The following is a 284,576-nucleotide window of genomic DNA, read 5'->3' on the forward strand; positions in this document are numbered from 1 at the left end:
TCACGAAAAAAATATATTTTGTGCTTAACCCATTACAACTATAACATTGTTTTCATCGACTTAATTGATACAATACATTTAGTAGATACAAATAATCGTAACGAGATTTGTTAAATTTAAATATATTTTGAGTGTGTCCCTACAATATGCCATCAGTAAATAAAATATGCTACAAATGCTCTCTGGATAAATGTGTTGTATTTCTCAAAAATCTGAAATTTATTAGGTATAATAATAATATATTATTAATAATATATAATAATGTATTAATTTAATTATTTAGGTCCACTTTTGCAATGCAAGTTTTATACACTGAAAGTTCCATATAGAGTATTTTGGATATATTTACCAAATTGTAATGCAAAAAAAAATGCACTTTTCAAGGAACACAAAGTGCTTCACAGGAAGTGAACCCATTATTCATTCACTCACACTAGTGGTGGTAATGTACATCTGTATCCACAGCTGCTCTGGGGAAGGGACTGACAGAAACATGGCCGCCAATTAGCACCTCCAACCATCACCAAACATTCATTCACATTTATACACTAATATGGGGGATCATATTGTGAGTTTTGCTCAGGGATTCAACACTGAGTGGAAGGCACTAGGATCGACCATGAATCGAGTTCTCTGCATTCAAAAGAACTGAAACAACTCTAGTATTTATTTTATTGTGTTCCTTTCTAATTGTGTGTATTCTACCTGAAAGGAAATCAGTTGTTCCTGAAGCCCTTGAATGTTACTTGGATTACCAATGGCACCAAACTCCATCATGAGTCATAGATGATCACAAATGCAGAACCTTTTGAGAACAGACAAAACATTTCCACAGCAGAAGGTAAAAGTGAAAAATGCTCATTGGTGTACAATAAAATATGAAACCTAAAATGAAGCCATGCAGAAATAAAATCATATGCTGCTCCTGCATGATCGAGAATTGCTATATAAATTGAATTGCAAATGGAAGTTTAGGCTCAAACCCTTAAAAAAAAAGACTCACTCAGTAATGGAATACAACAATTTAATTGAAGTACTGAATGTTAGAAAAGAAAAATACCCCACCCCCGTTTCTTCCTGCTGCTCTGTACAGATGCTGATAGGCAAGAAGTCCATGCGCACGTCACACAGACAAACCTCTGAGTGCAGTGAGCAGGATACGCTGATGGAAAAGTTGCGTTTTGTCATGTTCGACCTCGAGGCCAGGTGTGTTTCCTGTCCTCTCGAGCCTGCACCTGAATCGTCTAAATATCCTTGATGACATCCTCGAGCTCTTCTTTGGAGTACATGTGGAAGGTCTTCCCGGGTTCCACTGTTGCCAGCTACAGAACACAACAAAGACAGAGATATTGTTGAAATATATCAATTCCGGTACAGTGGAAACGCATTTTTTTGATACGCAATCATCCGTCCAAGCATATAAAACACACAATACAATAAAATCAGGAAAGGCAACAACGGAGAGAGGGGGGGAAAATAAAGACAATTCCAAAGTAAGCTTCTATGAGGGAGTACAGTGTGGGACTGTCAACAAACGGGCTTCAACAGGCTTGCACCAAGGGAGGAGGGAAAGGCGAATGGAGGCGTTCCCAGTGCGGCCAGCAGCCAGCCAAGCTGCTGTGTGTGGGTGGGGGTGATTATTTGTTCACATAACAGACACGGTGAGCAACTCTGTCTCCTTCATTCCTTCTTGCACTATGCACTTATGAGGAGTTTGAGTGTTTTTTTTTGTATTTTTATAATTTATTACTTATTTACAATGGCTGCAAAAAAATAATCCATTGCATTAACTGGTTGCAGGGGGAATGGTTTAACAGAGACACACAACAGACAGCGAGCCGAGCCATTGTGTGTCATTTAGGCTGCACCTGTTGCTGAAATGTACAATAAAGTTGAAAAGAGCAAGTACACAACTGTAACCATCCCCCCATTTACTGTACTGTACTGTATGTCCCAGGTTAGGATACTCCAGGCAAATAATAACGGCACAGCATCTATGAAACTGTAAACAAGGTACCCACCTCGATATTGGTGGCGTTGAGTTTTTCCTCCATCACCTGCTTCAGAATAGTGAGGGACGACTTGATGGCATTTTTTAGCGTCATGGACTGCAAGTTTCCAGGGAGAGAAACAAAAACAAAACACTGACTTTCCAATAGGAAAAAATCCCCTAAAAATTTGGGTTGATCGCATGCAAGAAGACGGCCGGTATCGCGATTAAGACCCCTAACCTTGTGGTAGACCTCTTGGAGGGAGCTCTGTGCACCCTCGGATGCTGAGCCGATTGCTCGAGCGTCACACTGCACAAAGGTTCCTGAAGGGTCCATGTGGTACCTGAATGCACAAAACAAACATTTAAAAAAAAGGTATCGCACATCTGATGGCGTCTATAATGCGCACAAATACTGTACGTATAGTGACGTACAGCTGGGGTCCTTTTTCATCCACTCCTCCAAAAAGAAGCGCAACTCCGAATGGTCGACTCTGTGAAAGTGACAGCAGAAGATGATGGATCTAAGAATACGTTTCTTCCTTTAGAGCCGATGACGAGATGAGCAACGCAACCGACCATCGCACCGGGGTCGGCGTCCTCCTCTCCAAACTGCAGCGCCAAGTTGGACACCGCCTGCGTCACGCTCTCCACTGTCATGGTCTCGTTGTAAGTGAACCAGTGGTTCTGTGGAGTTGCACATGAGGGCGAGTTCAATGCTGATGAAACAAGCAACATAAAATCTGAACATCCATACCTGTGTTTCCACTCTGGCTTTGTCGATTAGCGTCTTGGCATCGGCTATCAAGCCACTCATTGCACAACCTTTGAAAACAGAGAAAACACACCATTAGTGCCCCTGCATGGAAGTCAGTAGAGTAACCCACTATCCTATCAGGCATGGTTATGCCTTTTCTTTGGTGGTTTTGAGGGGGTTGATAACCTTAAAACAGGTAATTAAACTTAATAAGACATAAGAAATGGTACACACGTCACTGTCCTGGCTGCTCAGTACAATAGCATCAATAGGTCTATATAAATAAAACCAATATTTTCTTAAAAAGCATAGAAAACCTGCTTATGACTTTCTAAATAAGCCTTTTAACATCAGTAGAGCCCTGCAGACATGAAATAACATCCCTATAGTCACATTTACATTTTTTATTCTTTTTTTACACTACATAGCACAGACTGCGGGATCTCTGCAGGGATAGCATAGCGAGCTACCAAGCTAACTAGCTAATTAGCCTCTCTAATTTACTTATTCTAAACTTAAGAGTGTTTCAAACAGAGTGGGGAAGAAGGACAAAGTAAGAAGACAAAAACTTACCACTTACACACAAAATGGCTAGCGTTTTTTTTAACTTCTTTTCACCCACTCTGTTCATTCTCTTCACTGTGTGACGGCATTCATGTCATATCTCATCAATGTAACATTATTGACGCCAAGTGACCAAAATACCACCCAAATAACTTTCAATATTTTAGACTAATAATAGGCCACAGTCAACTATGAAAAAGTGATGATTCATTTATTTAGTTTTTATTGCAATAGAGTGAGGAAGAAAAGTTCAAATTGTGATGTAGCGGGAGATGAGTGTACGAAACGTAAATTCTTTTAGCACTTCTTTGACCACTGAGAAAGTTCCCAGAGTGCATTGCGGTCGATCGCTTCACTGAAAAATTCACCAAGCAAAAGTAATTGAGGGTCGAGGCTCCACTCACCAATGTGACTGTCAATCTCCACAATCTTTTCAATGCTGTTAGGCTCCATCAGTGGGGACGTGATCCTCTTCTCCACAGCAAGACACACGCCTTCTGATGTCTGGATACCGATGGCTGTGGACCCAAGCTAGCAAAACAGATGGAATTATTTTAATAGTTATGTATATAACTACTACAATATTGGTGGGAAGTTCAAATTATTCATGACTACATTTATGCATGACTACATAAAACAATAGTAGGCAGGTCTCTTACTTTGATAGCCTCAATAGCATATTCAACTTGGAATAATCTTCCTTCAGGAGAGAATGTGTTGACACCTCTGAAAGACATTCATTTGGAATGGTGATTATTTGAATAGTGATGAAATAAACATTCAGTTGTAATATCTGTCGTAGGCTGTGGGACAATATTTTAATAACTTTATTAGTAAAAGCATGAAAACACACCACAGCAGTCTGAATTAAGACATATAGCATCATTTTCAAAAAAGGCTACAGTACATCGAAAACAAAAAGACGAAAGTGAAAGAAGACCGGTGCCGTGATATAATAGTTAGCTGCTAACATTAGCTTAAACCATACAACAGACTTATCTGGATCTAAAATTAGACTGAATTCTACCACTTTACTTGTTTAAAAGTCACAATCGACAGTACAAATGACTAATACAAGAACCGTGACTGTGCAGCATTTAGTTTATCTATACGAAAAAGAAGCACTCAATAAATGACAAAGCAATTTGTGCTGAGTTGTTTCTACCAACCTGTCATATTCCGATCTCGTCAAGAACATCTTTCAATCTTGAACACAGGACCTACGAACGCAGAACAATACATGAGAAAATAATAAAAACATTTTAAACAGCCCGTTTAAGTAGTTGCAGACAAGTTCGCTGTGACACTCGGCTAGCTGTGCAGTTTAGCGGTGGTATTAACTGAGCATGCTAGCTCGCGCAAAAAAACAATCGTTACAAAGACTTCAATGTTTAATCTAAACAATATATTATCCAAAACAATACAACGTTATTAAAACATGTACAATATGACAAACGCAAAAGATTCCTCTAAATCTGCAGAGTCGTAGAGTTATTTACCTTGTGGCACAAACCCTTGAATGAGTTTGCTAGTTTCGGGGAATGGTTGTGCGTGTAACACTGAAAGGGTACCGTGTGATTACAAACTGACAAATATTAGTTCCACCACTCTGAAAGGGTACCGTACCGTGTGTTTACAAACTGAAAAATATTAGTTTCACCACTCAAATAAATATAGGTAAAATAAAATTTTATCCTAGATCAATGTTTAATTTCATATTTAATGGCTAAATAATTTAATGACACATAATGAATATGGTTATGACACATATATAAAAGAAAACGTGCACTCAACACAAAAATATTATTTATTTTAGGTTTGTTTTATGACTGTACTTTATAGATTTTTAAATAATTTAAATATGTTTTTAACAAAATTTCATTGCTTCTGCTTTTTGAGTAATGTGATTTTTGGGGGCACTTCCACATGATGGCACTATTTCCTTCAAACTTAATTGTGTTAAATCCCTGTTTCCACTTAGAGCTGTGCAAATACAATAAAATACATTTAAGCATTTGTGCTCCAAACAGTTTGGCGTTGCATCATTGTGAGGTTATAATAGGTTTCAGCCTTGTTTCTGTATTGATGAGGTTGAACCCTTTAATTAATGGCAACTTTCATCTTTCTGCCAACAATAGTCTAATGTTCCTTCTTTCCAAGTATGGCAGCAAAACAACAATACCACAGTGAGCATGGCTTGCATTGCACAATACCAGAAATGCGTTTCATGTGTTGTGAGTCATTGACCATATAGGAAAGATTATAAATAATAATAATGAAAAAAGTTGGGAAAAAAACAGCCAAAAAACTGGTACCGTGCTGAGAGGAGGGGTCTGTTATGTGTCAGGTTTCATTTTGTTCTGTGCGTACGTCTTCCACTGCAATTGGGTCTCCTTAAACACAAAGGTTTGACAAGCCATGCTGGTGTTGCCGCTGGATAAACAAGACTGGTTTTTGTTTCTTCTCTCACAAGGACGTTATACAAACTGAAATCTTTGTAGCACACAAAGAAACATCATGAAGACCATCATTTTTCAGGCTTTGCTCGTCATCCACAGTAAGTTGATTTGTCGCTCAGGTAACTTATGTGGATATTTAACATCTCACACAGTGCAGTGCTTTTTGTGCCATTTGCAGTGATTTGTCGTTAAAAAAAGAGACATTTTGTGGTAACTGTTATTAAGAAAGAGGCATAATGTTTGAGTTTAAGAGCTACAAAAACACTGAGAGTTGGGGTGCTACTGAAAATGTGTCAAGATACCTATTGGACATCTGAGGTCAATAGGTAGTGATGGATGTGACCTTTAAGGCTTCATAACATGTCAGCAAACTCTTTAATGTCTTTACCATAAAGTTGTCGGTCCCTTAGACCACAATATTCATGAATATTAATATTATATTCAATAATATGAATATGAATATGTGGACTCTCTGTGGACCACAGATGTCCAAAGTGCAGCCCACGAGCCATTTGCGGCCAAAAGTGGAAAAATCATCATTCATTTTAAAAGAATAAAATCATAATATTAAGATAATTTTTGGGGGGAGAATGTCATAATAACATCGTTTTAGTTGCATAAAGTTGAAATATTAAAGAACAAAGTCATAATATTATGGTAAACAAACAAAATAATGAATAAAGTTGTAGTTGTTGTAAAAATAAGTTGCAAAAAAGGTTATACTGTCACAAGAATAAAGTCAAAATATTATGGGAAATAAAGTCATTTTTATGAGAAGAACATTTTCGAGGCATAAACTGAAATAATAAAAAAAAACTGCTGGAATTTTTCTAGATTAAAGACAAAATCTACACTCATTAAAATGTTTAGACCAATTTAAAAAAATTCAAGAACTGACATTGGATCAGTAGAGGGCCGCACGGTGTACAAGTGGTTGGCATGTAGGCCGACATGGGTTCGATTTTGGAGTGTGCGTGTGGTACTTTGGTTTCCTCCCACATGCCCAAAACATGGATGTGACTGTGATTGGCTGACGACCGGTCCCGGGTCGACCCCGCCTCTCACCCAAAGGCAGCTGGGATAGGTTCCAGCATACCCGCATACCCTTGGTGGGAAAAGTTTGGACATATTCTTATATTGGGGTAAATAAAATAGCACATTAACATGAAAAACAAAGCAACTAAAAGTAAGGAAGTAAGCGGCTTTACGGCTTAAAGCGGTTCAAAAAACAGTCCATTAAAAGCCACATTCATTCCTTTTCAGCCAACTCACACATTCCTGGTTTCTGAGTCTCAATCTATGTCGACCACATCAGTAACTCTGCTGCAAAGTTGGAACTACTTCCTGTATTTGTTCAATTCTTCATTCAATTACAATGTAGGAATATTAAGGTAGATTACAGTATTACTGTCCTGCTGTTGAACTGATGTAACTATTTAACCGTATTTGTCTTTCAGTCTCCTTCATCTGCTTCTTCACTGCAGGTGTGTTGTACTATTTGTGTACTTTAATACCTTAACGAAGTCATTCGATTCATATCAATTCGCTTTCCTCACTTTGTGGCCCTCAGCGCGGGGCCAATCAGACAGCAGCAGCAGCGTTGTGGTGGCCGCCTACAATGTGAGCGCCCCCGCTGGCTCCAGCGTGACATTGCAGTGTGTCAGTGGCCGCATGGTGTGGACCAGAGACAGGCTGAGGGACAGGCAGAGGGTGGTCCACTGGGATGTGTACCGGGCTCATATGGACTACGGCATGGAGAGAGTGTTGGACATGTATTCGGCAGGAGAACAGAGGATCTACAACTCCTACAACCTGGATCGAGTGGGGCTGAGTCGGAAGGCCTTCAGAGATGGAAACTTCTCCCTGGTCATCAAAGGTCACGATCACAATCTGTGAATTTTGGTACTTTGAAGTACTCTTTGGAGTTCTTGGATCTCATTCGGTTTTGCGGCCAGGTATTGACTGAATGTTTCTGTTTCTGTGTTTGTAGATGTGACAATGAACGACAGAGGTCTGTACTCTTGTAACCTCCACCATCTCTACTGCCACCTATATGAGACGGTCCGAGTGCAACTTAACGTCACTAAATCCCGTACGTAACACCCGGAGTTTATGACATCATCCATAAGAGTCACAGTGAGCTTTTTCTACAGGTCGTAAAGAGCAGCGCTACTGGGACGGTCACAAAGCCGTGTACGTGGTTCTGCTGGGGAGCACCGTGGTTCTGCCGTGCGTCAACAGGAGAAACATTTGGACCGACTGGAGCAATGAGGAGGAAGATCAGCAGGTCGGTTATCGTCCTTTTATTCCAGAGGTGGCGTTCAGGTGATTGATAAAAAAGGAATCGTTCCTTCAAAAGGTGGTCCACTGGGACCGGCAGTCCCCGGGAATCCACCACGATCGTGCAGACCGCCTTGTGGACTTGTACGCCTCAGGTGAGCAGCGAAGCTATGGACCCTCGTTCCTTCGGAAGAAGATGAATATCAGCCAACAGGCTTTTGCAGATGGAGACTTCTCACTCACCATATCCGATCTGCAGGTATGAGTTTTTGTGTGCGATCCCTAAGAGTTCCATCATGCATCCTCCAGGATTTCGTACTTTTGACTGTTAGTGTATTTCAACTAAACTTGCTTTTTTGTAGTGTCAAATAAATACACTAACAGTACACTTGATTAAACTTGCACATGTATATACGTAGTACCATGTTTCCAGAGTATTTCTCGCCAAGTTGAATTTTATTGCTCCACTGAGTCTGGTATTGCCTTCACTTTAACAGCAGTACCAAAAACCAAGCAATATGTCATCCGTCCAGAGGTGCTTCTGCACCATTTTTAAGGAAAAACATGCTGACAAAAGTCAAGTGAATGTTTTTCAGATTGCACTCGCAGTTTCGAACAGCCACACGGAAAAGTACTACTAGTGAGTTTCTAAGCAAAATAGATGTAGTAGATAAATAGTTGTATTATGTTTGTGTTGAACGTTTAGGCCACAGACCAGGGGATGTACTCATGTCATCTTCACCATCATTACTGCGGTTTACACGAGAGGAGACAGTTTCAGGTCACAGTGGACGCACCGCTGATTCACACTAAACCAGAAAAAGCACTACCCAGTGCAGACAAAGGTAACACACACACTGCAGATGTCATGAAACATGAAACATGCATTGCGATGCATTCGCTTGCACTTACACTACCGCTCAAAAGCTTGGGATCACTTGCACAATTCTTTGTTTTCCAAAGAAAAACACATTTTCATGCATTTCATAAACAATTAAAATTGATCAGATGTACATTTTTGCATAGAGGCCTACTATCAACAACTGTCAGTCCTCTGCATCAATCTCCTGGTATGGCTGCTAATCCAAGTTCATCATTTTATAAGGCTAATAGATGATTAGAAAAGCCATCTAAAAAATCTAAACTAAAACTAAAATCTCTTACCATGCTGTTAACTACTCCCTTCAGAGAGCAGCACAAACTGGGTCTAACAAGGACAGAGAAACACTGCACAAATATCTGAGAGTGTGTAGTTTAAGACCAAGACGCCTCACAGGTCGTCACCTGGCAGCCGCACTAAATAGTAGCCGTCAAACACCAGTGTCAGTATCAACAGTGATAGCGGCCACTTCAGGATGCTGGACTTCATGGTAGGACCGCCAAGAAAAAGCCAGATCTCAGACTGGACAAAAAAATGTCCAAGTGATCCCAAACTTTTCGCTTTGTAAACACAAACATGTATCTAACCATCTAACATTTTTAGTGACTTCGAATCAAGTATCAAGTGTGGCCTGGTGGTTAGCGTGCAGGCCACACAGTGAGGAGACCTGAGGTTTTCTACGGGTACTCCGGCTTCCTCCCACATTCCAAAAACATGCTAGGTTAATTGGCCACTCCAAATTGTCCATAGGTATGAATGTGAGTGTGAATGGTTGTTTGTCTACATGTGCCCTGTGATTGGCTGGCCACCAGTCCAGGGTGGACCCCGCCTCTCGCCCCAAAACAGCTGGGATAGGCTCTACGACCGAATGAACGAATGAAAATATTATGCATAATCAGTGTTGGGCACGTTACTTTAAAAAAGTAATTATAGTTACTAGTTACAGTAACTGAGTGACTCTACAACAAAAGTAACTAGTTACCAGTAAAAGTAACTATTCCATTTATCATTTGACATTTTATCTTTGACATCAACGAGGTTTAAGTAGTGTCTGTACTTAAACGACTGTACTTTAAACGCAGTTATTCCCATCACTGTGCATAATTGATTTTTCCCCTTTACGGGTTGGCTGGGACAGATCACATGACCTCATATTTCATTTTGAAATCCACATTTAAGTTACCAAATATGGTTTTCTTGCCTTTACCCTCAAACCCACCCTATAAGATGTTGTTGAAAAGTGACTACTCACCACTCACTCCCCCTCACACACACACACACACACACACACACACTAGGGGGACAGCCTGAGTGTTTTAGCAGTTACGGGCTAAAACTATCACGAGAACAATTAGGACCAAAAAGTAAGAAAGAAAAAAAAAAACCCTTCACATCTGTTCTTGTGTGTGTCACGGTTACTGTATCCTGCTTCGCCCTCCATCTTGTACTCCCCACACTCCAAACTGTGAAAAAATCCCCCTTTTTTCTGTTTGTTTCATTTGTTTTTCTTGCTCCGTCAGCTCGTCTGAGCCAGATCCACCACAGCAACCACACACACGTACCACCCAGTCCTCCAGGCCTAAGCAGCCGCCGACTTATTGTGGACTTTTCATTTCTTTCTTGTGTATTTGTTTGTATGGGACACAGGAAGTGGTTGTTTATAAGTTTATATGGAAGTGTGTAAACCACATTCTTCTCTTTATGTGCACAACTTTCTTTTTTATGAAGAATAATAAGAAGGAAATAAAGAGTCGGTTTTCAGTCGAGGCTGATAAGGATGGATGTATCAATGTGGCAAAATCATTGGGAAGGTTTTGGATATGACAGATTCCTGTGGTTGAATCCGTGTCTGTGTGTGTCTGTGTGTGTGTGTGTACGTATGTGTGCCAATATGATCTAATTCCAGTGGAATTTCATCCTGCCCTTCCAGTTAATCCTCCTGTCTCAAGAGTTACAGTAGACTCTCCAACATCCTTTTCAAAAGCAGTTTCCCCTTTAAGTGAATATATCATATCATAAGTCATATCATCACCAGGGTAACATCTTTATTAACCATACAGCTTTTTTCAAAAATAGGAATAAATGGGACTTTAGTGTTGGTTTCATTCATATTTTTTTGTATTACAATAAATGCTCTAATTATTGCCGAAGCCACAGAGTTAATTAAAGTTTAGACTTAAAGGTTAGACTGTATGATAACACAGCGATAGCGATATAAAGTCTTATCATGCATTTTCCTTTTTCGCCTTCTTTAACCATCGGCTGCCATGTTGACTTTGGCTCCCATCTGACAGCCTGGATGGTTTGCCTTTTAAACTCTTTTTCCCTGAGACGCACACATGCTCAGGTTTATTTCCCTGTCTTCTTTACAGAGGAAAGTATTTTCGGTTGGAAAAGAAAACGTGGAGTGTTTCATGTGTCAAGCAGCTGGTGAAAAAGAGAGAAAGAGAGGACGAGAGAGACTAGAATTGGGGAGAAAATAATAAGATGTAGGTCATCCCTCCCTTCATCCTCCCATCAGACACAAACATAGCGGCCATCAGGGATCAAGTTAATAAGCAAAAGGATCAGATTTGGAATGTACACAGTAGAAAATCATTAAAAAGGTTTATGGAATGTGAAGCTCTTTGCTTTACTTTCTGTTATTGGTACTTGTCATCTTTGGTGGTTTTGCGTCACAGAACAAGAAGTCTCATGGCGTGACTCGGAGGTTTCAAGTGTTAGGCCTGCAGCTGCTTTTTGTCATACACTCAAAACACATCACCTCATCTTTCTGAGTCCACCTGGAAATGTGCTCAACATGTTAGTGCGGCCAGGAGACTTTTTGTTATGACTTTTGTTATATGTCATATGACACATGTACTGTATGCACTACAATACACACACGTTACAAGTCAAGCAATTTGTAGCTATTTATCAGGCACTTTGGTTGGTAACCTAAGAGAGTGTTCAAAAAAGGCAGTCGAGTCATGTGGTCTCCTCGCAGCCAATCAGCTGGGAGAGAGTCAGCTTGTAGCGTTTGTGCCTCAAACACTCAAACATTAAAAACACAGTGTAATGATTTTCTAATGATGTATCATTAAAATAATGATAGTAATAAAAAGCTGAAAAAAATTCACAATATACAGTAGCATACCTGACCAGGGGCGTCACTAGGTTCGGGGGGGTGGGGGATATTAGCCCCCTGGGGATGCACAGGATACGAATGAATGTAGCAGGATATGAATGAATGTAGTAGACATTAGGAATTCCAAAAGAAAAACAAAACTGGGATATATATATATATATATATATATATATATATATATATATATATATATATATATATATAATATATAAATTATACATAATATACATATATATGTTTATTATATTATATAATGATCATTATTATGTTATTAATTAGCCTATTATTTTTACTATCATCATTACTCTTTTTCTGATTATTACTATTACTACTACTACTAGTAGTACGTAAATATTTATTTTAACTCCTATTCTTGCCCTATTATATAAAATTTGTCAGAGATTTTTTTTGTAAAAATTAAAAAAAATCAATAAAAAATATCTAATTATTTAGGGGGGCTTAAAAAACATTGAAGAACATTTTAGGGGGTCTGAAGACCCCCTAAAATAGGCTTAGTGACATCACTGTACCTGACACATGACTAATATCGATTTTTGCAGAGTACTGTACTTCAATAACTTTGTAGGCGTGACATGATTGAATCTCCAAGCATTTCAATGAGTGTCCTGTTCATGGTTAACATAAAAAAGATTGACAAAAAAAGGTCTGCGTATTTAGTCTCCAAGAATTACATCTGTGGTCTGCCTGCCATGGTTAATATTCCAACCCAAACTGCTGAATATGCACATTTTGGGAGAAATTTTTTTTTATATATGAAGAAAGACTGACGCTAAAGGTCAACTGTTACTCACCTTTCAGATGAAGGCAACAAAGCGGATCCACCTCGAGTCATCAACGTCGTCCTGCCTGACCAGAGACATCACTTCTTGATGCCACTGGGATTTGTTCTCACCGCCTTCCTCCTCCTGGCATTCATTGTCCTCCTCATCATCCTGATCACACGCAGAAGAAGAACCATGGGTCTGTATTTGAATACACTGTTAATAACAATGTTAATAAATTAAGCAGAGGAGTTAACATATTTAGATTAGGGTTGTCCAAAATAGCGCATTAAGTGGTGACTCTTAATGCTTAATTACATTAATTTGTTTTAAAATTTAATTAATTTTTAAGTTGTTTTCCACAGCAGTTAACGCATGCGCATTACGTCATAACTCACAACTCGCTTGCTAACTTGCTATGACGACAAAACGAGGCACAATAGCTTCCTCACACACTCACACAATCCGTAACTCTTTTATAACTTCATTCTGACCTGAACACGTCAACAGCAGTGTAATTCCAACACAGAATATGTATCTTCATTACACAAACACATCTTAAGTCCTGTAGTCATCGAAAAAAACACTTCCTAGTCGTCACGAGACGACCGCGAGGTGCATTCACTGACACGCTGACCATCACATAATCGTTTTTACTATGCGTGTATACGTGGTTTAAATAAAGAGACAGACAAAAGGAAACTATAAATGGATATTCGTATCATTCACTTAACTCTTACTGTTCATGTAGAATTTGATGCATTCAGGTGCGTTCAGAAAGCAAAGAAAATACATCTACACTAAAAACATGTGAAAACACATGATGTCTTTGAACGCTACTCGTCGTGGCTAATTCAAATGTTGTGCTACTATGACAGATTATCGTAATTCAATTAATTAATCATTTCAGTACCATAATTTATATATACTTAAGGTCACGTAATATTGTTTTAAACTCGTCTGACCAGTCCCACAATAATGTTTTGCTAATAATGTAGCTTTGACACTGGATTGTGGCTTGGGCTACAGTGCTAATCATGCTGCGTCATGCTAGGCTAACCTAAAGGCATACTTATTTGATCTCATTGGATTGCTGAGGTGTTCCTAAAAGTAATTTTCTTTTGATTTTAGAGTTATATTCCGTGGCATCCATGAGGTGAGTGCTATTATGACACAAAACACACACATAAAGTGTATAAAATGGACCATCCTTGCACAGATTTGCTCTCTCTCTTTCTCTCTGCTCCAGGTCCAATAGAAGTCGCAGCAGCTCAGATGAGTTTGAGATGGAAGTTTCCGGGGCGACGCCGCCTATCAGGGAGCAGGAGGATCTATTTGGTAAGCAAAGACGAACACAATATGTTTAAACCAGAACGTGCATTTAAACTTTCGACCATGTGACTTTTAAGACTTTAAGAACAACCTGCTGAAAGAGGTCAACATAAACACTCCATGCAAAGTCATTGATCTCGACAAAGGTAACACATGCAAATGCAAAGGCATCCTTTAATGAGCGATTCGGCCTCAGATTGTGTTTTAACTCTTGCAGAGATGCAGAAATGTTGCAAGTGAGAAAAGTAACAATGAGGTCACTGGCTGGTCCAGAGGCTGATCTACACATCCAAGACTGCTGGGAGTTTCAGCATAGGAGAGTCCACAGGGATGTGTGTGTGTGTGTGCCAGAAGTGTGTGTTGTGACATCCTCACAGCTCCCACACTTTCATGTTTCCCAAAAGGTACAGACACAGTAAAAAAAATGCATCAGGTTACCAAACCAAGACAACTTAATCCACGACACACGGCACCACAGTGCCACATAGTGGTTGAATTAAATTACTGTACTTTGAGATGTTGACTTCAGTTATAAGTGATGCAATGTTCTGCTAATGATCATTATCTGTCAAAGTTACATAACACTTTTCTCTGATTGCATCTTAACTGACCGCACTAAAATACCACTGAGGGGCTATTTTTAGTGCAAAATATTGTTGTGTGTCATTTACAGTAGACGCGCGGGCTTTTGTGTTCAATTTTTTTTCTTGTGTGCAATTTTTTTCAACAAGTAATGAAATAAAATCAGACATCATATTTCATTTATTCATTCCTTTGTGTCACAAACAGTCCCTGAATTCAAGACAAATGGCTTTTATACACTTTTGTGAAGTTTTGTGTATATTTTCCTACAAAATAACATACTGTCTATTTATGTGTGTGTATATATAGATATATATCTCCACACACACAACCAGTCAAAAGTTTGGACGCACTTTCCCATTGTGTGTGTGTGTGTGTGTATACATATATGGTACATACACACATACATATATATATAAATACACATATACATATATACACACATGTATGTATATACACACACACACACACACACACACTCAGTATACATAATCTCCATCTAAAACGGAACCTGTTCAGAAAACCATGTGTTCTGCACAGATGGGCCACGGTATGGAAGGAAGCAGCAGTCACACACATACGCACAACCACCGACAATATTCCGACTACACCATTCACGTCATACATACACAGATAAGACAGTCAAAGGAATTTTATGTGTAAGTCAGCAAAGTCCGGAATCTGGAGAGAGAAAAGCGCAAGCAGGGGTTGTCAAATTCTTCTTGCAAATAATCCACATAATGTATCTGCTGTTGATGCACCCAAAAGACATGACAGGTAACATGACCGGAGACGATTAATCAACCTATGGAGAACTGAAATGACACTGCGGCGGAAATTGAACCACATATATTATAAGAGCCTTTTTCACAGAAAGCAGCATGTGCGTCTTTGTCCCAGACATTCTACAAACCATGTGTAGCAACATAGCATGTGTTAACCATGGTGTGTCACCAGGCCAATCAGGGAGTTTGTGTGGTACATGTACTGTACAATCTATACTCCAGGTCCGTAAACGTTTGTGTTTGGATACACAAATCGCGTGTCGTGGTGGTCCAACCTGTACTTACTGTTCTGAATCCCTAAACCCGGGCCCGTGTGGTCTCTTGTCCTGTGACGTGGTCACATTTGAGCTACAGTGTGCCCAGTTGTGTGTGCACAGTGTTCATTCATGTTCCTGGGGCGGCGGCGGTGGCGGCGGCGGCCATGGGGTCCTCTTGCAATATGCATGAAGTGGTCCCACGGGGTACACTTTCAAAGAGAAACATGAAAATATGAAGAGAGGTATAATAGTCATGGTCCAATGAAAGCGGTCAGTGAGGGCCGACTTTGAGAGTAAATACGACTAAAATAAAATTAAGTGCTGATCGCTCTCGCTCCCCAGCCCCCAGGGTCCGGTCCAGCCCTGGATATTTTTTACATAGCAAGTTCAACTAAAACACAGAGACCTAATCCTCTGGCCTGATCAGACAAGATGCACGGTAGAGAGCTGTCCAAAGTGGATGGTTGTTTAGGGGGGTCGCAGCTCTTTCAGGTGTCCGCAAGGGAGTCTGCCTCGAGGATCTCCAGAGGGGATGAGCTATCGGGGTCTGGGGCCGGAGGGGAGTGTGCCACCCCAGCACCGGCGTTGCAGCTTATACAACCCTGAAAAACGTAAAGTGAAGTTACACATATGTTTGGGTAACCAGAGAAATGTGCAAATTCCCACCTGTGTGTCTATCTCTTGTGGGATGGTGTGCTGCTGGATCCAGGGATGGACGTCGGCAAGCTCCTCTCGCTGCTCCTGGCTGAACCAAGGCTGGAGAGGCTGAAGGACTTGTAGCTTCTCCCTGTCCTCAGCCAACATCTCATTCTGGTCCCTGGAAGGGATGGAAAATCACACGAAACGAGTTTAAGGATGTGAGATAGCACAAAAAAGATAATCGACATGAACATGAAGCATATTCAGGATTCATATTAGTACATATGTGCAACCAGAGGGGCACAACGCGTGACCTGTGCTGCAAACTTGGGGTGTCACAAGACACGAGACAAGACCATACAAAAGATTGGATCTGTGGTAACGAGAACACGGCAAGATTTTAACCATAAAACTTAAATACATATATTTATATATACTTTTTATTTTTCTACACAAAATAAGATGAAAAATAAATAGACCTAAACGGTAGCCTTCAAGTTATTTCCTTTCAACTTAAATAGCCAAAAACTTACCACTTCCACACGGATAGGGAGGATAACTATTAGCAGTTATTTAACCTTTAACATGAACATTAATCAAACGTAATATTTTTTTCTGGGTACATGATACCATACAGCATCCATATCAAACTTTACATTAAACTTTCATATCAAGGCGGGGGCCTCAAACTAGTGTCCTGCGGGCCACATTTGGCCCGCGGGCCGCGCGTTTGAGACCCCTGTATTATACAATATATTGCACCTACTAATTTAATTTCTACTACATTACACTCTTCTGCACTCTGTGTTTATGCAGTTTATGTTTTTCTCTGAATGGGAAATCTTATCACATTTTTTATTTATTATTATTATTATTTTTATTTTTTTTAATTTAATTTAATTATTTTTTGTCTTGTCACCTCCTACCACCTACAGGTGGCAGTCAAAATAATCGTTAAAGTGTTAAATGGACAATATAAAAGGAACAGTTCTGACCACCAACTGGAGAAAAGTAGTTCTTTTTAGATTTGTGTGTACCTTGTGTGGATCTGGTAAGTCATCATAACACGTTCCGACGTATGCTGGATCATGTTCCACAGCGAGTTCTCCACCTGCGTGTCGAAGCTGCGTTGGTGCTCCGCCGGTGCTTCCTGGCTTTTCCTGGCTTTGCGTGACGTGTCTGACGAATCGTTGCTGGCAAAGTACTTGCTGCTGTTGCTGCTGCCTGTAAGCCAAGAGCAGCGGTCACAACCCGCTCGCGGTAGGAAAGCTGCCAGATGTCTCGGCCTCGTCTGTCCCCAAAATATGGTTTGACCGTAGAAATGTGAAGTAAAAAATCCTTACCGGTGTGTGAGGTAGAGGTTCCATTGGAACCGGATCCAGAGCCTGATCCCAGCGAGCCCCCCGACTCTCCCGACCCTGACCCGGAGGCATTGGAGCCCGTCCCCGACCGTGCGTCTTCTTGTAGTAGCAGGTCAAGCAGCTCACTGGATGTGGACTGAGCATCATGGTTCCCAGACTCACTCGGGGCGTCACCCTAAGGAGTAAACGGTTGAGTGTCATTGCGACATAGAAACACAAAACGCAAAGATGTCATTTGCGACGAGGGGATCCGTAATGTTTTTGTGATATACATCACCTTGTTGTTTCGATGCTCATGAAGGCTTTCAGCATGATTATGCCCGGTGCTGCTCTGCCCTTCGCTCGGTTTGGGCAGCTCCTCCTGCAGTAGGTTTAGCTGGAGCGGAGAACTCGAGCGGGAGCTGGAGAACAGAGCGCGCGGGTCGGCAGCTTCCTCCTCCTCGCCACCAGAAGAGCAGGCCCTGGGTGAACCCAGCAGGGGTCCAGGGGAGGCCTGGTGTTGAGGGGCGGGCTGGGCTTGGAATTGAGGCTGCGGGAAGGGGGCTGTGGGGGCGAACCCTGCCATGGTGATGTGCGCCTGCGGCAGCATGGAGACGTTGGAGGGCGGGTAAACGGATGGGTAGCCTGAAGTGAAAGTTGGGTAGCTGGGCAGGATGACGGCCATGACCGGCGTCATGAAAGAGTTGACGCTCTGGGCTTGAGCCATGGGCTGCATGCAGTGAAAATGGGAGATGTTGTGCGGATTCTGGATGGATTCCATCTGCAGGGGTTGCATGCCGGGGATGTTCTGGGTTTGCTGCATGAAGCTGAAGTTGTAGCTGAGCTGGTTTTGATCAGGGGCCTGCACCGCAATCGGAGGGGGCCCGGGCAGCTGCTGCGGTCTGGGCGGTTGCTCGGGGGCCGGCTGGGTCGCCATCATGGGAATGAATGGCGCTTGTAGAGGGGATGCTTGAGTGTAGGGCGCTGCCATGTGGGGCTGGGAGGATTCCGAGGAGGGCCAGGAGGACTCTGGGACCCGACGAGGAGGTCCGGCTGGGGAGGTGTAGCTGTCTGAGGAGCCTTGGGGCTTGGGGCGCTTAAGTCTGGGCTTTCCTCTTCGAGAGCGGTTCAACCCGCCGCTAATTGGACGTGGATATTCACCTGCGGGAGGTTTCATTGAATATTTAACATCCACACAAATGTGTCTGTGACTGTTCAACGTTTCCCAACACTGACCTCTGTGGTGGGAGTGCGCCATGGAGCTGTTGTCCAGCTGCAGATAGAAGCTGTAGGGGCTCTGCAGGATGCGATTGCGAAATCGATCCACATACTCCTGCTCCTCCTTCTGCGTGTGAGCTGACAGCACCTCCTTGGTGAGACCAACAAGCCTTCTCTCCTCGGCGGCGGGGCTCGGAGCCGGGCGGACAGGGGTTGGACCGGATTCAGTGGGATCACTTCCCATTGGTACATCCTCCAGTGCTGTGACCTCTGCAGGGGAGGTGGAGGGTCACATAAAGTAATCAATCAACAAGGAATTGATTTAACCGTCTTGCAACGTATAATCTAGTCATGGGGCAACATACTGGTCGATACATTGGTCATCGGCTTTATTTCAGCCCCCAGTTGCCATCGGCCACAAAAATCCTGTATGGGTTAGGCCAGGGGTCACCAACCTTTTTGAGGCCGAGGGCTACTTTGTGAGCACGGATAGTATGAAGGGCGGTAAACGTCCAAAATGACAAAACTGCGCGGATCACTTTTTAGTAATCAGAACAAAAAAGGAATAGTAGTAGTAACACTATGTGAAGCGACTGCTCACATATCAATGGTAATTATTTTCCACAATAATGGTAACAAAAACATACTTTTTAACAAGAAACATATATTTATGTGTTCACATATTTGAAAGTCTGGGATTTTTTCACCTGCCTATTAACAAGCTGCCTTTAACAAACGGGCCTTTTCCGTCCTTAATGCGCTGCCTGACCTCCACGTTGTGCCGCTTCGGTATTGCAACAGTCGTCCCGCAAATAAGACACAGACATTCATTCATTTTCTACCGCTTTTTTTTCCTCACGAGGGTCGCGGGGGGTGCTGGAGCCTATCCCAGCTGTCTTCGGGAGAGAGGCAGGGTACACCCTGGACTGAGACAATCACAGGGCACATATAGACAAACAACCATTCACACTCACATTCGTACCTATGGACAATTTGGAGTCGCTAATTAACCTAGCATGTTTTTGGAATGTGGGAGGAAACCGGAGTACCCGGAGAAAACCCACGCATGCACTGGGAGAACATGCAAACTCCACATAGAGATGTGGTGGGAGTGTGGTGGGAATTGAACCTTGGTCTCCTAGCTGTGAGGTCTGCGCGCTAACCACTAGACCGCCAAGACACAGACATTTTTCTTCAAAATACGTAAAGATTCCCAATGACTGCGGAAAATGTAAGTCCCCTTTTCTGCCATGTTTTTTTTGGGCTAAACTGCACGAGTAAGCTAACTCTTGCACTATATCAGAAAAGCGGTGAGCGGACACGTGCGCACACATGAACTTTGACTTGAGGTAAGAGTTCGTTATAAAATATTTTTGTTTTAATTGTTGATGTTATAAGACGATTTAAAAAAAAATACATTAATGTAAGCAATTCTGATTCAAAATTTCAAAGCACAAAATAACAACGATAATTTGTGACCAGTGCTATTTTTAGAAGATGCCTCGCGGGCGCCTTAAGTGGGGCACAGCGTTGGTGACCCCCGGGTTAGGCTCTAGTACAGGGGTGGGCAAACTACGGCCCGGGGGCCACATCCGGCCCGCCAAGTGTTTGAATACGGCCCGCCCAATCTTTCCAAAGTATTTCATTTAAACTCAACATACAACCTGGCATCATGGCCTGAGCCAACCTTTTGATGGTTTTATCAATTTCGTTTTTTGACATGGTCTGTTGTTTACAAAGTGCTCCTGAAAAAAGGGACACAAGCACATAATAATAATAATAATTATTATTATTATTAGATTATTATAATTATTATATTAATGCTAATTATTATATTAATTATATATAATATTATTGTTATATTTGCATATTTTACATAATAATAATATAATAATTATTATTTTAATTTTATTGTAATTATTATAATATTTTATTATTTTTAAAATATTTAAATATAATTATAAAATAATAAATAGTAATCGCAGATTGCATGACAATTTTACAGATACAATAATACCAGGTGGACTGTTACGTGTAAAATATATAGTCTGCCCCCCCCCCGTAAATTTTGTCATATCAATGCGGCCCGCGAGTCAAAAAGTTTGCCCACCCCTGCTCTAGTATGTACTTTACCTGACTCTGGCTGAGGCACATGGACTATGGTGCTGCTGTATGAACACTGACTAGTGACGGACACCACGCTCATTGCCTTAGTGGACATTGTGATGTCTGTCAGAGGCGCTCCAACGACCGCTGCTGTGCTCGGGCCAACTGACACCTCGCTGTCCAGCACCACTACTGAACAAGGAGAAAGAGCGAATTTTAAAATAACAAAACTATTACACGACTCCAACTACAAGCGTTTATACCGTCGGAAGTAGCTTGAGCTGTGCCGTTGGCTCCAGCGGGCTTGTCATCTTCGGAGGTAGAGGACGAGGAAGAAGAGGTGGCGAGGGAGTGAGATTCACTTTTCCGCTTCAGGGCCGGGCCTGTACAACTCTCCAAATACCTGTCCAAAAACAAGCCGAGCACCACATATAAATACACACTTGCTAACAGAGCGACTGGAACGTCGGCATTCAGTTAAGACGACACAATGAGCAGCTGCACACCTAATGATGTTGTCCACACAGTTGATCTGCTGGTAAGAGGGAATGTGTGTTTGCTTTCTGCTTTCCTCGGGATCTCGAACTTCCGGGCCGGAGAAAACCGGAGGCAAGTGCGCTGCAGAACAAGAAATCATTTAAGCAACATTCAAAAAGGAATTTGTAAACCCGTAAAATTTGTCTTACCCGGAGCCGGTTTACCGAGCAGGGCAATTTTGCGACTGGACTCAAAACACGCCTGCTTCCCCCAATTCTTGACTCTGTTGACATCAGCACAGATTTGCTGAAGGGTCATCTGCACGGACGTGAACACACAGGGTGACTACGTGTCGAGGAACACCGGGGCGCATGGCATCGAGTGGCATCGAGTGGCATCGAGTGACTCCGATTACTCACAGGTTCCCGGTGTGTGTCCTCCCACAAGTTCCCATTGCTGTCGCTCGACGAGGCCACGCTGATGTAATGCTCGTGGGAACCGTTACTTCCTAAACTGCCGTAACCGCTGGAACCGTTGTTGTGGACAGGCTGTAAACAGGAAGAACACATATGGACGTATTAGCGAAGGTGAAAAGTATTAAAATATGAACTGAACTCAGAACTACATACACATCCATGAAAAGGAATCTAAATTACCTGCAAGAAGAGCTTATGGATCTTGGCTTGTAAATCTTTAATTTCTTCATGAGTGACAGGTACATCAGCTTTATTGTGAGCAGCAAACACGTCCTCATTTAGTGGACTCCTACAGAGCAGGATGGCAAGCACAGTAATTCCGATGACGTTTCAAACATCTGTTGCTACATTGTGTTTTTTTTTTTTTTTTTTACTCCTTACGTTCTGACTTTATGCCGTCCTATGATGAAGGCCACCTTGCGGCTCCAAGGGTTGATGAAGCTGGACCAGCTGGTGTCCAACGTGATGTAGTCCCCATTCTGGCAGCGCATACGCACCGGCGAGTGCTCGAACGGTGGCTGTCCTGCATACTTTAAAACTGCAAAACACGTCGACAAAAGCAAAAAAAAAAAAAAAAACAAACATAAGCAGACTGAAATTGTGTAAGAATGGTCCGATAGCAGCAACCAAATAAAACCTTACCCTTTCTGTGCATTGACAGCATGAGCGGACGGTCCTCCGGGTGGATGCTCGTTAGCAAAGACGTGCCAATCAGATCTTGAGGGAGGTATCCAAGCAGTGGTACGGCCCTGTGGGAAGTCCCTATGTGAGCTTCATGAAATTGCTGCTACCTGACAGATCAACTGAACGCGGAACGTGCACATCACACCTGTCGTCCACTTCGAGAAACACACAGCCGGGCGAGTGGGTGGTAGTGAAGATGCGCTTGTCCATGGGGATTCGAGGTGCTGCGGGAGTAATTAATATACCGGTTGAGTAAAGTAGAAATCGCTATGCAGCTAGTGTGTGTTACGATAGTATTACGGTAGTGAAAAAAATCCACAAATTTAGTGTAAAGGTTTTCATTGCTTTTTCTGGAGAGACGTGAGGTGCATTCAGGGATATCGTTATTTTTTTATTTTTATTTTTTTTGACCCACTGAAAAGGGTTCCATGACCCGCTTTTGGGTTGCTGACCACCAGTTTGAAAGGTGTCATATACATGCAAGCAAGGGGTTCGTTGAGAAGTGTTCATAAGTGCTGGAAATGACCATACCCTCGTATCCCGAAATGATGCGCTCAGCCAGTGCCAAGCAGCACGGCTCTTCCTCTTCCCCGCTACTTCCTGTTCCCTGCACTTTGAGCAAGTAGGGTGTGATTCGAAAGGGATTGTAGCGCATCTCGCCCTCACGGTCCTTCCCACCCCTAAAACATATGGACAAAGTTTAATGTCACATAAAAAATACTGAATGTGAAACACTGTATGTCGAGTCTTCTGTTATGTTTTCAACAGCAGTTTGTTGAATATTCATGACAGATTTATCCTGACCTGATTCTGCAGAAGAAAGACTTGACCTGGGCACAGTCAAATAGAACCCCCGCTGTGGGAAAATGGCACAAAGAAAAGTAATTAGATCCTCACATGATATGTGCAGTACACTACAGCCAAGTTACATTGCAAGCTACAGTGCAAAGTGGAGAATCTGCATTAAAAAAAAGCAACACCCAACCTGTCCGTATGGCAGGTTGGCCTCTAAAAGGCAAGTCGCTAACACTTTACCAGGAGGTACACAAAAGTACAGTAGTTAATAAGGAACGAACCTCCCTCACCCAACCCGCGACTTATTAGTTCCTCAGTAAATACTGTATTGTTGTGTACCTTATTGTAAAGTGACACTGGCAAGTTGCACAATCCTGTGAACGTCACAATTTAGCAGTCTGCACAAACTGTTCCTAGCGTAAATACAAAGCATACCTCAATTAGTTGCTGAATTTGAGTGTTTGGTAGCTATACTATTTTCTATATAATTAGTTCCGTGACAGGGAGTGATTTCCTTGAGTTATCCTGAAATGAAATAATTGCCGTGTGTCCTACTTATCCGATATGTTTTGTAAACATGTTTTGTGCAGTTTGTGTCACATCCCCACCTGTGTGCGAGTTCGTCCAGGGCGGCAGATGCGGCTGTGCTGTGTGCGAGTAGAAAACATTCACATCTTGGTGGAAGAGCAGCTCCACAAACTTGGCAGACTCAAGGAACTTCCTCTTGCAGCACAGGATGATGGAAGCATGCTCGGACGCATGCAAGACACGGCCACTGGACAGGGAGAACACCACCACGAAAGAGTCCTATACACAGGCACAGAGAGGCACACACACACACACACACGGGTAGAAAAAGACGCACACGCACAAGAAAGCAGAGTCACAGACACACGCAAAAGCGGTAAACGCACAAACACTCGCACACCCGCCCAGGCATGAGGCAAAAATAAGTGACAGATACATATATTTGTGGCGACGTGTTTGGGTTCCATCTACAACTGTGACCAAATCCTCAAATTGAGATCAAATTGTTAGAACGCAGCTCAAAATCATCAATAATCATCTATCAATCTATCATAAGCCACGTTTACATGGACCCAAATATTCCAATTCCATTCGGGTTATTTGCTCAAACGGAAAGAATCTAACCTTTACATACTCAAACACGTGGCCCGCGGGCCAAATGTGGCCCGCAGGACACTAGTTTGAGGCCCCCGCCTTGATATGAAAGTTTAATGTAAAGTTTGATATGGATGCTGTATGGTATCATGTACCCAGAAAAAATTATTACGTTTGATTAATGTTCATGTTAAAGGTTAAATAACTGTTAATAGTTATCCTCCCTATCCGTGTGGAAGTGGTACGTTTTTGGCTATTTAGGTTTAAAGGAAATAACTTGAAGGCTACCGTTTAGGTCGCTAGCTCTCTAGTTTGCGAGTTAGCATGTGTCTCAAGAGCCTGCAGTTGCGCAATATGTTGTAAATAAAAAGAGTATAAATGTGACTATAGTCATGTTTTGTCATGTCTACAGGGCTCTAATAATGCTTTGTTCATTTTAATCTGAAAAAATAATTTGTCAACTATATGTGGTTTTTATTATTTGCCCTATTATTATTATTATTATATTTATCTATTACTGATTGATTGATTTTCTTTATTCTTGATTTGTTTATTTATTTTTCATCTTATTTTGTGCAGAAAAATAAAAATTAAGATATTTGAGAACAGTGGAATGTTTTATCAGAGCTTTTCTTGTAGAAAATCGGAACTAAAGCACTGAAAAAGTTTGTATATTTTTCTGTTTTTAAAAAATGTGTTTTGTTTTTTTTTTGGAAAACCTGATGCGGCCCAGCCTTGCCCAGACCCTAGCTCCAGTGGCCCCCAAGTAAATTGAGTTTGAGACCCTTGATCTAAACCCTTCTATACGCCATTCACATGTCCAGTTTTATTAAAAAAGCAAAAATACATATCTATATAAAACATGTGCCAAGCTTAATTATACAATATTAGCAAGATTGAACTTTATCTTTTCCTGTTCCCGGGTGCGTTCTTTCAGCGAATGCTGACATATGACGTAACACGCAGCTCGAGACGTTCGTCGATTTAAACAAAATGAAGGCGAGTTTTTAATTCAAACTTCAAATTTCAAAATTGCCAATACGGAGTTATTCCAACAAGTGAAAGAAAAACTTGAGGAAGTCGGTATCACGTGATGTTGGTGTTTACGCTTTACTGGGCATGCCTCATTGACTATTCTGGTTGATTATAGCGGCGCATGTAGACACGCGATTGGAATATTTCCTTTCCATGTATACCATTGCTTTCGGAAAGTTCATTTGGAAAGAGAAAAAAAACTCCATATGTAAACGTGGCTGTAGACAGCATGTGGTGCGTTTAAGTGTCACGTGGCAAGGGTTGGCGTGTGTACCGTGTTCTTAAGGTTGTGCTCGGACGTGACTCTCTCCAACTCTTCAGGGGTGCAAACGGTGGCGTCTCTCCTCTCGTCCTGGCCGTTTCGCATCAGCAGTTTGTAATACTCGCTGTTGGCTGCGGACGACAACATACACACATATGACTTCTCTTTCAGACGCAAAAAACTGGAGAATTCATCGGAGCGGAAGGTTACCTTGGACTTGCTTAACACACTTGAGGGCATAATGTAAGGCCTCTACAGTGCTGGCTTTGCTGCGGCTGCGTTTGTCGGATGGAAGCCTCTTCTTCATTTCAGACACTGTGTACATCAACTCTTTGTGAGTCTGACCTTTGCCCTCGTCTGCATTCACGCTGCTGCACACACGGTCACAGACACAGGCGTATTTAGTCATTGTTGGGTCAAATATATGAAGAAGTAAAAATGACAAATACCTCTTCGTGGAGGTGGATGTGGATCCGGTGGCGCTGCCAGGGCTGTGATTGTCTGAGGAGGAGAGGTCATGTGACCCGCTCGTCATCTCCTCATCCTCCTTCTCCTCCCCCCTGACACATTCGGACTGAGCTCCTCGGTTCTGTAGCCCCGGTGACATCCTCCTCACGTCTCCTGTCAACGCAGGCTCCTCCCCATCTAGGCCGCTGTCGCCACCGGGCATCTCTTCGTTTTGGTCGCACATCAATAGGAATTTATCCAATCGCATTCGTCGGCAGAGGTCTTCATGTGCTCGGCGATGGCTTCCATGTGGGGATGTCAGATGGGTGCTTCCGTCCGTGCGGAACGATAGCGAGGCAGGGTTGTCTTGAGCGCTGCGGATTTAAGAGAAGAAAAAAATTATTTTAATTTCAAGTCATCACAACACAATTAATGGACAAAACAGCTGGGTTGCCTTTGTGGAAGTTACTTTAGTTCAGATTTACTTTTCATGCTTATTAGAGGCTCCTATTGTATCATAAATACTAGAATAATAATAATATAATTACTAGAAAAAATAAATAGTTATGAAAATAAAGTCAAAATACAATGAAATTAAGTGTGACAATGTTCATATTTGTTTGGGAAGTTTAACATTGATGTAGTAAAATTTTGTTTTCATGCTCTTGATAGATTTTTTTTTATAAATACAACTTTATTCTTCTTAAAATGTTGTGAAAAATCAGATTTTATTTGTGCACCATTATGGCATTTTCTCACATAATTATGATTTTTCTTTTTGGGCGTAGCCTAAAAAACCTAAAACAGGGCCTTAAACTCTACAGTTGGACTAGTTTTGGACAATATTTATTCTTTTCTTTCCTGTTCGTCTCTTAAGAAAGACTGCAACACAAACAGCGACTCTAACCAATAGCAGAAAAGCAGTGTTATGAAAAGGTGGATGCGGTCTCAACTCACAGTTAACAGTTAACATTGTCCAAACAGTTTCGTCATAAACAGGAAACCAACAACAAGGGGAGACTAAAACGTTGAAAAACACATGAAAAGCCACTGTACTGTACTGTATAGCCAAAATATAAATCCAAAACATAAAGCGCTACACAGACAATAAAAACCCCAAATTCAGTTTCTCAGACATTTAGAATTAATAATAAAAAAAAAGATTATTGTAAAGTGAAAGGTCAATCTCCTAATGATCTACGCATAGTATGTATCTAAACTTGGTCATTTTTTGTACCTCAATACTTAGTTGAGCCTCCTTTTGAATAATTGACTGCATTGGTGTGTTGTGGCAGAGAGGCAATCTCGTCAGGTGTAATGAAGCCCAGGTTGCTTCCACAGTGACCTTCAGGTCATGTGTGTTGACCCTGGTGTCGTTCATCTTCCTCTTGACAACACCTCATAGAGGTTCTATGGGGCTCGGCTCAGGTGAATTTGGCCAATCAAAAGTAATGACACGGGTCATTGAACCAGATTCTGGTACATTTACTGGTGTTCCTGGTTGACTGTGGACTTTGGAAAAACACAGACGACACAACACCAGCGGATGACAGCAGAACACCAAATCATCACCGATTGTGGAAACTTCACACCAAACTTGAACGCAACGTGGAATCTGTGACCTCCATTTCCAAATGACATGCAACGTTTACTTTCATCTGAAAAGAGGACTTTGGGCCACGGAGCAAAAGGCCAGTTTTTTTTCCTTCCACATTCCAGGTAAGAAGCTTCTGACGCTCTGGTTCAGGCGTGGCTTGACAAGAGGAATGTGACACTTGTAGCCCACGTCCAGGATTAATCTGTGTGTTGTGGTGTACTGCAGCCTCAGTCCACTCTGTCAACCCTCCTGTAATAACATTCTCTCGTTTTCAGAAGAAAAAAAACCTGCATATTTACAAATGAATATGTTGACAGGTACAGACCGATCCCTATGAAGCTCCTCCAAATCCTTGAATTGATTTTACTTGACAACCCTCCCAAAGCTGTGGTTGTTCCTTTGCCGGTGCACATTTTCCTCCCACGCTTTTTCCTTCCACTCAACCTTCTATGAATACGTTTGGACGCAGCTCTCTGAGCAACCAAATTATTTAGCAATGACCTTTTGTGACATAACCTCCTGGTGGAGGGTGTCAACTTATATCTCCTGGATATCAACAAAGTCAGCAGGCTTCCCCGTGATGGTGTGGTCTACTGACCCAGACACGGAGACCATTTTTGCAGTTAGCTGATTAAGGTGAGACACCGAGGATTTCCAAAGCCAACGTTTTCACAATAGTCACATTTTCTCAGATACGAATTCTGCATTTACTGTAAGTCGTAATCAAACTTATACTATAATTATAATTAGGTTTATGGTAAAAAAAAAGGCTCATTCTCTGCAATGAACTTCATTGCCTCCTTGACAGGAGGAAGGAAGGAGACAGATACAGAGTTGTTCATCGTTCTGTGTGCGTTCAATGAAAAAATTGAACCCAGACATATTTCCGGCAGGAATTTTCATTGATAAACAAATTATATGAAAACTGAGGTTCCAAGGTATATGGGGTTGACTTTATCAAAAACACTGAACTTCAAATGTTATACATGCACCGGCACACACCTACTCAAGCAATATTTGTGTCACACAGCGTGGACAGTGAGTTTATGTGAAAATGGTCCACTGTGTGATGAAGCAAATGAAATCTCAACAAGATTAGCATTGGCATGGCTGGTCTTACTTTTGTCTTATGCACAACTGATTGCAGTTCAACTCAGTAATTAAGCAAATGCACTTCAAGGACAAGTCGGGCAGTAACTTTGCAGATTATTCAATGTGTGAAACTTGAGTCATCCATCAGCACGGAAACAAAAGGCACGTTTTCTTGTGCCAATTAGCAACGCATGTGATAAATGTGGGCTACGTACTTTGTACTTCAGCTACTGTGTACAATGACAAAATACAATCTGGCCCTTATACTACTTCATTTATTCCTCTCCATTACAAATGAGCCTAAATATGGACATCAAATGCAACGGATCTGTCCTTATGTCTGACAAACAAGTGTAAATAAAACAAGTAAAAATAACTCTGCTTGCATCATGACCGATACTTACTGGCATTACCTATAAACATCTCCCACATGTGGTCGTGGGTTTTCCCCGGGGACTACGGTTTCCTCCCACATTCCAAAAACATGCTAGCTTAAGACAGCTGGGATAGACTCCAGCACCCCTGCGACCCTCGTGAGGATAAGCGGTAGAAAATGAATGAATTAATCTCCCACGTGCTGGTCAGTGTTGACATATAATATCTAATGTCTAATCAAGGTTGTCGGTGTAATAACATTTATATCTGTGCGACAAATAACATACTCAGAAGCCAGTGAAAATATGAAAATATCCTGCGCTGTCGCCGCAGGATTACATAATCAGAAAGCTCACTTTGGAAATGTGGAAGACATCTGATCTTAGTTTCTTTCCTCTTGCTTGGGATAAAACACTAAAACGCGTCTTTCTTTAATTGTGACGGTCTGATCTGATCTTGCCTTCAAAGCCAAATATTAAATATGTGTGCGTATGCGGTGAATGCCAAGCAGAGTCATGCGTAATCCCTCAATGTACAACATTTAATCATACAAGTGAAACATCTAATGCCACTCAGAGACTGCTATTACGCAATGCAGCAGGTCGACCACATTTGATGGTCAATAACTATTGATGGAGTCGAAAACCAGACATGCTCTCTCTGTAGATATCGGTATTAATAGTTGACAAAAATGAGGTACAGTTACCGCCAAGTCAACTGTTGTGACGTCGTTTTGGTTGATGTTAGTTTTTTCGACCGTGAACATCTAGCTCTAATCTCCCCCAAAACTTTGGTTTACACAAAAGATACACACTCGGCCACCTTCAACATGTGCTTGAAGGTGGTATTTGTTGTGAAAGTGAACTTGTGTAAGCGACTTTATTCAATTCCAACACCGAGTAGCAGATTCGACTCGAATAAGATCAATTAGTGGAAGCACATACATGAAAGCTGTCTTTGATAGCCCATATTCTTAGCTGACAATATGCATGGGGCGTGACCTGCAGTATGTATGCTTTTAAAGTACTGTAAAATCTTGAGATTTTCTCCCCTCCCCATACATTCTTCTGTATTTGTTCTGTAATACTGGTGGTTTTGCTGCGGCAATTGCAACAATTTGTTGTGATTTATCACTTTGTTATAATTAGATTGCATGTCACAGAATTGTATAAAAATAAAAATGAATTGTTTTCAGACACAATTTTAATGTTTTTAAAGTACCGGATTGGGCACTTGGGCACTGTTCCAAAGGAACGGATTTGGCACATATTGAATAATATGTAAACTACTTTAGGTAGGATGGACTCAAACACAAAATGCATTTGATGTTGCATGAACACAACAAAAGCAACAGGAAGTCTAAATACAGAAAAAACGGCATTTGTTTACGGGATTGTGAATATTAGAAATGTGTTTTTTAAGAATGGAAAAAATTCTACTATGTAGGCTGACTGAAAACATACTTTACCCCCACGAAGGTTCACTGCACCTTCCCCACATGAACCTACTGACCTCAAGAAAGCTAGTAACTGCCTCATAACATAAGTTTCGCTCCAGTTCACCGGATAAGTAGATGTAATTACTAATAGATGTGTTTACAACTGCATCCGCTGTAATTACATTTTAGACGCATCGAGAAGAGCATAACAACGAAAAGGCACAATAGAGGCCATACGCGTTGTAAAATGGAAAAACAGCATGCACTAGGAAACGTTATGTGACGGTTTCTCGGCAAGCTTGGAAGTTAAAATTATTTCTGTGCGTGTTGCCAACGCTAAGTATAGATTATCGGCTCCGAAGGTTTAATAGTAGCACAACAGCCACTCGCTTTGAGACACTGCGTTATGGCAGACGTGAATTCAACGTTCGCGACTTATCGGCTACGCGCTAAAGCCGACTGTAGCAAGGACACCTTTGATTTGGAAGGAAACTGTTTCACAATTGCGAAGAATATTACTTAGAAGTGGGATCTAGGGAACACTAAAAATATGTTATTTAATTTGTTTACGTCCATAGTTATGTGTGGTTGTTACACTCCGCGACGTAGCTAGCTAGCATAGCTAGTTAAACACGATTGCCAAAAACATACAACAATCGCCTTGAAGTGAAATATTTACCTTTTACACAGCACGCGTGTCTCCTCTTCAGTTAATTTTCACGTGAATTGTTCGTCTGGTTGTAAAGAAACTGTGTTTAATTAAATCCCAGTTACGAAGCTAAGTTGCCCAGTATTCCGGAGCGCTTGACACATTTGTGCAACGTGAGTCCGGTTCCGTGTGGCGACGCCCACTACACTGTGATTGGTCACATCGTATTTGCATATGTCCTGTGAATGGACCGTTTGTACATAGTGGGCGTGTTCAGAATTAGCGTCTGTCATGGTTCACGTGGCTCCCCATGTTACACAACAGAGGGACCACAAAGCGCAAAGTGTGGACTGCGCATGCGCAAGCCACCACGGGCCGCTCCATCAACCTCTTCGTCATAGAAGGAATAAACACTGAAACGGAGCATCTGACACCGTTTAAACATCTGTGACGCTCACAAAGTGCTTGAAAAAGTGACAGCTGAGCTCATCAAATAAAATGATGGCATTCAACCACATTCACAATACTTGGCAAAGCAATAAACGTAATGAAACAGTCTTTTTCTAATTTTATTTAGACAGAAGCAACAGCAGGGTATGCAATTATCCAGTGTTGGCACAGTACAAACGTGTGTAATTCTCACACTGTCATTTCCCAACTACATTTTAATACAAATTCAAACAGCTACAGTACAACTTGGCAGAAGTGGACACAAAAAAAAACCTTGTAAGATTATTTCTACAGAATTAGTTTCAAAAAATAGCTAAATGCTTAATAAAATGGCATCTCCATACGAATGCACTTGACCGAGATTAGATACATACACTATTAATGAAGGTAAGCACGACAGCTGCACGGTATACTTGGGTGGATTTAGAAGGCACTACTCTCCCCATCTGGTGCCGTGTATTCCGTAGATCACGGCGCAGATACATCCTAAATTATCCCAATGCAGAAGCAACAAAGGCACTTTCTATTTGATGAAGTGCAGACATCTATGGTGGTATTTGTCTAAAGTTACATTGTCTTTTTTTTATAGACAAAATACTTCATAAACTGTGGCACCATCTTACGCTTTTTCTGTTGGCCCGAGATTTGAGGCACTTGTTTCAATGAAAGCACTGCACGCCACATCATCTTGACATGAAGACGCCGACGTGCTTTCTTGCATTTGCAATAAAATTTCAGTCCACCTGAAATTTTCCTAAATGAATATCGAAAGTATATATTTTTATCTACCTAAATGGAAGGTCTGCAAAATACAAGTATATAAGCACTGAGCCACGTGTATAAATAAGTTAAGGCATTAGGTCGCGTTATCCAATCCGACAGCTCTGTAGCTCTGCTTCTGAAATTTGAAAGAAGATATAAATATAGTCGGTGTACCCTCATCGGAACGATTCAGGTGATAGCCACCGTAACTGTTTCAATGAAAACTGTCAGTATTGCTAAAGGCACATCTGAGCTTGGCACACACTCACACACACTTTGTGGGCTAATGAACATAAAAACAAACAAGCGTTCACTACTATACATCAATCACATTTCTTATCCTATGATTGGCAAGTTTGGGATCTTACCATAAAAATGATAATTTCACATGAACTGGAGTAGAGGCAACTCGTGGTTTTCCTCCGTCATGTGACACTGCTTGACTTTGAATTGAGTTAATTAGCTGTGTATGTGTCTTTGGTAGGTGGTACGACACCGAATCTGATACGGTGTGCCAATATCCGTACGACCACTAATGAAATATTACCCTTTACTGAGGCACGTAGGCGTGTGAACAACAAACAGATGATGACAGAGGAAGCCCCCCCCCCGCCCACCAGGAGAAAACGTGAAAAAAAAAAAAAGACAGTGATCATGTGACCTCCGCCTCTAAAACATCTATGACGCATGTTGCTAATCTCCAATTCCTTCATCCTGTTCTTGGTGGTGTTTTATGATCTTGACCAAACTGAAAATGAAAAAGTACAATGGGAAAATGAGATGAAAAACAGGTTCTACAAGATATTATTGGTATGGATTCACTGTGGAAGAACATTATGTTGGCTAAGATTTGAAAATCTTAAGGTTACTATAAAAACACGCATCTATTAAATTGCATCATATAAATAAACCATTAGAGAAGTTACAAGATATGCAAACAAACTTTCACGGACAACTTTAGTTTATGTGCTACTTACTGATAATGATGACCACAATGATGAGCAGGACCGCTATCAGGATGGCCCACATCTGAAAGGCAACATTATCCACCGCATTTAAAAACAGTTGGTCAACTGTGAAGCGCTTTATTCCTTATGATGCCCAGCGGGCATATCGATGTAGCATTTCAAGCGTGTGTTCAGGTACCTTGCAGTTCTTCCACCAGTACTTCCTTTTGAGCTTGGCGGCGCTGGTCTCAAACTGGGACGCGCCAGCCTGGAGGGCATCTGCTCGGTCGTCCAATTCAGACAACTTCTGGTCACGCTCCAGGACTTTGTCCACATTGACACGCATTATGTCCACCACCTGCTCGTAAAACACAACACCTGACGGGTTAAAAAAACATCGCAGAAGCGCTGTCGTAAAAATTTGCTAAAGGAGGAAGTGAAGTGGGTCTAGCGTATGCGCAGAACCGAACACGTTTCCCATGGTTTCCCACGGATGGAGTAATGACAACAACCGTTAGGGCAGGAACTAATGATTATTTTCTTAGGTGGTTGATCTGAAGCTTGTTATTTCCACTGAGTAATTGGTTAGAACCTAAACCAGGGGTACCAAACTTGTGCCATCTCGGGCTGAGACACTGCAGATTATCTTTCAAGTCTGTCATGAAAGCAGGTGATTTCAATGATCTTCAATGGGAAGAACCTCGTCAATTAAATCACCTGCTGGAGACACTGATTGGAGAGATAGGCTGAAATCAGAAAACACTATATATTTTTTTTACATTAAAAAACTTAATTCGATACCAAAATAGTTGTTGATTAATTGGATAATCGACTAATCATCCATTGGTGGTCGCAGCTCTAACATACTTCATAATGATCATTTTAAGCTCTTGGAAGTGAGATGTTATGAAATGTACAACAAGCACAAACCTGGTCATAATAACATTGTAGTATGAGCCAGGTGTGTGTGTGTGTGTGTGTGTGTCCAGACGGTATCATCAGAAATTACACACAGACCCCCCCCACATGTTCTACTGATCCACAAACCATACTACAGCCACTCCCCTCAGTCGGAGCAGGCGGGTGTAGAGGGGTGTGCGAGTGTTACATAACCATGGACGGAGATTATATAAACTTCCAGTAACCAATTGGCGTGTCTGTGTGGACATGCTGGAGGTGAGCTTCTGCGAAGGAGGAGCTAATATCAGCAGGAAAAAAGGAGAAATTAAAGATTTCTCCTCTCTCTTCTGGTCGCGCAGGGTGAATGTAAATGGGACGTATGGAATTTCTCATTTTGCAGCCATATTCTGTAACCAGATATTGTCAGGCATGTGTACTGACATGTGAAGCTTGTTTGACAGCAACTATTTTCTCAAAGTGGTGATTCATAACAGCGATGTTATGCAATTCTCTGAGACACACATCAAGAAACAATGACTCATAGTGTGCCTAAGACAGTGAGAGAGAGAGAGAGGAAGAGAGAGAGGGAGGAAAAGAGAGAGAGAGAGCGAAAGAAGGTTGATCAATAGAGGCTTTGCACTGACGTCATTTGCCCCAAACATAAACATACATGTTTTTTTCAACTTTGAACCCTGCGTCTTATTCAGCAATGTTACTTTATGACAATGTTTTAATGTCTTGACATCGCCTGTACTTCAGAACTACTACTAACCATTTAAATGCTGTAGCTAAACAGTAAAACAGTAGCTCTTTCTGTGACAGGTGACCATCACAAGCCCCAAGAGAACCCACGACGAGCTTGTCAACCCATGGGAAATTGCGGGTGGTCATTACTGAATAAAACAGTGCGACTTATGGTGTCATCTTCAAAAAAAAAAACTAAACTCATCATCCAGCAACTTAACACTCAAAAAGTAGCTAGGAAATATACAAGAAAAGTACCGATATGAGTTAAAAATTAATAACAGCTATTTTAACTTCTTTTGGCCTGGAAACAATTTCACTGGGGCGTGCCGGGGCGCTGCAATGATATCAGTCTCCCTCTGGACTGTGGGTAGCATTGCAGTGCCTCGGCAGCTATTCATCCATCTTCTATGATGCTTGTCCTTTAAAAAATGCTATGGTCAGACAAAATGCATTATGGGAAAACGTTAGACTGGTTGTTTTTGATTGAAAAACGTATTGATTGTATTGTAAATTTCCTAGTTACTTTTTAAGTGTTAAGTTGTTGTATAATGAATATACCTGTAATGATATAAGATATTCATTTTTCATTCATCTTTTTATACAATTTTTTCCATGAATTTCATCATGAGAGGTGTCATTTGCAATTGAGCCATGAGTGTACCTGTGTGAGACATGAGCTGAACACAGAAGTCATCTGTGTGCGCATGTTTTTGCAATGTAGCCAGCAACACTGTCAACTCTGTGCACCATTTTGCACTGTTTTGTTTATATTTGCAGACCAATAAGCAAGAGTTACTGTACCTCATCAACCTGGGCCTGGGTTTGCTGCAAACGCCTGTTGCTAGACGCTCCACCAGGACCTTCTGGAACTGAGCCTGACCTGGAAAGACATGGGAAGACTGAATATAGCTGAATATTTCGACAGAAAGGACTCACCCAAGTCGGCATTCTCCTGAGATTTTGTTTTAATGACTCACATATTTACATAATTCCACTTCTCATAAGTCTAGATGACTTAATGACGGGGTTACAACGTGCTTTTGCATGGGTGCACAAATTATTAATAATAACCGGAAGTGAAATTTTGTTGTATGAACATTCATTGTAGACTCACTGGTAAGGGCAACATACAGCCAATATCACGTCCGTGCATGCAAAGTGTTTGTAGTGTATGTCATTTTGCACAGAAACAACACTACAAATGACTGGAAATTCAAGGCCTTGAGAGCACCCGACACGTAAAAATAAAAATAATGCTAATCCAGTTTTTTTGTTGCACCTCTGCAATTTCTGACTGCAAGTATGACTGATGGAAACTGGGAAAAAAACAGTAATTTTACAAGAACGAAGGTGAAATATTAAGTCGTAATGTTAAGAGAAATACAGCATAAAGTTTAAATATTAAAAGGCAAAAATATGTCATTTCAAAGAAGCCATAATATAATGAGAAACAAACTAAACAAAGAAAGTTGCAACTTTGGGAAAATTAGGTTGGGTAGGAGTTATAATCTGATGATTATAAGGTCAAAATATTATGACAATAAAGGCATATTATTACACAAAAAATGTACAAGAAAGCAAAAGAAAAAAGTGGACGTTGAACACTTGCAATTAGTAAGTACGACTACACAAAAATAAGATAATTTTCCGGTGACTGAAGCCAAAAAAGCAAAAGAGAGGCCCTAAGGGGAAACATTTACCTACCATAGCTAACCTGTTTAACTAGCTGTATATTTACAATGTATATAACATGGAACTCTGGATGAGGGTTTGAATAGTAGTTGTCACAGAGCTGTCAGTCAATTTTTAAACATATTCTTCATCTGTTTTGAAGCATCTGACCATTGTACATTATTTCTAGCATGCAAAATTAGAGGTTATAATATGTGTCTGACTTCGAAATCAAATAAAGCCATGATTTTAACCGCAATAAATGAATTTATGCTCAACAAACTAAATCAGAGACGAGACCAGGAAAGCTAACAGCTAGGTTAGCTCCTCGGCGTCGCTAACAACAACACGAACGAAAAGTGTATCGTGTCGTGTGTCGTGTGTCAGACGTCATTTCAGCAATAATAATAATAAAAAAAGAAGTTTAAGAGAGTAATAAAGTAAATGGTTCACAACAGCTAACGTGCCACAAGCATAGAGGAACTAGCTTGGTTTAACGTACGAGCACTTGTTGCATGCTAACAGCTAAGTTTGGGGCGTATGCTTTCTTCAGTTTTTCAGCGACCAAGTGGGGTGCTCTACAAATGTTTAACCCCCACAAACCCCCTTGCGATTCATATTGTGTGCACATACATAACTATACACACTTACATTGTGAAGTGAAAGTTTCTTTATCGTACACCGGATGTGTCTTCGTCTATGGAGAGTTCCAACCCGTAATGATGCATTACAGTTCAACCGGGGAATCGCAGCTTCGAAGTTTCCAGCAGTTACGCTTTAAAAAAAAAGCCCACTCAGATTGCCCGAATAAAGTAGTTTAACCAGTAACTATATACTGGGGACAATGTAAAAACAAAAAACAGAATTGTCCGAAATGTATAACATAGGCATAGCTAGCTTGTTTTTGTGCTGTGACACCCAGTTAGTGCATTTATCATACACAGGAAGTGTGTTATTTTATGAATGTGTATGCTACCAGAATGTTAATAAAGTTGTATTGTGTTTGTGTGGAGATTAATTTTACAAGAAGTACCTGAATGCAACACAAACCAGATGACGCTTTTCCGCTACGTGGAAAATATTAAAGGCAATAAAAATAACACAAGTGTCATATAAGAATGGTTGTTTAGCTAAATTAAACCTAATGGCGCTTTAAAACATTTTAAGTTAAATTGTATGTTAAATTGAGACACGTGGGTATAAACCCCGTGATCAGCATGTGACGTGGGAACGAAACAAAATTGTTACACTGCACTTTATACGGTATAATACTTTTCAAGAAAGAATAGTTCCTATGGCTTAGCAAATATATTTTCCACACGCGCATAGTTGTATATTGGATCACATATTTTGTGCATTAGCTCAGCAATATAATTAATATAAATAAATTAATATAAATAATATAACACATTAAGATTCATTCCAACATGTAATATATTTCTTGTGGGCAGTGAATTCACTTACTACTTAATTCCGTCAAACTTGTTACTGCAAATTACTGACTTAAAATAAAACTGCCTTTTTGTGGGGGAATTTTGCCCATTATCCACAATCTTTATGGTGCAATTTGTTCATTTTCAATGAAGTGCTGCCATCTACAGGTTATGGATGGGACTGCTATGACAAGTAAGAAGGTTGGGTAGTATATTAAATTACTTAACATTGTGGTTTTATTATATTTTCTTTTAAACAATAATTCAGACTGTTCTGTGCACTTTCATAACCGTGTGGTTTGGATATTCAACCATACAGGAGAGGAACAGACTACAAAATGGAACATTAAGAAAAACAACCGAAGTAAACTGTCCCTTATGTGACATACATCGGACCAGGGCCGGGAAATAAGCGGGAAGTAAACATTTACTGCGTGTCACTTTTCACAGAAATAGGTCATAAAAAAAAATCGAGCCAGCCAGGAGTCGAACCTAGAATCTTCTGATCCGTAGTCAGACGCGTTATCCATTGCGCCACTGGCCCGTTGAATCACACCGAACTCAATGCTCTATTTGACTATTCATACCAATTCATGCATACCAACTATGATACATATAGGACAGTATTGTCTTGAAGCTGTGTGGTACGGTGTGGTAAAGTTTACTTCCGCGTTCGGCCTTTTCAGCGCCACAACTCCACACCACTGACTTCCGTATTATGCAGGAGGCGGGTTTGGCTGCCATGATAGGGGGCAGAATCCAGAAACAAACACTGCATTAAAAATATGTTCTCGGCTAATGCTAGCAAACTGCTAAGGACACACATTAGCAGCTTTAACATTAACCTGTTGTGTCAAAGTGTACGGACAGCGTATAATTTTACTTTATACTCAGATCAGAGCGAGTGGATTTGTACTTGATCATCCGCTAGCCCCGTCCCCTGTCTTGCTTACTATCATGGCGGACTTTCGTTCCAAGCCATACTACGTACACTCTCTTCCAGACGCTTGAGCTTGACCCATCTTAAACTTAACTCGACCGTCCTTGGTCAAGCCTCGCCTGTGATTGGTCAGCACCTACTAGCGACAGTTTCTTATGCCGTTGACATTCTATTGTTTGTCACAAGAGGCCGCTGTGCGCATTTTTCTCAATTCTTTTCGGACTGTAGAGTTTGAATTTTTAAATTTAACCAATTTTTGTAGGATATATGTACGTATGGGATCGTCATTAAAAGTTTTGAAAGTTTCCATGGTTGAATTCAGTGGTTTTGTTTGCTCCGCCCAAGTTGTGCTCGAAGGTGAGAGGGGATGCTGCTGGAGAGAAGGGGGTAATCCTCCTCCTCCCAAATCACAGGTATCACTTCTGCAGTGTTTTCCGCGTTTAAAACATCTGGATGATGCGCTGAAGGAGATGCGCGAAAGCACTGTGCTTAACTTTTAAGTTCCCACCCATCCATTCTGCAGCTCACTCATCTCCGTGTGGAATTATGTGGATTATCGTGGCTGTTCTCCTGACGACCGTCGGTCCCGAGTGGAGCAAGGGATGCCAGCTGCCCCACGACTGGAGACCCCAGACGGAGGCATGCCGAGCCGAGCTGGCCGAGATCATCGTGTTCGCCAAGGTTCTGGCCCTCCACAAGGAGCCTTACAACTACCTGCCGTGGCAGCTCAACACGGACCTGCTGTACTCCGCTGAAATAGAGCTGCTGTGCGACCAGGCGTGGGGGAGCATGCTGGAGGTCCCGGCGGGCTCCAGGTTTAACGTCACTGGCATGGGCTACTTTCCTTGCTTCTCCTACAGTGTGACCCCCGACAACAACTACTACTTCTTTGTCAGGTGAGTGAATCATTGGGTATTGTGTATATGTGTGCTTATTAAAACTCTTCAATCAATTGAAAATGTTATATAATTAATTGTTATGTTATATAATTATTGAAAATAGTATTCTTATTAACAATATTTCCTTAGAAAACTGCAACCAGGCATATTAAGGTAAATACATTGAAATAAAATGACTTATTGCTCTTATACTATTGATACAAACTGGATATAATAATATATAATAAAAATAATAATTGCGTATTTATGCTATCAGCTAAGACAACACAATGCTGTCTTAAACAATGAGACTTGTGGTCAGTGCAGCACAGTTGAAGCAACATGATTGGTCTAATTTGGCCACGGCTGACCTCTCGGACAAAATACACACTCACAAAATTCCACAGTCAGATACTGAAACTAGCGGGAACACAGTCGATGGGAATATCTAAAGAATGTTGTGGTTTGCGGTCCAAAAAAAAAAAACTTTTTATCAGTCCAGTGGGTGTTAGTAAGAGGAATATTTGAATGACTATATATCTGTAACACAACCACTTGCCATTGCTGAGCTCTGCAGTAAGCGTACAAAAGGACTTGCGATCTGTAAGGAAAGTTTAGCGACACAGAGCCACGGCTCGCTGATGAAAGCCATCGCTTGATGATAGGGAGCGTGTGCTAGCTAACAGGTGTTACCAATTTTTCCTTCACATTCTGTTCTTTGACTTAACGCAGATGAGAGGTCAGATATTGAGAAGGAGCACTGAACAGCATTCCCGGTGTGTACTCTGTGTGTTCGCTCATGAGGTCTGCAACAATAATAAGTGTATTTTTAGAATGCGTCATAAAGACTTGTGTGAACGAGACTTTGCTTCCCTCTGTTGTGCTGCTCAAAACCTCAATGCATGTGTCCGTTTTCCATTTGGACAATTACGCTTTGCCAGAAAACATCTAAAAAAAAAAATAAACAGATAGACAGAAGAAACCAACCTCATTCATTCATTCATTTTCTACCGCTTATCCTCACAAAAGTTGCGGGGGTGCTGGAGCCTATCCCAGCTGTCTTCTACACCCTGGACTGGTGGCCTGCTGAATCGTTCATTCATTCATTCATTCATTTTCTGCCGCTTATCCTCACAAGGGTCGCGGGGGTGCTGGAGCCTATCCCAGCTGTCTTCTACACCCTGGACTGGTGGCCAGCCAATCCCAGGGCACATATAGACAAACAACCATTCACACTCACATTCATACCTATGGACAATTTGGAGTCGCCAATTATCCTCACTAGGCTCGAGGGGGTATGCTGGAGCCTATCCCAGCCGACTTCGAGTGACAGGCGAGGTACACCCCGGACCGGTCGCCTACCGAATCGTTCATTCATTCATTCATTTTCTACCGCTTATCCTCACAAGGGTCACGGGGGTGCTGGAGCCTATCCCAGCTGTCTTCGGACGAGTGGCGGGGTACACCCTAGACTGGTGGCCAGCCAATCCCAGGGCACATATAGACAAACAACCATTCACACTCACATTCATACCTATGGACAATTTGGAGTCGCCAACTGTCCTCACAAGGCTCCAGGGGGTATGCTGGAGCCTATCCCAGCTGACTTCGGGCCAGAGGTGAGGTACACCCTGGACCGGTCGCCTGCCGAATCGTTCATTCATTCATTTTCTACCGCTTATCCTCATGAGGGTTTCGGGGGTGCTGGAGCCTATCCCAGCTGTCTTCTACACCCTGGACTGGTGGCCTGCTGAATCGTTCATTCATTCATTCATTTTCTACCGCTTATCCTCACTAGGGTCGCGGGGGTGCTGGAGCCTATCCCAGCTGTCTTCTACACCCTGGAGTGGTGGCCAGCCAATCCCAGGGCACATATAGACAAACAACCATTCACACTCACATTCATACCTATGGACAATTTGGAGTCGCCAATTGTCCTCATTAGGCTCGAGGGGGTATGCTGGAGCCTATCCCAGCCGACATCGAGTGACAGGCGAGGTACACCCTGGACTGGTCGCCTGCCAAATCATTCATTCATTCATTCATTCATTTTCTACCGCTTATCCTCACGAGAGTCGAGGGGGTGCTGGAGCCTATCCCATCTGTCTTCTACACCCTGGACTGGTGGCCAGCCAATCACAGGGCACATATAGACAAACAACCATTCACACTCACATTCATACCTATGGACAATTTGGAGTCGCCAATTGTCCTCATTAGGCTCGAGGGGGTATGCTGGAGCCTATCCCAGCCGACTTCGGGTGAGAGGCGAGGTACACCCTGGACCGGTCGCCTGCCGAATCGTTCATTCATTCATTTTCTACCGCTTATCCTCATGAGGGTTGCGGGGGTGCTGGAGCCTATCCCAGCTGTCTTCTACACCCTGGACTGGTGGCCTGCTGAATCGTTCATTCATTCATTCATTTTCTACCGCTTATCCTCACGAGGGTCGCAGGGGTGCTGGAGCCTATCCCAGCTGTCTTCTACACCCTGGACTGGTGGCCAGCCAATCACAGGGCACATATAGACAAACAACCATTCACACTCACATTCATACCTATGGACAATTTGGAGTCGCCAACTAACCTAGCATGTTTTTGGAATGTGGGAGGAAACCGGAGTACTCGGAGAAAACCCACGCATGCACGGGGAGAACATGCAAACCCGAGGGAGGAATCGAACTCGGGTCTCCTAGCTGTGAGGCCTCCGCGCTAACCGACATGCTGTACTTGGCTACTTCAGCTTCCTCGGCAAGGAACTTATTGGCATGTTGGAAAATGCTCTCCGTCATCATGTCAAAGGACATGCTGGAACTCGTGCTTCCTTCAATGGCCGTGGCAGCACTCATGCGGCCTCAGACAGTGAGCAATGAAGCAATGATCTCAATGATAGTAAGTATACACGTTTGATTTCTGTAAAAGATGTGTTGCAAAAATACTCTACTGTACTTCTAATATTTTTCAACGAGTTCTTGTTCTCATCACAGTCTCCAGTGGACAACTATTTCCTGTCCAAGAAAATCTCGGACACATAAAAATAGCCATTCCAATCAATCATGAGGAAATATTTCCAGGATAGGACGAATCTGAGCCTAGTATGGAGAAAAATTAAAAGCGGCAATCTCACTTGGGATCTTAAACGAGTGTTCTGTCTGGTTCCCATGTACCCTGTGAAAACATTAGCGTATATGTTACGCCTTAAAGATGTCAGACCGACACAAACACTCAACTTAAACAAACGGGAATTGCTGTACATTATCTGGTAGAAAATGCTGACGTGACAATTGGAGGTGCTGCGTTTACTGTGAAGTCTATTCTTACACGTTCTTTTCATTCACGTCGGGACCTCTGACCTCTTCGACACAGTTGTACACCCACTCAGCGTTTTATATAAACAACCAAACTTTTGATGTCTCTTGAGGGATATGAGATGAAATCCAGATGTCCCTACGTTCTCCCTCACACGTTTCACATCACAATGTACATTCATCACACTCGTAAATCTGTTTTGGTTGGAACGTCAGTGTGTGTGTGTGTGTTTGCATTTAAATGGAGTTGCAGTATTATGTGTTTCTTACTGCCTTGCAGGATGGATGAAAACTACAACATTGTTCCCCATGGAGTCAACTTCCAAGACGCCATCTTCCCCGACACGGCAGACAACCATCGCATGTTTGCCAGTCTTTTCCAGTTCGCCAACTGCACGCCTGGTACCAACGTCCACAGCTTCACCCCTGAGTGGGAGGCGCAGGAGGATAGTCGGGTATGTGGACAGCTAAAAAAAAAAAAAAAAAAAAAGTGGTATTATTCGGTATTACAACTTATTGTTTAGAGAGGAGCAAAACGGTCCAAGATTTTCTTCAGTTTGGTCGGACAATGACGCCGCAATGGAAAAATCTGCTTTAATAGCGTAGAACATGACGTTCTTGCGACCTTCAGGACTTTTTTTTTTTTGTTCTTTGCTGAGTATTGTTTTAAGCGCAGCACAATAGTATTGCATTATATAGATATATGCTCACTTTTGTTTCTTACTTCAAGGTGGCTGAATTTCCACCCTATTTTGTACATACACTACCGCTCAAAAGTTTGGGATCACTTGCAAATTTCTTTGTTTTCCAAAGAAAAACACAATTTTTCCATTTCACAAACAGTTAAAATGAATCAGATGATTTTCAAAGAAGGATGTACACTTTTGCATAGAGGCCTACTATCAACAACTGTCTGCTAATCCTAGCTAATCATTTTATAAGGCTAATTGATAATTAGAAAAGCCATCTAAAAATCTAAACTAAAACTAAAATCTCTTACCATGCTGTTAACTACTTCCTTCAAAGAGCATCACAAACTGGGTCTAACAAGGACACAAAAACGATGCACAACTGTGCAAGAAGACAAATATCTGAGAGTGTGTAGTTTTTATCCATTTCCCAAACAATTAAAATGAATCAGATGATTTTCAAAGAAGGATGTACATACTATCAACAACTGTCAGTCCTCTGCATCAATCTCCTGGTATGGCTGCTAATCCAAGTTCATCATTTTATAAGGCTAATAGATGATTAGAAAAGCCATCTAAAAAATCTAAACTGAAACTAAAATCTCTTACCATGCTGTTAACTACTCCCTTCAGAGAGCAGCACATACTGCGTCTAACAAGGACAGAAAAACACTGCACAAATATCTGAGAGTGTGTAGTTTAAGACAAAGACGCCTCACAGGTCGTCACCTGGCAGCTGCACTAAATAGTAGCCGTCAAACACCAGTGTCAGTATCAACAGTGAAATTCAGGACTTCAGGATGCTGGACTTCATGGCAGGACTGCCAAGAAAAAGCCATATCTCAGACTGGACAAAAAAAAATGTCCAAGTTATCCCAAACTTTTGAGCGGTAGTGTACGTTTGGTATTTGGAACGTGAATCTCATGACTCATGGCGGAATCTTGATGAGGGTCGCTAATTCCTTGCAGAAGGTCTGGATGCTAACTGTATCATTTTTTACCATCAAAAATAATCTCAACCTGAGATTGAATAAGTTTTTTTTGTTCAAGAAAAACAAAAATTAGTTTTACAATAATAGTTCAACAGACAGGAATCAATTAAAATGCATATAAATACATATAAATGATGAATGAAAGGGATACATTAACGTTTAAGATTACTTTCACCTTAAGTCATGTGATCAATACCTTCCATTTCAACACCACCTTCCTGTTTTGACATAAGTCATTTCCATCCATCCATCACTTTCTACACCGCATATCCTCACTAGGATTGCGGGTATGCTGGAGCCTATCCCATCTGTCTTCGGGCGAGAGGCAGGGTACATCTTGGACTGCTTGCCAGCCAATCACAGGGCACATATCGGCAATTAACCTAGCATGTTTTTGGAATGTGGGAGGAAACCGGAGTACCCGGAGAAAACCCACACAGAGATGCAGAGAATTGAACCCAGGTCTTCCTGATACCCTGACCGTGTGGCCTACATGCTAACCACTCATCCAATAAGTTATTTCATCAATTCAATATTTCTCATTTTGAGCTCCCGTCACATGATCTATAGGAAGCCCTGCCCCATTTGGCAAAATTATCTCAACAATGGAGGCTCCTTTCTGTGAATCCAAGTCCAAGTCCTTGTGTACATCTTCCAGTCTGCAAACATAGTCCTCGGAATGGGTCCGCTGTCTAATAACATTGTATTTTGAACCAAAGTTACAGGCTGGAGATCCTAAATTTGAACTCCTTGTTTTGTGCATTTTTTTGTTGTTTTCCTGTGTTTATGGTTGCATTCACTTACCGCTGCTTCTTCACCACAAATAAGCACAATCCTTTGGCCTGGTCCCTCTCATTTTGGTCTTCTTCTGTCTGTTTTCAATCATTTTCAGACTACCCATGAAAGCAGAACCTCAGGGAAAACAGAATTATAAACACGTTTTGAATTTCTGTTAATAGCAAGAAATTTGGCGAGAAAGTCTGGCTGGTCTGTGATTATAATCATCAAGTCTTTTTTTTAGATTCTTCAAATTAAGTTTAAGCTTAGTGTATATTTCCTCCCAACGAAAACACAACTGTGTTATACCGCCGCCACCAAACATACGAAGGCTAAAATAATTGCTGCTCACATCTTGCAAAGATTAAAGCTTCAGTTAACTTAAGTTTGTCTTAACTTACACGGGAGACACATCTGTTTCCCCTCACATTGACTTCAAACATGCATCTTCCCACTTACAAAAGACTTCAAAGCCTGCACAACTTAGTTCCGATCCAAGAACAGCGATGACGGCATGCAACATGCGTTACGTGTCCCGATGGCAATCAATGAAATCTGATAATATGTAAGCTTGATTTTTCTTAGATTGATTATTCGAGTCTGTATCTTGGTGTTCTCCGCATAGATTCAATATCAGCATCAAATAATCATAAAAACATCCTATTTAGCACTGACATTCTACAACAGGGGCTGCACGGTGGTTGAGTGGTTAGCACACAGGTAGGAGATCCGAGTTCAATTCCACCCTCAGCCATCTCTGTGTGGAGTTTGCATGTTCTCCCCGTGCATGCGTGGGTTTTCTCCGGGTACTCCGGTTTCCTCCCACATTCCAAAAACATGCTAGGTTAATTAGCGACTCCAAATTGTCCATAGGTATGAATGTGAGTGTGAATGGTTGTTTCTCTATATGTGCCCTGTGATTGGCTGGCCACCGGCCCAAGGTGTAGAAGACAGCTGGGATAGGCTCCAGCACCCCCGCGACCCTCGTGAGGATAAGCGGTAGAAAATGAATGAACGATTCGGCAGGCGACCAGTCCAGGGTGTACCTCGCCTCTCGCCCAAAGTCAGCTGGGATAGGCTCCAGCATACCCCCTCAAGCCTAGTGAGGATAGTTGGCGACTCCAAATTGTCCATAGGTATGAATGTGAGTGTGAATGGTTGTTTGTCTATATGTGCCCTGTGATTGGCTGGCCACCACTCCAGGGTGTAGAAGACAGCTGGGATAGGCTCCAGCACCCCCACAACCCTCGTGAGGATTCATTCATTCATTTTCTACCGCTTATCCTCACGAGGGTCGCGGGGGGGCTGGAGCCTATCCTAGCTGTCTTCGGGCGAGAGGCGGGGTACACCCTGGACTGGTCGCCAGCTGACAGCTGGGATAGGCTCCAGCACCCCCCGTAACTAGTGAGGATAAGCGATAGAAAATGAATGAATGAATGAATGCCCCAACTGACACTCAGGTGATTAATAATGGATTAATATTGCATATTTTAACTACAGTATGGCACGTCTTAGTCTGTAATATATAAATGGATGCATGCAGATTTAAAATAATGTTTATCCAAAAGCCATGTCTGGGTTGACACAGCAGGGATGCACAAGTTGCTGGCCCTGCCTCAGCACTCGAAGTAGTACGTTATAAAGATTGATAGCTATTTTCACTTCCCAATAGGGAATAAGTAATCCCACATGGTGTATGGCTGTGTTGGGGAGGGAAATGTAGCCACTAGTGATGTGGTCCAGCAGCCAGCAGCACATTTTCAACATTTCCTCAAAACTTTCAGCAGTCGTAAACTGAGGGTAGAGAATTAGCATTCGGGCCCACATGGAAATATTAGAACAAGGGGTGTCCAAAGTGCGGCCAAAAACGGAAAAAGCAGCAGTAATTTTACAAGAAGAAAGTATCCTATGTCGCTTATATGTCGGGTATGCTGGAGCCTATCCCAGCCGTCTTCAGGTTCACCCTGGACTGGAGAAAGAACCAAGCCAAAATACTATTAAGTCTTATTATTCCTCCCATAGTTGCTGTGCTCTGCGGTGCAGAAGGCTCTATTCGAGGAGGAGGAGAAGGTGAAGACGCTGTCTCAGAACGTACGGTACTTGGAGAAAGCCAATGGCCACCTGAGGGAGAAGGTGAAGACCATGAAACGTCTACTACGCCAGGCCCAACGAGAGACGACCAAGGAGCAGCAAACGCTCAGCCTCAAGCAGCTCTACGAGTCGAAGACCACCCGAACGCACCCCCATCAGGACACCACCCACAACCAAAAGGAGCCTCCGCTTAATATGGCGCTGGCAAAGAAGTTAAAGAAGTAGGCTTGCCAACATCAGAAGGCTAAGTGTGTGTCTTATATGCGTGACCCACCTTCATATGCTTATCATCCTTTAGCAGTTGGTAACATTTCTCATTTTAGCATTTCAAATCTTGCCTTGAATTAAAGTTAAAAAGCGTAAAACTCCGACCTTTGTCACTAAAGTGATTAGAAATATTCCTGAGCAAATGGCTTCAGTAGTTTCCGAGTCAGGAAAGTACAGTACCGTAGTAAGTGAGTAAGTTTTTAACTATTGGCTATGCAAGGTTGTGTTGTTGAGTAAAAATGGTGGTGCTATAAAAGTGTTCTTTTATTTTATTTTTGGAACTATTTATATAAAAAAAAAATTTTAAGTATCCAGAAAGTGCGATGTTTATTTAGCAATTTTTTGCTCATACAAAGTTTATTTTTTGATAAACAGGGTGCTGCGCATCTATTAAGTCGAGCCAGTGAACCTAGCAAAGTCCAGGGATGGCTTTTTCTGTTTTTGGCTTTCTTTTCTATTTTGTATGACTTATTTACATTACTTGTCTTCACATTTTTGAATGAATAAATAAGCTTTAACATCAACATCCAATGGTGTTTTTCATTTCTGATTAAAAATGTCTTACCATGTATCTTACTGACAAAATATATAACAAAAGTTTTTACCCCTTCAAATGAATTATGTTAGCAAATATGCGTTGCAGGTATGATATATTATGTCTTCAGGCACTAGTAAGATCTTTGATTCTCTACTCAAGTTCAGCTAAAAAGTGGTGCAAATATAACAAAAACAGCCGGTAGAGCAAGGTAAACTTCCAGCAAGCTACTTCAGTGCTTTTCTTTTTTACTAGATTAGCAGCTAGTAAGAGAACGCAGTAGATGTCCGTGGATTTGAAGAGTGCCGTGGACGATATAGTACCCCTCCGGTCCTGTAGGTGGCGGTAATGTACATTGAGAGCGCACGGGAGAGACATCTGCCGAGTTCTTAGTTAGCTTAGCGGCGAGAAATGTGGAAGAAGGCTTACTCCGAATGTCAGTTGTGATTGTTTATATTATGTATAATAATCAGTGTTGTCAAAAGTATGGCTTTAGCGGCGGTAACTACTATATTTCATTTATTACTTAAACACTTTTTGTTTAATTAAATGTGCAATTCAAGTTACATGCATAGAAATTACATGTTGTCTTTGAACGTAACCCCAATGGCTTATAAAGCCTTATGTTCTGCTACTATTAAAGAGACTAGCCTAGCGTTAGGCAAATAGATTTTCAATTTTTGCAGCTGTATGCATCGAAATTAGGCATGTGCCGATTTTATGCTGCCGATTCTGATACTGATCATCCCATTTTTTGGGTTTGTCATGCCTGTGCAGTATGAAGGAAAGCAGGCGAGGGGCTAAAGGCTGCAATGGTATGAGCCAAAGGTGATCGGAAATCGTCCAATACTTATCGATGGCCGATTGATTGGAGCATCCCTAACACAAACATATCAAATCCTGCCTTCCACTGAACTTTCTGTTGGTAAAATACAGTAAAAATTGGCATTATGGGGATTAATCCTGATAAATTAATTTGAAAACTGATTAATTTTATAAATTTTTTGACAGCATTTGCAGTGTCATTTTACAAATGTAATAATAAAATATAACATTGTTATGTAGTTGGTGGTAATTAACAAAATGACCAAGCCCAAGCCGCCATCTTGTACACACTGAAATTTTCACATTAATAACAACCAAACTAAAAAAAAAAATGCTGGCTAGGTGATTTGAATTCACACGGTTGCCCTTATTTTGACCTCCTGTGTTCAACGTGTTGCCAACTTCAGCCTCAATGCGCATCCACATCGACCACCGCGCCGTTTGAGATTTCCAGCTTGATTTTTAAGACATTAAAAGCAAATGTCTTCCATATGCTGCTGTGGCATACGCAGGGGGGGGGCTTGAGGATTGAGAAGCAGGCTTTTAGATGGGTGGAAGGTAGAAAAAAAAACAGGAAACATTTAGGGGCTGTAGAGGGATCGTTCTGGGCTAAAGCAGGATAAAAAGGGACATTTACAAGAACTATTCTAGCTTCTTGTTTGAGTCCTGGTTCAAGGATAGCACATTATAGATCTTCATCTTACCCCCCCCCCCCACTTCCTTCTTCTCGACCTCTGTCTCCTGGTTTGCTCTTTCTTGTCCCTGTTCAACTTTTGCTAAGCTTGCCTGCAGCCAAGTGTCAAAATGTGATGGAAGTGAGCCAAAGATGATAAAAAACACACAAACAGCCTTTTCGACAAAAACCAGCATGCAGAGCCAAGCTGCAGAACACATGTCAGACAATACCACCGCATGGCGGTGGTCTCATACAATGCGGTGGCCGACCCTGCTTTGCTTAACTCGTCTTGTTCAAGCATTCAAACATCGTCAGTCGGCTACTACCGTATGGAGCGCGCCCGGAGTGTGTGGAGTATCACGCACCTCGAATCTCTTCCACCAGTTCAGTATTGTTCTCCGGATCCTGCCGCTTGCGTGGGCTTTGTCCTGCATCCCGAAAGAATGCACGTTAGGTTAACTGCTCATAGGTGTGAATGCGAGTGTGATACAACATAAGGTGGCCAGAAATATTTCAGTATTGAACAAAGCAAAATTTGTTCTCAATCAGAAATCACTCCACGCTCTTTATTGCTCTCTGGTTCTACCATATCTTACTTATTGTGTGGAAATATGGGCTAATAACTATAAAAGCAATCTTCACTCTCTAAATGTACTGCAAAAAAGGTCAGTAAGGATAATTCATAATGCCGCCTACAGAGAACATACTAACTCCTTATTTCTAAAATCACAAATACTTCATCTTCAAACAGCTAAAATAATGCATAAGGCTAAAAACAACCAATTACCTACAAATGTTATCCAGTACTTCTCTACAAGAGAGGAGAAATATGATCTCAGGGAAGAAGTACATTTGAAACACTACGTTATGCTACGTTATGCTATCCATAGCATTTCAGTATGTGGAATCAAACTATGGAATGGATTGAGTAAGGAAATCAAACAATGCACAACGATGAGCCAATTCAAGAAACAATACAAGCAGTTGATGTTTGCTAAATACAAGGATGAAGAGTCTTGAACCAGTCATGATGTGCTATATATATCACTATATTGACACTTACTATGGTACCCATTATGGCATTGAATGCTCATATCACCTTGTACTTCGGTACGAGGTACATTATTTAAAAAAAAAAGAAAGAAAGCAGGAAGTGAACAAATGTAACAGTTACTGATTGTAAAAGTACCAGATGGAGGGGTAGGATTTAATAAGCTACTCCTTTTGGACATGTGGAACTGGGAACTGATTATGTGATGCATTCAATTGTAATCTGATGCATGTTCAAATGAAATAAAACCATTACCATTACCATTAAGTCTGTTGGGATAGACTCCAGCGCCCCCAGAACCCTAATAGGACCAGAGGTGTAGAAAATGGATGGACGGCCAGTGTGAAAGTGGGTTAGAGAGTTTAAAGACACATTCGTCATCCCTCCTTTTTCTGTTTAGTTAAAGGCCTCCTCCTTTGTCTTTTTACTTTCCGTCCTTCACTTTTCACAATTTTCCTTGCTGCTCCTGTGCAGGTGTAAAAATACGCTTGGAGGAGTGGGACTCCGCGTGTTTGTTGATAGAGCAGTTGAAGGGAATTTAGCTTCAGGTTGATACTGTGTAGTTTTCCACTGTGTGTTTAGGTACAATAGTTACAAAAGAACCGACTGAAAGACTGTCAGGCCTTGTCGTGGTCTTCTGAGTTCCTGAATGTAACACGGGTACAAATAACGCAGAGTAATGTTTCCATTGTTGAAACTAATGGTTAAACTAGTCAGCGTAAATTTACCAAAGGATCTAAATAATGTTATTTCGGGGGGTAAGTAGTAGCAGATGTACGCATATTTCCATGTACCTACACCAATAGTACTGCAAATCAAGTCGTTACCCATCCATCCATGTCACAGTCTTAAACAAATGCGGACAGACAAGCGACCGTACTTGAGGGCAAGTTAAAGTTTCCACTTAATGTAAACTGCATGTGTTTGGACTGTGGGAGGAAACCGGTGCACCCACAGGGAACTCAACACATGCAAAGGCCACAGAAAGACCCCCCCCCCACCTCTAACCCCCATGCACACATTTGAAGTAATCACCTTAAGATGTGTTTCCTCAGGATTCACATCCACCTCCACTCATCGGCTAGAGAGGAATCAATACAGGAATGGTTCTGCTTTCTTCTGCTTGGGTCCATAGTCGGAATTGGGTAGGAAATGTTACTGAAAGGCCGCTTTCACATCGTACCTGGACGTCTTCATTGTGGAAGGGATCTCTCCATCTGTAGTGGTGGGTCGCTCTCTTCTCTCGCAGGTATCTGCAGCTGTGTGCTGCTAACAGGCACACGCACCTTGTAGAGGCGTAACAAACGACTACTAATGCATTATTTTCATAACGTAGACCCGTAAAAACCAGTGAAAAAGGGTTCTTAACCCACTTTTGCGTGTTGATAATCACTACAATAGTATAACTTACTAAACAAAGCCAGCTTCAGTTCTACTAGGACAGCGAGTACTTTGGGTGTCAGCTTTCTGGTCCCACATTTGATTGAATCTAATTGCAAGCGGATTTTGTGGTTCCTCTCTTCCTGACACTTTCATGACTGTGTTTATGTTTTTTTTGTTTTTTTTTCCTGCAACTTTTCCTAGACTGCGGTGCGGCGTCCTCAAATAATCCCTTCAGAGGCGCACCCCTTGCAGTGAATGGATTGTTCCAACAACTGCAAGTCACTAATCTGCATGAAGTGGAAGGTGATCTCATTGTTTAATTTAGTCTCTCACTCTCCACTGTGCTCCGGCACCACAGGGAATTTGTCTTGTTTATGATCCGGCATCCTGGTTTGAGTGAAGCCGCAGAACACCATGTCAATGAAGCTGGAAAATCTGATGTCATTAATAGCTTTTATCTGTTTTTTTGGTTGGTTTTTTTTTGTCTTTCGGCCCAAACAAAATATTGATGCTGCGAGTCAATCTGTGGCTTCCCCGAAAACCCAAATGAGCTGCAGATAAAAATTGGAAATATGAGCGTTGTGTTTGCTTACCAAGAGTGGAAGTTAATAAAAGATATTATTAGAATACTGAAATCCAGGAGAAACACTTTTATATTACAAAGTCTCAGTGTCCCTTTGACATGTTATATTATTATAAATCATATATAGTATCAAATAATACATGTGGCCCCTCAAATTCCGCCCCTCCTCCCACATGAAGACATGACTTGCATCTGTCAGCACTCTCTTCCTTACCGTCCGTGCAATTATTTGGAAGCAACCCCATCATCCCGCTTTGACCGCATCATCTGCTCTAGCGGAGGACCTCCATTCTCACGGCTCTCTTCCCGTTCCCATCTCGAGCATCCTGCAACCCAAACCGCACGCTTCCTTTGCCAGGAGCATCGCTCGTAGACTATTGTGTTGTTTTCCATGCGTCATCGTCGGCTACAAATGAGCACAGCCAGATGACTACTGCATAGACGAGGAGTTTAATGTATGTTTCACTTACAGCCACTTTTTTCACATCCCGTGTGATGCACCGCATCTGTGTGTACAGTTTAAAATACTGTTAACAGAAAAAGGCAAGATATTCATGGTACTCATTTGTACGACAAATCCTTCTGGACGAGCAAATAAAGTGAAACACAACCAGAAGTCAGAAAATACAACCTATTTTCCCCGTTACCGTGGATAAAGAGAACACGAAAGGATAAGAATCACATTGTTTCTGATGCTTGAACTGAAAGCAGAAATATTTGTAAAAACATCTTGTATGTCTGACTCTAGAAATAAAATCTTTTTCCTACCACAGCCAGTTCAGCGGTGAGGTAATGGCTACATGGTTACACACGTCATCAGCATCAATTGTTTCAGTGACCGGGAATGTTTTCAAGAAGGTTTGGCCCGCTTTCCAACAAGTTGACACCATAAAATAGATATTACAATTTTAGATTTTAATATTTGGGCATCTCTGTGTGTTTGCATGTTCTCCTTGTGCATGCGTCATGGGTTTTCTCCGGGCACTCTGATTTCCTCCCACAATCCAAAAATACAAATGTTAGGTTAATCGGAGACTCTAAATTGTCCGAAGAGTGTGAATGGTTGTTTGTCTATATGTGTCCTGCGATTGGCCGGCGGCTAGTCCAGGGTGTATCCCACCTCTCGCCCAAAGTCAGCTGGGATAGTCTCCAGCATACAAGCAACATGGGGTGCGCTACTTGAATGCAACCAGCGGAGGCGCTGTTGATTCAAGTAGTGCGACTAATGCGAGGATTATATTGGACTTCAGAACATCCAGAGAGAGATTTAAGCCAAAGTAATTGATTCATAAATTGTTGATTATCCACATAGTCTACCAAGGAAATGTAGATACAAGCCCATCTTTACTTGGGAGTATTTTAAGCAAAAACTATATTGACTGAATCTGAACAGCGTACACTGGGAAACCCTGAAAAGTTACAGATAAACAACTTTACAGTTGCCATTCAAATACAAAGCACAGTTACCTTACATGAATGCAGAATAAAGCTTAAAATATCCTATATTATATTTATATAGAATTATGAATTATATTTTAAAGCGGTGCCATCAAGTTTAAAGTCTTTTTTCATGTGCAGGCTCTTAATACATACAGTGGAACCTCCAAAGTCATACACAAACTGTTAATAATTTTTGCCCTCATAAAACCTTTAACACTAGAAATTTTAACATTCATAACTGTCACACAAGTAGTTAACCACTGTAAAATCCAACTACATTACTATAGTAAAACTACACACCCCTGAAAACACATCATGGTGAGGGAACAGGAAGGTTGTTGGAAAGCAATACTGTCACCTAGTGGCGTTTTATAGGTATTGCAGAAATTATGAAGCTTCCATGGCGGCAAAAATAAATAAATAATAATGGCCGGCACACACGGTAGGCGATTGGCGAAAATCATCGCCAACGCCGAGCTAAGTCTCCCACGGTCTTACTAGTACCGGACCTTGCTAGCAGTGAAGATAAACTCACATAAATGTATTTGTAAATGAATGTAAACTTACCCGTTATGTTTATTCTGGCACCAACGAGTTCCCATCGCTAAAATCTTATTTTGAAAGGTCAAATACTTCCGGGAAATCTGACAGTAGTATAGCATACCTATTAGCATTCTGTCTGCTCATTGGTCGATTAATAAAACTATCTCTGATTGGTGCTGTTCTGGGCGGCAGCCATGGAATTGGAATCACGTGATTTTCGTGGTTGAACCCAAAACGGTATAACATTTGGGGGTGCTGGACTTGGGAGGTTCCACTGTCGCTGACTCCAATATTTACCCTTATGGCAACTTATTACAATATTCATGCAGTTACGTCAGCACAACGGATGTATGTTGTACTGAAAACACAGATTAAATGTGCATTAAAGCTCTGTCCGTTCTCAACACAAGGCCTTAATTGCTACTCAACCATTTACATGGCGGGACTCTTTACAACACAAGTCAAACGTGATGAGGAAATAAGGAAATTGATGCATATTGTAAAAAGTTTGAAGAATAAAAGAGGAAAAAAATGGAGGTCGGATTGCAGTACACAGCAACTGATGCATATGATTTTTTTTTTTTTTTTGCATCCACACATCGTTCTTCATCTTCAGGCTTAAACCCACATGAAAAATCAGCCTATATTAAAAAAAAAAAAAGGTAAAGTGGGGAAACAAATTCATAGCTACAATTGTGATAAATACAAAACATGACGTCACAGTTGCATGGATTGTGCAGAAAGACACACTTGAGAAGAAGCCCCCCCCCCCCCAAAAAAATAAATCTGTCATACTGTAGACACTAAAGGCACAATAGACGGAGATAAGATCCCTGCGCTGGGGTGGTTAAAGAGGTTGAGAGAAAGCAAAGGAGAAGCCTTTTCCACAGCTGCATGGAAACACCATTTCATAAAAGGCTACATACTAACAGATGGAGTTTTGCATAAAGCTCACCGATTGTCTCCATAGACAGATCTGTGCTCACTCTGCAATACTGTTAGATTGGACTCGCTTACATTCAAGAGACAGCAAAAACATCCTCGAAAAGGCTTTGCTTATGGCACTCCATCCTCTGCAGGAATAGAAAGGAGGGCGTATTTTGAAGATAAGAACACATGCTCGGGGACTCGTGTCTCCTGATCATGCACAAAAATACACAAAACGAATATTCAAATATAATATGACTATATAGCACAGGCTGCTTTGAAAAATAGTCTCAGCTCTGTCCTGCTTTGGAAATAATCTTTCCTTCTTTACTTTAGCACAAACCACCAGCTCTGACTGACAAATAGTCATCATAATCATCACCATCTTCCCTTTTCTTTGCTTCCTTCCTTCCTTCCTTCCTTCCCAGGCTGAACAGACTTGCTCCCCCTGCAGACGACAGGTTGGAATGACGCCGTATTCCTAACCAGACATGATGGGGGGGGCGGCCGAGGGACTTGCTATACCGCTGGTTCCACCGAGGGGGTTAAAAATGGAAAGAAAAATCACTGGGGTCATTGAGGCAGTTAAGCAGCACAGGGATCACACCCGGCTGGGCGGGTGGCAGCGGTAGCTACAGTTGGACAAAGGGTCCACGCCGTCCCCGTCCACAGCCTGGGAGCAGCCCGCCTCGCAGCACGACTCTGAAAGACAAAATGGCACTCTGATGGTCAGCGACTATATTAAACTTAAAGTAAAAATGGTAACAAAATAATGTCGATTAGACCTGCATGTTGAGAGTCCTCTCCGGGCAGCAGTAGATGAGCTTGGTTGGGTCCTTCGTGGTTGGTGCCGAGCTGAAGACGCCTCATGTGGCGGACGACTGCTGTGGCGTTGAATGCTTGCTGAGGGTGAACACGAAAATTAGGTGTCACGACCGGAGATGGCGCCGTTCATTTTGCACAGCGTAGGTTCATGACGTTTCTTTGCATTTCGTTTTAAAGTCCAGTTTCACTTGTCCTACACTACCGCTCAAAAGTTCGGGATCACTTGCAAATTTCTTTGTTTTACAAAGAAAAACACATTTTTTTTCCCATTTCATAAACATTCATTCATTCATTTTCTACCGCTTTTTCCTCACGAGGGTCGCGGGGGGTGCTGGAGCCTATCCCAGCTGTCGTCGGGCGAGAGGCGGGGTACACCCTGGACTGGTCGCCAGCCAATCACAGGGCACATATAGACAAACAACCATTCACACTCACATTCATACCTATGGACAATTTGGAGTGGCTAATTAACCTAGCATGTTTTTGGAATGTGGGAGGAAACCGGAGTACCCGGAGAAAACCCACGCATGCACGGGGAGAACATGCAAACTCCACAAAGAGACGGGCGAGGGCGGGAACCGAACCCCGGTCTCCTAGCTGTGAGGTCTGCGCGCTAACCACTAGACTGCCGTGCCGCCCCATTTCATAAACAATTAAAATGAATGAGATGATTTTCAAAGAAGGATGTACATTTTTGCATAGAGGCCTACTATCAACAACTGTCAGTCCTCTGCACCAATCTCCTGGTATGGCTGCTAATCCGAAATCATAATTTTATAAGGCTAATAGATTATTAGAAAAGCCATCTAAAAATCTAAACTAAAACTAAAATCTAATACCATGCTGTTAACTACTCCCTTCAGAGAGCAGCACAAACTGGGTCTAACAAGGACAGAAAAACGCTGCAACTGTGCAAGAAGACAAATATCTGAGACTGTGTAGTTTAAGACCAAGACGCCTCACAGGTCGTCACCTGGCAGCTGCACTAAATAGTAGCCGTCAAACACCAGTGTCAGTATCAACAGTGAAGCGGCCACTTCAGGATGCTGGACTTCATGGCAGGACCGCCAAGAAAAAGCCAGATCTCAGACCGGAGCAAAAAAATGTCCAAGTGATCCCAAACTTTTGAGCAGTAAAGTACATTGTTGTTGTATATTAACACCCCCTCCGCCGCAGAAATCCCAACTATGGATGATCCAAATGGAGGTAAAAGTATAAAAAGAGTCTTACCTTCCATTTGCTTTTAGCAAAGTTCTTCTTGATCTGTGCACTGACAGACTCATGGATGTTCTTGTCCAATGCTGTGTCCCCAGCAATCCTTCGGGGAAGAAATCATGAAAAAAAAAATTAATGTGTTTCTCAAAGCAGTGTTGAGAAGGAAGGAAGGAAGGAAGGGAAGAAGGAAGGAAGGTTATGTGAAGTACCATGGGTGCTGCAGGGCCTGCTCACAAGTGTAGCGAACATTGGGGTCTTTCTCCATCAGGTGGACTATGAAGTCTTTGGCTGTCATGACAGAAAACGGTGATCATCACACCCACCAAGGAACATACTGTTATTTTTTGGAATGTTTGTCACACATAATATTTCAGATCATCAAAGAAATGTAAATATTAGCCAATGACAACACAACCGAACACAGAATGCAGTTTTTAAATGAAGCTACTTATTCAAAAGGAGCAAAAAAAATCAATCCAAATCTACATGGCCCTGTGTGGAAAAAGTGATTGCCCCCAAACCCAATACCAGGTTGGTACACCAGCAACATCTGCAATCAAGCATTTGCAATAACGTTTGGTCCAATCATCTTTGCAGAATTGTTGTAATTCAGCCTCAATGGAGGCTTTCCCAGCGTGAAGCCTTTTGAAGGTCATGCCACAGCATCTTGATAAGATTCAGGTTAGTTACTTCGAGTAAGCCACTCCAAAGTCTTCATTTTGGATCTTTGTCCTGCTGAAGAACCCAAGTTGGTTTCAGCTTGAGGTCACCACCAGATGGCAGGACGTTGGTAGACAGCAGAATCCAAGGTTCCACTTATCACAGCAAGTCTTCCAGGTCCTAATGAAGCAAAACAACCCCAGAGCACCACACTACCACCACCATATTTTACTGTTGGTATGTTTTCTGGCAAATTTGAAACAAGCCTTAATGTTCTTTTTGTTCAGTAGCGGTTTTCATCTTGAGACTCTGAACGCTGACCTTAACTGAGGCAAGTGAGGTCTGCAGTTCTTTGCATGTTGTTGTGGGGTCTTTTGTGACCTCTTGGATGAGTTGTCACTGCGCTCTTGGGGTCATTTTAGTTGGCCGGCCACTCCTGGGAAGATTAACCACTGTTCCATGCTGTCACCATTTGTGGATAATGACTCTCACTGTGGTTTGCTGGAGTCCCAAAGCTTTAGAAATTACTTTATGACATTTTCCAAAATGATAGATCTCAATTAAGTTATGTTTTAATAGAAGGGTCAATCACCTTTTCCCACACAAGGCCATGTAGGTGAATCAGGAACACATTCACATCGGTCTATTTGCTAGGACTGCTATAACATGATGAAGGTTCTATTTTAGGGCACCTGAATCTGAGATGTCATCCCAGTAAGGAGAATCAAACTCGTATTCTGCTTTCAGGATCTGCTCAAACAGTTTGGAGTCGTTCTCGTCGTAGAACGGAGGGTAACCACACAACCTGAGAGGCACAAACGTATCTCAAAAAGGACAGCAGACGTGTGGACTGAAAACATGTGATAATACAAACAGGACTTGGGTACTCACAGAATGTAGGCTATGACTCCAATAGACCAGCAGTCCACCGCTTTGCTGTAGGGTTTCTGTGCCAAAACCTCAGGGGCTGAAAGGAAAAGAATTCATTTTTTAAAAACTTTATGTCTGCTCTGATTCATATGGTTTTAAGGTGAAGGTCTTTTCAATCTAAACACAATTTTGTTGGAAAAATATGAATTAATATGAAAAAATGTTATTATTCATTTGAAATATTTGTATTAAATATATGAAATAAATAAATACATTCCATAAATTTAAGTTATTATTAAGTCATTAATGCACATAGGCTTTACAGGAAGTTACCCCGCATGAATGCGGGTTATTAATTTGTATAAAATAGTATTGTTTTGCATACATTTTAGTATGTAAGCCTTTATTTTCATACCATAATAGTTGTTGTGCTATTTTTAGTTGAGGCATGAGTAAGGCTTGATAAGAGTGTCAAAAATAATTTTTTTATCACCGTGTCAATTATTTGAGATAATGTATGAATGTTAAAGTTGCAGTTATGAAGCATTGCATTTTAAATATAAAGGTTTTATGATAAGAGATGCGTTGATTTAATTACTTTACATTATCTTCAGTGGAAGAATGTGGAAGTTGACCAGCATAATAACAACAATTTAGGTGTTTTAATACGCCAGAAATAAAGTTATTTTTCAACGTGGAATACTTTTTTTTACCAACATATCCAGGCGTTCCACAGGCTGTGGACATCACGCTGCCAGAGCCCTCAATTTTAGACAAGCCAAAGTCGCTGATCATGATTTTGGAGTCCTCTTCCATGCTGTAGTAGAGCAGATTCTCTGGCTGGGACATACAACATTTTATCAAGTCAGTTTTCCTCCCCCCCGAATACAAAACACAGCACCTCCCGCCATACACTGATTAGCAATCCCAGTGGAGGAAAATGGAAATATTATACATTACAACAATACAAGCATCAGGACTGTGTTGTCTTAGGTGCAGATGTTGTTGCAATCAATTCAAGGACACATTTTCTCAGCTAAATGTAAAACAATCGAGCCGAATTACATTCAAAAATTACCTTAAGGTCTCGGTGGACGATTCCCATGTCGTGGAGATATTTGACAGCATCCAGAATCTGCTGAATGAGCTTACTGGCGTCTTTTTCGGTGTAGAAGCCCTTCTCTATGATGCGGTCAAACAATTCTCCACCAGACACCCTGGAAGTATGATTAAAAAGCAATTTTTTCAAACTTTTTACACCAAGGACCATCTCAAAACATTTTGCTTGGCAAATACCACAGTTTTTGCAAGCTCACATCCCAGTTTAGCTTGGAATATGTTCCTTGTACTGGCATGAAAATGGCTTCTGTGTGTTGTGCATATCTATATATCTATACCTATATACAGGGGCATCACTAGGGTCTGAGGATGGTGGGTGCTTAGCCCCCTTAAGATGCACAGGATATGAATGAATGTAGTAGACATTCAAAAAAAAAATCTAAAAAATCCCCACATCCCAAAAACAAATAATGAACAAGAACCGGGATATAACTTTCCCACTTTTGGACAGATTTAGTAGAGATACTCAATTGTTTTAGGCCACCATTAAATGTACACAAGTACACACAATCTACACTGCAAAACTGCTGATCAAGCTCTGCAACCATTCTGTCCAGTGGACAGTGATCAATGATATAATAATTATTATTAAATTATTAATTAGCCTATTATTATTCCTATCATCATTATTCTTCTTCTGATTTTTACTACTAGTACTAGTAGTAATAGTATTAGTATTAGCCTGCTTATTGGCTTGCTTATTAGCCTGCTTTTGCCCTATTATATGAAATTTGTCAGAGATTTTTTTTGTAAAAAAAAAAAAAAAATCAATAAAAAAAATCAACAAAAAATATCAAATTATTTAGGAGGGCTTAAGAACATTTTAAGAACATTTTAGGGGTGCTGAAGTGCCCCTAAAATAGGCCTAATGACGCCACTGCCCATATAGAAATACTACATAGATCTCATTTCGATTTGAATTGTGTTGGGAATAAATAAAATGGCCACTAGAGGGTGACATAACCTTGTCCACAAAACATCCCCTTCCAGCTACTATATAAGCTTGCATAATTCAAACCACACGGAAATGTACACAGGGCTGAAAATGAAGACTAAAGTAGTGCTGAGTACAGTTGAGCTTTTTCACATCGTTTTAACTTGAAAAAAAATAAAAATAATAAAAGTTATACCCAGCAGATTCACAACTGTGATGAAGTACCACCAGGCCGAAGGTTAGGATCATAAACATTACCAGGGACTACAAGGACTTCAAATGGACAAGAAATGTCGGTCTTTACTTTCCGTCTATATCTTTAGCTTTTATCTCTCACATAAATTGTGTATAATTTCTGGAGGGTCATTTAATAAATCTATTGATCCCTATCCATCCTCTCGTTTGATTTTTTTCCCTTCTCTCTGAGGCGGATGGCAGGTTGACAGCCTGCAGGTGGGAAGGAAAAAGTCCCCACTGCTGTGGATGAGTAAGCGTAGTACAATGCGTGCCTGTAAGTGTGTGTGCAGGGGAAAGCGCTACAGAGTGCAATTAATGGCATGTGACAAGCAGTGCGTGGGAGACGGCAGAAGAAGGAGAGAGTTGCAAACTCACACATATGTGAATACTCACAGTTGCATGACAAGATAGAGGTGCGATTTACTCTCAAATATTTCTTCCAGAGACACGATGTTGGCATGTTTAATCCTGCGAGGCAGTGAAGAAAGAAGTTAATTGATCATTCATATTAAAAGAAAACAAAGCAACACCCCTCGGTGTGACGGACGTATGCTGTATATCCTGATTGGGTGATAATGTGCCGTGTATGTTGTGGTATGTGACTCATCATTAATTGGACTCTTTGCATCGATTTCTTGCAGTCGTGGGTGCAGCGACAGCACCGCGTAGATGACTCACCCGATGTATACGATGCACGCTACACTCCACATTTAAGACCAGTTGAAAAATTGCAAGAATTTATTGCAAACAAGCTTTAAAAGTAGAGTTATGGAACAAAACAAATCAAATGGTAGACCCAAAATATACCACCGGCCCTGAGACGGAGGATTCGATTGGCTGTCCAACAAGACATGGGACGATCCTGGCCCGTAATGAAAGTTGTTGCTGGTTCCAAGTACAATCCAATAACCATCATGAGGTTATAATAAGAAAAAACTAATTCAGAGGCCTCGTCTCCTTCAATCATTTTTTAGCCATGGTCTTTTGATCATAGCTAAATTACTTAAAACCTCTTTGAGATCCAACAAAAATGTAAAATATCGTATTTTCTGGACTATAAGTGCAGTCGCACAAGGCCAAAAATGCATAATTAGGTAAAAAAAAAACCATACATAAGTCGCACTGGAGTACAAGTCGTATTTTTTGCGGGTAATTTATTTTCCAAACTACTTGACCAAAACAGACATTACGTCCTCTTGGAAGGCAAGTTCTAACAATAAAAGAATATAAAACAGGCTGAATAGGTGTAAGATATGCTAACACAATGCTTATTCAGCTACACGAAAAATAAACATGAACAGAAAAGGTGTCCAGTGTTTATGTAACATAAACACTTTTTTCATTTAAAAGTCGCTCTGGAGTATAAGTCGCAGGAACCGCCAACCTATGAAAAAAAGTGCGACTTATAGTCCGGAAAATAAGGTACTTGCAATTTTTCAACCGGTCTTAAAATTTTTGATCAGGTCTCTCTGCCTGACCTGTATGCACTGGACATTATTTATAATATTAAATCTGAGCAGTCATCATCAATATGCTTTAATGCCATTAAATTATAATATAACTAGTAATTATATACTAGTCATTGGCTAGCGACCAGTCCAGAGTGGACCCCGCCTCTTGCCCGAAGACAGCTGGGATAGGCTCCAGCGACCCTCGTGACCCTCGTGAGGATAAGCGGTAGAAAATGAATGAATGAATCTCTAATTTGTAGGTGATTTGATTAGTCATTAATATGCAGTTGGTGGGCATTCTTCATTCAAGAAGCGGTGCTGAACCCAATCATGTTTTATGAGTTATTATAATGACTGTGCTATAACGTAATGTGCTAATATTGTCTCCCCGCGAGGCAGTGGTCCAGTCGGTGTGAAGGACATACCGTAGCGACAGCGCGGGAATGTGCCGGTCTAAACTTGTGCTGGATTACAGTGCTGACTCCAACAATGTGCCTTCATTCATCTGCTTAGCTGACTTGGGAGGGATTGATGGACCCCGGGAAGGATGAATGTCGGATTAAAGCTGCCCCCGCGCTCGGACACGTGCAGGCGCGTGTGCGAGTCCTAACGTGCGCGTTCGTATTTAAACGCGGTGTGTTTGCGGGCAGCTGGTTTCTCCGTTTGTGTGGGCGAGATGTGTGGCGTCGGTTGGGCTGACACCGGTCACGGTGACTGGAGGAGGGAGAAAGAAAGGCCGGTGAGTCATCTGACGACCGCCCGTTAGTACCTGCGGGTCTCGGAATGTCGGAGCACACAAGTCAGCGAATGAAAAAGCAGCGTTTTTGCCAGGTTTTCGACCAAAAATGACAATATCTGATAAATCCCTGCTTCTTTTAGTGGCGTGGATTTAATCAAAGAAATGACTTTGTGGGTGTGATAAGCACCTTGTTTCACAATCAAATGATCCAGGATTAAAAAAATAAACAAACAATAATACCTTTTTTTACCAAACAAAGAACAACATTGTGAAAAAATGTAATATAATCCCTTTATCCCTTTACAAATGGCTTTTAATCTGTTTGCAAATGACCCCTATTCATTAATGCAGCTTTAAGGACATTTGTGATTATGGTTAACAGAATGTATTCCCCCCACTTGCATGTTGTGTATGCAAGGGGGAAATTGAGGGTTGCATGCCGCAGCGAGTAATCAAACCATCTTATGAGTGCACACACACTCCCACAGGATAAACACGCCGTGATTTCCAGAGCCTGTTTACATCACTTAGCTCCATTACATCCAAATTGTAACGGAACCGTGTGCTAACCCCCCCACCTGTCCCTCCTCAACCATCTGTACCTCGAGAGGTATCATGGCTGTCTATGGATCGGAGTTGTGTGTCTCCTGTAACCCAGGCAACAACAGCTCTAAAAATAACTTGAGAACCAAAGCAGAAAAAAAAAACAACGGTCTGTAATTCCACATGCGAAGAAAAGAATGTTTCAACCGTTTCTCTAACGGGACTCCATCCATGGTTCCAGTCTACATTGCGACACAACGGCGAGGAATGTCACATGATATGGGAGCTGTATTAAAAAAAAAGTAGTGTAGCCCACTCACTTGTGCAGCACGGCTATCTCGTTCTCGATGCTGTTTTCTTTGCCCTCTAACGCCTTCTTAGGGATGCACTTGATGGCCACCAGTCTTTGGGTCCGCTTCTCCTCTGCTAGGACTACTTCAGAGAAGGCTCCCCTGAAAAACACAAATATTGATGACTTAATTAGCATTAATTACAATTACCTGTAATTGTACAAGAGTATATATTATAATTCAGGAGGTAGTCCTCCGTGACAAATGGTGTGGCATCCAGGAGGAGGTGAGCTAATATGGAAGAACATAAGGGATCGATTAAACCTGTGCATTTGGTCTCTGATGTCTGACACACAAGAACGAATGAAATTGGGTTCTTGGGTAGAACGTAGGCCTGCCAACAGAAGGTAGGAAGAAGGTACTATTATGAAGCATGTCATCACTACTACTACTACTTCAACCCTGGATTCCTCATACGTTAGCGACAAATGGTGTCAGAAGTGGGATGGTAAGCTTGAAGGTCATCTGGAGTGTGCCCAGTTGGAAGAACCCTTGGGATGAGCGACCACCTACAGTTGAACCTAGATGGGTGAGGCACTCTTAAAAAGGACCATGGCATTCCACCACGACTTCAGTAACAAATGGTGTCAGAAGTGGGATGGTAAGCTTGAAGGTCATCTGTGGTGTACTCAATTGGAAGAACCGTTGGGATGAGCGACCACCTACAGTTGAACCTAGATGGGTGAGGCACTCTTAAAAAGGACCATGGCATTCCACCACGACTTCAGTAACAAATGGTGTCAGAAGTGGGATGGTAAGCTTGAAGGTCATCTGTGGTGTACTCAATTGGAAGAACCGTTGGGATGAGCGACCACCTACAGTTGAACCAAGATGGGTGAGGCATAAAATAAAAATAAATTCTTTCTATATGTGACCTCCTCCTGAGGAAATCAACAATAACAAACAAAGCAACAATAGCTGACAACAGCATTTTCCCATGACCCACTGTAGAGCGGGGGCATACATTCCTGATGGCATGTTGGCACAGCTCCAGACTCTGGAACCAGACCATGTCTCAGCAATAAAACAGGATACAGTTAAAAAAATGACACTTTTAGAGGGTTACTTGGACGTGACAACAAAACTAAATGACTTGTTGAAATGTCTAATCAAAAGTCTTCTACCGTCGTCTTTTTTCAAATTCCCTAGACATTCCCACAACGTGGACTTTAAAAATGTCTGAAATAAGATTTGTCGACTCCTTTCGCTGACAGTAGGTTTTGGTCATTTCCTGACCAAGACAACGATCGTCACAGGCCCCTGCGGTCACGACTAGAGTCAAACGGCGATGAAAAGGCCATTAGTTTTGGCTGGAATCCAGCTATGCGGAGAGTTGGACATTCCTCTCCGGTATCTGGAGGATTGAGTTGATGTTCACCATACACCCTGTGACAGAGCAAAGAGCTGTGGCCAAGTGTCAACCAGTGGCTTCACACAAACAATCTCAGAACACCGTCATTCGATTCCCTGCTTTGACTATGGCTTTAACAGCCATTCAATGGGTTCCTGATATTCAAGGAGAATCGTACTTGAAAAAAATAACACCTTTTTTTACAGATAAAGATTTTACATGGCAACAGTTTGACCCTGGAACAGACTTATTATTTATTATTTCCAATGGGAAAACTGATCAATGTGCAGTGTGTAACCATAGAGGTTAAATTGTATTTAAATATGAATGATAAAAAAGTACATGTTTGTCACTGTCGGCCCTCACTAAGGCTGTATTTATCAATATTTCATCAAACTCTCATGAACATTCCATAATTTATTTGCTTATATCGATCATTCTTTTGGCTAATAACATTATTATGCTATTAAACGAGGTGCTTGTTGCAAAGGCCAATGTAATCGCTCACAAGGGATGTATTCTTGCTAATGCAATATAACACGGATCACGTTACGATATTATAGAAAATGCAGATAAAAGAGTTTGTAAAATAACACTCTAAAGGTCAGCTAAGTTTATTGTTTAGACAGAGGGAAAAAAAATTGGGTGTTTTCAAAAGTACACTCAAAAGTACATTCATTACTCAATAAAGTAAATATAGATAATCTGTAAATATTTTAGATTTTATAATATACAAATATCTGATGCGTCACACTGCATCCTGCAGTTTGTTTGTTTTTTTAAACTTAAACTACTCAAAACAACGAACCAACGCAGAAAAGCTAATAATAAAATATTGTTAAAGTGATGAAGTTTAGGTTCCAGCAGATAATCAAATGAGTTACAAAGACACATTTTGCCAATCATTCACTAACTTTTTATGAGACAATAATATTTTAGTTTTGGAAAAAAGGCTAAAAAAAAATATTATTATTATTTTATTTATTATTATATTTTATTATTAATGATTTGTATCAACCTTTCATCATCTTCCCTTTACAATTTGCTTTTTTGCTTTATTATTCTCATTTTTAAAAATTTTTTTCCAATTAATTTTATTTCACCATTGTGCTGTGGGCCAAAAAAAAAAAAAAAAAAAAAAAACAAGCTGCGAGCCACACTTTGGACACCCCTGATTTAAAGGGTAGTACAATCCAACATCGTTATACCATTAAAAAAAAAATTAGCCCATCATTTACAATCCTTATGAGAAACATTTACACATTTTTTTTTACTTTTCTGTGCATTATAGCACAAGAAAATGAGTTCATGAGCTAGCTAACAATGCACGTCATTGAGAAACACCTATATTTCGACTATGAAGCCCTCTGACAACGTTACTGTCATCATGCATTAACACACACACTGATGATAACACGTAATAATTGCCGTATTTTGATGATTTAAAAAAAACACTACAGCTCGCATTGATACACGTACTTATGCTAGCTCCGTCAGCAACAGCAGCGTAGATACAGCGACAATAGCTACGCTATCTGCTCTCATAGGGATGGCCGTGTCTTCCAGTACAAGACGTGTGATCCAGGTCCTCGGGTAAAAAAATGCTGACGGCAAACCAAATCTTGTTCAGTCTTTGGAGCGAAATCGAGTGCTACGTATCTACTCTTCCGTCGTGGTAGTTAGTTAGTATAAATGCGCCCAGGAAAGACGTTTAAAGATAAAACTAGTTTTTCATGTTAGTTGCGACAATAATATCGCTGTAGCTTGGTTAATATACAAGTCAGTTATGTAAAAATAAGTATTTCCCCATGACGTCCGTTGTTAGCTAGCTCCTATTTACATGTTTGCATGAATGCACAGAAAAGGGGAAGTAATGTGTTCATGTTTCATGATTGTAAATGATGGGCATAATTTAAAGAAAAAGTGCAATTCCCCTTTAAGTAGAAAAGTATTTTAAGCACAATCATTTTGGAGCTAAGGCTTGGCAGATATATTTGGATGCTCTTTTTGCTGAATGTAATACTTCAGTCCTCTCTTACCATCTGCTCTCTGCAGAAGTGCATGTTGTGTCAAGGTAGACCACAACGCCAAATGGAGTTTTTTTTCTTTTTTTTTTTTAATATAGAGATTAAAAACATGGCGTGTGGGGTGTGGTATCATGACAAATCTAAACACACAAACCAAATGTACCATCTGTGCTGCGGAGAAGTTGGTCAAGAAACGACGCACACAGTCGACAAAGTGTTTACTGTGGAAAAGGTCAGAGGGACAGCGGAGGACCATCTGGTCCAATCAAAAGTGAGAGAGAATTCCAACTGGGATACTGGCCGGGAAACAAAAAGACCATCTTTGCTCTGTGGGCTGTTCAAATTCAAATCCAAACAAGCAAACTCAAATCACTCTACTGTAGTGAGATCTCACTCTGTCAACACTTGTCATTGTGTTAAACAGTCCTGGGACACAAAATTGAATAATGCAGCTTTTTTTTCTCAAAACAATGCACAACGATGAGCCAATTCAAGAAACAATACAAGCAGTTGATGTTTGCTAAATACAAGGATGAAGAGTCTTGAACAAGTCACGATGTATATATATTATATATATATATATATATATATATATATATATATCACTATATTGACACAAGTACATAAAAATAAAAATAAAAATTTTAAAAAGTCATGATGTGCTATATATATATCACTATATTGACAGTTACTATGGTACCCATTATGTCATTGTATGGTCATAAAAAAAAATAAATAAAAATAAAAATAAAAATAAAAATAAAAATAAAAATAAAAATAAAAATAAAAATAAAAATAAAAATAAAAATAAAAATAAAAATAAAAATAAAAATAAAAATAAAAATAGGAAAGCAGGAAGTGAACAAATGTAACAGTTACTGATTGTAAAAGTACCAGATGGAGGGGTAGGATTTAATAAGCTTTGCTTCTTCCTACTCATTTTGGACATGTGGAACTGGGAACTGATTACTGATTATGGGATGCACTCAATTGTAATCGATGCTTGTTCAAATTAAATAAAACCATTACCATCAGTAATTTGGCAACATGTGGGTTTTTTCCCCCCTCTCCCAACAAAAGGCCATGTTAAATAATATCATGTTTGCCCCCCCCCCCCCGAGGCCAAAAACAGATTGTATTGCAAATTTAAGACACTACATCCTGTCACCTCTTTCTTCCATCTTGAGGTTTCCGTGTTTGTTTGGAATATGAGCATTGACTCGGTTCTAGTCAGAGGGCTAGAGTGACAGACATTCTTCCCACGCTGCCTCCTCTACTGTCACGTTACATTTCACGCCATCTGTAAACGTGAGAATCGCTAGGAATTTACATTCGGACATCTGGTGTGAAAAATGTCATTCAAAGTCTAGCGCTGAACACGTTTGTAAACATAAACAAGGGGTCTGACGGTCATAATAACCAGGACTACACACATCAGGCTTGATGTGTCTAACCTCATTCTTTACTTTGCAAAGGAATGACGGTGGAACCTCGTTTTTCTCGATTAATCCGTTCCAAAAGGGTCCATCTAAAACCAAATAGCACAAAAACTGAAAAAACTTTTGCCGCTGTCAACAATGTAGAGGCACTCAAACACTGACGTAATGTTTTTAGGATGGTGAAAGTACGGCCCCCGGAACACATTACCGTATTTCTAACTTGTTATGGGAGAAATAGTTTTGAAATGTGCAACAGAAGTATTGATATTACATTCCCGGAGTCCATTACGGAGAGACAGAACATTAAGATACAGTGCAGTGTAATTAAGCCGCACAGTCACATACCTGAGATAAAAGAACATGGAGACTCGTTTAGAGTCAGTTAGCGAATAGGCAGGAAAGATGGGATATAAATAATAACGATGGGAAAGGCTGTGGGAAGATGTCAACCATTTAAGTGTACACCAAAATCTTTCAGGGATATTTTGCCGAGAGCAGATGGAGGTGCATAAGTGGGTCGTGTGTTTTCCAGGAATTGCAAGCACGGCCATGCTGAGCTGTTCTGTGCTGAGATAGAGACTTCTGTGCGAATTAGGTCAGGGCACGGCTGAGGGACTAAGGGGGCCATAAGCAGAGATGGATTTTCTAGTTTGAGGCCGGATGGGAAACACTTTTAAAGGTTTTTTTTTTTTTTTTTTTGGACTAATCAATGCTGTAGTTGGAGCCCAGACAGAAGAGATGAGAGGACTGTTGCCATTAGCCTTCATTCATTGCTCTGGCTGGATTTGGATACCACGGCACTGTTTATGTCCCGTACTCTTTAATGGAGAAGGGTCTTAGCTGTACCGATGCCACAGCTTAGACACAATAAAACCCCAGGAAAAGATAAACATAAAACAAAATAAACAGAAATAGATATTCTAGTTTTGAAAGCTAGGTCGGGTGTCTATCTGGGACATTGCGGCGCTAATAATGGATTCAGGACATATGAAAAAGTGATATACTATTTAACACTGAATAGAGAGAATGAGAGCAAGGGAGTGAAATGAAAAATAGATGAAGGAGGGGGGGGCATCTCTCATGCTGAGAGCCCCATCCGCTCCATAAAGGTATCTGGCTCTTCCTTTTTTGTCATAATTACCTTGGTAACGATCATTGTGGATTCATTTGATTCTGACCTGTTACATAAACAAGCAACAAAAATAGACCACCCAGTCAACAACACCACCCCCCCAACCAAAAAAAACCCAACATTTTCTCATCTCCCTCTGCACCTGCATCTATTTACACCTCAATTAAACTTCATGCAACCATGAAATCCTGCTGACAGCAAAGGCATCGTCACAGACTCTCTAGAAATCAGGAACATCACTAAAACCTGGCAAGTTCGCCTCATTAACAGTTGGCAATTAATTACATTTATGGCTGACGGGACACAATAAATCATAATCAGATATGCTTTGACAAATATGGCAGATACATTTTTTTTATACTTGGATTTTATAGGCAGTATTAAGGTAGACTAAATCATCCAGAAACACACCTGTATTGGGGTAACAAATATCATACAATTTAATTTAAGACAAATTGGAGCCAATTTGCCTCTGAATTACAACAAAATGATGGATGGATGGATGCCTGGCTCCCATATAATAATAAATAATAATGTAGAGAATAAATTAATAATATCAAATATGAACAATGTACAGCATAAACAGTCATTTGTATAAATAATTTAAATTATTTAGAATAAATAATAATTTAAATTGTTGTTGTTACTTTAGAACAGTGAGAATTGCTGCTTGACTGTTTAATACAAATCTCAGGAGGGTAGATGTTTACTAATTAGTGGCATAAAATCTGGCATAACTCCATTTTTGTTTTTTTTTTTAAATGTAAAATTATATTAAATATCAGAGAATCAGAATCCTTGTTGTTGTCATACGTCGTGCATGACAAAACTACAGCGGCTACACCACAGAGTTGCGTTGATATGATATAAAATACTTGCAATATCGTCATAGGAATGACGTGGCAGCAGTACTTTAACTGAAATACTCATTTCTATATTCTTTATTGACTTGTATGAAATCATAAACTCTGATGCTTCTTTCACACATCTACACACAAACACACACACACACACACACGCTCACAAAAACAGATGGAGCTATTGAACCTTTGAGAGCTCTCAGACAGAGTGCTAAATTGTTCTTGAAGTCAGTGTAATAGCCGAAAGGCGGCGTCGGTGGAGCAAAAGGTTCCACTTTTCAAAACAAAACCGCGGCCTGCCTCGTTTTCATTTTCTACATCACATCAAAACATGACATTTTAAATATGATCATAAACCTGCCAAGGTCAAATGCTTGTCTACCTTTGATGCATTCGGACTTGGAACCAATTTTTCACACAGCGAAATAATAGAATGAAAAATTAGTCACGCTGTTGTGTTGTTTTATTAACTATAGAAGCAATGTAAGACTTTTTTTAATATGTTACAACAAAAATGTGTGAATTTTAAGATTCTACTGTTAACAAATAGGAAGAAATGCATGCAAAGTTATAATTAGTGACTGGTGTTGAGAATTAGTTTCCTACTTTTTCTTCTTTTTCTCTCTCTCACGCTCACACACACACACATGCATACACACTCTTTCCAAATCAATCGAGGCCGATGGCTGATCACACCAACAGCAGGGTCCAAAGCCACTGGGTCACCATTCCACCAAAGTACCACAGACAGTCGGGATGGGCGATCTATTAAGGCTAATGATTTTATGCGATTACATCACACTTCCCTACTTTTAGCCTCATCCCACCCCTTGGCCCCTTTTTGCTCCGTCGCACTGCACTTTGCTAAGTATTCACGGCTACAGAAACTTCAAGTAAAGCCAAAACTCATGTTAAAATCATCAACTCAATTAGTGTTATGTATTGTTTACATATTATCCAATACCGGATGTGGTGTTGGAACCGGTTTTAAAAACCGTGTCATATATGTCAGGATGATGGTTGAGTCTGCATTCATTGCGCCCATATTTCGGTCCAGTTACTACCGTTTACTACTAGTACAGAGTTTCGGTATCCATCCGGAAATATACAACCTTTTAGGCACGTTATCTGCAAGGAAGTCAGTGGAAATATTCTTTTTTTTTTTTTTTTTTTTTTCTTCTTAATTTATTTCAGACATGAATACTATGTTACATTATTCTTTCTCACATATGCACTTACAATATCTATTTATATATATATATATATATATATATATATATATACATACATATATACATATACATACACAAATATCTACATACATACATATATACACATACACATACATGCATACACACAACACCTCATTACTACACATGTCTGAAAAGGAGCAGGAAGAAGCAAAGCTTAAATATAAAGCTTTAAAATATTAAAAAAAACTATAGAAGATCTGATGGAACTTTCAAATGTCACACTAAACAGGAAAAGCAGGTTTGCAAATTAGCATTTTGAATGTAATCCAAACTCCTCCGCTCAAATTTTCTGTGGTACATACAGAATAACAAATGGAACACTTGGATCAATTAATATTAATTTTCCATAATGTAGCTGTGAATCTATAACTGTCCATATGTGAATGATAAAGTACATAACTACATGCACAACCGAGTCAATATTTGAAACGCTGCCAGGGGAAACACAGGGGAAGCCAAAGTAGAAAAACAAGAGGACCTGCGTGGCTGCATTGGTGTGTACTTAAGTCAAATTCAAATATGATGTTTTTTTAAATGTTGCTTAGTCAGTATTTATTATAGCACACATTAACCCTGACCGGGATCAATGGCTTGCTTTCATTCCTTTAAATATAGAAAGCTTTTCTTTCAGGTGAAATCAAAGAACGCTAGACACACCGGGAAGCCGCCTCCACAGTGCACGCCGTGTGAAACCAGGAAACGGGAAACGGTCCCATGGCACTGTGCGTGCACAAAAACAGAAGAGAGGTAGACTGTAGAGGAATAGATTACCATAAATAACAGCAAGGAGTAAAGCGGGAAGGCCAAAGAGGATTTGTGTTGATTGCAGTGAAAGTGCTGTCGCCCGTGTGCATTATTAATCCCCATCTGTTTTGATTACAAAACCATGAGGTGGCAACTTGGGAGTCATGGAAGAAACTCCACTGACGCCACTGGGAGACATCGGTACTTCCACGTAGTCTTCATATATATGTCTAATGAAATAGAAATCAACATAGTCAAGAAACCAGACTACCAAAGTTACATGTAAAGCAACAGTATATGTAATGTATAGGGCTAGCTTTGACCAAGGATTTTCAAGGTCGAATCCGATTCATTAAATTTTGCCCTTCTTCTTTCTCTTTGGGCTTTTCCGTTCAGGGGTCGCCAAAGCAAATCAACCGCCTCCATCCAACCCTGTCTTCTGCATCTGTCTCTCTAACACCAACAACCCTCATGTCCTCCTTCACTACATCCGTAAAACCTCGTCTTTGGTCTTCCCCTACGCCTCCTACCTGGCAGCATCCTTCTACCAATATATTTACTATCTCAGTCTGGGCATGATCTGGCTTTATCTCCAAGGCCTCTAACATGTAATGTACCTCCTTCCTGATCCTATCCATCCTGGTCACTCCCAATGAGAACCTCAGCATCCTCATCTCTGCTACCACCAGTCTAGTTTTGTATACTTTGTTCATAGTTGACTAATCGTCGAATGTTGTTGGGGTTTTGTTTACAGCAAGTGGGCGTATTACTAGCAACGTAGGCGTATTGCGCATCAGAAAAGTGTAGCTAAATTGTTGATTGGTCTTCATGCGACTAAGGTGAAATGGAGTGAATCTATTCATTTTTCCTTCGACTTCACTGAAGTTAGTTTAGCAACTTCTCAAACACGCGGCCCCCAGGACGCTAGTTTGAGGCCCCAGCCTTGATATGAAAGTTTAATGTTAGTGCGGCCCGCGCAAGTTTGATATGGATGCTGTATGGTATCATGTACCCAGAAAAAAATATTACGTTTGATTAATGTTCATGTTAAAGGTTAAATAACTGTTAATAGTTATCCTCCCTATCCGTGTGGAAGTGGTAAGTTTTTGGCTATTTAAGTTTAAAGGAAATAACTTGGAGGCTACCGTTCAGGTCGCTAGCTCTCTAGTTTGCGAGTTAGCATGTGTCTCAAGATCCTGCAGTTGCGCAATATTTTGTAAATAAAAAGAGTATAAATGTGACTATAGTCGTGTTTTGTCATGTCTACAGGGCTCTAATAATGCTTTGTTCATTTTAATCTGAAAAAAATAATTGGTCTACCCACCAACTATACGTGGTTTCTTAAGTTTTAATTATTTGCTGTTTTTTTTTATTACTGATTGATTGATTTTCTTTATTCTTGATCTTATTTTGTGTAGAAAAATAAAAATTAAGATATTTGAGAACAGTGGAAAGTTTTATCAGAGCTTTTCTTGTAGAAAATCGGAACCAAAGCAAAGTTGATTCATTTTTCTGTTTTTAATAAATGCGTTTTTTTTTTTGAAAACCTGATGCGGCCCAGCCTCGCCCAGACCCTAGCTCCAGTGGCCCCCAAATAAATTGAGTTTGAGACCCCTGGTTTAGCAGGTTTGAAAAATATGCCGAATGACAAAAAGTGGCAACCTAATTGAGTGCTAATAATAATAGTCTCATTGCAAATGTAATTTAGACGACCCCTTTTCCCCCTAGCATGATCCTATACACTTCTTTGCAAAACAGGTGTGCATGTGTTCTGGTATTTACGTGCAGGCATGATCAAACGCACCACTGTTGATTTTGTAAACATTAGCAAGGGAGGCTTCGTGCGAGATCAGGCATGTTTAACACAACCACAAGCGTGCCACTTATTTGTTTTTGTTTTTCTGTCCATGCGAGTCTGGCTCACTCCCAGCGCACACATGTGCACCCTGTACTGGATTATTAATAGCAAATCAAAAAACTTTGTTTCCATAGTGACTGTTTGAGTCCATTATGGAAAGTGTCTCCTGTTGTTACCAAGACAACAATCCCGCAATAGCAAATGAAGGTGGCACACAGCTGAGTGATGCGGTGAGCCGGTGATCGCTCCATAAACAAGCTCCTCCAACCGAGCCGTGCAGGTGGCGAGCTGGACGGACGACAACGGAAGGCTGGAAGCTAATAAGACAGTATTTTCCAAGCAGCCATACATTACTAAATCATAACTGTGAAGGACACATCAGGCACTCATCAGGTTTTAGCAGCTCTGTCGTTGCATTAATTATTTGATCAAGACTGTTTTGCTTCTCATAACAATACGTTTTCAAAACAGTAATACATATGCATCTATAAAAAAAGTCAAACCTCACAATCATTTCCTCTCTGTGTTTACCAGCACGGATAACGACGCTGGTCAAGTGGTATTGTCACACACAAAAAAAATGATAAAAATGATACAGACTTGTAATTATCTGGGCTGTAACCACAGAATGTGTCTGAATAGCCCTACACTATATTCCATCGTTATCCTGCCATTGCTATTGGACAACTCTGGCTTCTTGCCATATAAAATGGGACCCAAAGTGGACAGCATGAAACAGCTTCATGTGTGTAGTGCAATTACAATTACGGTCCTCCATGCCCAGGACAGAGGAACAAAGCACCCCACGTAAGAACTAGCTCATTAGATACTGCCTATTAGTGCCTTGTTTACAAGCTAAAGGTATTATGCTCGGAACAGGCTATTAAGACTCGGCTCATAATGTTGTGTGCAGAAAATCACCAAATGTCATATTACCAGTGAAGTCGTTATATAACGACTGTTATTATTATTATTATTAGAATGTTTTTCAGATGACTTCATAGGACAAAGAGTCTTGAACCAGTCATGATGTGCTATATATATATCACTATATTGACAGTTACTATGGTACCCAGTATGTCATTGTATGGTCATAACACCTTGTACTTCGGTACGAGGTGCATTATTAAAAAAAAACAAAAAACCCTTAAACTGTATTATGGAAAGCAGGAAGTGAACAAATGTAACGGTTACTGATTGTAAAAGTACCAAATGGAGGGGTAGGATTTAATATGTTTTGCTTCTTCCTACTCCTTTCGGACATGTGGAACTGGGAACTGATTATGGGATGCACTCAATTGGAATCTGATGCATGTTCAAATGAAATAAAACCATTACCAAATAATTATGTCCCATACCTGCACTAATGAGCTAGCTATTTTCCCCATCATTCACAATTATGTGAAACATGAAAACATATTCCGTTCCCTTTTCTGCGCATTATAGTATGAGAAAACGAGTTAATATGAGCTAGCTAACAATGCACATGCCTGGGACACACTTATTTCCAGCTAAAAATTGTTCTTCGTGTTAGTATGATACAATAATATCGCTATAGCTTGGTTAATATACAGTCAGTTATGTAAATAGAACACGTTTAAAAAAAAAAATTTGTGAGGGCTTTAGCGTAAAAAATTGGATTTGTAATGACGTTTATTGGGGCGACACGGCGGTCGTGTGGTTAGCGCGCAGACCTCACAGCTAGGAGACCAGGGTTCAATTGCACCCTCGGTCATCTCTGAGTGGAGTTTGCATGTTCTCCCCGTGCATGCGTGGGTTTTTTTCCGGGTACTCCGGTTTCCTCCCACATTCCAAAAACATGCACCCTATATGTGCCCTGTGATTGGCTGGCGACCAGGCCAGGGTGCACCTCGCCTCTCGTCCGATGACAGCTGGGATAGGCTCCAGCACCCCCAGAAAATGAATGAATGATGTTCATTGTTATTTTCTCATGCTAGAATGCACAGAAAAGGGAAATACATATGCAGCAGCGGCACGACACAGTCCACCCTCCCAGGCAGCCCACCACTACAGCTTCAAAAAAAATGTGTTTTTACCTATTTTCATTAAAGAACAGATCGGATTTCATCTTGGTGTCAGTTACTCACTCACACGACACAATCCTGGACCAACAGGGGCGTGGGTCCGTGTAAAAAAAAAAAAAAATGACCTCAAGCAAACACCTTAGATAAACATCCTAGCATGTGACAATCAGTACACATGATTAAGGGAAAAAACAAGTTTCAACTCAAACATCATTTCCTGCTACAGCCGGGCCAAGCGGCTCAGTGCGAGATGGAAACCAGTATGGTTTGGAGAACCGGACTCAGACGGAGAGTCAAACAGTGTTGCTGATGGATTATTCTACTTTGCTGGGAGAGCCAAATTGCATTTTATCATTGGAAAATTGAGTTGCATAGCCAGCTGAAGGCCTTTCCTACTCACATTCTTACGAGACTACATTAGTAGCAATGCCTCTGAGGCACAGATGATGTGTTCACAGGCTCTAAATGACATGCAGTGCCATCATACGTACGTTCCAAGGCCTCGAGAAATGTAAAATACACATAAAACACACACACATCAAACTGTGTTAATGATGTCGTGCGGTGTCAAGTCCTAAAATGAGACCGATTAGAAAGCCGATTAAAATAAATGTCACAACATACATGAAGCGGCGTCGTCTTCACCCCGAGACTTCGTAATAAATGTCCTCTCTCCGCTTATGTTCTACTATTCCCATTGTCTGCTGTGTGCAGCATTGTCAGTACATTTTCATTCACCTGAACAATCTCATGTAATCCAATGCAGCAGGCCAGCCATAACTTTCATCTATGTCGGGTGTATCGCGTTAGCGTCTTTTTTATTGCCACTGACGTGTCGACTCAGCTCCGGGCTGCAGAGCTGTCGTGGCTGTTTCATAACAGTTTAAAAGTAAGTGCATTTGCTTAAGAGGCTTTCTAAAGTTCCATCTACAGTTTATTTACAGGAGGGGAGCAGAACCACCGGCTCTGCGTGGAATTCTCAGTGGAGGGGTTTGTCGACGCTGTCATCACATGCTGGACATCATAAGCTTAATTTATAGCGCTGCTGTTTTATGATAGCAGAGTACCGAGTGTGCAACAAACCCGGGGCAAACAATCAAAGTAAATAGTCGCTAGACATGAATTTATGACAATCTTATACTTGATTTGGAGTGGAAAATGCATGATATGTTGTGATGGTAAATTATTCACGAGGAGTAATTTGGCCCCATAACTATAACCTAGCTTCTTGCTTTGCAGCTGGTGTTTGTTTCAAGCAAAACAGAGAGTAGTCAACACGCGTGATGATGAGGACATGAAATGTAACGATTGCTATTGGATTTCCAGAGTTCCTGTACTTTGTCAATATTATGTGTGCAGTTTTTGCACACCAATAATGACTTTCCCCTGGAAATTATTTTACAGGATTCAATTGAAGTTAATATCAGAGCCCATTTCATAAAAAATAATAATATTCCCGACAGGTTTTTATGTCCTTTTATTCCCCCAATACCCAGGATTAAATTCATTTTATCATCACTACACATAAAATATTGTAGCGACTAACCATTTCAAAATATACATAAAATAGAAGAAAGTGTCATATACACCAAAAAAAAAAACACTTACGTGCCCAGGATGTCTTTGAAGTCGTAATGCTCCTTCACATCCGATGTCTTCTTTTTCCAAGTATGGCAGTCTTCACCCAACGGCATCTTCTTGTTATTACGATCAGAAACAATACTAGAGAAGAACAAAACAACAAAAGGGAGAAGAGAATGATCATTATTACCAAAACTACTTTGAAAAGAGTCCGTTTTTTTTTTTTTTTTAATTTCCAAAAAACTTCCAAGTAGTTTTTTGAGGTTGAGAAGCAGCCGGGGGGAGCATGGAGGTACTTTGTTGTGACCGGGACTCGTGTTTGACAGATGAGGTCATCTCATTCCATTCATGTGACATCATTTCAGTCTCATGAAATACGTAGATGCAGTGATAGAACAACCTAAATAATGTAGCTAGGCAACCGAGGGGACTACTTATAATAACGTATAAACTTCAACCTCATTTGTTGTACATATACAGTAGAGGTATGCTCATTTCACGCAAGAGAAGATACAATGTCATTGACCTTGAAGGAAAATACTGATTTGTCCTCAGGGCATGCTCACAACAGTGTACTGTAAATACTATGTCTTGTCTTCAAACATTATAACAAGGAACTGGCAAACTTCATATTTGCTCTTATACATTAGCCAACGACAATATTTCTGCATTTTACGAGAAATATTGTTTGTGCATGACGAAGATCTCTGCTATCCTACCCAGAAATGACCTTTCCACTTTGCCTTTGGATAGAAACATGTTCCATAGCTCGAGAGGCACGGAGCTGTTGTTCCGTCAATAGTTTGATTGTTGGGCTTGTTGGCCCGGGTTTGCATTAGCCCAGTTCGTGTAAATTGAAGGACACTCTAGAATGACGTGCGTTTCTGACTCAATGCAATGTGGAACCTCTACAGTCAGGGACCTCCAATTTCAACTTTCAAGGTCAGTTATTAGTACTGTATTTACTCATTTGAACGCTTTATTTATTTGAACGGTGGACGAGTGTTTAGCACGCAAGCCACACAGCTAGGAGACCCGAGTTCGATCCCACCCTCGGCCATCTGTTTGCATGTTCTCCCCATCTCCCCGTTTTCACCGGGTACTCTGGTTTCCTCCCCCATTCCAAAAACATGCTAGGTTAATTGCCGACTCCAAATTGTCCATAGGTATGAATGTGAGTTTGAATGGTTGTTTGTCTATATGTGCCCTGTGACTGGCCCGAAGACAGCTGGGATAGGCTCCAGCACCCCGTGACCCTCGTGAGGAGAAGCAGTTGAAAATGAATGAATGAAGTTACATGCAGTATTCTGGTCACTAAACATCAGTAACGTTACATTGCATAAAAAAGATCTCCCATTAAGTGTGGAAGTGGTACATTTTTGGCTTCTGAATTTGTTCTTCTCCCACACACTGTTCTAAACACTTTCTTAAGTTTAGAACAAATAAATTGGAAGCTGACTCGTTAGCTCGGGACCTTGCAATATGCTATATGAGGTGTCCTTGCAGTGATACTGTAGCCTCCACATTAGTGTTGTGAAATGTGGTGTAAAAGAAAGAATACTAGGAGTGTAATGGTGACTGTAGGGGTGTTATTTAATGTTTACAGGGCTTTAATAATGGTAAAAAACATGTAGTTAAAAGTCATCAACAGGTTATCTACGCTCTAACTAAGAAAATATTCAGTTTATTAATGTTGAATCGTACTTGGAATTCATTTTTCCGTGGTTGGGCCTGGAACCAATTAACCGTGATAAACGAGGGACAACTGTATACGTTTTATGTCTATATGTGCCCTATGATTGGCTAGCCACCAGTCCAGAGTGGACCCGCCTCTCATGTGAAGACAGCTGGGATAGGTTCCAGCACGGCCGTAGCCACGGTTAAATGAGATTTTCCTCTTTCCGAAAGGAATCTTTCCGAATGACGTACCAGAAGACAGTGTATACATGGAAAGGAATATTCCAATCTCCTGTCTACATGCACTGCTATAATCAAACGGAATAGTCGATGGGGCATGCGCGGTAAAACGTAAACAACATCACGTGATTCATCGAAGATGGCGGACGAGAGTGTGATTACCACGGTTGTTTTTTTAAAGCAGCAACTTGAACGTTCGGTTCTTTTAAAGGTTGTAGTCCAGTGATGACTGCTCGCCGCCATTTTCAAAACCTGAGCAACGTCTGCGTGTTACGTCAGAGCTGAGCATGCGCTGAAAGAACGCACCCTGACAACATTCCGATTGAGCGGGTACAAGATACCTCAATCGGATTGGGGAAACAAATATTCTACCCCTGTGAATCCGATTATATATTCATTCGGATTGGCACTTTTCTTTCGGAATGAGGTTAGATTCTTTCCGTTTGAGCAAATAACACGAATGGAATTGGAATATTTGGGTGCATGTAAACGTGGCTCGTGACTCTTGTGAGGATAAGAGGTAGAAATCAACTCTTTTGATCTATAAAATTAACACCAGCATGTTTTTTTTTGTTTTTATTAATTTCTTACGTTTTTGTGTGGTGTCCCCACAACCGGGGACAAAAGGAACGATGGCAAAAGGAACAACCGTGGAACCGGAAACTGACATGATGCGGCTAAGTGACATACTTGTATCTGCCCTGGCTGCTCAGTACAACATGGCTAAACCTGAGCTCACACTGAATCCATTGCGGTTCCGTTGCAGCTTCGGTGAGGCTGCTGGAGGCATTCCGCAAGACAACAGTGGATTACAGTGGAGTCTTTTTTTTTTTTTTTTTGGCCGCCTTATCGTTATAAAGATTGTTTATAATGATGACTCAGAGTGGAATTTAAACAAGGTAAGAAGTCACATGCTGGGTTAATAAATAAACTTTATTTCACTTTCTGCATCCTTTTGATGTCTGACTCATCACCTCGCCTCCTCATCGAGTTCAGACATCATCGTGTAAACCCACTAAAGTGTTTATACAGTAGCTCAAACACTGGCTGCTAAAATAACCGCTTGCCTGGCGACTACTTCTGAGCCTGTCCATACAAGATGATGTAACATTGAGTTAAAAGACAATAACATACTGTATCCCTGGTAATAGTCTCCCAATTAGTCTCCTCCTATATATATATATGTAGTATATATGTACACAATGGTGTACATATAAGTGGTTGCGTTATGTCACAGTCACACACACACACATACTGGATGGACCTCTTCCTACGTCAACCAGCAGCTTTATATATGTGCTGCCAGGGAAACCCAAAAGGTGTTGTAACGGTATTTAAGAGTACAAATTGCTTTAGTGTCTAACCGCAGTTGGCGGCCGAGATACAAATCATGGAGTCGCTTTGGCGGCTAACTTCTATTCAAGCATCACACGTGCCTTTGGTTAGCGATGGGAGCAACAATACAGCAATCAGTCATGGTCATCGGGAGTACACAATATACATTCACTCAGAGTACTTTGTTGTCGTGTACACACACACACACACACACACGTAGGTCCTGACGGGATCTGAAAAGTACCCAAAAGTGTTACTGAACAATGCTGGCTAGTTACGTATCATCAAACAGATACAGTACGAGGCCGTCGAAAGGACTCAATTTCCTTTACTGCAATTTACATGTGTTGCAAAGCAAGTACAAGGAAGTTTACTTAAAGGGGAAGCAGTCGCAGTCAGGGGTGTCAAACTCGAGGGCCACATCGCAGATGAGGGACGGTTGTAACGGTCAATATAGTGTATATGAGTATATCACAATATTAATACAAGGTTGCCCGTGCTTTTGCTAATTATATACATTTTTTATAAACAAACTGATGGATAACTTTCTTTGAAACCATAAGTGAAGGTGACAAGTTCATGTTTTTATTAATAATTTATGCTGTTTGTGGTTTAATAGGATCTAATATATGCATATTAAGGCAAATGTTACATATTTTTTCACTAAATTAAGCCTTTTCAAGCATAAAATGCTTGAAATGTGAAAATGCACTCCATAAAAGGCATTCAAATGACACAGACATTGATATGTAGTATTCTACACTGGTCACTAGGTGTCAGTAATGTTACTGTAATGTTGATGTTGGGCTGAATTACTATTATTTTTATCATTATAATTATTACTATTAGGCACAGTAATCCCTAATAAAGCAGCTGTTAATTAATTTTTGATTTTTGCACGCTATTGAAATGTAATGACATGCACTTCTATATGCTATGTCATCAAACCAAATGAAATATTAGTCAATGACAGCACAACTGAACACAAAATGCAGTTTTCAAATGATTTTTTTTTAATTAAGGGAGAAAAAAATCCCAAACTACAAAGTCCTATGCCAAAAAGTGATTTTTCCTCCCTTAATAATACCATGTTTCATTTAAAGACTGTTTTCTGTGTTCAATTGTGTTGTCATTGATTTAAATTGTCATTTAAATTAGTTTGATGATCCAAAACATTTATGTGTGACAAACAGGGCCCCGTCGTGAAACTAACATTTTTTTCTTTCCTAAGAGAACTCCCATTTATTACCTCAAGGTAAGGTGTGCAGGGTCTATTTTAAAACACCCACTTTAAAAATGTCACGGGTTAGATGTCTTGCAGTAAAAGTAACTGATGATGTAATTTTAAGGAATGATGTCGTAACTCCTTCTTCACTTCTCTTTTTCATTTTTCACTTTTTTTTCTAAAGCATTTTTTCAGCACTTTCAGACTCTACTGAAAGTTGCAAGAGGAAACACGGACAAAGAGGAAATACCATCAAAATGAGGACTATTTAGCAGTTGAACTGACGCCTTAAAATGTGACGTTGGGTTGTACTTAAATGATGGTTTAAACACAGTCGGAGGTCTGTAAAAAAATGCAAAAAAAAACATTGATGGAACTGAAAAGGGTGAAAAGTGAAAATAACTAACGTACTGGTAGAAATATATATATTTTTTTAAATGTGGGGAAAGAAGAGGAAAGCCACATGCGGGTATCTTAAGAGAACCATTCGTGTCCTCTGGTGATATGACCTTTGGTGGGTCGGTGGGTGAAGTCAAGCTGCTCGCAATCAGGGAAGGCTTAAGGTCAGAAGATGCACAATACTCCAAAGTCCGACATCACACAAACATGCAAAACACAGCCCCCGTCGCAGGTGGACACGTAAAGAGCGCTGTACTCACTGGTTTCCCATTCCTGTGATGAGCAGTGGACAGAGGAGACACACACATAGACAATAACACAATGACTTGTGCACTGTTTGACTTGAAACATGATTACACGCATTACATCACAAACATACAGACCAAATATTGAAATAAAACTTGTACAGCTGAATTGTCCTTCTCCCTGTGCAAATATTGGTCCAAGCGCACCTTTGTCATATTGTCGTATTTCAGAAGACAGTCGTGGCACATCTCCAAACTTCAGCGGAGTCGGCTGCAAAGTATCGAGCTTAGAGAAGTGCTTCCCATAAGAAGAGTCACGGGGTAGCTTTTTTCGGAATGTTTTAATACCTGGGCTTGCATTTAATGTTGCATGGTCCCCACATCAGGCAAAGTCTGCATAGAGCGGATCCCCACTTAGTCGATTTAGCATTTGCCGCACCGCATTTATTTCTTTGCATTAATTAGCACATAATTTGTTTTTTCGTAGATTAGTTCCTACATCATAGCTTAAATAAAAAGTGGTTTGTTAGCGGAAAAAACAAATGCCTTTCCAATGTTACTTTGTCATTTCGAAGAGTCAGAAAAGCAAGCAGTAAGCAACAATTTATCAGTGTCCTAGCTGTGTTTATTTGTGTATAAGTAAGCAGTTGTCTCTGTAGCATTATAGAGTGTGCATACAGGGAGCGTCTTACCCGCATGCATAAAAATTACAAGCTCACGGATGTCTGGAGTTGCTAATAATCTTTTTCGACTGCAAACGGTGGCTCTACCAGAATACCGGCAAAAACATTTCCACTACCGGTGTTTTGCCGAGATTGTCTGCACTCAAACACGGACCTACGTTACCATTCTTTGAGTTCCGACCAGTAGCTAATGAGCTAGCAGTGGCTACCTAACCATTTTTTCAAGTAGCTCTCCAAAGGGTTTGTTCATTTAGTATCAACTCCTATATCGACTAAATTAGAAACTGGGGTTCGGCAGTAGTCCAGAAGTCCTTGGGAGCGCTTGGAAGTGGGATCAATCACGGCGGAGTGGGCGTAACTGAAGGCCGTGGGTGGAATTATTGGGAAGTATGTGCAGATTCTGGGGAGATCTACAAAGCTTTCCGTGCATCTGCTCTATAGGAATCCATACTTTATTACAAAGAATAAGCATAATAGTTTTTTTTCTTCACTTGAAATGTTTATTTATGCCTTTCATTCATCATTTACATGTATTTATATGCATTTGGAATAGTTTACTGCATGTAAAAATATAATTGTAAACCTAAAAAAACGTGCTCAGTGTTAACATTTTTGACTTTCTGGAACAGATCCCATTAGATTTATATTATTTGTGATGTAATACTATAATTGTAAACCTAAAAAAAACGTGCTTAATGTTTACATTATTGGATTTATGGAACAGATTAATTGGATTTATATTATTTCTTATGGGAAAAAATTATTTGGTTCGTTTCAGTTAAGAGTCTGACTTTCTAGAATGAATTAATGGCGCTAACAAACGTTCCACCGTATGCCATAAAAAGCACAGCATAATACATAACTGCGTAATACTACAGAATGCAGTACATGGTGTGAGGTTTGAAAGGCTGGATGCTTCATTTGTACCTTGTGCGTCCTGCTGGTGGTGCCACATCCGCAGCACGAGACGCACAGCTGCACATCTCTCATTCCCTGGCGAGCCTTTGTTTGCAACTCAATACTTGCGCTGTGCCGCACATGTCTTCACCATCATCATTATTATTATTATTATTATCGTTAGTTATCATTCATGAGTGGAGAGTACTGATACATTTTAGAATTTAAAAATGCTTTAATAAGCGGGTGAGTCGTATTATAGGGCTTAAATCTGGATTCTTCTATGGATTTAGCATCGTTGCGAGCAAAATATGGCAATCGAAGCGAGATGGGGAGTCACTTTTATTGGAAATGCTGATCCAAAATCGGGGCGAAGTCAATCTCAAGCAAGTAAAAGGGTTTGGAGGGGGATATATATATAACTATATTACAATTACTTGTGGTTATTTCCTATTCTCAGGTGTCAAAAGTGTATCTGTAATGGTTTCTTAATGCAGAGTTTCTTAAAACTGACAATATTTCTTCATTTATCTGTACTGTACAGACTGAAAATGCAACAAAATGGAGAGCATATCAGCATATTCGGGATTCAAATTGTATGTTGAGTACTACAAATGTGTACTTGTTGGTTGGTCAGCGTTAAAATGAAAGCCTGTCACCACCGCCTCTGCATCGCAACTTTTATTACTCCCTCTTTATTTGTAGTGCAAAGTTAAGATAGCATTTATGGTTTGTCTGTGGCTGACAACAACACTTGTATGACCATTGTCCTTGGTGGGGGGTGGGGGGGGTCCCACGCCGCTTACCACACATAAGCATCAGTTAATGTTTGTTGTCAGCTAATGATGGTGGTGATATTAGGCAAAGTTTAGCTACTAATATTTTGTTTAACTTCGAAATGTGACAAATATAGACATTAGTCTGTTCTTTTAAACCACTGTTGGTACCAAACGCTAGCCAGTGGTTGTGTTCTTCTATGTTTAGGTAGGAAAAATATTGCAATTTGGAGCTTAAACTATGGAAGAAATTAATTCAATACACAATATTTCCTATGGGAAACATTTTGTTCAACTTTTAACGCTTCATCATATTCAGCGCCATTATAAATGTTTGTTGTAATCGCAATAAAATGCGTTCTATTCTACATTATACGATATTTTTGTGAATATCTTAACAAATTCACTGAAAACACAAGACTGAAAAATGAAGCATTGGGTGATTCATCGTCCAATTGGAGTGGAAACTGATGACATTATTACACACTCACTCAGTGCGTTGCAAAGATGACAAGAGCGGGTTATGAAATATATACTGGAATGTAAACAAACAATGACCTTTCGGTTCCTGTTCCACAATTTACTGTAACCGTGCTAGCACTCCCATTATGTCACCAAATCTGATCATATTGGTGCAGATGCTTACTTTATAGCCATTAAAATGATGTTACACAAATACACACAAATATACACACAAATACACACACACACACACACACAAGTAGCAGCATGGATTTCCTGTTTGTTCAGTTGTCACTCTTGACAACACTTCACCACCACTGGCTTCTAAATGTTAACATTCCTGCATGGAGCAAGCTGCACATATTGTTGAAGAGCAGGCTCTAGTCAGTTGGTAGCACAGATTATCAACTGATATGAAAAGTCGACGAGGCAGGAGATGAAATTAAATCAAAAGGATACGAGCTAATCGTCATCAATCTATGAGCTAGTATGTGTAGGACCCTCTAGCTATACAGCTATATAGCATTAAATTAAAAAAAAAAACACCTACTAACATAGCTTAAATGTTATCCACCTGTCAACAACTGGACACCAAAATGTTCCCAGCCGAGGAGGGCGAATCCTGCCTCGACAGTAGCGGCGGCAAGCTGTCTTACCTGCGGTGTGACGGCGAGAGACGTCCGGTGAGTGACCCGACCACGCTCACTTCTCTCGGTAAGACTTGGAGCGCTTCCTCTCTCTACTGGAACCCGCAGCGCTCCGTGTGACGTCACAACAGGGCGGGTTTATAAATAAACCAATCACATCTGGGGACATGGCACACAGGTAAACTCCTGCCATCTTATTGGCTCCCCTGACTGAATAAATGACACTTCGGTTAAACTGGGATCCTAAAAAAGACACAACACAAAAGTTGTCATAAAGATCTATAAATAGCTAGAGATGTGTTACTTTTGATATATGCTTCAATCAACTATACACATACTATATTTCAAGTGGAGGATCAAGTGTCCATAGTATAATAACTATTTAATTATTTAGCATACCGTTACTTAGAGTGCACATTTTGTTTGCATAGTTTGCCATCTAGTGGAGTGTATCTCCCAGAAAAAGTACATTAATTGCAATTCACTAACCTACCGCTAGAGAGCAGTATGCTACGAAGCTGCCATTTTATAGAGCCTGTAGAACTTCCTGCCGTCGTCTGCTGCCAGTTGCTTAGTGACTGAAAGCTCCACTTATGGTTTCCTGTATTTAAAAAAAAAATCTCCGGATTAAGCTAGCTTCGAACTTTAACGAACACATTTCACATGTTTTCCTTGGCTTTCCAGCTCCGTTATGCGCCTAATAAACACGTCTCCTCATATCGGGAATGCTGTTTAAAACCCGTGTAGTCCGGCCCGGTGATGAAGACTCCTAAAGAAAGATGGATAATTATGTTTTCATCAGGGTGGTGGGGAAAGGCAGCTACGGAGAGGTGAACTTGGTGAAGCACAGAACAGACCGAAAACAGGTGAGAAAAGACCATGTTTGAAACATACACACCACAACTATTAAATCTACACTTAAGCCATTAATGGACCCGTCTAAATGCGTAGCTAACACGGTATAGCAGTTAGCCTCGGAGTGCTAAGTGGTTTGTTTACGTGTACTGTGATTGCATGGCATAAACCATCCAATCACACGTTAGCCACACCAAGTACAACTTTGATACTTAAACGTATTTAGAAAATGGTTACATAATACTTGTTATTTGCGTTAATTTTTAATTTAATTAATTAATTTGAGACAACTACATTGAAGAATGTATTTTGGTAGGTAGCTTATTTGATAATGACAAGAATAAATGCAAGACAACAATGCCGTGTAATGAATAAATCAATACTCAATATATGATTAATAATAAATCAATTAATAAAAAAATTCTATTCTGCTTCTCAGCATTCTCAGGGATATTAAAAGTCCTTCAAAAGTATCAACTTTACTTTTACTTAATGAGACTTCATAAACAGCATAAACTTCAATCTCACTCAGAAATATTTCAACAGCACTATGGATGTGAAATAGATCTTAAATTGTATTAATTGCAGTATGACCTGCATAGACACTGATTCTGCTTCTTCCATCTATCTTTTAAGCACAATATGCTTATAATGGTTCATAAACTACTGGAGCTCATACTGACTGGTACATGGAAAACGTCATCTGTGCCACATATGCTAAATGTTTTTAGTGCTGGGTACGCAGATGTTTGTCCCAGCAGGATGTGGCGCGGCTCAGGAAGCACACAGCATGTCATCCAGTAACCGGGCACAGTGCAAATCCCGCTTTCTCCATCCCTGTCACTGCTGTTGTGTCCTTGGTCATGTTCTGGCTCAAAGGTCATCAACACATGGTGCTGGATGGTCAAAGATGTTGACTTACAAACGGGATCTGGTCCCCACTGCTGTTTTTGAGACATTTCTTTGTGGTTCTATTTCTCCTCTCTTGTTTAAATAACATTACTAATTAGATGTTGCCTTTGTGTATGACTGTTTTAGTCTGTACCAGATCTGTACATTTCAAAATGTTTATGTTTATTACAATACATTGCACAATGTCAATTTTTTTCTCTCCATTTGCATCCCAGTATGTCATCAAAAAGCTCAATTTAACCACCTCTTCCAAGCGGGAACGTCGTGCTGCAGAGCAGGAGGCCCAGCTTCTATCCCAGCTCCGACATCCCAACATCGTCACATACAGGGAGTCCTGGGAAGGAGCTGACCTCCAGCTGTACATCGTGATGGGCTTCTGCGAAGGCGGCGACCTCTATCACAGACTCAAACAGCAAAAGGGAGAGCTCCTACCTGAGAGACAGGTGGTAGAGTGGTTTGTCCAGATTGCCATGGCACTCCAGGTAGGTTTATTATAGTAATTAAAACCCCACATGGAGTCAAGTTATCACCGAATTGTTTATGTGATCACTTTCAGTACCTGCATGAAAGGAATATTCTTCATCGGGATCTTAAAACACAGAATATCTTCCTGACAAAGACAAACATTATCAAAGTCGGGGACCTTGGCATCGCACGGGTATTGGAGAACCAGAATGACATGGCCAGCACGCTTATAGGGACCCCTTACTACATGAGCCCAGAGCTCTTTTCTAATAAACCCTATAACTACAAGGTATTTCCTTTATTATCCTCTTATATGAGGACAAACGCTTTACTATGAACGTGTCTTCTTTTCCAGTCCGATGTATGGGCCTTGGGTTGCTGTGTGTATGAGATGTCCACACTTAAGCACGCATTCAATGCCAAAGATATGAACTCGCTGGTGTATCGCATTGTAGAAGGAAAGGTAGGTTGTTTTTGTCTTATGTGCACTTTACAACTTCTTCTTTCCCCATACATTTCCACTTTAATTCCAAGATGACCATTTTCCAAAATCACATTTCGTTTTTTTTTTATTCCTCAGCTGCCACAGATGCCAAGTAAATATGACCCTCAGCTGGGAGAGCTGATCAAGAGCATGTTGTGTAAGAGGCCCGAGGACAGGCCTGATGTCAAACTTATCCTGCGGCACCCTTACATCAAACGACAAATCGCCATGTTCCTTGAAGCCACCAAAGAGTAAGTAACACAGTCAGGCCAAATGGGAATAACTCAAATTCCGTGTTTGACGGATATGCACACCCGTTTGCATTTATTTGCTCACAGCGTGTTTGTTGTTGTTTTTCAGTCTATAAAATAGGTTTAAAAACGATGAGTCTAATTCTTAGCTGTTCATCAGTTTGCTTTGTAAATGTTACCACATCCTATATCGTTTTTTTACATGGCATCGTTTCTTTTATTGAGTCTCTTGTGTTTCTTGCTCAGAAAAACTGCCAAGTCGAGAAAGAAAGCTGTCAGTGACATAAGAAACAACAATGCAACCAACGTGGTGTCCCCTCAGCCAAAACCTGAGCGATTGCCTCCAAATCCTAAGCCAGAACCTCTTCCCAGGTTGAAACAGGTATGTGTTTGATGGATGATGTAATTGTTGAATTTGCATAATTGGCCAACAGTCATTTGCATACAGTGAATAAAAAAACAGCACAAAAAAACTACAAACATTTTTCTGTTGTTTTTTTTTCATCTCCATATTTTTCAATAGAAAGAGAAATTACAGCACCACAAGAATCTAAATGGTCCCACAGGTGGCAACCCAGTCCAGATCCCTCCAACACCTCATAAACCCCCCTCACCTGACGTTCTCAAAAGCAACATCACATCCTTGGCAACTGTAAGCAACATCCAGATTGACATGCGTCCACAGGAGGACGCAGACGTGATAAAGAGGCAGCTGGATGCACCCCAGGTCGGGAAAAAAGAGGCCTCTCTACCTCCGACACACAATAAGCCCCCACTGAAGTGTGTATCAGACAGAAGGCGAGGAGATGAAAGAAAAGATTCCAACGGATTTGAACACATTCATCCACTTAAGGACACATTTTCCGTCTCTGAGAAAAAGGCGGCAGATGATGAAAAAGATGACACGGTGGAGCTCCTTAAAGAGGCTAACATGCCAAATCCAAAACTAGATGAGCAGCAAGAAGACAGCAGATCTGTACGTACAATCAGTGTGGAAAACACTGTGGGGAATATGGTTCATAAAAATGGGAAGAGATCTCCAGCACAACATGTACAAGTAAGCCAATTTATGACATTAACAGCAAAATATTTCAGTTCTTTAATTATTCTCATGTATGAATTGTTGCCTTTTCAGGAAAGTTTGGAGTCCACAGACAAGCTGCTTGAAGCATTACCTCCAACTCTGGTAAATGATCAACAATTGTGTCCATTCTTTGACCTCAATAAGTCAGGTTTTCATGTGCGCTTCAGTAATTGTGTCTGTTTAGGAACCTATTGAAGAGGAGTCTCCCTTCCAAATCAAGACACCAGATCTAACCCCAGTTGCGGCTACCCTAGAATCCGCCCCTGAACATCAGCACAGTGGGAGGAAGACAGCGCAGACAAACGGCAACCAGGAGATGGTGAAGAGCTCGTTGGTTAACAATTGACAAATGCATTTTTGACATCTTCGGTCTTGCTTCTTTAGACTAAAGTGGCAGCTTCCAGACCTTTGCCTCCACTTCCTGTTGAAGCTGGAGCAGAGGCAAGGAAGAGAAACAAAGACACAGATGGCAAGAAAACTAACGTGACTGTAACCTCAAAATCTGTTCATTCTTCAGGGGACGGACACTTTCATATGCCACAGGTAAAATGCTTACTTCATAATTTTACACGGCCCGATTTATTGGAAAGGTTTACACCCAGTGCAGGAGCTGTATCAAAAGTTCTCGTTGTTGTAGTTAGTCATTTCATATTGACTGACAGACAATTAATGTCAATTTTCAGGAGCGTCCTTTATCCGCCAGGGAGAGACGGCGACTGAGGCAGTCCCAAGACATGACCTGTCCATCAGGTACTTGAATCTTATTGTTTTAGTCTTACCTGTTAAAGTGCACCAGCGCTTCCATCAGTGGCGTCATTAGGCCTATTTTAGGGGGACTTCAGCCCCCCTGAAAAATGTTCTAATAAAAAAAAATTAAATGATGAAATGAAATAAAATAAAAATAAAATAAATGTTCTTAAGCCCCCCCCAAATAATTTGATATTTTTTAATTGATTAAAAAAAAATTATTGACTTTTTTTTTTACAATTTTTTTTTTACACATTTCATGTAATAAGGCAAAACAGGCAAATAAGCCAGCCAATAAGCAGGCTAATACTAGCCTAAATGCCTAAAAAATAAAATGATTAAATGAAATAATTTTAGGGGGACTGAAGCCCCCCTAAATAATGTTCTATTAAAAAATAAAATTATGAAATGAAATAAAAAAATAAAAAGGAAATAAATGTAAATAATAAATGTCTGACAAATTTTATATAATAGGGCAAAAGCAGGGTAATACTAGCCTGCTACTACTACTAGTAGTAATAGTAATAATCAGAAGAATAATGATGGTAGTAATAATAATAGGCTAATGAGTAATATAATGATTAATGATTTGAATGTCTCCTACATTTATTCATATCCTGTGCATCTCCAGGGGGCTAAGCCCCCCCCCGCTGTCCTCAGAACCTAGTGCCGCCCCTGGCTTCCATTAAAGTTACTGCATTTATGGTTATTAAAGGTGCTGTGAGAGCATCGTGTGATGTCACCACTTCCAAGGCTCGACCCGGCAACACTCCTGTAACCGGCTCTACTTCAGACGTCATTACCGAGACCGCTCAGGTACAGTTTCTCTTCAGTTCAGGCGGACTCCTGCCTTCAGTTGAAAGCCTTTGTCGTTCATTGCAGCGGGACAAATTTCTGGAGCGAAAGTCAGATGAAGAAGAGTGCGGCTCATCCACAAGCTCCACAGAGCATTCAGAGGGAGATGGTGGAGAAAGGTGAGGAAGTAAAGCTGAAAAAGGTGCATCTTCTCGAACACACCAACATGATCAAACCAACACTAAGGTGTGTGAAATTTTTGCTCATCTCCACAGAAGAGCCGAATCCAAAGACATGCAGGATTTAGTCCACATGATGACCCAAACCTTGAGGATGGTCGGTGGAGACGCCGCAAACGAGGTGGTCAACAGGGAATTTGGCACCACGGCATCACCAGAGTTCAAACTGAACAGGAAGTACAGAGACACCCTGGTGCTTCATGGGAAAAGTCGTCAGGAAGCGGAGAACCTGTCACTTGGTGAAATTCCAATAGGTTGGATACCACACAAACTGTAGTTAGCTGGTGTGCTGTGGTGGTAACTAGTACTTTTTTGGCTTTCTTTAAGGTTCCTCATCAGGTCCGGCCAAGATCAGGAGGGCCATTGAGCTCCTGAGAACTGATGTGGTGAAGGGCCTGGGGGTCAAGTTGTTGGATAAAGTCCTGGAAATCATGGAGGAGGAGGACGACATTAAACGAGAAGTATGTTTTTAAGAAGTCAGGAAGAACCAACCGTGTGATTAAGCAGAAAAGTATCTGAAGGTAGGACAGTTAATGTACTTATCTCTTTCATTGCAGCTGTGCCTTCGTCAGCAGATGGGAGACGAAAAGTATCAATCTTATGCTGTGATGGTGAGACAACTGAAGTTCTTTGAGGAGATAGCCTTCAAGGTTTAAGGAAAGAAAACACTTTCCTTGAATTAACGTTGATGCTTTTTGGTGTCATCATTGCACCAATACCATAGACAACGTCAATTACTGTACATGTGTTTTCATCAGGGGTGTTCAAAGTGTGGCACGGGTGGCTGCATGTTGTTACTGGGCCTTATATATTCTAAAAAATACTGTTGAGATATATTATTAGATATGACAATAATTTGCTTTATAGCCCATGACTGTTGTAATGCAAAAAATACATCATTCTTCAATCATTACATCTGCATGCAGCCCTGACACAAACAAGTTTGGACACCCGTGTTTGTATCCTCCATTGTCGTTTAATGATGCCTATGCAAATATTTTCAATCACGTTAAAAGGAATCTGTCCTTCTACTTGCTCTAGTGGAGTACTTAGATAAGTTATGTGAGCCAGATTATCACTGTATGTTAGCAGCTGTATTGTATCTTTTGCAGGTACTTATTTGTCTTTGTCTTATATACAAAGTAATTTAGACACCATTTTATAATGGCTATTAACATGGAAAATATTTCTGATAAATCCTTCCATAAATATGTTGAAATTGTAATTTGTGGTTCTTGTTTCAAGTAAGTTTTCTTCTATATGACATACACACTCACTGTTATTATATTGACATTTTATTAGCCACGCATCTACGTCAACATTGTAACACAACAAAGTTTTTCTTCAAATTCTGTAACTGGGGGCTGCGAGATCAATCAAAAATGATTTCCAATATAAAAGGATGCACATATAAGTAAATGAGGAGCAGTTATTTGTGCTTCTTTTTCTTCAGGCTCTCCTGAGGCCTTTGGTTGGAGTCGGCACTGCTCTCTGGTATAAGAGGCTGCCAGCACAGGGGATTCCTTCGGTACATTGGCCAGGGGGGCAGAGTCAGCTAAAAAAATATCAATAGGACATTATTAGACACACATTATTAAACAAGACAGAGTGGATTTATTTTGAAAATAGATTGATCAACTTACGATGCACGAAATAACAAATCCGGCCAGGACTATGTATACAGTCCATCCAAATTGTTGAATGATAAGACCATACACAAATCCAATCACCTGCAGAGGCAAAATCAGGATTGTGTAAAAAGTCAAACAGCCATGACTGGTATTGTGTGTGTGTGTGTGTGTGTGTGTATAAAGTCACCGCAGAGATGATAATTATTCCTTGGAAAATCTGTTCTGCCAATTTTTGGCCTTTATAATCCTGTAACAAATCAAATGAATTAGCATCCTAAGCCCATTTAAAAACTTTTAAATATTTTACAGAGGGGTACATCATGTTGGGAAACCTAAAACCGCATTAGGACAACCAAGGGTCACTTAAATTAATTTTTCCACTGAACACATTACAGTAGTAAAGCTATGGTGTCGTTAGTCTTAGCAGTGACGATTAGCATAACACCAGCTAGCAGCATCATAAGTTTAGCTATCGTAAACAGCCTATAGCAGAGCGTATTTGGAACATAATACGATAGCAAGCAGCAACAGAAAATAAAGCGTTTACCATATGCGTGGGAACTGAGTTGAATATACACGGCATCTTCATGTCTATCACTTGTGACACGACAACCTAACAGATTTGGTTTCCGGCATGAAAAATACGTCACATAAAGACCGCTTCTTTTTCTTTTTTATTGGCGGTTGGCCAGTATGTAATGGTGCGCATTACCGCCCCCTTTTGGTAAGTAGTCTGGATCGAGATGCTGGATCGAGACCAATCAAAATAAAAACAAAAATACAATGATAATTATCATCGTAGAAAAACTAAATCCTTCTATCTAAACAATGTATGTATTTCCCGAAACCCTCCATGCTTTCAATGTGACTAGAATACCTTAAACTCCTAAAATAACTCCTGTTTCCAAGTTCAGTTTTTCTTTTCTTCGTTACTATATTCTAAATATTTGGGATGACCCTTTTTGATGACGTCACGTATGTGGTGGTTTTTCTCAGCAAGTTTCAAAGGTTAATTCAGAGCCATCATCAAAGACAACAGAAAGAACACATTGAAAAGTAAATGGAAAAATTCAATTAGTAGTTGAATTAATAGTTGAAGTGTCCAGTAGTGTCTGCTGTTTTACTTGTCTTTGTTTTGCTCAACTACTCTTCCAACTGTTTAAATAAAATACAACACTTCGAAAAAAAGTATGCGTTGGCCGGGAATCGAACCCGGGTCAACTGCTTGGAAGGCAGCTATGCTCACCACTATACCACCAACGCCTTGTGAAGATTGACCGTCCAAATTTAAACAAAAATGTAAATTGGTGTTTAGTCGTACATACGCTGTACTTGTAGTTTGCAGTGAAGTAGTGGGGGTTATGTATTATATTATGTCCTGTATACATAGATGTAACATAAAGACAATAAATGTAAAACACTCATTTTTGTAAGCTATTATATTTTGTACAAAACTACAATTGTCGTGTCCAATGATATACAGTACATATGTACATTAGATTTTCACCAATTACATCAAATATGTAGAATTTGCCAAAGTAATTGATAATAAAAATATGAAGTGTGTCTACAGTGACGCATCCACAGATGCAAATTTAGCTGTATAATTGTTTATTTTTTTTGTCAAACATGTTGAACAATATATTCAATTTATTTTAAAAATCTGGTAACAAAAAGGCACTCAAGATATTAACAAATTGTTTTAATTTAAATGGTTTTACTTTTATTTGTATACCTTTCCGTATATTTATGTGTTTATAAAGTTAGTTTTAAAAAGTTTGTTTTAAAATGATCCTCTATGCCTTATATGCTTGGGCTAGCTTAATCATTTGCCAGACTAAAAATGTTGAGACATTTTGGACATTTTTCATAATGCGAAAAATGTATACATACATATCAAGGGTTTTAAAATTATATGTTCTAAAACAACATATTTTCTTTCAGACTCGCTCAAGTAGGAAGTAATCTAGTATTAACTTTTAATCAGGCAAGCCGCGGACGACTATTTATACGGTCGAATGGAGTTGTTGATGTTGAGTTGGCAGTTTGGTGGATCTGTGTGTGTATTTAATATACATGTTTTACTATATAGTTAAAATGTACCCGGTCGGTTAAATGTGCTAACATTTGATTTTTTTTGCAGTTTTGCAGCAGTACATTAGCTTACCACTACTGATAAACTATACAACGTGGCGTCTTAGTGTATGTAGAAGGACGGTGTTATTGGCTACAGAATACCACACAGACAAAGCAATGAGGAAAGGTACGTTTACATGTTTTCACCTGTTAATAATGCGGTTTCTTGACGTAAGCACGCTTGGTTGTGGTTCTCCAGTGAACGTGGTCATCCTTGTGCTACTTGGCGTGGCTTTCCTGATCATAATACAACGGAATCTCCTTAACCTCAGCGACTTCCTACACAAAGAAACCACACGTAGGTAGTGCTTCTACAATGCGGACACAGCTTTAATGCTACAATCTAACGCTAAAATCCTGATGTGCTCTCCTGCAGATACTGGAGCCATTCTCCCCTTTGAGGCTGAATTATCTCCAGACTTTAGAGTGGACGTGGCGAGAACAGGGGACGAGATCCCTGTTGTCATCAGTGCAGCTGAGGAGAGGCTTGGTGCTGCTGTGGCCGCCATGAACAGCATCTACCAGAACACCAAAGCCAATGTTGTCTTCACCGTTGTCACCCTCAATGACACAGTGGATCACTTGAAGTAAGGGCAGTAGGGCGGGTACACCGAATGAGAACCACCATGGCTGTCAATAAATTCTGTCCTTGTAAGGACTTGTGAATTCATATTTATATTTTATCGTTGCAGTCGTACCTTGCAATATTGCGGTTTGATTTTTGCTTGTTGCAATATGGTGGTTTTCAGAAAAGTTAATTAATGTTAGCTGTTTTGTGGTAGACTGTGGTCTATGCAATTAATACGTACTGTCCTGGCCACTAAGCAGCAGTAATGTTACATGGAGACGTCCATCTTTATTACATTACCTTATCTTGCAGAGTGAAAATAGGTTCTCCTCCCATTCAGTGTGGAAGTGGTACATTTGTCTTCTTACTTAGTCCTTCTACGTAGTGTCCTGGCCATGAAGCAGCAGTAATGTTACATGGAGACGTCCATCTTTATTACATTACCTTATCTTGCAGAGTGAAAATAGGTTCTCCTCCCATTCAGTGTGGAAGTGGTACATTTGTCTTCTTACTTTGTCCTTCTACGTAGTGTCCTGGTCATGAAGCAGCAGTAATGTTACATGGAGACGTCCATCTTTATTACATTACCTTATCTTGCAGAGTGAAAATAGGTTCTCCTCCCATTCAGTGTGGAAGTGGTACATTTGTCTTCTTACTTAGTCCTTCTACGTAGTGTCCTGGCCATGAAGCAGCAGTAATGTTACATGGAGACGTCCATCTTTATTACATTACCTTATCTTGCAGAGTGAAAATAGGTTCTCCTCCCATTCAGTGTGGAAGTGGTACATTTGTCTTCTTACTTTGTCCTTCTTTTCCACTCTTTCAAAAGGGTTTCAAACCCTTACGTGTAGAATATAAGTAAGATTTGAGCCTAATTGGTCAGCCGACGTCTTGACTCTGTCTTCTAATAGTTGTGAAATCCGGTCCGATGGTTTGCAACTTCATATTAGTGGTTCTCTTGTCTTGTGACATTACACCAGTGCACCCAAGAGAGAACACTTTTTTTTTTAATTGTGGAAAATAATTTTTTTGATTGTTTGTTTTTACCAGGGTGTGGCTGAGTAGTCCTCGACTAAAAAATATCAAATATAAGATCGTTCTCTTCAAGCCTGAGCTGCTGATTGGGAAGACACCTAAAAATTCTCAGCTGGTGGAGACGACAAAACCGGTGAGACACTTAATGAGTATTTATTCTCCTCATATTGACCTTAAGTTTTATTGAAAACTTTTTTTTTATAGCTGACTTTTGCCAGATATTATTTGCCTTCATACCTGCCTGAGGCGGAGAAAGCCATCTATTTGGATGATGATATTATTGTGCAAGGTAAGACACAACCAGGGGCGTCACTAGGTTCTGAGGACGGGGGATTTAAAAAAAAAAAAAATCCAAAAACCAAATAAGGAACAAGAAGCGGGAAATAACTTTCCCACTTTTGTACAGATTTAGTAGAGATACTCAATAGTTTTAGGTCACCATTAAATGTACACAAGTACACACAATCTACACTGCAAAACCGCTGCTCAAGCTCTGCAACCATTCTGTCCAGTGGACAGTGATTAATGATATAATAATCATTATTATATTATTCATTAGCCTATTATTATTACTATCATCATTATTATTCTTCTGATTATTACTACTACTACTTGTATTAGTAGTAGTAGGCTAGTATTGGTCTGCTTATTGGCTTGCTTATTAGTCTGCTTTTGCCCTATTATATAACATTTATCAGAAATTTTTTTGTTTAAAAAAAAAAAATAAAAAAAATATAAAAATATCTAGGGTGGCTTAAGAACATTTATTTTATTTTTATTATTATTTTATTTAATTTAATTAATTTTTAAATTAGAACATTATTTTGGGGGGCTTAAGAACAATTTAGGGGGGCTTCAGCCCCCTAAAAAAACCCTAAAATTATATCTTTTTTTTTTTATTTGAACATTATTTAGGGTGGGCTTATGAACATTTTAGGGGGACTGAAGCCCCCCTAAAATAGGCCTAACGACGCCACTGGACACAACCTATTCCCTATTTTTGTCCTGCAAATATCACCTTCTTCTTTCTTGGTTTCAGGAGATATTAAAGATCTTTATGAAACAAGTTTAAAATCTGGACATGCAGCAGCCTTCTCTGATGACTGTGATTCAGCGTCCGCTAAGGGCATTGTACGAGGGGCTGGAAATCAGGTAGGGACCTTTACATTACATTGGAAACGTGGCCCCTAATCGGCTTCTTGTTGCATGCAAAATGGCTTTTAATAAAAAAAAAAAACACTTTTATTTTGGAACAGAATAACTACATAGGCTTCCTGGACTTCAAGAAGGAGGCCATTAAACAGCTCGGCATGAGGGCCAACACGTGTTCGTTCAATCCGGGAGTCATCGTGGCCAACTTGACCGAGTGGAAGAACTCGAACATCACTGGTCAACTGGAGCACTGGATGACGCTAAACACGCAGTCAGTCACTCCGTCACTCGCTCGCTCGCTACAAGTTTCCGACAAATTCAGAACATGTATGCATTTGTTTATCCCCCCCCCACAGAGAGGATCTATACAGTAAAACACTGGCAGAGAGCATCACCACTCCGCCGCTGCTCATCGTTTTTTACAAGCGTCACTCAGCAGTTGACCCAATGTGGCACATCAGGCACCTTGGTAAGTTGAGGACAAATGAGAACCCATTTATTCACACATCGCATTACTGAATACGACAACGTTTTACAGGCACTACAGGCGCCGGGAACCGCTACTCGCCGCAGTTTGTAAAAGCGGCTAAACTCCTTCACTGGAATGGACACTACAAGCCTTGGGGGAGGGGGTCGTCCTTCACTGACGTGTGGGACAAGTGGTTCATTCCGGACCCCACTGGAAAGTTTTATCCAATCCGAAGACACGGGGGGGAGAAATAGAGGACTTTGTGAAGTGAATATCCGAGCAGCCAAGCCAAGCCAGAGCAAACTCACCGTTCTCAGGATATCTCAGGAACACGAGTACAGAAGCTAAAAACTTTATTCACCACTTCTCTTTTGAGTTCAAACATACACTATAAGAGTTTGACAGTACCCTCAAATCGCAGCTGCTTTAGTATTAACCTTACGTTAAGCTTTTAAAAGTAATACACCAATAGCTTCCTCAAAATTATTTTTTTACCCAATTAGGTCATCGCTATGAAATAAGCATCCTCCATGATGAATTCAGAACATTTTTGATATCCAACTTGTGCTAGTAAAGCACCCCGATATGCAGATACCAATAATAATATCCCAAATGTTTACAGTGGGCCAACTTAGTCAATTACCTCAGTTCAATGCTTCCTGTGGAAACACTGTACAGGTTCAGTACTTCAAGTTAAAAATATTTCCAACATTAAAAATATATATTTTTTTTACAAATAATGCTAACCATTACGATGTGGTTTTGATTGACTTATATGCAAACCACTAAGCAAACACTTGCACAAATTGAATACAGTATTATATTTCATCACAAGCTGGTGTGTAAATGTCTTTTTATATTGTATATGAAATAAACCTTGCGTATTTATCTTAAAAGTTCTTCTTGGTGAGCAAGCTCATTTCACAAGTGTATGAAAATGTCTAATCAGGTAAAAAAAAAAATCACGATTTACATTGGAACTCTGGTTTATTACATCGGTTGTGTTTTATATACAACATTTGCACACATGGATACAGATGTAACTTCTGTTTATGGACGAGTGATGAATCTGATAAGATTTCAACATCACTATTTCCGGGTTTACAGTGAACACTGGTCTGGAGTAGTCCACCACTTGGATTCAGAATCATACAAAATCAGTGTTGAAGTCGTAGGCGTCATCTGTTGCTCCCGTAGAGAGGCTGATGTCAATGGGTACCGATTTGAAGTGGACGTGCTTTGTTTTTTCTGGAAAGATAAATCTTTTAATGGGTGTTCACACGGGTGAGATGGAAGAAAATATAAAAGTACCTTGGGGTGCCACTTCTTCTGGTTCATCCGTATTTGTCTCGGCGCTTTCTTTAGTCTGTAAGGAAAAACATTTCAAAAGTCAAATGTGACGAAATCAAGAATTCCTTCAACTAGATGTTAGGTCGAGCAGCAGGATCAGAGTTGGATTAGAAGTCTTCACCGGTCAATCAAGACTTGCATTTTTGTCCTCACTTCCGGAGTGGACAGACCAAAGTCTTTGACCGACTATCAGCGAGTTGTACCTTTATATCATTATTCTGTTCCTCCTTCTCTGTGGGTCTTTGTTCTTCTTTAGGGATGTCGCTGACCACCAGCAAGCCGGCGGTGGGACCTTTGGACGTGAAGCTGATACTGCTGGCGTGGTTTGGGAATTTTACACCTATGGGTGATGAAATATATATGAAATATATCCAACTATCACATACTACAATGGATTACTGACACGCTCTTGCCGTGTATTGTTTTGAAAATGATGACATGTCATCCAGTTACACCATATCGAGATATGATTATCCCAAGTACCCCGTGATCCCAAGTCCCAGTACACAACACCAAAGCCGAGCCAAGCATAATTACACGTACTGCTCATAGTATTCTCGTTGCCTACGTTGAGCTGGTTACGGTCCAGGCCGTTCCACATCTCGGTGACCACGGCGTCGCTCATGTAGATCGGGAGGCTGCTGTTTAGCGGCTTGCAGTGGTAGCTCAGCTTGGGTCTGGGAGAAAGTCAAAACGCGGAAAAACATTCAGTGCGCACGTCCTTGAGTCTGACATAACAGAATAGTTTTAGCACAGCTGCGTTTTGGATCAGAGTTGGATTAACAGTCTTCATTCCGAGATCAGTGAAAACAGTTTGTCCTCATTTCCATGACATTTGTCATTTGGGATCACAGAGAAAACCAAAACGCTCACCCTGTCCAATCATCAAGAAACACTGAGGCGGCCTGTGCCAGGTTTGGGACGCCCCCCTTTTGCAGGAATCCACGCTTTTGGGCAAACAAAGTTAAAAACTCCACAGCATTCCTGTAGTTGGCAACGTAGTACTGGAGCATGACCTGGAACGTCAAGAACAAATAGTCCGGAATGACGAAAGGATGACACTCAACTCATTGCGCTAGACCAGAGGTCTCAAACACACGGCCCAACACTGGTTTGAGGCCCCCGCCTTGATATGAAAGTTTAATGTAAAGTTTGATATGGATGCTGTATGGTATCATGTACCCAGAAAAAAATATTACGTTTGATTCATGTTCATGTTAAAGGTTAAATAACTGTTAATAGTTATCCTCCCTATCCGTGTGGAAGTGGTAAGTTTTTGGCTATTTAAGTTTAAAGGAAATAACTTGAAGGCTACCGTTTAGGTCGGTAGCTCTCTAGTTTGCGAGTTAGCATGTGTCTCAAGAGCCTGCAGTTGCGCAATATGTTGTAAATAAAAAGAGTATAAATGTGACTATAGTCGTGTTTTGTCATGTCTACAGGGCTCTAATAATGCTTTGTTCATTTTAATCTGAAAAAAAATAATTTGTCTACCCACCAACTATATGTGGTTTCTTAAGTTATTATTATTTGCCGTTTTATTATTATTATAATATTTATTTATTACTGATTGATTGATTTTCTTTATTCTTATTATTTATTTTTCATCTTATTTTGTGTAGAAAAATAAAAAGTAAGATATTTGAGAACAGTGGAATGTTTTATCAGAGCTTTTCTTGTAGAAAATTGGAACCAAAGCGAAGTTTTTAAAATTTTTTTTGTTTTTAATAAATGCGTTTTTTTTTTTTTTGGAAAACCTGATGCGGCCCAGTCTCACCCAGACCCGTAGTTTGCCCACCCCTGCACTAGACAGTACCAGTACCAGTACCTGAGACTTGTCACACTGTTTGAGGAGTGTCCTGACGGCCTCCTGCACCTTCTCCTCGCCCTCCTCCACCTGCAGGCTCCTGAGGGCCAAGGAAGCTGCTGCGTTGGAAGGACAGGCCAGGATTCCTGGACTGTCGAGAAGGTTCACGTTGCTCAAAACGTGCACCTCCTGCATCGTCCTGAAGGGAAACATTAAACCACAGATTTTCAGATGAGAAATAAAAATATGAGAATATAATAATAATAATAACTCACTTTGTGATGCCTCTCTCCACGCCAGCAATGCACACGGGACTTTCCTTCAGACAGTTGATCAGGCTGCTTTTTCCGACATTTGGAAATCCTGGAAGGAAATAACAGTGTTTGGTTTACCATTTCATCTGAAGACTATAACAAATAAAGTACCAGATACGAGTCCTTACCGACTATACCAACTCTGAGAGTTGAACCCTCCGGCTTGCTGGCAGCATAACTTGTGAGCAGCTCAGTGAGAACGGTGTTTCCAAAACAGGCGGCTCCTCTGGATTGGTCCAAGATTTCATTGGAGGCCCCGAGTCTTCTTTTTTTGTTTGCCTGCTCATCAATTCAGGACCACAAGAGAGAGAGGGTTAGAAAACTGTACCAAACGACTTAAACCAAAACATGTTGACAAACACATACGACCCCAGCTCAGCGTACGTCATCCGAGCTTGTTCATTGATGGTTTGTCTGTTGATGTTGGAGGTTGTAACCAGTTTGGAACAGCACCGCACCGGCTGCTAAACCTTCTCAGACCTCCGTGCAACCAAATGCAAAATACACATAACTTTGTTCAATTAAAAAAAATAAATATTGAAACTGAAATTCATCAATTCATTCATTTTCTACTGCTTATCTGGGTTGCTGGAGCCTATCCCGGCTGTCTTTGGGCGAGAGGCGGGGCACGACGCGGGACACGTATAGACAAACAACCATTCACACTCACATTCATACCTATGGACAATTTGGAGTTGCCAGTTAACCTAGCATGTTTTTGGAATGTGGGAGGAAACCGGAATAACCGGAAAAAACCCACGCATGCACGGGAACATGCAAACTCCACACAGAGATGGACGAACTTGTGTCTCCTAGCTGTGAGGCCTGCGTGCTAACCACTCGTCCGCCGCGCAAGCCACTGAAATTCTTCAAATGTTATTTAAAGCAATATTGGTAGAGGTAATACTACTAATAATGTAATATATTTTTCATCAAATTACAGTGTTCTGTGTTGGCATAAAAAAATAAAAATAAAAACAAGCATTGCGTTATCCTCCTACCGTTTTGCGTGAAACTGGCAATGATGCTTTGAAGGCCACAACTGGAAATTCCTGCTGTAATCTCTGAATCCATAGTTCCACGTTTGCTTTTGGCACCAAGTCTACGACACAAGAATTTAAAAGTTATTTATATTCATATGTATATTTATATATGTTACGCGCTAACGATGGATCTGCGCCATCGATCGATAGCGCTGCGCCCGAGATGGATCCATCGTTAGCGCAGAAATCGATCGATTTGTGCACTGGTATGGTATATTACTGCGCCCGGGATGGATGCGTGTAGTTTGTTTAGATGCCAACAGATGGCAGTGCTGAGCGTTGTTACTTACAAGAATGAACAAGAAGTCGATGCATTAAAATTTAAAATCTTTGATTTTCAGGCAGTTCACTTTGTTACCGTTCTCGGTGGCGGGGGGTGGGCCCTGAACCCTAACCCTGTCATTGTATGCAATTAGCAAATCAATTGTCATATCGTCAGCGCAGTGTCAAAGCATCCGTCTCCAGCGCATGGCAGTTATATCCATCGTGAGCGCACAAATCGATCAATTTGTGCGCTCACAATGGATCCATCTCGGGCGCAGCGCTATCGATCGATCGCGCAGATCCATCATTAGCGCGTAATAAATACACTTAACTGGAAAAAATGACATGCATGTACATGAATGTCATCCTATTCACCTATTTTTGTTAAAACAAGAAGTAATTTTTTGTTGCCGGCCCTCTGCAAAACCGCCTCCTCCAGCTGCGGACATCTGCATCCCAGCGGATCACGAGCATCCAGCACCTCTATGACAACATCAGCGGCATCAATCACCTGAAAAGACGGACTCCGTCACATGGGAAAGCTCGACCCCGGGATTGTGTACTTGCTCTTACCCTGTTTACTTGGCTACAAAGAAACTGTTTAGATGTTTTATCCGGACGTTTCTCCTCCTGCAGAGCAGTCACAGCATGAACAGTGATAATTTAATATTTTTCGTAATGTTTTTTTCTCACCTGACGTGCTTTCTTGGCTTTGGGTTCCGCTTGTTTACTTGCAGCTTCTTTTTCCTTTTTCCGCTTCTGAGCTCGCTCCAATTTACTAGCTTGTTTCCTTCTCTCTTTTTCCTCTTCAATCTGAGATGAAGCGGTTGAAGAAAATGGTAAATAAGTTCCTGGAAATGGTGTAAAAGAGGGGCCAAGAGTGGATGGGTGCTACCTGTAGTCTCCTCTGCTCCGCCTCCCGAAGGACTTCCTCTTTAAAAGGTGCACTGTTGGGAACTCCTGGATCTTTCTTCGATGGTTTCTTTAAGCCTTTTTTCTTCGCGTCTTTTTTGAGCTTTCTGTTGTGCTCTCTGACCTATAAAACCGAGTCAATATTAAATTATTGGAATTTATATTAGAAAAATCGTAACCTTACCTTCTTTTGGATTTTATACCGTTTGGCACATGACATTCGCTTACTCGCTTTCCTTAGCTCTGAGGACAAAAAGATATGTTGTTAACGACAAATGTAGACGTTTACCTGTGATTATAAAATAACACAACAAACAGTCAAATGACGTATATATTTAACATTACAACATTATTTACTTACTAGGTCGTTTCATCTTGGACTGTCGACGGTTCCAATGTGACTGTGCTACTCTCGCACGTGGAAGAGTAAAGACGTGACGTCATTTCCGCTTCAAGCAGGCTCCGACGCAATCACTTGTCGCCACCTGTTGACTCGGAGGTTTATTACAATAATTAATATTAAAAAAAGTCTTACTGTATCCACTGCAGCAGAAAACAGTTGCAATTTATCACATATTTGTAATTGTTTTTATTTATATTATTACGAGTTGCTGAGACAGTATAGAATAGAACATATAAGGTTGTATTTTGTGAAGTAAGAAGTAAGAAAGTCGTTTCTACGAACAATTGTTGCATTATGTTGCAAATTTCTTCACTTTCTTGACTTGAACTTCAATTGTCAGCAGAATAAAAGACAACAAAATACAATCCAATAATTGGCCCTTGTCACGTGACCGACTACAGCATCCTTTTTGGTCCATTTTGGAGGAAAGCGAGAGCACTCCAAGTCGCACACGATCATGACCAAACTGCAGTTTTTAAACGTCTTCCTGACCGAGCGGCTCATGCTCGCCGCACAGGAGATCTACAAGTCCGTGGAGGACACCATTTTGGAGTACCAGGAGGAAATAGCGATCAGGGAGCGAGAGAACGACCATCTGAGACGCAGGCTGCGAGATGCTGGGATTGAAATATGGCCAGGTTAGCTGCACTCGAAACCAACGTTGGACTTGCCAGACATTTAGCTTATCCTTCAAAATTATACACTATCGGTTGTTTGCTGGGTGTCCGAACATTCAAATACGCAAAGAAACACCCAAATCAACCACTTTGAGCCAAGGCAACGTTAGCCACTAGTTAGCTGTAACTGTTATTGTGATGATGCTAGCGTATTAGCAACCTTTGTTTGTTAGCGCATTTCCTATATTTAGCGTAATATAATTGGTAAACTTGTGGCAATAATGGCTTAATCTTTAAAGTAGGCATCACTTAATATTTGATTTATTTGTAAAGGGTGTAACTAAATACATTTAACATCTTGTCCACAATGTCTCACTCTAATATTCGCTACTTAAACACAAAGTGTTGCCATGTTTGTTACTACGACTCCATTTACTACGTCTTTTTACTAGTCTTACATTTACTAAGGCAGTTACTAAGTCTTCAATTTGGAACTAAATATGGAACATGGTTCTTATTCAAACTTTACAATATACCCCCTTGCTGGAAGGCAAATAGCTGCAGTAGAAATAATCCGTTCCAGGGTCAAACTGTCATCATCATGAACCCTGTTGATTGCTAATGCGATATCTTACATTCTCAACTGTCTTATAAGTGTACAATTTTTTTTTGGCTACTTCCCTGTACCACGAAATTTTATTTGATGTTTTTGCGCATTTGGAGCGAAACAAGAATTCCCATAACAACAACAGTGACAAACAGAACAGTTAAATGTCAATGATGGCTAAGGGTCACAATGGAGATGATATCAGTGAAATGAAACAGTCTAACTTACCAGTAGCAATAGTAACAATGAAGACATGAACCGTGATAGTAAACAGATAGTAAACAGAAAATAATAATAATAAGTGTACAAATAAGCTAACTCTTTATTAAATTTAAAATATATAAAAACAATACAACACCAGCGACATAATGCAAAGGTAAGTAGTGTTTCTTAGCAGTGTACTTTTGTGTTTATCTTTTATATTTCGTCAAGAAAACGGTTTATCTTGCCTTGGTTGATTTTACTAAGTAAGTACACAACAAATCATATGTCCTATTCCAAAAAAATATATATTTTGTACACCTCATCAAAGCATATAATATCAGAGTAATTTCAGGCGTGTCTTTGTGCAAAATGGCCACTTGATGGCAATCTTGGCTTACCCTCCCCATCTCCCTCTGCAACCAAACAACTGCTAATGATTTGACTGATTGATGACAAGCGCACAAGCTTTTTTTTTTTTTTTTACCCCCCACTACGTCATGAACCTGTTCTCAGGATTGTGTGTAGTTTGCTCAACAAGGACTTCTGTCTGGTTTCATTCTCAGACCGCCCATCAATGGCACTGACGCTGGAAGACGACGATGCCGAGCATCCCCGGCGTGAGTGGAGTCCCAGCATGGGGCACGCGGAACGTATTCCGATCCACATCAAGGATAAGCGAGATCTCCGGGCCAACCAAGGAGACGACGAACTCCGCGGCCACGGCTCCTGCAGCACTTCGGAAAACATGTTCTCGTCCCAGCGCGTCGTAAACGAGTACGTGCAGGACGGTCCTCACACGTCCAACCTCCCTCTGTGTCAAGGAGTTGAGAACAGGGAGCGGGATCCCAACTCCCGCAGCTCCTCGAGGCACGTGAAGGCGGAGAGCGGAGGTGTGCACAGGGGTCCCGCTTCCTCCAGCAGCACCGCGCAGCCCCTCGCGCCGGTCAACCCAAATTGCTCAAATGAGAACAACATTGATATCATCGGGGTGGAGAATGTGGGACAGATGGTCGGCGCTAAGGGAAACGGACCCGTGGCAAACCGAGGACAGTCGTCTCACATGCGCAGCCAAGCGGCCAACACCGTAGACTGCCCCCATCAGAAATCCCCCCTCCAAGGCCAGGTATCGTCCTTCGGCTGCAAGGTATGCGGCGAAGCCTTCAGCCACGTCGGCCACTTACACGTGCACGTGCAGGTGCACACGCGGGAGAAACCGTACCGCTGCGGCGTGTGCGGGAAGTGCTGCAGCTCCTCCGGCCGACTCCAGGAGCACCAGCGGAGCCACACGGGGGAAAAGCCGTTCCGTTGCCAGATCTGCGGGAAGGGCTTCACCCAGATGGCGCACCTCAAAGTACACATGAGGATCCACACGGGCGAGAAGCCGTACAGTTGCCCCGTTTGTGGGAAGTGCTTCAGCCGCTCGGATAAAATCAAAAGGCATCTCCAGACACATACGCGGGAGGGGACATATTTCTCGGGGCAATGATGCACAAGTTTCTTTGGCATCAAAACATTTTTTTTTTTTAAAATATGAACATTTTTTTCTACTCTTCTAAAACTTAGAACGTTTTTACATCAAATAATACTTCAGTGTCACAGTTTTTGTCATGTATTTTCTATTCTCATCCCTGTAGTAACACAACTAACGATTAAGTGTTCCACAGGGAATCGGTATTTTTACAATTTTTGGTGCAAAAATGGACATTCAGTAATATTTAACTGTTCAGAATTCTGTTTGTGATTGCTTGACCCGAAGCGGTTGAGGCAAAACGGGATTGCACTACTTGACAGAGGCGCTTTTAAATCAGTTTCAACCACTTTGCTGTCTAAAGAAGCGCAGCGCGACAGCAGTTATGGGATGTTGCGTCATGCGGAATTCTGCCGTAACTTGACTCCAATCGGGCTGAATATCGACTCAATACGATGCAGCTATGGGGGGGAAAAAATTATACTTAATTTTCCCCTTTGTCAAGCACCCATCCCGACTTTGCGAATGTTCTGAACTCCCATTTAACTACACGACGAGCGGAATAATGTCGCTCAGAGTTCCGTCACTGGCTCAAGTTTCATGTTTTTCAGACCGAGACTGAATCAATCGTGCCTCCGCCGCTGCAGCCAAGTAATGCTCTCCATTTTGCTTTCAAGGCCGGATCAACCATCAACCAGTTTGGCACAATCGGCAGAATTCCTAATGATCCGTTAATTATCATGCCCATCCTTACTTGAAAGATGGCATTAAAAATGCAACAATATACTACTTGGTATTTGCAAAGTAAAGTTAGGTGTCTTTTCACACAGGAAATTGTATTATAATTGTTTGGTTTTCTCTTGTTTACATTGCAAAAAAAGGGCCAGATGGCCAATTGTAGTACATGGCACAAAATCAGGAAAAAAAACAGGATTAGTCCACCATTTTTTTGGCAAGGCTGTGCCAACAGGTTACGGTATTTGTTTTTGTTTTTTTTCCCTCGAGTGTCGCATTGTTAGTAAGCTGAATACTGCCAACTGACTGATGAATAATGGAGAGTATTATATTGAGAGACAAACACCCTCTCCTGTAAAATAATACCACACAGTTATGTTTTCATCAAGCCTTTCTGCGTCTTTTTATTATGCCGTGCACGATGTAGTACTAACTCTTATCTCTATTTGCTCACTACTACTACGGCATGAAGGATTACACCCCACAATTGACACAGTCAGTACAGTCTGTTGCAGTTTTGCAGAAATTTATTAATAAATGATCACTTTTGTGGTTGTCTATGACCTATAATTAGTAAAAAAAAATATTAAAAAAACAGGCTGCACGGCTACTGAGTGGTTAGCGTGCAGGCCACACAGCTAGGGCACCCGAGTTCAATTCCACTCTCGGCCATATCTACTCCGGTTTCCTCCCCCATTCCAAAAACATGCTAGGTTAATTAGCGACTCTAAATTGTCCATAGGTATGAATGTGAGTGTGAATGGTTGTTTGTCTATATGTGCCCTGTGATTGGCTCGAAAACAGCTGGGATAGGCTCCAGCACCTTGTGACCCTCATGAGGATAAGCGGTAGAAAATGAATGAATGAAGTTACATGTAGTATTCTGGTCACTAAACATCAGTAACGTTACATTGCATAAAAAAGATCTCCCGGTAAGTGTGGAAGTGGTACGTTTTTGGCTTCTGACTTTGTTCTTCTACCCCACATTGTTCTAAACACTTTCTTAAGTTTAGAACAAATAAATTGGAAGCTGGCTCGTTAGCTCGGGACAACATTAGTGTTGTGAAATGTGATGACTATAGGGGTGTTATTTAATGTTTACAGGGCTTTAATAAGGGTAAAAAACATGTAATTAAAAGTCATCAACAGGTTTTCTACTCTCTAACGAAGAAAATATTCAGTTTATTAATGTTGAATCGTACTTGGAATTCATTTTTCCATGGTTGGGCCTGGAACCAATTAACCGTGATAAACGAGGGACAACTCTATACGTTTTACACCGGCGTCTGACCTCTCGAACAGCTAAAGTTGCATTGTTTACATAAATGATCCAGTCTGACCTGGGCCTCCGGTTGTAAATGTTACAAATTCAGGAATGTCAATAAATGTTTGACTCCAGACTTTTGGTGATTCAATTGAGTAGGAAATCAAACACATCTTAGTTGGATATGTTTCAGCCTGTGATTGGCTGGTGACCAGTCCAGGGTGTACCCCGCTTCTCGCCCAAAGACATCTGGGGTAGGCTCCAGCATACCTGCCACCCTTAGACTTGTGGATAGCTCTAGTTTGTATCTTTTAATAACAAGTACTCACCAGCAGGGGGGGTACTTTTCATTCCAATGATGGCTCAGTAAATGTATGTAACCATTTCTTATTTTTTTCCTTTTCTTTGTACCTGCTAGTTGAACTCAACACCATATTTATTTCATGTGGTATGAAACAGTAGTAGTGTAGGGCAGTGGCACATTTAGCAATTTGGGGGCCTAAGACCCACATTGCCAGGGGCCCTCATCATATGTTCTCCATCCCTTTTATTCCGCTTATCTGGGTCCAGGTCACGGGGGCGGCAGTCTCAGTAGGGAAACCCAGACTTCTCGGCCCATATTTTTTTTTGGCGTCTTCTCTCTCACTGTTTCTTCTTTCTCTGGCAAATTTGCTCCATTTTAAGTAGCTTCACACAAACTCACGACTTCTTCTTCCTCTTCCATGTTTAATGGCGGTTGGCAAACCGACTTAAAGGGACATTACCGCCCGTCACCTACTGGACTGGCCCACATGAATTCCTGGCTAAATTATTGTATTTTTTGGAGGGTGAGTGGGGCAACTGTTGGCCCGGGCCCGTGCTGGTTGGAAGGGGGGGGGACCTACTTCCCCCCCTTTTCCCCCTAATGGTAGGTCCTCCTCTGGTGTGCATAATAATGTATTGATAATAATAATAATGTATATATTATTGATTTTACCATTGCATTGAAATGCTAATGAAACTCTAATTTTAACTAAAATACCCTAAAATTTGTTTAGCAAAGACAAAACGTATTTTCTACTTGATAATCCAGCATTGCAATTTTGCACTTTATTTGGCGGTCCTTGAATGCATCATAATTGTTGTTGATGCAAAATTGAAACTTTTACACTACCAATATCATTTTGATATATATTTTTTACAAGGCTAAAACATGCTATTTAAAGATAAATTAAAGCTTTCAGCTTTCCTCATATATGTTGCACCTTTTTACTCTTAAAAAATCAAAAATACATAAAAAAAAAAACAAGCTGTGGGCCAAAAATGCCCCCTGAACCTCACTTTGGACACCCCTGATGTAACCTCTCCACTGGATCTAAAACAGAAGAACTTCAAAGACTTCGAGGGGAAAGAAGGCAGACATATTTATGGCCGTATCAGTTACTCAATTCATCTACTTTATTTACTTTTATGAGACGCTGTATGGATCATATCAATAAAGTTTGCTTAGCAGGTTTAAAGCTTCCATTCATCCATTTTTCTACCGCTTAACCTACGAGGGTCGCGGGCATGCTGGAGCCTATCCCAGCTGTCACAACCTGGACTGGTCGGGTTTAAAGCACAATTGATATATTTTAAGTATTTTAGTTTATTTTTAGTTTATTTTAGTTTATTTTAATTTATTTTAGTTTATTTTAGTTTCATTCATTCATTCATTTTCTACCGCTTTTTCCTCACGAGGGTCGCGGGGTTGCTGGAGCCTATCCCAGCTGTTTTCGGGTGAGAGGCGGGGTACACCCTGGACTGGTCGGGTTTAAAGCACAATTGATGTATTTTAAGTATTTTAGTTTATTTTAGTTTATTTTAGTTTATTTTAGTTTATTTTAATTTATTTTAGCTTATTTTTGTTTATTTTTGTTTATTCATTCATTCATTTTCTACCGCTTTTTCCTCACGAGGGTTGCGGGGTGTGCTGGAGCCTATCCCAGCTGTCTTCGGGCGAGAGGCGGGGTACGCCCTGGACTGGTTTAAAGCACAATTGATGTAATTTAAGTATTTTAGTTTATTTTAGTTTATTTTAATTTAAGTTTATTTTATTTTTGTCCCATCTTTTTAATCTGATGTTTTTATTTATAAATCCAATATGGCTCCTTCGATGCCCTTTAAAGGTCTTGTTTGTCCTGAATCCTTCATATTCAATTTTAGCTTCATAACTCATTTTGGCTAAATCCTGTGGTGCCTGGAAAAAAAAAATACTCTTGCACTAATTTAATTTGCCGTGAGGACTAATTACAACATTTAATCCCCTGTAAAGTCCATTATGAGGATTACTGAACATGAATCAGACTTTAATGGCTTTACAGATCTCAGGCCGAACACAACCTCGTCAGGAACCAAGAAATGCTTGGATGAGAGATGCCATAGTGCTTTTTTTCTTCCTCTTAAGTAACCTTATCTACCTAGCACTCTTCGTTAAAGCAAAACGCCTTTAATTGTTTACGTATTTTCTGCCTCTCCTTGCTACTCCCACTCCAATCTCCACGGCTGAGACTCTCCATTCGTACCATCCTCCTCCGCACTCTCTCCATCCTGCATCTCTTTGCTATTGCCGTCATATATTTTACTGTAGTCTTCTGACATTGACGTCAACCTATAAATCTCTTCATCATGTTGTGTTTTTCATTCTCGATTAATGCAAACTTTTTTTCCACCTGTAATTGGTACAGTAAATAACATCATAAGTCCACATCTGTACGAAACAGAGGAGTTTAACATATTTGACATATTTCTAGTAACTTCTGATAGTGTTGCATTTTCTACTCGCGTATTAAATATTTTATTAGCGGGCTGTTAGGGTGCTGTTGTGGAAGTGTTGTGAGAAAGTGGCCAAGGTCACCGGGTTTGATGCGTCTTACTGTCATATTCATAAACAGCAACGCTGCCCTTGAGCAAGGCACATCATTTCTCCAACTGCCAATTTGGTTTGATGCGTTGTATATAATAAGGGTTTGAAAGCAGAGGTCACGACCTATAAAGGCAAACTAGAAAGAGGAGATGGGGAATGCTTAATCAGTGGGGCCGGCCTGGGGGGGGGGGGGGTGGGGGGGGGGTGGTCACTGGTGTCTGTGGTTTTACTGGCCAGCAGTGCAGCTTAAAAATAGAATTTAACGAGAAGATGAAAGAAAACATCAAAAATGGAAAAATCAGCAGCAATCTTAAAAGGGTCAAAATATTCAGAATATGAGGAAAATTATGTACTTTAGATAATAACAGGCTTTTATTGCAGGTCTCAATTATCTCATAACAGGCCCAATAATAGCATCATAATATTCATAACCGTAACAGGTTACTGTTGCGGTCCTGAACACATTGATTGGACACGCAAATGCGACTCTTATTAATGTCTTAAATGGCTTATTCTCTAATATGTTTATTATATTGGGGAATTGGGTAACGGTGACTACAGGGGAGTTAGCTCATGTAATGTTAAAACCCATATTTACAAGGTCGTAATCAGGCTTTCTATGCTCTAACTATGAAAATATTCCATTCATAAATAAGAATCCATACATCCATTTTCTATGCTGCTTATAAGGAATCAGGCTTTGTGGAAATTCACTTATCACGGTCGGCTCTGGAACCAATTAACCGTGCTAAAGGAGGGATGACGGTATTATGAAAAACAAACAAAACAAATAATAAAGTTGTATTTTTTCATTAGTTTGGAAAAAAATCACAATATTATGATATATGTATTACTAAAGTATAATTATTAAAAGCATTATTATGGGAACAAAATGGAAAAACAACAGCAAACATGGAAAAACATAAAAGTTAAATTTTTTTAAAGTCGTAATGTTATGACCAACAAACAAAACAAAGAATAAAGAAAAAAATTGTCAAATTTTTTGGAAAATTATGTGGTGGAAAACGTTATATTACAAGACAAGTCAAAATATTATGGGAATAAAGTCATCCAGTCATATGAAAAAATTAAATTATTTTTTTAAATTAAACAGCAAAAAAAAAATCAAAAAACGACCAAAGTTGGTACGAATCATACCCTTAAATCCGAGATGCAGGCTATATAACTTCCTAGCATATCTACAGTACACATGTTGGTTTGCTAAATATCAAAATGCCCCTTGCATTCTTTCATTTTTTTCATGGATTACCAGCCCAGGGTGCACCCCCCCTCTCACCCAAAGTCAGCTGGGATAGGCTCCAGCACCCCGTGACCCTTGTGAGAAAGGGAATGAATGCCGTCGTGCATATGCTGGATATTGAGTGAAACTGTGGTAACTTTTCTTCTCCGTGTTGCTCTGATATGATTGGATGAATGAAGCAAGCAAGCGAGAGGCTAAGGTTGGAGTCTTGGTTCACTGGACACAGAGTGTAGTGGGCCTCATTAGTGTGGAAGCTTCATAAAAGAACAATCCCGTAGCTTTCACTCAAGCGGGGCAACAAAGTTTGCTACCAAGTAAACAGCAGAAAACGTGTACCATAACCCACCCAGTCACTGTCGTAGGGCAGCTGTGTCCACAGATGTAGATTACCACAACCGGTGTGTGATTGGGGAGTGAATGAATAATGGCTTCATTTCATTGTGAAGCTATAAAAAGCACTATATAATATCTAACCCATTATTATTATAGTTATTTCAGACATAAATAAGACTTGCAAAGGGGTTTCAGAGTTGAGTTTGAACTGGAGCCCATGTTGTTATTATTCTGATTATTATGATACTTATTATATATTTTAATGTGCCTGTTATGAGATAAGCTCAACCTGCAATACAAGCGTGCTCAACGACCAATTAGTCACCAATGCAGAATACTTGCTTATTAATTCTTTTCATTTATAAACTTAAACTTAAACTTGCAGAATGAACTACTCATCTTCATATGCAGGTGAGCGCTATGTGTGGATCCATGAATGTTACACTTCTGTGGAGCGGGTAATTCCATTTTAACGGGGGGCAAGAAAGTCATTTCAAAGTGAGGATAAGATCAAGAATCTCCACTAGAGTGTGTCACCTAAAGGTTATTCTTATATTCTTGACATTATTCATATACGGTTCATATATACTCAATATTCAAAAGTTACTAATAAAGTATTATTAGTCAACAACTTGGCATTATGACTATAAACCAATTAGCCGGAAACACAAGCGAGTGCCAAAATAATTGTGTCCTGCCTGTCTGAGGCTGGGTGAGTTACTGTGGCTGAAAATTGTAAATAGTTTATGGTGTTATATTTGCAAAAAAAAATTATTTTCATGTAAAACAACCATTTTTGTGTTGTTTATGTTGTGGCATCATTTTGGCAAAATATATGTGGCTAAATTTGTGTCAAAATGAAATGGAATGTACATATCTTTTCACAAAAAGCCTTTATTCTACCTTTTTTGTCGAGAGCTGGTGACGCAAAGATGAGCGTCTAATCTTTATACCAAATAACACATATTTTGGTTGACAAAATATTCTGTGTGCGTTGAAAAATCAGTCAAAATCATCAAAAATGGCTGACATTGAGGGACATTTTTTTTAATTTAATGAATTAAAATGTTTTTACTCACTTTTTTGTCTCTCCAGCGAGGTTGTGCTTTTTTTACTACAGCATTTTACATCATCATATTATGTAAATGATATGCAAATTAGACAATGGACAGCCAATAGGTATTTTTCTTACTGAAAAGTTGGCGACAGTGCCAGGCACATCCACAATATGTCGTCATATAGGAATAATAGAGGATTCCAGAAACAACAATTGCAGTTTTGGTCAAAATCTATGCCCAAGGTGATTAGCGCCACATAACAATCAGAAAACAGTAAATCTATTCTGATAAACACAAGTAGCTAGTAGCTAGTAGCTAGTAGCTAGTAGCTAGTAGCTAGTAGCTAGTAACACGTGATACATTACTAACAGCTAAAAGCACACCATCAAGTGTTTACACATTAAAAGTAATCATTCAGGAACATTTCAAATCTTTATTTAAGTCTTTTGTACACATAAAGAAATAATTCCAAAGTCTTTAACTCTTTGGAAGCGCAAATAAAGGGTGTTTATGAGCTTTTTCAGACTGTGTTTCAGCCATTGCTAGCTTTAGCTTCACCTAGACAGGAAAAAAACGTCAAAGATTGTCTAATGACAGAAGAGCACACACTCTTGCTATCACTGAAACGATACTTTTTAGAGAAGATGTCTCACTTGAACTTTTTAACCATAGCTTTTTAAGCATTTTTATTGTAAATTTAGTACATTTTAAACTTATTTATTTTACAAGTGCACATTTTAAACCCTAATAATAATAAAGTTGTCTTTGACTCAAATACACGGAAATGACTACTTCAAGTCATATCCAACTTCCCTTATTTTAAAATATTTTAAATTTTAATAGGTGTGCTGTAGATACTCCTAGAAGTGGAAACACAATTTTAAATATTATCTCAAAGAAAACTTTAACTGTCTTAGCTTTTATTCCAAGACAAAGCCATAAAAACTGACCTCTTGCTGCAGTCACCATCCCGCAGTGTATTTTCGTAGTCAATTAAATATTTAGCCACGTCTGCCACAGAGATGGCTCGATTTAATTTGCCCCAGTCGAAAAAGTGAGCTGAAGCTGAGACATGGAGAGGCCTCAGAGTCCGAGACCGTCTCAGACAGCTCCCTGAGAGAGGAGCAGTCATTCATGTCTTCAAAGTTTCTGCATCACTAAGCAGACAACATCTCAAACAAATGTCAAACGGCTTTCCAAGGCACCAACATTTTTCTCTCTCTTACCCGTGCTGAAGAAAACATCATACTTACTATTCCACCTTTTACACCAGGGGTCTCAAACTCAATTTACTTGGGGGGCACTGGAGCTCGGGTCTGGGTGAGACTCAGGTTTTCCAAAAAACAAACAAACAAAAAAACGCATTTATTAAAAACAAACAATTTTAAAAAACTTTGCTTTGGTTCCAATTTTCTACAAGAAAAGCTCTGATGAAACATTCCACTGTTCTCAAATATCTAAAAATAAATAAACAAACCAAGAATAAATAAAATCAATCAATCAGTAATAAATAAATATAATAATAATAAAACAGCAAATAATTAAAAATTAAGAAACCACATATAGTTGGTGGGTAGACAAATGATTTTTTTCAGATTAAAATGAACAAAGCATTATTAGAGCCCTGTAGACATGACAAAACACGACTATAGTCACATTTATACTAATTATTTACAAAATATTGCGCAACTGCAGGCTCTTGAGACACATGCTAACTCGCAAACTAGAGAGCTAGCCACCTAAACGGTAGCCTTCAAGTTATTTCCTTTAAACTTAAATAGCCAAAAACTTACCACTTCCACACGGATAGGGAGGATAACTATTAACAGTTATTTAACCTTTAACATGAACATTAATCAAACGTAATATTTTTTTCTGGGTACATGATACCATACAGCATCCATATCAAACTTTACATTAAACTTTCATATCAAGGCGGGGGCCTCAAACTAGTGTCCTGCGGGCCACATTTGGCCCGCGGGCCGTGTGTTTGAGACCCCTGTTTTACACTCATACATCGTTTATTTCATCATAAGTTTTGTACAGGGCTGCACGGCGGTCGTGTGGTTAGCGCGCAGACCTCACAGCTAGGAGACCAAGGTTCAATTCCACCCTCGGCCATCTCTGTGTGGAGTTTGCATGTTCTCCCCGTGCATGCGTGGGTTTTTTTTCTCCGGGTACTCCGGTTTCCACACATTCCAAAAACATGCTAGGTTAATTAGCGACTCCAAATTGTCCATAGGTATGAATGTGAGTGTGAATGGTTGTTTGTCTATATGTGCCCTGTGATTGGCTGGCCACCAGTCCAGGGTGTACCCCGCCTCTCGCCCGAAGACAGCTGGGATAGGCTCCAGCACCCCTTGCGACCCTCGTGAAAAAGCGGTAGAAAATGAATGAATGAAGTTTTTAAGACCAGGTCATGGAGAGGAAGCTTTCAGAATTCGGGCGTCTGGGAATAAGCTCCACTAGTCGGAGGTTGGCAACTTTATATGATGGGATGAGAATGTGAAACTCAATTTCAGCTTTGCCATTATAAAGATGTTATCCTCATTGTGGTCCGGCCATCAGGTCTACAGCTGCTGGAGGGCACCACTTGACATATACCCAACGTCCATCTTCTTAGTAAAGCGGTCTCCATGTGAGAATCTTAAAAATAAAAAAACTGCCTCCCCCAAATGTGCAAAAATAAGGACAGTCTGAGTGGTATTTTTTTCCATAACAGCATCATATTGAATGTCAACGGGGCTAAAATCCCTTAGCTTATCAGCTGCTGGCTAGAGAGTCCTCAAAGTGTCCTGAGTGACATTTAGGTGTCCTTTAAGGTGGTATACTACAGCATCCTGTCACAGATACATAAATGATGGAAAATCATCACACATATGTGTTACTTTTGCATAATTCTTATTAAAATGCTATATCATAATCATATTAAACAGCTCTGTTTTATGGCAATTGTTTTGTGACCCGGGTTACGGTCATAAACCCCCCCCCAAGTACAGGACATATGGTACACGTAGGAGCCATTCTATTGCGTTCCGCCGCTGCTGTGGGCTGCATCTCAATGAGCGTCAGCTCCTTTCCTGTCACGGCGAATACGTGAGAGAAGAAGAGGAAATAGTAAAAAAGAAAACGAAGGGCAGGTGAGAGAGGAAAAGGGACAAAGTAAAAGAGCTCAGGATTGATTTGTTTACCTTCGGTCTGGATTTAATTCATCGGTTGATTCAATTCTTCCTGATGGCTTCGTTCATGAAAGCCACACGGATGCTTTGGATGTCTTATATAACCGTCGTTGTTTTTGTCAATTGACATAAACTATTCACGGTGTAAACCATGGAATAAAAAGTATTTGTGGTGGGAAGTTGAACAATATTTTTACCTAAGTTCAATCCTGACTTCATCAAGTACAATTTAAAATTTGAGGAACAGCAACATCTGGTTTTAGCTTGTTAGCTTTTTAAACTGTGATTTATTATTGAAAACAAATTAATGACATTAAATCTGTTTCCACAATAAATTTACACAATGTACACAATAAATCGGATACATTCAATTAATTCATTTCTAACGCTTATCCTCACGAGGGTGCCGGGGGTGCTGGAGCCTATCCCAGCTATTTTGGGCAAACAGGCAAACAACCATTCACATTAAAACCCTCTCCCGCATTCATTCGTTCATTTTCTACCGCTTATCCTAACTACGGTCGCGCGTGGTACTGGAGCCTATCCCAGCTGTCTTCTACACCCTGGACTGGTCGCCAGCCAATCACAGGGCACATATAGACAAACAACCATTCACACTCACATTCATACCTATGGACAATTTGGAGTCGCTAATTAACCTAGCATGTTTTTGGAATGTGGGAGGAAACCGGAGTACCCGGAGAAAACCCACGCATGCACGGGAGAACATGCAAACTCCACACAGAGAAGGCCGAGGGTGGAATCGAACTTGGGTCTCCTAGCTGTGAGGCCTGGGCGCTAACCACTCGGCAGCCATAATTGATCTCTGTAAAATATATTTTGTGTTAAAATCTTTAGGTGTATTTGATTTACATTATTTTCTATGGAAAAACTTACCTTGGTTAGAGACCGTCTTGGTTTGAGTCGGACCGTCTGGAACGGATTAATTGCATTTACATTATTTTCTACGGGAAAATGTACCTTGGTTAGAGACCGTTTTGGTTTGAGTCGGACCTTCTGGAACGGATTGATTGGATTTACATTATTTTCTATGGGAAAACTTACGTTGGTTAGAGACCGTCTTGGTTTGAGTCGGACCGTCTGGAACGGATTCATTGCATTTACATTATTTTCTATGGGAAACCTTACCTTGGTTAGAGACCATTTTGGTTTGAGTCGGACCTTCTGGAACGGAATGATTGGATTGACATTATTTTCTATGGGAAAACTTACGTTGGTTAGAGACCGTCTTGGTTTGAGTCGGACCGTCTGGAACGGATTCATTGCATTTACATTATTTTCTATGGGAAAATGTGCCTTGGTTAGAGACCGTTTTGGTTTGAGTCGGACCTTCTGGAACATGTTCAAAATGTTGCTGAAAATATGCACGGAGAGAACATGCAAACTCCACACAGAGATGGCCGAGGGTGGAATTGGACCCTGGTCTCCTAGCTGTGAGGTCTGCGTGCTAACCGCCGTAATATCAATTTTGACATGAAAAAATGACATGAAAAAGTGGGAATTGACCTGCAGTGTGAACATAGCCTGTGTCGGGATGCTGCATGAATATCAATAATGGTGACGTTGGAAATAGCCATTAATTAGATTACCCATTGGCGGGAAAAATGTGCGTCCAATTTTGCATCCAATCTTCACTTTTTCTCTCTGCCGTCAGTCATTCTGTGGCAAATTAAAGTCAGAATATTAGGATTTTTTAAATCATTTTTAAATGTGAAGTCTCACTCATTTCCTGCTTCTCATTTCATTCCTCAGGTTCTCTAAAACGAGTCGGCCCGCTCTCCTCCCATGAATTTATTAAAAAGCATTTGGACTTTGAACTTCCAAGTCATTTCCTGCGCTTCTGCAGACATCTAAAACTCCACAATCCGCAATTTATTCCGCATTGAATTTCAAACAAGCGGAGTATTCCCGTGTTAGATATCACCAGACCCATTCCATGAGAGTGAAATAACAAGTTATGGTAATATTCAAATGAGCATGATTATTTGAAGCTTGTTGTGGTTAACTGTATGGATTTAAAAAATATTTTTAAAAAATAAATGATGCAATATCTGCAATGAATAGGGAACATTTCATGAATGGTTTTCATTACCCTTTGAGGAATCAAGGTGGATGTGGAAAAAAATAAAAATAAAATAAATAAATAAACTAAACAATATATGTAGGACAATATATCAGAATCAGAATGCCCTTTATTGTCATTTTACATACTTTATATTATATTGTAGAATGAAATAGCATTGCAGCTCCATTTTCAGTGCAAGACAGTATGACATATAGAAATTAGAAGAATAAATAATAATAAATAATAATAAATAATAAAAAAAAATAATAAAAAAATAATAATAAATAATAATAAATAATAAATAATAATAATAATAAATAATAATAATAATAAATAATAATAATAAGAAATAATAATAAATAATAATAAATAAGAATTAATAAGAATTAATAAGATTTAATAAGAATTAATAAGAATTAATAAGAATTCCATCCGTTCATGCCATTGTTCTGTGGAGAAAAAAACGTGCCAACATGCGGAAAGCAGTGCACAGAGTGAACTCTCTCTCTTCTTGTTTGGGGGGCGAGAGACGAGGAAAACAGACGCACATGCACAGGGCAATATATTGAGGCCGGGAAAATGATCCAAAATGCAAAAATAATCACAAATGACAAATGAATAAACATGTGAACATTTAACATCACTTTTAGGTTCTGTTGAATCGAAACCTTCCTCAAAGAACATCAATTAAGAAAATAACACTAAATAAACACATTATTTAGTTCCCACCAAAATTGGAGAAAAATATAGTAAAAAAATATATCAAACTAAAGATCATCAAGAAAAAAAAGATAAGAAAGAAAAAATTATACAAGAAGAAACAAAGAAAACAAAAAAAGAGACAAAGAAGAAGAGAGAACATAGAATAAAAGAGAAGGAAAAAAAATGTATGTGGAATAACAATGGTGCCCGGTTTGTTCAATTCCCTCATCAATTTCAACTACAAAGTCAAGTCAAGCGTTTTCCGTGTTTTCCGCGTTTTCCGTGTTTTCCATGTCCATATGCAACACAGGCTTTGTTGTTTTCATTCATCAGGTGATGTTAACGCAACATGGCGTATAATTAACTTGAACTGCACACGACAATAACACGCCTCACGTCCTTCTTCTCGGAACTGCTCCTTCTTTTGAAATAAGCATTGGAATGAAGCCACAAAAAAAACAGAAACAGGGAATGATCTTTCCGCAGGTTCACCGACAGAAACCTCGTCGTGACTTTTACTTCCTCGAGGTAGTCAAGTTTGATTATCGTCTCGGTGCTCCGCAAGGACCGACTCCTTTAATGCTGGGATCTAGATGGGTACGTTATTTGTCGCCGTATATTGGCTATAAATAAGATCGCTGGATACAAAAGTGTGATATGTCACTCCACCAGCCAGGCCGAGCTTCCTTCCACACCACTCAGCCTAATTTGGCACGGAGGTCAAACTAGCAAGCAGCGGCTCAGTCGTGGATTCACATGCCGTCCAGCTCCTGGCACTCATTTTTTATGCTGATGTCATACCAGCGGAGGATTGGAACTGAGTACTTATTGGCTCAGCGGTGCGTCGGTGACAGCCTGTTGTTCTGCCATCTGCCTTTCGGGAAATAGAATAACTCTTCTTGTGAAGAACACTTAGGGATCGCACGAGACACTCGCCGATTTGTTGCAACTTTTAGGGATTTTTTGTGATGGGACCGTACGAGGTTACTAATGATGGCACAAAGGAAAAGGGTGATGATAACCATAGAACCTATGTAACATGTACTTATACATGAATTTATTCTAATGTCAAGTAATGATAAACTAGTGCGTCATGCACAGCTCATGTAATCCACATGGATCCGATGTCTGACTTGGTTTTTAATTTATACAATTTTGGGGTCTTGCATTGTTTTATTATAATATTTTCTACATACGGTTCTCATGATTAATAATGTGTAAAACTATTTATATGTAAGTGTATAACTTACAACACAACACACTACTTATACTTATACTTATACCTATACGTATAAGATATATCTTTTACTTGTACTTATACTTATACTTATACTTATACTTATACTTATACTTATACTTATACTTATACTTATACCTATACGTATAAGATATATCTTTTACTTGTACTTATACTTATACTTATACTTATACTTATACTTATACTTATACTTATACTTATACTTATACTTATACTTATACTTATACTTATACTTATACTTATACTTATACTTATACTTATACGTATAAGATATATCTTTTACTTGTACTTATACTTATACTTATACCTATACGTATAAGATATATCTTTTACTTATACTTATACTGAGACTTATACTAATACTTATACTTATACTTATAGTTATACCTATACGTATAAGATATATCTTTTACTTATACTTATACTTATACTGAGACTTATACTAATACTAATACTTATACTTATACCTATACGTATAAGTATAAGATATATCTTTTACTTATACTTATACTGAGACTTATACTAATACTAATACTTATACTCATACTTATACTTATACTTATAAGTATAAGTATATGTACGTATACGTAAGTATATACTTACTTATATGTATAAGTATAACTATAAGTACAAGATATATCTTTTACTTATACTTATACTTATACTTATACTTATACTTATACTTATACTTATACTTATACTTATACTTATACTTATACTTATACTTATACTTATCTTATACTTATACTTATACTATACTTATACTTATACTTATATACTTATACTTATACTTACTATAAGTATATAAGTATAAATTATACTTATACTTATATGTATAAGTATAACTATAAGTACAAGATATATATTTTACTTATACTTATACTTATACTTATACTTATACTTATACTTATACTTATACTTATACTTATACTTATACTTATACTTATGCTTATACTTATACTTATACTTATACTTATTTATACTTATACTTATACTTACTTATGCCTTACTTATTCCTCATTTTTAAAAATGTTCCATGATGTTTGTCAGGAATTAATAATAATAATAATTATAAGCGGCTGGTGGCAAACCTCCTGAAGTCCTCCAAAGCCCTTGGCTGCAATAATATCACTGAAGATACACTTTTTGCATTCCCAACCATTCCCACTCACATTCATACCTATGGACAATTTTTGACAATATGACTATCCATAAATTGTCCATAGGTATGAATGTGAGTGTGAATGGTTGTTTGTCTGTGGTAGAAAATGAATGAATGAATGAATGAATGAATGACTATCCATATTGTAGTAATAACCCCCCAACACGATGACATGCACGATACACGCATATATTTATTAGATGGCTAAAAACCTTTCAGTTGAATGGGACGAGCACATCCTGACTCATTAGAAACAATCAGACACAAGCACCACACTGGCCACGAGGCTCCAGCTGATTGGCCGGAAACGCTTTCTCCTCATAATCACGCCTATGCAGGTGGTTTAATGGGCACCATCAAAACCAGCTAATGTTGTTTTACTCGCTCTTCAATCACCTGAATTGGTAACGAGGGGGCTGCTTGGTAAATTCATTCTCCCTGTTCACTGGGGGGCCGCAGAGGGCCCGTTTTTGCTCAATGGAGCTTATGGCAACTAAAAACATGAAGTCCAAGTCCAAAGACATATTTGCTGGAACATTTTAAAAACATGGTCTATTTTAACATATATAGACAGCTAGGATAGGCTCCAGCACCCCTGCGACCCTTGTGAGGATAAGTGGTAGAAATTAATGAATGAATGCAGGAGAGGGTTTTAATGTGAATGGTTGTTTGCCTAGATGCCCAAGATAGCTGGGATAGGCTCCAGCATACCCCCACGATCCTCGTGAAAATTAGCGGTAGAAAATGAATGAATGAATGAATGAATGCAGGAGAGGGTTTTAATGTGAATAGTTGTTTGTCTGGATGCCCAAGATAACTGGGATAGGCTCCAGCATACCCTTGTGACCCTCGCGAGGATAAGCAGTAGAAAATTAATGAATGAATGAATGAATGCGGGAGAGGGTTTTAATGTGAATGGTTGTTTGTCTGTATGCCCAAGATAGCTGGGATAGGCTCCAGCATACCCCCACGACCCTCGTGAGGATAAGCGGTAGAAAATGAATGAATGAATGAATGAATGAATGTGGGAGAGGGGTTTAATGTGAATGGTTGTTTGTCTGTATGCCCTAGATAGCTGGGATAGGCTCCAGCATACCCCTGCCACCCTAGTGAAGATAAGCGGTACAAAATGAATGAATGAATGAATGCGGGAGAGGGTTTTAATGTGAATGGTTGTTTGCCTATATGCGCAAGATAGCTGGGATAGGCTCCAGCCTACCCCTGCCACCCAAGTGAGGATAAGCGGTAGAAAATGAATGATGAATGAATGAATGAATGTGGATGATGGTTTTAATGTGAATGGTTGTTTGTCTGTATGCCCAAGATAGCTGGGATAGGCTCCAGCATACCCCTGATACCCTAGTGAAGATAAGCGGTAGAAAATGAATGAATGAATGAATGAATGCGGCAGAGGGTTTGAATGTGAATGGTTGTTTGCCTATATGTCTAAGATAGCTGGGATAGGCTCCAGCATACCCCTGATACCCTAGTGAAGATAAGCGGTAGAAAATGAATGAATGAATGAATGAATGCGGCAGAGGGTTTGAATGTGAATGGTTGTTTGCCTATATGTCTAAGATAGCTGGGATAGGCTCCAGCATACCTCCGCCACCCTTGTGAGGATAAGCGGTAGAAAGAATGAATGAATGAATGAATGAATGCAGGAGAGGGTTTGAATGTGAATGGTTGTTTGCCTATATGTCCAAGATAGCTGGGATAGGCTCCAGCATACCCCTGCCACCATAGTGAAGATAAGCGGTAGAAAATGAATGAATGAATGCGGGAGGGTTTTTTTAATGTGAATGGTTGTTTGCCTATATGCTCAAGATAGCTGGGATAGGCTCCAGCATAGTGAGGATAAGCGGCATAGAAAACGGGTGTATGGATGGTTTTAGTGTGAGACGCGTCTTCCAGTGTGTTGCAGTGCAGTTCTACAGCAGTACTACCACAATAAAAAGTACATCGTTAAATCAATACCTCCCTCCTGTGGGTCGGTGAATCATCTGGCATCTTCAGGCTGAGCTCCGGCTATGAAGAATGAAGCTATGAAGAATGAAGCTATGAAGAACGAGGCTATGAAGCATCATTAGAGACAGTTGGCCACGTGCCAAAATGCTGCTGAAGTTACCACTCAAATGGAGGCCATCAAATTATTTGTTGCTGGAATTTAACAGTTGATTTATTGCTCATGAGCATAACAATAGTCAGACATCCCAGGAAGCAATAAATGAAGCTCTTAGGCAGATAGCTGATGTCAGAAATGATACTGCTACTACAGATTTTACAGTTTTTTTCAATTTAAAAATTATGGACAGATTGGAACCATAAAGTGAAATTCCCAGAATTCCCATTTTGGAAGCCGTCGGATCAGTGAGCTTTACAGATATTGTACGTTTTCTTGGACTTTTTTTTATGTGTGTGTTTTTCAGGATGTCACTATAAACGGCAAGCAGTCAAGGCAAAGAGAAAGTGTGATGATAACCATAGAACCTGGTAGCATCCTTCTACCAATATATTCACTATCTCTCCTTTGGACTTGTCCCGACCATCTCAGTCTGGCCGATAACTGACTTTATCTCCAAGGCCTCTAACATGTAACGTACTCCTTCCTGATCCTATCCATCCTGGTCACTCCCAATGAGGACCTCAGCATACTCATCTCTGCTACCTCCGGTTCTGCTTCCTGTCTTTTCCTTAGTGGTACTGTCTCTAAACCAAACATAACACCAATTTGCCGGCGACCAGTCCAGGGTAACCCCGTGTGTCGCCCCAAAGTCAGCTGGGATAGGCTCCCGCATACCCCAGTGGCATTCAATATGCCATCCAAACAGACATAAAAGTATGGCAAAGATGCATATTTGTCTTCACCGCATTCAAAACACACTCAAACAGATTGTGTGCTGCAAACCACCAGAATTCCAAGCTGTCGCATCCTCTGTAGGGAACTAACGCGGATGCATGTGCTTCTCCTCCTGTTTACATCCCGAAGCACGAATCACCTCCGTGACCTGTCAATCAATCTTCAGTCTCACGGACAAGAGCAAACAGCACAGCAAACCAATGTAAGGGAGTGTTGAGTGTTCTTCGGTGTAGCAAGTGGGCTCCTTACTCATCAGGCACACGTTGAAATATCCTCTAATCAGGTACAAACTTCCCATCAAATATTATTTCATCAGGCGGGTTCCTCATTAGTATGCGTAATCTCAGCAGCAGCAGAATTGCTTACTATTTTTTATCACCTTGTTTGCATCTTGATTGCAATCAAGCCGGTAGTTCCAGGACTGCATTTAAAGGACATCCGGTACAATCTGTGCTGTTGGTTTGATTCATTTGTACAACTTTAGGTCCGCCAACACAATCCCAGGAGGTATGATATTTATATTTATGATATTTGTTCACAAACTCTTGTTGACAAATGTGTTAGTGAGGATTTCTTCTTTGTGGCGACGAATGATCCATCAACCTTGCAGGGGTGCTATGTCAAAATGCTGATTAAACGGCATGATTAATGCACAGGTGTGCCTCGCTGGCCACAATAAAAGGCCACTCCAAAATGTACAGTTTTACTGGAGTGGGTGGGATTCGTTCGCCAAAAGTGGCGGACGACTAGCATGCAAATGAGCTTCATTGAGATGCTTTCTAACAATATGTGCGAAAACTATTTTTACAGGCTGCACGGCGTCGAGTGGTTAGCACGCAGACCTCACAGCTAGGAGACCAGGGTTCAATTCCACCCTCGGCCATCTCTGTGTGGAGTTTGCATGTTCTCCCCGTGCATGCGTGGGTTTTCTCCGGGCACTTCTTCCTCCCACATTCCAAAAACATGCTAGGTTAATTGGCCACTCCAAATTGTCCATAGGTATGAATGTGAGTGTGAATGGTTGTTTGTCTATATGTGCCCTGTGATTGGCTGGCAACCACCTCTTACCTGAAGACAGCTGGGATAGGCTCCAGCACCCCCGCGAACCACGTAGTGGTAGAAAATGAATGATAAAAAAAATAGTTGCAATTTTACAAGAATAAAGTCATAATATTATGAGGAAAAATGATTTCATTTTAACCATGCAAGACATGGATTCTGAGAGGCCAGATTTGAAGTGTCCCAATACTTTTGTCTATAAAATGTGCCCATATGATAATAAAGCATAATTTGTGTGATACACCTAAAAAAAATGCACGGGGAGAACATGCAAACTCCACACAGAGATGGCCGAGTGTGGAATTGAACTGGGGTCTCCTAGCTGTGAGGCCGGTGCGCTAACCACCCCTCCACCAAAGTGCTCACTAATGCAAATTTGTCTTTATCGCCTTTTGCGTACATAAAGAACATTTTCCATCTTTGAGTTCAAGTCATGAAAGATAGGAGCGAAACCAAAACAGCTCCCAGGGTGGGAATTCCGTCATCCTAGGTTTACATTTCTGTCAGCGTAAAACATAAAACAACCACATGAAATTCCTGCAGTGTGTTATCTCAGGTGGACGACGATCAAATCCAGGAGGTTCCCAAAGGCAAAGAGTCTTGAATAAAATCACTTTTGTTCCAAAAACAACGTGCTGTCCTGAGCCTCTATCAGCACAGGAATAAAATGAGGAGATGAGATGGGATCCAATGAAAATAAAAAACAAGTATGTGATACATTTCCTACAATACATACAAAAAAACACCTCCTTTTGTTTGCAGTCTTGCCTCTTTTTGCCTACAAGGAGATCATTGTTTAACTTGAAACATACCAACACACCCAAAGAAGCTCCCTTTTTGGGGAATGTTAAACCCCAAGAGTTAGTCCTGCAGATCAAAACAACAATTTCCTTACCAACTGTAAGGAGGCAGGACAAAAAGAAGGAGAAACTCAAATGTTTAATAAGACAATCCGACAATATAATAAACAATCCGTTTTATTATTATTATTATTATTTTTATTTCAAACCGCCGGACAAAAAGATTTGTAATCTTAAAATTAATTTTCTTTAATGTTCTTGATTCAAGAAACAATACAAGCAGTTGATGTTTGCTAAATACAAGGATGAAGAGTCTTGAACCAGTCATGATGTGCTATATATATCACTATATTGACACTTACTATGGTACCCATTATGGCATTGGATGCTCATATCACCGAGTACTTTGGTACGTGACAAAAAATAAATAAAATTAAATTAATTAAATTTTTTAAAAATTAAATTAAAATTTTAAAAAATCAAATTAAATTTAAAAAAAATAAATTACAATTCTTTAAATACTAAATTATATTAGGAAAGCAGGAAGTGAACAAATGTAACAGTTACTGATTGTAAAAGTACCAGATGGAGGAGTAGGATTTAATAAGCTTTGCTTCTTCCTACTCCTTTTGGACATGTGGAACTGGGAACTGATTATGGGATGCACTCAATTGGAATCTGATGCATGTTCAAATGAAATTAAACCATTACCATTACCATTACCATTACCATTACTTTTACCATTCCAATGGTTCCTTCCATAAGCGAGGGACGGTGCTTTGTTATTTTGGGTCATTGGGTAATCAAAGGGACTACTCCTCAGCTTTAATGGGGTTGGTGTGATGGAGGGAGTCAGAGAAGCAAGCAAGTGATGATTTATATTTTATGGGTGTATTTTAGTCTTAGTTTTTGATGTTTTGCTGTGTTTGTTGCTTTTTTTGCTGTGATTGCAAAACATGTCAGGGATGTCGTCCGGGAAGTCAACAAGGAAGCACCGTTGTTTTATAGTTCATAGCTCACACATTCCTGTTCATTATGGGTGTTAACCACGCTTCAATAAAACTAAAATAAAGTAAAATTGCTGTATTTGGAGAGTGATACTGTGACCTTGTGGCAGTTTATAGGTATTGTATGTGGCTGCTTCATTAATATGGACTCCATCCATCTGTTTTCTATGCCGCTGATCCTCATTAGGGGGTATGCTGGAGCCTATACCAGCTTTGGGCGGGAGGCGGCTAAACTCTGGATGGGTCGCCACATCACTCAGGCTTACATTGACACTTATGGACACCTATGGACAGCATATTTTTGGAAAACCAGACATCCCAGTATCGTCTTTATCAAAAGTTGTTTTGTTCTGCAGAATTAGCATGCTGACGAGTTTTGGTGTCGAACCCAGAAAATCTGTGAAGGACAGCTGGCAAAGGCATGAGAATGTTTTCTATTTTGAATGTTATTTTTAACACGGTGATTTATAAGATGTTTCACTTGAAATGTCAGCAAAAAAATGAAAATATATCAATTTGATCGTGTTAAGAAATGCCTGAGAACCAGATGCAGTCATCAAAAGCGCCACATCTGGCTCTTGAGCCATAGGTTCCCCACCCCATCCAAACTCCACACAGAGATGTTCGAACCCATGATTTCCTACCGCTCTGGTTAGGTTAATTCGCGACTCCAAATTGTCCATAGGTACGAATGTGAGTGTGAATGGTTGTTTGTCTATATGTGCTCTGTGATTGGCTGGCCGCCAGTCCAGGGTGTAACCCAGCTGGGATAGACTCCAGCATACCCCCTAATGAGGATCAGCGGCATAGAAAACAGATGGATGGAGTCCATATTGATGAAGCAGCCACATACAATACCTATAAACTGCCACAAGGTGACAGTATCACTCTCCAAATACAGCAATTTTACTTTATTTTAGTTTTATTGAAGAGTGGTTAATTTTTCTTCATACTTGCACAAGAATATTAATATCTAATATGTGTGGAGTATATGTTATGGAAAAACTTTTCATCCAGCACGGATGGATTGTGTTTGACTTTGGAGGTTCCGCTGTTATGGGAAAGCTAAGCAATAACAAAAACATCTTTGAGAAAAAAAAAAGGTATGAAACAGGAGTTTATTCATATTATGGATCGCAACTCATGCTATCCTCCCTCGTGGCAGATTCCTTTTCTATAACGTCATCACATTCATGTCGTTCTGGATTTGGCGTGATGCACCTCGACAGCACGTGTTTGACAGCTGCCGCATGAAGATGAATAACAGGTTTCCGGAGAGGAGGTCACTCTGAGAGGAAGTAGCATGATGATCAGTCACAATAGCCGTGCTGTCGCTCCATAAGATGCCACATATTATGTGAGATGGTTGTTTGTTGAAATTATTTTCTCATTGCGGGTCCTCAGAAACCTCCACACCGGACAATCCAAGGACTCGACCGTAGATCAGCAAAGCCACAATGGACTTAAACCTGTTCTTCAGAAATAGACTCGTCTACTGTGATGTTGCTGGGTTTTTTTTTTTAACAAAATGTATAATACAGTAAAGCTGGGGATTATTTTTGAAGGTGTTGTTTGGAAGTGACAGCTTTATCCGGAAAAGTGAGAGGAAACGGGATCTCCTTTGGAACCGTGAAAAAAGAGGCGGTTGATAAGTCAAATAATTTGACAACCTGTCATCGCTAATGGAAACATTCCACATGAGCTTTTTGCACAAACTGAAATGTTCATTCATTTATTTTCTACTGCTTTTTCCTCACGAGGGTCGCGGAGGTGCTGGAGCCTATCCCAGCCTAGTCGCCAGCCAATCACAGGGCACATATAGACAAACAACCATTCACACTCACATTCATACCTATGGACAATTTGGAGTAGCCAATTAACCTAGCATGTTTTTGGAATGTGGGAGGAAACCGGAGTACCCGGAGAAAACCCACGCATGCACCGGGAGAACATGCAAACTCCACACAGAGATGGCCGAGGGTGGAATCGAACTTGGGTCTCCTAGCTGTGAGGCCTGGGCGCTAACCACTCGGCAGCCACAATTGTTCTCTGTAAAATATATTTTGTGTTAAAATATTTAGGTGTCTGGAAGGGATTAATGGGATTTACATTATTTTCTATGGGAAAACTTACCTTGGTTAGAGACCGTTTTGGTTTGAGTCGGACCTTCTGAAACGGATTAATTTGATTGACATTATTTTCTATGGGGAAACTTACCTTGGTTAGAGACCATCTTGGTTTGAGTCGGACCGTCTGGAACGGATTAATTGCATTTACATTATTTTCTATGGGAAAATGTACCTTGGTTAGAGACGGTTTTGGTTTGAGTCCGACCATCTGGAACGGATTCATTGCATTTACATTATTTTCTATGGGAAAATGTACCTTGGTTAGAGACGGTTTTGGTTTGAGTCCGACCATCTGGAACGGATTAATTGCATTTACATTATTTTCTATGGGAAACCTTACCTTGGTTAGAGACCGTTTTGGTTTGAGTCAGACCTTCTGGAACGGATTAATTTGATTGACATTATTTTCTATGGGAAAACTTACCTTGGTTAGAGACCATCTTGGTTTGAGTCGGACCGTCTGGAACGGATTAATTGCATTTACATTATTTTCTATGGGAAAATGTACCTTGGTTAGAGACGGTTTTGGTTTGAGTCGGACCATCTGGAACGGATTAATTGGATTTACATTATTTTCAATAGGAATACTTACCTTGGTTAGAGACCGTCTTGGTTTGAGTTGGACCGTCTGGAACAGATTAATTGCATTTACATTATTTTCTATGGAAAAAAGTACCTTGGTTAGAGACCGTTTTGGTTTGAGTCGGACCTTCTGGAACATGTTCGAATGTTGCTGAAAACGTTGCCTGTGCAGTTGATAAGACTTATGATGCCGACGGTTTCTAATACCATCCAGCATATCCCCGCGGCCTTAATGTGGATCAGTGGGACAGAAAATGGACAGATGGATGTTTTCCGAGGTGGATGGTACTCTTCACTGGGAAGATGATCGGCAAGCTGCTTCTTTAAACAGAAAAAGCCAGCATTTTTTTTGTTTTTTTTTTAACCATCTGCACGAGCTTGAGCCCGTTGCATCAGGTCAACAAGTCAACACGGTTTTATGCTCTGCTGAATAAATCATCCTTTCCAGGAATATCAACAAGAACCCGTACAGGGTGAGGAGGAGTTCCTTGACGTTTCTATGTCAAGAAAAAATGTGACTCCCAAGGTGGAGGATGATATAGCCGAGCTAAACAGAAGGTGATCAGACTTTTACAACAAAGTAAGAGAAGTGCATGTACTTCATATAATTCTAAAATAGAAGCAAATGGGGCAATTTTTTATTTTATCCGCCCAGTGAGCAAAAAAAAAAAACCTTCCCAATGGAGTAGTTCCTCATCACACATCACTGCTTTCAGTACGTCCTTTAATAGGGGGCAGACTGAACGCATTAATAAATAAAAACATATTAAATTGTGGAGAAGCTGAAGACTGCATGCTTTTTCTTTGTTTTTTCTGGACTATAAGTCGCACAAAGCCAAAAATGCATAATTAGGTAGAAAAAAACATACCTCGAGTATAAGTCACATTTTTATTTATTTATTTATAAATGTATTTATTATTATTATTATTATTATTTATTTATTTATTCCAAACTACTTGACCAAAACAGACATTAGGTCCTCTTGGAAGGCAAGTTCTAACAATAAAAGAATAGAGAACAGGCTGAATAGGTGTAAGATATGCTAACACAATGCTTATTCAGCTACATAAAAAATAAACATGAACACAAAAGGTGTCCAGTGTTTATGGAACATAAACACTTTTTTCATTTATAAGTCGCTCTGGAGTATAAGTCGCAGGAACAGCCAACCTAGGAAAAACAGTGCAACTTATAGTCCGGAAAATACGGTATATATATATTTTTACATTGCAATCCTTTATACAACATGATGAAAAACTTACTTCATAGTATTTTCAATAATATGAATATACATGGACTGCACGGTGTTCAAGTGGTTGGCATGCAGGACCGGAGTTCAATCCCACCCTCGGTTTTCTCCGGGTACCTCGGTTTCCTCCCCATTCCAAAAACATGCTAGGTTAATTAGCAACTCCAAATTGTCCATAGGTATGAATGTGAGTGTGAATGGTTGTTTGTCTATATGTGCCCTGTGATTGGCTGATATGGACCCCGCCTCTCGCCCAAAGACAGCTGGGATAGGCTCCAGCACCCCCCAGCAACCGTCGTGAGGATAAGCAGTAGAAAATGAATGAATGAATGTACATCCATCCTGCTTATCCTGACTAAGTTTGGGGGTGTGCTGGAGCCTATCCCAGCTGTCTTCGGGCACATATAGACAAACAACCATTCACACTCACATTCATACCTATGGACAATTTGGAGTCGCCAATTAACCTAGCATGGATTCGAACCCGTGCCTTCCCGATCTCCTACATGCTAAGCACTCGGCTTCCTGTTAAGTTGACTTTTGAAAAAATGATAAGCGTATTTATCATATCTCATATCTCACAGCACAGGACGTTTTAACAGTCGTGTAGTAAATGCGTCTCTCAGCCGTGCATTAAATCATCTTAATGTGACTCCACCATACTCGGCTTTTTATGTCAACATTTCGGAGAAAATCCATTTTATTGTGTGATTATGCCGTATATTCTTCTAATATCTTTTCTGTTCTCTACATTAATTTCATGTAATAGTTTAAAAGCTCCGCAGATATTGTTTTTGTTCTCCGTACTTTTGCACACTGCTCATTTCATCTTCACTCATACTCCGTCTACGTCTGACGCGGCCTGCGGGTCAGCAAATGAAGTCGTCGTGATGCCGGCCTCATCCTGCCAATGAAATTGCCAGCACGCCGTCGGTGCCTTCATTTGTGCAGGTCTGCAGAAGGCTGATGAGGAGCTGCACGTTCTCTCGCTCTCGCTAAATGATCATGCCTCGACAGCCGCAACACGCATTCAACGCAACCTCAATGGGCCTGCATGGAAGATGGGGTCACAGTGTGTGTATGTGTGTGTGTGTGTGTGTGATGGTTCATTCAATCAATCAAACACACAACATTTATTGTTAAGATGCAAAAGAACAAAGTCATTTTTGTAAAGATGAAGCTGGGTTCATTCCCACGTATTGATATGCAACGTCTGCATGCTAATGCGTCAATACAGCTCTATCTAATTTGACATCGTTTAAAGCGACTGTTTGCGTCCGTCAGGCGTCTGGCTGCCTCGAGGACGCTAACTTCCAAACATGCTCCAAGCATTAAGATCCCTCCCCAGCCCATCTTCCTGCTCCGAGCGTGGAAGCCACGCCTCACATAACACGCACCCACACGCATTAGTTATGTTTGTTGTCGGCTAATGATAGCCATTTGGCGGAGATGCAGAGATTCTCTGGTGGGTCGGGACTCATAAGTGGGTTGCAAATGCATCCTGGGTGGGTCCCAGACAGCTGTGGAAATATGTAAATATGGAATATATAACCAAGGACAGATTTGTTTATTTTATTATTTTTTTTTTTAGTAAAATGAACAATAGTCCATCCATTTTCTACAGCTTAACCTAATGAGGGTTGCGGGCATTCATGCTGGAGCCTATCCCAGCTGTCTTCTACACCCTGGACTGGTGGCCAGCCAATCACAGGGCATATATGGACAAACAACCATTCACACTCACATTCATACCTATGGACAATTTGGAGTCGCATGTTTTTGGAATGGAGGAGGAAACCGGAGTACCCGGAGAAAACTAACGGTGGGATTGAATTTGGGTCTCCTAGCTGTGAGGCCTGCATGCCAACCACTTATCCACCATGCAACCCATGTAGATTCATATTATTGAAAATGAGGTAAGTTTTTCATCATGTTATATAAAGGATTGCAATGTAAAAAAAATTGGCCAGCCAATCACAGGGCACATATAGACAAACAACCATTCACACTCACATTCATACCTATGGACATTTTGGAGTCGCTAATTAACCTAGCATGTTTTTGGAATGTGGGAGGAAACCAGAGTACCCGGAAAAAACCCACGCATGCACGGGGAGAACATGCAAACTCCACGCAGAGATGGCCGAGGGTGGAATCGAACTCGGGTCTCCGAGCTGTGAGGCCTGGGCGCTAACCACTTGTCAGCCGTAACTGTAAACATTCATTCATTCATTCATTTTCTACCGCTTTTTCCTCACGAGGGTCGCGGGGGTGCTGGAGCCTATCCCAGCTGTCTTCGGGCGAGAGGCGGGGTACACCCTGGACTGGTGGCCGGCCAATCACAGGGCACATATAGACATACGTAGGTATGAATGTGAGTGTGAATGGTTGTTTGTCTATATGTGCCCTGGGGTTGGCTGGCCACCAGTACAGGGTGTACCCCGCCTCTCGCTTGAAGACAGCTGGAATAGGCTCCAGCACCCCCGTGAGGATAAGCGGTAGAAAATGAATGAATGAATATGTTTTATAGAGAATAATTATTATTTTACATGCCTAAAATGATGCAAAATAAACACATGCATGTACAAGTTCCTTCCTTCGAAACCTGAAGATGAAGATGAAGATAGAGATAGATGAAGATAGAGTGGCCAACCAAGTATGTCTCCAGAGCTGAAACCTAATTAAAGCATTCTTGGACATCCTTAAGTCGAAGGTGGAGGGGCGCTTTGTGTCTCATCATCCACCCGCTGCACCGGTGACGTCATCATGGAGGAGAATTCCAGCATCAAACCTGTGCATTTCTGCTGAATTCCCCGCCCAAGAGGATTACGGCTGTAGTACGTAAAACAGAGACCTTTCATTTTGATGAGATTATCCCTTGAAAAGATGGCTGTGGAAATGTGAGGGGTGTACTCCCTTTTGTGTGGCTACCGTAGATCCTCAACCATTGGCTTTTATTGTACTAATGAGTTCATCAGTGTGGAGGAGGGAGAAGCAATTTTGTGGTTATGAAAAAAATGCAAAATATGAGTTTCTTTCAGATGATTGAGCACGTAGACACACATGAATCATCCTCAGCACCTTCATTATACTCAATGTGGGGGGGGGGGAGACCACTCATCAGTCATCTTGTCCAGTGAGGTGGGTTTTGTTCTGGGGGTGTTTGGGAACGTGATGTGTTTTGATGGGGTTGTGGCCAGAACTCCAAAGTTCTTCCACGCTCAACTTTTGAGGAATAATCATCATTCTGGAGGATCAACTCTTCATGAAAAGAATTTAGGAACTTATTAAGGAGGTATCCGACCGGTAGCCTTCTTTAAAGCAGTGCTTCTGTCGTATAGAGGATCTTTGACAGGCATTTTGTCCCTCACTATATTGTGTTTTTTTCAGAAACAGTCGCTGTTTCATGGTCTATTATTAGTCCAGCCCAGACCCCCACCAAGCGCCATAGTCCCCCCCCCCCATATTGTGATTCTCACCAAAATAATAATCCTACATTTTTTTGGATCAGTCTTTGATATTTTTTTAGAACCTGTTGGAATCTTGTCCTGTATTTTTTTCCAAATGCTCTTGTTTTTGTGGAGTTGTAAGCACAAATGCCAAAAATGGTCCAAATGTGCAAAATGCATATTCTAGCAATTCTTCAACTGGTCTTAAGATCTGTATTTCACTTTCTATCATACATTATGACATCATTTGATGAGGAAACAGGAATAATAGAGAAGTGGGATGTCTGAAAATGTGTCCTCCATAACAAATGAGTTGTATATCGCTGACATAGCAGTATTTCTAAATGATGGATTACACGATCAGGCGTGCGATACTTCCACCCGTGTACTAGCATGTAGTACTGTACATGATGTGAATTGTTAAACCACTTATTGATTGTCTCTTCATCCGCCATTCAAATCAGCATAGCACAGAAACATTAGAGAAATATACATTTACAATATTAATTCTGCGGAATGATCCTCATTATTATGTACTTGAACTTTTTGGTTGGGTGCATCACGGGAGGATGACTTAGCACTGAGCTACGATAAATAATTCCGGTACTGACCAGGGATTCTGGGATTAATTGAGACATACGAAGAGTAAAGCAGACACACAAACTGTCTGCTGGAAAATTCCCAACATGATAAGATGTCGCAATCATGAAAGCGAGTCATCTTTACGCAGAGCCGTGGCGGACTGTGAAGGTTTCTGCGTGTCAAGGCTTTCAAATCGTTCGTTCTCCATCGTGAAAGGCGCTTTTGTGACTCATTGGGTGTTCGGCAGCAGGACTGGAGGAGCCACTTTCTCGTTCGCCCCCCCAGGAGCATGTGTGGACCAAGTTCTGCGTCCGCTGCGCATCTCCGCATCCAGGACGAGAGAGACTCGAAGGGAAGAAAAAAAATAGATGAATTCAAAGGAAGCGGCCACCTCAGCGGGGCTACTACGTTGTTTGGATCTACTTGAGCGGGTCTTAAGTCGGGCTGCTCCCCTCCGAGCGCGCAGCCTAACCCGAACATGACTTGGGTCCTCCCCTCGTCCAAAGCCCTCTACATGGGCATGGAGGTCCTGATCGCGGTGTCGTCGGTCATCGGGAACGTGATGGTGGTTTGGGCCGTGCGCATCAACCGCTCGCTACGGGACACCACGTTTTGCTTCATCGTGTCCCTGGCCTTGGCTGACATTGCGGTGGGCGCTCTAGTCATCCCCCTCGCCATCACCATCAGCATCGGACTCCACACTCACTTCTACAGCTGCCTGCTGGTCGCCTGCACGGTGCTGGTCCTCACGCAAAGTTCCATCCTGGCCCTGCTGGCCATCGCCATCGACCGGTACCTGAGAGTGAAAATACCCATGAGGTAGGAGCCCCGCTTCGTGGCGTCTTGTTCGCCTTTTGTGTCCGGGTGGAGGTCGCCGTGTTCGGCTTTATTTCACCTTGTGCGAGTCCGAGGAAGGCTAGCTGCATTCAAATACTTGGCAAAGGAATGTGAATCCGGTTTGTCCTCTTTGGACCGTGTAAACGACACATGACATCAATTCATAGAGGAGCTGCTTTTTGGAACCAAATGGAACAAAGCGACGCACACTTTGCACTGTAATTGATATAGGAGCGAAATATATTTGATAACTAACATACTCTACTTATAACTGTATTTCAAAGTACTTTTAGAAATGTAAAACTAAATGTTACAAAGCAACACAAGAGCTGGTTTTGTTTCCATGACTCAAAATATTGAATTTAATATCACACTATTAGTAATTACAATATATAAGTGACCAACAAATACATTAATATCATGTTATATTTATGTGAACTGCGTCTCAAAGGACTGTGATCTATCTGTGGTGGATGTGACATCGTCTGGTTTGCATAAATGGCAATGATACAAAACTTGTGCCATGTAACAAGCACAAGAAATTAAAAAACAACATTTTTTAGTCTGATTTTAAAGATAACATACATGACTGTACATCCACCATCTTATTATATTTAATACCAAGTGTGTTAATATGTAATGTGTGACCACATGCATATAAGGTGTGTTCAGAAGCAGAGTTATGATGCCATCTTACTGTACAGGGTTGTAATGCAACTACACACATAGACCGCCAGGGCCACCATAATTACTATATATATATATATAATATATATATATTAGTGTACTGCACTACTGCAGTACTACAGCCACAACTCAGAGAAAAACTACAACAATTTTTTTTGACAGAATATGGGTTTTGGGAACTAAAAATCAATTAATTTTGCCTTTTTGTAAAATCTCAGTCCATCCACTTCCTGTACCGCTTGCCCTCAGTAGGGTCCTGAACGGGCTGGAGTCTATCCCAGCTGGCTTCGAGGCGAGAGGCCAATATAGACAAACTACCATTCCCCCGTGCATGATAGAGACACGTCCTGGCAAGGTACCATTAAGAAGTAACTAGGAAACAGATAGATGGCATCTGTAAAGCTGAAGTGTGCACAGAAGTGAAAAGAGAAAGTGCTGCCGCAGCTCCGTATTGACCCAAATAGAGTTAGGGATTGATAAAAAAAAAAAACCCAAAAGAACAATGAGTTGTCTTGATGGCTTGCTGGAGGGGAAAGGAAGTTAGCGAGGAGTCGGACAGGAAGCTCTTAAAGTGGATTTATTTGGTGTGTGGGAAAAACCCAGCAGTGTGAAGAAGCAGAGAGCTTCTCACCTTTCAGTGATTGGTGGAGATCATCATACAATATAAAATCATATATGTAAATATATATTATTTATTGAAATATGTTTTAAATAACAAACTTATACTGCCATTTAATATTGGATTCATTGTTGTATTATGCTGTATTAGAAAACTTCAGGTTTCAGCCTGGAAGATTCTGGTGAAGAATGCATGATTGGTCAATAGGCTCACGCTGGTGGCTTGATGGATTGCATAATTTATCAACTTGGCAGCTGACACACACAAAAATACCAGTGGAAATCATTTTCCTTGAGGACGTCACTGGTTACAAAATATAAGCAATTCCTAGGTGAATATTTATTATTGTTTGGATGTTTAGCGCTGTAATGTTTTATGTAAAATTGCACAATTATTTATCAAGCATTTTTACAACTTAGTTGAGTATTTTGGCAACGTTAGTCAGAAATGAAGTCAACCTCTATTGAGACTACGGAAGACTCTTTGAAGCGCATGTTGCTAGGATGCAAACCTCCATGAAGAGACGTCTCCTTTAGATGTGTGATAACGCATCGTTTATTTTACCGTGGAGATACATTTAGAAATTCCAAGTCAAAGGTTTTTTTTTTTTTTTTTAGTGTTTATGGCTGATCCGTAGATGTGCCGAGCTTTACAAGCAGCTGGGCTCAGTCGCGGGCGATGGGATGACAAACAAAGCCTGACGTCATATTTGGGAAGAGCTTGTTCATGCAGGGTTGAGTGATCATTGAATAATCCTGGGTCAACTAGCTGTGAGGGAGAGTGCTTTGTTGAACAGAGTTGAACAGAAAAAAATTGGGGGTGTCTGATATTGGCTTTTTTTTTTGTTGCTGAAAACCGGTATGCCGATATGGTCCAACTCTCAATTTCTGAGAGTCGATACCAATACCGATATGTGTAACATGTCTCACCTCCTCGTAACAGCTCGTTTAGTTACTCTTCTACCTCTGTTCCTGGTTCATGCCCTTATTTTGTATTCACTTCCTGTGTTACTCTGTTCTGTTTTCCGTTGATTTCCATTATCTCCCACACCTGTTTTCCATTATTTGTGATTCCTATTTAGTTCTGCTGCATAGCAACATTAAATATATTTTAACCTGCAATTGGGTCATCATCTCTGCATCCTGGGGTCGAACCGTAAAGCTCTAAAGCCGGAACGTGACAGAATGACCCGACCAACAAAGGACCGCGCACTTGAACTTAAATAGGAATCACAAATAATGGATAACAGGTGCGGGAGATAATGGAAATCAACTGAAAACAGAACAAAGTAACACAGGAAGTGAATACAAAATAAGGGCATGAACTAGGAACAGAGATAAAAGAAGAACTAAACAGTCACGAGGGGGTGAAGCCCCATTGTGACACATATCGGTATTGGTATGGACTGATCTCGATATCAGAAATTGAGAGTTGGACCATATCGGCATACTGGTTTTCGGCAAAAAAAAAAGTCAATATCGGACACCCCAATTTTTTTTCTGTTCAACTCTGTTCAACAAAGCAAAAATAATAGCTAGGAACAAAGGTAAAATAGGAACTAAACAAGCTGTCACGAGGGGGTGAAGCCCGATCGTGACAACATGACATGAACACGTATGTGTTGTACACAGCATTTTTAAAATATCGGTCTGATACTGATGTCAACCGATATCATATTTTAATGCTTTGTATGATCGGGATTTCCGATAATTATCTTTAGTGTGGACGTAATACCATCACTATCGCATTACAATTATACAAACCATCAATAATAAACAAAAACACAATATAACAAAGCATGACAGATACCTCAGTGTTTGAAGTATCAGGTTCTTACACTGACATGAGAAGATAATCCCAATCCTCTACATTCTGAAGTAACCCAATAAGTACTACATGTCAGCTTCCTGCTAACTACAGTCACATACTTTGTGTATTTGGATATTCAAAATGCCTACACGAGTACTACAGTTAACATACTGTACAGTACGGTGACTGTGGTAAATGCTTTGTTCTTCTCCCCCGTCGTCATAGCTACAAGCGAGTGGTGACCCCTCGGCGAGCTGGCATGGCCGTGTTGCTGTGTTGGCTGGTGTCCATCCTAGTGGGCCTCACACCTATGTTTGGCTGGAATAATTTACAGCATCTCCGTGACAATGGATCCCTTGTCGGCGATGACCTTGTGGTGATCTGCCAGTTTGAGACAGTCATCAGCATGGACTATATGGTCTACTTCAACTTCTTTGGCTGGTTGCTGCCCCCTCTGCTCCTCATGCTGGTCATCTACGTGGAGATCTTCTACATGATTCATAAGCAGCTCAATAAAAAGGTGAGACGGGCTTCTTCACATTCCCAAAAGGGATGGTTTGGATTTTTTGACATGAAGGTATACGACACACCCATCAGCACTGTGACTTCCCCCCCCAAATTCGTCCCGTGAGCAGAGTTCTGGTTGGATTTTGGTGATGTGGGGCCACAGTAGAGTTTAGCAGTTTGGCCTCTCAAAACAATATGCGTTCAAAAGAGAACACATTTGCAAATTTTTTTTTACATTTGCACCATTATAATACCTCCTCAAAAAAAAAAAATCCATTGCTTGATATGAAAGTTTAATGTTAGTGCGGCCCGCGCAAGTTTGATATGGACGCTGTATGGTATCATGTACCCAGAAAAAATTATTACGTTTGATTCATGTTCATGTTGAAGGTTAAATAACGGTTAATAGTTATCCTCCCTATCCGTGTGGAAGTGGTAAGTTTTTGGCTATTTAAGTTTAAAGGAAATAACTTGGAGGCTACCGTTTAGGTCGCTAGCTCTCTAGTTTGCGAGTTAGCATGTGTCTCAAGACCCTGCAGTTGCGCAATCTGTTGTAAATAAAAAGAGTATAAATGTGACTTTAGTCGTGTTTTGTCATGTCTACAGGGCTCTAATAATGCTTTGTTCATTTTAATCTGAAAAAAATCATTTGTCTACCCACCAACTATACGTGGTTTCTTAAGTTTTTATTATTTACTGTTTTATTATTATTACTATATTTATTTATTACTGATTTTCTTTATTCTTGATTTGTTTATTTATTTTTCATCTTATTTTGTGTAGAAAAATAAAAATTAAGATATTTGAGAACAGTGGAATGTTTTATCAGAGCTTTTCTTGTAGAAAATCGAAACCAAAGCAAAGGTTATTCATTTTTTTTTGGAAAACCTGATGCGGCCCAGTCTCGAGACCCTAGCTCCAGTGGCCCCCAAGTAAATTGTGTTTGAGACCCCTGCCCTAGCGGCTTTGTTCAGTTTATACTGTACGCTAACACTGTTCCCCTTTGTCTTTGCGCAGGTGACAGTGAGCCATGCAGACCCCAGTCAATACTTCGGCAAGGAGCTCAAACTTGCCAAGTCCTTGGCCCTCGTTCTGTTGCTCTTTGCGGTGAGCTGGCTTCCCCTTCACATCCTCAACTGCATTACTCTCTTTTGCCCCGATTGTGACAAGCCGGGATTCCTCATTTACATCGCCATCCTGCTAACGCACGGCAACTCTGCGGTCAATCCCATCGTGTATGCTTTCCGCATTAAGAAATTCCGCACAGCCTTCAGCAAAATCTGGAAACAGTATGTCATGTGTCGAGATTCGGTCGGTCAGCTTCCTCAGAGAGGAAGTCAGAGAAGACAGAGCACTGAGAGGAGGCTGAGGCACAATGATGATGACGATGATGATGATGTGTGACCCTTGGCGCCTAACAACGACTCTGTCTCGGTACAGTGTTTAGCACTATAAAAGCTGAAGCAATTAAAAATGGACGTTACTTAAAGGACATCAGACAGCTGACTGTGGATCTACTCCATCCAGAACTATTTTGCCCACCCCCTTCATTTGGAAACTGCCACAGCAAGTCAATTGCATGAGTGGTTTTGGCTTAGTTTTTACACCGGATGCCCTTCCTGACGCAACCTTGGCTGGGATTCGCACTCTTGCCTTCTGCCATGAAAGGCAGAAGCGCGTACCATGACACCACCAGGGACCCCTTCGGAACTCTCTATGAGAATAGGATAATCAGACACTGACTCAGATGGGAATGTTTTTGTTTATGTCTCTACCAGCTACAATTTGTTGATGATGTCACATGGGATAAGGGGCTTATCGTGGATTTGAATGACTATGATTCAGTCTACACTCTTCTTCTTTTTGAACTTAAGTGCAACACTTTTTGGATTCCATTTTAAGTAACGTGATATGGGCTACACAAACACAGTTTGGTTAACTTGAGACGGGCAGAATTCCAATCGGATGCTTTTAGAGGGAGAAGGAATGTTGACTGCACAGATGGAAAAATCTTATCCCTTGGCATTTTGAACTGTTGGATTTTATTAGCAGAGCTTCATTCATTCATTCATTTTCTACCGCTTTTTCCTCACGAGGATCGCGAGGGGTGCTGGAGCCTATCCCAGCTGTCTTTGGCCGAGATCAATCACAGAGCCAATCACAGGGCACATATAGACAAACAACCATTCACACTCGCATTCATACCTATGGACAATTTGGAGTCGCCAATTAACCTAGCATGTTTTTGGAATGGAGGAGGAAACCGGATTACCCGGAGAAAAGCCACGCTTGCACGAGGAGAACATGCAAACTCCACACAGAGATGGCCGAGGGTGGAATTGAACCCTGGTCTCCTAGCTGTGAGGTCGAGTGGCGCTAACCACTCGACCATTAGTAGAGCTTCAAATACAAAAGAAAAATGGGAGTGAGACAAAAAATATTTCACACAACCATTAAGGTGAAATCAGCTGATACTCAAACGTCTAAGTCCATAGCTGAACGATGGTGTGTCGTCACTGTTGTGTCTGAGCACAAGGGAAGTTAATACGACTAAAAACACCACACCACCGTTCAAGACCGATGCTTCATTTTAACCGTAGAACGTACTGCAACTGAATGACTACTGCAACTGAATGTCACTCTCTCCCTAAAATGTAGCGAGATTGAAAGCGACCACTTTGTGTCACTGAGCAGATTGGACTCATCAGTAGGTGTGAAATTTGGGGAGAGTGGGTGATGGAATTACATACAGTCCATCCCAAAATGATTCACAAACTGGCCTATTTTGAGTTAAGTGGTCATTTTTTGGTGCATTAGCAGGGAATGTCGAAAGAAAATAGCAAAATGGGCGTGCTACTTTCATTATTTGACTATTTCAAAAATGTTTCTCAATGTACAAGAAGTGGAAAGCCGGCAGAGCCCCGACAGAAGCGGAAGAGTGCTTACAACATGCTGATATCATGATCACGTGACTCAAGGGAGTCCAAGTTGGAAGCAGACTAAGGCAAAGGACCGGAGAGAGATGGCCCACAAGGAGATCTGGGCAGTGGAGGAAGTGGGCAGTAGCCATGAAAGAGGAGGGCAGCTAGACCCGGTGGGACGGTGTCCATGGGAGATCCAAGTTGCAAGGACATCTGGAGTATGAATAAAGTTCCTTCGCTCCGTTTATGATGTACTGCCAATGACAACAAAGGTCCGAAGATGGAGACTGGAAGAGGTTCCCTCCTGGACACGGAGCTAGAAACCAGCAAACCAGGAACACATTCTGTCTTAGGTTTAGTTGGCGCCATGACCGGGTGCTGGAGTGAGTGGGTGCTGGCATGACTTGCCGATGGATTGGATAAGAAGAGGAAGCGACAAGGAACCAAAGCCCATGACAAACGGCAAAGGACCGAGAAATCAGAGTCGACCTTCGAAGGCAACTCAAGTTTCCAGAGGGGATTGCGGTAACCGACCTCGGACCAGACGTCGTGCTCTGGTCCCGGACAACAGAGCAGCCTTGATAGAGCTGACGGTACCCTGGCAAGAACCGATGGAAGAGACCCATGAACGCAAGCTGAGCAAATATCAGTCGGTCATGGAGAGAGAGCATGGAACTTACCAGTGGAGGTTGGTTGAGTTCGATGCCAACCACCTCTGTGACGTCCATTGTTAGAAAGACATTCATTCATTTTCTACCGCCTAGCCTCACAACAGTCACGGGGGGTGCTGGAGCCTATCCCAGCTGTCTTCGGGCGAGAGGCGGGGTGCACCCTGGACCTCACATTCATACCTATGGACAATTTGGAGTGGCCAATTAACCTAGCATGTTTTTGGAATGTGGGAGGAAACCGGAGTACCCGGAGAAAATGCAAACTCGGTTCTGCGCGCTAACCACTCGACTGCCGTGCAGCCTGACATGAATAGAACATCAATATTTTCCTTATGTTTTGTGCAGCTAAAACAAAAGTTGATTGAACAAATAAGAACTCACTTGATGCAAGATGTGGCCAGTGTGTGAATAATTTTGCGTGCAAGTGTAAGTACAGTGTTTTTGTTTCATAATGGGAATCAGGGCTGTTATTATCACCGTCGTGAAGTACACTAGTACTAGTATTCAGTATTCACCCTTTGTGACACCATGTAGAATACACAGTAGAACACCAATATATACGCTTATATATATATTGTGGTAGATGTTGTCTTTGCATACAACTATTTGAAGGGTAATTTATGTCTTATGTTGAAAAATGCTTTTATTTGTACTTTTTATTTGTAGAAATGATTGTAATTTATTTATTGAACATTTCAAAGCTAAGCTCAAGCAGGCAAGTGCAAGTCATTTTTTCATGTCCGAGCTTTACAATCATAGTTATACTTTAATATTGATGTACATTAAATTATTACATGTGGAAAATGTGTTACGCCAGGGATGTCCAAAGTGTGGCCTCGGGGCCATTTTTGGGTCGAAGCTTGTTTTTTTTTTATGGCCCTTGGCATATTGGAAAATATGGTGAATTAATTATTAATGACATATATTACAATACGTAGATTTTAGAAGAATTTGCTTTGTTACTTACCCTATTTGTTTAATGTTTAAAGAGATACGCATACAGTTTACTGACCTACACTGGATTATTTCAGCGTTTTTAATATCCAGTAAGTATTTCTGTATGTGGCCCTCAGTGGAAAAGGTTTGGACACCGCTGGTTTATGCCAATGATCCTCAAACTGTCACCACAAAAATATATATTTTTGCAAGTACCGCCGTGTTTGCTACCTCCGCATACCACGGTTTACCCCTGAATGTGAATGTATTTGTATTGTATTCACAGGTAATTGGCTTGCAGTCTTAGGTGGTGAAATATTGCATCATTTGAATTTCATTTCAGCAAATCTTTGGTTAATAAAATTGTATTTCTACTCTTTATTTTATATGTATGTCCTTAATATCATTTTATTTTTATAAAAATAAATCCCTGCTGTTCCCGAGTATTACATGTACATGGTACATGCCTGGTACCACACTTTGAAAGTGAATGGTTTATGTAGTACTATTTATTTTGCCAGTTGTTTTCTGTGGTACCCATTTTGGCCAACAAAGGCAAAAGCACATTTTTTTATTCATGATTCAAACTCTAGCTCTTTGAGTTGAGTAAACCACAAATAGGAACTTTTTTTAATTTATAATGATAAAATGTATTTTATCCCATTTTTTTTTAGATCTAATCTTAACCTATATACTGCATTTTGCTGATTTTATGCACGTCAATCACCAAACACGAGTGTGAAAGAGACGGTGGTGCATGTCTGCCTCTAGGGGCCAAACTGAGTATTACATGATATAAATGTACGAGATAATAAATCAGAATAAAGAATTCAAACGATTCATCGTGGGATGTATGGACAATAACGGTACTAAATATATACTAAATAACGGTCATAAAATTGAGTATTATTCCGATTCTACACATACTGCAGTGTCTTTACCTTATATAATGTGTTTATCTCAACCAGTTGGAGAAATACACTACCACATGAAAACAGTGTAAATATAGAACACAGTAAGTTGCTATTGTATTACTCTCTACATACACAATTTCTATGGGTATGTTGTCCACTTGAATACATAATGCCGTACCTCAAATAAACCTATTCTGTTTTCATGAGGTGGCTGTTATTACTTGAATACCAACATGTGGCGCCCTAGACGCCATTATGCCATTACTAGATGCTTAAATGCCCAACATGGCATCTGTAAAGCTGGCGTCAACAATGAATTTTGTGATGTCTACTGACGATAGGCACGATATACGATATTGGGTGCACAAGAATGGGACGGGATGATATTTTAATATTACTTTAAAACTCCAATGACACCATATAGGACTGGACAAACAAACTATTTCACTTAACTGAGTCCCAAAACAATGCAGGTACATTTTTTTTTACATTTCGTGTTTAACTGTTCTAACAAAATGAAAATGTGTAATTCAAATAATAATGGCAGTGGTAGCTCCGACGACTAACCATTTATGTTGATGTATAGTTATGACAAGACAAATGTAAAATTGATTGCAGTAGATTAGCCCTATGTTTGCACTAAAAGAACCCACCCCTCCATTGTTCCATAACGATCGTCATTTGACACCACCGTTCCTGCCTGGACCCACCTCCTCCTTTAGAGAATAAATAGATGGGATCTTGTACCAAGCTCTCACACTACAGAGCTGGCTTAGCTAGTCTAAAGCCCACTCGGATGAGACGTGAAACAAGACAACCCGAACAGTCCAGTTGTGATGGATGACAATATTCACGGACCACTTACATGTTCCGTGTATCGTCATTAACAGTCTGATAGACTCCTGGCTGCACTCTTCCCACGGCATAGCTTTTCATCGAAACTTTAAGAATAATTGTCACATTTTAATCTTGCAAACATCCCTAGTAATTATACAAGAACGTGGCAAAACGTCCGAAGGCAACACACGCTCTGGTCTGCTGCATTTGTGGAGCCACTTCAGCAGCACTTTGGCACACTTGAGTCTGCAGCGAGGTAGCCACGCAACTACTAAGTCAATAAAAGCAGCTGGTCGACAGTATTTTACTTATCCTACCAAAAAAGAGAAAGAAAGTGGTTCATTCCATCAGTAGTTACTGTTACCTGCCGTTAGCACAACTATACAGAAACAGAACACAAAGTTATCAATTATTTAACACAGCTTTGAGAACAAAATGTGCACATATGGTCTTGTAGCAAAGTGTATTGTATTCGATGATTGGTGAAAGCATCTATCTTACTAAATAAATGAGGGATACTGACTGTATTAGCAAAATAAATAATAATAATAAATAGTCACGATGTGCTATATATATATATAACTAGAATGACAGTCACTATGGTACCCATTATGTCATTGTATGCTCATATCACCTTGTACTTTGGTACGTGACAAAAAATAATTAAAAAAAATAATTAATTAATTACGCTCTATTAGGAAAGCAGGAAGTAAACAAATGTAACAGTTACTGATTGTAAAAGTACCAGATGGAGGGGTAGGATTTAATAAGCTTTGCTTCTTCCTCCTCCTTTTGGACATGTGGAACTGGGAACTGATTATGGGATGCACTCAATTGTAATCTGATGCATGTTCAATTGAAATAAAACCATTACCATTACCAAAATAATCCAGAGTTTGTACACTAGAATGTCAATATTTTTGTCCAATTGGTATCACAACAGAAATAAAAAGAAATATCTGCAGGTTTTCTACAGACATGAGACTGAGGAATCGAACCATTTCTGTGCAAAGCTATTTTTACTTTGTGCCTTGTAATGTGTTTTATTTTCCCCAGTTGCTTTCATGCCCAACAGCTCCAGACTTCCCCTGACATGTCGCAATGACTAAAAATATTTCTGCAAATGACCGGTATGAAACGGTAGCACTTAGGATTGTAGGAGTCAGTGCTAGCATTTTCTACTGTTACCTTTGTATGATACATTTCTATGAAAACCATCATTTTTAAAGAGATGGATGACAATCATTTGCAATCATTGAGTAACTGAAGCATGGAAGGCATGGACAAGTGAAGGCAGCAGGAATGGTAAACAAGCGGGAAGTGAAGGCAGCAGTAGACACAAACCAGCAGGATGTGAAGGTGGCTGCAAATGGAGGCATCTCCAGGGAAGAAGCTCCGCATCAAATTAGCCTATTTTCTGAATGGTACATGCCATATTTTGGTGGAACCTCTTAAATGAAAAGTGAAAATTTACACTTCAATCACATGCAGGCAGGGAGCTACTGGCACAGACTATGGCGACCTAAATAACACACTTTCTCTCAACAGCTCATCCGAGTGGAGATGGAGGAGGAAGTTACACCAACAATAGTTTGGTTCTTAGTCACATGATGACACCACAAAGCCACTTCTGCTTTCACATCACGTTTTTATAGCTGCTTGATAGCATGATACTTCTAAAAAAATGTGAGGTAGTAAACCATAAAACACTGCTGCCCTCTGCTGACTTGTGATGAATAAACTAAATACAACACTAAACCCTCATCACTACTCATTAGTTCCTAATTACTGTATTTTTGTGTACCTTATTATAAAGTCAGACCAATTACTGTAAGTATAAAGCCTGATAATGATTGATAACTCCAGAAATGTAAATATACAATACAAGATGAACATTTCACACTTGAGAAATATGTAGTCTACTGCCCTTTTACACAATTTCCATGGCATCGTCCTTCAGATATCAGGTTTTTTTCTACTTTTATTGTTATTTTTCCCAGATAAATTGCTCCCTTGAGTTAAAAATAATTCCTCTATTGAGACGCTTTGCCTGGGAAGTGTTCCTTGTTTTAAATATCTTATTAAAAACGCCGTAAAACAGCTGCGGCTACTCAAGTTGGGAACATACTTAACCATTTCCTTTGGCATGATGGGAACATGGGAAATTCTATATGGTCCATATTCTTTAAAAAAAAATGCAGTCATTAGAAATAGTGTCTATGTTTCTCGTAGTACAGACGACAACACACTATGAACAGTACATTATGTGTATGATTTATTTGCACTGTATAAAAGCACAATGCAATTACATATTATTTCAATCATTCCAATGGATGCAGCGTCTAAAATAAGTTCCTGCACCAGAGGTTTTCAAAATGTGGGGTGCACCTCCCCAAGGGAATGCCTGAGAACTCCAGGGGAGGTGCAGCAGCTTAAAAAAAATAACAAAAGCAAACAGTAATAGATCTAAGCTTTGTAAAATTGTCAAGTACGGACATCATTTCAAGTTTGGATTTTTGGTTGTAAACGAGTTGGAACACCAGAGATTAAAAACAAAAACTAAAATTATATATATATATATATATATATATATATATAAATATAAATCAAATAAACTGTGATGTTGAACGAAGGTACTACTAATTTGGTGCAGCGGGTATAGCGTCACGCATACAAGATTAGCACCACAACATTACTCCTCCCTGCTGTCATGAACATGTTTCCAAACGACGTTAGAGATGGTAATACGATAAGCAGCAATTAGGGCCCTATGATTTCCAACATAATTGCAGTATTGGACCAAATCGGCCAATGATGTAAGGATTTTTGCCCTTCATTAATGGGCATTTTATTTACCAGTAAAAGGTCATTCATAGGGCTCTATGCAATGTGGCATCACACCCACTGTCGGAAGTGCAAACAAAAGCATCACAATGGCTTTGCAATGTGGTTTTACACCTATTCAATTCTTTTTTTTTTCCACAAAAGGAAAGGTTTACTAAATAAGATAAAAATTATAAATTTAACAATAAACTATATCAAAAATAAAACACTTCAGTGATTTGATACCTGACGTTATTTAAACCTTGCTATGCGTGAAGAATGAATATTAGGTCACAATGGGTTTCATATTAAATAGCATGTGTTTGTCATGTAATGCTGATGTATTCCCACATACAACTTACATAATAATGACTTCAACCTGATTTAACACAGCGGGCAAGCGGATATGAGTCTCTGTGGCAAAGTGCATTTTCAACAAAAAACAAAACAAACATTACAGCAAAGCAGTGAATTTTAAATATAATCACAGGGATTTAACAAAATGATCTACCACTGTGCTACTACATTTACTTTGTTCAGTAAATGGAAGATTATCCCAATATCCCAAATGGAATATTCCCAATAAAACAAACACAAGACAGTGAAATTGCCAGTGCAACGTTGATGTTCAAGTAGGATCCCTCCTTTATGAACCATGATTTAAATTTCCATTTCCTGGCTCACTTTTTCCTGCAAGAAACAAAAGCAGAACAACGTTTAGTCAGGAATAATTCAGAATGAAGCTTTAAAAGAAAACAAATTCTTGCCAAAATAAAATGCAACTGCGGTTTTATTACAACCAAACGACATTAATTCATTAATTTTCTATTTTCCTCACGAGGGTTGCGGGTGTGCTGGAGCCTATCCCAGCTACATGTCTTCATTAAACTGTATTCCAGATATATATCTTCCCTAACCACCCTGTTTCTGTCCCAAGCTTCTGAAAGGCCTATTTGATGGCATCGTGTGATTTCAACTCCTTTATTTACTGTAGACCAGAAATCACCACCAGTCTATCAAAGTGGTTTCCAAGGGTAGACCACTTGGACTCTCGCTAAGGATGCTACTACTAGAAAAAAAAAAAAACTTACCCTGTTGGCACGTTTTATTATCATACTCCAAACTTCTCTTTGTCTGCATATCATGGCCAATAACCATACACTAATACATTAAAAACGAATTTGAGTTCCATTTTATTGCAATGAGACTCTTTAACGACTAATTTACCGTTTTAAATACTTGCTTTTTTCTAAATTTGCAATCAATATCCGACTAAGCATAAAAAGATGAAAAGTAAATCCACTTACCCAGCCACCTTGCTTGGTCACCCATGATGCAACACGGCTGTTGAGGAATGCCGTCACAGCACTCTGGGCTTTGATTTTCAGCTCCGGGCACGATTTCTTCACAAACCGTCCGAAGGCAACACACACTTTGATCTGCTGCATTTCTGGAGCCACTTCAGCAGCACCGTGGCACACTTGAGTCTGCATCAAGGTATCCACGCAACGACTAAATGCTCCCTCAATGGCCTGGTGGAGGGGGGATTTATTTCATTTTAGGACAAATTGCTCATTTGCTTTCCAGTGAAAATGTTACTCCACTTCGCTTACATTGTAGGACTAGTATTATTACTCAACAGTACAACTATTAAGATGTGAGTGTGTGTGTGTACCTCTTGAGCTAATGCACCCTTCAGGTCAGCCAGGGCAGCTCTTAATTCTGCATCTTCAGTCAGAGAATCAGCCACTGCTTTCAGTTTATCAGCTATTAAAACTGGATCGAAGTTCTCATCTGTAAAAATCAAACATTGGAGTTGATCAACAACATAAAGAAAGTGTGGAGGGCAGATACAAAGGGTTAAGGTACACCATGTGTCGTATAAAATCATATGGTGGCCATAATATCACATTTTGTAAACAAAATGATGCCGTTTTGTGTTTGAATATGGCCTAAAATTGTTGAAGCACATTTTATGTATGCTTTTAACATTTCACAACTGACATGTTCTGTTAGTTGTTTACCAACAGCCACCTTCCGGTGGGAAAACGCCCTTACCTGAGCGCCCTTTGTTTTCACTTTCGAATCAGTGTAGTTGGTTAAACGCTATAATTGATTTATTATTTTTATTAATGTTTTTGGCGTATTACACTTCGACGTTTACTCTTGTTCATAACTGCACGATTTGTATTTACTCGTTATTGAATAATTTGACATTCTTCGGAAATCTGACGAATCACCGGGCAGTAAAGTGAGGCTAGCATCCACACAGCATGTATATAGACGCCAAACTGAAACGTATAATTTATTATAAATACATTTCGCGTATATGACATTAAAATCAAAATAGCTCAAAAAAAATTACCGTTGGTGTCTGGGCCATCACACTCCACTTCCGTACTAAACTGTCGGCAGTCAGTTTGGTCTTCGCCCTCGTCCGCAAACAGATATTTAATAATTTCACTCGTTTGCCTCTCGATTTTAGCTTGCCCCGGCGCCATTGTTGTTTAATGTTTCAGAGTCGGCGCGAAAAGTAGCGGACGAACTTCTTCTTCGTTGGTTCTGCACCGCTTCGTCTCTTCTTCGCTTGTATGGCGGTTGGCATCCCATCACTTTGGTGCAATACCGCCCCCTCAGTACTGTTTTGGTGGCATTACAAACAAATACTTCCTCCTCCAGAATAAATATAACACCTTGATTCTACACACTAAGTACATATTTTCCTCATATTAAACAACTTATTTTGATGTGTCATTGCAGTAAATGTTCAGTAATCGTTTTAGCTAGCTAAGACACCGAAACATAACTTTAGTTTATGGTTCTCGAATGGTTAGTTACAAACAAAAATGTATTCAAAAATATTCTTTCAATATATATATACATATATAGATATTTTTATCTGACGTATAACATCTTTTATGAAGCATTCAATTATTTATAAAGTGTGCAAATGACTATACAGCTTGTAGTTTACACTGCTGACCAACAGAGAGCAGCATTTCATTGTTAACATGAGCAGGTCGTATTCCAATGCACATAACGCTTGTGTATTGCTGTAAATTTTTGTTATATTTAGTTATGGAACATTTTTTTAATACAATGTTGTGTTGTGTTCAGGTTGGTGTGAAGACATGAGTATAAAATCAACCTGGCATTGGCCCTCCTCTTGCTGGTGAGCCCTTTGACTCCCCATCACTTGCCAGCTCCCCTGCTTAGGGCGGTGTACACACTGTGGTGTATTGTCTTTAGTGCCATTCCCATGGTTCTGCATTGTTGTGACGCTCCTCACATGATCCCTCAATGTAGCTATGGTGTGTGCGTGTAGGAGAGACACCAGGAATTCTGGCCCCCATGGAAAAAAATATATATATTGGATCTCTCATGGCAGGCAGTTATGACTGCATCTCTATTTTCAGTCAGGGGGTTTCGGAATTGTCTTAAAATTTCCCCGCAATACGGCACATCTGTGTGTAGTGGTGCAGGGCGTGGCCAGGCTGCACTACAATGACATGAAGCCACACACAGCCAATGAAGGCACACTGGCACTATGTCAACTACCCATTCATCTATTTTCCCGTCCAGGTCTTGGGGGCATCAGTCTCAGTAGGGAAGCCTGGACTTCCAGCCACTCTTCCCGACTTTTTCCATAGGGTCATGTCAATCACTCGTTGTCTGGTCCATCACCTTGGCTTGTTTGAATGGGCGACCCTACCTAGGTCATAGACAGACACCCAAACCCCTCCACCATGATTAGGTTTCAAGATATTTATTGAAATAGTGTTCCTCTTTGGAAATGTGTGCTTTTGTTTTTCCGCAAATGATAGAATAATTACAAAGCTGAAGGTAATCTCGTCAACAACAAAATGACTACAACTGCAATCTCTTCCCTAACAGCACGAGCAGCCATTACGTCTGCAGAAGTAATGACATGAAGTAGAATCGTTAATGACACTTTTGCTTTATTCATTTTCAAAGATCTGTTAATTTTTAATTAGTGCAGAGATAGAGATTTGCTTTAATTTCATTCTTTTTCTTGGCTCACTGCAGTAAAAGCACATTCATGAAATTTTCATCCCTAAGTGTAGATTGCTTGTACGTTTATCATATGTAATATGTTTTCTTTCGGAAATAAAACATGAAATATTAATTTGTGGCACAACATCTCATATGTGGGTTATTCTATATCTCATTACATCTGAATTAAGATGCGTTATAATATATGAATAAATCAAAGTTCATTTGGATGCAAATGTAGTTCATGAATCATTGAAATTGGTTTAATTGGCAGTGAGGCTGCGGCTTCTCAAACAACCTACTTTGGACGTCATCATTTGTGGGGCATGTTCTAATTGTTTACTTTGCCGATCCATTGGGAGACACAAAAATTCCAGTAAGTATCTTCTCAATCCAAATGCCACACCTTCCTTCATTAAAGGAGACCTACCCAAATATACTTCAAATGTTGTATTCTTGTGTGAAATGATGCCAAAGTTTCCGATAATGAGCCCTGAAAAAAGTTTGCGACGGTTCAAAACGCTCGGTTTCTGAGGGCGTCGTAAAATTGGAGATCTGTGATGTCACAGATAGGTGGGCTTCCTTATATGGGCGTGTGCTGTAGGTCAGCTCTCTATCCTCCGAGAAGCTCTGCTTCTCTGTTTTACGAGGCAAGCTCAGGCAGAATTTATTGGGGTTGGTGATACCTAGCAAGAGAAAAATATTTTCATTTGTCAACGGCGTTTCACATGGGACTGTTTTTGTGTCAGACAAGCTGGAGACAACCACAGTGCTCACCGATGTCTGGGACACGGGTAATCCCGCAAAAAAAAGTGGAATGACCACATTTCCAGATGGAATTTCCATAGATAGAATAAATTAAAACAGACAACGTTTTGGCAGGAAGCACAAATCCAAGGAAACACAGCTGGAATAGGTGCAGATTCTGGAAGCTCTAGAAACATTTCTGTGCGGGTTATTGTGTGTAGCTGCTCTATAGAAGTCCACAACTAGTAAAATGTTTCCACAGTGACCAGTGATTCACCATTATCACCAGTTCTTCATCCATTCATTTTCTACTGCTTTTCCTCACGAGGGTCGCGCGGGGGGGGTGGGGGGGGGGGTGCTGGAGCCTATCCCAGCTGTCTTCGGGCGAGAGGCGGTGGCCAGCCAATCACAGGGCACATATAGACAAACAACCATTCACACTCACATTCATACCTATGGATAATTTGGAGTCGCTAATTAACCTAGCATGTTTTTGGAATGTGGGAGGAAACCGGAGTACCCGGAGAAAACAATACGCAGGTTATATTATTTAATTTTTTCTTTATAGTCGGAATATGTGTGCATATTCTAGCTGCCTCTTTTTGGTCTAAAATTCCTCCCAAAAGTGCAGTTTTAGTGCTCCTATTCTTGTGAGACCTATGGATGGGACTAATAATAATAAGCGACAAGCTGTAATAATAATAATAATAATAATGGCTCAAATACATTGCCTAATTTGAATCATGTACACGCAAAACTTGTGCTTGTTTACTTTTTATGGCTAATTAAAGTCAGCCTGTCATCAAGCGTACGTAAGTACAAAGAGGAGGATAAAGTTGTGGCTCGTGACCAAGTGTGGGAAGTTTGTGCTAAAAATGCCACACTGGAGCCCCAGTGGATTCGTTAAGAGAGAATTTAGATCAGCCTGGGGATTTCTCCTGTCATGACAATGGCGGCTCCCTCCGCTGCTGCTTCAACACCACCTCTATTTATTATTATGCCCTATTGTGCTCACTCTTTGCCCCGTGTTCTCCTTCGTACTCCAGGAGTCCCTAGCAACTTCTCGTTAGCATTCAGCGCAATTTAAAACTCCACTGTATAAACTCCTGTGACTGACAGTGTGACTTATGCAGGCTCACTGACTTAAGGAAGTAGCCTATATGTAAGGTTTATAGTTCAACCCCAACCAGGGGTCTCAAACTCAATTTACCTGGGGGGCACTGGAGCTAAGGTCTGGGCAAGGCTGGGTCGCATCAGGTTTTCCAAGAAAAAAAAACCCACATTTATTAAAAAACAGAAAAACATACAAACTTTTTCAGTGCTTTGGTTCCGATTTTCTACAATAAAAGCTCTGATAAAACATTCCACTGTTCTCAAATATCTTCATTTTTATTTTTCTACACAAAATAAGATGAAACATAAATAAACCAATCAAGAATAAAGAAAATCAATCAATCAGTAATAAATAAATATAATAATAATAATAATAAAACATCAAATAATAAAAACTTAAGAAAGCACATATAGTTGGTGGGTAGACAAATGATATTTTTCAGATTAAAATGAACAAAGCATTATTAGAGCCCTGTAGACATGACAAAACACGACTATAGTCACATTTATACTCTTTTTATTTACAACATATTGCGCAACCACAGGCTCTTGAGACACATGCTAACTCGCAAACTAGACAGCTAGCGACCTAAACGGTAGCCTTCAAGTTATTTCCTTTAAACTTAAATAGCCAAAAACTTACCACTTCCACACGGATAGGGAGGATAACTATTAACAGTTATTTAACCTTCAACATGAACATGAATCAAACGTAATAATTTTTTTCTGGGTACATGATACCATACAGCATCCATATCAAACTAACATTAAACTTTCATATCAAGGCGGGGGCCTCAAACTAGTGTCCTGCGGGCCACATTTGGCCCGCGGGCCGCGTGTTTGAAACCCCTGCTATAAACTAAGCATACTTAATGGTGTGGAAATCTATGCAAGGCTGCCCAGACTTCTCGTTCCACAGAGAAGCCACCAGTTTGCCCCGAGGACTCCACCTGGTTGTTGGGAAATCGGCATACCAAAAAAAGATGCCCAAACTGGTGCTTCCCCAAGAAGATGATTGATCTCCTGTTTTTTTTTTTTTTTGTCACATCCCAACGGTGAGGTTAGAAACATAAATCCACCAGCAACCCTGCTTCTGTCCCTTCACAAAGACGGTCTCATACAATGTGCAGACGGCCCATCGATCATCTTGTCACTCGATACCTTTACCGAGATCTTTAAACTCCTACACCTGAGGCCAGAGTTTACTTACAATCTGGAGCATGCAATCCTTCTCTCTCAAAGAAGAAGAAGAACTATGACCTCAGATTTACGGTAGAGGACCTGATTCTTGTTGCAGAAAATGCAAAAAGTGAAGCGTTTGAGGAGACCATCATTATCTGTAAATAGAGGAGATAAGACCCTCAGGTTCCTAAACTTGGCCTTGCCTGTGTAGAGAAATTATGCCCATAAATATAACAAACAGAACTGGTGACTCCACTCTCGGCCGTCTCTGTGTGCATTTTCTCCGGGTACTCCGGTTTCCTCCCACATTCCAAAAACATGCTAGGTTAATTAGCCACTCCAAATTGTCCATATAGGATATGAATGTGAGTGTGAATGGTTGTTTGTCTATATGTGCCCTGTGATTGGCTTTCCACCAGTCCAGGGTGGACCCCGCCTCTCGCCTGAAGACAGTTGGGATAGGCTCCAGCATACCCCCGCCACCCTCTTGAGGATAAGCGGTATAGAAAATGAATGAATGAATGTTACGCCAAAGAAGTACATTAATGGTGTAGTGACACCTCGCAGTGTAAAATCAATGCACCCAGGAAGGAAGTTCCGGGAATGCTTAAAATGGTCAAATGTGGATTAAATTCAATTTGTACCTTTATTGTATTTTATTTTTACTTTTTTAGTCTGTGCAGCATTTTGGAAACTCTGTTAATAAAATGTGCTATATAAATAAAGTGGATTGGATTGGATTGGTTCGTTTGTGAACGTCAAGAGGATGTTGTGTTGAGGTCCTGTATCATTTGAGATTCAATGAATTTAACTTGAATTTAGCCTACAAGCTACATTGGTTGCAAATTATTCTTCTAGTGTGCTTAATAAGGACCCAAAGCACAAGTACCGTATAAGATTGTTGACCTTTTGGGTGTAAATCCAACCCAGACAGCTCAGGTAAATCAGATAAGGTTTATTCCATATGAAAAATGCCCAAACTGCTGTCATAAATGACCACTAAAATCAAACAAAGTCCTTTTTTTTTGTTCTTTAAATTGAACTTTAATTTAAGGCAATCCATTACAAAGCATTTCACAACCCACCATTTGACAACAGTCATGTACAATAAAAGAAAGTCGGGTGTCATGCAAATGAAAATCGAGTAAGAAATACCGCGTCGACGACATACGTAGATCGTTTGTGGGATTAAAAAAATAAATAAACTGTAACATGCTAATGACATGCTACAGTTTAGTTTTTGGACCACCGGTGAGAGAAGAAATGTTGGGAAGAAGCAGGCACAACAGAGAAGAAACAGCAAACCGACATGCATGTCACCTTGATGGGCTGGTTGCTCTCCAACCGGTGGCAGCAACGCGCCGAGAACACACATGCACTCCATCCATGGTGTTTAAAAGTACAACTGGAAAAGGGGCAAGGACTTTTCATGACATACAAAACATATTAAAGAGTACTATTCCTTCAAAAAAATATCAGACATATTCATAAGCACTCCATCGATAAGGTGCTTTTTGTGATCAATATGCCAGGCAGCATCTATGTATGCTTTACATTCTCATGCATATTGATGATCGCTTATAATATCGCTGCAGATATTTGCTCTCTACACAAAATATTTTGCCACAACTTGATGAGAAAAAAACAATTTCAATGAACGTTATCATCCTGAAGTCCTTTTGTTTGCTACATTAGCAAAGTGAATGAGGAACAGCTTCGCTTATTTTCTCTCGCTTTGTCAGTTCAAAAGCAAAGGACACCTCAAAAGGAAATATTACTTCCGAGACGCCATTGTGGAGATGAATGATCCATCATGGAGAATAAAGCTAACAAAACTGGCAAAAGTTGAATTAGGATTATAAAGAAATGTACCGCATGTCTTTGTTGTCAAGCAGGCTATAAAGTATCACTAACCCTTGAGAAAAAAACTCATTGAAATATTTGTGATATCATGTTCAAGGTATTTAAACATGCACTGCAAATACTGAAATTCAAGAAAGCATAATCAAGAAATCGATATTGACTACCAATACATTTTCTCTTATTATGTCTTATTAGACCAATTTCTATGTTAAGTAAAACTAAAATCCAAGCTACTACATCATAACTAACCTGCCAACAGAGCAATAAAGTTGCATACTTTTTGTTAAAATAAAACAATAGAGGGGAAATGGAGCTTATTCTCCCAACATACTCCTCCAGTTCCGTTCCCATAGTGAACGCTGACTTCATCTCACAAGCCATTCAGCGTCTGCCAGTCTGGCCTCCCTTGTATAAAGTGTATGTTTATGTAATAATTTAATTTAATTTAATTTAATTTAATTTAATTTAATTTAATTTAATTTAATTTAATTTAATTTAATTTAATTTAATTTAATTTAATTTAATTTAATTTAATTTAATTTAATTTAATTTAATTTAATTTAATTTAATTTAATTTAATTTAATTTAATATTGTTTTAGTCATTGTGTCTTTTTTCTGCAATTGAGCTACTGCAACAAAGCAATTATCTGAGATTTTAGTGCATATTTCTTAAGATAATTTAACACACAAAGTGTCCGGTAAATGCATTGTTGGTCAAAAATACATAAATTCTTTCAAGTTTTTTGTAGGGTTTCTTGTCCAATTAATGGCTGCTTTTTCCTACACGGCTTTCTTTAAGGTGTCCCATCCGTTTGAACACAAAGGATGAAGTTAGTGTGAACAGTTAACAGAGCTAGTGTGCACAAATAAACAACAACCAAAAAAAAAAAAAAAAAAAACAACAGGAAGATATTTAATGGCGACCATGCTGTGTGCAGGGACAGTTTTTTTGTATATTTGATTGAATTCATCTTTGAATTTGTTATAAGTCAACACACTTGGCTGTTGAAGAATGCATATCAATTTATTTTAACATGAAGGACGGCACTGTAACATGGAAACGACGCTGCTGGCAGGAATTCCGACTTGGAATGCAGTGTCTCTGACCATGAATGAAGGTTACCTGACAACCGATGCTTGACTGCTGGGGGGGGGGGGGGCGTGGGGGTTGTGGAATGGATTCGCACTGATCGGGTCTCACCATTTCATGCTTTTAATGGTTGCGACAGGTTCAGATTTACTGACCGTTAAGCCTTGAGGTAAAATGAACCAGCTCCGTGTCGCCATTAATACCCCATCTCCATTCATTGACTTTAGATCAGGGGTCTCAAACTTGCGGCCCACGGGACGCGAGTTTGGAGTTTGATATGAATACTGCATGGTATCATGTACCCAGAAATGACAGCGTAAAGCTGTGTGCACACCGGACACAATTGACACCATTTTGAAAGTTACGACGCTGCGCCCAGATGTAATGATGCTAACTTGCTAACTGGGTAAAATGGTTAAGTTTCATTAATGTTTATGTTAAAGGTTTAAATAACTCTTAATACTGTTAATTTGAATCAGAAAAAAAAATAATTTCTCTACCCACCAACTATATGTGGTTTCTTATCTTTTTGTTATTTTCTGTTTTATTATTATTTTATTTATTTATTACTGACTGATTTATTTATTTTTATTTATTTATTTTTCATCTTATTTTATTGAAGACAGTTTTTTTTTATTTATAAAATAAATATATTATAATCAGTTTTTAATAAATAAATTAATAAAAAAAGAAATTTAAAATATAAATTAAAAATATATATTTTTTAAACCTGATGTGGCCCAGCTTCACCCAGACATTCGCCCCAGTGGCCCCCAGGTAAATTGAGTTTGAGACCCCTGCTTTAGATCATACAAACGGCTGTCAGTTTACTGTTTACTCCATTTATTTAGTTTATTGTACTTATTTTACTTAGTTTATTGTACTTAATTTACTTAGATTACTGTACTTAAGTTACTTAGTTTACTGTACTTTATCCATCTTAATTTCAATAGAATTTCAAGAATCTTAACACTTGGACCCATCTTGCTCGTTAGTGGTTAATGAATGAAGGTAATGAAGAGTTGGAAGGAAACACTTTATGGAACCTCTGTTGGCGTATGTTTCCGCAAATATTTTGCCTTGAGTTGTCGTACAATATGGCCGCTGTCTTGTCGTGTTATTATTAAACACTGCGTGAGTCCAACTGTGTTTGGATCTTAATTGCAAAACATTCCCGTTAGCATGGTTCCAATCGGAAACCGGAACTCATCTTCCCCTGGTTCCGTCACTGGTTTATGACTATAACCATCAGGGTCATATGACCACCTCTGTAGTTCTTGTGCGCGAACGCAAATTTGCCCCAAGTCAATATTCACGGCTGCAAAATAGTCCACAATAGAAACTGGAATAAATCAATTGGATTCACATTATTTTTTACGCGTACGCTTCTAGAACAAATCAATGACGCTAACCGAGGTTCCACTGAATTGAGGTCACAAAAAATTATCACGGGGATGAGCGGAATAGAAAAATACACAGATGGAAATTTACCATGGGAATTAACACAAATGTATGGTAATTAATGGAACACATATGAACGAATTTTTTTCGGCGTTCATGCTGCATCCTTCAAATCAACGCACATATCAAAAAGTTCATAAAAGTACAACGCCGCTCAATATTATTATGTGAAATGGAATTAAAAACATATTCTTATTAATAGTTATGGAAGGTGTCTTCAATATTCTATAAATATTTCAATATTACCATTTACCCTGAAGTCATCCACTTGTTGCTAGTACACATTTTGAACGAGAACCGGGAACAAATATGCTTAATATTTATTTTTATTTAACATAATATGAGTAAATGTATTGTATTTTAATAAAATATATTAAAATACTCTTTGTTACGGAGAGAGGTCATCTTGTGCTTTTTCTATGGAATCAACTGAAACTAGGCTACGCTTTTGTAAACAGTTTTATTAAATATCCATGCCACTCGGAATAATATTTGAGAATAAAATATATGGAATCTCATCCGACATGCTCTTAGAAACTTTGACGCCTGGCGCTGTGAAATACCTGACTGATATTTAGACAACTAAAAGTGTAAACTCCACACGTGTGTTTTTTTTTTCCGCACATCATTCCTGATGCATCATTAGATAAATATGGTAATAAGATAATCATCCCCCAAATATAAAAACTAATTCCAGACGGGAAAAAAGTGCCTGAAAAGGTCATTGTATTAGGCCACACCAATGACTGACAAGCAAAGCTTCAGGTCAAAGTTCAAGTCCTGAAACATTTTGAGAAACAACAACAAACAGGCACAAGTTTTAACCACAACATGATCTTTTTTTTTTTTTTCCAAACAACCTTCTGTCCATCTAGACGTAAAACAGTCTATGCCGCAGTTTTCATAAAAAAAAAAAAAAGGCTTTTATCATCTGGTCCTGGGATCTGGTCCTGGGAAGGTCAACCTCTCACCGAGAGAAAGCAACCTGATGAAGATGGCTGTCAGTCCTCAATGAAAAGCCGTGGTGTCAGATATGCGTGTGGTGGAGTCCGGATGGCGTGTAAGGAGGTGGGGCCGGGTTGGGTTTGATTCCCCTGCTCTTCATGTAAGAAATGAACTGGTCGGGGATCTCAGCTAGCACGTCTTTCGCCAGCCGGGCCATGCTTAACACATGGTTACCTGTCCGGTCCATATAGTCCCTGAAGGGAACAAACTGGGGTGGAAGACAAAACAACGTCATAGGAAACACTTGGAATTGGAACTAATTTGGTCTGGAAAAAATTCCGTCATGCTACAGTGAAGAAAATAAGTATTTGAACACCCTGCTATTTTGCTATTTCTCCCACTTAGAAATCATGGAGGGGTCTGAAATTTTCATCGTAGGTGCATGTCCACTGTGAGAGAGATAAACTAAAAAGAAAAATCCAGAAATCACAATGCATGATTTTTTAACAATTTATTTGTGTGATACAGCTGCAAATAAGTATTTGAACACCTGTGTATCATCTAGAATTCTGACCCTGAAAGACCTGTTAGTCTGCCCATTAGAAGTCCACCTGCACTCCATGTATCATCCTGAATCAGATGCACCTGTTTGAGGTCGTTAGCTGCATAAAGACACCTGTCCACCCCATACAATCAGTAAGACTTTAACTTGTAACATGGCGAAGACCAAAGAGCTGTCCAAAGACACCAGAGACAAAATTGTACACCTCCACAAGGCTGGAAAGGGCTACGGAGCAATTACCAAGCAGCTTGGTGAAAAAAGGTCCACTGTTGGAGCTATCATTAGAAAATGGAAGAAGCTAAACATGACGGTCAATCTCAATCGGAGTGGAGCCCCATGCAAGATATCACCTCGTGGGGTCTCAATGATTCTAAGAAAGGTGAGGAATCAGCCCAGAACTACACGACAGGACTTGGTCAATGACCTGAAAAGAGCTGGGACCACCGTTTCCAAGGTTACTGTAGGTAATACACTAAGACGTCATGATGTGAAATCATGCATGGCACGAAAGGTTCCCCTGCTTAAACCAGCACATGTCAAGGCCCGTCTTAAGTTTGCATATGACCATTTGGATGATACAGAGGAGTCATGGGAGAAAGTTTTATGGTCAGATGAGACCAAAATAGAACTTTTTGGTCATAATTCCAATAAGCGTGTTTGGAGGAAGAAGAATGAAGAGTACAATCCGAAGAACACCATCCCTACTGTGAAGCATGGGGGTGGTAGCATCATGCTTTGGGGGTGTTTTTCTGCACATGGGACAGGACGAGTGCACTGCATTAAAGAGAGGATGACTGGGGCCGTGTATTGTGAGATTTTGGGGAACAACCTCCTTCCCTCTGTCAGAGCATTGAAGATGGGTCGTGGCTGGGTCTTCCAACACGACAACGACCCGAAGCACACAGCCAGGAAAACCAAGGAGTGGCTCCGTAAGAAGCATATCAAGGTTCTAGCATGGCCCAGCCAGTCTCCAGACCTGAACCCAATCGAAAATCTTTGGAGGGAGCTCAAACTCCGTGTTTCTCAGCGACAGCCCAGAAACCTGACTGATCTAGAGAAGATCTGTGTGGAGGAGTGGGCCAAGATCCCTCCTGCAGTGTGTGCAAACCTGGTGAAAAACTACAGGAAACGTTTGACCTCTGTAATAGCAAACAAAGGCTACTGTACCAAATATTAACATTCATTTTCTCAGGTGTTCAAATACTTATTAGCAGCTGTATCACACAAATAAATTGTTAAAAAATCATGCATTGTGATTTCTGGATTTTTCTTTTTAGTTTATCTCTCTCACAGTGGACATGCACCTACGATGAAAATTTCAGACCCCTCCATGATTTCTAAGTGGGAGAAATAGCAAAATAGCAGGGTGTTCAAATACTTATTTTCTTCACTGTATATATAGTACGTTTATATCGTCATCTCGTATTCGGGTCAATAATACCCCATATAATATATGTTTACATTTTTAATACATGACCATGTCACTCAACAATTGACATGATTGTAAATATAAACAGAATTTGGGATCCTTCCTTAAAGGGACTGTATTCCGGTCCTTCCTCCAGCTGCCAAGATTCCAACATTCATTCATTCATTTTCTACCGTTTATCCGCACAAGGGTCATGAAGGTGCTGGAGCCTATCCCAGCTGCCTTCAGGCGAGAGGTGGTGGCCAGCCAATCACAGGGCACATATAGACAAACAACCATTCACACTCACATTCATACCTGTGGACAATTTGGAGTTTTTGGAATGTGGGAGGAAACCGGAGTACCCGGAAAAAACCCACACATGCACGGGGAGAACATGCAAACTCCATACAGAGATTGCAGAGGGTGGAATTGAACTCGGGTGTCCTAGCTGTGTGGCCTACGTGCTAACCACTCACCCGCCGTGCCGCCCAAATTCCAAAATGTGGAAGTATTTTATCCTGTTTCTTTAACACTGAAACGTTCACTAGCTATGTTTGTGGTCCGCTAATGATAGCGATTTGGCTAAGTTTAGCTACTAACGTCATGATAGTGATTTGGCTAAGTTTAGCTACTAACGTCAGCTATATTCCAACATACTGCAAGTATTTTATCCTGTTTCTTTAACACTCACACATGCACTAGCTATGTTTGTTGTTTGCTAATGATAGTGATTTGGCCAAGTTTAGCTACTAACGTCATGATAGTGATTTGGCCAAGTTTAGCTACAAACCTCAGCTATATTCCAACATACTGCAAGTATTTTATCCTGTTTCTTTAACATTTACAAGTTCACTAGTTATGTTTGTTGTCCGCTAATGATAGTGATTTGACTAAGTTTAGCTACTAACGTCATGATAGTGATTTGGCTAAGTTTAGCTACTAACATTAGCTATATTCCAACATACTGCAAGTATTTTATCCTGTTTCTTTAACACTCACACATGCACTAGCTATGTTTGTGGTCCGCTAATGATAGCGATTTGGCCAAGTTTAGCTACTAACATCATGATAGGGATTTGGCTAAGTTTAGCTACTAACGTCAGCTATATTCCAACATACTGCAAGTATTTTATCCTGTTTCTTTAACACTCACACATGCACTAGCTATGTTTGTTGTTTGCTAATGATAGTGATTTGGCCAAGTTTAGCTACAAACCTCAGCTATATTCCAACATACTGCAAGTATTTTATCCTGTTTCTTTAACATTTACAAGTTCACTAGTTATGTTTGTGGTCCGCTAATGATAGCGATTTGGCCAAGTTTAGCTACTAACATCATGATAGTGATTTGGCTAAGTTTAGCTACTAACATTAGCTATATTCCAACATACTGCAAGTATTTTATCCTGTTTCTTTAACACTCACACATGCACTAGCTATGTTTGTGGTCTGCTAATGTTAGTGATTTGGCCAAGTTTAGCTACTAACTTTAGCTATTATTGAATGTCTAGCTTATCATAATCACACAATGAGTCCAAATTATGGTGGCGATTGCTTTTGCGTATTTGTGTGTCCTTGAACGCCAGTTATTGTATTCATGCCGAATAATTTTTTTTTAATTTGTAACTGTACAAAATATAGACCTTTTTTGTACAATCTGTTCTTTTAAATCTTTATTGGTCAGTGGTGTAATGTCATGTAATGTCATGTAATAAATGCTTTTGCCAGGTTGACTGCAGCTAGCTACATTACTTGCTGATTTTTGTGTGGCTCTTATTGCATTCATATTTGTCTTCATTAAGGCAAAAACCTTCTCTGTTGGCTTAAAATACAGAAAATTTGTTTATTGATGTGTGTGCTTGTCGCTACGGTAAAAAAAAACTTTCCTGTTGTTGTTCTTCTACTGGCATAAATCGACAATCATGTACCATTTATGTATACTGCAAAAGCACACGCTATTACCTGGACAATGTCTCTCTCTGCTAGTTTCCCTCTGGAGGAAACCCGAATGTCATCACCATCCAACTCTACCATAGCTGCAAAAACACATAAAAGACAGATTTTTTATTTATACCTTTTAAACATCATATCTAATTAACATATAAGTTATTTATTATATTGACAAAGCCATTAACAACAGCCATTGTATTCCCCAAAATGCCCCTCATCCTCCTATGATGACCGTACCGTGATACCGTACAGCACATTTTTTCTTTCTGCAGCAATTTACGTGAATCATGTGAATGTGAATTATGACCTCATAAGGTATGTTTATCAGTTTAACAGGCTCGATGAATGTTGAAAACGAGCAAAAAGCCCGTAAGCCCTGCAATATCTGCTGTATCTGTTATGTTATCTGTTCTGCTGCATACAATTACAAGGGTGATTAATATTTAGCATTGCAGCAGACTTAACAATGAAAGCCACCATACCGTCAAATTCAGCCTGACCCACTCCGACGATGATAATGGACATCGGAAGCTTGGCACCCTGCGAAGCAATCACAGCACGGCAATGAAAAGATATTCACATGTACGCCTTGTTTTTCATGTAACGAACTTTATGTAATGTTACTGTCAGCGCCGTTACATGCTCCGCTATGCACGGTACCGCCACACTAATGTCCCGTATCCCGCTTTAACTAGCTCAATGACCTTTACGTCCCAAGAGACATGGACGGAAAAGCAAAAAAAGTCAATGAAGTCGGACTAGCAAGGTGAGAAAGTAATATGCTGCAGTGGAAACATTCCTTATTCTGCATTTTTCATGTTCTGAATTCAATTTGCTGTCTGTTGAAAAAAACAGTTTTTGCTCCAAAAAACATTTATTATCAGCATGAGGGAAGAGATGAAATTAATTGACAACATTAAAAGCTTCTCTGATAAACAGCCCCGTGGCATCGCTGCCTAAATATTGACGTGATGTTCAAGCCAAAGAGTTATTCGGCGTTCCGTGGAGAGACTTTTGGCAAAAGCTGCGATAAGTGATAAAGTACGTTGTATGGACGCTTTTATCGGCTGGGAGAAGGGGGAGAGGGGAGGAGGAGCCAAGTTCAGGAAATACAGCATCCATCCTCAGGCGCTCGCTCAGCCTCTCCCAAGCCACATTCAAAAATTCAACAAGTAAACAAAAATCACACAGTAAATACAATGCATCATAATCTATAACATTTAATACCTTAATAGCCCGTAATAATGTAACATACACATGTCTATATATGCTGAATGACAACAATTCTGCAAAGATGAGAACTCCACAGCACGGTAAGAGACTCAATGCAAGTTATCACATTTGATTGCAGTTGTTGCCGCTAAAGGTAGCCCAACCAGTTACTATATTAAATTTAATTAATATTAATAAGTAACATTAATATTAATATTAATAATCAATATTAATAAGTAATATTAATACTAATATTAATATTATATTAACTAATATTAATATTAATAATTAATATTAATGCTAATACTAATATTATATTAATTAGTATTAATAATTTATACTATATTAATATTTAATTATTATATTAATTATTTATATTATTATATTAATAATTAATTAATATTAATTAATATTAATATCAATTAATAATTAATATGAATATTAATTAAAATAATTAATATTAATATGAATTGATATTAATATTAATATTCTCATACTTTTCATAACTGCATCCAAGACTGGCATGATGACCAGAGAGCTAATCATAAACTCTATAAGGTTCCTAAAATATGACAGGTCAATAACATTCAATAGGTTATTACTTCGGCCTATAAATATTTTTTTAATCGTGCAATAAAAGTAATAAAAAATAATATTTGCAAAAATGAATCATATTTTTAATGACCCCTCATGGCCCACCAGGGGACCGCGGTCCACACTTTGGGAACCACTGTTCTCGAAGAATATTCCTATTCAGGTGCCACTTTCTTGAGGCTGTTCGCCATCATCGACCAGTCTACATGTCAATCATTATACGCGGCACCGGTAATTGGTCGGCACGTCATTCACTCGCTGTCAGTCAGCCTACATGTCAATCATTATACGCGGCACTACGCTGATTTGCTGCATGACCCACTCTCTATCGGTCGCTCTGCACGTCAATCATGATGTCCAGTGCTAGTGATTGGTCGACTTGCTGGCACTTTGTGGAATTTCACTTATCGTGGTCGGGTGAGCAACCAATTTGCGGCGACACTGTATGTCTCTGAATGGTATATAACATACGTATATATATACATATATATACGTATATACATAGTAACACTCTACGCTAAGCCAAACACCAGACCAGGAGGGCGGAACAACAGTCGTTTTTTTACTACGGTCCAAGAACAATGGCTACTATTGCGGCCGTAACCCACGCCTACAAGTCTCTAACATCCGAGTTCTGACTCACTTCCTGTCCGTCACCCCTTTTCCTTCCCAACCCTGGTACACATTAATTTCAACACACGCGCAAATACAACACATAACACATAATACCCTTAAGGGTCATTACAATATATATATATGTATATATAACATATATCATACTGTACATAATGATCAACTACTGTTTGTTATTTTTCCGCATCAGCACTTTGACCCCTTTAAGTCTCTACCAAGTCTCTACCAAGTCTCTACCAAGTCTCTACCAAGTACAGACGAGTGCTTCTGGCATATGTGGAGAGATGAAGCATAACAGAGACGTTTAATAAAAAAAATGAGAGGTAAAATAAATCAAAGGCGACGACGGATTTGGTTCTATAGCGAAGGGGGGGGGGGGTGACAAGTGGAGAGAGCAGCTTTTTGATCCTTGAGAGAGGGGACCGGGATGGAAAGTGTCTTTGCATGTGTGGGTGAAGGGGGGGGGGGGGGGTCTCACTCTTCCAATGGGGAGAGGCGGGGTGACGGGTGACTGATGTGTGAGTTTGTGTTTCGTCTGGCAGATTCTGATGTTAGAGATGAACCCCATGTCAACCCCCCCCCCCCCCCCCCCCCCCCCCCCCACACACACTTCCACTCGCTCACATAGTGGTTAGTGACAAAAGAGGGTCGTGCAACTTTTTTTTTTTTTGCATTAAGCCGAGCGGGAATAATAAACCAAACCAAAACATAACCTGAGTCGGGACCCTCGGAGGGTTCAAGCGGAAGCAGTGAAAGGCGGCAAGCATCAAGAGTTTAGACGCTGTGAGAAAGAGCAGCAGGCAAGATCTTAAAAGGAAGGTGTGGCTGTTCTAATGTGTTGACTAACAGTCGCAAATTCCCTTTAAATCCAGTCTGCTGGGGGTTCTGGGCCTGCGGCGGGTTGCGACAGGAGCTTGGGGGGGGGGGGGGGGTGCTTAGAGGAAAAGAACAAGGCAGAGGAGAAAGGAAAGAAAGAACCACAAAATACAGGAAAGCAGATTTTCTATTTCTCAGAAGAAGCAGAAACGTTTTGTGTTTATGTAAATAATAATAAACATATTGAATAAAATACCAGTACGGTATATTTACTATGCAGATTTACTTTCTACATGACCTTTTTCAGGCTGCTGCTGTCATAAGGAATTTATTAATTTGAAAATGAGAGGCAGTTCTACAGTTATTCCGTGACAGGAAATACTGCTAATTAGGTTGGATTTACACCGCCGTGACACAATTCCAATTGTTATGCTCCTCGAGTAGCACAATTCCGATATAAGAAAAACACTAAGTCAAATATCCTCCAAATGGAGTCAGGCCTTCTGATATGGATAAAAAAAAATTGTACGAATATATCTATATTTATTTATATCTATACTCAGGGCAAGCCGACATCATCAATAATACGCCGATCAATTACGCATATGCACTGCATACAAATCTGTGATTATATGATTATATAAAACTGCTATGATGATTTAATAAGCTTTGCTTCTTCCTGCTCCTTTTCAGACATGTGTAGTAATGAGGTGCTATGTGCGTATGTATGTATATGTATATATATTTACATATTCATTTCCTGTTATACAACATTTGACAACATTTCTAAAAGTCATGTCCTTCCACATACTTACATTCACGATGGCCTCTTTGGTCTGAGCCATGTCCGAAATGACTCCGTCTGTGATGATGAGGAGCACAAAGTACTGGGAGCCATCCTGCACAGCGGCGGCGTACCTACATATGAACATTAATATGAACATTAATATGAATATTTATTTAGGCGTTACAGGATTGTCAGATTCAAACAAATCATCAAGGCACGTTTCATGCAGCAACAGGGGATCGGGGGCCCATTAAATATTAACAATGTATAGATTTAATTGATCTTATTAATTTGTTTTCAATAATAAATCACATCCACTCACAGTTTAACAAGCTAACGAGCTAAAATCTGATTAAAGTTTAATGAATAACGACACGATAAAATGTGATCATCACAATTTTGATTAATTTTATCTTAACTTTTGCTAATAATTCATGGAACAAATCAAGCAAGAAAAAATGTAAAGTCAGGCTAACTAATAAAAAATTATATATAAAAAATAAAAATAAAAATAAAAATAAAAATAAAAATAAAAATAAAAATAAAAATAAAAATAAAAAAAATAAAAATAAAAATAAAAATAAAAATAAAAATAAAAATAAAAATAAAAATAAAAATAAAAATAAAAATATTAAATTGTATTAGAAAGGCAGGAAGTGAACAAATGTAACAGTTACTGATTGTAAAAGTACCAGATGGAGGGGTAGGATTTAATAAGCTTTGCTTCTTCCTACTCCTTTTGGACATGTGGAACTGGGAACTGATTATGGGATGCACTCAATTGGAATCTGATGCATGTTCAAATGAAATAAAACCATTACCATTACCATATTAATATCAATAAAAATCAATCAAATCAATCAATCAATAAAAAAGGTTGTGACAAAAGTCCGTTTTTGATGAAGTCAGGATTGTACTTAGGTAAAAATATAATTTTCATTTTAAAAACATCTCCATTGCTAGTTGTTGGTGAATATCTTCTTCTGATCTGACAGCTGTCATGTGATCTGAATTCATAATTCAAGCGTGTCAAGTCGAGTTATTGTGTCTGGAGGGACAGATGCTAAAAACAAAGAAGTCAATCAAAGCCAACGGATTTGAACACACTGAATTTAGTTAAGATTACACATCAAAATAATGTAAGGCAATTAGTAGAAAAAATGTGTTTTTTGGAATCTGCTTGATGTGTTCCAAACATGTTTACCACAAGGGGCGTCTCAGTGAAAAAACAAATTATGTTTGTAATTTCTATTACATTTTCAAAATTGACGTAATTATAATAAGCAACTAGTTTACATCCATCCATCCATCCATCCATCCATCCATCCTCGATGCCGCTGGTCCTCTCCAATGAAATGCAAAGCATTATTTTTTCATTTTAAAATCGTATTGGTACTTGTACTATATTTCCAAGCTAACTTTTGAGTGTTAACTTGCAGTGTGATGATTTTAGTGTTCCTTGTAAAATGACACCATGAGTCCGATTATATACTATATACGTATATATATGTTATATATTGGGCGGCACGGCGGTCGAGTGGTTAGACCTCACAGCTAGGAGCCCCAAGTTCAATTCCACTCCACCCTCTCTGTGTGGAGTTTGCATGTTTTCCTCCCCCATTCCAAAAACATGCTAGGTTAATTAGCGACTCCAAATTGTCCATAGGTATGAATGTGCCCTGTGATTGGCTGGCCACCAGTCCAGGGTGTACCCTGCCTCTCGCCCGAAGTCAGCTGGGATAGGCTCCAGCACCCCCACGACCCTTGTGAGGATAAGCGGTAAAAATGAATGAATGAATGCAGGAGAGGGTTTAATTTTTTCATTTTTGCATTTCAATCTGACACAAATTCGAGGGGTTACACTACACCAACTACACCAAACATGCTCTCTTCTGTTGTGGAGTTGCATCATCACTTCAAAAAAAATGTAAACAACGTATATCTTAAACACTTTGGGAGGGAGTTAAGGAAGAATAGCAATAATAATATCAAGGAGGAAAGATTCCACCGTTTAGAACACATCATCCACACGTTATGCTTATTGTGTTCATTCACCTGGCAACATGGTTCACCACAGGGGCAAAGTTGGTCGGCCCGTACAGCTGTACCGTCTTCAGACTCTGATGATAAGCCTCCAAGATGCCCTCAATACCGTTGCAGTACGGATTGTCCATGTTTCCATTCTGGGGAGGCAGAAATCACACAGCGGTCCAGCTTCTTGTAGCAGCACACTTCTCTCCGAGCTACAGGACTACACGGAACGAGAACTTTACCAGAGGAAACTCATGTGACACGCGGCCATCAGGGGGAAGTTTGGCTCCAAATCCCAAAGCGGGGAACATCTTGTCACTGTCGTAATCCTGAATGATCTCACCAACAGCCTTCAGGGCCATGGCGTAGGCGTTCAGCTGGTATGGGTTCATGTAGTGTAAGGAGGTGGACTGGGACGGGTTACCTGTTGACCACACCACCGACGAAGATCTCATTAATGAGCATAGCTTCTACAGAAAGGCCATCACCAACTGACCTTTTTTACAGCAATTTTTTGTTTTACATTGTATAACATTAATTAGCATGATGGGTGTGAGCAGTAACATTTAATAATATTTCACCCCATTTCATTTGTAGAGATGCATATGGGTTGCCAACTTTACACTGTTGTCCAATTTATTTTTTTTCCAATTAATTTTTTATGTCAAATTTTTTTTCCAATTTATTTATTTCTTGTTAATATGTAGCTTAAACAAAGTATTTTTTTGCTCAAAGTATGTGTATTTTTTTTTAGATAATAGTTAAATAATTTTAGGTCCAGTAGCTTTTAATGCATTCAATTTACCAATGGTTAAATTTTTACACCAATTAACCACATCAAAAATATTTTTTGTGCAAGCCACCTAAAATAAAAAACTAAAATGTAAATGTTTTGTTCTGTTAGCTCTTATGATTTAGAAAATTGGAACAAAAATAGAAAAAATGATAATTGCATATAGCTAAAACTGAATTTGCGTATACTTATATTCATTACACCGACATGGTTTGTGTCCAAATCCAAAATAACATTAATCACAACAATTGAAGATATTCAGCTATTATGATTAGTCCTGATGGATTTTGAGAGTTTGCTCAAAAGTGTGAGACACAATCAGGGCATTCATTAACACGAATCAAAAGAAAGCAGATTAGCAATCGAACATTTGGACAGCTTGTCAGTACCTGTGGCGTCTTGGAATATTCCACATTAATTAGCTATGCACAATAGAGCAAAAAAAAAACCAAACCAAACGAGTAGTCAAAACCACCAGAGGTACCGTATCTGGAACTGATCACCTACTCCATCATCAAAAATGAATTTAATTCTACTAAGACGGTCACTACATATGGTTGAATAAATTTATCGTACTCGTGAATATCCTTCTATGCTTCACTGCTTTTCCATTTTGTTGCATTCCGCTGGTTTCAGCTTCGTGTTCAGTCTGTACAGTACAGATAAATAAATTGATTGAGTATTACCGTATTTTCTGGACTATAAGTCGCTCCGGAGTATAAGTCGCACAAGGCCAAAAATGCATAATTAGGTAGAAAAAAACATACATAAGTCGCACTGGAGTATAAGAGGCATTTTTTGCGGGTAATTTATTTTAACTACTTGCCCAAAAAAGACATTAGGTCCTCTTGGAAGGCAAGTTCTAACAATAAAAGAATAGAGAACAGGCTGAATAGGTGTAAGATATGCTAACACAATGCTTATTCAGCTATACAAAAAATAAACATAAACAGTGTCCAGTGTTTATGGAACATAAACACTTTTTTCATTTATAAGTCGCTCTGGAGTATAAGTCGCAGGAACAGCCAACCTATGAAAAAAGGTGCAACTTATAGTCGGGAAAATACAATATATACCGTATTTTCTGGACAATAAGTCGCTCCGGAGTATAAGTCGCACAAGGCCAAAAATGCATAATTAGGTAGAAAAAAAAACATACATAAGTCGCACTGGAGTATAAGTCGCACAAACCCAAAAATGCATAATTAGGTAGAAAGAAACAAGTCGCAGGAACAGCCAACCTATGAAAAAAAGTGCGATTTATAGTCTGGAATATACGGTAATTTACTTCCCATTTGTAGTCGTAACATTTGTTGACATTGCCCTTGGGGGGTTCTTTCCTCTACCTCGCCATTTATTAGCGATACTTCAAACATATTGATGGAAGACGCATCCAACAAAGGTCGTCACTTATAGGTGACAAAGTGTGTACGGTATCCCAACCGCTCGCATGTGGTTTTTGTTTGGGTAATTGATTCTGAAATTGGACATGCCACAGTCAAAGAGCACTTCTATCTATTTGTGCTTTACACACACACACACACACACACACACACACACACACTTTGTATCACTCACCGTTAGATGCTGTGAAATCGATAGCCACAGTGAAATTGATCTGCGTCCTAGAAGGAGGGGTGGAAAAGCAAAAAATATTACAGACAGAAGAAGCAAGAATACCAAACACCCCCATCAAGATTCCATAAATGATTTGTGATGTCTAAAGGTCCCGAACACCATCAGTACTTACATTTATCATTTGTCCGTGTCATACGCTGTCAAAGTGACGCGCCCCCCCCCCCCCAGAAAAGAAAAGACTGAAGTGATTACACTAGTGTACGTATCTCACTCGGAGCGGCAGAAGGGGCGACTCGGAGACGTTTGCCAGCGAGTAATTAAAGTGACGGCGCACTTAAGAACAAATCATAACCTAATTCTCCCTCACTGATAAAGCTCTGCCTCATTCTTGTTAATTTACGACACAGTGACAGGGTCTCCTGGGGAGGGTGGAGGATGGGGGGGGGGGGGGGCAAATGACAGCCTCTCATTACACACAAGAGCCAGCAGAGAGGAAGGCAGGAGAATGATAACCAAAGGAATGACTTAAAGATTCACATTAACCTTTCAAATTTGGGCGGAGATGGAGAACAACGGCCGACCTTGACAACCTTAGCATTAATTACACCCGATTGTTTTATTCATGAGGCCTCTTCTTCTTTCGATCACAATGTCTGCCGGGCCCGCTAGGTCTGTATTGGATACCTGTGTTGCAGGAAGTGCTGTGACAGTGATGTAATCCTTGACACGGTGGACGTGTGTGTCTTTATGTACAATGAACGGTTGATTTAAAGGTCACAGACGTTTTTTGGAGACTCTTGTCACTTTGGTAAAAGTGTAAAATGACTACCTTTGACACTTGTTCACGCTGCACCCTCAGGAAAGACTGCTAACACAAACACTGCAGCAGCAGTAGCAGGGCTACAGTTCTCTTTCCTGTATTTTTCACTCCACAATATTATGTGAAATACTATTTATTTGCTATTTTACTATGACTATTTTATGTTATTTATATTTTATATTATTTATATTTTATATTATTAATTTAATTTAATTTAATTTAATTTAATTTAATTTAATTTAATTTAATTTAATTTAATTTAATTTAATTTAATTATTTTTTATTTTATTTTATTTTATTTTACTAACCCCATCATTTTTAGCACCCCACTATCTGTTGTTACTTTACCAAAGCATCATGCAATGTTGGGATTGGCACATACCAACTTTCCGTACCAATGTGGTGCATTTTCAGGCTTGGAAAAAAATACATGAATGTGTTTTATGTGGACATACTTTTGCACCCTTTTACTTTACTTTGCACCCTCAGGAAAGACTGCTAACACAAACACTGCAGCAGCAGTAGCGGGGGCTACATTTCTCTTTCCTGTATTTTTCACTCCAAAATATTATGTGAAATACTATTTATTTGCTATTTTACTATTATTATTTTATTTTATTTGTATTTTATATTAGTATTTTATAATAATTATTATTATATTATTTTATTATAATTATTATTGTTTTATTATAATTATTATTTAATTTTAATTTTATTTTATTTTACTAATATTATTTTAGCACCCCACCATCTGTTGTTACTTTACCACATCATGCAATGTTGGGATTGGACCATACCAACTTTACGTACCAATGTGGTGCATTTTCAGGCTCGGAAAAAAAAATATGTGAATGTGTTTTTATGTGGACATACTTTTTATTTTTAATTCACTCGTATAAATGCCGTTTAAATGCTCATATTTGGCTGTCTTATGCCTCTTTTAGGTGTTATTTTATTCAGGCTCTGTTAGAGCATGCAATTATTTTTCATATATGTTTTTTTTTTTTATCCCACCAGTAGAATAAAATGTTCATCATGTCCACTTACCCTCCTTTGATGTAATCTAAGAATGTAAACTCTGACTCCACAGAGAAGGAGAGCAGGGTCACCTGGAAGTGGAAAAAAATACTAATGACTACTACAATAATGATATTTGTCATTTTGTTAAGCGATGCATGACTTTCAATGTTGATCACGTGCCACTCTGGGATTAAATAAGCAATGGCTGCTTTTAAATGATTCATTTACTTATTTCCCCAGAGGACACGTTGAGGAGGACGAAATGCATTTGTATGCATGACTTGAATGTGGATTGTTGGTTGTTGATGTCTTCCATTCTCATGTTCTTAATGCCCTTTATTTTTCTTTCACGTCATGAAAATAGTGACAATATATTCCGAAGCAGAAAAATAAACATACACCAGGGTCCACTATAGTGTGCAATTTAATGTGCACATACTGGGCTCTAATTTTGTGGCGCAGCGTGGCGCAGCATGGCGCACCCCACGCAGTCAATTTGGTAGACTGGGCTGTGCCGAGTGACAATTTTGTGACAAAACAGAAAGATCGCCAGCTCCGACCTGAGTGCTGGCCACACCCCGTTAGCGCGGCGCAGGCATAGAGAAGGGCAGGTGCGCCGTTCCTGCGCCTTGTCTACAAAAATAGAGCTCACTGTGTCTCAAAAGTATGATTGCATTTGGCTTACTCACAAAAAGTATTTTAAATAGTTATTTCAAAATGCACTTCATTATTTATCACTCACTGGGTATCAAATGTGAACATTTATATTAGTATTGAATGTGCAAAGTGCCGACCTTTGTTTGCTGTAGGCGACATACTCACAGTTCCAGAGTTGACATATTTCTTTTTCTTCATTTTCTTCTTAGTATTAATCACCTAAAAGTAAAAAGAAAAGAAAAATGTGTGATGAAAAGTACAGTATTTTATTCAAAATATACATTTTATTCAAATCTTCGCTTGTGTGGAGTTTGCATGTTCTCCCCGTGAGTGGGCTTTGTCCGGGTAGTTCAGTTTTGGGCTGTCAAATATAGTCTGTTAACAATGTTTACAAATGTTTTTAATTAGTTAAGTTAACATTTTTTTGCTTAAGATGCACATGTCCGCATCAGAAAATGGCAATTTGTGGCACGCACAAGTCCAAGAGTTCAGTTCAAGTCCAGTTCTTTACTTGGCAGGAGTCAATTAAAAAAATAATGATGAGCTTGTAAACCCGTTGGAAATAGCAGGAGGTCATTACTCAATATATAACATTCATTCATTCATTCATTTTCTACCGCTTTTCCTCACAAGGGTCGCAGGGGATGCTGGAGCCTATCCCAGCTGTCTTCGAACGAGAGGCGGGGTCCACCCTGGACTGGACACCAGCCAATCCCAGGGCACATATAGACAAACAACCATTCACACTCATATTCATAACTATGGACAGTTTGTGGCCAATTAACCTAGCATGTTTTTGGAATGTGGGAGGAAACCGGAGTACCCGGAGAAAACCCACGCATGCACGGGGAGAACATGCAAACTCCACACAGAGATGGCCGAGTGTGGAATCGAACCCTGGTCTCCTAGCTGTGAGGTCTGCGTGCTAACCACTAACTTATTTTATTTTATTCTATCTAGTATATTGGATAATTTTAGTGTATGTGACTATAGGGTTGCTATTTAGTGTCCAGAGAGCTCTTTCATGAAACAACATTAGAAGCTTGTAAACAGGTTTTCTATGTTCTAAATACAAAAATAGTCTATTAATAAAGAAGGAATTCTACTTAGTGGAAATTCATTCATCACAGTTGGGTCTGGAACCAATTAACCGCGGGAAACAAGGGATTATTATTATATTATTACTATATTATTACTTATTCTATCTTAACTTTGCCCATGAATGATAATGTAAGAATGAATGTGTCACAGATTGGTTACCAGTGTATAAAGAAGTTAACCACACAGAGATGGCCGATGGTGGAATTGAACCCTGGTCTACTAGCTGTGAGGTCTGCGCGCTCGACCACTTGACCGCCGTGCCGCCCAATATATAACATATACTATATATAATATATAATCGGACTCACAGTGTCATCTTACAAGGAACACTAAAGTCATCACACAGCAAGTTAACACTCAAAAGTTAGCTTGGAAATATACAAGTACCAATACGATTTTAAAATGAAAAAAATAACGCTTTGCATTACACTGGAGAGGACCAGCGGCATCGAGGATGGATGGATGGATGAATGGATGGCATCGCAATGCTGCCCATAAAGTCTTCAAAATTGAAGAAGATGCATAAACATGTTTGTAAATAAACATTTTAACCTGCCAGGATATAATACGTCACACTCATTGTTAGTGTGCAGAACCCACATCTAATGTGCAGTTGTTTAATGTTTCAAATATCGCTACGACATATCAACACGCGGAACTGGTAAGAAATGACCTGCATAAGGTATGTTTATGTACGTACATACGTATGTGTGTGTACAGGCAGGCATGAAATCAAGCGTCACATCAATAAGATCACTCATTTTCCCCTTGGTATACTGTGCATGTCAATCATACTAGCAAACACTGACATATTTTCAAATACAGTGTGTATTGATGGATATACGCCACGCTAAAAGATGTAGCGCTCACGTTCGACTGGTTCTGGAACAAGAGAGAAATGTCAATTTTGAGACCAAAGACGTCTCAGCTCATTACCCTGACTCTATATGGTTTGGAGGCATGAAAGTGACAACCCCTAATTTAACGTGGAGGGGTGGCAATTTGTCTGACACGCTGAACAATCTGCTGATGCAAAACTAAAAGGGCCTTTCAGACTCCCTGGGAGGTACAGAAGAATCAAGAGTAGCACATAATGGAGTTGACATCCAAAAGACAGGTATTTATCTTCCGGGTGAGGCTACCAGACCAAGAAGAACCTGGCATGTCCCATTTGTCGCTTTTATGGTTTTATAATGTTTTCTATTGCTATATGCAAACCTTATGGTCCATATTTGTTAACTTTAATCAAACGTAGAATCAAGACTGATGCTTACAACGAAGCAGAGTTTCTATTTTTTTTTTTTGGGGGGGGCAAATATATGAAACATTACAGTGCATTTCTTACATCAATCAAAATATAATTTCCATTATTTAGATTTGTATTCAACTATCTGATCACAAGCCCAAAAGGAGTCGTAATATTATTATTGTTATTATCATTATTATCATTATTGTTATAATCTTTATCATTATTACCATTATTATTGTTATTATTATCACCATTATTATAATCATCATTAACATTACCATTTTCATCATTACAGTTGTAACAATTTTTGGATTTTTTTTCGCTTTTTCTAATGTTTTCTATTGCTATATGCAAACCTTATGGACCATATTTGTTAACTTTAATCAACCTTAGAATCAAGACTGATGCTTACAATAAAGCAGAGTTTCTATTATTTTTTAAAAATTTTATTTGGGCAAATATATGAAACATTACAGTGCATTTCTTACATCAATCAAAATATACTTTCCATTATTTATTACTTATTTTTATTATTATTTATTTGTATTCAACTATCTGATCACAAGCCCAAAAGGACTAGTAATATTATTATTATTATCATTATTGTTATAATTATCACCATTATTATAATCATCATTAATATTACAATTTTCATCATTATAGTTGTAACAATTTTTGGATTTAAAAAAAAATATTTAATTTTACAGACTTCATTGCTTCTTGTAGAGTGCTGTATCATTCCATCTGTTGTTTTCTGAAATCCGCAGTATTTATATTTACTTATTAGCCCACTTTTTCCCCCTAAGTGTAACATTTACACATCATTTTCTGGATTGCATGTGTCTATTCTTGTGCATTAAAAAATAAAAACAAGAACTATTAAAAACAGATTGAAAACTTATTGTTATTTCATGCCATCGGTTGGACTTCATTCCAAGTACGGAAAGCAAGACAAACAAAAAATAGATTCAAGGAGTTTCTCTGGAATGTTTCTCTGTTTGGAAAATACGATATTCACCAGAGTTATAACTTATTCACTACAGTGTTTGGTAAAGCAACAATAACGCTGGAGATAACAATTCCAGTCAGGAGTTCAGAACTTCCCATACTAGTTTGTACGCTGACTGGCCTCCACAAGAAAATCTCAGATGATTTACCTCGTACACGTTGAACTGGCTCTGCCCTCGAGCGAGCTCTCGATAGCTGGTGGTGAAGTCCCCGATGAAGTCGTGGCTGGGAGGAAGTAAAGTGTGAGTTGCACGCTATCGGGTAAACATATCAGGATGGAGTCTTGCGATGCCACTCACCCTCCGTCTCTATCCCAATCATAGACCTCCACTTTGATTGTCCTAGGGAAGGAATCAGACAGAGAAAAGTCTCGTGACAATGTGTGCTCACTTCCTGTTTAACACGTATGATCAACAGGATCTGTAGGTAGGACAATAAAGATCTCAGGGGAGTTCTAATCAACTCATTGAAAGTGAACGCCCCCTGCATTAAAGGAAATGCCTTAAAATGGTTTCAGTCCAACTTGTCAGATGTATCTGCTTCTGCGTTCTGACCTGTACTATGCAGCTTTTATATGGCCGCCTTGGGCAGTATCGTAAAAAAAACACTCCATCGACTTCAATTGTTCTGTAGATAACAGTGTCGATAACATAAGGGACTCTCCACTTTTCTTGTGGCGCACGGCGTGCAGTGGTAATATCATCCAGCGCACCACTGTGCGCAGCCAATTTGGGAATCTGGTCGAATGGGCTACCCCGAATCGGGTGTGGCAATCTACATTTTCATCTTGGCGCAGTGAAAATTTTGTGACAAAAAAATGTAGGTCGCCAGCTCCGACTTGGTCTATTCTCGGCGCAGGTGAAGCGCACACCCTGCTTAATGGTAAATTGGCTGACAGGCGCACAGATGTCACCAAAACCTCAAGCAGGTTTTTTTCAGAGTGTCAGGCACATTTCAATGCAATAAGCAATCACAGCAACCGCTATTTAATGTAACCGTCTGAACCAGCATGCACATTTTTGTATTAATTGTCTCATCATATCTGATGTCAGATCAAAGGCATCACCCGTAATGGGAATTCAACCTGACGCATCTAAAAGTATGATGCCAACTATTGACTTCACATCTCTCACATCTTAAACTTAAAATTTCTTACTATTAAATTAGATAAATATGAACTCCCAGCACTTCAGAGACAAGGGTGCAGATGACATAACAACCCTAGATGGACCGTGTAAATAATGCACCCAAAACACTTGGATTGAGCTCAATCCCTGTAAATCCCTGCAAAGCCCACACTCCACAAACGCTACAATTTACCTCAAAAATACTGAACCTCTTCCAGAATTTGAAAAGAGCCAGAGCTCACGGCTCGAGTGTAGTCATAAGCTCGCCAGCTCCGACTTGGTCTATTCTCGGCGCAGGCGAAGCGCACCCTGCTTAATGGTAAATTGGCTGACAGGCGCACAGATGTCACCAAAACCTCAAGCAGGTTTTTTTCAGAGTGTCAGGCACATTTCAATGCAATAAGCAATCACAGCAACCGCTATTTAATGTAACCGTCTGAACCAGCATGCACATTTTTGTATTAATTGTCTCATCATATCTGATGTCAGATCAAAGGCATCACCCGTAATGGGAATTCAACCTGACGCATCTAAAAGTATGATGCCAACTATTGACTTCACATCTCTCACATCTTAAACTTAAAATTTCTTACTATTAAATTAGATAAATATGAACTCCCAGCACTTCAGAGACAAGGGTGCAGATGACATAACAACCCTAGATGGACCGTGTAAATAATGCACCCAAAACACTTGGATTGAGCTCAATCCCTGTAAATCCCTGCAAAGCCCACACTCCACAAACGCTACAATTTACCTCAAAAATACTGAACCTCTTCCAGAATTTGAAAAGAGCCAGAGCTCACGGCTCGAGTGTAGTCATAAGCTCGCCAGCTCCGACTTGGTCTATTCTCGGCGCAGGCGAAGCGCACCCTGCTTAATGGTAAATTGGCTGACAGGCGCACAGATGTCACCAAAACCTCAAGCAGGTTTTTTTCAGAGTGTCAGGCACATTTCAATGCAATAAGCAATCACAGCAACCGCTATTTAATGTAACCGTCTGAACCAGCATGCACATTTTTGTATGAATTGTCCCATCATATCTAATGTCAGATCAAAGGCATCACCCATAAATTAGATAAATATGAACTCCCAGCAGCTCAGAGACTTCAGGTTGCAGATGACATAACAACCCTAAACGGACCGTGTCAATAATGCACCCAAAACACTTGCATTGAGCTCAATCCCTACCGTATGTGCAAAGTCCACACTCCACAAACGCTACAATTTACCTCAAAAAATACTGAACCTCTTCCAGAATTTGAAAAGAGCCAGAGCTCACGGCTGGAGTGTAGTCATATATAATTCATGAAGTGAAACGAAGCTTGTATGAATTGCAGTGAACACACGCTGCGAGTACAGTCGGAGGATGAGGGCTGGCGTCTCATTAAGGCCAGTTTTCTTTGTTTATGTATGTATTTTATATTTATTACAGAGTAGTGATGTGTCGAGCTATAGCTGTAATTAGTGCCACCAGATGACACAATGAGTGATGAGCATCTTTATCTCCCCTTGCGTGCACTTTAAAATATTGGTTCCGCTACTCAGCTCTACTTTTGTCATATTAAAACACCGAAGAGACTATCGCCCACTTTCACCCAAACCACTCTTGGTGGTTTCTGTGGGCAGATGGTTTACTTGTGGTACAATACACAACTCATAACAGGGTATTTCCTCCCATGAGAACTGGAAATACCAGTGTGGTATTGCCGTGCCTTGCGTGTAGATCCCATTTTACAGGTCTCTTTCATGTGCGTTGCATTTTAACACCTTTACCGTCCAATCGTTCCGCTAATATTTTCCACATGTATTCCCACTAAACATTTTATAGTGATATTGTGCGCCAAGTGGAAGCTGTGAAAAGCAAACCAGGACGCTTCCAGGGTATTTATGGATGTTTTATGGATGATGGTTCACATGACAACTGTTAATTATGTCATCACATCAAGGCAACGCTGTCGTTTACGAACCAATTCATCAGCAGAAGCAATTATCATTCCTTTTCCGCCCATGGAAGATATATTATTGACTTGTCTCCCATCACGCCACCTCCAAAACATAATTCCTTCTTTAAATATGTTGTTACATATTACAGTGGTTAACTTCTTTTTACACTGGTAACCAATCTGTGACACAACCATTCTTACATTATCATTCATGGACAAAGTTAAGATAAAATAAGTTAATAATCCCTTGTTTCTCGCGGTTAATTGGTTCCAGAACCAACTGTGATGAATGAATTTCCACTAAGTAGAATTCCTTCTTTATTAATGGACTATTTTTGTATTTAGAACATAGAAAACCTGTTTACAAGCTTCTAATGTTGTTTCATGTAAGAGCTCTCCGAACATTAAATAGCACCCCTACAGTCGCATACACTCAAATTATCCAATATACTAGATATAATAAAATAAAACGAGTTATAAATAAGGGTGGCATGGCGGACGAGTGGTTAGCACGCAGACCTCACAGCTAGGAGACCATGGTTCAATTCCACCCTCGGCTATCTCTGTGTGGAGTTTGAATGTTCTCCCCGTGCATGCGTGGGTTTTCTCCGGGTACTCTGGTTTCCTCCCACATTCCAAAAACATGCTAGGTTAATTGGCCCCCCGCGACTCTTGTGAGGAAAAGTGGTCAAAAATGAATGAATGAAAGTTAGTAATCCCTTGTTTGTCGCGGTTAATTGGTTCCAGACACAACTGTGATGAATGAATTTCCACAAAGTAGAATTCCTTCTTTATTAATGGACTATTTTTTGTATTTAGAACATAGAAAACCTGTTTACAAGCTTCTAATGTTGTTTCATGTAAGAGCTCTCTGAACATTAAATAGCACCCCTACAGCCACTTACACTCAAATTATCCAATATACTAGATATAATAAAATAAAATAAGTTATAAATAAGAGCGGCACGGCGGGCGAGTGGTTAGCTTTCAGACCTCACAGCTAGGAGACCATAGTTCAATTCCACCCCATCTCTGTGTGGAGTTTGAATGTTCTCCCCGTGCATGCGTGGGTTTTCTCCAGGTACTCCGGTTTCCTCCCACATTCCAAAAACATGCTAGGTTAATTAGCCACTCCAAATTGTCCATAGGTATGAATGTGAGTGTGAATGGTTGTTTGTCTATATGTGCCCTGTGATTGGCTGGCCGCCAGTCCGGGGTGTACCCCACCTCCCGCCCGAAGACAGCTGGGATAGGCTCCAGCACCCCCCGCGACCCTCGTGAGGAAAAGAGGTAGAAAATGAATGAATGAAAGTTATGAATAAGACATAACATAAACTCACTAATATAGAATATTTTTTATTCTACACAATGTACTCCTTGTTCTGGGTATTGTCTCATCAATGGAACATTACTGACACCTAGTGACCAGTGTTGAATGCTACATATCGCATCTTTGAATGTGTCTTCTGAACACCTTATATTTGTATTTTTGTCAATTTAGCCATTTTTATGCTATGAAAATGCTTAATTTGGGCCAAGTATGAAATATGCAGAATTGTTTTTAATAATAATTTGTTGTAGTCAACCACAAAACTGTGATCACTTATTCATTTATTTTGAAAATTAAAAAAAGACACACAATTGAAACCACAAAATGTCTGAAAATACTGCTTGAACAGTTTTCTGGTGATAACAAGGTTTCCACGGAATGGGATCCGGAAGGGATCGTGTTCGACCCCGCTAAGTGTTTTGAGCATCAGATGAATTGTTTTTCCTTCTAAACTTTTTCTTCTCAAACTGGAACACACATGTCTGTTTCTGGCAAGAAGAAAAGTTTCACTTCCAAAATATGTAACTTGCAAACTGTAGCATATATAAAAGTCTAATCAATCAGAATAACATCAGAAAAATGCTATGTTGCTGCAGAATAAAAATGTCCCTGTAGAGCAAAGAGAAGGGAAAAAAAAACAACTTTTGGGGCACTTTCATTGCTGAGCTTCATTCATCTCATCCCCGATGCCTCCCTTCCGTGCTAACTTCGCCTTACATAAGTACTGACACCATCCCGGATCTAAGGAACGCCGTCAGAGAGGAATGATGCCTGGAATAAGCTAAAGTAGCGCTCTGCCAACTGGCCTATGCTGCTGTGTGGTGACAGGTTCTTCTTTTTAGGATCGTCAAGCCTGTGAGCTGGTGAATACGTGCATATCACCATCGCTGGTGGGAACGTCATGCTTCTATGCGACCATCCAAAACAACGCAGTAGAATAAAATAAGATCTTTGCATCAAGACAAAAGATGGCGGTAACGTTGCGTCTGGCAAGAATTCAATTGAATCTTATACACCGAGAAGAAGAACGCTCGGTGGAGACGCTGGCACATTTGTGCAGCGACTGTCAAATAAAGTACAGTACCGTCTCTTAACGGGCATCATAAGGCAGCAAGTCGGATTCCTCGAGCGGCACTTTGAACTCTCTGAACAATATACACTTCAGAAGTAATCATCTGCAGTCATCTCCCGCTACTCTCGGGCGTCTTTAATGAAATGACTCATATTCGGTAATAAAGGTATATGTGATCAAGAGGGTGCAAAAAAAAAAAAAAAGCAGAGTACATTTAACGCTAAAACATTCTTCGGCGGTAATTACGACAATCTTCACACAATCTTTATAGCACTGACAAAAGAAGAAAATGTTCTTTGTGGGAATTTTTAAAATAATAAATGGCTCAGGCACAGTAATTTATATCTTATCATTATTATTATCATCATTAAGGCTGCACGGTGGTCGAGTGGTTAACACGTAGGTCACACAGTTAGGAGACCCGGGTTTGATTCCCGACTCGGACATCTCTTAGTGGAGTTTGCATGTTCTCCATTGACTAACTCATATTGGAAACCATTCATCACGCGGCGCAAGATACGGAAAGAGCTGCACGGTGTTCAAGTGGTTGGCATTTAGGCCTCACAGCTAGGAGACCCGAGTTCAATTCCACCCTCCGCCAGGTTAGGGTTAGGTTAATTGGCGACTCCAAATTGTCCATAGGTATGAATGTGAGTGTGAATGGTTGTTTGTCTATATGTGCCCTGTGATTGGCTGGCCACCAGTCCAGGGTGGATCCCGCCTCTCGTCCGAAGACAGCTGGGATAGGCTCCAGCACAGGCTCCTACCTCAGTCCCCAGACCTGAATATTATTGAAAAAGCGGGCTGTCCATGCTTGGAAACCATGAAACCTGTCTCAACTGGAGATGTTTTGGAAAGAAGAATGGTCAGAAATACCTTCAACCAGAATCCAGACCCTCATAGGAAGGATTTATATCTGCAGCAACTTATAGTCCAGAAAATACGGTACGTATGTACATGGACATGGTACATGGTGAAATGAAATGACATGACTCAAGTGTGAACTATAATCACAATCAGCTCTATTAATATATATTCATATAACTTCAAGTACAAAATAGACACATGCTGAGGAGCATAAAAAGCTGTCATTAAATCTTTGCATTCATCTTTTGATTATAATACGCGGTGTCTGCACTATAGGTAATAATAACATAAGATATAATTAAGCCAGGCATGCCCTGAAAAGCTATAGTGACATGCGGCATGATGGCATCAAGGCACCAAGCGAGGACGCAGCGTACGTACGCCTCTAGACGCATTAGCAGACGCACCAAGAAGAAAAACTATTTATTATAAACGGCGTCTATGTTGCTTTAGTCCTACTTTAAGACCTCCAGCGTTTGAAAGCGTTTCAGCTTGTGACTTGTCACGTTTAATTACACTCACATTGTGTGTAGTTGTGTGCGTGTGTGTGCGTATGTGTGTGATGCCAGTCGATGACGGACTTTGACGGGTTAGCGACCCCCCCGTGTGATACTCTGGCTGACACAATTTCACCCAAGGTTTCTCACATTTTACACCACCTCAGTTCGTACAAGCAGCGCTGTTCCAATGCGTCACAAAGGTTTGATTCCCTTTTTTCGTCACTATACCCCTCCATTTCAATTTCCAAAAATGGTAAAATGAACCTCAAAAGAATCATATTAATAAATTTAATTCTTTTGTTATTTTGCTATTACTGAGAGCTATAGAACATATCTCTTAAATCGATTAGTTTTATTTATTTTCTCATTTTAGTATTAATCACTAAAGAAACATCTATGGCAGGGGTCTCAAACACGAGGCCCGCGGGCCATATGTGGCCCGCAGGACACTAGTTTGAGGCCCCCGTCTTGATATGAAAGTTTAATGTTTGATATGGATGCTGTATGGTATCATGTACCCGGAAAAAATTATTACGTTTGATTCATGTTCATGTTAAAGGTTAAATAACTGTTAATAGCTATCCTCCCTATCCGTGTGGAAGTGGTAAGTTTTTGGCTATTTAAGTTTAAAGTAAATAACTTGAAGGCTACCGTTTAAGTCGCTAGCTCTCTGGTTTGCGAGTTAGCATGTGTCTCAAGACCCTGCAGTTGCGCAATATGTTGTAAATAAAAAGAGTAAATGTAAATAAAATGTAGTAAAAAATATTTTTTTTATTTTATTTTTGTTGAAATAGAGTTTCCTGACAAAGTCAAAAAGCCTTGACGCAATAAACAAATGTTATGTGATTGTTTTTATGCATTAAAATGTAAAACGGGTGGGTGCCGACCCCAACACAAGAGGAGGGTTAATAGAAGCGTACGCAATCATAGTAAGACACACAGCAGAGTGCAAGCAACTTTTTACCCCCAAGAAGAGAAAATGTCACTTCTGTGTCATCATTCCTCTCAGCGCCTTCCTGATTTAGCTTGTTTTCTTCCTATCACTGTCGTCTAAATGAGAGGCAGACGGATAAGCTGGGGGGGAAATGACTTCCTATCCCTTGCAACACAATGCTTCTACATTAACGACGTGCCAACTGAGACAAGGGAAATACATCATACTTTTAGATTCGGTGTTGCATCTTTTTTGTAATATTCCATAACGCAGAATCTCGATTATTTTTTTTTTTACATCAACTAATCGACGTTGCTTTACAGGACATCACCCTTAAATTGGGATTTTATCCATTTCCACATGACATAACTACTTTAAAAGATCAGACCAGTCCCATTAGTGTCTCGGGTATGCTGGAGCCTATCCCAGCTGACTTTGGGCGACACATGGGATATACCCTGGACTGGTCGTCAGCCAATCGTAATCTCAAACAGTACTTTAGTATCGTAAAGTATAGACAATATATTCATTCTTTCATTCATTTTCTACCGCTTTTCCCCACAAGGGTTGTGGGGGTGCTGGAGCCTATCCCAGCTGACTTGGGCAAGATGTGGCATATACCCTGGACTGGTCGCCAGCCAATCGCAGGGCTCAAACAGTACTTTAGTATTGTATAGTATAGACAGTGTATTCATTCATTCATTCATTTTCTACCGCTTTTCCCCACGAGGGTCGCGGGGGGTGCTGGAGCCTATCCCAGCCTGGTGGCCAGCCAATCACAGGGCACATATAGACAAACAACCATTCACACTCACATTCATACCTATGGACAATTTAGAGTTGCCAACTATCCTCACTAGGCTAAAGGGGATATGCTGGAGCCTATCCCAGCTGACTTTGGGCGACACATGGGATATACCCTGGACTGGTCGTCAGCCAATCGTAATCTCAAACAGTACTTTAGTATCGTAAAGTATAGACAATATATTCATTCTTTCATTCATTTTCTACCGCTTTTCCTCACAAGGGTTGTGGGGGTGCTGGAGCCTATCCCAGCTGACTTGGGCAAGACGTGGCATATACCCTGGACTGGTCGCCAGCCAATCGCAGGGCTCAAACAGTACTTTAGTATCGTATAGTATAGACAGTATATTCATTCATTCATTCATTTTCTACCGCTTTTCCTCACGAGGGTCGCGGGGGGTGCTGGAGCCTATCCCAGCTGACTTTGGGCAACACGTGGGATATACCCTGGACTGGTCAGCCAATCGGAATCTCAAACAGTACTTTAGTATCATATAGTATACACAGTATATTCATTCATTCATTCATTCATTTTCTACCGCTTTTCTTCACAAGGGTCGTGGAGGGTGCTGGAGCCTATCCCAGCTGTCTTCGGGTGAAAGGAGGGGTACACCCTGGACTGGTGGCCAGCCAATCCCTGGAGTCCTCGGGGAGAACATGCAAACTCCACACAGAGATGGCTGAGGGTGGAATTGAACCCTTGTCTCCTAGCTGTCAAGTCTATGCACTAACCACTTGACCACCGTGCAGCCTATAAACAGTATAGACAAACAAATTTAGAGTTGCCGTGTGGGAATGTGGGATGAAGCCGGAGTATCCAGAGAAAACTCACACACGCATGCGGAGAACATGCAGTGTGACAGCTGGGATAGGCTCCAGCATCCCTGTGACCTTATTGAAGATAGGCTGCATAGAAAACGGATGTATGGAAGGACTTTTGTAGGGATTTTTATGATGTTATGATATAAAGTATATGCTTTGCCGTCTTTTAGTACAACAACATAATGATGGATATCAGAAGAAGCTTTTATTTTGAAATAACGACTTGAGTGTTTGAAGAATATTAAAGAACGTTAGCAAACAACACTAAATTGAGAGCGAGGGTCGTCAAGTAATAATAAGATGGACAAAAGCACTGATGTTCTTTCAACTGGGATTGGCCTCTTGTCATCAAAGATATTTAAATGACAGTTCATACCACAGGTCAGCATTTGCTATGGAAATATAGTCCTCATATTATCTGAGTTTTTGGACCAAAGAGATACCATTTTATTCCCCTCCAGTGATAGTGGAGCATCGATATTTCAATGTTCAGTGTTCCACCTATGTACATTTTGCCAGGCTGGAATACAAATGTGTGCTTTGCTTTTTCTTTGGCCTTTCTTGTGTTTTTTTTTTCACTTGATGCCACAACAGAAGGATTCCAATGATATGAAAAGTAATAACTAAAGTGTTCTTGCGACTCACATCGCTGCCAATTTATGGTGTTTGAAGTCCTGGTGACACTTCTGATAATAGTTCCTCACGGAACTTTCCCTGTGATCACGTATAATTGCTGCGCCTGATGTTGGCGCACCTGCTGACGGGTGCTGAGTTCGCTAGCGATTGATGCTGTACCCTGGCCAGCTATACGGGGGCCATATTTTTGCTTGTCTTCAATGGAATTTCGATTGCAATTTTAACATATTTCATTAATTCATTCATTTTCTACCGCTTGTCCTCACGAGGGTCGCAGGGGTGCTGGAGCCTATCCCCGCTGTCTTCGGGGGGGAAAGGCGGGGCAGCCAATCGCAGGGCACATATGTATAGACAAACAACCATTCACACTCACATTCATACCTATGGACAATTTGGACACGCCAATTAACAATTACGTTTTTGGAAAATATCAGTTCCCAACTAAAAGATACGTTTTAAGCATAATTTCATTTACACCATTCATACCTATGGAAAATTTGGACACGCCAATTAACAATTACGTTTCTGGAAAATAACAGTTCCCAACTAAAAGATACATTTTAAGCATAATTTCATTTACACCATTCATACCTATGGACAATTTGGAGTGGCTAATTAACCTAGCATGTTTTTGGAATGTGGGAGGAAACCGGAGTACCCGGAGAAAACCCACGCATACATGGAAAGAACATGCAAACTCCACACAGAGATGGCAGATTATGGAATTGAACTCGGGTCTCTTAGATGTGAGGCCTGAGCATTAACCACTCCTACGCCGTGCAGCCCGAACATAACACATTCGCACAATATTTATTTCTTCTTTTGAAAATTTGATTAATTCATTTTCTACCGCTTTTCCTCACAAGGGTCGCAGGGGGGTGCTGGAGCCTATCCCAACTGTCTTCAGGGCGAGAGGCAGGGCAGCCAATCACAGGGCACATATAGACAAACAACCATTCACACTCACATTCATACCTATGAACAATTTGGAGTGGCTAATTAACCTAGCATGTTTTTGGAATGTGGGAGGAAACCGGAGTACCCGGAGAAAACCCAAAACCCAATTTCGTTGTACCATTAAATCGACTGATATTGTGGTACTCTGCTACAGAAAGAAAAGGTCTGTGGGATTAAAGTTGGATTTGAAAATACAGCAATTAATATCCATCCATCTATGTTCCAAGTCCCATTGGTGTCTCGGGTATGCTGGAGCCTATCCCAGCTGAGATGGGGCACACCATGGACTGGTCCCCAGCCAATTGCAGATTACTCAACAGTCATTCATTCATTTTCTAACGCTTATCCTCACCGGGGTTGCGGGAATGCTGGAGCCTATCCCAGCTGACTTTGGGCGAGACGTGGGATATACCCTGGATTGGTCGCCAGCCAATCACAGTTCTCAAACAGTACTTTAGTATTGTTTAGTATAGTATAGAAAAAACAAATCTAGAGTTGCCATGTGGGAATGTGGGCGGAAGTCGGAATACCCAAAGAAAACCCACGCAGGCATGTGAAGAACATGCAAATTCCCCACAGAAAATGCCTGACGTAGAGCCACGGGCTGAGGATTCCAACTGCGATTTAAAGACTGCTTGTGTGGTTTCCAGCAACAAATCAATACTGCGTCGTAATCTAAGCACGTGGCTACGGTGATATAGCGCGACTGGGACTTCAGACTTAACAGTGCTACACGTAGAGCCCGTATCGATTCCTGATGGTTCAACTCAACAACGCTTGTGGGTTAGTAATGGCTGACATCAGTCCTCTGCGTTCGGGGGCAGTGAAGGTCATGGACAGATTAGACCAGCGGGAATCAATGAGGTCAGAGGAAGTGGATGGCGTTAGCAGGAAGTACAGGCTTTGGGTGTGCAGGTTGAAAAAAACACAACAACCAAGAGTGAGGACCGGAGAGGCCCGAGAACTAGGACTTACCTGTCGTAGTCACCGTTGCAGAGCGCTCGTACGGGGATGGCGAACGGTTGCCACACGGGATTTAATGTGTTCTTCACCACCTCGGTTTTATGGCAGATAGTAAACCTAGACATGACGAGTGTAGAGGAGGAGAAAGGAACGTGTATTGAAATGATAGTGAAAGGAATTTGCTCATTAATCGTCACAAGAGATAAAAATGCTAATAAGGAGGGGGGCGGGGGGGGGGGGGTAGGCGGTGGAAAAGGACGCCGGCTTCAATATGGAAGCCACACAGATGCTTGGAATAGGGCTTTGTTTACCGCCTGGCTTGCCTCCCGGCTATACAGGTATTGTTTTATAGACCTGGGAGAATGAGTCTGGCGGTCTAAAGCGGCCCCTTCGATACAAATGGATTTATCTCATATCTGCAATCCTTTACAGAGCAGACATGAATAAATCCCCATCAAATACAACAAATATCCTCTCAAACAGCAACAAGGCGTGTCTGTCACCCCCCCCCCCCAACCCCCCCTCCTCAAATGCGCTCCAACGACCACAAGTGTTTTAAACCCCTGTAAGCCGGTTAGCTACACGACCCTCTAATTTGTTCCTCCCTTCGACACCACAAATAAATCATATCCTACGGATCCATCTTCACCCTCTTAGGGAAATATGAATATTTGAGGAAAAGCTGGAAGACAAATAATGAACATACATTGAACATACGGTACTTGCTCTTTCATGCTGTTTATTAGGGTTGTCAACAATAACTTGATATAAGATAAGATAAGATAAGATAAGATAAGATAAGATAAGATAAGATAAGATAAGATAAGATAAGATAAGATAAGATAAGATAAGATAAGATAAGATAAGATAAGATAAGATAAGATAAGATAAGATAAGATAAGCATTTATTCGTCCCTCAGTGGGGAAATTTGCATTGCGTTGCAAGAGTACACAATCAGTTAAGCAGTACAAAGTACACAATATTAAAAAAAATAAACAACCCAAGTATTAACAAATCAACAATACGATCGGATATCCGGTTTGACAATCGCGATATACGTCTGAAATAAACTGGTAGAACAACAACAGAGACCCATTTTTCTAGGACTGCTGCTTAACTCTTTTGGGTTACTTTTAAATCTCGCACCTTTGTTGCCTACCCGGAATGTTCAATAAAATGATTAGTTATTTTGAGTATAAGATACTTAATTTGCTTGGACACTTTTTTGCCACTTTTTAAAAAATATGTGTATGTTTTATATACTAGAGGCCATTAAATCAAAAGGAATCATTCAGGAAGTCCATGTCTAAAAATGAATACATTTGACATGGAATTCTGTTGTTGGTTGTCTTTTGACTTTATATATACCCCAGTGCCTTAGAGCATGCTTGGGGATATGATGTGTTTTTTTTACACATTGGAAAAAACTGGTCTACATGTCTACATGAACAAATGCTAACTGAGAATCATATAAAATCTTATCATTTGTACGTTGTATCGAATAATTCAATTTTTAAAATACCGTTGTCTTTCGCTATGTTGCATTTCAAACATGGCACATTCACTCTAACTAATTTTTTCAAACATAATTCATAAATGATCGCTTTTTTCGCAGTTGACTATGACCTATTATTAGTCAGAAAATACACATTTTTAACAAATTATAAATATTTTTGCCCAAATTGAGCATTTTCGAGTATTAAAATAGCTAAATAAACAGAAATACAATTACAGTATAAGCTATTAAGACCGCCATCTTGGGAAGGTACTTCAACAATCATCACATGGTGTCAATTTAAGGTTTAAAATATCTCATCAGGCACAATAATAAAAAAATTATAATAATCATAATAATAATAACACAGGTTACTGTTTCGGCCATATTCCACAACAAGGTCAAACTCTACTCTGGATCCCCGACTACATTTCCGATGTAAAGATGACTGTGTGGGTGTTATATTATGTCTAGATGTCTCTAATCATGTTTAAAACATGTAAATACGTTTTCTATGCCATAACTACGAACATATTCCATTTATAAAGAAGGAATCTTCACTTTTTGTGGTCGAGTCTGGAACCAATTATCAGCAATAAGCGAGGGATTAGTGTATAAATCCATTTTGAGTCACATTGTAAAAGATGTACAATTCCGACTTGTAGGATTTTTGCATTAATTAGCACCCTTTTATTTGCTCTCCTGTATTTATTTGTTGTGTTGAAAAACTTATTGCACTTCCTCACCTTCCTGTACTGCTCCCTGTACTACAGCAACAATACAACTGTGGACAGGCGATGCGACCAGGAAATATAATCTCATATTCATATATGGACTACGATTTACTATGTTGTCAATACATTACAAAAAAGGAAAAAGAGAAACTACTGTAGTTTTGGTATTTTTACCCAACTGCTTGATGCCCAACCATTTTATTTCGGACCTGAAAATGTTTTTCTTCAATCCCTTTTGTAGCGTGGACATCAGTGTGTGTGATTTCAGTCCATGTCAGTGGAAAAGTACTCACGTTCCATCTTCATTGCTTCTGTAGAAAACCATGAAAGGGTCGGATTTGCCGAAGAAATCCTTCTTGTCCAGCTTGTTTGCACAGAACTGCATAGTGGCACTGTCCTACAAGGATGGGTGCAGATGGGGGGGGGGCGAGGAAGGAGGTGGGGAAGAATGTATCAGTTATAGGCTAGCACACACGTACATTTGATGGAATTCATGTATTGATTTTTTTTTACCATGTTTCTGCTGTGTAATTATTGTGTAGGATACAATATTATAGTCATAAATGTTTGCATGCTTAGGTCACATACAGTAAGTCAAGGATAAAGTTAGCATAAATTTAGGGGGGGTCAGTTTGCAGGAAGAGAAAATTAATGAGAAAATTCCAGAATCCCGAGGATGAGGACCAAGCCGTCATTCGTTGTCATGGGAACGGAACCAGGCCACAAGGGAGATCAAAGGAAAAAGGGGCACCAGGATATAACCGCCAATCAAAAGAAGAGATGCTAGACATTTTGGACGGAACCCTGAGGTGACAGGATGGGGGGGGCACTCTTTTTTCATTCATTCATTTTCTACCGCTTATTCTCACAAGGGTTGCTGGGGGTGCTGGAGCCTATCCCAGTTGACTTTGGGCGAGAGACTGGTCGCCAGCCAATCACAGGGCATATACAGACAACCATTCACACTCACATTCATATCTATGGACAATTTGGAGTCACCAACTATCCTCACTAGGCTTGTGGGGGTATGCTGGAGCCTATCCCAGCTGTCTTTGGGCGACAGACTGGTCGCCAGCCAATCCCAGGGCACATATAGACAAACAACCATTCACACTCACATTCATACCTATGGACAATTTGGAGTCACCAACTATCCTCACTTGGCTCGAGGGGGTATGCTGGAGCCTATCCCAGTTGTCTTCAGGCGAGAGGCGGGGTCCACACTGGACTGGTGGCCAGCCAATCACAGGGCACATATAGACAAACAACCATTCACACTCACATTCATACCTATGGACAATTTGGAGTTGCTAATTAACCTAGCATGTTTTTGGAATGTGGGAGGAAACCCGGAGTACCCATGCACGTACGGGGAGAACATACAAACTCCACACAGAGATGGCCGAGGGTGGGATTGAACCCTTGTCTCCTAGCTGTGAGGTCTACGCGCTAACCACTTGACCGCCGTGCAGCCTATAGACAGTATAGACTAACAAATTTAAAGTTGCCGTGTGGGAATGTGGGAGTGTGGAATTGAACTCGGGTCGCCTAGCTGCGGGCCCTGCTTGCTGACCACTCGTCCACCGTGCAGACTTACATGTCCAATTATAGATCCCATGCATGCCTTCAAGGCGTGAAGTAGCTTAATGTTCCCCTCCCCTGTGACTACTTTTCACAGTGTGGAGGAAAAAGGGCTCTGACTAACACTTGGCTCGGAGTCGTGTCTAATCTCTGCAACACAGTGTGTTCATTACAGTATCATTGCGACAATGGATAGCTGTTGTTGTTGTCACTGCCTGGGGTCTTACACCAGGCAGCCAGGGCCCCGCTAATGATAGCTTGATAGCTTTTTAATGTCACAGCTTGCACCCCGTGTCAGGCGGTGGGCTGGGTGGGAGATCGCTTATGTGACGGCTGTGAGGTTCCAAGTGTGAGTGTTTCTGCACGTGCACATCGATCGCCCGTTTGAATTCCTTTTTTTTTTTTTACGTTTTTCCCACAGTGTCCTCTCCCGCCTGCGTCTTTTATCACTCACAGCCAGACACTTTGCGGCAAACTCCGCCACTCCAGCAGCGAGAGGAACTTTATCCGCTTCCCGCCCTCGCCCTGGGGGCTACATCTACCACACTTGACACCACCTTTCCGCCGCCAAAATATCAATCTTCTCATTAGATTTCATCTGCATTCAAATTCCTCTTTAATGTCAGCTCACATGCTGCTGACGGTGACGCACCGACATCTGTCTCATACATACGGCATGCGTCTCAAAGTGCGGTGCAACATATAGAGGAGTTTCTATATAGCTGTGAATTATTCATATTCATGCGCTCAATGATGCATTCTGTCTTTTCTTACAGATAGCTGCTGTACTGTGCCTGCATAATTACAACGACAGTTGCCCTCTTTGTTTGCTCATCGGCATCAAAAGGCTGAGATGAGAGCCTCAAAAGCTGACAGGAAGTGACCAGAAAAGTGCATTAGAAGCAAAAATGAAAAAAATGAAAAAAACGACATACAAACCCCTTATGTTTTTTGTAAAAAATCAACGCCCTCAAATACTGCCGTTTGATGTGCTTTTTGGGTGCTTCTGGGCCCCCTGCTGAGTGTGAGCGAGGTTTCCACTGTGGTTTGACCAAAAAGGTGCATTAGAAGCAAAAAAAACAAAAATGAAAAATGAAAATTTTTTTAAAAAAACAAAAAAACGACATACTAACTAACCCCTTACGTTTTTTGTCAAAAATCAACACCCTCAAAGACTGGCGTTTTATGCGCTTTTTGGGTGCTTCATGGCCCCCTGACGAGTGTGTGTGACGTTTACACTGTTTTTTTGACCAGAAAAGTGCATTAGAAGCAAGTTGAAAAAATGAAAAAAAACGACACATTTTTTGTCAAAAATCAACGCCCTCAAACACTGGCGTTTTTATGCGCTTTTTGGGTGCTTCTGGGCCCCGTTGGGAGTGTGTGTGACGTTTCCGCTGTTTTTTTTTTTTTTTTTTTTTTACCAGAAAAGTGCATTAGAAGCAAGTTGAAAAAATGAAAAAAAAACGACATACAAACCCCTGACGTTTTTTTGTCAAAAATCAACGCCCTCGAACAATAACGTTTTATGCGCTTTTTGGGTGCTTCTGGGCCCCCTGGTGAGTGTGTGTGAGGTTTCCGCTATTTTTTTTTTACCAGAAAAGTGCATTAAAAGCAAGTTGAAAAAATGAAAAAAAAACGACACATTTTTTGTCAAAAATCAACGCCCTCAAACACTGGCGTTTTATGCGCTTTTTGGGTGCTTCTGGGCCCCCTTGGGAGTGTGTGTGACGTTTCCGCTGTTTTTTTTTTTTTTTTTTACCAGAAAAGTGCATTAGAAGCAAGTTGAAAAAATTAAAAAAACAACATGTTTTTTGTCAAAAATCAACGCCCTCAAACACTGGCGTTTTATGCGTTTTTTGGGTGCTTCTGGGCCCCCTTGGGAGTGTGTGTGACGTTTCCGCTGTTTTTTTTTTTTTTTTTTACCAGAAAAGTGCATTAGAAGCAAGTTGAAAAAATTAAAAAAACAACATGTTTTTTGTCAAAAATCAACGCCCTCAAACACTGGCGTTTTATGCGTTTTTTGGGTGTTTCTGGGCCCCCTTGTGAGTGTGTGTGATGTTTCCGCTGTTTTTTTTTTTTTTTTTTTACCAGAAAAGCGCATTAGAAGCAAGTTGAAAAAAATGGAAAAAACCGACATATAAACCGCTTACGTTTTTTTGTCAAAAATCAACGCCCTCAAACACTAACGTTTTATGCGCTTTTTGGGTGCTTCTGGGCCCCCTGGTGAGCGTGTGTGAGGTTTCCGCTGTTTTTTTTTGTTTTTTTTTTTTTTTTACCAGAAAAGTGCATTAGAAACAAGTTGAAAAAATGAAAAAAACAACAACAGTTTTTTTTTTGTCAAAAATCAACGCCCTCAAACACTGGCGTTTTATGCGCTTTTTGGGTGCTTCTGGGCCCCCTGGTGAGTCTGTGTGACGTTTCCACAGTTTTTTTTTTTTTTTTTTTATCAGAAAAGTGCATTAGAAGCAAGTTGAAAAAAATGAAAAAACCCCTCGACATACTAAGAAAGCTATAATGAAAAAAATGACAATATATTGTAATCTACTACTCTATTTTCTACGATGGTACACTCTTCTGCACTCTGTGTGTATACTAGCGGCCCCGCCTCCACCCACCGAGACAGAGTCAGGTTAGCATGGCGATACATTCAGGTCGGCAAAATAATCAAGTTCATTTTCATTTGTTGTGTAAGTGATTAATTATAATTGTCTATGAATTGTGTATGTTTCACTGAACATTAGCGACAGCTAGCGACCAGCGTAGAATACTAGATATCACATATCATTTATTCATTTATATCATTTCCATCAATCGGAATAAAGTCAAGCCACAAAATTCGGTGCTACTGTACATAAACGTAGTGTGACATTAAGATAATCCATTCAGTCTTTTTCCAAGGTTACAAGTTTTGCGACTTAACTGAGTTTGAATCTTTTACAGCCATGAAATGATTGAAAAAAACAGTCAAACTCACTGAATATTGTTGCATAATAGAGCTTGTTCATCTCTGGTGAATATGTAGGTCAATTCCCCTTTTCATGTTTTTTTTCCCATATGCAATTCCACCCTCTGCCGACAGACTTCAGTACTTTATGTGCTCAGTTACTGACCTCACTTTTTTTTTTTTTGCTTAGTTTTGAATCAAAAGGAAGTCTGTAAACAATGGCGACCCTTTTAGAGATTAGCACTGATGATGGCGATACGGCAGTTTTATCAAAACTTGACAACATTCATCATTAAAAGAGTTTTCTGAGTCTTTGAAGGGCTGCTTTCTTCATAAGGAGCTTGTGTGCTGGCCCTCATCTTCTTGTCAGAAGACTACTTTATTCTACTTTCCTCTTTGTAGCAACTTCATAACAAGCGTCATACTCATGTGAATAACTTTGGAAACAAAACTGCTTCCTGTCACCACATTAAATGTTTTGTTCATTATTTTTGACCAACGTTCCTTCCCACATTTTGCGTATCGCTGCCGCTGCCCCGATTCAGACAATGAAAGGACACACATATACATGAGAGGTGCTGCAGAGATAATAGGCACATAAAAACATTTCTGGCAACGAACAGTGTTGCAGATATTAAATATGCATCTGCTCCTGCCTCATTAATGTTCTGCAGCTCGAACTCACGCTCTCTCGCGAAGATCAGTGATCAGCAGCGTTTGTTAATATGGAGAGAATGAGCGTATCAATATTTAAACCGTGCGTGCAGGCGGGAGGTTTACAAACAACATCTGTCAGTTGAATGAAGAGGAAGCCGTTGCTCGCTGGGATTCTCTTCGTATTCGGTGTTTCAATGTGTTACAGCATTAAAAATGGCCTCTCAGACTCACGGCACATCTTAAAGGGGAATTCAGAGTCGGAATTTGGTAGTTTGAGGTAAGGGAGTTTTACATCCTGATGTACGTATGTGCTCGTACGTGCTAGCTTCCTGCAAAAATGGGGAAAATCGCAATCTGGTTATATAATTATTTTCTGCATGCACGAGTTTTAGTTGTGCAGCGTTTTCCTGTCCTTGTTAGACCCAGTTTGTGCTGCTCTCTGAAGGGAGTAGTTAACAGCATGGTAAGAGATTTTAGTTTTAGTTTAGATTTTTAGATGGCTTTTCTAATCATCTATTATCCTTATAAAATGACAAACTTGGTTTAGCAGCCATGCCAGGAGATTGATGCAGAAGACTGACAGTTGTTGATAGTAGGCATCTAAGTGTTGTGTTGAGATAGTTTTTGTTTTGTTTTATGTTTGTTTGTTTTTAAGTGATGAGTAATCGGCTGCACGGCGGTCAAGTGGTCGGCGCATAGACCTCACAGTTAGGAGACCCGAGTTCAATCCCACCCGCCCATTTGCCCGTGCATGCATGGGTTTTCTCCGGGTACTCCGGTTTCCTCCCCCATTCCAAAAACATGCTAGGTTAATTAGCCACTCCAAATTGTCCATAGGTATGAATTTGAGTGTGAATGGTTGTTTGTCTATATGTGCCTAGTGATTAGCTGGCCACCAATCCAGGGTGTACCCCGCCTCTCTCGCCCAAAGACAGCTGGGATAGGCTCCAGCACCCCTGCAACCCTGGTGAGGATAAGCGGTAGAAAATGAATGAATGAATAAATGAATGTTGAGTAATCTGCAATTGGCTGGGTACCAGTCCATGGTGTACCCCATCTCAGCATACCCGAGTGAGAACAAGAGGTACAGAAAATATCTGGATGTCTCATCTATGAACTTGCAGTTCCTGTAGATCAGCATTATACTGTTTTCAGGGTCAAACCCGATTGGCTTCTTTTCCACTTGGATTCGATGAATGGATTGTTGTCTCACTTCAATTAGCGTGGAAACAATTCATTCGGTCTGCAAATACTGTATTTGTTTTGTCATTATGTTGGAATATTGCAATATTTCCATCACTGCCTCTGTTACTACCTCAATCATATTTATTTATTTACCAACCCAATACAATACACTCATATGTGACTTTAATCACGAGTATACACCAGTCATTATTTGCACTATGACACATTTATTATTGCACTAAAATTAATATATCTGCAATATGCCGGCTCCTGTATATGCTCCTGTGCAATACTATGTGTATATTCTGGATATCTTGTATATATCTTGTGTATATCTTGTTAAATTGTCTTTTTTACTCTACTTTTATATACTTTTTTTTAAAAAACTTGACTACTGCACTGAAAGGAGAAGCTCTCCAATTTCATTTTTCATTTACATTTTGTATAATGACAATAAAGGCCATTCCATTCCATTCCATTCCATTCCATTCCATTCGAATGTGAACAGTTACTGTCACTTTAAAGCCCCAAGACTTAGGAAAAGGAAAATGGCATCATATGTTATTCCCTCAAGAACATTTTAACAGGCCACAGCAGTGATGGAATATAACATAATTAATGACACAAATATTTTCAGGACAAGAGCATATATGTTTATGTTTATGTGTGTGTGTGTGTGTGCGCTATACAGGGACAAGGTCAGGCCGGCCTGCGTTTTAATTAAGCAAAGCGCGTTCTCACAGTGTCATTATTCAAGCTGATCTTCAGAGGCGGTACCTGCAGGGCGTGAAATAATCCTCTATTGATTCACTTGACGGCTTTTATTTCATTCTTGTGGTCTCTCCTGCTCGCCCACTTTGTAACGTCGCATTTTTTAATTGTGCATCGCCTTTTGTTATGTTGTGTTGTGCCTCTGACTTGCTTTCCAATATCCTCTTCTAAATGTGTGCCGAGCTCAGTGGAGCATCTCCGGCTTCGGACCGGCGGGCTCGGTGGAGGGAATGATCAGCATTCACCTCATCATGTTGCGGGGACCATTTCATTCAACGTGGTGCCACTCCGCTGAGTGACACCAGATGCTCGGAGAAAGGTGAATAGGTGTGATGGCCGCCAGCGAAAACACAGACCACCTCCGATGCAGGTCGGAGGGAAGTCTGGGAGATAAAATCCCTTCATGGTCATTTCGGAATATAGTTGGAGCAGCCTGTCTCTATTTTATGGAATCAGAGTGTTTCGTGCTCTGTTATGGTTGTTTAGTTTACTTTATATGTGTATCATATAAATATCATATATACTGATCTATATGTAGCTATTGCTACATCTCAGTCAATACATCACTGGATTTTACAGATGACCACAAATGTGTCTGATTTCCCAGTCATACTTTTGTGACGTCTTGAGAAATCGCGCAGGTCAGAACATCGTTTCGGTCTATCGTGAACGTTATTCCTTTCTTTGTTGGCTCGAAATGAAAAGGCTGAGCTGCTTTGAGGTCGTGAACAGTCATTACCAGCCGTGGACCTAAATGACCTAGATGTGGACCTATCCATCTTCCCAAAGCTGTACACGTCTCTTCAGAGGTGGTGGGGCAGCTTTTTTTAATTTTATTTTTATTTTATTTTGTTTTATTTTATTATTATTTTATTTTATCAAACCCTAACCCATTCTTTATTTTTTATTTATTTTTTTATTTTTATTTTTTTATTTTTTTATTTTTTATTTTTTATTTTTTATTTTTTATTTTTTATTTTTTATTTTTTATTTTTTATTTTTTATTTTTTATTTAATTTAAAAATGAATTGCTAAACCAAGTAAACTTTATTTAAATTAGTCACGTTTACATGAGACGTTTTTCCTCTTTCCAAATGGAATCTTTCCGAATGACTTTTCCGAAAACAATGGTATTCATAGAAAGGAATATTCCAATCTCTTGTCTACATGCGGCGTTGAAATCAAACAGAATAGTCAACAGGGCATGCCCAGTAAAACGTAAACATCATACCGGCTTCCCAGAGTTTTTCTTTCACTTGTTGGAATAACTCCGTATTGCCAGTTTTTCGTTCGTCCAGTCTTTAGTTAAGCCTCCATTTTTAAAACTGAAGAACGTCTGGAGCATGCGCTAAACGAACGCACCCGGGATAAATTTAAACAGGAAAAGATCAAATTCAATCTTGCTAATATTTTATAATTAAACTCGGGACAAGTTTTATATAGATATATTTTCTTAAAAACCGGACTAAAGAAAAACTCCACATATGGTGGTAATACACACCGGAAGCTGCTTGCCAATCGTTAATAAACAACAGAAGAAGAAAAACAAGACAAAGAAGAACGCACCCTGGCAACTTTCCGTTTGAGCGGGTACAAGATACCTCAATAGGATTGGGGAAAGGAATATTCCACCCCTGGGAATCCCATTATATATTCATTTGGATTGTCACTTTTCTTTGGGAATGAGGTACATCCAAAGGTTACATTCTTTCCGTTTCAGCCAATAAACCGAATATTTGGAATATTTGGGTCCATGTATACGTGGCTATTGTCACAAGCTAATGCAGTAGGACTTTGGTAAACATTCCCCATGGATAATGTTTTCTTTGGGTTACATATTAAAAAAAAATTTGATTCCGAACTGCCCACCGACGCGCCAACCGGAAAAACGACATTGTATCTGAGTCTTACTAGCATACACTGTATGTTGATGACTGAGTTGTATGATACTGCAGTGATGTTGTTTACAGTAAATATACAGTACATAGTCAAGTGAGCCAAGTCGATTATTATTAGTGTTTACTTACTCGACAGTTGCTCAGCTCCTCTGCGGACAGGATGATGCTGCCGCATTTCTTCCCTGGAATCCCCCTGTCGAAAGACGGCAAAACACCGACTAGGTAAGCATGCTTTCATGATCGATTAACACATTCAATTACAAAGTATTCATACTCAGCATCGTTAAATTCATTTTATGTGGTTGAGTCCTCCATGGGATAAATTATGATGATGATGTTGGAGTCATTTGCTGTGTTTCTTTATTTGACAAGATGATAATATGCAGAAATCAGCACAAACATTTGAGAATTTGAATGTGAGGAAATTTCAGTCTCACTAATATCTAATGTAATATACTGTACATATTAATATATACAAATGCATGAAATTATGTTAAGGTGCTTTCTCTATTTACTCAGACCCAGGAAGCATTCAACTTGTTACAGATTGACAAAAACGATCGTAAGTCAAATCTTTTCCTGAAAAGATACACACGATTTACCAAATGATTTTCATAAAAAAAAAAAAAAAGGACAACAGCCTCCGGACCGTAGAATTCCATCTGTTTGTGGAACCATTTTCAAGCTATTAAAACTTGCTGTGGGCCTCAGTGATGAAAGTTACAAGCCCTCAGCATTCAGCTCTTTGCATCTGCTCGCGCTTTGGCTTTAATATTGCCTCCCTGCTAGTCTAATTATGTTCATCTTCTTAATATTTCATTGGGGGATTTGCTGTAACAAATATTCCCAAGGAAAACCATTAGATGGTGGGCCAACCTCGGCGCCCTACAAGTGACTCTCGCCAAACTTTTAACAACCTTAAAGTTCCTAATGGTTCTCTTCCAACATTGGAATTGAACTGGAAGTCTATTGTGCTCCAAACAAAGTGCCTCGTCCGAGTATTGTCAGTGTATTCCGTGTACTTGTTGACCTGACCGGAGCAGATACAGTAATAAAAAATATTGTCATCTTTTTCAAGCTGAGTCACATAATTTAAATTTTCTCTTATTTATGGTTAACTCTGGCGATAAGCAAACATGATATTTTATGAAATGTAGCACTTTATGTGAATCATTGGCCCATAAAAATGATTCAGGCATTTAGCTTGACAATACACCAAAAACTGCAGAACTTCAAATTATATTTGATTTGGATTGACTCTGTAGTCATTTAGCATTATATTTGTTATTGCAGATGTAGCTGACATCATATCGAAAGGGGGTTCATTTGGTCAACCTCGAGAGGGGCGGAATGTACAACGTCTATTTTTGGCAACTGTTCTCATGCATAACCAGTACCTTGCTAAATACAAGGATGAAGAGTCTTGAACCAGTCATGATGTGCTATATATATCACTATATTGACACTTACTATGGTACCCATTATGGCATTGGATGCTCATATCACCTCCTACTTCCGTATGTGACAAGAAAAATTTAAATAAAAAAAAAAAACTTAAACTATGTTAGGAAAGCAGGAAGTGAACAAATGTAACAGTTACTGATTGTAAAAGTACCAGATGGAGGGGTAGGATTTAATAAGCTTTGCTTCTTCCTACTCCTTTTGGACATGTGGAACTGGGAACTGATTATGGGATGCACTCAATTGGAATCTAATGTCATATCACCTCGTACTTTGGTATGTGACAAACAAAAAATTTAAAAAAAACAAAAAAAACAAAACTTAAACTATATTAGGAAAGCAGGAAGTGAACAAATGTAACAGTTACTGATTGTAAATGTACCAGATGGAGGGGTAGGATTTAATAAGCTTTGCTTCTTCCTACTCCTTTTTGGACATGTGGAACTGGGAACTGATTATGGGATGCACTCAATTGGAATCTGATGCATGTTCAAATGAAGTAAAACCATTACCATTTATACCAATGTTTACACATCAGCGATGAGTATTTAGTAGTATCTGTTACGGGTAATGCATTTTTGCTACATACGAGTATAAAACAAGTACATTTCATCATTATTCATATTCATGTTTCAAGAAAATGCTCATTATTTATTCCCTCTTCGCTCTCTGTGATTGGCCAGCCCCATATAAGGAAGCCTGGCGCTCTGTGATGTCACAAAAAGCCTGAAAACCGAGCCTTCAGAACTTCTTTCAGGGCTCACTTCCAAATATGCAAAGCTCATTATCAGAAACTTTGGCATGGTTTAACACGAGAATACAACATTTTTACTACAACATTTAAAAAGCAGTATCGGTATTTGTGTGACTGAGTATGTTATGATATTTTACCACTCTACAGTTCTTGCTTGAGGACGTTTGGGTTCAAATGAAATACAGCCTCTCAAATTTTTCCAACAACTAAAAATGTCACGTATCAAAAGAAAAAAAAAAAAAACATGAGAAGTGTTCCTGTTTTCCGTGACCGCCGCTGCTGCAGAGGCACTGAACAAAGTGCTTTCCAGCTGTGTGCAGAGGTGAGACTGTAAAAAGTCAACTAGGCGGAGACCTTTAAGCTGCAGAGTGAAAGACTCCCGTCAATGTTCAGGCGGTGGAAACCATCCCTGTCATGTGTACGAGTGATGAGAGAAACTGCGAATGCCTTCTGACACCAAGAATTCAACGCGCACACCCACTCTAAAACACTTGGCACCTCATCAGCTGGGAGGTTCGGCTTTTAAGCCAGGAAAACACTCACACGTCGTCACCCATTTTCCTTAACTTGTCACAAAAATTATTCCTGTGTAGATTTTTTTTTCCCAAAAATTGTTCAAAAAGGCATAAAGCCCTAATAGTCTGTGGGAAGTGGATGTGCATCGTTCAAAATACACTCCGGATCCAAATTTGGAGACTAGTTGTTGCAAAAATTTACATTTTGCACAGTCGGATCTTAAGAAGGTTCTAAGTAGAGCTGAAAAGTGCTTTCTTGTTAATTGCCTGCAAAATGTGTTTCAGCACGTTTGATGCCAGAGTTTCCAGATGGATTTCCAGGGGGCATCCAAAGGCTGTGGTCTTAATCTATTGATCATCTGGTGGCAGACGATTTTACTCTATTTTCTATTTTTATGTTGAATATATTGTGTAATACAAGTAAAAAGGTGACTACACGGGTGTTATTTCATGTTTAGACAGCTCTAATAATGTTAAAAAAATGTATTAAGAGGGTCATGAACAGGTTTTCTACGCTTGAAATAACTGATTAACTGTGGTATTACGGTACATACTGTATTAATGAAGTAACCAGCCAACAGACGATATCATCAATAAACTATATCTACAGACAACTTCCTGTTGCTTCATGATTATGTACGTTTCAGTCTCCTTTATGGGTCAGAGAGTTAAAGTAAAAATTTTGCCCATCATCCATAGTGCTTATGTGAGATATGAACACACTCTTTTCTGTATGTTTTAAAGATATAAAAACAGATAAAAAGAGAAAAAAATAAATACAACAAAATACCCGAAGTATTACATATTACATAGCACATAGTATGTTTTAAAGATATAAAAACAGATAAAAAGAGAAAAAAATAAATACAACAAAATACCCGAAGTATTACATATTACATAGCGCATAGTATGTTTTAAAGATATAAAAACAGATAAAAAGAGAAAAAAATAAATACAACAAAATACCAGAAGTATTACATATTACATAGCACATAGTATGTTTTAAAGATATAAAAACAGATAAAAAGAGAAAAAAATAAATACAACAAAATACCCGAAGTATTACATATTACATAGCACATAGTATGTTTTAAAGATATAAAAACAGATAAAAAGAGAAAAAAATAAATACAACAAAATACCCGAAGTATTACATATTACATAGCGCATAGTATGTTTTAAAGATATAAAAACAGATAAAAAGAGAAAAAAATAAATACAACAAAATACCCGAAGTATTACATATTACATAGCACATAGTATGTTTTAAAGATATAAAAACAGATAAAAAGAGAAAAAAATAAATACAACAAAATACCAGAAGTATTACATATTACATAGCACATAGTATGTTTTAAAGATATAAAAACAGATAAAAAGAGAAAAAAATAAATACAACAAAATACCCGAAGTATTACATATTACATAGCACATAGTATGTTTTAAAGATATAAAAACAGATAAAAAGAGAAAAAAATAAATACAACAAAATACCCGAAGTATTACATATTACATAGCGCATAGTATGTTTTAAAGATATAAAAACAGATAAAAAGAGAAAAAAATAAATACAACAAAATACACGAAGTATTACATATTACATAGCACATAGTATGTTTTAAAGATATAAAAACAGATAAAAAGAGAAAAAAATAAATACAACAAAATACCAGAAGTATTACATATTACATAGCGCATAGTATGTTTTAAAGATATAAAAACAGATAAAAAGAGAAAAAAATAAATACAACAAAATACCAGAAGTATTACATATTACATAGCACATAGTATGTTTTAAAGATATAAAAACAGATAAAAAGAGAAAAAAATAAATACAACAAAATACCCGAAGTATTACATATTACATAGCACATAGTATGTTTTAAAGATATAAAAACAGATAAAAAGAGAAAAAAAGAAATACAGCAAAAAACAGAAGTATTACATATTACATAGTACATAGTATTAGTGTGCTTGTTTTGCTACATTGTCAACGTTTATTAAAACCCTGTTGGGGGTTTTGTTGGGTCTTTGTTGATGGAAATGATTGTGTTAGTTTCATCTTGAACCCAATGCATTTACAATGACGGGAAATTTGTTTTGAAATTAGACCAACTTGGAAGTCAGTATGACCCTTTCAAAACAGTATCTTCAAAACAATCTGTTCTCTGATGTATTGGGTTCCTCATATGCCCACATTTCAACTCATCTAAGTACTATTGGAAAAATGAGATGGAATTTATTGAATGGGATCTAATTTGAAAGCGACTATTGATTGACCACAGCAAAAGAATAATACCCCAGTTATGGAGAGTAGATCTCCTGAGGACGCCACGCGAGCTGATAGTGCTTTTTCAAATGACTGAGAACATGAAACTGAACGTCATCTAATAAATGTGTTGGGAAGGTCGTGTTTGAACGGCAACTGGGCAAATTAGAAAGCTCGTTTTGCAATAACTGAGGATGATTGAAAAGAAGGAATTCTCTTCTGAGAAGAACTGAGAAACTGTGCATGGTACAGAAACAGAAAAAGTTACAGGTACAAAAAAGGCTTCGAGTGTAAATGTCAGGATTCCCACCGGATGACTATTCTTTCGTCCCAGATCCGAGGCAGGACGTTCAAGTTGTTAACGACTCCTCCCCTCCTGAGGGCTATCCTGCAGTTCGTCTCTTTGTCGTCTTGGAACTTTGCACTGACAAGCTCATTTTTTGGCTCTTTGTTGAATTATGGACTCCTATAGAGCAGCTACCCACAATAACCTGCACAGAAAGCTTTCTACATTTTCCAGAATCTGCTTCTATTCCATCTGTATTTCATTGTTTCCTTATTTTCCATGCTTTTTTTTTTGCCTCCAGCCATGCACACTCCCAAACGTTCCCGAGGACTTCCGGAACAAACCATTTGGAGAGCTACTAGAAAAGTGGTTAGGGGCTCCTGGTAGCTCATGAGCCACTGGCTGGAAACCCCTGACTTACGGTGGATGAACTTAAAGAGTGGTAATGTAGGTCAGTGTTTATTAAGTGCAGACAATAAAAATTTCACATGTGGGAGAACCTTCCGGGCCTGGATTGGTCTTGTCAGCCATCTCCGAGACCCACAGCCACACAGCCATTACTTTCCCTGACAACTAGGAACATCTATGAAGGAGTACCATATTTTCTGGACTATAAGTTGCACCGGAGTATAAGTCGCACAAGGCCAAAAATGCATAATTAGGTAGAAAAAAACATACATAAGTCGCACTGGAGTATAAGTCGCATTTTTTGTGAGTAATTTATTTTACAATCTACTTGACCAAAACAGACGTTACGTACTCTTGGAAGGCAAGTTCTAACAATAAAAGAATAGAGAACAGGCTGAATAGGTGTAAGATATGCTAACACAATGCTTATTCAGCTACACAAAAAATAAACATGAACAGAAAAGGTGTCCAGTGTTTATGGAACATAAACACTTTTTTCATTTATAAGTCGCTCTGGAGTATAAGTCGCAGGAACAGCCAACCTATGAATAAAAAGTGCCACTTATAGTCTGAAAATACGGTAATTCTGTTTGTTTCCCCAATACAGTAAAGTCTCGTTATATCGATATTCTCGGGAGTCGGAAAAAATATCGATATAACCGGACTATCCATATATCCGATCCTGCGCCGAACTGCATTAAAAGTGGGCGGATCTTTGATATGGCATGTAATTTTCTCCTTGAGTTCATGGATTGCGTATCTAGCATGCTTTTGTACTACAATACATTTTGTACTACAGTAAATAAAAACAAACTTACGCTGCAGTGATTACCGGTTACCGGGACATAATTCACCCCGGAACTATCGATAGGGAAGGTGTTGCCACCCGGAGGGGTAGGCGCGAGGGACGGGTGTTTTCCGCTGTGTGTGCTGCACTCTGGTGGTGGAAGTGTGAAAAATAAAGTTGACAGGAAGCAGCCGTTCGCCGTGTTCTTTTTTGGTATTGAAATCCTTAAGCAAAGATTGATTTAAGCTGCTTTTGTATCGATATAAGCAGACCAAATTGGCTGGCGGGAGATGAAAAGGGCATCCTAGTAACCGGATTATCATAATAACCGTGTATCGTACTAACGGAGCTAATTATATCATAAAAGACTAGAAATTTGCCGGGAAATGAAAATAGTATCGTAATAAGTAGTAATTCGTTTTAACCGTTATCGATATAACAAGACTTTACTGTAATGTTGCTCACTTATTTGATGTTGATGTTGCCATCCAATTTTTAAGTGTGCAGATCACTTGGATTACAACCAACAGTTTACTGCATTTGGTCTTTCCAAACAAAAGATCAGGCATGAATGCAAAAGAAATAAAAATGTGAAATGGCATCCATGTCATTTGAGCTCTTAAAGCCAATGATAAAACCATTGCCAATAGGGTGTAACAAAATTACTAACCTTAGGGAGAGGAGAAGCTCTATAAATTACCACCATGGATGAGGACACACACACACACACACACACACACTGTCCATTTGGAGACTGCTAGCTTCTCAATTACCCACTGCTGATTCTACAATGCCCCCGCCATTCAAGACCTCATTTGACTTTATTACAACCGCCAGCAAAAAGTGCGCCATTAATCAAATTCTAGTAGCGAAGTGTTAGCAGCCACCATGAAAGTAAAGAAATGGACTGCCTGATCCTCTGTTCTGCCGCCGGCGACTAAGAGAAAGTGACCCGACATCCATCACGCTCTCAAATAAAAGCACACAATGTATCAAAAGGGCGGAGCTGCCGACTCTCTCTGAGCTTTTGGTCTCACTCATAGCTGAGGCAGATACTCAGCAATTAGGAGCAGGACTCCATTGTCTGTCTTTTATTATTCAAGTTGTAGTAAATATTTCATTTATCGGCCTTTTCCATCTGCCACTACACGCATGTCAGAGGAAACACCTTGGATGCAGGAGCTGAAACAAGCCAGCGGAGGACAGGAGCGTTAAAAGAGGTAAAAATGTGAACTGATAGAACATGCACACAATGCATCACTGATTCTTTTATCTCCCTTGATGCCACCAACGCTCGGCAGGAGAGCAAATGACACCCCAGGCAACGACAACGGCAGGCAATCTTTTACTTTGTTTGCCATCAATGCTCTTGTCTCCTCTTGTTTGTTTTGGAAGGAAATCACTTTCATTTGCTAAAACTGCTACGTCGGAGTGTTTCGAGCCGCATGCGATGTGCTAAAGGGGTAGCACGTTCTGCGGATTCCCATCTGGCTGCTAATTCCCAAGCAGATGACGGCGAGTTGAAGAAAAACCTCGTTAAAGATCTCAACCTTGTATTTGTGTACTTAGCGCGACGTGTTTAAGCCGCCTCAGAGATTGAGAAGTCCAATTGAATCCACAAGGGCAGGAATTTGTTTCCTTAACTGATGGCTCCGCTCAGAGAGAATAGTGATCGATTGTTACCTGCACGAAGAGGAAATTGACTTTCATGTTTTAGAACGCCGTCAATACCGATGGAGCTTACACACGCTTCTTGACACTTTTATGAACATTCAGATTCAAGTCATTATGAAGCGAGATTCTTTCATACGTTACCATGACTGCAGATCGGTAAAGTACTGCATACACAATAACAGATCACGTACCCAAATACGGAAGCAGACAGCGCTGTGACTACACTATTGATGTAAACAGACAACAAGCTGTCCTGAAGATTTACAGGTTTTGAAATGTAGGTCAAATGTAGCGGCTCTAAAGCTGTTGGAACTATTATGCAGCTCAATATTAATATTTAAAATATTTAAAATTTGGAATTTCTATATTGCAGTACATGTGTAGATGTGTATCGTTAAGAGCTGCAACAATTAATTGATTAATCAATGATTAATTCATTCATTTTCTACCGCTTATCCTCACAAGGGTTGTGGGGGGTACTTCACACTCACATTCATACCCATGGACAATTTGGAGTGGCCAATTAGCCTAGCATGTTTTTGGAATGTGGGAGGAAACCGGAGTACCCGGAGAAAGGAATACGCAAACTCCACACAGAGATGGCCGAGGGTGGAATCGAACTCGGGTCTCCTACCTGTGAGGCCTGCGCGCTGACCACTCGATTGTCAAATTAATCAACAACTATTTTGATGTTCATTCATTCATTTATTTTCTACCGCTTTTCCTCACGAGGGTTGCGAAGGGGGCTGGAGCCTATCCCAGCTGTCTTTGAACGAGAGGCGGGGTACACCCTGGACTGGTGGCCAGCCAATCACAGGGCACATATAGACAAACAACCATTCACACTCACATTCATACCTATGGACAATTTGGAGTGGCTAATTAACCTAGCATGTTTTTTTTTGGAATGTGGGAGGAAACCGGAGTACCCGGAGAAAACCCACGCATGCACGGGGAGAACATGCAAACTCCACACAGAGATGGCCGAGGGTGGAATCGAACTCGGGTCTCCTAGCTGTGAGGCCTGCGCACTAACCACTCAATTGTCAAATTAATCAACAACTATTTTGATGTTCAATTAATCATTTTTTAAAATGTAAACATGTAAATATCATCTGATTTAAGCTTGTCCAAAGTGAATAGTTTTCCATTTCCTTGGTATTCCATAAAAGCGAAACTATTATCTTTGTTTTCCTCAGAACTGCCTTGTTTTTGGAAAACTGTGTTGTCGTTCCAAAGACTGTTTTCTTGGTTCATGTTGATTTGGTCCACTTTCTCTCTTACAGCAGAAACGGTATAAGAACGTTTTTGTGGTTTTCCGACCATGACTTCTTCATGCTGTGGTTTTCCTTAAAGCGATAACCTAACAGTATATTCCTTGAATAACACTGACAGTGAAAATGTAGAACATCATCACTACAATCCAGAAACTGGCGCTCATCGACTCTTCCCAACTCCCCACCATCCAAAGCTGCTTCTTCTCCCGACTCTCAACCAGGACAAGGAATCCAGTTGACCAGGTTTTTTGTGAACAAGCAGCCATCGCTGCACCTCGGGGATGTCAGCTCCACAATGCGCCGTTCAAACGCTTTCTTTTGTATTCTGATCAAGGAATTGATATTCCTGTGGGGCGACTCCTTCTCTGCCAGACACAGTTCCAACATAGCTCAGCAGCCCTGCGCCATCCGTTTCACATCACCTGGCCTCTCAATCATGAGCTGCCCGGGGGCGTTACAGGCATCACTTTCCATCACAACATCAAGGACTTTCCAGTAAATTTGAAATCTGGAGTTGGAGAAGGTATAAGTAGCTATTACCGCCCTCTTTTCCTTGATTGTCACTTCAGTGAATGCTGAGAAAGGCAAAAAAAAAAAAAAAATCACAGTCATGTTATGCACCGATTTTTCGACTTCTTTTAAGAGCGTGTGTATAAATGTGGTCAATTCATAAGATACTCCAAAACAAATCCAAGAATAAAAGTGTGTCTTTCCCTCGCCCTCGTCAAAAGAACCTGTCGGGTTGTTCATGCACATTTCTGATTGCCTGGCAAACCGGTCTTAGTAGTTTTGTTACACCCTATTGGCAATGGTTTTATCATGTTAAATGACATGGATGCCATTTCACATTTGGTGCGAGAATGGATTTTTATTCCTTTTGCATTCATGCCTGATTTTTTTGTTTGGAAAGACCAAATACAGTAAACTGTTGGTTGTAATCCAAGTCATCTTCAAACATAAAAATTGTCAATAAGTGAGCAACATTATTGGAAAAAAAGTACTAGTTACTGTACAAAAAAGTAAATTAATAACAGAATTACCATATTTTCCAGACTATAAGTGGCACTTTTTTTTCATAGGTTGGCTGTTCCTGCAACTTATACTCCAGAGCGACTAATAAATGATAAAATTGGTCTCCACCATACCCAGTGCCCGAACACGTTGTCCATGTGATAGATGTGGCCTGATGCCGTTCACCGGACTAATAATACTGGCCTTTTTTCGGCCTTTATACAAGCCTCCAAAACCAATCCTCAAATTATCCAGAGACCCACTGAGTATTGCGTAGTTTTATTTGGACCAACCCATGATCAATAAACCATGCACATGGGTTGACAACATGACAACTAATTATTATCTCAACTACCCGAGCACTAAGTCAACGACAAATCCACAAGGTTTAATTACAACCTTCTTACATGTAAAAATTTGCATACAGGAAGGAGCCGGCTACTCGATAACGAGAATCTGTCACGGATCTGTCATTGCCCGTATTCGTGTTTAAGGAAAATGCTCATTATGTATACACTCTTCACACTTTGTGATTGGTCAGTCACACAGCGAGAGGAGCTTAGCGGTGCCTTCACATACATGTTGCAAACGGCTCAGCGATTGTCGCAATGCCGCCATTTTATTAGGTTGTTTTTAGCTCGCCACTATTTTGCTTTCTATTTAAAGTTGCTTGTGCAGACACTCAACAACTCAATTCGGGTTGCCTGACCGCTTTTTCCTCTTGAAATGTGTTTTTGTCTTATTATGTCTTATGTCTTATTCCATGAAATCATCATAAAACACGCTATCTACAATATAAGAATTTTAGTTAACTTTCAGTTAGCAGTACACAAACATTGGTAAAGTAAGTGGCGTCGACTGGCCACAATGTTATGTTAAGTAGCACGGGAGCGGCATCAAGCATTCTGCATGTATGGCTTACATGTTGCAAATGGGAATTTGAAAACGGCTCAGCGATTGTCGCAATGCCGCCATTTTATTAGGTTGTTTTTAGCTCGCCACTATTTTGCTTTGTATTTAAAGTTGCTTGTGCAGACACTCAACAACTCAATTGGGGTAACATGACCGCTTTTCCCCCTTGAAATGTGTTTTTGTCTTATTATGTCTTATGTCTTATTCCATGAAATCATCATAAAACACGCTATCTACAATATAAGAATTTTAGTTAACTTTCAGTTAGCAGTACACAAACATTGGTAAAGTAAGTGGCGTCGACTGGCCACAATGTTATGTTAAGTAGCACGAGAGCGGCATCAAGCATTCTGCATGTATGGCTTACATAAGCGCGATAAAATATTACAACCCTCTCAATACGTTGCAGTATGCATCTTGCAATATTAAACATGTTTCATAACTTCGCCGTGCTTTTTCACATGACAGCGGGCACGATCGTGCATCAGTCACAAATGGTGTTTTTTTTTTTTACTGCTTTTTTCAGCTGGTTTGGAGACCCAAGACCCACTCTGAAAGGTTGTGCATGTTTGTATACAAAATATCAGATACATTTTACATAAGAGGGAAAAAAAATCAGAAATGACCGGTAGTGTAAATGGAACCGAAGTGGAGCCGAAAATGTTCAATCATTTATTGAGTATAACCTCAAGCTGAGGCCAGCTGGAGAACTGGACCGGGGTTTTGGCGGTATGACCTGGTTACAGAGATCTAGATCACATGTGTCAAACTCAAAGCCCGGGGGCCAGATGTCTGGGAATAATATGTCAATAATGCGCTTCACCTTTATCACTTTAAATGCATTCATCATTTTTAAAAAAATCATACTGAATGCAGTTCTTCTAAACTTTTACTAAAATCTGATCACGCAACAAGATACTCCAAGCATTTGAATGTTTGTAACCTTGACATTCTCACTTGACTCCTCATTTCAAAGCAAGTTATCCATCACTTTGCTTGGAAAAATATAACCATCAAATGCATTGGCAATTGTACAACAGTATCACGAGGTTATATTCATATTTCTATTCATATGTATGGACAGTTACAAGGCAGCCATAATGGCAATGTGGCCCCCAATGGAAACACCCCTATCAAAGATCTGCTCTAGTTAAATATTGTATGAAATGCTCTCAGCTGGAGACAGCCAGACCGTGAAATGCTTGTCAGTGATGCAGCTTCCGTCCCAAAACAGTCGGTCAATTTTAGTGCACACGTGATGAGGAAGGGGGAACTTCCCTTTTTGTTTACAATTCCATAAAGTTCTACTATCTTCATGTCAAACAAATGCAAATCGGGCCGGCATCATTGCAGCACAGCGCGACAAACGCCACACGCATATGCCACTCATAGTTGTGATTGCTGTCAGTTTGTGAGAATGATGAGAATGTAATGGTAATGGTAATGGTAATGGTAATGGTAGTGGTAATGGTAATGGTAATGGTAATGGTAATGGTAATGGTAATGGTAATGGTAATGGTAATGGTAATGGTAGTGGTAATGGTAATGGTAATGGTAATGGTTTTATTTCATTTGAACATGCATCAGATTCCAATTGAGTGCATCCCATAATCAGTTCCCAGTTCCACATGTCCAAAAGGAGTAGGAAGAAGCAAAGCTTATTAAATCCTACCCCTCCATCTGGTACTTTTACAATCACTAACTGTTACATTTGTTCACTTCCTGCTTTCCTAATATAGTTTAAGGTTTTTTTCTTGCTTTTTTTTCAATTTTTTTATTTTAATTTTTTTTCGCACATACCGAAGTACGAGGTGATATGACATCAGATTCCAATTGAGTGCATCCCATAATCAGTTCCCAGTTCCACATGTCCAAAAGGAGTAGGAAAAAGCAAAGCTTATTAAATCCTACCCCTCCATCTGGTATTTTTACAATCAGTAACGGTTACATTTGTTCACTTCCTGCTTTCCTAATCGTTTAAGTTATTTTTTTTATTTAAATTTTTCTTGTCACATACCGAAGTAGGAGTGATATGAGCATCCAATGCCATAATGGGTACCATAGTAAGTGTCAATATAGTGATTGAATTGGTTGTTTTTAGCCAATTAGTTTTTTAGAATGTTATTATTTTCACACACACGTGTTTTAATCGTGTGGAAAATATCCTCACGTCTTGCAAAAGAGTCCTTGATTCATTGTAGACTCCTGCTACACCGTTCTTCCAAAACCAGTTTCAACGTGTCTGTTAAATCCATCGAACCGCGCGGTCGTAATGAAAAATCTTCACATCGTGACAATTCCTTTAGGACCTGGCAATCCACGTCCGTCCTCCGACAGCGATTTAACCCTTCTCGTCCCAGTTGTGGGCCCAAGCGGGATGCGGTTCATTGCTGCCCGATGTTGTCTTTGTTTTCGAAATTGCTGAAAATGGTGTTTACTTTAATAGTCATCTTTAAACAGCTTCTTGTGTTGAAGCTAAAGTTGGCGGCATTACGTTGCACAACAGGTCCAACAAAGAGAAACTGCTGGGCTTCCAACTGAGAGCAGTTCTTCATGGAAATAGCTCCTCGGACTTTGGATGGCGAGTGTTGTGATTCCCGTTTTTGCTCAGCACTTGACTCTGCCGGGCACGACATACATTTGTATACATTTGTCTTTGACAAGCTTAAAGAGTGACAAGCGACCTGGCATTGACCAGTAGACCGCCAATCAACAAGTTGAAGACCCCCGCCCGAAAGAGAGATAAATACTACTTGAAGCGAGGTTGAGGTTGGACGAGAAGCTTGGTAATTACACTAGCGGCCATTATTCTTGTCTGACCGGCAAACTGTTCCCGGAGGAAATAAGTGTGGTAGATTGTATTTACTGTACGGTTGAGGGAAAGCCGGCACTCGGAATATACATTAGTCATGTGCAGACACCCGGGCCACCAACGGAGGTTCCCCGGAGAGTGCTACATAGTCCGTACGGTGAATTGTAGTCCAATCAGACAGGGTGACAAGTGTGTAAGAGAGAGGATAAATGATACAAGGTGGAATGAAACTAAGAGGCGATTGTGTTTAGTAGCTATAATTAGCCTCTTAAAAACCTGCGCAGGGGGGCACGCGCATCTAATGCATCCGGCTGCGACGCCATTAGAGCCACTTCCTTTATCACTCTATGTTAGAGCGACAGAAACAGAGTGGAGGCAGTATGACAGCTTTATCTCTCCGCTATACCAGACTTCCATTAGCACACCTTAGCAGAAGAATACGAGGGTGTTTTCTGGACACCCCAGGAGTCTACAAAACAAGCATTAAGATCCACTTGGAAAGAGCTTTAACGCTAACAAAGGCGTTGGATGCAATGACTCAAAATGCGATTTATCTTTACTCATTTTCTGTGTCACAAACGCTCAACGCGGCCACTTACCGAAATCGATATGGAATAAATGAAATTTTCACTCTGTCGCAAAATGATTCATCGGCCTGTTTTCACAGAAAGCGAACAAACAAAGCAGCAGAGGCAGGTGAAAACATAACCTTGGCACAGGCAATAACAGATAAATCATTTCCCATATTTCATCAAGATGATATAAGCCTTAATACAAATCATTTTTGGACACTGTCTGGAATTTTTTTTTTAATAAAAACTCTTGTTTTCTTTTTGTTTTGTTTTACCTAAACAAAAAATGATTACCATTACTTACCAAACTCACTGAACTTTTTTTAGTTTTATGTTTATTTCATCTGTATAAATTCAGGCTTTGATATTTGGTAATGGTAATGGTAATGGTTTTATTTCATTTGAACATGCATCAGATTACAATTGAGTGCATCCCATAATCAGTTCCCAGTTCCACATGTCCAAAAGGAGTAGGAAGAAGCAAAGCTTATTAAATCCTACCCCTCCATCTGGTACTTTTACAATCAGTAACTGTGACATTTGTTCACTTCCTGCTTTCCATAATACAGTTTAAGGCAGGGGTCTCAAACACGCGGCCCGCGGGCCAAATGTGGCCCGCAGGACACTAGTTTGAGGCCCCCGCCTTGATATGAAAGTTTAATGTAAAGTTTGATATGGATGCTGTATGGTATCATGTACCCAGAAGAAATTATTACGTTTGATTAATGTTTATGTTAAAGGTTAAATAACTGTTAATAGTTATCCTCCCTATCCGTGTGGAAGTGGTAAGTTTTGGGCTATTTAAGTTGAAAGGAAATAACTTGAAGGCTACCGTTTAGGTCGCTAGCTCTCTAGTTTGCGAGTTAGCATGTGTCTCAAGACCCTGCAGTTGTGCAATATGTTGTAAATAAAAAGAGTATAAATGTGACTATAGACTACAGTATAACTGTTACATTTGTTCACTTCCTGCTTTCCTAACATAGTTTAAGTTTTGGTGTTTTTTTAATTATTCTTTTATTTTTTTTTTGTCACATACCAAAGTAGGAGGTGATATGAGCATCCAATGCCATAATGGGTACCATAGTAAGTGTCAATATAGTGATATATATAGCACATCATGACTGGTTCAAGACGCTTCATCCTTGTATTTAGCAAATTTATTTTATTTATTAATTTGTTTTATTAATTTTTATTAATTTTTTTTTAGTTTTTAAAATTTTTGAAATTTTTTTATTTTTTGTCCCGTACCAAAATATGAGGTGATATGAGCATCCAATGCCATAATGGGTACCATAGTAAGTGTCAATATAGTGATATATACGTATAGCACATCATGACTGGTTCAAGACTCTTCATCCTTGTATTTAGCAAACATCAACTGCTTGTATTGTTTCTTGAATTGGCTCATCGTTGTGCATTGTTTGAGGGTCTTACTCAATTCCTTTCCAGTATTTTGGAACATACTTGTAATATCACAGAAGAAAATAATAAGTGGATGTAAAAAAAAATCTATTTTGGGGGTCCAATATATTGCTGACCTTTGCAACTCACGTGTACAAGGTAGTAGAACTGATGTTCTATTCTCTTTTTATTTCTCTTGCTTCCGTCGCATCAGATGATATGACCTTTTTTCATTGTGAAGCCATTTTCTCCCCAGTAGGTTTAAGGTAAAAAAAAACAAAACAGATAAAATCACATATCATCAGATTGCAGTTAAGGAAACTAAACTGTATTAAATTTGTCATATTGTTGCTAATTGTTGACGAGGGTCGCATCGTTATGTCATTATGAAGTGATACGCAAAGCCTTTGAGATTCTCTCATACGTTACCATGACTGCATATCGGTAAAGTACTGCATACACAATAACAGATCAAGTACCCAAATACGGAAGCAGACTACACTATTGATGTAAACAGACAACAAGCTGTCCTGAAGATTTACAGGTTTTGAAATGTAGGTCAAATGTAGCGGCTCTAAAGCTGTTAGAACTATTATGCAACTCGATATTAATATTTAACCACCACAAAAAATTTTGAATTTCAATATTGCAGTACATATGTAGATGTGTATCGTTTAGAGCTGCAACAATTAATTGATTAATCAATGATTAATTCATTCATTTTCTACCGCTTATCCTCATGATGGTCGCGGGGATGCTGGAGCCTATCCCAACTGTCTTCGAGCGAGAGGCAGGGTACACCCTGGACTGGTGGCCAGCCAATCACAGGGCACATATAGACAAACAACCATTCACACTACACTGTTGTGTCTTTACAAACTATTTTAATGAGGAAGTCTCTCTCGAAAAAATGATCGCCAAATTCCAATTTCTAAACAGCAGTTCTTAGAATTGATCTTTTACTCAGGCAAACATCGCTAGTGGACACACACAAACACCCACACGGGCTCAATGCCAAGCATCTGTATGTATAAAAGTGTATCAGCACCTGTTACACACCCAAGTACCTCAGCGCAAAGACTTTAAATCCGGGGTTCCCGGAACAAGAAAATCCCCATAACTGAAACAAAATGTCACTTTCTTTCCTGAGCTGCCAAAATCACACAAAAGCCTCATCAGGTGGAGAAGATGCCAGCTGGACGAGTTTCAGCAGGCATTCTATTCTTGTCTCCTTTGTCGTTGCGTACGTCTGCCTATCCTAGATAGGTAATGATGATCTCCACACAAGTACCCGGAATACTCCGAGCCGACTCATTTCAAATAGTTCCATGATAGCAGAAGGAGAAATCCACTTGGCCAATATCTTCAAAAGGCAGATGTGGACAGATAAGGTGAATGGGTTGATGTCGAGCAGCAGCGTTTGGTTCGCTCGCTACTGCACTACCAAGAGCTGCTCAGTCAACTGGAGCAGCAGATCTTGTTGATGTCTGACTTAAAGCTGCTAGTGTAGTGTATCATTAGTGTGAACGTGGAGCTAACAAATAAACATCTTCAGACACAGTTCATGTCTTGTCGATTAATAATGCATTATGAATCTTTATTTGTTTTCTTTATTTGTTTTTGGTGCACTAGTTTTAATTTATTTAGAATTATCAGCAATTCTATCTATCTATCATGATCCCTGCATTTTTTTAATGTATATATACACTACCGCTCAAAAGTTTGGGATCACTCGGAAAATTTGTATGGCTTTTTCTTGGTAGTCCTGCCATGAAGTCCAGCATCCTGAAGTGGCCGCTATCACTGTTGATACTGACACTGGTGTTTGACGGCTACTATTTAGTGCAGCTGCCAGGTGACGACCTGTGAGGTGTCTTTGTCTTAAACTACACACTCTCAGATATTTGTGCAGCGTTTTTCTGTCCTTGTTAGACCCGGTTTGTGCTGCTCTCTGAGGGGAGTAGTTAACAGCATGGTAAGAGATTTTAGTTTTAGTTTAGAAAACTCAACTAAAAATCTAATCATCTATTAGCCTAATAAAATGATGAACTTGGATTAGCAGCCATACCAGGAGATTGATGCCGAGGACTGACAGTTGTTGATAGTAGGCCTCTATGCAAAAATGTACATCCTTCTTTGAAAATCATCTCATTCATTTTAAGTGTTTGTGAAATGGCTAAATTGTTTGTGAACTGCATGAGAATGTGTTTTTCTTTGGAAAACAAAGAAATTTGCAAGTGATCCCAAACTTTTGAGCGGTTGTGTACGTAAGTCGCACTGGAGTATAAGTCGCATTTTTTGCGGGTAATTTATTTTCCAAACTACTTGACCAAAACAGACATTAGGTCCTCTTGGAAGGCAAGTTCTAACAATAAAAGAATAGAGAACAGGCTGAATAGGTGTAAGATATGCTAACACAATGCTTATTCAGCTACACAAAAAATAAACATAAACAGTGTCCAGTGTTGTATGTAACATAAACACTTTTTTCATTTATAAGTCGCTCTGGAGTATAAGTCGCAGGACCAGCCAACCTATGAAAAAAAGTGCGACTTATAGTCCGGAAAATACGGTATATTATTATAGACAGTGACTTCTCCATTGAACTGTATTAGAAATGTATATTCTGTATAATTCCAAATTACTTTTTAACATTTTCTGTAGTAAAAATATCTGAATTGGGACATTTCCCAATCCAATACAGGGCAGAAACCTAAGTAGCCTAAACCTGGAGCCTATACCAGCTGTCTTTGGGCGAGAGGCAGGAGGCCGCACCAAACATAAACATAACCAAAGCATCAGCCAAAGTACATGCTGCTCGTGGACGGTGACGGCGGACAATGTTGCTTGTCAAAATTTTGTGACTTTGTCGCTTAAAGCAAGATCTGATGCCGTGTCTGTGAAGAGATAGACCGATGCTCCGACAAAATGAAGGCCCTCACTGATGCTGACTGCAGATCAATAATCATAAGATAACCATGTCTGCCTCTCAACGTCTGTTGTTGACGGTTGGTATACGATGTGCCCTGCAGGGAGGTTGTGAGAGCAAAACAAAATAAGTCATTTAGCCGACTGGTTTCAGTGCATCTACACATGGACTGAATAATTAAAATGAAATCAATCTCAGAGACGTTAAGAAGACGGGATGGAGAGAATCCAACACTAGCTGCAATCATGCATCTGATATGGAGAATCTAACCTGGGTTACAGTGGAATAGAAAACTATAACAGCAGGCTCCACTCTCGGTGTGGCTTCTCAGGATGCCAAATATTGCATCAGTATTTCAGCAGCCTGCAATTTGACAGTCAAATTTGATGCTCCGTAATAATGGAAGTAAGCAGGAATGATACTTAGATCTATTGGTGGATTTTTGTATATAAACGCTAGAAATAAACGATGGGCTGCCTTCTAATGAAACGTGTTTACGGTGAACGTGAACGTGAACACTTTATTAATGCAGCATGTGTTCCTCCTTCCTCCGACATTCCCAGCACGGACATTTAATTGACATTGGAGATTCAATTTTCCACCTAGTGAGCGCCTGAAAACAAACACAGTGCGTGGAAAATAAGTGCACTTTGTTACTATAAGAAGAACAGTCTGATTGCTCTCCTGTCATTATTTATTTCTCTCTCTCACTGTGGGCATCAGGGGGGGCGGGCGGGCGGGGGTTGAGGAATGTGGGGAACATATTTTTCACCTCAAACTTTGATGATGATGATCAAAGTTTTCCAAGCTTCAGCTTCAGTCGTTAATGAAAAAAGGCAAAGAATCCAAACAAAGTGTTCTTTATGAATTCCCTGTCGCTCTTCATTCACTTGCATAATGCATGAACTCAGACGTGACATTTTAAATAAAGAAACGCTTGGAAGTGCTTAGAAATGCTATAAGGGTCCTGGTTGCTCAGTACAATATGTCTAACAAATGTGATGTGCAGATACTTCCATTTGTACATTTTTCATGCTAATAAAAGAACATATGTGTGCTTACATTTTATCTTTATGTCTTTATGTGTGGTTAGCGCACAGGCCACACAGCTAGGAGACCCGGGTTCGATTCCCCGGTGAATGTTTGTTTGTCTATCTTACACCTATTCAGCCTGTTCTCTATTCTTTTATTGTTAGAACTTGCCTTCCAAGAGGACCTAATGTCTGTTTTGGTCAAGTAGTTTGGAAAATAAATGACCCGCAAAAAATACGACTTATACTCCAGTGCGACTTATGTATGTTTTTTTCTACCTAATTATGCATTTTTGGCCTTGTGCGACTTATACTCCAGTGCGACTTATGTATGTTTTTTTTGGACCTAATTATGCATTTTTGGCCTTGTGCGACTTATACTCCAGAGCGACTTATGTATGTTTTTTTTGGACCAAATTATGCATTTTTGGCCTTGTCCGACTTATACTCCAGTGCGACTTATGTATGTTTTTTTTGGACCTAATTATGCATTTTTGGCCTTGTCCGACTTATACTCCAGTGCGACTTATGTATGTTTTTTTTTTGACCTAATTATGCATTTTTGGCCTTGTGCGACTTATACTCCAGAGCGACTTATGTATGTTTTTTTTGGACCTAATTATGCATTTTTGGCCTTGTGCGACTTATACTCCAGAGCGACTTATGTATGTTTTTTTTGGACCTAATTATGCATTTTTGGCCTTGTGCGACTTATACTCCAGAGCGACTTATGTATGTTTTTTTTTAACCTAATTATGCATTTTTGGCTTTGTCCGACTTATACTCCAGTGCGACTTATGTATGTTTTTTTTCTACCTAATTATGCATTTTTGGCCTTGTCCGACTTATACTCCAGTGCGACTTATGTATGTTTTTTTTGGACCTAATTATGCCTTTTTGGCCTTGTGCAACTTATACTCCAGTGCGACTTATGTATGTTTTTTTTGGACCTAATTATGCATTTTTGGCCTTGTGCGACTTATACTCCAGTGCGACTTATGTATGTTTTTTTTGGACCTAATTATGCATTTTTGGCCTTGTCCGACTTATACTCCAGTGCGACTTATGTATGTTTTTTTTGGACCTAATTATGCATTTTTGGCCTTGTGCGACTTATACTCCGGAGCGACTTATGTATGTTTTTTTTTAACCTAATTATGCATTTTTGGCTTTGTCCGACTTATACTCCAGTGCGACTTATGTATGTTTTTTTTCTACCTAATTATGCATTTTTGGCCTTGTGCGACTTATACTCCAGAGCGACTTTATGTATGTTTTTTTTGGACCTAATTATGCATTTTTGGCCTTGTCCGACTTATACTCCAGTGCGACTTATGTATGTTTTTTTTGGACCTAATTATGCATTTTTGGCCTTGTCCGACTTATACTCCAGTGCGACTTATGTATGTTTTTTTTCTACCTAATTATGCATTTTTGGCCTTGTGTGACTTATACTCCAGTGCGACTTATGTATGTTTTTTTTGGACCTAATTATGCATTTTTGGCCTTGTGCGACTTATACTCCAGAGCGACTTATGTATGTTTTTTTGGACCTAATTATGCATTTTTGGCCTTGTCCGACTTATACTCCAGAGCGACTTATGTATGTTTTTTTTGGACCTAATTATGCATTTTTGGCCTTGTCCGACTTATACTCCAGAGCGACTTATGTATGTTTTTTTTGGACCTAATTATGCATTTTTGGCCTTGTCCGACTTATACTCCAGTGCGACTTATGTATGTTTTTTTTCTACCTAATTATGCATTTTTGGCCTTGTGCGACTTATACTCCAGTGCGACTTATGTATGTTTTTTTTGGACCTAATTATGCATTTTTGGCCTTGTCCGACTTATACTCTAGAGCGACTTATGTATGTTTTTTTTTGACCTAATTATGCATTTTTGGCCTTGTCCGACTTATACTCCAGAGCGACTTATGTATGTTTTTTCTGCCTAATTATACATTTTTGGCCTTGTGCGACTTATACTCCAGTGCGACTTATGTATGTTTTTTTTTTTACCTAATTATGCATTTTTGGCCTTGTCTGGAGCAACTTATGTATGTTTTATTTATGTATTTATGTATGTCATTTGAGCTTTTAAAAGTCCCTAACTATGCATTTTTGGCCTTGTGCGTCTTATACTCCGGAGCGACTTATAGTCCAGAAAATACAATAATTGTCGACAAAAGCAATACTATTGAGTTGCAGTCCAAATCATTCAATCCCCAATCCTACCCTGTACCCTAAAGTCCCCAAGATTAAAGAACACATTCAACTTGATCAACATTTCCCGTAAAGTTGATCTGTGTTGTATAACAGTAAAAATGAAATAATAAATTGACTTTCTTTCAAGACTATGATAGGAAACAGGTTGTGGTGGACCTTCACCTTCACCTTCACCTTCACCGTACGGACATTTGTCCATGTGATCCGCATGCTTCGCTTACACTGCATACAAAGCAGAGGCCAATTGTTGCAAACGGACAAAATATGCATCACAATAGTCTGCCTCCGCCCACGTTTGTTTATCCGCATTCGCCAATCATTTCCCATCACGCTGCCACTCATTGGTCACCTACTCTGACATTCACAGCCGTACTGAAACAGCAAAAGGGCAAACTCCAAACACTGACTAACTTTGCCATTTGCTGATTGTTTTTTCGATGTGTAATCCAAAATAACAATCATGTGTTGTGTTTGAAGGTTACATTGAAAATGATTCTGTTTTGGCTGGTTTGATTGTTTTGTCTCAAATGAATCATTTGAGGCGCATCGATGCAGCGGAGCAGATCCGGTAATTTGGATTTCCTGTTCGATGATGTAATCATACTTTTTCCGATGAATCACTTCTTACAGTATCGTCTCACAAGATTTGCCCACGACTCTGTGAAGCAGAAAGTTCTCAGTTGACTGATCGATCTGTGTTCTTACCATCACCCATGGTCATGAACTTTGGGTGGTGACCCAAAGGACACGATCACGGGTATGAGCATCCAAAATGAGCTCTCAATGAGAGTTAAGGTGAGAAGCACCGTTATCCGGTAGAAACTCGAAATAGAACCTCTGCTCCTCCACGCTGAGAGGAGCCATGATGGCTTGGTAAGGACGTTTCTCGGACACCTCCATGGGGAGATGTTCAGGCCACATCCGACTAGTAAGAACTCGGATAACCAGAAGAAAACAGAGCGTCGTTGCTACATTCATGACTTTATCTTGATATGTGCATAGATAACTGCTTAAAGCAGGGGTCTCAAACATGCGGCCCGCGGGCCAAATGTGGCCCTCAGGACGCTAGTTTAGGCCCCCCCCCTTGATATGAAATTTTAATGTTAGTGCGGCCCGCGCAAGTTTGATATGGATGCTGTATGGTATCATGTACCCAGAAAAAATGATTACGTTTGATTCATGTTCATGTTAAAGGTTAAATAACTGTTAATAGTTATCCTCCCTATCCGTGTGGAAGTGGTAAGTTTTTGGATTTTTTTAAGTTCAAAGGAAATAACTTGGAGGCTACCGTTTCGGTCGCTAGCTCTCTAGTTTGCGAGTTAGCATGTGTCTCAAGACCCTGCAGTTGCGCAATATGTTGTAAATAAAAAGAGTATAAATGTGACTATAGTCGTGTTTTGTCATGTCTACAGGGCTCTAATAATGCTTTGTTCATTTTAATCTGAAAAAAAATAATTTGTCTACCCACCATCTTTATGTGGTTTCTTAAGTTTTTATTATTTGCCGTTTTATTATTATTATTATATTTATTTATTACTGATTTATTCTTGATTTGTTTATTTATTTTTCATCTTATTTTGTGCAGAAAAATAAAAATTAAGATATTTGAGAACAGTGGAATGTTTTATCAGAGCTTTTCTTGTAGAAAATCGGAACCAAAGCAAAGTTTATTCATTTTTTTGTTTTTAATAAATGTGTTTTTTTTGGGGTTTTTTTTTTTTGGAAAACCTGATGCGGCCCAGTGTCACCCAGACCCTAGCTCCAGTGGCCCCCAGGTAAATTGAGTTTGAGACCCCTGGCTTAGAGAATCTGCATCTCCCCTCTAAATGATGCATTTAAGGACCTTGGAGGGACAACAGAGTAAATGTGAATCAATCACAAAAGAGCATTTGATGTTCAGATGAAACACATCTTTAGCCGAGGCCATCTCTCCTCCTTTCTTCGTTGTTTACCCTTTTGAAGCTCACGCATACTCGAAAAACGGACATCTCCAAAGTCTCAAATGACTGATTAAAATAGACAATTTTGTTGAAAAAAATCAGATTTTGAAGTATTTGATGCTAACTTGATACTAATATGATGTACGTCACGCTTATGCTAAATAGAATATGGGAATCTCATGCATGATGGCAGTCCGGCTTTTGGAATAAGTGTTGCAATAACCACAAAAAACAAACCATACTCGTTTATCTTCTTCCTCGGTTTCAGAAAAAGCAGCACATCACGCAGCGTCTTAACAGTACTTCTTATTTCCCCTACAGTACACCAAAGTGCTTTGAAGTTACTTCCAGCTTCCCAAGCAGTACAGAAATGAATAATGAAAGAATATTGTAATCGCCTTCTTTAACAATGTCTCATTATAAAGAGGGTTTGTTTTCAGGTTTCATTAGACATGCAGAAGAGTACATAAATATGGAGACCATTTAGCGAAAAAGATTCTGTTTATTTTATGCCTCAGTGGTCTCGGATGGAAACTGTGTCAATGATAGTCGGTAGACCAAAGATACACAAATGGTACAGTCCTTATTAGTATTTTATACTATTATTCACACCGACTGTTCACTGTCGATTTACCCTCCTTTCACATACTGTATTGTGATTCTACTCGCTTTCTCTCTCCCCGTCTGGCCTGCAGGAGTTTTTTTTCCCCGGAATGAAAAAGCACAATGGCTGCTGCCTAATTAAACAGACAGGGATTAACGGCACTACTAATAGCCCTGAAAAGGGCAGAGCAGGAGCACACATAAATCCACAGGTATTTATGTTCCATTTAAGCGAGATACAAGGTTCAAATTTATTATTTGAATGAGTATAATATGTGTGTGTGTGTGCTTAAAACAGATATAAATTAAAATATTGTGTGTATGACTCCATCAGTTCAGCAAGGCTGACACAAATGACATCGCTGAGCAATAAAAATAAAATAAAATAATAATAAAATAAATAATTGAATTTTATTATAATAATAAAATATAATAAAATAAAACATACTAAAATAAATAAGCGTACTATTTTTGCAGTGAAATCATACACTAGTGGGTGGTACCTTAAAGTGGAGTTCCCTGTAGTACAGTAGAATCCTGCTTCAAGTGAAACTCAGGTACAATATGTGCAATACTACATTTTGGTTACTGCAACTCTACATTTTGTTACTGTATAGGTTATTGTTTTTAATGTATAAATATTTACATTTATTCTGAACAGCACCTGCCACTTTTATGTTTTTATTATTATTCCTTGTTTTATTTTTATTATTTTCCTTATTTTTATTTTTACTTTCTACAAAATGCACTCAAATTTCGTTGTATGCAATTATAATGACAATAAAGGCGATTCTGATTCTAAAGTGCCGTATTTTCCGGAATATAAGTCGCACTTTTTTTTCATAGGTTGGCTGTTCCTGCAACTTATACTCCAGAGCGACTTATAAATGAAAAAAGTGTTTACACCTATTCAGCCTGTTCTCTATTCTTTTATTGTTAGAACTTTAACTTTAACTTTAACTTTAGCCTTCCAAGAGGACTTAATGTCTGTTTTGGTCAAGTAGTTTGGAAAATAAATTACCCGCAAAAAATGCCACTTATACTCCAATGCGACTTACGTACGCTACCGCTCAAAAATTTGGGATCACTTGCAAATTTCTTTGTTTTTCAAAGAAAAACACAATTTTTTCCATTTCACAAACAATGAAAATGAATCAGATGATTTTCAAAGAAGGATGTACATTTTTACATAGAGGCCTACTATTAACTTTTTAACTAAATTTAACTAATTAATTAACTATTAATTTTCAACCTACGTATTAGAGCGATGTATTTTAATTCATCAATTCTTGTGTACGGCTGGTCGTCATTATGGTCACAAGTCCCCTGCAGCCTACGTATGCTAAAAGACTTTGGGTTGGTCCCCAGTTACCATAGATATACTGTACAGTACACACACTCACATTCATGCTACTGTACAATACACACACACACACACTCACATTCACACGTATGGACAATTTAGTGTCTCCAACATGTGTGTTTTGGGCATGTGGGAGGATGCCCACATGCAAACGCCACACAAACTGTGAGGCCAACATGTTAATCACTCGTCCACCGTGCTGCTATATATATATATTTCATGTTTTATGTTGAAACGTTGCATATGAAACAGCCACAAAAATAACATTTGGCATGCACTCGTGTTATCGCTCAGCTGCAGATTGTCTCAAAATAAATTATTTTTGCAACACCGCCCCCCCCCCCCCAACCCCAAATCCCTTTTAAGCAGAGCCATAAACACATATCAGTGAGTCTTGGGAAAAAAGTTGTAAGTCTTTCTTTGGTTTTTACTGTTTTTTGAGTAACATGGCTGCATGGTGTAGGAGTGGTTGGCGCACAGGAGATTGGAGACCTGAGTTTGATTCCCATCTCTGTGTTTTCTTCAGGTACTGCGGTTTCTTCCCACATTCCAAAAACATGCTAGGTTAATCGGCGACTCCAAATTGTCCGTAGGTATGAATGCTTGTTTTTCCAAATGTGTAATTGGCTGGCGACCAATCCAGGGTGCATTGGATCGGATTTTAAAGAAGTATTTTTCACTGTCTTTGTTAGGCATCAAACAGCCCCTGGTGGTGCAGGTTTGAATCCCAGGAAGGGTATTTGGTGTTAAAACTAACTAATTAAACGTGACTGACTTGCTGTGCAAAAAGACTGTAGGTTTTATGTTCGGTCTAGTGTCACCTTTTTTACTCACGCTGTACCCCAGCTGGGATAGGCTCCAGCATACCCCCACGATCCTATTGAGGACAAGCAGCATTGCTGTTTCTTTCCAGGAGGAATGCTTAAGTTTATCTATTGAGACTTTATTCCATAATATTTGGGTTTTAATCTCCTAATACTGCTTGGAACATTAAAACTGCATTCCAGTAATATTTCCAGTTTATTCCTGTAATATTAAAACTGTGTTTTCTCATAACATTTTGATTTTATTACAATATATCACAACTTTATTCTCATCTAATTTGGTTTTCTTTTCCGCGTGGATCCCATAATCCTTTTTAATGTCCTGTAAGAACTTAGATGAAAATCTTACTCACCCAAGAGGTTTCTCCAGTCGGCTGGCTGGTGATCCAACAATCTCCCCGAGAGTACAGAACATCTGACCCAAAAAGTCCTAACAGATGGAGGGAAGGAAATGAGGAAGCTTGGTATTTGTTAGGTTGAGAGAGACGACAAAACAATGTGAAGGTGAGATGAGATGAGTGGGAATATTCCTCATTCCTCATGTCTTGTTTCCACTGTGGACGCCCTTGTAACAATAAGCGTTCACAAATGAGGTCAAACACAGTCAGTGGAATTTGCAGTTCTTTTTAATACTCATGTGTTTTTGCTTTTTTATTCAATACCAATAAAGGTTTTTTTTAGTGATTGTATTGTTTCAGATAATTGCAGATTTGCTGAAGTGGCGTCTTTGGTTAAAATCAAGGGTGTGTCCACAGCAAGTACACTACAATGAGGTGTGGACCACAACAGATCGATGTGATTAAAGCATAACGGTCATGGCAAAACAGATGATTCATGATTATGTAGCTAGTAAAAATACTCTTGTATGTATGATACCATGAAAAAGGCTTGTGCCGCCATTACTTTTGTTACTTTATATAAATACTATATGCACTGCTTGGCCAAAAAAAGGTCACCCCCAGGATTTAACAAAGCAAATAGGATTGGGCTTAGTGCATCGGGTACCTCGGTGCCCAAAAAATGAGACCATGTGACTTCATTCCATCAATAGATTTTCTTTCTTCTCTGAAGTCAGGATTCACCAGGCTGAAATTGCGAATCCCCGTGCATGCGTGGGTTTTCTCCGGGTACTCCGGTTTCCTCCCACATTCCAAAAACATGCTAAGTTAATTAGCCACTCCAAATTGTCCATAGGTATGAATGTGAGTGTGAATGGTTGTTTGTCTATATGTGCCCTGTGATTGGCTAATGGCCACCAGTCCAGGGTGGACCCCGTCTCTCGCACAAAGACAGCTGGGATCACTTGAACGCCATCGGGAATCTTTGGGATATACCAAAGAAGACTTCACTCAGCAGTCAGATCAGATCAATTCGAGTCATCAATATAAGATCTTGGCAAAAAAAAAAAAATGAATGGAACTCTGAACGGAAATAAATGTCGGGACATTGCAGAAGTTTGTGGAAATGATGCCATAACAAATATGCAACGATTCCACAAAAATAATTCTAGTACCGCGATTACAAAAAATAACCAAAGACTTGGACATAGGACTGCCAAGAGGACTCGCTTACGTCACAACATGCTTATGTACATCACCCATGCAGAGGACGAAGAAGGAAACAGATGTTTGAAAGTACGGGGAAATTGAAGAGGTGGGAGAAAATGACAAAGCAACGAAAGAGAAGGAAAACAAAATGGAAAAAAGACAGAAAATGTGGCTAAACAGGAAGTTGAACTCCAATCCGGAAGATGGGAAGAATGTAGCGCGAATCAGCGAGTCAACCTAGTCAGCCTGTCTAAGTTTAGGATTTAGTAAAGTTAGTAGATTTAGTAAAGTCATTATTACTTCTCTGCTTTTTGCAGTAAATAGTTACAGTCTAGGATGGATACGTTCATCTACAAAACACCATCATCCATCAAGCGTCCATCAGACCCAAAAAAATACAGTTTGCTTCTATGCACAATATGAATGAAAGAAATAAAATCCCCAACATTTAATTGGTAATTAGTAATCGAATACTCATTCATTTTCTACCGCTTATCCTCACGAGGGTTGCGGGCGCGCTGGAGCCTATCCCAGCTGTCTTCTCCACCCTAGACCGGTGGCCAGCCAATCACAGGGCACATATAGACAAACAACCATTCACACTCACATTCATTGGAGTCACCAATTAACATGTTTTCGGAATGTGGGCGTAAACCCGGAGAAAACCCATCCATGCACGGGGAGAACATGCAAACTCCAAACAGAGATGGAATCGAACTCGGGTCTCCTAGCTGTGAGGCCTGTGTGCTAACCACTCGAATAATCGATTACTAAAATATTGATAGTCACGGCTAAAGGCGGTGGTATTAAATATTAAAGCATGTGACCATTTTTTTGTCCAGGCAGTGTATAACAAAGTCATTACAAAAATAAACGAGTGGTCCTGAACATCACACTATGGTCTTGTCATATGAAAAAAGTGGATTCCAACCAAAACATTTCTCATGGTCTTGGTGTCATCAGGCTTCTTTGGTGTGCGGTGATGGAACGGGTCACACAATACGAACTCGTTCCCCGACTCAATTTAGTCCTTTTATCGCATGGCTATTATCAAAACCCTTCAAAACCGCAACGGCGTTGAAGGGTCGGCTTGATAGCTCGGCTTGGTTGCTTCAACGCCATTCAGACAACATCCTTGAGAAGATAATGACAGACAGCAGCCATGCAGTGTCAGAGGTGAGAGAGATGCTGGGACCTACGTTGAGTTCTGCAGGCTTCCAGAAAGGTTGGCCAGCAGCAGCAGCAACGATAACAACACAGTGACAACAATAACAACAATAGAGCCCATCATGTAGCAGAAGACCACGCTTTTACCCGTGCTCCTAATGCTGCTCAAGTCCATGAAGTAAGAATGGAAAGACAACATGCGGTGTCATAAACAGGCCAAAAAAAAAAAAGAGCTAATGATGGAAAAAATGCAAACCCTGTGAATCCAAATACATCCAGAAATCACCGGCGGATGAAAAAAGTTTCCAAAGGAAAATATTAGCAATGCTTTCAGTCACCATCGTCTCTAATATGGATCAGGTATTCAATACGGGAGAAACCGAAACCGAAAGCATTGCATAAAAAACATTTTCACATGAAGTCAGACCGCTTCCACACTCTTTTTGGAATTCTCTTGACTTTCACTACTAGTATTTGCTAATGTAAAAAGTAATTACTATCAAATGTTAAAGTGACATGAATCATTTTTGTGGTAAATGAAAATGAACTTTTATGAGTTTATTTACAGCTGATACCATTAGTTAATACATGTAGCAGAAGTGACAATAATTCCCAGAAGAGGTGACAAAAGCAGTGTGCTCATCATGAAAAGGATTTGTTGAAGTGCTTGTATAGAATATAATATCTCGGGCTTCTACGCTGCTAAAAAAAAAAATTTAAAAAGTGAAAAAAACCAGAAAATGACATAAGTGTTTTGTGGAGATTAAACTTTGCATGATTAAGAAAAGAACAGAAAGAAGATATTTAGTATTTGGATATTGAACCAGGCACTAGAAAGGGTTTGCTGTATTCCATCAAGTAGCAGCATGCAGCAGACGCCTTCTAATTGGAAACACCACAGATAGCCCGTCCAGCTAACTGCTAGTCTTATTTTATCTCCTGGGCCGCCCGAGTAAGCAATTTGAAAAAAAAAAAAAAAAAAAAGAAGCTGGCTGGCTTCCACTTATCTGTGGTGTTATGAGGTAAAAAAAAATACAACAAAGTCTAATTTGCACTCACATGTTTGGACAAGTCTGGACTTTTGGAGTCGACGTCGTACCTGGAATGAAACCAAAAAGCAACATGGCTTTCTTCATCAGCAATTTCAATCAGGAGTTAATGTCGCTACGTTGATTGCAAGCTACCGATCGATCATGAAGGTGGTGTGGGTCCATGATGGCACGTGTGCCCCCCCCCCCCCCCCCCCACACATCATAAACATCACTTTGTAGATGTCATATAACCTCAGTCAGCTGACATTAAGAGTCGATTCGATGCCTCCAGCAACACGGATATGCAACTTTCATATTTATTATTCTGATTACAAATAAACTAACTCAGCAAAGTAAATTTTAAGTATGTAATTCTAACTGTTTTTACTGTAGTGTAACAGAAAAACACGCCGCTTTGGTAATGTGACTGGGTTCAGTTAGGCCAGGGGTCGGCAACCTTTACTTAAAACAATAAACAGTGTGGATTGCTTCTTTGAGAATGAGAGTGGCTGAAGAAGTATGGCCAGGAATAGGGGGTAGGGGGAGGGGGGGTTAAAGTTGGAAGTTAGTCCAGGGGTCGGCAACCTTTACTATCAAAAGAGTCGTTTTACCAACTCGCTCATGAAAGAAAAATATACTGGTGCCACAAAACGTAATTTAAAAACATCTTATAAATCTGTCTATATGAAAATATCTTATAATCTTTCAAAAAGTTTTAAATCTTTTCTAATTTTAACAAGTTTTAACAGCAGAATACAATAAATAGAAGTGCAGTGTCCATGTGTGATGGATGCCAACTCACAGGGTAATTACAGCATCATCTTGGTTAAACCGCTCAATACCGGACCCTTAAGAAATGTGCAGCGAATTGCGAGTCTCCAAAAATTTTGATTGACTTCCAGATTCGGTTTGAATTTTGGGGTATCAAAGTAGTTCAGAGGATGAAAAAGCAGAGTTGATCGAGTATAAAAACTCATTACAAATATGCATATGTTAAAAAAAATACTTGAGCATTGCAAAAGGGAGCCACAATAAAGAGGCTGAAGAGCCACATGCAGCTCTGGAGCCGTGTGTTGCTGACCCCTGAGTTCGACCCTTCCTTCATCCATAGTCATGAGCAGTAGTCCTGACCTAATTTGCATATAATTAAAAAGCAGTGAAAGCGAGTTAAATGGTGCATATATGATTTACTAATTAAATAATAGATCTCGTTCACCTCCGCATTAATCAAGCCCGATTTGACAGCATACAGGATTTCATCGGGGTTCCAGTCTCTGGCCGCCATGGACAAGCTTAACAATGTAATGGGATGTTTCACACTATGGAATCACTGTAAGGCCGTGTGGTCGAAAATATATTTCTTAAAAAAAAATAAAAATCATCAATGAGGCATAGAAAGCGCAAGACTGAATGCTTAATGAAGCTAGTCTCCTTGGACGTTTCATGATTGACTTGAAAAAAAAAAGAGAAAACAAAAGAGTCAATAATGAGCCGGAGAGAATGCATATTGAAGATATGACTTCAAATGAAAAGTGACTCACAAGTCAAAGCGAAGGTTCTGCTTTTCTTCAAAAAAGTAGTCCAAGATGTACTTCCGAACAAAATCAGGATTCAGAGTGTTGTCTATCACTTCGGTCCTTCCAAACTGCAAAACACAGAAAGACAGACAGATGTTAGGCAGAGAAGAAAGGGAAAAACTGTGAAAAAAAAAAAGTAGCGAGGTTTTCAATTGGCGTCTCGCCTCTCATCTTCCTTTTTCCCTCAGAGCTCATCACGCGTACGCACACCTTGGTTGACAGAGCCCCGATTAAGAGCGGTGCTTTCACATGCGGTAAAAGGAATCGGGGGTATGTTTCCTAGCTTCTTGATCCTCAACCTCTCCCACGTTAATTACGGCAGGATAAGTCTCCTCTCAACCCCTCACAGGGAGAGAAGACAGATAACGGGCGAGAGACGCTACTTCCGGAGCGAATTAGGTCCTGTCCGCATGGGAATGCTCCTGAGATTTTCTTTTGGCGGGTCGAAAAAAAATTGCACCTACACTGTCCCGGATTACTACATAGTTGTATACTGATGGGAACGGATCACTGAGTGAAAGTGAAGTACTACACAAGGCAACCTTACATGTGGTACTGTGAACACAAACGGCTAAGTCGGTAGTCTTCCGCTTCGTTTAGACTTACGACAAAATGGAATTACATTTTGTAACGGAAAAACACACCGCTTTGGTATTGTGACTGAGTTCAGTTAGACCAGGGGTCGGCAACCTTTACTATGTACTATGTATTGGAATTACATGTGTCATTTTGTAACAGAAAAACACGCGGCTTTGGTAATGTGACTGGGTTCAGTTAGACCAGGGGTCGGCAACCTTTACTATGTACTATGTATTGGAATTACATGTGTCATTTTGTAACAGAAAAACACACGGCTTTGGTAATGTGACTGGGTTCGGTTACACCAGGGGTCGGCAACCTTTACTATGTACTATGTATTGGAATTACATGTGTCATTTTGTAACAGAAAAACACACGGCTTTGGTAATGTGACTGGGTTCGGTTAGACCAGGGGTCGGCAACCTTTACTATGTACTATGTATTGGAATTACATGTGTCATTTTGTAACAGAAAAACACACGGCTTTGGTAATGTGACTGGGTTCGGTTACACCAGGGGTCGGCAACCTTTACAATGTACTATGTATTGGAATTACATGTGTCATTTTGTAACAGAAAAACACACGGCTTTGGTAATGTGACTGGGTTCGGTTAGACCAGGGGTCGGCAACCTTTACTATGTACTATGTATTGGAATTACATGTGTCATTTTGTAACAGAAAAACACACGGCTTTGGTAATGTGACTGGGTTCGGTTAGACCAGGGGTCGGCAACCTTTACAATGTACTATGTATTGGAATCACATGTGTCATTTTGTAACAGAAAAACACACGGCTTTGGTAATGTGACTGGGTTCGGTTACACCAGGGGTCGGCAACCTTTACTATGTACTATGTATTGGAATTACATGTGTCATTTTGTAACAGAAAAACACACGGCTTTGGTAATGTGACTGGGTTCGGTTACACCAGGGGTCGGCAACCTTTACAATGTACTATGGATTGGAATTACATGTGTCATTTTGTAACAGAAAAACACACGGCTTTGGTAATGTGACTGGGTTCGGTTAGACCAGGGGTCGGCAACCTTTACTATGTACTATGTATTGGAATTACATGTGTCATTTTGTAACAGAAAAACACACGGCTTTGGTAATGTGACTGGGTTCAGTTAGACCAGGGGTCGGCAACCTTTACTATGTACTATGTATTGGAATTACATGTGTCATTTTGTAACAGAAAAACACGCGGCTTTTGTAATGTGACTGGGTTCAGTTAGACCAGGGGTCGGCAACCTTTACTATGTACTATGTATTGGAATTACATGTGTCATTTTGTAACAGAAAAACACACGGCTTTGGTAATGTGACTGGGTTCGGTTACACCAGGGGTCGGCAACCTTTACAATGTACTATGTATTGGAATTACATGTGTCATTTTGTAACAGAAAAACACACGGCTTTGGTAATGTGACTGGGTTCGGTTATACCAGGGGTCGGCAACCTTTACAATGTACTATGTATTGGAATTACATGTGTCATTTTGTAACAGAAAAACACACGGCTTTGGTAATGTGACTGGGTTCAGTTAGACCAGGGGTCGGCAACCTTTACTATGTACTATGTATTGGAATTACATGTGTCATTTTGTAACAGAAAAACACACGGCTTTGGTAATGTGACTGGGTTCGGTTATACCAGGGGTCGGCAACCTTTACTATGTACTATATGTATTGGAATTACATGTGCGTCGTTTTGTAAGTATTAAGTAACAATTTCAGGGTAAGACGTGTGGACTTGACACTGAAACAACAAACAGTGCGGATCGCTTCTTCGAGAATGAAGAAGTATGGCCAGGAATGGGGGGGGGGGCTAAAGTTGGAAGTTATGAATAAAAGTCGGCAAGCGAGGCGGAGAAATGTTGCAATTAAGCCCTTTCTAATTAGCGGCAATTTCACTCCTAAAATGTCAAGCTGACGGAGACTAAGACCCGATCCCACACGGGAACGCCGCTGGGGAATTTTGGTGGTTTGAAAAAAATACTGCATCTATGACACGATGTCAGATCAGTAAAAGTCAGGTCGACATGAGAACGGGTCATTCAGTGAAAACGATGTTCCCTTCTGTTTTGTGCATTTTCATACGTTGTGTTCTGTGCCTTGATTGTCTAAGGAAAAACGCATATGTTTTGTTCTGCATCCTGATTGGCGAAAAGACTGGACACCGTTGTCAATCAATCTTCTTTAAGACTTCCTTTGCAGTACCGAATACATTCGACCTGCCAAATTTACGTAAAAGTTTGATTTTTAGCAGGGTGACTCTGAAGTGATGTATGCTTGCAAGTTTTATCCCCACAACACCCAAAATGTCGGTAAAATATTCTACACCGTCAAAGGCACCTTCGGTCACATCCAAGAGGCAGAGGAAGAAGAGGTTTCACCTGTAGGGCGCCATTACGGAAAGAGGAAAATCCAACAACAGGAGCAATATGTTTTAACAAGGATACAAAAACGCTGCAGTACAGTAGAATGGCCCCAGGACGACGAACAGGCAAATTCATGAATTGAATTGCGTGAGTCCCTTCATATTTTTTTGTGTCCAACCTGGTAGGTTAATTATTACGATTATTAAAATTCAAACAAAGGCTTGAACTAGTATTTTTGAGTGTCTGACAAAAGTGTATAAACTGGATGGTGAGGGGGTTTAAAACCTTAAAACATATAATAAAAGCTCAGGTGGTAGAGCGGTCATCTCCCAAGGTTGTGAAGGTTGTGGGTTTGATCCCCTGCCCTGCCATATGTCGACGCAAAATCATAGAACATTGCTTATGGTTTACATTTGGAACCCAAGGGGCGCAAAGACCATAAATTCAGGAAAACTAGTACTGATGGGGCTCAGGTTACTGCTTTTAAACCTGCGGGGATGTTGTCACTGACCAATGTTGAGACTCCGTTTTATTTTATTTTATTTTATTTTATTTTATTTTATTTTATTTTATTTTATTTTATTTTATTTTGTTTTATTTTGTTTTGTTTTGTTTTGTTTTGTTTTGTTTTGTTTTGTTTTGTTTTGTTTTGTTTTGTTTTGTTTTGTTTTGTTTTGTTTTGTTTTGGGTTGGATTTTGGGTTTGGGTTTGGGTTTGGGTTTGGGTTTGGGTTGGTTTGCTTTTGGTTTGGTTTGGTTTGGTTTGGTTTGGTTTGTTTTCATGCATTTTGGCTCCATACCAAATGTTTTAGCTGTTTGGAAAATATCGGCTGAGGTTCATTTGAAAATATATGCAAATATAAAAAGCTGGATTCAGGCACTGAATCAAATTAGGGCAATTAATATAACCAATTTAAAGCTGTTGGCCAGGAGTATCCTTGTGTATAGTGAGGCACATCCACAGCAGTCCACAAGAACTCTGAATTTTACCCACTATTAGCTGTTGTTGTCCACTGAGAAAAGTTACAAAGTTATGACCTGTGCTTAATTATTGATTTGTTTCTTGGGGGCAAACTGGGGTCGTTATTGAGCTGTCAGGGTGCCTGCTTTGGGAAGGAACATTTGGCGATGTTTACCTCGTATTCGCCCCAAATGAGGTGAGATTTAAAGGGAGAGGTTAGGAGAGTGGCTTCTCTACATACACAATGATGGCCTTGAAATTGTTGAACGGATGGCAAACGTGTAATATCTGTGTTGGTGTCGTTAATGATAGGACACAACATCCATTTTTAAGCTTCATAGTTTTTTTATATATATTTTTTAAATTTTATATCATATCAAAATATTATGCAAGGGGTCCTCTGATTATGTTGTTACGACTTTTGCTGTTTTAAAGGGGAAGTGCACTTTTTGGGGAATTTTGCCCATCATTTACAATCCTTATGTGAACACACTCACAATTGAATGTGAACACCAGAAAACAAGTTAATATGAGCTAGCTAACAATGCACGTCATTGGGACACACCCATTCCGATTATGAAGCTCTCTATAAAAAAACCTCAGTCAACTTTTTATCGTTTTATAAACAATCATGAACAAGTACATTGATGATAACATGTAATACTTACAGTATTTTGCCTTGTTTTGAGGATTTAAAACACTACCGGAACGTCTTTCCTAGGCGCATTGATTTCACAGACCCAGCGCTAACGCTAACTAACGCTACAAAACGTCCCCCCCAGGCTGTTAATATACAAGCCAGTTATGTACATTTACATTTTTTTTTGTTTTTCTTTGGGCTTAAGCGTCAAAACAGCCGCGTCCCAATGACGTGCATTGTTAGCTTGCTCGTATTAACTCATTTTCTTGCTTTATAATGCACAGAAAAGGAAAATAAATCTGTTTATGTTTCACAAAAGGATTGTGAAGCATGGGCAAAAAAGTGCAGTTCCCCTTTCAGATTACGTACGCTCTCACATAAATGAATTATTTACTGAATTTTGATCACAGTACACACCGCGGATGAATATGCCCTGCGGTATCACACAAGACACTACGAAGCAAGGCATCTTTTGCAGCGTATGAACACAATGCAGTATGTATATGACTCATGGAATAACATTGCTTATTAATTAACGTTTTGCACTTCATTATGTTTATCAATCATAAGGCAGGCTCCTCTGGTGGCTGTGCGTAGAGAAAAAGAAAAGCATCACCATGGAAATGAAAATAATCATCAACAGAAGCTCTGAGAGAAGAGAAACGCCCACTCGTGTTGACCACACTTTTGGTGTTCGCTCTTCGACTGTGACGTCTATTATTAAATCACTTCAAATGGCTCTGAAGCCATTTGAAGTTTGCTAAATACAAGGATGAAGAGTCTTGAACCAGTCATGATGTGCTATATATATCACTATATTGATGGTTACTATGGTACCCATTATGGCATTGGATGCTCATATCGCCTCATACTTTGGTATGTGACAAAAAATCCAAAATAAAAAAAAATTAAATAACTAAAAAAATTTTTTTTAATTAAAAAAATTAATTAATTAATTAATTAATAAAATAAATTTGCTAAATACAAGGATGAAGAGTCTTGAACCAGTCATGATGTGCTATATATATCACTATATTGATGGTTACTATGGTAACCATTATGTCATTGGATGCTCATATCACCTCCTACTTTGGTACGTGACAAAAAATAAAAAAATGTTAAAAAATTAAAAAACAAAATTTTTTTTTTTTGAATTAATAAAATTAATTAATGAATTAATAAATAAAATAAATTTGCTAAATACAAGGATGAAGAGTCTTGAACCAGTCATGATGTGCTATATATATCACTATATTGATGGTTACTATGGTACCCATTATGTCATTGTATGGTCATATCACCTCATACTTTGGTACGTGACAAAAAAAAAAAAAAACTAAAAAAACATTTTTTTTAATTAATAAAATTAATTAATGAATTAATAAATAAAATAAAGTTGCTAAATATGGTACCCATTATGTCATTGTATGGTCATATCACCTTGTATGGTACGTGATTTAAAAAAAAACTTAAACTATATTAGGAAAGCAGGAAGTGAACAAATGTAACACTTACTGATTGTAAAAGTACCAGATGGAGGGGTAGGATTTAATAAGCTTTGCTTCTTCCTACTCCTTTTGGACATGTGGAACTGGGAACTGATTATGGGATGCATTCAATTGTAGTCTGATGCATGTTCAAATGAAATAAAACCATTACCATTACTATTTGTATTAGTGGAGATTTGCGTCATCACCTCTTTGAGACTCTCGGGTCAAAAAAAATGTAAAATACACTACAACTTTGACCAATAAACCACAGGGTTAAAAGTAAGTTGTTCTCTCTTTATGACCAATTAACCGCAATAAACAAGTGATTAGCGTATACGGTATAATGCTTGTCACGGCCATATTTAGTTGGGCCAGCAGGAATGGATGGTGAACAATCGCTCAGCTGCCCAGACACTTCCAACCGGCCCAGAGGTGTTGATGAGACGCAGAGCACATGCTTGTGATGAAGCAGGTGATGGCAAAGATGACTTCCATAATGTGATTTCCCCGCTGAGTGGGAGAGACAATGCCAAGCTCCGGAGTTCATTAGATAGTGGAGTGCTGCTGGGGCCGCCTAATGACAATCTGGCATCAAGTCCCTGACCATGTACACACACATGCATGTGTTTGTATTTACACTGCCTTACGCGACACCTGTCTAAAGAGGCTTTTTGCCAGAGAAAGGTCTCACACTTGGTCATTGGAACATGGGCGTGATTCCCGTTTCGACTGTTGCCTGGGTTTTGTTCGCCCAATACTGTAATTGTTCATTCGTTCATTTTCTACCGCTTTTCCTCACAAGGGTCGCGGGGTTACTGGAGCCTATCCCAGCTGTTTTCGGGCGAGAGGCCGGGTCCACCCTGGACTGGTGGCCAGCCAATCACGGGGCACATATAGACAAAAATGGACAATTTGGACTGGCTAATTAACCTAGCATGTTTTTGGAATGTGGGAGGAAACCGGAATAACCGGAGAAAACCCACGCATGCAAACTCCACACAGAGATGGCCGAGGGTGGAATTGAACCCTGGTCTGTGAGGTCTAGCTGTGAGGTCTGTGCGCTAACCACTGGACCGCCGTGCAGCCTGTTTCTTAATGTTCATTCATTTTCTACCACTTTTTCTCAAGGGGGTTGCGGGGGGTGCTGGAGCCTATCCCAGCTGTCTTCAGGGCGAGAGGCGGGGTACACCCTGGACTGGTGGCCAGCCAATCACAGGGCACATATAGACAAACAACCATTCACACTCACATTCATACCTATGGACAATTTGGAGTGGCTAATTAACCTAGCATGTTTTTGGAATGTGGGAGGAAACCGGAGAAAACCCACGCATGCAAACTCCACACAGAGATGGCCGAGGGTGGAATTGAACCCTGGTCTCCTAGCTGTGAGGTCTGTGCGCTAACCACTGGACCGCCGTGCAGCCTGTTTCTTAATGTTCATTCATTTTCTACCGCTTTTCCTCACGAGGGAGGGGCAAGAGGCGGGGTACACACTGGACTGGTGGCCAGCCAATCACAGGGCACATATAGACAAACAACCATTCACACTCACATTCATACCTATGGACAATTTGGAGTGGCTAATTAACCTAGCATGTTTTTGGAATGTGGGAGGAAACCGGAGAAAACCCACGCATGCAAACTCCACACAGAGATGGCCGAGGGTGGAATTGAACCCTGGTCTCCTAGCTCCGAGTGAGGTCTGTGCGCTAACCACTCGTCCACCGTGCAGCCTGTTTCTTAATGTGTAAAACAGAATTTAAAATCTTTCTAAAAGAAGCATTTTTATAGTTTTTAATGGTTGCATCCATTTGGGCATTTGTTTATCTTGGAATTGTGGGAATCTTCTCTATAGAGCATTATACTGTCGTTTATAGCGGGAAAAAAATATTAAATGTTACATTACAGCAATTTTTATTTAACAACGTTTTGGAAAATGATAATTTGGTTAATGTACATATACTATGGGTGTAGTTCTTGCAGCATGTGTACTTCCACGGGATCTTCCAAGGTTTTCCTTCACATTTAAGAGCATTTCCAGCCACAGAGGTTGTCCGGGTCAATACTAAACGTGTTTCAAGTATCGACAATCGGTGCACATCTCCGGTGACCCTGGCTGTTTTCACCTGTTCATTTGTTTTGCTTTTGTAAATGTGAGCTATTGATTTATTCTCTGCATATGGATCAATAGAAAAAGTACTAAAAATGAAGCCAAGCAAAAGTAATAGGGAACTGTAAAAAGTACTTTCCAACAGCAGAATATTGTCCTTTCTCTTCAACAGAGTCTATCCCAGCATCGTCTGGCGAGAGGTGGGGTACACGCTTGACTGGTGGCCAGCCAATCACAGGGCACATATAGACAAACAACCATTCACACTCACATTCATACCTATGGACAATTTGGAGTCGCCAATTAACCTAGCATGTTTTTGGAATGTGGGAGGAAAGTTTTTCTTTAAATATCAAAATTATACACATTTATTTTTTTTTGTGGCCAATAACACCACAGTATCCGTGACAGCAGCAAAGGGCAAAAAAAATAGTTGTCTCTCCCCCCGGCCAACAATCGACCTTCTATCTTCCTCCCTATTTGGTCGTTAATAGCGGCATCATTCCAGATGTGAGGATTTATAACAAAGTGGTCTCAAACATGCGGCCCGCGGGCCAAGTGTGGCCCGCAAGACACCAGTTTGAGGCCCCCGCCTTGATATGAAAGTTTAATGTAAAGTTTGATATGGATGCTGTATGGTATCATGTACCCAGAAAAAATTATTACGTTTGATTCATGTTCATGTTAAAGGTTAAATAACTGTTAATAGTTATCCTCCCTATCCGTGTGGAAGTGGTAAGTTTTGGGCTATTTAAGTTTAAAGGAAATAACTTGAAGGCTACCGTTTAGGTCGCTAGCTCTCTAGTTTGCGAGTTAGCATGTGTCTCAAGACCCTGCAGTTGCGCAATATGTTGTAAATAAAAAGAGTATAAATGTGACTATAGTCGTGTTTTGTCATGTCTACAGGGCTCTAATAATGCTTTGTTCATTTTAATCTGAAAAAAATTATTTGTCTACCCACCAACTTTATGTGGTTTCTTAAGTTTTTATTATTTGCTGTTTTATTATTATTATTATATTTATTTATTACTGATTTATTCTTGATTTGTTTATTTATTTTTCATCTTATTTTGTGCAGAAAAATAAAAATTAAGATATTTGAGAACAGTGGAATGTTTATCAGAGCTTTTATTGTAGAAAATCTGAAAAAGTTTGTATATTTTTCTGTTTTTAATAAATGCGTTGTGTTTTTTTTTTTTTTGTAAAACCTGATGCCCAGCCTTGCCCAGACCCTAGCTCCAGTGGCCCCCAGGTAAATTGAGTTTGAGACCCCTGGCTTTAAATGTTTCTATTTTATTGAGTGATGCAGTGAAGATTGCAGAGTAAAGCATCATCTTATTAATTGCAGTGAGCACTGAAAGGCCGCCGTGTCTCCCAAGAGCGTTTCCAGTCTAAATATAGGATGAAATGTACTTATAGAACATATACTGTATATTTCTTTAACAAAGACATATGCACTACAGTCTTCCACTTCCAGTCGTTCTGCTACATCTGAGAGTCGGCCCACACAGCCATCTGTTCTCAACAAGTAAACACACAAGCGGGCGTGTGAGGGTCATCTGATGGTATAAATACATATGATATGTACTTTTTTATATTATTGTTTCATGCTGCAACCCACGCTGGCTTAGATCTGATATTCTTATATTTATATTCACTTGGATGCATGAACTTTTTTTTATTTTGTTGAAGATGTTGACGCTTCATTAGGTACAACAGAAGCCTTTACAGCAATAACAATGCTCGGTTTTGACTGACACCGTCAGAGAGCTATTAATCTCATGTTGTGTTTATTACTGTGATAGTACTTCACCGCACTGCCCTGCACTGGAAGCCGTTTCTGATTGTTTCCTTTTCTCATGCATTTAAATAAGGTTACCAGTGAAGGGAAATTGGTAGTTGATTGAATGACGTTTCTGTCTGTCGCATTCATTACTGCCCCATCACAACAACCACTTGGAAAAAAATGAATCTATCCTTTTTCGAACCACGGAGGCTCTTATTGGACCGATGACCCGCCTTGCTGGATACTGCATGACGACTAAAGCCCTGTTATTGATTGACTTGATTGGAGTTTCACTACGAATTACAGCTTAAATTCAGTTTAGTATGGCGTATAATAATATGACAGGGAAATCAGGTTGAACTCGATTTCTTTGGGGATAAATAAAATGGGGGATTTGGTGTTTGTATTTCATTGAAAATAACAATAATTAAAATAATCTGTTCCCGTGTCAAACTGTTGTTATCATAAAAACGTATTTAAGTGTACAGGAAATGTTTTAGGTAACAAAATAATATAGCCAAGTGTCATAAAAGTGTGTATTCATATGTATATATGTACATATATATATGTACATGTGTATGGAGCTAAAGAAAAAGATAAACACAAAGCTCTTATAATAGTATGTAACTGAAGGTAGTACACATTTTCCCCTTAAAGGGAACCTATTAAGCTCATTTTAGGCCATTTGTATTGAGTGGTGGACTCCTATAGAGCACCTACACACAATGACCAGCATGGAAAGCTTTCTAGATCTTCCAGAATCTGCACCTATTCCAGATGTATTTCCTTACATTTTTAATTTTTTTTTTTTTTTTCCTCCAGACTGGGATTGGTCACACTCCCAAGCGTTCCCGAGGACTTCCGAACTACTGCCGAACACTTTCTAATTTTGTCAGAATAGGAACCAATAACAAATGAATCAACCATTTGGAAAGCTACTACAAAAGTGGTTAGGAGCAACTGGTAGCTCATGAGCCACTGGTTGGAAACCCCTGACTTACAGTGTATGAACTTTCTGTATTTCCTTGGATTTCCAAAATGTTTTTTTTTTGGGGGGGGGGGGGTTGCCTCCAAGCATGCCCACTCCGCTGGGATTGGTCACACTCCCAAGCGTTCCCGAGGACTTCCGGACTACTGCCGAACACTTTCTAATTTTGTCGGAATAGGAACTGATAACGAATGAATAAACCATTTGGAGACATTTAGAGCAGCTACACACAATAACCCGCATGGAAAGCTTTCTAGATCTTCCAGAACCTGCACCTATTCCAGCTGTATTTCCTTACATTTTCAAAATGTTTTTTTTGTGCTTCCAGGCATGCCCTCTGCGCTGGGATTGGTCACACTCCCAAGCGTTCCCGAGGACTTCCGGACTACTGACGAACACTTTGTAATTTTGTCGAAGTAGGAACTGATAACAAATGAATAAACCATTTGGAGACATTTAGAGCAGCTACACACAATAACCCGCATGGACAGCTTTCTAGATCTTCCAGAATCCGCACCTTTTCCAGCTGTATTTCCTTGGATTTCCCAAATGGTCTGTTTTAACAGCTTGCACCCGAGTACTCCCATATAAAGAAGTCCGGTTCACTGTGACATCACAAAGCTAGCGTTCAGAACCATGCCAAGCTTCTTTCAGGGCTCACTTTTAAATATGTGATCTTTGGCAACGTTTAACACGATAATACAACATTTATTAAGTACATTTATAGGTTTGGAAAAGTGGAAAAAGCATAATAGATCCCCCGTTTGTGGAATGTATGAGCTCTGCTGCGTTGGACTTTACAGGTTTCACTGTATTATCAAGTGCTGTAGTGATAAAGAAAGGAAGCCACTTACCTCTCTCCACTGTTTGGTTTCAACGCCTTGTGTGTAGAGGACACACACTGGGAAGCAGGACAAAATACAAAGACAGGAAGATAAAAGATTGGGAAACAAAAGACACAAAAAAAAAAGGAAAAAAGTCAGTCATCAATCAGAGGAATGCCGACTGTAAATGATAAATCAATTTGGTGTGTGTGTGTGTGTGTGTGTGGGTGTATGCGTGCAAGTGTGTGTGTGGTGGTTATCTCCACTACAATGAACTAACAGCTCTGGGATTGAGGGAGGAACAAAGATTTCCCAAATCACAGTGTGGAAGCTGACAAAAACACACCAAGCGGTAAAGTAGGAAAGAGAAATGCAGCAGTACTCTACTTTTTTTTTTTTTAGTGCAGAAGGAGAAGCAGTCAAAACTCACATGGATCTGACTTGGAGAATGTGTCTTTATCCAGAAGATTCCTATAAATAAAGATGAGAAAACAGTTACTTTATAACCAAATACTTGTTTTTCATCTGTTTCTATCACCTAGTTCAATATTTGGGTCACAATTATGCAATAATACAATATGAAACAAGAAAAAGGATGAAATCAATGTACTGTATAACTATCCATGTCATAAATCTCTTGCCTATGCACAAACGTACAATTTAACGTACAATCTGTATAGCAAATTCAGATTGTTTTCAAACAGGAAGGACAATTATAGAGTTTTCTATCAGGAACATAATAGCAGCTTGCTTATCTTCATGTTTTTCTCTACCCTCCAAACACTCATCAACACCTCCTGTGTCGTGAATGTTTGCAATAGGTAATGGCACAGCTACTGTACAGCTTATTAAAGCACAGATACTTCCAGTGTGTGAAGAGGAGAAGCACGTCCGCAAGACAACTCAATTTAAAATAGAGTATGCTTGTCATCGGTATTATCATTTGCGTGCTTTAATACAGTAAATATTAATAGACACTGTGGAATACATGTGGAAATTGTGTCATAATGCTGCTAAATTACTATGGTACAGTATGGTGGTTATTGTTTCGTGACCAATATGAAAAGTGTTTGAGATGTGAATAAAAAGTATTCACAATTTTCTATTGATATGATCCATTTTTTATTTTAGGGGGGAAATAAAAAATATAGCCTTTGCAGCACTCAGATTGAATTAATTTCCTAATTGATTTCTGTACGTTTTGCGCCTTTGTTTTCATAATTATTTATAATTATTATTATGTATGTTTAGGTTTAACATCAGTTCAATTGCACTGATTATTTCCACGTTGTTGAAGACCAAATCTCACCGGAGCAAAACTGCTAGGCGATTGGTGTTGAGTTCAAGTTTGAGGAACAGATTCATTGATAAATTTAAAAAAAAATCAATTTCAGTGTTTATTATCACTTAATCATTTCATAATTCTAATTTCAAGCTCCGCTGCGCCAATGACGGCTAACGATACCTGCATCCACACACTCTTTTACAATTATATTATAAATGTGTCAAGACGGCACATCATCATCATCACCTCATGCAATATCAATAATTCCATTGATTTGCAATGAATACCAAGTTTTTAAAATGTTCTGCAGTATTTTTTCTCTTGACTTGTTAGATAAGAAAAGAAGCTTGGAGAAATCTTCAAAGTAGATTGAGTCTGATGAAAGAACACAGGGAGGGCGATATTACAGTAACCACGGGAGCAAATGAAACAAGACAGGAGGTGAAGGCAGAATGACAGGAAGTCGCAGGCGTTGCCATCTTGAATGAAGCCTCTGATGTCAGCGTTGGCGAGCGAGCCAACAAAAGACAGCATGAAGGGTAATAGTGGAGGGCGCTTGGTTCCCAAACATTTCACAGTCTCGTACCCTTTCAGACATCGGACTGGAAGTCATCATGTACCTCACTTGAAAAAAAGTATTATATTTAAAAAATAATCACGCGTCTTATTTTCAAGTGCACACGTAGGCTACTAATTTAAAACGGAGAGGGGGGCTAGTGGGGTAAACTTCTAGATACCAGGAATAACATCTGACATCTCCCTCTAGAATTGCCATTTCTAAAGCTTTGGGACTCCTGCAAACCACAGTGAGAGCCATTATCCACAAATGGCGAAAACATGGAAGAATGGAACCTTCCCAGGAATGGTTGGGCAACCAAACAACTCAGTGAAAATATACTCGGCCAGCTCGAGTTCCACACACACAATCATATTAGCATGCTAACTAAGCTAACCCCCGGTCAATTCTGTTCTTTTTTTCAGATTAAAATGAACAAAGCATTATTAGAGCCCTGTAGACATGACAAAACACGACTATAGTCACATTTATACTCTTTTTATTTACAACATATTGCGCAACTGCAGGGTCTTGAGACACATGCTAACTAGAGAGCTAGCGACCTAAACGGTAGCCTTCAAGTTATTTCCTTTCAACTTAAATAGCCAAAAATTTACCACTTCCACACGGATAGGGAGGATAACTATTAACAGTTATTTAACCTTTAACATGAACATGAATCAAACGTAATAATTTTTTCTGGGTACATGATACCATATGGCATCCAAATCAAACTTGCGCGGGCCGCACTAACATTAAACTTTCATATCAAGGCGCGGGCCTCAAACTAGTGTCCAGCGGGCCACATTTGGCCCGCGGGCCACATGTTAGAGACCACTGCTCTAAGCTGAACGAGCCGATCTGTGTGCAACATTTCCCGATGTTGTTTTGTCTGAGGTGGACAAAGTCACTGCCGCTCAGACTAGATCCAGTTGAGGTGGCTCAGGCATCTTGTGTGAATACCTCCGGACGCCTCCCTGGTGAGGTGTTCCAGGCATGCCCGGCCAGGAGAAGGCCCCTGGGCAAAATACGCTGGAGGGATTACGTCTCACAGCATGCCTGGAAACGCCTCATTGTCCTCCCTGTGAAACCAGAAGAGGCGGCCTGGGAAAATGGAAGTCAGGGCTTCCCTATTGAGTCTGCTGCCCCCGCAACTCAGACCCAGATAAGCTGAAGAAGAAAACGGACAGATGGATGGATGGATGGATGGATGGATGGATATTCATCTATTTCTGGTTGCTTGTTTTATTTCACTCTTCCACTTGGCTGATACTATATGTCCTTTCCTTCATAAGCTCCATCTGCAGGCTGTGTTTTATCTCCTAATGGTGTCTCCCTTATCACTTAATTGAAATACACATTCCCAACATTCTGTCAAGCGATACGCATTCCGGTGGTCATAAAGAGAACATGAAAAAAAAAAACAATACAAGAAAAAAACATTTTGATTAACACTGTTTTTACTGGCGCTATAATATATAAGACATGGTATCTTATGCATCGTATAGATGTTCATTCACTATCCTTTTGTAGTCAGATTGATAGTTAGTACTGCATACTGCATACTACACAAATATAGTGAAACTACGGCTAAATCAAACCAAACATATCAAACCCTAAGTGATAAAGTATGTCTCCTGGAGGCAAAGTGTTCAGTGTTTCCCGTACATTCGTTTATTTACGGTGGCCCGCCACTAATTAATTTTGACCACCACAGATCGATGTGGCGCTACCCATGAACAAATGTGTGTTGTGTAAACGTGTGTTGTGCAATCGGCCATGCAATGCTCTCAGCCACGTTGCTTGCTTTCTACGATCTTTAATGAGTTTTTTTCCGACACTGCGGAAGTTCTGATATCATTCTAGTTGGAATGACAGCTGTGTTTATTTAGCACGTAGCATCCGACTGCTAAACAAATTAGCATTTAGTTTAACTGACACTTATTATATGCAGGTACTCTATATTTGCTTAAACTAATATTCACTTTATATGCACATATGAGAAAGCGAGAAAATGTTTCTTTTGTCATGTATTTACTAATTAACAAGCAGTCACAAGAGGTTTGCGGCAGAGCGCGCCTCCACAAGCCCGGTGTGTGTGCACCATTGTGGAAGCCTGCAGCCAGCCTCTGAATAATAGTGCTACAAAAACACCATGAACACACTAATTTGTTATCACTCCCTTATCCCTGTGAAATGTAAACCAGGGATATCCAAAGTGCGGCCCGCGGGCCATTTGTGGACCACACTTTTTAAGGGCCTGTGGAAGGTACATTGTAAAAAAAACTAAATCTAAAATAATGGTAATGGTTTTATTTCATTTGAACATGCATCAGATTATAATTGAGTGCATCCCATAATCAGTTCCCAGTTCCACATGTCCAAAAGGAGTAGGAAGAAGCAAAACTTATTAAATCCTACCCCTCCATCTGGTACTTTTACAATCAGTAACTGTTACATTTGTTCACTTCCTGCTTTCCATAATACAGTATAAGGTTTTTTTGAATTTTTTGCGTTTTTTTTTTAATATTTTTATATGAATTTATATGAATAAAACTTGAAAGATGAAAGAACAAAAAACTAAAAGTTTTGACACATATGAGTACAAAAAAATTTTAATTTTGCCCCAACCTGACACAAAAAAAATGTAGGAAAGACACTTGTTAGCTGTACGGACAACACGTGCCGGGCTATCGGTCATGCTATGTGACTGTAGGTGTTTCGTTCAGGAGAACCTGTGAGCGAGTGAAAAAGCTAAATGTACAGCCCTCGGTGTGTGTTGATCATCAATGCAACCTCGCAGTGCTTATAGAATCATCATTTTCGCCCCTGCTAGTGCTAGCTCCAGGAGTATTTGGATGATGTGAGTTAGCATTTTATACACCGTCACATAAAAGTTGAAATAAAGGACAGCAGCGCTGGAGAAGGAGAGGAACAGTTTGTGATGCATGTGTAAAAAGTGAAGACACTGTTATGGTATGGACGTGTGTGATTGCTAATGGAATTAGCTTCCTGGTGTTGGTATTGTTGATGCGACTTCTGTCAGAACCACCGAGATGATTTGTGGGATGTAGAGTACATGGATGTACCCTTTGATCACATTCACTTGGGAAAACCTTCAACCTGTCAATTTAGAAGACGTTCCTGAGGGTTTATTAGTGAATAAAATAAAAAAGTCAGTTTCCACAGTTCATATCGATCCACTCGTTCCTTGATTGGCATAGTGAGGATTCGCATGGATGAACGCGCAAAGACCGACTTCATATTGTGTCCATGTCAGTGGGGGGCCTCGTGCCTTGTTAATGAAGCTAGAAGCTCCTGACAGAAGAGTCGGTTGTTGTGGCATAATATACATTCAGACGCCGGCAGTCAACACGTAGATAAACACAAAGAAAGGAAGTCCTCAGGGAGGTGCAAAGCGCAACTAAAATATTTCATCGACCCAAACTACAAACGGAAAGAGCCAACTAGCAAGAGGTTCTTGTACTGGATCTTCACATTTAGATCTGCTGAGATGAATTCTCATCAAAGTGATTCTTTTATTATCCTGTGTCGAGCGTGGTCCCCATTGCGTGTGCCGAACAACACGCCGGTCCCGCATCAACAACGGTCCTGCCCTAAATTCAGAAGGATCATCATCCCAAGTGTGTGCAACGCTCAACAATGTACGGATGCTACGTCTCCAAAAAAATACAAACCAATGACTCTTTGATTAGGAAAGTAATTGAGTGTAAAGGTGACGGCACACGCGGCGTTGTGGATTTCCGGGCTGCTAACAAGTATCGTAATACTTGATGCCGTTTTTGGTCCTATTCTGAATGGAGGCGGACAACTGTTGATTGGCTTTTTGGCTTCTTAAACGTTTGTAGCTGGGAGACGCCAATGAATCCGTCCATGCTCGGAGGAAGCATTCCCTTGGAGTTCTTCTACTTTTTTAACATTTACTAGTTGTCGCTTCTTCTCAGTAGTACGCCAAGTTGTTTCGATGCCATCCAGCCTGGCTCTCTACTCTACTTTTTTTTATAACAGCAAGTTTCCATGGTGACTTTTGCCACCTCAAGACAAAGTTAAGTCGGCTCCTAAAGGCTCCCGCTTGTATTTCTACCATATCTTACTTATTGTGTGGAAATATGGGCTAATAACTACAAAAGCAATCTTCACTCGCTAAATGTACTGCAAAAAAGGTCAGTAAGGATAATTCATAATGCCGCCTACAGAGAACATACTAACTCCTTATTTCTAAAATCACAAATACTAGCTAAAATAATGCATAAGGCTAAAAACAACCAATTACCTAAAAATGTCATCCAATACTTCTCTACAAGAGAGGAGAAATATGATCTCAGGGAAGAACTACATTTGAAACACTTCTATGCTAGGACTACGTTATGCTAGCCATAGCATTTCAGTATGTGGAATCAAACTATGGAATGGATTGAGTAAGGAAATCAAACAATGCACAACGATGAGCCAATTCAAGAAACAATACAAGCAGTTGATGTTTGCTAAATACAAGGATGAAGAGTCTTGAACCAGTTATGATGTGCTATATATATCACTATATTAAATTAAATTAAATTAAATTAAATTAAATTAAATTAAATTAAATTAAATTAAATTAAATTAAATTAAATTAAATTAAATTAAATTAAATTAAATTAAATTAAATTAAATTTGGAAAGCAGGAAGTGAACAAATGTAACAGTTAGTGATTGTAAACGTACCAGATGGAGGGGTAGGATTTAATAAGCTTCTTCCTACTCCTTTTGGACATGTGGAACTGGGAACTGATTATGGGATACACTCGATTGTAATCTGATGCATGTTCAAATGAAATAAAACCATTACCATTGATACCAAAGATGAACTCAGCCATCATCATAACTGCTGGAAAGACACACAAAATGTGTCATTAGATTTGCATTTCTCTTACTTCCTATATGTAAGTGAGGTCAAAAAACACTAAGAGAGTCAACCTAAGTATGCACATGTGAGATTACGGTGTGAAGAGAGTGGCAGTAGAAGAGGAACTCCATCACAGAAACGGGAAAAACAGACGATATAAAAAGTGTGTGTGTGAGAGACAGAAAGAGGAGGTCGGAATGAGCGATACAATGGAAGTCGCGGCAGGGAGATAAGATCAGAAGCGAGAGGAGAAACAGACGAGCGAAACATCGCTCCTCTCACACAAGAAGAAGGAAGCCCCAGTTAGACAGATGCCAACTTTAACAGAGTTTATTTATAAACCGCTAGCACCAACCCCAATAATTAGACAGATGCCGGTGGCAGCCTCGTGTTGCTTCTCTGACTCCAAGTGCTGCGCTCAGCCACTTCAAGCTGAGGAGGAGATTAAAAAATGTACACACCGAGGGATCTTTGCTTGTGTTTGAAGAGGCATCCAAATTGAGATGATGTGATTTTTGGACTCCGAATGAGCATACATTGATTTCAACAAGCAGAGAAGTTCAACGTTATATTATAAAGGAACTGAATTCATTTATCACTGTTATACTTGACATCGCTTTGCAGATTTTTTTACAACATATTCCCTCATAAAGATCAGCCAGGAGGAGATAATACAAGGATCATTTATATGGATGAATGGCGAGTTAAAGGTCGCCCACTGAAGTGGGTGGTGAATGACTCTTTACTGTAAAGCTGAAAAATAACTTGACCTCTTGGGGGGGGGGGGCATGCAACTGGAGCTACATGAGAGGGTCTTTTATGGTTACACAATGTATGTTTCTGCAGAAAACAATGACGCAAATACATACTGTACATGTAATCAAACGTTTACTTACAAAAAGAAATAGTATCCAAATACTACTCATTTTAGTGACTCCAAATTGTCCATAGGTATGAATGTGAGTGTGAATGGTTGTTTGTCTATATGTGCCCTGGGATTGGCTGGCCACCAGTCCAGGGTGGACGCCGCCTCTCACCCCAAGACAGCTGGGATAGGCTCCAGCACAACCCTCGTGATAAGTGGTAGAAAATGAATGAATGAATGAATGCATGAATGAAAGAATGCATGAATGAATGCATGAATGAATGCATGATTGAATGAATGAATGAATGAATGAATGAATGCATGAATGCATGAATGAATGCATGAATGAATGCATGATTGAATTAATGAATGAATGAATGCATGAATGCATGAATGAAAGAATGCATGAATGAATGCATGATTGAATTAATGAATGAATGAATGCATGAATGCATGAATGAATGCATACATGAATGAATGAATGCATGAATGCATGAATGAATGAATGAATGCATGAATGCATGAATGAATGCATACATGAATGAATGAATGCATGAATGAATTCATGCATGAATGGATTAATGCATGAATGAATGAATGAATGCATGCATGCATGAATGAATGAATACATGAATGAATGCATGAATGAATACATGAATGAATGAATGAATACATGAATGAATGCATGAATGAATGCATGAATGAATGCATGAATGAATGAATGACACATTCATACACGTTTACAGTCTCAAATAAGCTTTTGACCTCATCGAGTTTGACCTCTGGTCTAAACATAAAATGCTTTGTAAATAACTACCAGTATTTCTATCTAATAGTAAATCTTTGCTATTGAATGTATTACAGTCTTCGATTCATTGTTTATAGTGGTTAATTGGATCCAGACCCAACCATGATAAATGAATTTTTGCAATATAAGACCCAATGTCCGTAGTGAGAGCATAGAAAACCTGTCATATGACCTCCTAAATATGTTTTTTAGACCTGAAATAACACACCTCTAGTCACCTTTACACTCCTACTATACATTGTTTACAACACATTGCACAACGTACAGAATTTACAGTATGCAGTTGAGCCTTGTGATAGAAACTTACATTAAAATAAAATGAACTTGACCTTCCTGTTGCGCTCTCTCTATTATTTTGGTAAGTAATCACTTATGATGATAGATCACCAATACCTGCACGTCTACATACATACATATAATAATAATAATGAGTATTATGTGCAAGAACTTACAGATGTAAGCGTTTCCTTTAAGTCCATCTTTGCAATGAGATGAGCTTACTGACTTTTGGCTCGCTTGCAAGACTTACAAGCCGCTTTTCAAATCAGTTTTGGTGAAATATGAAGGTAACACATTCATTGAGAAATGATGTTTTCATTCAGCAGTCGGGAAAAAAAAAAAAAAAAAGAAAAATGTGTTCCACTCAAGGACGTTTAAGCAAGGATGAATCGTAATAAGAAGGCGATCCTCCGCCCGCCTCAAAGAAAAAGCTGTGCCAGTTTGAGAAAATGAAAGGGGCTGTGTGCATGGTAACAGCGATGACAGAACTGGGTGGGGTGGGAGGGGGGGGTGAACAATCAGGGAGGAGGGAAGAATAAGATAAAAAGAGAAGAGCGAAAAGGGGAAGAAAAAAAATGTAAAATACGTGTGACATGAAAAAGGGAACAGATGGGGAAGAAGATTTAAAGGACGCCATTGTGGAGACAGAGACCTATCCTTTTACAACGGGGGGGGGGGTTATGCATCAAAATGATAGATGATATTTAATTTAAAAACACTTCACTCAAAAATGGACTTATTGTCTCCCATATCGGATGAACTATTTGTATACAAGCTAGTGATCCAAACTAAACAGGAGATTGCCATCCGTCCAGGCAGCCATTTCTAATTTTAAAAACATACTTCATCCTCAAACACCTGAGCCCAAACTGTAACGCTGGCATTGCTTTAGTGTCAAATCGATGGCAGGACCAAGCAGGATCGTTCTTCTCACCAGCTGCTGAATTATTCAAGCCAGAACTTTCTCTGGGGAGCATCCAAGTTAGTGTGCCAGACAGACACAGTGAGCTTGCAGGCTGGCATGCAGGCTCCGGATCATCCTAGAATTCCCAAAAGGGAAGACTGTGCGGCTGGACGACACAACAAAGGTCCGATAACGGGCAGATGTGCATATTGTATAATTAGGAGCACAGGCTAATTGATGATTAGCTATGTGAGTATCATACATAACTTGCTTGTTGGCTTTGGTAATGCCATTTGATTTGTGTTTATGTTTTTTTATTTACAGTATGAAGGCACCTCTTTAGGCACCCCTGGTCTTTTTCAAGAGTTTCCTTTATAAATCATTGGTTGTTGGGACCAGAAATTTCCGTTAAATACTGTATTTTCCAGACTATGAGTCACACTTTTTTTTTGTCGGGGTGCCCAAATTTAGGCACCTCTCTACTTTGGTTTAAATAACTATTTACCTACAACCAGAATCCAGACTCTCATTGGAAACTATAGGAAACATTTATATCTGTAAAAGGAGGATCTACTAAATATTGATGTCATTTTTCTGTCGGGGTGCCCAAATGTAGGCACCTCCCTACTTCAGTTTAAATAATTATTTACCTACAACCAGAATCCAGACCCTCGTTGGAAGCTATAGGAAACATTTATATCTGCATAAGGCGGCTCTACTAAATATTGATGTCATTTTTCTGTGGGGTGCCCAAATTTAGGCACCTCTCTACTTTGGTTTAAATAATTATTTACCTCCAACCAGAATCCAGACCCTCATTGGAGGCTATAGGAAACATTTATATCTGCAAAAGGCGGATCTACTAAATATTGATGTCATTTTTCTGTCGGGGTGCCCAAATTTAGGCATCTCCCTACTTTGGTTTAAATAATTATTTACCTTCAACCAGAATCCAGACCCCTCAATGGAAGCCATAGGAAACATTTATATCTGCAAAAGGAGGTTCTACTAAGTATTGATGTCATTTTTCTGTCAGGGTGCCCAAATTTAGGCACCTCCCTACTTTGGTTTAAATAATTATTTACCTTCAACCAGAATCCAGACCCTCATTGGAAGCTATAGGAAACATTTATATCTGCAAAAGGCGGATCTACTAAATATTGATGTCATTTTTCTGTCGGGGTGCCCAAATTTAGGCACGTCCCTACTTTGGTTTAAATAATTATTTACCTTCAACCAGAATCCAGACCCCTCAATGGAAGCCATAGGAAACATTTATATCTGCAAAAGGAGGTTCTACTAAGTATTGATGTCATTTTTCTGTCAGGGTGCCCAAATTTAGGCACCTCCCTACTTTGGTTTAAATAATTATTTACCTTCAACCAGAATCCAGACCCTCATTGGAGGCTTTAGGGAACATTTATATCTGCAAAAGGAGGATCTACTAAATATTGATGTCATTTTTTTGTCAGGGTGCCCAAATTTAGGAACCTGCCTACTTTTGTTGAAATAATGATTGCACACTTTCTGCAAATCCTATGAACTTCATTCCACTTCTATGCTATACGATATATTTAACTGAAATGGCTGATCCCAACAAAGAGAAAATCTTGAAAATTAGCAGGGGTGCCCAAACTTTTTCATAGCACTGTGTATATTTCTTGATTAGTTAGACATTGCAATACAACATTAATGGGATATTTTGATAACAATATGATATCAGTATACAGTGATGCAGCAAAATATCCATCTAATTAAAGAAACAATCTTCCTGCACATTAAGTATTCATAACAATGCAATAAGTCAACTAAACCTAAAAACAATTTGTGCTCCGAGCTAAAGTAACTCATTATGCGATAATACTACAGTTTACACTGAAATCAGCATAATTATTTGTTTAATGGTGAATTTCCTAACCTCATTTTTGACTTCTCAGACTCGGTTCAACAACTCAGAACATTACAGTCATTATCCCGAGTTGGATGATGAAAGTACTTTGGTTTTAATGAGGCGTTTTTATGTGTCATGTCACCGTGTTCAACTCTGACTGCAATATTATTTTTTTTTTTACCTTTCAAAAGCTTCCGTGTCTTGTGTATGTGGTGATGTTATATTTTTCAAGGTGTAGCTAAAGACTTTTATTCTCGGATGAGAATGTAGCCTTGATGGACCTGAAGGCTTCCAACGTTACTAGCATGACAAGGACATTCCCCCCCAAGATGTTTTTCACATTGTAGAGGGGGCGCTATCATGATCTGGGGTGCTTTTTTTCTTCAATGGAACAATGGAGCTTCAGGTTGTGCAGGGGCGTCAAAAGGCAGATGGCTATATGGAGTTGTTGAAAGGGGTGGCCATGACTGGGTTCTGGGTTTTCAATAGAACTCTCATTCACGACAAAGGATTTCTTACCAGAAGAATAACATCACTCTAAATCAAATTTGGAAATGTTTACAAAAATGGAGAGCAGGTTTCCAGAGAGTGTGAATCCATCTTCATCACCAACTGGAGCAACATAGCCCAGCCTCCTGGAAACACTGGCATCGAGCACGGCCAAATGAAATTAGAGGTGATTAACAAGCTACTCATGATTTTATTTCCATTTTAGAGGGATTCCGCTATTTAGCTATCGTCTTAAACTTTTGATCAGCTGATGAAAAATTGCTTTATTTTGTTTAACTCCCTTTTCTTTTCTTTTTTAAGATTGACAAACGCAAAATGTAAATTCTGGCAATTTTTCAACTGGTCTTAAAAGTTTGATCAGGAATATATCATATCAATCACTTCTATGCTAGGACTACGTTATGCTAGCCATAGCATTTCAGTATGTGGAATCAAACTATGGAATGGATTGAGTAAGGAAATCAAACAATGCACAACGATGAGCCAATTCAAGAAACAATACAAGCAGTTGATGTTTGCTAAATACAAGGATGAAGAGTCTTGAACCAGTCATGATGTGCTATATATATCACTATATTGACACTTACTATGGTACCCATTATGGCATTGGATGCTCATATCACCTCGTACGAGGTACATGACAAAAAAAAAAATTAGGAAAGCAGGAAGTGAACAAATGTAACGGTTACTGATTGTAAAAGTACCAGATGGAGGGGTAGGATTTAATAAGATTTGCTTCTTCCTACTCCTTTTGGACATGTGGAACTGGGAACTGATTATGGGATGCATTCAATTGTAATCTGATGCATGTTCAAATGAAATAAAACCATTACCATTACCATTTATAAAAGAATATATATATAATAACGTTTTTTTAAGTTCAATATGTCATTAATTCTCCTATTCCAGCAGCATGAGCATCTCTCCCCTGTGCAAGCACGGAGTGCATGCATTATTTAAACTTTCCCAAAAATGACACTTTCCTGAAAAATGGTATGTAGACATGCTGTGTCACCAATGCCAGTAAAAATGCTTTATACTTTTGCTTTAAATGCTATATTTCCCAAAAATAATGTGTTTAAAGGATAAGGCGTATACTTTGTCCGTAAGATTGATGAACAAAAGTGAATGTGAGTGTGAATGGTTGTCTGTCTCCCTGAATGGCCTTTCCTAAATAAGCTAAAATTTAGTAGAAATGGTAGTAAATGAACTTAGTCTTTGGGACCTTGTGAAATCATGTAAGCTTCTTGATATGATTGAATATTAAAGGCGTGACATGTATGATATATTTTGTCTTTCTGGAAGAAAACTATTTTTTGAAGTGGGCGCATTCAATAAAGTAAAGTAGGTCAAGGAAGAAACTGTGAAATGGTCTTATCTGATGCCAAAACTATCACTCAATTTCCTCACTATCACACACTCCGGTCTCATTGGCTTTACAGCCGAATTAATTATATATCAATCTCTTCATCTGCCACAATGAATGCTATTTTCACAGCCGTACTCGTGATATTTCATCAAACGGGACATTTTTGTGTTGTCGTGTACACCGCAGACACACGTAATGCTGTAGTTTAATTTGTTTTTTTTATGAGGCTCAAGGGTTGCGCATTCAAAATCACTCGGGTCGTAACAAGGCGCGTTGATGGTTTCCAATCTCAAGGCAGCAGTAGGAAAAAGGGCAGCAGATGATTGCTGTCTGTGGGACTCTCCCTCGGAGGACCGGGAATGTCTACAACAGCTAACAATGTCACCCCAAGCAGTGTTGAAATCGCTAATGAACTCAAAATATTATATTGCAGTTAAAAAACCTTAATAACTTAATAACAGAAATGCAGTTGAATGCGCATGGAATTTCCCCATGCATGGAAAATGGGAGATAGAATTTACAGCGTCACTTACAACAGTTGGATTGATTCCGAACATATCTTCAACAATAACCGCTGTAACTCATTGCAAATAGAATTAGATCCTTATGAATGCAAACCAGGAGAGGAAGCAAGGCAGCAACACTCCCACACACACAAGAACACACACAAATACACACATTTTTTTTTTCACCCATCTATTATCCATTTCCCCTTAGGGCGTCAGCAGCTCCGTAATCAAATACAGTCATCTCACCCACACATTTTTCACACATACCCAGCTTTACTGTACCACACGGGACCATCTAGCCCAATCATCTCATCCTGCAACGAGGGGCGCCGAGCCAAAGCTGAAATAGCAGCACAGGCTGGGAATAGGCATAGAAGCTCGCATGTGCTCCACCTCGGTCATGCATCTCTTACTCCAAGATGCTCCATGACACAGGCATGAGAGTCAGTAACAGCATCAAAACACTTTGGCTGCTTTCCTTGCTGATTATTTGCATTGTCAGACTGAAGATTGGGTGCGGTTTCGAGTAATCGTCTTCTGGAATAGGTCGCTGGGGACTTATCTTGAAGTTTCATCATACAATTCCACTTGTCTAAAGTGATTATTGGTTGTCAAAGTGAGCGTCCTGTGTGTATGACGCTCGTGCAGTCCGTCACATTCCCTCAGCAAGGATGCAGTATGGGAGTTAGACATAAAATTAGACATAAATTAGACATAAAATAACACAAAAATGTAGAAATGAACATGACATGATAGCATGGAAGCTCTATGGGGGAAGTCAACTTTAAAATGAATGAAAGTGAATGTCTTGAAATCTGATAGATAGTTAGCATGAATGCTAATGTTAGCATTAGCAGTGTTACACCAAACAAATGGTGTACATTATAACTCACACAGCTCTAATAATGGAATTTAAGCCTCACTTCCATGTATTCACGCAGAGCATTAACTTGGGGAAACAAGCATGAGACGTCCATCTGCCGATAAAGCGTCACAGAAGTCAAGTTTCAACTGACATAACAGCGGCTGCACGACGGCCGACTGCTAGTAGACCCGAGTTCAATTCCACCCTCGGCCATCTCTGTGTGGAGTTCCCATGTTCTCCCCGTGCATGTGTGGGTTTTCTCCTTTAGAACTACTGATATTTAGCTCTGAGTTGAAATACTTAAATTCGGTGTTGTTCTCGTCGCTGTCCATGGTGCTGAAACTTTGTGTCGTTTTATCATTAGTGACCAAGTAGCCTGATGTTTTTGTTGTTCTCTTGGTTTTTTTATACTTCTTGTCCTTTTCATGTAACTGGCATAGTTGCTCTCCATGGTGCTGAAGTGTGCAAGTCCCTCTGTGGCGGACATATGTCACACACGTAGACAGTATATTTTGCAACATGAGACTGCACTGTGGACGAGTGGTTAGCATGTAGGCCGCACAGTCAGAAGTTTGGGAAAACCCAGGTTCGATTCTCCGCTTGGACATTGCATGTGCATGCGTGGGTTTTCTCCGGGTACTCCGGTTTCCTCCCACATTCCAAAAACATGCATGTTAGGTTAATTGTATGAATGTGAGTTTATTGGCCAGTCCAGGGTGTACCCCGTGTCTCGCCCCGAAGTCAACTGGGATAGGCTCCAGCATACCCCCGCAACCCTAATGGCATAGAAATTTGATTAATGTTATCATGAGCTGGATTTTCCCTTTCTTTCTACTCCTTGTAGACATGTGGAACTGCATACAGTATACATACAGTATAACTGTTCAAATTAAATTTGACCATTATGTCTTACTTATGTCTTATTTATACTGTATCTATTATGGATAACACAAATGTGGGCGTTATTTCATATCTTGAGACATCTACTAATGTTAGAAATCCTACTTGGAAGATCGTAAACAGATTTTCTTTTCCATAAATACACAAATATGACATTTAGTAATATTGAATCTTTATTCCCAGAAATGTGCTTTTACCGCGATAAACGAGGGACCACTGCACGCTTAAAATAGATGACATAAGATAATATATGTGTTGGCATTTCATTATAATAGCCATATATTTCAGCATGCTTAATTAGCACCAGCGGTGTTTGTGGTAAAGGAAACATTCCCACCAGAAGTGCTCCAACCTAAAGAGATGTGACGTGAAAGTGAGTGAGTGGGATGAGAGTGATGATAAGCCTTGACTGTAGATCTCCGCGGGGCTTTTCTACACCCTGTGTGATGCTTTCATATCTGTCCCAGATTCATAAAGGCACCTATCCAAGCTTCTCATAAACTCAAATATGTATGCAAATGCACACCATTTGGATATTTAGCACAAGAATTTAATCAAAGTCTTGCAAGACTCGCGCATAGGAAATAAGCCGGGAAATTCCACATTGCACCCAACCCCCCCTCGGGGCAACCCTGCGCTCAAGAACAGAAATAGTTTCCTATATGATTAAAAACATGCATGACGAGCACAAGCCCCGCAATTAGAGGCAGATTTACAGCCATGAGATCAATCTTCAGCATCCCAAGGAGCTTGGCTGCGATTAGGTGTCACGCTCAAGAAAAGGACAATCCATTAATGGCTAAATTGGCTCTGCTTTGCATTTAGTCAATGTGAACTTTGATACGAAGTTGGTTGGAAATCACACTCTGAGCTAACAAAGCAGGATTGGTCACGTGCAACTACTACTTCATGTAGGAACAGTTGATGTGGAACCCAGGATGCTTCTTGACAGCTCATTTGTTTGCATATGGAAGCAAAAAAAAAAAAAAAAGATTCCCATAGGAAATAATTTACATTTAATTGGTCTTTTCTAGTGTCCAACTGTCATCAACATAAAACCTTTAACGTTGGATTAATTAACATTCTCAACTGTTTGCTAGTGTAAAATTAGTATAAATAAATGAATAAGTTCATCATTTTACGATATTACCTATTTAAACATTAATTGTATTCACAAACCAACAAATTTATGGCTTTTTTTTGTCCATTTTTTTCCTATGAACACATCTCATTCCCTATAAGTCAGTGATAATCAAAAAAATATGTAATACAGGTGAAATCTACCGCATACATGTACCTCTGAGAAAGCACCACAATTGAGATTTCAAACTTTTTTCAGTCATCCTTGAATGCACCATCATCATGTGATTGATATAGTTAATATATGATCAATATATGATCATGAGTCCTTACTGGATTTACAGTGTTTTTTTTAAAAAACACAGAATTCTGATGTCACAGCAACACGGACTTCCGGAAGTTCTCAGGAACGCTTGAGAGTGTGACCAATCACAGTAGAGAGGGCTCGGCTGGAGGAGGGCCATCGGTGGAATAAATTACGCAGACCACTGCGGTGGGAGGTAGGAAATCCAAGAATAAACTGCTGGAAGAGTCCCAGAATCTGGAAGATCTAGAAAGCTTTTCGTGTGGGTTATTGTGTGTAGCTGCTCTATAGGAGTCCAAAACTCAATACAAAGTCCCAAAAATGAGTAGAATAGGTCCCCTTAAATGAATCTGTAAGGCATATTTGGGGCTTAAAGGGGAACTGTTATGCTAATTTTCATAGAGCAGCTACACTTTTTAGATTTAGCACCATCTATTCCAGGTGTATATTCCAGGTGTATATTCCAGGTGTATATTCCAGGTTTATATCCTTTCATCTGTGCTTCCTGCCAAAAGGATCTGTTTAATCTATTCCACCCACGGCCCGCCTCCGGGCATGCCCACTCCGCTGTGATTGGTCACTCTCCCAAAGTGCTTCCCAACTATGAACCTTATAAGGAAGTCGGCCCTTTGTGATGTCACAAAGGAACGGGTTTTACCACGCCTTTTCAAACCGAGCATTTCGAGCCATCCCAAAGTTCTTTTAGGGTTCACTTCCAAATGCGCAAACCTCATTATCTGAAACTTTGGCTTCATTTAACATGAGAATAGAACATTCTAACTACATTTATAGGTCGGAAAAGTGCAAAAAGAATCATAGGTCCCCTTTAAATCTGGATTGTGTTTGTGTTTGTATCTTAAAATAACAACTTTAGCTGGCTATTACATTTACTGTGATGATCCGATAACAAATGTACAAATTAAGTAAGGCGCGAGGTGAAGGATGACATTTAACAAAATAAAAATAGCATCCATTTAATGAACACTTGCCTTCCATTCGCCCGACCTCAAAGACATAAATAAATATTACTATTATTTTCCCTGATTTTACAGATGCCCTGTCCGCCCACTTCTCTGACACCGCCACTGATGATAATAATATGTTGTCAAAAGCAGGGCATGTGCTGTAATTTGAAACAGGGGTTATTAAACAAGAGAGGGGACCATGCAGCTATCAGCAGACTTCAAGAGAACATGACACAAACAAGCAGGAAGCCGCTTTTCTTCACAAACACCACATTTCTACAAAAGCTTTTCCATGACTTTGAATGCCACACGACCGCACCCCTTTAATTCAGCTGCATTCAAGGTGCTCCAGCATGTTTAGACCAAGGCCAACGCCAACCACAAAGTATGCTTCCGATGCCATCAAAGCGCATTTATTATTTAGCAGTAAAAGTGTGATTTCAGCAGCAAATGCGCTTTGCGAGGATATCATCTCGCTCATGTAAAAATAAAAAATTAAAAAAAAAAAGCAAAGAGCATCACCTCCACTGGCAGCAACCTCCACGACCCATTGGATTTATGGCTTCTTCTACTCCATCTGCATCACTACCTTTGTTTTTCTTGTACACGCACACACATACAGATATGAAAATGTATTGGATATGGGACTCATATGCAGAATAGTTCTTAATTGCTCATCAATGGGTGCTACTACAAGGAGCAAAAAGAACCCAATCCAAAATCTCACAGACCAACAAATCCTGCTTCTCCATCCAAATTGATCTTTTTTCAACGCAACACCGCAGCCTCATATTTGTGCATTCATTGGAATGAACCTAATTCATATTTTTTTTTGCTTTTTTTATCTCTCTGGGATGTGGAAGCAAGCTCTCTTCTGTATGTCAGACAGTGCATCAATAATGCACACACACAGCTCACACTGGCTGCGCTTGGATGCCTCGCCAACCTAAAACCAACCATGAAAGGATCTTCGCCTCTTTGTATACGCGTGAGAGACTGAGCAGCCTTGACTTTTAAAACCATATTCATATTGAATATGGCAAAAGTGACGAGGTGTTCTGAATGCCAGTGTTTGGAATAATTACTTTCTGACTTCATTTAATAGGCTGTGTGGTCCAGGAATCAAACCTGTAAACCATTCACATTCACTAACACAACAATGAACATTTCACTTTTATAAATAATTCTAAGTCAATAAAAATATCAATCTCCATCTTCAAAAAAAATCACTCTTAAACATTGAGAAGATGTTCAAACTAAATAGCTTACGTGCACTCGAAATGAATGATTTCAAAGTAAAAGTCCGAGGATGGGTGCGGCGCTCTAAAGTTTCCCCCTCGTCCCTCCCTCCACGCCCGGGGAAGCCTCACCTGCAGGAGACGGTGACTTCCACCTTGGTGGCTGGGATGTTGCCGGTGATGGGGTCGAAGTCGTACACGGATGACATGTCCTCCAGCTTGTCCATCACGTCCCTCTCCATCACGTCCATGTCGAGAGCGCGCGTCGGCTCCGGTCTGATCCGCGAGGCGCACAGTCTGGCCCCGAAGGAGCGCGTCGAGTCTCCGCCGACTCCGGAGACCAGATCAGAGACCAGGTGGCCCCCGGTCCGGCTCGGTGAGGCAGCCACTTCAGAGATGTTGAGGCTGGAGATGAAAGTGGCGGAGTGTGAGCGGGGAACACCCGAAACGGCGGACGTGGGCTCGGTTATGCGTCCATATGGAGGAAGTTCGCCGAGGGAGATGGAGACTGTTCTTTCCCTGCTCCGTGTGCACAGTGGGGCATGTGGAGATAAAACACAGCAGATGCACTCGAACCTACTCCTCCCAGACTGAATCACACTCGGTTGTTAGAAACCCTGCCCAAAGCCACGCTGCAGCTGACGCGAGTGTGAACGCCGATGCTTCAATTACGCACGATTTTATAGATAAACATCAACATAGATAAACATAAAAAAATGTAACATGCAACCCAACTGTATGCTTCACAGTAGATTGGTCGTGACCAGTGGCGTCATTAAGCCTATTTTAGGGAGGTTAATCCCCCTAAATAAATTGATATTTTTATTGATTTTTCTAAGAAAAAAAAATATATATTTTTTTTACACAATTTTTTTTTCAATTTTTTTGTACAAAAAAAATCTCTGACAAATTCTATATATTAGGGCAAAAGCAGGCTAATAAGTAAGCCATTAGTAATAATCAGAAGAAGAAAATATAATAATGGGCTAATTAATCATATAAAAATGATTATTATATAATTGATCACTGTCCACTGGACAGAATGGTTGCAGGGCTTGAGCAGTGTTTTTTTCAGTGTGGATTGTGTGTACTTGTGTACCTTTAATGGTGGCCTAAAACAATTGAGTATCTCTACTAAATCTGTCCAAAAGTGGGAAAGTTATATCCCGGTTCTTGTTTGTTATTTGTTTTTTTTTATTATTTTATTTTATTTTATTTTATTTTATTTTATTTTATTTTATTTTATTTTATTTTATTTTATTTTATTTTATTTTATTTTATTTTATTTTATTTTATATATATATATATTTTTTTTATGCCCCTGGTCGTGACGTCTGTTTCAGGACAAATGGAGTTTTCAAACTTATGGTTCTCCAATGCCTTGCTGGTAAAACCAAGCAGAACATTTGTCAAAATATTATCCAATTGATGTAATTCATATATTCTTTTATGTATTCGGCAGGAGGCGGGGTCCACAGGGCAATCACAGGGCACATCCTGACATATTGACATTTTATAATTAAAAATGCCGTGTGCGAGGCATATTTAGGGCTTATATATATCGGCTTGTATATTTAGCTTGTTAGTGTCTATGGCTGCTAGTGAACGATGGCAGTTGAAGAGAGAGGGCTCTGAATGTGAAATTGCCGGAGAATGTCAACGTCAAGCTATAGCAGGACGGTTTGGAGGAGCTGTGTGTCAAAAATAGACATTTTCATGGGTGCATCAATTACTCACGGATTTGTGCCATTTGCTGTATAGCGCTGGGGACATAAACAGGAGACATAACCGTGCAACTGTTACAACCGCAGTTAGCAATAAAAATATTGTATGTTCATGCGGGCAAAAGGTAAAAATCAATATGAATTACAAGAAGGGGAATGACATATTTAACGGCATTAGCCAGTTGTTTGCCATTAAGAGTTTGAGGCCCAGTAAACTACTGTAATAAATATGCAAAACCGGCGCATGTGCCTGCCAACAGTGAGATGGATTTGTCACATTTGGATAACTACACTTCCCCGGTGCAGGCGGTCGGCATGTATAGCCTTTTGTTGGGACTCATTCTTCATCTCCTGGGACTAAAACATCAAATTTGGCTGACTGCAGAGACCACAGCTGGCATTTTCTGGTTTAATATGACAGCAGAGACTCCATATGCCTAGTTTGTCTTGCTTCTTTTCTTGCTGACATGCATACACACACACACACAGAGACACACACAGACACACACAAGCAGCTCTGCCCAGTTTTGCCTCCACTCATAAATGGATAGAGAAGCACACGGCTCTATCCTGCAAAAAAAAAAGCAGCTATAGTAGTCTGGATTCTGGAAATCAATTTACGCCAGCAAAGGATGCCTCTGCCCACACAGCCCTCCAGCTTAACAGCAGCACCACACACACACATACACACACACACACACACACACACATACACACCTCACCCAAACCCCCGAAAATGTGCATCACATAAATACAATTTATCTTCCTCACGTGTCACTGAACAACCCATAAAGAGGTGCACACACGTCCGCATGCACACCTCTTCCTCTGATTCATGTATTTGGAAGCTTTCATGTGGGATGTGCACGTTACTGCAGATGTTCTGAGGAGACCTTCGCTGCAAAGCTGCCTGGAGTGGAAGCCTTTGGAAAGTCACTGCACTTTAAATAAAGCGGTCAGGAGCTTATTAAGAAGACATTGAAGTGCATGATTTGGATTCCGGTTCCCAAAGGAAGTCATGAGGATGCGGGGCCCCTTCGAGTAATCGATCATGCAAATCTACAAAATGCCACATTGCTCCTTGAAATGCACTTGCTGCGTCCAATGGGGATGCAGCAGGAGGTGGTCAATGTGTTGTGCTGTTGGTGACATTAATAAGGCGGTAGGGGATTCAAATGTCCCCCATTCTTTCCAGCGTTTTTCCGTTTCCTCCTCCTGCTTCCTGCAGCAACTAATGACTGTGTTTAGGCTTACTTGCGTCATGCTGTCCAGAAATACTGTATTTTAAAGACAAAACCAGATTAATGCCCTGTCAGGCAAGAGATGCCCCTTACTACAAGATGCGTTTTTAATTCTAAATGCAATTATTCATCATGTTCAAACCACTTGTTATTTACTTTTAAGACTTACTGAACTTACCAAATATAAGAAATACAGTAACTGTAACCAGTTAGTCAAAGAAGATGGTGCCTTCAACCAGTGCGAGGGACACTTTTAGAAGCGGTCAATTTTACGTCAGGCACCTAATTGGTAGTCAAACCTAATTAAGGGCTGCACATGGAGTTAACAAAGAGGCTCATCAGTCAGTGGATGTGCAGAGTTCTTGTAATGGTCCTCCTTCACTACGTCCATAAACCTCATCTTTGGTCTTCCTCTACGACTCCGACACGGCAGCTCTAAACGCAGCATCCTTCTACCAACCAACCATCCTATCCATCCAACTACCCATGATCCTATCCATCCTGGTCACTCCCAATGAGAACTTCAGCATCCTCATCTGTGCTACCTCCAGTCTTTTCCTCAGTGGTACTGTCACTAGACCAAACAATAAAAATAATAACAATAATAATAGTTTAAGGGGCGGCACGGCGGTTGTGTGGTTAGCACGCAGACCTCACAGCTAGGAGACCAGGGTTCAAATTCCACCCTCAGGCATCTCTGTGTGGAGTTTGCATGTTCTCCCCAATGCATGTTCTTCCAAAAACATGCTAGGTTAATTGGCGACTCCAAATTGTCCATAGGTATGAATGTGAGTGTGAATGGTTGTTTGTCTATATGGGCTCTGTGATTGGCTGGCGACCAGTCCAGGGTGTACCCCGCCTCTTGCCCAAAGACAGCTGGGATAAGCTCCAGCAGGTAGAGAATGAATGAATAATAATTTAAATGAATAGCTGATATCTAGTCTGAATGAATAAATTTACCCGGGTGTAAATGTTCCAGTTAAAGCCATTATTAGTTGCTACAAAAATGGCAGTAAAAAAGGAAGAATGGAAGAGAAACAGACCATCTTAATACTTAAAAATGTAAGTTTGTCCCACAAAGAAATTGGAGTGTTCTAAAAATAACCCATTATCGAGAAACAGATATAGCTTATATATGGATATAGCTTTAAAACTGATCGTGGTGAGTTGGATCCTATCCCAACTGGCTTTCGGCGTGAGGTGGCGTACATCCTGGACCGGTCACCAGTCAGTCATAGGGTAAAGTTTTTGTTTCTTGTATTTTTAAATACTAAAATGTTGATACTCACTTGAAATTTAAGTATGTTTTAATGAAAATACTGTGTGGTGCAACTTAAAGGCTTATCGTTTGAGTTTGACTGATGCGTCTGTGTCGCCCACTGTTTCCTTCAGAACCTCAATGGCGATGTTGCAGGGAAAACACGGGTTCCCATAAATCCCCCCCCCCCCCCCACACACACACACAACGGGGGCACACAGTCCCTGTCTCCATGGGTGTAATCCCGCTCTGTGGATGTTTAATCCGGAATCAAATGCCTCCAGAGGTGGCTAACATAAAAGAGAAGCATTTGTGAATGATTAACCAGGGACTGTCAAGCAGAACAGAAGGGCAACACGCTCACGCACAGTATGCTTGCAATATTTATGGAAGAAGAAGAGGCTGATTGACTGGCTGACGGCCCAGCGTTCCCTCAGGCTGCAGGAGTGCAGATTTAAAGAGCACAATGTTGGATTAGAGAAGAATAACAGCGAGTGACGCATGAACAACATGTGAGGGGTGGAGTTTATCACATGAATCTCGCTCCTTACTGAATTTGGTGATGCAGAGTGAGGAGGAACAGGTTACCTGTTTGCTAGGTTGAAGTCGAGTTAGGATTCCGAACAGTGAAAATATGAACTTCATGCAGAGTAAATGAAGTCCATTACAGGGAAAATCACCCCCTGAGACATCTGACATCTGCCAGTGTACTTACACTACTGTATACAGTACTGTGCAAAAGTCACTACTACCTCTATTATTTTATAGCCATTTCACTTCATTATTTTAATGACTGACGTAATTAACAGTAATTAACTGTAGAGAGGCACGGCCAAGGAAAAATCCATGACATTTTGGTGCTGGAGCCTATCCCAGCTGTCTTGGGGCGAGAGGCGCCAGCCAATCACAGGGCACATATAGACAAACAACCATTCACACTCACATTCATACCTATGGACAATTTGGAGTTGCTAATTAACCTAGCATGTTTTTGGAATGTGGGAGGAAACCGGAGTACCCGGATAAAAAACCCACACATGAACGGGGAGAACATGCAAACTCCACACAGAAATGGCCGAGAGTGGAATTGAACCCTGGTCTCCTAGCTGTGAGGCGTGCACACTAACCACTCGTCCGCCGTGCCGCCACCAGGAACAATCATCAGTAGGGTAAAACTGTAAATCTAACCTGTCTCACGGCGGTCTGAACCCAGCTCACGTTCCCTATTAGTGGCTGAACAATCCAACGTTGGGTGAATTCTGCTTCACAATGATGGGAAGAGCCGGCATCAAAGGAGCGGTTGAGCCCCCGGTCTCATCACAGCAGCCCCCCTTTGCCATCCTCCATGAATCAGGAAATAGACTACTAATGAACAAACAGGTGGACAAGTGAACACAAATAAACCCGACTGTTTTAGCGGTGGTGCTAGGAGGTATACGTAGTAGCGTTGCCAAGATCTTGAAAACTCGATAATAACAACAATATTGTGGAAATTATTATATCATATATATATATGTTTATGTCATTGTGTTTATTTATACAGATGTTGCAGCGGTGGTAACAGCTGGGTTTTTCAACACTGCAGTTCCCAATGCTTGACCAAGGACTTCTTCAGGAAGAATAAATAATAAATCCCATAGAGAACATTATTTGGGGATGGATGGCAAGAAATAGCCATCAGTTCCAGACAGTTGATGCCATTGGTGAAGTCATCTTCACTACTTGGAGCCATCTTCCCGATTGCCTCCTGGAAACATTCGCATCAAGTATGTCCAATTTTTGAAGCGATTAACAAGAACGGTGGAGCTACTGATTACTGAGTCCTACTGAGAATTCTTTTTGTTCTGGTTTGGAGAGTTTTTTTTTTAACCTTCCTCTTGTGTTAGCTTTCTGGTATCATCTCTTATGTTAACGGGTCGGTTTTGACCCATGTATTAAATCAGCTATAAATTACACTAAAAAAAATGAGTTACCATCAAATTTGCTTCTCATGTCTTGGTTACCTTCTTAGGCTTCCTCATCTATGAAAATGTTGGTTTTAATACTTTTGGTGTGGGCATGTAGGCTTTTTTTTTGTCACGATCCAAAAATGGTAAAATGAACGTCAAAATAATCATATCAATAAATTGAAGGTTATTTTGTTACCTGGCTATTACTGAGGGCTCTTAAATCAATTAGTTTGATTTATTTTCTCATTTTAGTATTAATCACTAAAGAAACATCTATGGTGTTTGGGGTCAATTTTGACCCATATATATTAATGTCAAGAAAAGTTATTGTTTTCAGCAACAGAACTTTAGTATAAACTGAAATCTTTTTCAACTGAATACTTTTTCCCTTCAGTGTTTGCCATAAACTTTATAGTCATATTATTATTATAACCGGCTCGAAACTGACCCTAACAATACAGTGGTCATAATTTCAACCAGACCATTTTAAAATGTAGTAAAAATAATTTTTTTGGTTGTATTTTTGTTGAAATAGAGTTTCCTGACAAAGTCAAAAGGCCTTGATGCAATAAACAAATGTTATGTGATTTTTTTTTATGCATTAAAATGTAAAACGTAGAACGGAATTTTTTGGGCAGTGGTTTTGAAACTTTTGATCAGCTAACTTCAGTCGTCATTTATGATAACTAAGGTAGCAAATACGGAAATTGTTGATAAAGACGTTTGCTAATGTTTGACTGAATGTTGTAAAGTGATGACAGCTCAAAGGTCCAAGTCTGCTTTACTGCAAATAGTCTTCATACTTCACAGGTATTTCTCTCTTGGAGTAAATATAAACCTCAGGCTGGTGAGTGTCTGTTAAAATCGTCATTATTACAGCAACAAAAACACCTCAGTCTTACTTGGTGTTCCGTCCTCAGCGGGCGTGATGGAGCTGGCTTTCTACCCGGCGGTGGCACTCATGTACTTCTTCGGAGTGATGGACGCCTCTAAGAAAGATCGCATAGAGCTGGATGAGCGGGCGTCCGTGAATGTCTTCTGTCTGTTTGTGTTGATGCAGCCGTTGTGTCTGGTACTGGGAGGATACACCGGCATGGCTACATACCTTCTCACCGCACTGGTTTCCTACAACTTCCTGCCATGGAAGAATACTAAACAGACAGGAGAAGAACTAAAGAAGAAGAAGACAAAGTGAAATTCAAACTGTGAAATGTACCCTGTGCCCTTTCCTGGTGCTTTTGAATGAAAACTGTATTATTGCATCATCCATGATCCTTATATCAGACATGAACACATATGTCTCTCTTTTGTGTGCGTTCTAAAGATATCAAACAGCTAAAAAAAGGGTAACTCATTAATAAACATAACGGGACACACTTATTCCGCCATTAAAACATAAAACATATAGCCGTGTTTTGGTCATAGAAACGGATGCTACATTTAGCGTTAAATTTTCCAAACTCAAAAACAAACAAGTGTGATACTGATGTGTTGTGAGCGAGTGTGTGGTGAAGCTAGACGCTAACTGGCTAGTAGCTAGCCGGTGTGGTGTGGCGAGGTGTCACTACACCCGTAAAAATAGTTCTTCGGCATAAGTGTTAATAGCAATAATAATAACAATGCCGCTGTAGCTTGATTAAAAAAATGTTTATGTTTATGGTGCATTTTTGGCAGTTTGGGGAGTTTTTTAGAAGGCTTTATAGGCAGAATAGATGCGTCACAGCTGTCTGTTTTTATCTGTTTTTGTATCTTTAGAATGCACAGAAAAGACAAATATGTGTTTATAGCAGGGGTCTCAAACTCAATTTACCCGGGGGCCACTGGAGCTAGGGCCTGGGTGAGACTGGGCCGCATCAGGTTTTCTAAAAAAAAAAAAAACGCATTTATTAAAAACAGAAAAATGAATAAACTTTGCTTTGGTTCCAATTTTCTACAAGAAAAGCTTTGATAAAACATTCCACTGTTCTCAAATATCTTCATTTTTATTTTTCTACACAAAATAAGATGAAAAATAAATAAACAAATCAAGAATAAAGAAAATCAAATCAATCGGTAATAAATAAATAAATATAATAATAATAATAATAATAAAACGGCAAATAATAAAAACTTAAGAAACCACATATAGTTGGTGGGTAGACAAATGATTTTTTTCAGATTAAAATGAACAAAGCATTATTAGAGCCCTGTAGACATGACAAAACACGACTATAGTCACATTTATACTCTTTTTATTTACAACATATTGCGCAACTGCAGGGTCTTGAGACACATGCTAACTCGCAAACTAGAGAGCTAGCCACCTAAACGGTAGCCTTCAAGTTATTTCCTTTAAACTTAAATAGCCAAAAACTTACCACTTCCACACGGATAGGGAGGATAACTATTAACAGTTATTTAACCTTTAACATGAACATTAATCAAACGTAATAATTTTTTTCTGAGTACATGATACCATACAGCATCCATATCAAACTTGCGCGGGCCGCACTAACATTAAACTTTCATATCAAACTAGTGTCCTGCGGGCCACATTTGGCCCGCGGGCCGCGTGTTTGAGACCCCTGGTTTATTGAATTCCTCCCAAAGTGCAGTTTTCCTTTAACAATACATTAATGCAGCAACGCATTGATGATCGTGTGTGTATAGCATTGGTTTTCTTAACACATTTTTCATAGCATAAAATTGTGATTTATTGCATCAAACATGTACCAATTCGAATATTTTCCGTCCACATTATGGACGACCCAGAGAAAAATGTTCATTATTTGGCTTTGTTTAGCCGTTTTCTTACAGCAGTAAATGTGAAGTATGTTCTCATTTTACCTCACTAATTGGCACATCAGCAATGCCGCCTTCTGCATCATCCATTATTTAAAATATAATAAATACTTGCAGCCCTCAGGTGTACTCCTCATTTATCGCTATTTCTTCCAGCCCGGTCATTTTTCCCCACAAGGTGCGCTAAAATGAATGACTTGCCTTTGCTGCTCAGCGCAGTCGTCAATGGAGCTCCTCATTTTGCTTTGTTAAATGCTAATTAGCATGGCTTCCTTTGTCTTAAGATGCTCTCATCCTCCTCTGCGTGTGTTCATGGTCGCTACATTGTTGCTTTAACTTTACTAAACGCATAGTAGTCAAACAAAACATGTCAAGTATTTGAGGAAGTCATTTAACGCCAAAAATGAACGCCACAATTTTTAACCACACAATCCCTCCAGCATCCTATTAGCTTGCTAACAAGCTAACAAAATAGCAACCGGCACCTGAAGTCAGCTAAGTTACGTAAGTTAGTTATCTATGATGTCATCAGCCGTTGACGGTGATAAAATGTTAACACAAAACATGTTTTTATACATTTGCACGTATAAAAATGTATAATAAAAACACTTTCAGCAAGGTACACAAAATGAGTTAGTCAGGAATGAACCTAGCTAACACTAACCACGACGCATTAGTTCATGAGTTCCTCAGTAACTAGCAAGTTTATTGTACAGTGAGACCTATAAAACAACGATGTGATAAAATGTTAACACAAATCGTGTTTTTATACATTAACACGTATAAAATGGTAACACTTTTAGCAAGATACACAAAATGACAGTAGTGAATGAGAAATGAACCTAGCTAACGCTAACCACACATTAGCTCCTCAGTAACTACTGAATTTTTGTGTACTTTATTGTAAAGTAAGACCTATGAAACAATAATGTGATAAAATGTTAACACAAAACATATTTTTATACATTCACATGTATAAAATTTTAACACTTTCAGCAAGGTACACAAAATGACAGTGGTGAATGAGAAATGATCCTAGCTAACGCTAACCACACATTAGTTCCTCAGTAACTACTGACTTTTTGGGTACTTTATTGTAAAGTAAGGCCTACAAAACAATGATGTGATAAAATGTTAACACAAAACGTGTTTTTATACATTCACATGTATAAAATGGTAACACTTTCAGCAAGGTACACAAAATGACAGTAGTGAATGAGAAATGAACTTAGCTAACGCTAACCACGCTAACCACGCTAACCACACATTAGTTCCTCAGTAACTACTGACTTTTTGGGTACTTTATTGTAAAGTGAGACCTATAAAACAATGATGTGATAAAATGTTAACACAAAACATATTTTTATACATTCACATGTATAAAATGGTAACACTTTCAGCAAGGTACACAAAATGACAGTAATTAATGAGGAATGAACCTAGCTAACGCTAACCACGCTAACCACACATTGGTTCCTCAGTAACTACTGAATTTTTGTGTACTTTATTGTAAAGTAAGACCTATGAAACAATAATGTGATAAAATGTTAACACAAAACATATTTTTATACATTCACATGTATAAAATTTTAACACTTTCAGCAAGGTACACAAAATGACAGTAGTGAATGAGAAATGAACTTAGCTAACGCTAACCACGCTAACCACGCTAACCACACATTAGTTCCTCAGTAACTACTGACTTTTTGGGTACTTTATTGTAAAGTGAGACCTATAAAACAATGATGTGATAAAATGTTAACACAAAACATATTTTTATACATTCACATGTATAAAATGGTAACACTTTCAGCAAGGTACACAAAATGACAGTAATTAATGAGGAATGAACCTAGCTAACGCTAACCACGCTAACCACACATTGGTTCCTCAGTAACTACTGAATTTTTGTGTACTTTATTGTAAAGTAAGACCTATGAAACAATAATGTGATAAAATGTTAACACAAAACATATTTTTATACATTCACATGTATAAAATGGTAACACTTTCAGCAAGGTACACAAAATGACAGTAGTGAATGAGAAATGAACTTAGCTAACGCTAACCACGCTAACCACACATTAGTTCCTCAGTAACTACTGACTTTTTGGGTACTTTATTGTAAAGTAAGGCCTACAAAACAATTATGTGATAAAATGTTAACACAAAACGTGTTTTTATACATTCACATGTATAAAATGGTAACACTTTCAGCAAGGTACACAAAATGACAGTAGTTAATGAGGAATGAACCTAGCTAACGCTAACCACGCTAACCACACATTGGTTCCTCAGTAACTACTGAATTTTTGTGTACTTTATTGTAAAGTAAGACCTATGAAACAATAATGTGATAAAATGTTAACACAAAACATATTTTTATACATTCACATGTATAAAATGGTAACACTTTCAGCAAGGTACACAAAATGACAGTAGTTAATGAGAAATGAACTTAGCTAACGCTAACCACGCTAACCACACATTAGTTCCTCAGTAACTACTGACTTTTTGGGTACTTTATTGTAAAGTAAGGCCTACAAAACAATGATGTGATAAAATGTTAACACAAAACGTATTTTTATACATTCACATGTATAAAATGGTAACACTTTCAGCAAGATACACAAAATGACAGTAGTTAATGAGGAATGAACCTAGCTAACGCTAACCACGCTAACCACACATTAGTTCCTCAGTAACTACTGCATTTTTGTGTACTTTATTGTAAAGTGAGACCAATAAAACAATGTGATAAAATGTTAACACAAAAGATGTTTTTATACATTCACATGTATAAAATGGTAACACTTTCAACAAGGTACCCAAAATGACAGTAGTTAATGAGGAATGAACCTAGCTAACGCTAACCACGCTAAACGCATGTTAGTTCCTCAGTTGTGTACTTTATTGTAGTGAGACCTATAAAACAATGATGTGATAAAATGTTAACACAAAACATGTTTTTATATATTCACACGTATAAAATGGTACACAAAATGACAGTAGTTAATGAGGAATGAACCTAGCTAACGCTAACCACGCTAACCCCACATTAGTTCCTCAGTAACTACTGCATTTTTGTGTCTTTTATTGTAAAGTGAGACCTATAAAACAATCGTTCATGCATAGAAATGAGAAATTAAAGGGACAAATGAACATTTAAGGTTTACCTTCATTGAAGACACGACTGTTCCCAAAATCGCGATGTGACAGCAAGATCAACACAGACGCCACCCTGTGTTATTTGTTTAATTCATTAGCGTTTATTACCTTTGTTGCCAAAATATTGGCACTTGCGTATTTCTTTGGCTTCATTGGGGGTTATTGGGGTGACAAAAAGTACTGAATTCAAGAAATAACTCACGGCAAAATGAGAAACGGTGGTCAATTTTACGGCTACATTGTGTCTTTGGGAACAGTCATCAGGAATCACATTTTCAATGAAGGTAAAACTAACCTTAAATGTTCATTAATCCCTTTCAGTTATTATTTATTTGTTTTTATCTGAATTTGGAATTGTTTTCTTCATGTAAAACACTAATATTTGTGTTTCAACTAATGCAAAACTTGATTTTTTTCATGTGTTGCCGGGGGTTGAAACAGAATAATCCAGCAATGAGATGATGGTAGTTTTTTTTTTGTTTTGGTTGAGCCCTCTTGAGTCGTGTCTGTGTTCGTACTGCTCCTTTATTGCCAGTGTATCTCAACGGAATGTAGTGATGGATGAATAAGAGTCCAAACTGTTTTCCAGTGATAACCGCACATTATGAATGTTTACTCTCTCTGAATGTAAGGGCTTTAATATTCACTCTGGGTATCTGGCTGAATTTAAACCTGAAGTCGTCAGGTGATTGATGGTCCACCGGGACAGAGATCAATGCATCAGCGAGTAAGAGCAGACTTAGCTGGAATGTTGCAGCGTAGTCAAACTGAAGAAGACACCAAAATGAAATTCCAGCAGTGTATTATGTGCTGGGAGCAGATGGAGCGCATCCTGCTGGGATGCGAGGGCCGGGCTGTGTGTATGGATGGTTATTTGTTTGTGACTGGCATCTTCAAATGGCTTTGCCATCCTCTGAGGCGTTAATGGTCGTCATACATCAAAACGTTTGTGTGTCCCGTCGTGGCGGAGGCAAACGCTGCCCCACGCAAGTTAATGATCAGTGTTGGCGAAGGGAATGAAGATGCATGCATCCTGATGTACACAGAAATGCAAAAACATTCCTCCGGATTTGGATGTGTGTCATTTAGATTCAATTATCACTGAGCTTATTTACCTTTTGGACAATTACATGTACATTACATGGATCTAATTACCATACATAACATAAGGAAAAGACTTGAGTTTGTACAATTTCAACTCAGGATGGTCCGATCGATCAGCCACAGATCACCATCAGTGATTTCCGATAGAATGCCGATCACAAAAACAGATTCCGATATTTTTCAGAGGCAGGGTAATCAAACGCTACATGCTAATATGCATATTCTCTATTTATTATGTAGATTTTGTCATTATAAATTAAGTACAGCTGGACAGCCCTGATGGAAAAAACAAGTGAATAACAGAAAAATCTGTATTATTATTATAAAGTGTATTATCATAACAGTGGTGTATTTGGCAGGGCTGTACAGTGCGAGCACGTCATAAAAAGCAGTAGTATCATCCACACATAATACCAACTTGAAGCTTTTTGTCACTTTACAGATACAGTAAAGTCTCGTTATATCGATATCGGTTAAAACGAATGACTACTTATTACGATACTATTTTCATTTCCCGGCAAATTTCTAGTCTTTTATGATATAATTAGCTCCGTTAGTACGATACACGGTTATTATGATAATCCGGTTACTAGGATGCCCTTTCCATCTCCCGCCAGCCAATTTGGTCTGCTTATATCGATACAAAAGCAGCTTAAATCAATCTTTGCTTAAGGATTTCAATACCAAAAAAGAACACGGCGAACGGCTGCTTCCAGTCAACTTTATTTTTCACACTTCCACCACCAGAGTGCAGCACACACAGCGGAAAACACCCGTCCCTCGCGCCTACCCCTCCGGGTGGCAACACCTTCCCTATCGATAGTTCCGGGGTGAATTATGTCCCGGTAACCGGTAATACACTACAGCGTAAGTTTATTTTTATTTACTGTAGTACAAAATGTATTGTAGTACAAAAGCATGCT

At 39.9% G+C, this 284,576-nt stretch overlaps 14 protein-coding genes, 1 long non-coding RNA gene and 4 other non-coding genes across 31 annotated transcripts; 6 read left to right on the plus strand and 13 right to left on the minus strand.

Moving 5' to 3' along the window:
• Positions 1 to 1,010: 1,010 nt before the first annotated feature.
• On the minus strand, positions 1,011 to 13,010 carry psma5 (proteasome 20S subunit alpha 5). 2 transcript variants are annotated; one of them, XM_058054673.2, is made up of 10 exons: positions 12,870 to 13,010; positions 4,481 to 4,531; positions 3,971 to 4,037; positions 3,716 to 3,842; positions 2,748 to 2,815; positions 2,570 to 2,677; positions 2,426 to 2,484; positions 2,232 to 2,334; positions 2,022 to 2,108; positions 1,011 to 1,322 (listed from the first exon to the last, which is right to left on the minus strand). In XM_058054673.2, exons 2-10 carry the CDS (start codon positions 4,507 to 4,509, stop codon positions 1,245 to 1,247), a joined length of 726 nt encoding a protein of 241 aa, XP_057910656.1. In that variant the 5' UTR covers positions 4,510 to 4,531; positions 12,870 to 13,010; the 3' UTR covers positions 1,011 to 1,244. The 2 variants fall into 2 exon arrangements, with proteins under 2 accessions (XP_057910656.1, XP_057910655.1); XM_058054672.2 differs by lacking the exon at positions 12,870 to 13,010 and adding an exon at positions 4,811 to 4,921.
• LOC131106025 (matrix remodeling-associated protein 8-like) lies at positions 5,658 to 14,913 on the plus strand. Of its 2 annotated transcripts, XM_058054670.2 has the most exons (12): positions 5,664 to 5,868; positions 7,228 to 7,254; positions 7,341 to 7,646; positions 7,761 to 7,862; positions 7,924 to 8,057; positions 8,130 to 8,309; positions 8,757 to 8,895; positions 12,877 to 13,038; positions 13,971 to 13,995; positions 14,089 to 14,177; positions 14,249 to 14,317; positions 14,389 to 14,913. In XM_058054670.2, exons 1-12 carry the CDS (start codon positions 5,829 to 5,831, stop codon positions 14,409 to 14,411), a joined length of 1,296 nt encoding a protein of 431 aa, XP_057910653.2. In that variant the 5' UTR covers positions 5,664 to 5,828; the 3' UTR covers positions 14,412 to 14,913. The 2 variants fall into 2 exon arrangements, with proteins under 2 accessions (XP_057910654.2, XP_057910653.2); XM_058054671.2 differs by lacking the exons at positions 12,877 to 13,038; positions 13,971 to 13,995; positions 14,089 to 14,177; positions 14,249 to 14,317; positions 14,389 to 14,913 and adding an exon at positions 10,451 to 11,113 and having other exon boundaries at positions 5,658 to 5,868.
• per3 (period circadian clock 3) lies at positions 14,911 to 31,750 on the minus strand. 3 transcript variants are annotated; one of them, XM_078798664.1, is made up of 22 exons: positions 31,578 to 31,750; positions 26,399 to 26,770; positions 26,160 to 26,317; positions 25,962 to 26,080; positions 24,139 to 24,337; positions 23,540 to 23,591; positions 23,267 to 23,415; positions 22,881 to 22,959; positions 22,694 to 22,800; positions 22,433 to 22,589; positions 22,232 to 22,340; positions 21,995 to 22,123; positions 21,785 to 21,893; positions 21,605 to 21,716; positions 21,362 to 21,501; positions 21,126 to 21,290; positions 19,011 to 19,262; positions 18,073 to 18,935; positions 17,778 to 17,970; positions 17,472 to 17,658; positions 16,462 to 16,612; positions 14,911 to 16,397 (listed from the first exon to the last, which is right to left on the minus strand). In XM_078798664.1, exons 2-22 carry the CDS (start codon positions 26,662 to 26,664, stop codon positions 16,284 to 16,286), a joined length of 3,810 nt encoding a protein of 1,269 aa, XP_078654790.1. In that variant the 5' UTR covers positions 26,665 to 26,770; positions 31,578 to 31,750; the 3' UTR covers positions 14,911 to 16,283. The 3 variants fall into 3 exon arrangements, with proteins under 3 accessions (XP_078654790.1, XP_078654791.1, XP_078654789.1); XM_078798665.1 differs by having other exon boundaries at positions 21,126 to 21,287; positions 26,160 to 26,320; XM_078798663.1 differs by having other exon boundaries at positions 26,160 to 26,320; positions 31,578 to 31,749.
• A 350-nt stretch (positions 31,751 to 32,100) lies between these two features.
• On the minus strand, positions 32,101 to 37,811 carry vamp3 (vesicle-associated membrane protein 3 (cellubrevin)). Its single transcript, XM_058055658.2, has 5 exons — positions 37,676 to 37,811; positions 36,155 to 36,233; positions 33,906 to 34,064; positions 33,737 to 33,788; positions 32,101 to 33,507 (listed from the first exon to the last, which is right to left on the minus strand). Coding segments are annotated over exons 1-5 (309 nt in total). The 5' UTR covers positions 37,678 to 37,811; the 3' UTR covers positions 32,101 to 33,490.
• A 1,117-nt stretch (positions 37,812 to 38,928) lies between these two features.
• Positions 38,929 to 39,001, minus strand: trnar-acg (transfer RNA arginine (anticodon ACG)). Its single transcript has one exon. It is a non-coding gene; the product is annotated as a tRNA-Arg (tRNA).
• Positions 39,002 to 39,806: 805 nt separating this feature from the next.
• ccdc3b (coiled-coil domain containing 3b) lies at positions 39,807 to 48,905 on the plus strand. Its single transcript, XM_058055657.2, has 3 exons — positions 39,807 to 40,293; positions 43,863 to 44,037; positions 48,063 to 48,905. The coding sequence occupies exons 1-3, from the start codon at positions 39,944 to 39,946 to the stop codon at positions 48,354 to 48,356; spliced, it is 819 nt and encodes a 272-aa protein (XP_057911640.2). The 5' UTR covers positions 39,807 to 39,943; the 3' UTR covers positions 48,357 to 48,905.
• On the minus strand, positions 43,860 to 52,637 carry LOC131106515 (uncharacterized). The gene is made up of 3 exons (XR_009120088.2): positions 52,521 to 52,637; positions 50,800 to 50,862; positions 43,860 to 44,049 (listed from the first exon to the last, which is right to left on the minus strand). It is a non-coding gene; the product is annotated as an uncharacterized LOC131106515 (long non-coding RNA).
• A 958-nt stretch (positions 52,638 to 53,595) lies between these two features.
• camk1b (calcium/calmodulin-dependent protein kinase Ib) lies at positions 53,596 to 88,323 on the minus strand. 3 transcript variants are annotated; one of them, XM_058055350.2, is made up of 13 exons: positions 88,190 to 88,268; positions 84,731 to 84,743; positions 79,622 to 79,735; positions 65,275 to 65,406; positions 62,615 to 62,689; positions 61,010 to 61,148; positions 60,645 to 60,771; positions 59,953 to 60,028; positions 59,754 to 59,866; positions 58,611 to 58,689; positions 58,417 to 58,504; positions 57,147 to 57,264; positions 53,596 to 57,063 (listed from the first exon to the last, which is right to left on the minus strand). In XM_058055350.2, the coding sequence occupies exons 2-13, from the start codon at positions 84,739 to 84,741 to the stop codon at positions 56,963 to 56,965; spliced, it is 1,173 nt and encodes a 390-aa protein (XP_057911333.2). In that variant the 5' UTR covers positions 84,742 to 84,743; positions 88,190 to 88,268; the 3' UTR covers positions 53,596 to 56,962. The 3 variants fall into 3 exon arrangements, with proteins under 3 accessions (XP_057911333.2, XP_057911334.2, XP_057911335.2); XM_058055351.2 differs by lacking the exon at positions 84,731 to 84,743 and having other exon boundaries at positions 53,597 to 57,063; positions 88,190 to 88,323; XM_058055352.2 differs by lacking the exon at positions 84,731 to 84,743 and having other exon boundaries at positions 53,597 to 57,063; positions 88,108 to 88,252.
• Positions 88,324 to 88,729: 406 nt separating this feature from the next.
• Positions 88,730 to 95,235, plus strand: nek4 (NIMA-related kinase 4). Of its 2 annotated transcripts, none has more exons than XM_058055341.2 (16): positions 88,730 to 89,046; positions 90,163 to 90,429; positions 90,504 to 90,701; positions 90,768 to 90,875; positions 90,993 to 91,147; positions 91,394 to 91,529; positions 91,671 to 92,204; positions 92,283 to 92,333; positions 92,416 to 92,550; positions 92,616 to 92,774; positions 92,915 to 92,981; positions 93,694 to 93,794; positions 93,861 to 93,952; positions 94,049 to 94,251; positions 94,340 to 94,473; positions 94,570 to 95,235. In XM_058055341.2, the coding sequence occupies exons 1-16, from the start codon at positions 88,960 to 88,962 to the stop codon at positions 94,666 to 94,668; spliced, it is 2,526 nt and encodes an 841-aa protein (XP_057911324.2). In that variant the 5' UTR covers positions 88,730 to 88,959; the 3' UTR covers positions 94,669 to 95,235. The 2 variants fall into 2 exon arrangements, with proteins under 2 accessions (XP_057911324.2, XP_057911323.2); XM_058055340.2 differs by having other exon boundaries at positions 94,049 to 94,266; positions 94,570 to 95,233.
• Positions 95,236 to 95,291: 56 nt separating this feature from the next.
• Positions 95,292 to 96,343, minus strand: spcs1 (signal peptidase complex subunit 1). Its single transcript, XM_058055363.2, has 4 exons — positions 96,191 to 96,343; positions 95,831 to 95,890; positions 95,656 to 95,742; positions 95,292 to 95,567 (listed from the first exon to the last, which is right to left on the minus strand). Exons 1-4 carry the CDS (start codon positions 96,230 to 96,232, stop codon positions 95,442 to 95,444), a joined length of 315 nt encoding a protein of 104 aa, XP_057911346.2. The 5' UTR covers positions 96,233 to 96,343; the 3' UTR covers positions 95,292 to 95,441.
• A 491-nt stretch (positions 96,344 to 96,834) lies between these two features.
• trnag-ucc (transfer RNA glycine (anticodon UCC)) lies at positions 96,835 to 96,906 on the minus strand. The gene has a single exon. It is a non-coding gene; the product is annotated as a tRNA-Gly (tRNA).
• A 742-nt stretch (positions 96,907 to 97,648) lies between these two features.
• Positions 97,649 to 101,890, plus strand: glt8d1 (glycosyltransferase 8 domain containing 1). 2 transcript variants are annotated; one of them, XM_078798385.1, is made up of 10 exons: positions 97,650 to 97,702; positions 97,787 to 97,906; positions 97,979 to 98,077; positions 98,156 to 98,366; positions 99,398 to 99,515; positions 99,587 to 99,671; positions 100,422 to 100,534; positions 100,639 to 100,805; positions 100,891 to 101,003; positions 101,073 to 101,890. In XM_078798385.1, the coding sequence occupies exons 2-10, from the start codon at positions 97,897 to 97,899 to the stop codon at positions 101,255 to 101,257; spliced, it is 1,101 nt and encodes a 366-aa protein (XP_078654511.1). In that variant the 5' UTR covers positions 97,650 to 97,702; positions 97,787 to 97,896; the 3' UTR covers positions 101,258 to 101,890. The 2 variants fall into 2 exon arrangements, with proteins under 2 accessions (XP_057911337.2, XP_078654511.1); XM_058055354.2 differs by having other exon boundaries at positions 97,649 to 97,906.
• Positions 98,170 to 155,782, minus strand: LOC144902022 (uncharacterized). 2 transcript variants are annotated; one of them, XM_078798387.1, is made up of 5 exons: positions 155,556 to 155,782; positions 154,866 to 154,984; positions 154,498 to 154,722; positions 153,840 to 153,880; positions 98,170 to 98,179 (listed from the first exon to the last, which is right to left on the minus strand). In XM_078798387.1, the coding sequence occupies exons 1-4, from the start codon at positions 155,689 to 155,691 to the stop codon at positions 153,851 to 153,853; spliced, it is 510 nt and encodes a 169-aa protein (XP_078654513.1). In that variant the 5' UTR covers positions 155,692 to 155,782; the 3' UTR covers positions 98,170 to 98,179; positions 153,840 to 153,850. The 2 variants fall into 2 exon arrangements, with proteins under 2 accessions (XP_078654513.1, XP_078654512.1); XM_078798386.1 differs by lacking the exon at positions 98,170 to 98,179 and having other exon boundaries at positions 152,621 to 153,880; positions 155,556 to 155,779.
• Positions 101,959 to 107,179, minus strand: gnl3 (G protein nucleolar 3). Its single transcript, XM_058055349.2, has 15 exons — positions 107,052 to 107,179; positions 106,875 to 106,933; positions 106,674 to 106,814; positions 106,472 to 106,591; positions 106,352 to 106,408; positions 106,154 to 106,289; positions 105,473 to 105,573; positions 104,600 to 104,750; positions 104,433 to 104,520; positions 104,179 to 104,356; positions 103,227 to 103,369; positions 102,897 to 103,030; positions 102,557 to 102,693; positions 102,315 to 102,369; positions 101,959 to 102,251 (listed from the first exon to the last, which is right to left on the minus strand). The coding sequence occupies exons 1-15, from the start codon at positions 107,062 to 107,064 to the stop codon at positions 102,151 to 102,153; spliced, it is 1,614 nt and encodes a 537-aa protein (XP_057911332.2). The 5' UTR covers positions 107,065 to 107,179; the 3' UTR covers positions 101,959 to 102,150.
• LOC131106662 (small nucleolar RNA SNORD19) lies at positions 103,109 to 103,182 on the minus strand. The gene has a single exon (XR_009120109.2). It is a non-coding gene; the product is annotated as a small nucleolar RNA SNORD19 (small nucleolar RNA).
• On the minus strand, positions 104,817 to 104,956 carry LOC131106663 (small nucleolar RNA SNORA47). The gene has a single exon (XR_009120110.2). It is a non-coding gene; the product is annotated as a small nucleolar RNA SNORA47 (small nucleolar RNA).
• LOC131106369 (uncharacterized) lies at positions 107,477 to 111,020 on the plus strand. The gene is made up of 2 exons (XM_058055353.2): positions 107,477 to 107,731; positions 109,085 to 111,020. The coding sequence occupies exons 1-2, from the start codon at positions 107,551 to 107,553 to the stop codon at positions 110,005 to 110,007; spliced, it is 1,104 nt and encodes a 367-aa protein (XP_057911336.2). The 5' UTR covers positions 107,477 to 107,550; the 3' UTR covers positions 110,008 to 111,020.
• Positions 139,685 to 149,713, plus strand: LOC131106374 (adenosine receptor A1-like). The gene is made up of 3 exons (XM_058055358.2): positions 139,685 to 140,448; positions 143,807 to 144,101; positions 145,106 to 149,713. Exons 1-3 carry the CDS (start codon positions 140,108 to 140,110, stop codon positions 145,490 to 145,492), a joined length of 1,023 nt encoding a protein of 340 aa, XP_057911341.1. The 5' UTR covers positions 139,685 to 140,107; the 3' UTR covers positions 145,493 to 149,713.
• Positions 155,783 to 161,225: 5,443 nt separating the features above from the next.
• Positions 161,226 to 276,010, minus strand: cpne5b (copine Vb). Of its 4 annotated transcripts, none has more exons than XM_078798380.1 (21): positions 275,840 to 276,010; positions 270,561 to 270,833; positions 251,626 to 251,666; positions 251,226 to 251,272; positions 239,396 to 239,499; positions 237,883 to 237,922; positions 234,463 to 234,539; positions 207,182 to 207,245; positions 198,310 to 198,413; positions 195,799 to 195,903; positions 184,128 to 184,169; positions 183,978 to 184,053; positions 180,636 to 180,689; positions 179,841 to 179,902; positions 177,974 to 178,020; positions 175,845 to 176,026; positions 175,627 to 175,754; positions 173,600 to 173,702; positions 170,012 to 170,069; positions 169,542 to 169,615; positions 161,226 to 165,874 (listed from the first exon to the last, which is right to left on the minus strand). In XM_078798380.1, exons 2-21 carry the CDS (start codon positions 270,677 to 270,679, stop codon positions 165,689 to 165,691), a joined length of 1,713 nt encoding a protein of 570 aa, XP_078654506.1. In that variant the 5' UTR covers positions 270,680 to 270,833; positions 275,840 to 276,010; the 3' UTR covers positions 161,226 to 165,688. The 4 variants fall into 4 exon arrangements, with proteins under 4 accessions (XP_078654506.1, XP_078654507.1, XP_078654508.1 ...); XM_078798381.1 differs by lacking the exon at positions 275,840 to 276,010 and adding an exon at positions 236,856 to 236,870 and having other exon boundaries at positions 270,561 to 271,027; XM_078798382.1 differs by lacking the exon at positions 275,840 to 276,010 and having other exon boundaries at positions 270,561 to 271,027.
• Between the last annotated feature and the right edge of the window lie 8,566 nt (positions 276,011 to 284,576).

Source organism: Doryrhamphus excisus, linkage group LG18 (genome assembly GCF_037039965.1).
Source record: "Doryrhamphus excisus strain RoL-2023G ecotype Guam linkage group LG18, RoL_Dexc_Guam_v1.1, whole genome shotgun sequence".
NCBI lineage: Eukaryota > Metazoa > Chordata > Actinopteri > Syngnathiformes > Syngnathidae > Doryrhamphus > Doryrhamphus excisus.

Excerpts from the sequence above, each read along its gene's own strand:
- psma5 (XM_058054673.2), bottom strand. The coding sequence starts at position 4,509 with ATGTTCTTGACGAGATCGGAATATGACAG. Across the intron at positions 2,678-2,747 it reads AAGCCAGAGTGGAAACACAG|AACCACTGGTTCACTTACAA; the intron begins GTATGGATGTTC and ends GCAACTCCACAG. Across the intron at positions 2,485-2,569 it reads ACGCCGACCCCGGTGCGATG|AGTCGACCATTCGGAGTTGC; the intron begins GTCGGTTGCGTT and ends TCACTTTCACAG.
- LOC131106025 (XM_058054670.2), top strand. The coding sequence starts at position 5,829 with ATGAAGACCATCATTTTTCAGGCTTTGCTCGTCATCCACA. Across the intron at positions 8,896-12,876 it reads ACTACCCAGTGCAGACAAAG|ATGAAGGCAACAAAGCGGAT; the intron begins GTAACACACACA and ends CTCACCTTTCAG. Across the intron at positions 14,318-14,388 it reads AGTCATTGATCTCGACAAAG|AGATGCAGAAATGTTGCAAG; the intron begins GTAACACATGCA and ends TAACTCTTGCAG.
- per3 (XM_078798663.1), bottom strand. The coding sequence starts at position 26,664 with ATGCGATTGGATAAATTCCTATTGATGTGCGACCAAAACGAAGAGATG. Across the intron at positions 24,338-25,961 it reads AGCACAACCTTAAGAACACG|GACTCTTTCGTGGTGGTGTT; the intron begins GTACACACGCCA and ends GCCTGTGTATAG. Across the intron at positions 17,971-18,072 it reads ATGAGCATCGAAACAACAAG|GGTGACGCCCCGAGTGAGTC; the intron begins GTGATGTATATC and ends TTTACTCCTTAG.
- vamp3 (XM_058055658.2), bottom strand. Across the intron at positions 34,065-36,154 it reads CCCAGGCCCAGGTTGATGAG|GTGGTGGACATAATGCGTGT; the intron begins GTACAGTAACTC and ends TTTTACGAGCAG. Across the intron at positions 33,789-33,905 it reads ACTGGTGGAAGAACTGCAAG|ATGTGGGCCATCCTGATAGC; the intron begins GTACCTGAACAC and ends GTTGCCTTTCAG.
- ccdc3b (XM_058055657.2), top strand. The coding sequence starts at position 39,944 with ATGTGGATTATCGTGGCTGTTCTCCTGACGACCGTCGGTCCCGAGTGG. Across the intron at positions 40,294-43,862 it reads AACTACTACTTCTTTGTCAG|GATGGATGAAAACTACAACA; the intron begins GTGAGTGAATCA and ends ACTGCCTTGCAG. Across the intron at positions 44,038-48,062 it reads AGGCGCAGGAGGATAGTCGG|TTGCTGTGCTCTGCGGTGCA; the intron begins GTATGTGGACAG and ends TTCCTCCCATAG.
- camk1b (XM_058055350.2), bottom strand. Across the intron at positions 59,867-59,952 it reads GGAGTCATAGCCTACATTCT|GTTGTGTGGTTACCCTCCGT; the intron begins GTGAGTACCCAA and ends TGTGCCTCTCAG. Across the intron at positions 58,505-58,610 it reads CAGGCCCTGCAGCACCCATG|GATTGCTGGGGACACAGCAT; the intron begins GTACTTCACATA and ends TCTTCCCCGAAG.
- nek4 (XM_058055340.2), top strand. The coding sequence starts at position 88,960 with ATGGATAATTATGTTTTCATCAGGGTGGTGGGGAAAGGCAGCTACGGA. Across the intron at positions 93,795-93,860 it reads TCATTACCGAGACCGCTCAG|CGGGACAAATTTCTGGAGCG; the intron begins GTACAGTTTCTC and ends CGTTCATTGCAG. Across the intron at positions 93,953-94,048 it reads GAGGGAGATGGTGGAGAAAG|AAGAGCCGAATCCAAAGACA; the intron begins GTGAGGAAGTAA and ends TCATCTCCACAG.
- spcs1 (XM_058055363.2), bottom strand. The coding sequence starts at position 96,232 with ATGAAGATGCCGTGTATATTCAACTCAGTTCCCACGCATATG. Across the intron at positions 95,743-95,830 it reads GAATAATTATCATCTCTGCG|GTGATTGGATTTGTGTATGG; the intron begins GTGACTTTATAC and ends TTGCCTCTGCAG. Across the intron at positions 95,568-95,655 it reads GATTTGTTATTTCGTGCATC|CTGACTCTGCCCCCCTGGCC; the intron begins GTAAGTTGATCA and ends ATATTTTTTTAG.
- glt8d1 (XM_058055354.2), top strand. Across the intron at positions 98,367-99,397 it reads GACACAGTGGATCACTTGAA|GGTGTGGCTGAGTAGTCCTC; the intron begins GTAAGGGCAGTA and ends TGTTTTTACCAG. Across the intron at positions 99,516-99,586 it reads TGGTGGAGACGACAAAACCG|CTGACTTTTGCCAGATATTA; the intron begins GTGAGACACTTA and ends TTTTTTTTATAG.
- gnl3 (XM_058055349.2), bottom strand. Across the intron at positions 106,815-106,874 it reads GGTATAAAATCCAAAAGAAG|GTCAGAGAGCACAACAGAAA; the intron begins GTAAGGTTACGA and ends TCGGTTTTATAG. Across the intron at positions 104,751-105,472 it reads TGCCAGTTTCACGCAAAACG|GCAAACAAAAAAAGAAGACT; the intron begins GTAGGAGGATAA and ends ATTGATGAGCAG.
- LOC131106369 (XM_058055353.2), top strand. The coding sequence starts at position 107,551 with ATGACCAAACTGCAGTTTTTAAACGTCTTCCTGACCGAGCGGCTCATG. Across the intron at positions 107,732-109,084 it reads TGGGATTGAAATATGGCCAG|ACCGCCCATCAATGGCACTG; the intron begins GTTAGCTGCACT and ends TTTCATTCTCAG.
- LOC131106374 (XM_058055358.2), top strand. The coding sequence starts at position 140,108 with ATGACTTGGGTCCTCCCCTCGTCCAAAGCCCTCTACATGGGCATGGAG. Across the intron at positions 140,449-143,806 it reads AGAGTGAAAATACCCATGAG|CTACAAGCGAGTGGTGACCC; the intron begins GTAGGAGCCCCG and ends CCGTCGTCATAG. Across the intron at positions 144,102-145,105 it reads ATAAGCAGCTCAATAAAAAG|GTGACAGTGAGCCATGCAGA; the intron begins GTGAGACGGGCT and ends GTCTTTGCGCAG.
- LOC144902022 (XM_078798387.1), bottom strand. The coding sequence starts at position 155,691 with ATGGCGCCGGGGCAAGCTAAAATCGAGAGGCAAACGAGTGAAATTATT. Across the intron at positions 154,723-154,865 it reads AGGGTGCATTAGCTCAAGAG|GCCATTGAGGGAGCATTTAG; the intron begins GTACACACACAC and ends CCCCTCCACCAG. Across the intron at positions 153,881-154,497 it reads TGACCAAGCAAGGTGGCTGG|GAAAAAGTGAGCCAGGAAAT; the intron begins GTAAGTGGATTT and ends TGTTTCTTGCAG.
- cpne5b (XM_078798381.1), bottom strand. The coding sequence starts at position 270,679 with ATGGACGTGATGGAGAGGGACGTGATGGACAAGCTGGAGGACATGTCA. Across the intron at positions 207,246-234,462 it reads CGACTGGAGAAACCTCTTGG|GGGGATTCCAGGGAAGAAAT; the intron begins GTGAGTAAGATT and ends GTCTTTCGACAG. Across the intron at positions 165,875-169,541 it reads CAGAGAGAGACATTGTCCAG|TTTGTTCCCTTCAGGGACTA; the intron begins GTAATAGCGTGT and ends CTTCCACCCCAG.